This window comes from Balaenoptera ricei, chromosome 3 (genome assembly GCF_028023285.1).
Source record: "Balaenoptera ricei isolate mBalRic1 chromosome 3, mBalRic1.hap2, whole genome shotgun sequence".
NCBI classification, from domain to species: Eukaryota; Metazoa; Chordata; class Mammalia; order Artiodactyla; family Balaenopteridae; genus Balaenoptera; species Balaenoptera ricei.
The window spans coordinates 90,848,447-91,136,804 of NC_082641.1; the positions used below are offsets into that span (position 1 = coordinate 90,848,447).

At 35.9% G+C, this 288,358-nt stretch overlaps 2 protein-coding genes across 3 annotated transcripts in view; one reads left to right on the plus strand and one right to left on the minus strand.

Moving 5' to 3' along the window:
* Positions 1–12,498: 12,498 nt before the first annotated feature.
* TMEM232 (transmembrane protein 232) lies at positions 12,499–235,169 on the minus strand. Its single transcript, XM_059919087.1, is given in 14 exon segments — positions 12,499–12,749; positions 16,437–16,464; positions 16,466–16,528; positions 140,207–140,454; positions 163,810–163,988; positions 201,271–201,523; positions 202,503–202,626; positions 212,615–212,748; positions 219,959–220,113; positions 222,382–222,481; positions 227,595–227,752; positions 229,570–229,675; positions 234,308–234,419; positions 235,081–235,169. Coding segments are annotated over 14 exon segments (1,956 nt in total). The 3' UTR covers positions 12,499–12,542.
* Positions 235,170–271,496: 36,327 nt separating this feature from the next.
* Positions 271,497–288,358, plus strand: part of SLC25A46 (solute carrier family 25 member 46) — a 22,105-nt gene continuing 5,243 nt past the window's right edge. Inside the window, exons 1-7 of one of the 2 annotated variants that reach the window (XM_059916872.1) lie at positions 271,497–271,908; positions 274,436–274,478; positions 275,300–275,357; positions 277,523–277,600; positions 278,053–278,153; positions 285,311–285,367; positions 286,605–286,662. In XM_059916872.1, coding sequence (XP_059772855.1) covers positions 271,608–271,908; positions 274,436–274,478; positions 275,300–275,357; positions 277,523–277,600; positions 278,053–278,153; positions 285,311–285,367; positions 286,605–286,662 — 696 coding nt within the window. In that variant the 5' untranslated portion in view covers positions 271,497–271,607. The remainder of the gene's footprint in view (positions 271,909–274,435; positions 274,479–275,299; positions 275,358–277,522; positions 277,601–278,052; positions 278,154–285,310; positions 285,368–286,604; positions 286,663–288,358) is intronic. The other variant, XM_059916873.1, reaches the window with a different exon arrangement.

The window sequence follows — 288,358 nt, forward strand, 5'->3', positions numbered from 1 at the left end:
CACTGGATTTCTAATAGGATGACTATGTATTTTAAAAGTTACATTGGCAATTCTAAAATGTTTTACCTCTATCTTGTTCATTAATTCATAAAAGAGAATTTTGCCTTTTCCAAAATAGCTTTGACTTGGGAAATTTCACTAGAAAGTTGGATACCACAATGATCTTCCAACTAAAAAATGCTTTGGAAATGCATTTCTTTTTGTTTATTTTTGGCTTTGCAATGAAGCAGGACTAAAAAAGTAACAAGGCACTAGGTATTATGTAAATAGGTCCCTTAGCTAGAATGATTGGAGGAAAAAGTAAGCTCGAATAACATTAAAGCCAAATTATCCTTGAAATCTATGTCACTATGAAAAATGCATGTAGCTCAAAAGTAACCAAATCATCAACAAAATTTGCAAAACTATATAAATATATGAATTTATATTATAGAAGATGATAATTTAAAATGACTTTTGCTCTGTTTCCAAACACATAATTCATGTCAGAGAAATGGCTAGAATTAGTAAAAGGAGCCTTACAAACACTGTAAGTCTCAAGTGGCCAGCCTAAGGCTGAGAAGAACAGTGTGGGCTGAATTTATTACTAGATATGTCTTTTCTACATAGGCATTGGCAGAGCAGGTTTTCATAACTTCCTATCATTTTTTACATTTAGCCTATGGTGAAGATGGTAAATATCATTGATTAATCACATAAAAAACAAACAGGGATGCCCTTGTTCATGTTGCCACTTCAGCAAATGGAGATGTAAGGAGGGATAAAGAGGCTTCATGAGACCCATGGTGATTTTAATTGAGAGTCACTGGCTGACCAAAAGTGAGAGCTTTTGTGACCAATTGTGTGAGCAGTTGGAAGAAATTTGGAAGCAACCTGAAAGAACTCACTAAGACATTATCTTTGAAATGGGGAAGTCAAGTTTAATGAAAGTATAGAACCTTTGTTCTTAACCAGGAGCGATTTTGTCCCTCAGGGTACTTTGGTTTTCAGGACTCATAGGGGACAAGGGATGGGGCTGCTATTGGTGTCTAGTGGTTACAGACCAGAGGTGCTGCCAAACAGCTTTAAATGCACAAAATGCCCCACCCCCATAGTAAATAACTCTCCAGCCCCAAATATTAAAAGCGCTACTGTGATAAAACCCTGCTATAGACCCTTGTGGTATGAACTAAGTGAGATGAATATGATGGTATATGGGAAAGAAAGAACTGTATTTACTAATTAAGGAGTTTTAAGCCATACAAGAATTTATAGATGATACACTAACTTTCTTTGAATTTTTTTGAATTGAAGTATAATTGATTTACAATACTATGTTAGTTTCAGGTATACAGCAAAGTGATTCAGTTTTATATCTAGCTACCTATATATATACATATATACACATATATATTTTTAGATTATTTTCCATTATAGCTTATTGAAAGATATAGTTCCCAGTGCTATACATTAAATCCTTGTTGCTTAAGTATTTTATGTATAGTAGTTTGTATCTGTTATTCCCATACTCCTAATTTATCCCTCCCCTGTCCCTTTCCCCTTTGGTAACCATAGTTTGTTTTCTATGTCTGTGAGTCTATTTCTGTTTTGTATATAGACTCATTTGTATTATTTTTTATTTATTTTATTTTTATTGGAGTATAGTTGATTTACAATGTTGTGTTAGTTTCAGATGTACAGTAAAGTGAATCAGTTATACGTATACATATATCCACTTTTTTTAAGATTCCTTTCCCATATAGGTCATTATAGAGCACTGAGCAGAGTTCCTGTGCTGTACAGTAGGTCCTTATTAGTTATCTATTTTGTATATAGTAGTGTGTATATGTCAATCCCAATCTCCCAATTTTTCACCCTCCCCTTTTCCCCCCAGTAACCATAAGTTTGTTTTCTACATCTTTGACTCTGTTTTGTAAATAGGTTCATTTGTGTCATTTTTTTTTAGATTCCACATATAAGCGATATCATATGATATTTGTCGTTCTCTGTCTGACTTACTTCACTCAGTATGACAATCTCTAGGTCCATCCATGTTGCTGCAAATGGCATTTTCATTCTTTTTTATCGCTGAGTAATATTCCATTGTATATATATACCACATCTTCTTTTTTTTTTTTTTTTTTTAGAAATTCACGTTCTTTTATTTATTTATTTATGACTGTGTTGAGTCTTCGTTTCTGTGCGAGGGCTTTCTCTAGTTGCGGCAAGTGGGGACCACTCTTCATCACGGTGCGCGGGCCTCTCACCATCGCGGCCTCTCTTGTTGTGGAGCACAGGCTCCAGACGCACAGGCTCAGTAATTGTGGCTCACGGGCCCATTTGCTCCGTGGCATGAGGGATCTTCCCAGACCAGGGCTCGAACCCGTGTCCCCTGCATTGGCAGGCAGATTCTCAACCACTGCGCCACCAGGGAAGCCCTATACCACATCTTCTTTATCCACTCTTCTGTTGGTGGACATTTAGTTTGCTTCCATGTCTTGGCTATTGTAAATAGTGCTGTAATGAATATTGGGGTGCATGTATCTTTTCGAATTATGGTTTTCTCCAGATATATGCCCAGGAGTGGGATTGCTGGATCATATGGTAACTCTATTTTTAGTTTTTTAAGGAACCTCCATACTGTTCTTCATAGTGGTTGTACCAATTTACATTCCCACCAACAGTGTAGGAGGGTTCTCTTTTCTCCACACCCTCTCCAGCAATTATTGTTTGTAGACTTTTTGATGATGGCTATTCTGATTGGTGTGAGGTGATATCTCATTGTAGTTTTGATTTGCATTTTTCTAATAATTAACAATGTTGAGCATCTTTTCATGTGCCTCTTGGCCATCTGTATGTCTTCTTTGGGGAAATGTCTAGCTAGGTCTTCTGCTCATTTTTTGATTGGGTTGTTAGTTTTTTTTGATATTGAGCTGTATGAGGTGTTTGTATATTTTGGAAAGTAAGCCCTTGAAGGTCACATCATTTGCAAATATTTTCTCCCAGTCTATAGGTTGTCTTTTCATTTTGTTTATTGTTTTCTTTGCTGTGCAAAAGCTGTTAAGTTTAATTAGGTCCCATTTGTTTATTTCTGCTTTTATTTCTTTTGCCTTGGGAGACTGATCTAAGAAAATATTGCTATGATTTATGTCCAAGAATGTTTTGCCTATCTTCTCTTCTAGGAGTTTTTATGGTGTCACATCTTAAATTTAGGACTTTAAACCATTTTGCATTTATTTTTGTATGTGGTATGAGAGAGTGTTCTAATTTTACTGATTTACATGTAGCTGTCCAGCTTTCTCAACAGCACTTGTTGAAGAAACTGTCTTTTCTCCATTTGTATATTCTTGCCTCCTATGTCATAGATTAATTGACCATAGGGGTGAGTGGGTTTATTTCTGGGCTCTCTATTGTATTCCATTGGTGTGTGTGTGTATATATATAATGTATATATATTATATATATTATGTATATATATTATATATATATATAATGTATATCTGTATAAATGTGTGTATATATATATGGTTTTGTGCCAGTACCAGACTGTTTTGATTACTGTAGCTTTGTAGTATAGTCTGAAGTCTTTAAGGATTATGCATCTAGCTTTGTTCTGTTTCCTCAAGATTGCTTTGACAATTCTGGGTCTTTTGTGATTCCATATAATTTTAGGATTATTTGTTCTTGTTCTGCGAAAGATGTCTTGGGTATTTTGATAGGGATTGCATTAAATTTGTAGACTGCTTTGGGTAGCAAACAATATTAATTCTTCCCATCCAAGAGCATGGAATATCCTTCAATTTCTTTGAATCATGTTTACTTTCCTTAATGGATGTTTTATAATTTTCAGCATATAGGTCTTTCACCTCCTGGGTTAAGATTAATCCTAGGTGTTTTGTTTTTTTTTTTTTTTAATTAATTTTATTTATTTTTGGCTGTGTTGGGTCTTCGTTTCTGTGCAAGGGCTTTCTCTAGTTGCGGCAAGAGGGGGCCACTCTTCATCGCGGTGCGCGGGCCTCTCACTATCATGGCCTCTCTTGTTGCGGAGCACAGGCTCCAGACGCGCAGGCTCAGTAGTTGTGGCTCACGGGCCTAGTTGCTCTGCGGCATGTGGGATCTTCCCAGACCAGGGCTCGAACCCGTGTCCCCTGCATTAGCAGGCAGATTCTCAACCACTGCACGACCAGGGAAGCCCCTAGGTATTTTTTTAACATGATTTTAAACAGGATTGTTTTTTAAAATTTCTCTTTCTGATATTTCATTGTTAATGTAAAGAAATGCAACAGATTTCTGTATATTCATCTTGTATCCTGCTACCTTGCTGAATTCATTTATTAGTTCTAATAGCTTTTATGTGGAGACTTTAGGGTTCTCTGTATAGAGTAACAGGTCATCTGCAAATAGTGACAATTTTACATCTTTCCTTCCAATTTGGATACTTGTTATTTCTTTTTCTTTTCTGATTGATGTGGCTAGGACTTCCAATACTATGTTGAATAGAAGTGGTGAGAGTGGGCATTTTTATCTTGTTCATGAATTTAGTGGGAAGGCTTTCAGCTATTCACTGTTGAGTATTATGTTGGCTGTGTGTTTGTCATAAAAGGTTTTTATTGAGATACGTTCCCTCTATTCCCATTTTGGTGAGAATTTTTATCATGAATGGATGTTGAATTTTGTCAAATGCTTTTTCTGCATCTCTTGATTATGAGTTTTTTTGTCTTTCATTTTGCTAATGCGTTGTATCACATTGATTGATTTGTGTACATTGAACCATCCTTGTGACCCTGTAATGAATCCAACTTAATCATGGTTAATGATATATTGTTGGATTCAGTTTGCTTATATTTTGTTGAAAATTTTGCATCTATATTCATCAAAGATATTGGCTTGTAATTTTCTTTTTTTGTACTGTATTTTTCTGGTTTTGGTATTAGGGTGATGATGGCTTCATAGACTGACTTTGGGAGTGTTCCTTTTTCTTCAATCTTTTGGAATAGTTTGAGAAGGATAGGTATAAATTATTCTTTGTATGTTTGGTAGAATTCCCCAGTGAAGCCATACAGACCTGGATTATGTTTGTAGAAATAAAAAAATTATTACAGATTCTATTTCACTTCTAAGGATCAGTCTGTTTAAATTATCTATTTCTTCTTGACTCAATTTTGGCAGGCTGTATGTTTCTAGAAACTTGTCCATTTCTTTTAGGTTGTCCAATTTGGTGGTATGTAACTGTTCATAGTATTCTCTTAGGATTTTTTGTATTTCTCTGGTGTCAGTTGTTATTTCTCCTTTCATTTCTTAATTTAATTATCGGGTCCTCTCTCTTTTCTTCTTGGTGAGCCTGGCTAGAGCTTTACCAATTTTGTTTATATTTTCAAAAACCAGCTCTTGGTTTTATTGATCTTTTCGATCTTTTAATCTTATATTTCCCCTCTGATCTTTATTATTTTCTTCCTTCTGTTGAATTTGGTTTTTGTTTGCTCTTCTTTTTCTCATTCTTTTAGGTGGTAGTTTAAGTTGTTAATTTGAGATTTTTCTTATTTTTTCTTAATTTATATTAAGCACTTATTTATTTTTAATGGAAGTATAGTCGATTTACAATGTTGTGTTAATTTCAGGTGTACAGCAAAGTGATTCAGTTTTTTATACACACATATATTCTTTTTCAGATTCTTTTCCCTTATAGGTAATTACAAAATTTTGAGTATAGTTCCCTGTGCTATACAGTAGGTCCTTGTTGATTATCTATTTTACATATAGTAGTAATTTCTTCTTTTTGTTTTTCCTTTTGTGCTTTGATGGTTTTCTTTTGTACTATGCTTGAGTTCTTTTTGGTTTGTGTGAATCTGTTGTATATTTTTGATTTGTGGTTACCCTGGATCTCAAGTATGTCAAGCCTTAACTATATGTGCTTGCTTTAAACTGATAGTCACACAAGTTCAAATACATTCTAAAAGCTCTACATTTTTATACTCCCCTCCCCCACATTTTGTGATTTTTTGATGTCCCGTTTTACATCTTCATGCTTATTCTTTTGTTGTTAATTGTAGTTATAAATGCTTTTACAATTTTTGATTGTTTTTAAATCTTTTTATTAGCCCATTTAAGTGATCTTTAATCCTTTCCTATTGTGATTTTCCCTTTCCTATAGATTCTTGCTTCTTTTCTATTTAGAGAAGAACTTTCAGTGTTTGTCTTAGGGTAGGTTTAGTATTGCTGAATTACATTGGTTTTTGCTTTTTCTGAGTAGTTCTTTATCTCTCCTTCTATTCTAAATGATAATCTTGCTGGGTAGAGTATCCTAGGTTGCAAGTTTTTCCCTTTCAGGACTTTGAATATATCTTGCCACTCCCTTCTAGCCTGCAAATTTTCTGCAGAGAAATCAGCTGATAGTCTTATGGGGGTTTGCTTGTAACTGACACTGTTTTTCTCTTGCTGCCTTTAAAATCATCTCTTTAACTTTTGCCATTTTAATTATGATATATCTTGGTGTGGGTCTGCTTGGGTTCATCTTGTTTGGGACCCTCTGTGCTTCCTGTACCTGGATATCTGTTTCCTTTCTTTAGGTGTTGGACTTTCAGCCATAATGTCTTCAAATACATTTTTGATCCCCTTTTCTCTCTCTTCTCCTTCTGGAATAGCTATTATGTGTAGGTTGGCATGTTTTATATTATCCCTTAGATCATGTATGTTGCTTTTTTTTTTTTTCATTTTTCTTCCTGTCTGCTGTTCTGATTAGGTGATTTCCACTATTCTGTCTTCCAGATCACTTATTCTTTCTTCTGTGTCATTTAGTCTGCTATTCATTGCTTCTAGATTGGTTTTTATCTCAGCAATTGAATTGTCTAATTTTGATTGGTTCCTCTTTATAGTTTCTAGTTCCTTGTTACAGTGATCTGCATTTCTATCAATAATCTTAATTCCTTTAGCATTTTTAGTACCTCCTTTTTGAATTCAGGGTCTAGTAGATTGGTGAGGTCAGTTTCATTATTTGTTCTTTCAGGGGATTTCTCTTGTTCTTTTAATGGGGAGTAGTTCCTCTGCTTTTTCACTTGACTTCAGTTTCTCTGTCTCCATGAATTTAGGAGAAACATTTATCTACTGTGGTCTTGAAGGGATGGTTTATGTGGGAGCATCCCGGTGTAGATTGTGAGTCCAATATTTTTGGTTCGAGGGCTGGTTTTTGTATGGATACCAGCCACATCTTTCCTCAGTGTGCTAGCCATTACCCCCTTCATAGGGGATGTGGTTGGTGTTGGGTGTCCAGATCTGGCACTGGAAGTGGGGTAGGGCCTCCTCTGCTCCGTGCCTGTTACTGCCCTGTTGTGGGTGAGGTCTGCTCCCCAGTTATTGAAGTAGAAGCACTAAGGGTTCAATCAGGCTCTGTTGCCCTTGAGAGCATACCGTGCCATGCACTGAAGCACATGAGGCCTATATAGTCACAGTGAACATTTGTGCCATCTTTGCAGGTGTCCACAGTTCCACCCAGAAGCAGCCCAAGGTTGCGTCCCTCTCTCCATTGTGTTTATCCCAGACCTGACCTAGTGCTAGGCTGTGGCTACAGGAATTGAGGTGGCTGTGCTGCTGTCTGGGACCTGGGCTTGCTCTGTGGCAGACCTCTCCCAGAATCTGTCCACCCCAGATTTGGCTCCAAGCTTCAGTGTGGAGTGGGCAGAGCTGGAGTGCTCCCACTGGGGAACAAACAGCTGCATACTCCTGCCCATGGCCTGTCCATGCAAGACTCAGCACCCAGAAGCTGTGTTTCTGTGTCATCCCCTGGTGCATGTGCCAGCAATGTCTGCTGTGGCTCACCCCCTGCTGTGTGTGCACTGACAGTGGTCTCCATGCTTCCCTGAGGACTACACCCCAGGCCCTCCGGTCTGTCTCCATGCACCTAGATTGAGTCTTCTCCCCGGGCCTGTCTGCCTGAGATTGAGAGCTTAGCTGCTTCGTGTACTTTTGTGCCACCAGTGCACATGCTGACAATGTCTACCCCATTCAATCAGCTGCCCCCATTTGTGTGCTGAATATGGTCTCCACAGTTTGGCCAGGATTATACACCTGGCACCCCGGTCTGACTCTACGCAGCTAGACTGATTCTCTGTCCTGATCTTGTGCCAGGCTACAGTGTGGAGCAAGTGGGGCTGGGGTTCTGCCCCTTTGGATTGGGAAGTGCGGCAAGGCACCAGTCTCTCTCTGCCCTGCATGCACATACTCCTTGAGAATAGTCTAGGCTTCTCCAGCCCCTTTATCTGTCCCAGCAAATTTCCCTTCAGGCAAAGGTGCTCCCCAGGTCGAGGGCCTACCTGTGTAGACCTTCTCTCCCTTATAGATCCCTCCCAGGGGGCACCAGTCTCGTCCTGATCCCTTTTTTTTTTTTTTTTTTTTTCTGTTCTACCTGGTTTCATGGAGATCTGTCTTGCATCTTTGGTTGTATAGGAGTTCTTCTGCCAGTTTCCAGGTGGTGTTCTGTGAGAATTGTTCCACATGTAGATGTATTTTTTATGTGTTTGTGGGTGGAGGTGAGTCCCACATCCTCCTACTCCAACATCCTGATTGCTGTCCCCTTTGGATATTTTTGATAATTAAAAAAAAAATTAGAACAGTCATTCAAAATCAACTAGTAGGCAGTTACAGTCATATGTCCCAGAGAGGATTTTTACAGGTAAGAGCAGAAGAATCAATTACTTGAATTGTAATTGCTAAACATTACCATAGAGTTTCTGAAATTGTTGCTGTGAGTTACTTTTTAAATTACCTATTACCTCTACATACCCCTTTCTCTCAAACACCCACTCACTAATGTCAAAATTAAGATATTTGTTTTGGATATTTTCTTCCCTAAACTTTTTTTTGTGTCATGCTCCACAAACCTTGTAAGTCTTTTGATTTTCCTTTTTTAAAGGCACTGAAAGAAATGCTTATTTTTATGTTTCTGTTACTCAGAATTTACTATTTGTCTTTTCTCTCTCCTCCCCTAATATATGTCTTTTAATTTCTAATACCCTAGTGAAACTAGCTAAAATTCCTATAAATATTTCATTCTCAATAAGATAAAAGGTCTATGAAGTAGTCTGTGTGATAAAGAAATTGTTTTGGTGGTTGCTAAGAGAAATCCTTTAGAGAATTTAAAATAAATGAATGTAGAAAGACCTAGACTTGTTCTTTTTAAATAAAAGTCAGCAAAGAGCATAGAGTAGCATAGAAACAAGGTTTAGATAGAAAGAAATTCTGACCTGAGATAGGTTAACACTTCCGAATAGTAGACTCACTTAATGATGAATAAGAGTTGTAGGAGCTGTAAAGGGTAAATAGACATGGAGTACCTGTCTCATTCTCCTTCTTCTTTCTCACTTAAAGTGGGAAGACTAGAAAAATAAATGACTACGGCTGAACAACATGAGCTGAAAAAAATCCATCTGGTGTCCAACCCACCCTGAGACTCATAGAACCCTTTGTTAATGTTGAGGCAGAAATAATATTAAGAGTAAATTACAAAGAGTACCAGTTGAATTTCTGTTAAAGTAAGTACTTACTGGAAGAATTAAGGGTTAGTTAAAAAGATAAAATGTAGTAAAAGTTTCATTTTAAGCCATTTACATTAACTTAAAAGGGAAAGCTTACAGAAAAAGCAGAAAAGAGGACTGAAAATGCAGAAGAAAAGAAGGAAGGAATAATTTTATTGCTTGGCCTAATAGGTTCTAGGCATTGAGCTACACACTTTTCCAGTTATTTAACTAGTGTCCTTCAGCTCCAAACCCACCCTTCTTCTCTCTGCTCTGTGATGTTGGGGACAGGCACACTCCAGGAAGAGTTCTAGGATGGTGAAGAAGAAAGAGCTTGACTCCTCTTGTTGTCTTGCTCTTGGCAGCCTGGTTTCAGGCAGAGACAATTGTTCCAGTGTCCTTTTTTTTTTTTTTTCCTGTGCTCTCAAAACTATGCCCCATCAGAGGTACCAGCAAGAGCTGGGCAGTGCTTCTCCTCAGAGGGCTGAGTCCCACTATGTGTGGTGCTTCCTCCATGATTCTAGATTCTGGTTATCCAACCCTCATCTCTCTGATCCTCTGGCCCTAGAGGTGGTAGTAGTCTCCTATTTCTGTATTATTTTTATGTTCCCTTTTCATTTTCTTAGTTCTCTAACACCTTTTAAAACAATTCTTTATGTTAAATTCTCTCTGTTAAAATGACTGGCACGTTCCTGTTTTTCTGATTAGCTTCTGACTGATACCACTCTTTACATAAATTGTAAATTTTTTTATAAGTGAGTAACTGAAGCTCAAATAGGTTCAGTAACATGCTCAGTGTTTCATAGCTGCCAGAAGGCATAGCTAGAATGTGAACCCAGAGCTACAAGCCCCAGTCTTTGCTGATATCCCAGGACACAGGAGGAAATCCATGAGATGTGTGTTGCCAAATTTTAAGAATTTTAAAGAATAACTTAAGAATTTAAAAACTTTAAAGAATAATTTAAGAATAAAGGTATTTACCTATCTATCTCATTAATTAATCAGATTCCTTATACCTTTATTCATATATATATCTTGAATTTATATATTCTTCATATATTTATTGCAAATGAATATGTATGTGTGTGTGTATATATATATATATATATATATGTGTATATATATGTATATATATTCTTTTTTTAGCTCCTTTCCAAATCTCCACCACTATGATAGAAAAAGGATTTTTTTTTTTTAAAAAAGATGTAAATCCATAAAGAGAACAGATAAAAGCACATCAGAAATACTAAGAAAACTGTGGAAGTTAGAAAGCAGGTGAACAAGTGGGAACAGACTAATCAGAACAGGAAAAAAAAAAACCACCTAAGTCTGCAGTTTAGAAGCTTTAAGGCAGACTAGTCCTTGCCTCAGAACACCAGAATAGTTCTGATATTACAGACATTGGGTTTCTAAAAGGTGGTTGTGATACAGCAGGATTTAAAAAAATTCTTATAAGTAGCAGTTAGATCTCCAGAGTCCTTCCCCCACAACTTACAGACCAGTGATTCCATCTCTTTACAACCCATAAGAAAGATTATTACTTTAAAAGGCAGTTAGGGTTTGGTAACGCTGAGTAGTATGGATAGACGGATGGTAGAAAATTGAGACTTCCTTGCATAGAAGTGAGGGACATCAAGGGGGATAGTAAATAGTTGATGGAGGAAGAATTTGGATGGGATCAGATTCAGAGAAAAGGGACTGGCTGGCCTTCTAGGGGAGAGAGTTCTTTTCACATGCGAGGAAAGCAAAGATTGATGAAAGTATTTGGAGAGGTGCATTGGGGGATATTATTTCTGAGAACTTACATATTCTCTGCATGAGAAGACAAGCATGGGTCAAAAGGTTTGGGAGCAGCAACATAAATTTGAATCAGCTCTATAGGGAATCAAAAGAGGAACACCCTTCCCTGCTTCCATTTTTCTACCATACGTTATTGTTATCTTAAAGAATGATACTGTAAATTCACATAATATAGGTCACAAACTTGTGGCCCACATGTCAAATTTAACCCAAAAGTATGTGATTTTTTTTTTAAATCAGTTGCCAACATTTTGAAATTTAGCAACTTTTATTTTTAAAAAGATTGAGGGCATCTTCTTGAAAGACTAGATGATCCTACAGCACTGGACACACTGCAGAGTGTAGTGGAGTGGTGGGAAGTTTCTTTAGATGGAGTAGGTATTCTATAGCCCTCTCACTAATTTATGTGACCTTTTTGACCTGGAAGCCATTTGAATTTGACATCCTGATAAAGTGTCTGTCTCTTGAGTATCACCAAGTCACCTGTGCAAAATTGAGGTGTGGTAATCTTTTTTAGAAAAGGAGTGTAAGGCATCATAAGAACCCCACTCCTTTAACCCATAGATTGAGAGCATCAGAAGTGAAGCGCCATTTTTAAAACGACTCCTGACTGGATGCATCCCTCCAATAAGTGCTTCTAGGACCATGCAAATCCATTCTCATAACCTCATCTGGCAAAGTAAAATCACTGTCACTCAGAAGGCTTCTCTGGTATCTGTTAAAGATTACCTCATCCTGAGATGACTGGCCTGTCCAGATTTGTTTATATACAGCAATTTATTGAATTCAAGCTTCTGACATGTGGTTTGACTTGGCATAGATTGAATATGAAATATAAATCCAAAGCGGGGGCCTTACCTCTTTTATTAGTATAATAGTTATTATAGGAGTATCAGTTGATGTTCATTCCATTTTCAAGAAATAGTTCTTATTTGTGACTCATTAATAATTTGCAATTCATTTTCATCTAACTGTCCAATGAAAATCAATACTCTGAGAATCATTAAGTATGTGTATGATCACAAGATAAGAGTCAATTAGTTCTAGCCATGTTCTTGAAAACATTTATCTAGTAAAATACTTCACTCAAATGTGACTAAGTGCTAACTGTTAATTTGGGACTAAGATATGACTATTAAAGAACCTGGACCAGGATAAACTCCTTTCTAAGAAATGGCTTACAGTTAATTAAGGATTTTTTCCTAGCCTGTAGCTATCTTGGTCTCTTTCATGCAATGAATTTCTGGCATATGGACCTCAGTTTTGGGGGCTCATTTTCATTTCTAATGAAATTACTTCAGTCCTAGGAGGAAGCTCATAGGGTTTGGTTTGCTTGCGTAGTGTCTCTTCTCTTCTCTTCATAATTTCTTGGAAGCGATTTTTTCCCTCTAACTCTTTATCTTTCCGTTCTTCTGCCTCACATATTGCGTCTTCCTTTTGTCGCATCTTTAGCTCTTCCTGCCACTGTTACAGAGAGAAAGTGTCATTTATATATGATTCTCCATGAAAAAAATATATGAGTTTAGCTTCTCAAAATGCAGATTCTTATATCCAATTATTCTCTTAGTTTTTCTCACAGATATTCTTCATGAATTTATACTCGACCATATTGGAAAAATATAAAAGCCATCTGTTAGAAAGTGTATAAGACCCACAAAAAACAGAATTCCCCCTTAGCATTTTTAATAATAATAAACCAACAATCCAAAAAAAGAGATAATACAGTTTACACTTATATATACCAAAGGAATTTCCTTTCATCATCAATATTGGTATTTACATGATAGCATGGAATCCTAAAATGAAAAATCAAGCCAAAGCAAAATAAAAACAAAAACCAAATTAAAGTGAAAGGCATAGTGATATTATTTATTACTTATGAGATTGAAAATGAAATTAATGGGCAAAGACTGATTTTCCAACAGACCAGTAAAAATACTTCTACGGAATTCATCTCAATTGACCACGTTATTTCATGACAATAATACCATTCTCTGGAGGCAGGAGTACTAGGAATAAGTAGTTGTAAGTAATGATGGTAAATCAACCAAATCATTTTTTTCCCCTTCTAATATCTTTAATGAGGGACGTGGCAAAAAGAGGTGGTAATCACCTCCTCAGGCCAGGTAAAAAGTTCAGAATGACCCCTAGCATGAAATGTTAAAAATTCCTAAAGACACAACCTACATTGATCATTTTGTCACCCTCAGCCCATGCACACTCACAAACGACCAGACTATGCTTAACAACCTATCAATTAATTTAAAATTACTATATACCAGTGCTGGGAATTATGACTGTGATTTGTCATCTGGGATATACAGATATTCATAAGTAAAACTAAACCTCAGAATCCACAACTCATCACTCAGCTTTCCAAAGGCAATAAATATTTTTTAAATGTCAACACACTCAGATTAAATATTAAACAAAAAGTATCTACTTTTAAAATTTCCAGTTAAGCTTTAAAGACATAAGAAATAGGAAAGTTTCCTGCACTTATCTTGAGACTGTTTCTACACACAGTTATTAGTCATATAAGTTTCATTTCTCAGAAGCCATTTTAACATGAAATATCTAGAAAATTGAGGCAAAACATCCAGAACATTCCAGCATAGGCTAAAATTCAGGCCTTGGTTTAGTCTACAATTCTATGATACCCATCTGTGACATACAATTTTTTCTCATATAATAAACTACATAATAATATCAATTGTTTGAAAAAACCACCAATTTTATGTTATAACATAAAAGTAATAGTTGGTGTAATAATGATAGTACCTATAAACAAAGACATCTAATTTACACTTTATGAGAGATCTCAATGTACTTTACGACTTTGATCTTTACATTGTGAAAAATCAACAGAGGATTAATTCTTAAGAACTGTCAGTAAAATAGAATTCTTTGGTTTCCTGAACAGCATGTATAAAAGCAGTAATGGGGTACCATATTGCTAACCACAAGGAGGCAGCTCTTCCTCTTTTAGTTCCTTGTTAGAATTTGGCTTGGCTGGAATGCACCATAATGGTATAATCCTTCTTTTTGTTAGCCCCAGAAAAATGTAAACTTCTTTTTCTCATTTTTTTCTCTGTTGACTACAACAAATTCAATTTGGATAAATCATTGTCTTTACTTTTATTTCCCATTATTATCATCAATTGCGGCAACTAGGAGGATGCAGATATGCTTGAAGTTGATGGGAAATAAAAGCACCATACTGCTTTATTAAGCCCATTCACTCAGGATTCAGTCATCACGCTATAGAGTACCAGCAGTGTAAAAGGTACAGTACCTTAATGTCTGCTGAACAATTAGGTATCTGCCCTATTCCTTGCATATCAGGGACACTTGATAAAATTCAATAAAATTCAACAGGTACACTTAAAACTGTAGCTGTGTGTTTTTGTTTCTTGTCAGTTCTACAGATTCCACCTTCCCTCCCCCATTTAGGTTAGTAATTATAAGCCAAGAAATTGAGCAACTATGAAAAACTGACAAGTAGATTTGAAGTCCAGGGATCTGGTTTTACATATAGACTCAGTCATTTACTAACTTTAAAACCTGGGACAATTAATTGAATTGTAAAGCTACATTCTTCTTACTGGTAAATGTTTTACAGAGTTGTTGTAAGGATTAAATTAATGTAAGAGCATTTTGTAAAGTGTGAGATATAAGTACAAAGCACTATAGTTATAGCTATGTCAAAGGAAATAGTATATAGATGAATACTTTTTAAATGTGATATCCAGAGAAGCTTTCATAAACCTTCCCAAATCAATACTACTAAACTGCTAAGTATTTGATTAGGCTAGCCACAGATCAAACAATTTGGATCCTATCCATTCTCAAACATATTTGCAGAAATGATTCCTTTACCCATCTATATAAAGATTGATGGCAGTGATTGCTTAGATACTGCTTATACCCTTGGAAGGAAGAAAAGACGATGGTTTTTAGGAGGCATTTCCTAGCCTCTTCTCTGTCACTTAAAACACTGTCCTCTGTCTCTTTAGGCCAATGTGTTTAATCACAAAGTGATCAAGGTCTTTCAAAACTTTCAAGGGTAAAGAATGATAAGGCAAAAGATTTTTGTTCTGTTATTAAAACTACACTATGTATGTGTGTGTATATATACATTGGCATCCTGCTATCTTTTGTAATATATTCCAGATAACTTAGTTGAAGTGAATGGTAAAATTATAGTTATTGCAATTTATGAACCATTAGGAATTTTTTATAATGCCCTGTACATATGATATACTGGTTTAGCATAAATGTTATTAGTGAATAAAATAACAATACTATAGTTCTCATTTTGTGATTCCAGGGTATCATTCAGTTTCTAAACCCCAGTACTTGTGGCCACTGCTAGGGTGGCTTAAATATTGACTATATGATAAATAACTATTTAATGGGATCAATAAATGAAATAATCACTTATTCTTTCTCAAAATATCACTAATTAAAAGGAATGTAAACCATGGGAATATAAATACAATCTGAGAAATAATACTGAACTGGTGATAAAAATAATTTAAACACATTCTATATGCTATTGAATCTATATTGTATTCAAAGAAAAAAACAAAAAATAAGTACTCTCTCTCCTACTCCAACTCTACTCCTAAAAAGTAGTAGATTTGTAAAATGATTTGGCAAGAAATCTTTGATTAAATATAGCTCAGTGGATTAAAATATGTTAAGTAAACGGCCTTGTATTGTCACTGCTTATTTAACTGATACCAAGTACAGAATGATTAAAGTCTTTCTAATATTTCAGGGGTAAAGAATGGTCACTGAAAATTGAGTCAAAAGATTTTTATTCTGTTGTTAAAACTACACTACAGAAGAAATCAGTGTTCAGTGTTCAGTATCAGATTCTTGTCACAAAAAAATCAGAACTAATTCAGGAAACAGGATAAGGCTAGTATTTTGTAAATGACAGAAAGCCAAATTTTCTGTAACCCAATGAAGGCACTGAGGTATATAGATAGTACAGTGAGATATAATTCAGTTTGGCAAATCTCAATCATGGTTCTACTTTTGAGTTCCATGTATTAATGTTTCCATCTCAGAACTACACTTTCCAATTCAAAATGCCTTTAAAGAACAAAGCTTTTGCTGCTAGTTTAAGAAAGTCAATCTCACGTGATGGTCAATGATTCTTGCCAACTCTGTCCGCCTTGGTAAAAAAATCTGGATATGGAAACAAGCCGATTTCTGGCATAGAAGAATGTTCCCTTCAAAAGAGCACAAGAACAGATCCAATATTAGGTATAGATAGTCTTCCTCCCCGGAATATATAGATTTACAAATCCTCATTATTAAGAATTTTGATTCTATATTGTTAACATAGAAAACTACTCTGTGTAGACTACTAAATATTAGCTTTTAGTTTCTGTAAGCCATTTGGGTTCTTAAAACTGACATTTCTGAGGGTAGGGCATGACATATAGAATGAGAACTAGAAAATAATAAAAAGGCAATCTTCTCCTAGGAGATGTAAATACTACAGCTGGTCAGTAGCAAATGAGAGGCTAAAGTATGAAAGGCTTAAGGGAGCCTGAAGTAGACTATGCCCAACAGGGAGATGAAAGTGCCCGTCGCTGTACACAGCCCCATGACCCTGGAAGTTCTGGTGGAATTCTAAGCCTAAGAATTTGACCTAAGATATACTAAAAAAGAAAAAAAAATGATGTGACTTCAATACTTCTCTCAAATAAGGGTGGAACTGTGGCAGACAATTTAACAACAGCTCAATGGAAGTGTTGGCAGTACAAAGCTGTGTCCTAAACTAGCGGAGATTTAGTATTAAACCGTCCACATAATAATTACATTATTAAATTTATTATGAAGAAATGATTGTGAGCTCAGAAATATGTTATGCAACAAAATGGTGGTAGAGAATATGGTTTTGAAGGAGAGAAAGTGGGTTTAAAAGAAAAGCTCTCAGGAAAGAGTCTAAGGAGAGACATAGCTGGTGAAAATTTCCATATTCAAAAAAGTCTGATCAGTTTTTAAGACTATAATGTCTACTATGCACTTTTTTCAAGTTGTTGTCTATACCCTTTTTGACATGCTTCTCTCATATCACTAGGTTGCTTTATGCTGCACTAAACACTTCTCAAATCCTTCCATTTATCGTCATCTCCATCATCATTTTCCTAATCTAAACCATCATCTCTTACCTGGATTAAGGCCTCCTGTTTTATAATCCCTGCACCCACCATGTCTTACCCTTTTTATTCTTGTCTTTATACAGTAGCCAGAATTTTTTTTTCAAACTACAATGTGGATCATGTCAATCCCTGACTTCAAACTCTTCAGTAATTCCACATTAACTTTAGGAGTAAGATTACATTCCTTGCTGAGGAAGCCTGAAGTAGACTGTGCATTTGTTTAAGTGGCCTGTGTGGCTTCTTCAAACTTACTTTTCTCCCTTCTTGGCCCAAGTCTATGCGTTCCTAACACATGGGCTTTCTTGCAGTTACTGTGATATGCCTTGCTCCACCTGACTATTGTTTGTTTGCACATGCTGTCACCACCCATTTCTCCACTGTCCTTCTCCTCCTCCTCTCTCTCTGCTGCAGGGCTGGTTAATGCCTACTTTTTCTTCAGCTTCTCAGTTCAAGCCCACTACCATAGCTCTCAATCCACCATGGGCCTTTCCTTCATCATACTTATCTCAATTGTAACTTTACATTTATCTGTGAGCCTGTATGAAATTTTTTTTTTCCTGACTAGAAATATGAGCTACATGATTGTGGAGACTTTGTTTGTTTGCTTATCATTGACTCCACAGTGACCTACACAGTGCCACTAGACACTGAATGAATGTGTGTATGTTTGGTAAATTACTGAATGAATAAATGAAAGTTGTGATATGTTTTAATCTCCTTTATATTCCAGGCCATCAATAAGAGTCTACGACACAATACTCTTATGTCAGCAGAGCAGTGTCCAGCAGAGCAAGAAGACGACAATCTCAAGAGGTAGGTCATTAGAGTGGAACTAATAGCAGGGATTCAAAGGAAAATAACTCAAGTGACAGGTGACCAGGGAAAATATATGGAGCCCTCTCCTAGCCCATAAGATTCACAAGTATTGTGGGGCAGAAGAGCAGTGAGCTTCCCACTGCATGTAGAATAGGCGCCCTAGCCATTCTATTGAAATATTAAAATATGATTCTAGAATGCTGGAGAGTTAGGGGGCATCTGCGGCTGAGACTTGGGTTAACTATATTCATTCAACAAAATTTGGGCACTTCTGATATTCAAAGAATTGTGCTAAATGCTGTGAAAAGATAAATGAGACAGAACTTTTAAATTAGTTAAAGGTTAAAGGTGTTCAAGCAAGTTGCCTCAAGTTCCTTCTTGAATTATAAAAGTTTAAGATAAAGACATGCATAACAATATACATAATGTTAGAAAGCCTTTAAAATGGGAAGATTAGATGGATATGCTTGTGCACCTGATTTCTAGTTTTCTCAGTTGAATAGTTTGTACTGGAAAAGAAAAATGTATAAATAACTATAATACAACATGAGACGTAAGAGAGATAAGTATTCAATGATATAAACAGGAAAATGTAGTAAAATGGTTAAGAAACAGGTTCTGGACTCAGATCTCTAAGCAAATTTTCATCCTGCCACTTAGTATTATTTATCACTCTGTTCCTCGGTGTCTCCATTTTTAATACAAAAAAATAATAGTACCTTCCTTGTTATGTATTTATAAAAATTAAAAAGGGATGACATAAATACGTTTGATGGAGCAAATACTAAACAAGTTTCAGCTGTACTATCCTTGTCATTATCATTATCAAAAAAATTCAGAGGAATAAGCCATGACTTTTAGGTGGTATTAAAAGAGAAGAGAATAAAATAAGAGAAAAAGTAATGGAAGACAAAACAATTAAGATGAGGCTTAAATGAGATGTACAACTCTTATGTTTGGAATTAAATGGGAAGTAGAGAAAAATCTTCCCAGAAACATGGTATATTATAATCCTCGGTGTGCCATAACAAATTACCACAAACTGGTAGTCTTAAAAACCAGAAATCCATTTTCTCACAGTTCTAGAGGCCAGAAGTCCTAAATCAAGGTGTTGGCAGGTTTGGTTCCTCTGAAGGCTCTGGGGAGAATGCATTCCAGGCTTCTCTTAGCTTCTAGTAGCTTCTAGCTTCCCATCTTTGTCTCTGTCTTCAAATGGCCTTCTCCTTCCATGTCTCTATGTCTGCTTCTTTTCTGTCTCTTATAAGGACACAAGGACACTGTGGATTTAAGGCCCATGTGACCAAGATAGCCTTAACTTTCCCTAAAGCTAAAGCTTGACTAGGGCTTCCCTGGTGGCACAGTGGTTGAGAATCTGCCTGCCAACGCAGGTGACACGGGTTCGAGCCCTGGTCTGGGAAGATCCCACATGCCGCAGAGCAACTAGGCCCGTGAGCCACAATTACTGAGCCTGTGCTCTGCAACAAGAGAGGCCGCGATAGTGAGAGGCCCGTGCACTGCGATGAAGAGTGGCCCTCACTTGCCGCAACTAGAGAAAGCCCTCACACAGAAATGAAGACCCAACACAGCCATAAATAAATAAATAAATAAAAATTAAAAAAAAAAAAAAAAAGCTTGACTAAAGCTTAGACAGGCTTCTTCCTGACTCTAGGCACCTGATCTCCCTTGTTTTAGAGCATTTACTGTAGAAAACTTGCAATTGTAAATTATTTCTCTTCTCCCAGCCTTTTGCCAGTTTATTATCCAGGAACACTTTTCTCAAGGACCTGGGAGCCATCCCTTTAAAATAAAATCATCAAGAAAGATAGTGCTCCTATCTTCCAGTCTCTGTGGGAAGGAATCTAACTTAGGTGGCAATTAGCAAACACAATGACCTAATCACATTGACCAACCTCTCCTTTAATATCTTCCAATACTTTTCCACTAGCTCACCTCAGCATCAAAAAACCTCCTGTCTTTTGTTTCAGGGGAGTTAAGTTCAATCTCTCTCCCCTATTGCAAGACTTGAGTAAAGTTTTCTTTGCCTGTTTAATTTGTCCGGTGCAATTTCTCTTTGATACATCCTAATTCAAGATGATCTCATCTTGAAATCCTTATCTTAGCCACCCAAATAAGGTCACATTGACAAGTATGGGGGCCTAGCACTTTGACACATCTTTTGGAGGACACAGTTCAACCCACTATAGATGACAAAGCAGGAACAAAAATTCAGACGAAGGAAACAAAGCACTTATTTGGGGAGAAGCACACAGACTGAAAAGGATGGAACCTAGAATACACTTAAGGGAAGAATAGGTGACTCATTTATTCACTCATTCATTCATTTACTCAAACATTTATTGCAGGAGGAATGTTATTATAAGGACTGAGAAGAGAAAAAAATTTAACTTAGATACTGGAGTCCAGAAATTCAAAGTTCACATGGCAGGGAGACATGTAAAGAGACATTTATAGTACACTGGAAAAATTGCTGTAAAACAGGGTTCTCTGGTGGACAAACATGGGAGATGACATAATTTAACTTAGTCTGAGAGTAAGAGAAAATTTCCTGAATGATTTATGCATAGTTTTGTCCCAATAGGATGATTGCGGACTGAAGAAAAAACACATTTAGGACATGTTCATTTTTTTTTTAATATATCAAGGATAAGAAATATACAGAGATACTTACAAAAAGAGAAAAAAACACACAAAAAAACCCAAAACAAGGGATAATACTCTTCTTTATACAGAGTTATGGTTTTTCAAGTCCCCAAGCTCTTCTGAGGACATAAAATATGGATTGAGCATCCCTTTAGAAGGTATTCCCCAGGAGCACGTGAATAACCATGTCTCAGGCCTCTTTAATCCTGCATCTCCCCCTCTGACCTAATCAATTCAGCAGGTTCTGGACTCAGATCTCTTAGCAAATTTTCATCCTGCCACTTAGTATTATTTATCACTCTGTTCCTCTGTTTGCTTTTATCTCAGGCAGACTATAATAATCTTTGGAATTACCCAATGAGGGGAAGATACTGTATTATTTAAACAAACCACAGAATTACATCCTTGTTCAGCAACTGAATGACTTGATCCCTTATCCCACTTTTTTTTGAGAGAAATTGAACAGGCACAGACTCATTGGTTGGCACTTCCTCTAGTATACTTCATTTTCATTTTTGAGGTCCAGCATGGACGTATGATTCTCAAAAATGTCATGGATATAGGACCTTTCACTGATTCTAAACTTAACTTATTCCAAATAATTGTAATTGAGTATAATGTTAGCTGTGGGCTTATCATTTATGTCCTTTGTTATACTGAAGTATATCCCTTCTATACCCAATTTGTTGAGAGTTTTTATCGTGAAGATTTGAACGTTGTCAAATGCTTTTTCTGCGTCTAGTGAGATAATCACATGGTTTCTATCTTTCATTCTATCAATGTGGTATATCACATTTATTGATTTACATATGTTGAATCATCCTTGCATTCAAGAGGTAAATCCCACATGATCATGGTGTATGATCCTTCTAATGTGTCCGTTTTTTTAAATTTTTATTTATTTTTAAATAAAAAAAACTTATTGCAGTATATTTCATGTACATTATATAAGTAACAGGTGTACAATACAGTGATTTACAACTTTAAAGGTTATACTCCATTTATAATTATTGTAAATATTGGCTCCATTTCCTCTGTTGGAATCCTTGTAGCTTACTTTATACATAATAGTTTATACCTCTTTGTTCACTACCCCTATCTTGCCCCTCCCTCTTCTCTCTTCCTACTGGTAACCACTAGTTCATTCTCTTTATCTGTGAGTCTCTTTCTGCTTTGTTATATTCACTAGTTTGTTGTATTTTTTAGATTTCACATATAAGTGATATCATAAAGTTTTTCTGTCTGACTTATTTCACTTAGCATAAGATCCTTCAGGTCAATCCATGTAGCAAATGGCAAATTTTCATTCTTTTTCATGACTGAGTAGTAGTCCATTGTACATATATACCACATCTTCTTTATCTATTCATCTGCTGATGAACACTTAGGTTGCTTCCATATCTTGGCACTTGTAAATAATGCTGAAGTGAACATTGGGATGCATGTTTGTTTTTTTTTTTCTTTAATTACTGCTTTGGGTTTTTGTTTGTTTGTTGTTTTCTGTTTTCTTGGATATACACCCAGGAGTGGAATTGCTAGGTCATATGGTAGTTGTTTTTAGTTTTTTGAGAAACCTCCATACTGTTTTCCACAGTGGCTGCACCAGTTTACATTCCCAATAACAGTGTACAAGAGGTCCCTTTTCTCTACATCCTTGCCAATGTTTGTTATATGTGTTCTTTTTGAAGAAAGCCATTCTGACAAGTGTGAGGTGATAGCTCATTGTGATCTTGATTTGCATTTTCCATATGATTAATGATGTCGAGTATCTTTTCATGTGCCTGTTGGCCATCTGCATGTCCTTTTTGGAAAAATGTCTATTCAGATCTCCTTTCCATTTTAAAAATCGAGTCGTTTGTTTTTTTGATGTTGAGTTGTATGAGGTGTTTATAGATTTTGGAGGTTAACCCCTTATTGGTCATACCACTCACAGATATTTTCTCCCATTCAGTAGGATGTCTTTCTGTTTTGTTGATGGTTGCCTTTTTTTTGTTGAAAAGCTCAAGTTTAAATAGGTCACATTTGTTTATTTCCTGTGCTTTAAGAGAAAGATCCCCCCAAAAATGTCAAAAACAGTTCAGCCTATGTATTGCTCTAGGAGTTTTATGGTTTTTGGTCTTACATTTAGGTCTTTACTTTTATTTACATTTAGGTCTTTAATCCATTTTGAGTTTATTTTTGTATATGGTGTTAGAGAATGTTCTAATTTCATTCTTTTACATGTAGCTGTCCATTTGTCCCAGCACCACTTTTTAAAGAGAATGTTTTTTTCTCCATTGTATATCCATGCCTCTTGTCATAGATTAATTTACCATAAGTGTGTGAGCATTTCTGGGCTCTCTATTCTGTTCCATTAATCTATGTGTCTGCTTTTGTGCCAGTACCATACTGATTTCAGTACCTTACTGAAGCTTTGGAGTATAGACTGAAGTCAGCATGATTCTTCCAGCTCTGTTCTTCTTTTCTCAAGATTGTTTTACCTATTCAGGGTTTTTTGTGTTTCTGTATACATTTTAAAATTATTTGTTCTAGTTCTGTGAAAAATGCCCTTGGTATTTTGATAGGGATTGAACTGAATCTGTACACTGCCTTGGGTAGTTTGGCCCTTGTAATAATATTAATTCTTACAATCAAAGAACACCGTTTATCTTTCCATCCCTTTTGTGTTGTCTTCAATTTCTTTCAGCAGTGTCTTATAGTTTTCTGAGTATAGGTCTTTTACCTTCTTAGGTAGATTTATGTCTAGGTATTTTATTGTTTTTGATGTGATGGTAAATGGGTTGGTTTCATTAATTTCTCTTTCTGATAGTCTGTTAGTGTATATGAATGCAAGAGATTTCTGTGTATTAATTTTTTATTCTGAAAACTTTACCAAATTCATTGATGAGCTCTAGTAGTTTTCTGGTGGCAACATTAGGATTTTTTATGTATGGTATAATGTCACCTGCAAAGAGTGACAGTTTTACTTTTGCTTTCCAATGTGGATTTCTTTTATTTCTTTTTTGTTCTCTGATTACTGTGGCTAGGACTTCCAATACTGCGTTGAATAAAAGTGACAAGAGTGGGCAACCTTGTCTTGTTCTTGATCTTAGAGGAAATGCTTACAGCTTTTCACCATTGAGTATGATGTTAGCTATGGGTTTGTCATATACGGCCTTTATTATGTTGAGGTATGCTTCCTCTATGCACACTGTCTGGAGAATTTTTTAGATAAATGGATTTTTAAATTTGGCAGAAATTTTTCCTGCATCTATTGAGATAATCATACTGTTTCTATTCTTCAGTTTCTTAACCTGGTGTGCCACACTGATTGATTTGCAGATATTAAAAAATTCTTGCTGCCCTGGGATAAATCCCTTGTGATCATGGTGTCTGATCCTTTTTTTTTTTCACACACACACACACACACACACACACACTGTATTTTATTTTTACAAGAGATAAATAAACTGATACCAAGCATTGTAAATGGATGACCACAACAAAAGCAACAATGATTGCAATTACCAAACACGAAACACACTCATACTATGTCATAATATTGACATTCAGTCCAGTAATCCTCCACGGTAACAGCTCCTTTACTTTGCAGTGAAAACTGATTTGTATATTTTTTGCCTCTGAGTCCTTGTGAGATTTTTTTTTTTTCAAACAGAAAGTCACAAAAATTATAATCATCCTCATCAGTTCACTCAGTCCCATGTAATTAATTTTTTTTATCTTGATCTTTTGTTAGCACTTTTATGAATTCAGTTTTCCATTAGAGTACTGAAAATGTTTATTCATTCAGTTCAGCAGTATAGTCAGTTACCAGAAACCTGTACTTGTCAGAGTCTTTTCCATGAATTCCTTGAAGATGAAACCCTTTTATAGGAACATTATTGCAAAAGCATCAGAGTACACCCAGAACTGTCTGTAAATGACAAAAGACTTAAAAATGACCATGGTTAAAGATTTGATGAAAATTCATTGTAATGCAATTGACAAGGAAATTTAGTTATTTCTGAGATATACATTTTAAAGTAATAACTAGAATTATGACTTATAACATTATACCAGAACATATAAGATTTTTAGAAATTGCATGTAATGTCTGAAACATTTATATTAACATATTTCCTTACAAATAACCCAAAGAAAGTTTAGTATTAGTTGTTTTTTTTGTTTGTTTGTTTATTTATACTGCAGGTTCTTATTAGTCATCAATTTTATACACATCAGTGTATACATGTCAATGCCAATCGCCCAATTCAGCACACCACCATCCCCACCAAACCGCAGTTTTCCCCCCTTGGTGTCCATATGTTTGTTCTCTACATCTGTGTCTCAACTTCTGCCCTGCAAACCGGTTCATCTGTACCATTTTTCTAGTTCCACATACATGCGTGAATATACGATATTTGTTTTTCTCTTTCTAACTTACTTCACTCTGTATGACAGTCTCTAGATCCCTCCACGTATCAACAAATGACTCAATTTCATTCCTTTTTATGGCTGAGTAATATTCCATTGTATATATGTGCCACATCTTCTTTGTCCATTCATCGCTGGATGGGCATTTAGGTTGCTTCCATGACCTGGCTATTGTAAACAGTGCTGCAATGAACATTGGGGTGCATGTGTCTTTTTGAATTATGGTTTTCTCTGTGTATATGCCCAGTAGTGGGATTGCTGGATCATATGGTAATTCTATTTTTAGTTTTTTAAGGAAACTCCATACTGTTCTCCATAGTAGCTGTATCAATTTACATTCCCACCAACAGTGCAAGAGGGTTCCCTTTTCTCCACACCCTCTCCAGCATTTGTAGATTTTCTGATGATGCCCACTCTAACTGGTGTGAGGTGATACCTCACTGTAGTTTTGATTTGCATTTCTCTAATAATTAGTGATGTTGAGCAGCTTTTCATGTGCTTCTTGGCTATCTGTATGTGTTCTTTGGAGAAATGTCTATTTAGGTCTTCTGCCCATTTTTGGATTGGGTTGTTTGTTTCTTTAATATTGAGCTGCATGAGCTGTTTATATATTTTGGAGATTAATCCTTTGTCCGTTGATTTGTTTGCAAATATTTTCTCCCATTCTGGGGTTGTCTTTTCATCTTGTTTATGGTTTCCTTTGCTGTGTAAAAGCTTTGAAGTTTCATTAGGTCCCATTTGTTTATTTTTGTTTTTATTTCCATTACTCTAGGAGGTGGATCAAAAAAGATCTTGCTGTGATTTATGTCAAAGAGTGTTCTTCCTATGTTTTCCTCTAGGAGTTTTATAGTGTCCGGTCTTACATTTAGGTCTCTAATCTATTTTGAGTTTATTTTTGTGTATGGTGTTAGGGAGTGTTCTAATTTCATTCTTTTACATGTAGCTGTCCAGTTTTCCCAGCACCACGTACTGAAGAGACTGTCTTTCCTCCATTGTATATCTTTGCCTCCTTTGTCATACATTAGTTGACCATAGGTGCGTGGGTTTATCTCTGGCTTTCTATCTTGTTCCATTGATCTACGTTTCTGTTTTTGTGCCAGTACCATATTGTCTTGATTACTGTAGCTTTGTAGTGTAGTCTGAAGTCAGGGAGTCTGATTCCACCAGCTCCGTTTTTTTCCCTCAAGACTGCTTTGGCTATTTGGGGTCTTTTGTGTCTCCACACAAATTTTAAGATGATTTGTGCTAGTTCTGTAAAAAATGCCATTGGTAATTTGATAGGGATTGCATTGAATCTGTAGATTGCTTTGGGTAGTATAGTCATTTTCACAATATTGATTCTTCTATTCCAAGAACATGGTATATCTCTCTATCTGTTGGTATCATCTTTAATTTCTTTCATCAGTGTCTTATAGTTTTCTGCATACAGGTCTTTTGTCTCTCTCGGTAGGTTTATTCCTAGGTATTTTATTCTTTTTGTTGCAATGGTAAATGGGAGTGTTTTCTTAATTTCACTTTCAGATTTTTCATCATTAGTGTATAGGAATGCAAGAGATTTCTGTGCATTAATTTTGTATCCTGCAACGTTACCAAATTCATTGATTAGCTCTAGTAGTTTTCTGGTGGCATTTTTAGGATTCTCTATGTACAGTATCATGTCATCCGCAAACAGTGACAGTTTTACTTCTTTGTATTCTTTTTATTTCTTTTTCTTCTCTGATTGCTGTGGCTAGGACTTCCAAAACTGTGTTGAATAATAGTGGTGAGAGTGGACATCCTTATCTCGTTCCTAATCAGGAAACGCTTTCAGTTTTTCACCATGGAGAATGATGTTTGCTGTGGGTTTGTCATATATGGCCTTTATTATGTTGAGGTAGGTTCCCTCTATGCCCACTTTCTGGAGAGGTTTTATCATAAATGGGTATTGAATTTTGTCAAAAGCTTTTTCCGCATCTATTGAGATGATCATATGGTTTTTACTCTTCAATTTGTTAATATGGTGTATCACATTGATTGATTTGCATATATTGAAGAATCCTTGCATCCCTGGGATAAATCCCACTTGATCATGGTGTATGATCCTTTTAATGTGTTGTTGGATTCTGTTTGCTAGTATTTTGTTGAGGATTTTTGCATCTATATTCATCAGTGATATTAGTCTGTAATTTTCTTTTTTTGTAGTATCTTTGTCTGGTTTTGGTATCACGGTGATGGTGGCCTCATAGAAGGAGTTTGCGAGTGTTCCTTCCTCTGCAATTTTTTGGAAGAGTTTGAGAAGCATGGGTGTTAGCTCTTCTCTAAACGTTTGATAGAATTCACCTGTGAAGCCATCTGGTCCTGGACTTTTGTTTGTTGGAAGATTTTTAATCACAGTTTCAATTTCATTACTTGTGATTGGTCTGTTCCTATTTTCTGTTTCTTCCTGGTTCAGTCTTGGAAAGTTATACCTTTTTAAGAATTTGTCCATTTCTTCCACCTTGTCCATTTTATTGGCATAGAGTTGCTTGTAGTAGTCTCTTAGGATGCCTTGTATTTCTGCAGTGTCTGTTGTAACTTCTCCCTTTTCATTTCCAATTTTATTGATTTGAGTCCTCTCCCTCTTTTTCTTGATGAGTCTGCTAAGGGTTTATCAATTTTGTTTATCTTCTCAAAGAACCAGCTTTTAGATTTATTGATCTTTGCTATTGTTTTCTTTGTTTCTATTTCACTTATTTTTGCTCTGATCTTTATCATTTCTTTCCTTCTGCTAACTTTGGGTTTTGTTTGTTCTTCTTTCTGTAGTTCCTTTAGGTGTAAGGTTAGATTGGTTACTTGGGATTTTTCTTGTTTCTTGAGGTAGGCTTGTATAGCTATAAACTTCCCTCTTAGAACTGCTTTTGCTGCATCCCATAGGTTTTGGATCATCATGTTTTCATTGTCATTTGTCTCTAGGTATTTTTAAATTTCCTCTTTAATTTCTTCAGTGATCTCTTGGTTGTTTAGTAACGTATTGTTTAGCCTCCATGTGTTTGTCTTTTTTACGTTTTTTTCCCTGTAATTCATTTCTAATCTCATAGCATTGTGGTCAGAAAAGATGCTTGATATGATTTCAATTTTCTTAAATTTACTGAGGCTTGATTTATGACCCTGGAGAATGTTCCCTGCACACTTGAAAAGAAAGTGTAATCTGCTGTTTTTGGATGGAACGTCTTGTAAATATCAATTAAATCTGTCTGGTCTATTGTGTCATTTATAGCTTCTGTTTCCTTATTTATTTTCATTTTGAATGATCTGTCCATTGGTGTAAGTGAGGTGTTAAAGTCCCCCACTATCACTGTGTTATTGTCGATTTCCTCTTTTATAGCTGTTAGCAGTTGCCTTATGTATTGAGGTGCTCCTATGTTGGGTGCATATATATTTATAATTGTTATATCTTCTTGGATTGATGCCTTGATCATTATGTAGTGTTCTTCCTTGTCTCTTGTATCATTCTTTATTTTAAAGTCTATTTTATCTGATATGAGTATAGCTACTCCAGCTTTCTTTTGATTTCCATTTGCATGGAATATCTTTTTCCATCCCCTCACTTTCAGTCTATATGTGTCCCTAGGTCTGAAGTGGGTTTCTTGTAGACAGCATATATATGGGTCTTGTTTTTGTATCCAGTCAGCAAGCCTGTGTTTTTTGGTTGGAGCATTTAATCCATTCACGTTTAAGGTAATTTATCGATATGTATGTTCCTATGACCATTTTCTTAATTGTTTTGGGTTTTTGTAGATCCTTTTCTTCTCTTGTGTTTCCCACTTAGAGAAATTCCTTTAGCATTTGTTGTAGAGCTGGCTTGGTGGTGCTGAATTCTCTTAGCTTTGGCTTGTCTGTAAAGCTTTTGATTTCTCCATCAAATCTGAATGAGAGCCTTGCCGGTTAGAGTAATCTTGCTTGCAGGTTCTTCCCTTTCATCACTTTAAGTATATCATGCCACTGCCTTCTGGCTTGTAGAGTTTCTGCTGAGAAATCAGTTGTTAACCTTATGGAAATTCCCTTGTATGTTATTTGTCATTTTTCCCTTGCTGCTTTCAATAATTTTTCTTTGTCTTTAATTTTTGCCAATTTGATTACTAGGTGTCACGGCGTGTTTCTCCTTGGGTTTATCCTGTACAGGACTCTCTGCACTTCCTGGACTTGGGTGGCTATTTCCTTTCCCATATTAGGGAAGTTTTCAACTATAATCTCTTCAATTATTTTGTAGGTCCCTTTCTCTCTCTCTTCTCCTTCTGCGACCCCTATAATGCAAATGTTGTTGCATTTAATATTGTCCAGAGGTCTTTTAGGCTGTCTTCATTTCTTTTCATTCTTTTTTATTTATTCTGTTCCGCAGCAGTGAATTCCATCCTTCTGTCTTCCAGGTCACTTATCCATTCTTCTGCCTCAGTTATTCTGCTATTGATTCTTTCTAGTGTACTTTTCATTTCAGTTATCATATTGTTCATCTCTGTTTCTTTGTTCTTTAATTTTACTAGGTCTTTGTTAAACATTTCTTGCATCTTCTCGATCTTTGCCTCCATTCTTTTTCCGAGGTCCTGGATCATCTTCACTATCATTATTCTGAATTCTTTTTCTGGAAGGTTGCCTATCTCCACTTCATTTAGTTGTTTTTCTGGGGTTTTATCTTGTTCCTTCATCTGGTACATAGTCCTTTGCCTTTTCATCTTGTCTCTCTTTCTGTGAATGTGGTTTTTGTTCCACAGGCTGCAGGACTGTAGTTCTTCTTGCTTCTGCCGTCTGCCCTCTGGTGGATGAGGCTATCTAAGAGGCTTGTGGAAGTTTCCTGATGGGAGGGACTGGTGGTGGGTAGAGCTGACTGTTGCTGTGGTGGGCAGAGCTCAGTAAAACTTTAATCCACTTGACTGCTGATGGGTGGGGCTGGGTTCCCTCCCTGGTGGTTGTTTTGCCTGAGGCAACCCAAAACTGGAGCCTACCTGGGCTCTTTGGTGGGGCTAATGACAGACTCTGGGAGGGCTCACGCCAAGGAGTACTTCCCAGAACTTCTGCTGCCAGTGTCCTTGTCCCCATGGTGAGCCACAGATTCCCCCCCCCCTCCTCTGCAGGAGACCCCCAACACTAGCAAGTAGGTCTGGTTCAGTCTATCCTGGGGTCACTGCTCCTTCCCCTGGGTCCTGATGCATACTCTACATTGTGTGTGCCCTCCAAGAGTGGAGTCTCTGTTTCCCCCAGTCCTGCTGAAGTCCTGCAATCAATTTCCACTAGGCTTCAAAGTCTGATTCTCTAGGAATTCCTTCTCCCATTGCCGGACCCCCAGGTTGGGAAGCCTGATGTGGGGCTCAGAACCTTCACTCCAGTGGGTGGACTTCTGTGGTATAAGTGTTCTCCAGTCCGTGAGTCACCCACCTAGCAGTTATGGGATTTGATTTTACTGTGATTGCACCCCTCCTACCATCTCACTGTGGCTTCTCCTTTGTCTTTGGATGTGGGGTATCTTTTTTGGTGAGTTCCAGTGTCTTCCTGTCAATGATTGTCCAGCAGCTAGTTTTGATTCTGGTGTTCTCGCAAGAGGGAGTGAGAGCACGTCCTTCTCCGCCATCTTGGTTCCTCCCTGATCCATTTAATGTATTGTTCAGTTTGCTAATATTTGGTTGAGGAGTTTTGTGTCTATATTCATCAGTGATACTGGCCTGTAATTTTCTTTGTTTGTGACATCTTTATCTAGTTTTGGTATCAGGGTGATATTGGCTTCATAGAAAGCTTGGGAGTATTCCTTCCTCTGCAATTTTTTTCGAATAATTTGAGAGGACAGGTGTTAATTCTTCTCTAAATGTTTGGTAGAATTCATCTGTGAAGACATCTGGTCCTGGACTTTTTTTGGGGGGGAGTTTCTAAATTACTGATTCAATTTAATTACAGGTAATTGGTCTGTTCACATTTTCTATTTATTCCTGGTTCAATCTTGGGAGATTGTACATTTCTAAGAATTTGTCCATTTCTTCTAGGTTGTCCATTTTATTGGCATATAGCTGTTCACAGTAATCTCTTATGATCTTTTGTAATCTGTGCTATCAGTTATAACTTCTTTTTCCTTCCTCATTTTATTGATTTGGGCCCACTCCTTTTTCTTGATGAGCCTGGTTAAAAGTTTATCAATTTTGTTTATCTTTTCAAAGAACCAGTTTTTAGCTTCATTGATATTCTCTATTGTTTTTTAGTTGCTATTTCACTTATTTCTTCTCCAATCTTTATGATTTCTTTCCTTCTACTACTTTGTGCTTTGTACTTCTTCTCTAGTTCCTTTAGGTATAATGTTAGGTTGTTTATTTGAGATTTTTCTTGTTTCCTAAGTGAGCTTGTATTGCTATAAACTTTCCTCTTAGAATTGCTTTTGCTGCATGCCACAGGCTTTTTTTTGTTTTGTTTTGTTTTTTAATGTGCCTAATCCTAATAAGCTCCCTGCTTTTTTTAAAAATTAATTAATTAATTTATTTATTTTTGGCTGTGTTGGGTCTTCGTTTCTGTGCGAGGGCTTTCTCCAGTTGCGGCAATCGGAGGCCACTCTTCATCGCGGTTTGCGGGCCTCTCACTATCGCGGCCTCTCGTGTTGCAGAGCACAGGCTCCAGACGCGCAGGCTCAGTAGTTGTGGCTCACGGGCCCAGTTGCTCCGCGGCATGTGGGATCTTCCCAGACCAGGGCTCGAACCCGTGTCCCCTGCATTGGCAGGCAGATTCTCAACCACTGTGCCACCAGGGAAGCACGATCACCATGTTTTGATTTTCTTTTGTCTCTAGGTATGTTTTGATTTCCTTTTCGATTTCTTCAGTGATCCATTGCTTTAGTAGCATCTTGTTTAGCTTCCATGTGTTTGTGTTTTTCACAATTTTTTTTCTTGTAGTTGATTTTTTTAATAGATCGTTATTGGAATATAATTGCTTTACGATACTGTGTTAGTTTCTGTTGTACACCAAAGTGAGTCAGCCATATGCATACATAGGTTCCCATATCCCCTCCCTCTTGAGCCTCCCTCCCATCCTCCCTATCCCACCCCTCTAGGTGGTCACAAAGCACCGAGCTGATCTCCCTGTGCTATGCTGCTTCTTCCCACTAGCTAACTATTTTACATTCGGTAGTGTATATATGCTGATGCTACTCTCACTTCACCCCAGCTTCCCCCTCCCACCCTGTATCCTCAAGTCCATTCTCTATGTCTACATTTTTATTCCTGCCCTGCATAAGTACCATTTCTTTTTTTTTTAGATTCCATATATATGCATTAACAGACGGTATTTTTCTCTTTTTGACTTACTTCAATCTGTATGACAGACTCTAGGTCCATCCACCTCACTGCAAATAAATCAATTTCATTTCTTTTCATGGCTGAGTAATATTCCATTGTATATATGTGCCACATCTTCTTTATCCATTCATCTGTCAGTGGACATTTAGGTTGGTTCCATGTCCTGGCTATTGTAAATAGTGCTGCAATGAACATTATGTTATATGTCTTTTTTTGAATTATGGTATTTTCAGGGTATATGCCCAGTAGTGGGATTGCTGGGTCATATGGTAGTTCTATTTTTAGTTTTTTTTAGGAACCTCTGTACTGTTTTCCATAGTGGTTGTATCAATTTACATTCCCACCAACAGTGCAGGAGGGTTCCATTTTCAGCACACCCTTTCCAGCATTTATTTTTTCTAGCTTTTTGATAATGGCCATTCTGACCAGCATGAGGTGATACCTCATTGTAGTTTTGATTTGCATTTCTCTAATAATTAGTGATGTTGAGCATCATGTGCTTCTTGGCCACCTGTATGTCTTCCTTGGTGAAATGTCTATTTAGGTCTTCTGCCCATTTTTTAACTGGATTGTTTGTTTTTTTGATATTGAGCTCCATGAGTTGTTTGTATATTTTGGAGATTAATCCTTTGTCTGTTGTTTCATTTGCAAATATTTTCTCCCATTGTGAGGGTTGTCTTTTTGTTTTGTTTATGGTTTCCTTTGCTGTGCAAAAGCTTTTAAATTTCATTACATCCCATTAGTTTATTTTTGTTTTTATTTCCATTACTCTAGGAGGTGTGTCAAAAAAGATCTTGCTGTGGTTTATGTCAAAGAGTGTTTTTCCTATGTTTTCCTCTAAGAGTTTTATAGTGTTTGGTCTTACATTTAGGTCTTTAATACATTTGGAGTTTATTTTTGTGTATGGTGTTACATAGTGTTCTAATTTTATTCTTTTACACGTAGCTGTCCAGTTTTCCCAGCACCACTTATTGAACAGGCTGCCTTTTCTCCACTGTATGTTCTTGCCTCCTTTGTCGTAAATTAGGTGACCTTATGTGCCTGGGTTTATCTCTGGGCATTCTATCCTGTACCATTGATCTATATTTCTGTTTTTGTGGCAGTACCATACTGTCTTGAATACTGTAGCTTTGTGGTATAGTTTGAAGTCAGAGGGCCTGAAAACTCCGTTTTTCCTTCTCAAGATTGCTTTGGCTATTCGGGGTCTTCTGTGTTTCCATATGAATTGCAGAATTGTTTGCTCTAATTCTGTGAAGAATGCCATTGGTAGTTTGATAGGGATTGCATTGAGTCTGTAGATTGCTTTGGGTAGTATAGTCATTTTCACAACGTTGATTCTTCCAACCCAAGAACATGGTATATTTTTCCATCTGTTTATGTCCTCTTTGGTTTCTTTCATCAGTGTTTTATAGTTTTCTGAGTACAAGTCTTTCACCTCCTTAGGCAGGTTTATTCCTAGATATTTTATCCTTTTTTTTGCAGTGGTAAATGGGAGTGTTTCCTTAATTTCTCTTTCTGATATTTTGTTGTTGGTGTATAGGAATGCCAGAGATTTCTGTGCATTAATTTTGTATCCTGCAACCTTATCAAATTCATTGATTAGTTCTAGTAGTTTTCTTGTGGCATCTTTAGAATTTTCTATGCATAGTATAATGTCGTCTGCAAACAGTGACAGTTTTACTTCTCCTTTTCCAATTTGTATCCTTTTTTTTTCTTTTTCTTCTCTGATTGCCATGGCTAGGACTTCCAAAACTATGTTGAATAAGAGTGGCAAGAGTAGACATCCTTGTCTTGTTCCTGATCTTAAGTGGAAATACTTTCAGTTTTTCACCATTGAGTATAATGTTTGCTGTGGGTTTGTCATATATGGCCTTTATTATGTTGAGGTAAGTTCCCTCTATGCCCATTTCCAGGAGAGTTTTATCACAAATTGGTTTTGAATTTTATCAAAAGCTTTTTCTGCATCAATTGAGATGATCATATGGTTTTATTCCTTAATTTGTTAATGTGGTGTATCACATTGATTCATTTGCATATACTGAAGAATCCTTGCATCCCTGGGATAAATCCCACTTGATCATGGTGTATGATCCTTTTAACATGTTGTTGGATTCTGTTTGCTAGCATTTTGTTCAGGATTTTTGCATCTATGTTCGTCAGTGATATTGGTCTCTAATTTCCTTTTTTTCTGATATCTTTGTCTGGTTTTGGTATCAGGGTGATGGTGGCTTTGTAGAATGAATTTGGGAGTGTTCCTTCCTCTGTAATTTTTGAGAAGAGTTTGAGAAAGATCGGTGTTAGCTCTTTTCTAAATGTTTGATAGAATTTGCCTGTGAAGCCATCTGGTCCTGGACTTTTGTTTGTTGGAAGATTTTTAATTACAGTTTCAATTTCATTGCTTGTGATAGATCTGCTTATATTTTCTAATTCTTCCTGGTTTAGTCTTGGAAAATTGTACCATTCCAAGATTTTGTCCATTTGTTTGTGGTTGTCCATTTTTTTGGCATATAGTTATTTGTAGTAGTCTCTTATACTCCTTGGTATTTCTGCAGTGTCAGTTGTGGTTTCTCCTTTTTCATTTCTAATTTTATTGATTTGCATTCTCTACCTTTTTTCTTGATGAGTCTGGCTAAGGGTTTATGAATTTTGTTTATCTTCTCAAAGAACCAGCTTTTAGTTTCATTGATCTTTGCTATTGTTTTCTTTGTTTCTATTTCATTTATTTCTGCTCTGATCTTTATGATTTCTTTCCTTCTACTGACTTTGGGTTTTCTTTTTTCTTCTTTCTCTAGTTGTTTTAAGTGTAGGATTAGATTGTTTGAGATTTTTCTTGTTTCTTGAGGTGAGATTCAATTGCTATAAATTTCCCTCTTAGAACTGCTTTTGCTGCATCCCATAGGTTTTGGGTCATCATGTTTTCATTGTCATTTGTTTTTATGTATTTTTTATTTCTTCTTTGATTTCTTCAGTGATCTCTTGGTTATTTAGTAGCACACTGTTTACCCTCCATGTATTTGTGTTTTTTAGTTTTTTTCCTGTAACTGATTTCCAATCTCATAGCATTGTGGTCAGAAAAGATGCTTGATACGATTTCAATTTTCTTAAATTTTCCAAGGCTTGATTTGTTACCCGAGATGTGATCTATCCTGGAGAATGTTCCGTGTGCACTTAAGAAGAAAGTATATACTGCCACTTTGGGGTGGAATGTTCTATAAATATCAATTAAATCTATCTGGTCTATTGTATCATTTAAAGCTTCTGTTTCCTTATTTATTTTCTGTTTGGATGATCTGTCCATTAGTGTAAGTGGGCTGTTTAAGCCCCCTACTATTATTGTGTTGCTGTCAATTTCTCCTTTCATGGTTGTTAGCATTTGCCTCATGTGTTGAGGTGCTCCTATGTTGGGTGCATAAATATTTACAATTGTTATATCTTCTTCTTGGATTGATCCCTTGATCATTATGTAGTGTCCCTCCTTATCTCTTGTAACAGTCTTTATTTTAAAGTCTACTTTATCTGATATGAGTATTGCTACTCCAGCTTTCTTTTGATTTCCATTTGTATAGAATATCTTTTTCCATCCCTTCACTTTCAGTCTGTACGTGTCCCTAGGTCTGAAATGGGTCTCTTGTAGACAGTATATATATGGGTCTTGTTTTTGTATCCAGTCAGCCAGTCTGTGTCTTTTGGTTGGGGCATTTAATCCATTTACATTCAAGGTTATTATCAATATGTATGTTCCTATTACCATTTTCTTAATTGTTTTGGATTTGGTTTTGTGGGTCTTTTTCTCCTCTTGTTTCTCCTGCCTAGATAAGTTTCTTTAGCATTTGTTGTAAAGCTGGTTTGGTGGTGCTGAATTCTCTTATCTTTTGCTTGTCTGAAAAGCTTTTGATTTCTGTGTTGAACCTGAATGAGATCCTTGCTGGGTAGAGTAATCTTGGTTGTAGGTTTTTCTGTTTCATCATTTTAAGTATATCCTGCCACTCCCTTCTGGCCTGCAGAGTTTCTGCTGAAAAATCAGCTGATAACATACAAAGGAATCCCCATACGTTTATTTTTTGTTTTTTCCTTGCTGCTTTTAATATTTTTTCTTTGAATTTAATTTTTGTTAGTTTGATTAATATGTGTCTTGGTGTGTTTTTCCTAGGGTTTATCCTGCATGGGACTCTCTGTTCTTCCTTGACTTGGGTGACTATTTCCTTTCCCATGTTAGGGAAGTTTTTGACTATCATTTCTTCAAATATTTTCTCAGACCTGTTCTTTTTCTCTTCTTCTTCTGCGACCCCTATAATTCGAATGTTGGTGTGTTTAGTGTTGTTCCAGAGGTCTCTGAGATTGTCTTCAATTCTTTTCATTCTTTTTTCTTTATTCTGCTCCTTGTCAGTTATTTCCACCGTTTTGTTTTCCAGCTCACTTATTCGTTTTTCTGCCTCAGTTATTCTGTTATTGATTCCTTCTAGTGTATTTTTCTTTTCAGTGTTTGTGTTGTTCATGTCTGTGTGTTGTTTGTTCTTTAGTTCTTCTAGATCTTTGTTAAACGTTTCTTGTATTTTCTCAATCCATGCCTCCCTTCTATTTCCAAGATTCTGGATCATATTTACTATCATTACTCCAAATTTTTTTTCAGGTAGATTGCCTATTTCCTCTTCACTTATTTGTTCTTGTAGGTTTTTACCTTGCTCCTTCATCTGTGACATATTTTTTTGCTGTCTCTTTCTTTTTGTTTTTTTATGAGTGGGATTGTGTTCCTGTCTTACTGGTTGTTTGGCCTGAGGTTTCCAACACTGTAGTTTGTAGGCTGCTGGGTAGAGCTGGGTCTTGGTGCTGAGAAGAGGACCTCCATGAGACCTCACTTCGATTAATATTCCCTGGATTCTGCGTTTCTCTGTTAGTCCAGTGGTTCGGACTCGGAGCTCCCACTGCAGGAGCTTCGGCCCGACCCCCCCCAACAACTCGTGATCCAAGATCCTGCAAGCCATGTGGGGTTGTTTCCGCCTCTGGGTATACAGTTGACACTTGGTATCCACGAGGATTGGTTCCAGGGCCCCTGAGGATACCAAAATCCTAGGATGCTCAAGTTCCTTAATCTGGCTTCCAAATCTGTGGGTTCCGCAGCCTCAGATTCCTTGTAGTTGATTTTTAGTCTCATAGCATTGTGGTAGAAGAAGATCCTTGATATTATTTCAATTTTCCTAAATTTACCAAGTTGTCTTTTGTGGCCCAGCATGTGATCTATCCTGGAGAATGTTCCTGTGCACTTGAAAAGAATGGGTATTCTGCAGTTTTCAGATGGAATGATCTATATATATCAGTTAAGTCCATATGGACTAATGTGTCCTTTAAGGCCTGTGTTTCCTTATTGATTTTCTGTCTCTAATGTGTCCTTTAAGGCCTGTGTTTCCTTATTGATTTTCTGTCTGGATGATCTATCCATTAATGTAAGTAGGGTGTCACAGTCCCCTACTATTATTGTGTTACTGATGATTATTCCCTTTATGTCCATTTATTTTTGCTTTATGTATTTAGGTGCTCCTATGTTGGGGTGCATATATATTTACAATTGTTATACCTTCTTCTGGTTTTATAACATAGTGTTTGGAAAAGTTACGTTGTATGATTTCAATCCTCTTAAATTTGCTAAGATTTTCTTTTTTTGTGGCCCAACATATGATCCATCTTGGAGAAGGTTCTTTGTGCACTTGAGAAAAATGTGTATCCTGCTGCTATTGGGTGGAATGTTATATATATATATCCATTAAGTCCATTTGGTATAAATTATAATAAGTTCAATGTTTCTTTTTATGTTTCTGACAGAATGTTCTATCCATTGTTGAAAGTGAGGTACTGAAATTTCCTATTATTATTGTGTTGTCATTTTTTCCCTTCAGATCTTTTAGTATTTGCTTAATATATTTTGGTGCTCCAATGTTGCATGCATATATATTTACAATAGTTTTATCCTCTTAATGAACTGACCCCTTTGTTGTTATATATGACCCTCTTTGACTCTTGTTATAGTTTTTGACTTAAAATCTATTTTTTCAAATGTAAATATAGCTACTGTTATTCTCTTTTATATTTCTTTTCCATGGAATATCTTTTTCTATCCCTTTATTTTGAGTTTCTATATGCCCTTAGAACTGATGTAAGTCTCTTCTAGGCAGCATATAGTTGGGTCTTTTTTTTAGTCCACTCAACTAATCTTTTGATAGGAGAATTTAGTACATTTTTACATTTAAAGCAAGTATTGTTAGGTAGGTATGTACTAATTCCATCTTTTGTTGTTCTTGGCTGTTTTGTACTTCCTTTGTTCTTTTCCTCCTCTCTTGCTGTCTTCCTTTGTGAATCAATGCTATTCTGTATTGGTATGTATGCTTTGCTTCACTTCTCTTTATATTTTGGGTATCTACTGTAGGTTTTTGCTTTGTTGTTACCATGATGCTTGCATAAAACATATTAATATAACAGCTTAGTTAAGTTGATAACCTAACTTTGATTGCATACAAAATTAGATCTATCCATTAATACTTTGGTAGCAATTTCCCCCATTCCATTTTAATCCAGTATTCTTAGGAAACATGGTTCATTCTGGAAACTAAATGTATCATATCCTTAGAATGACATTTAATCATAACTTCCACACTCAGAACCCCACTTGGTCATATTTAATCTGCCATACATCTTTAAAACAGGAGGTTTAAAAATAATTTTCTGGGCACATGAATGGAAAATTTTTATCTCAATTAAATAATATTAATTTTCCATTTGGGAAGGGTGATTTGTTCAGGAAGCAAATTGTATCTGAGTATGCTTGGACCATTATTTTTATTTTCTTTCACCATAATTAGCTTGCCCAAATAACAGAACCTCAAGATCACAGCTTCCTATAAGGGATAAGATTTAAAATACAGATATTTACAAGAAAGTTGTCCAAAATTAAAAAAAAAAACCTAACATCAAATAAATCTCCTTGGCTACTTTTAAAAAGTAGGTTAGTAGAGAAATAGTTTGTTCTCACCTTGACTATTACCATTAGTTGGTCCCACATAAAAAGTATCTGGAACCTATTTAATTGCTATTGTTTTGTAGTTCCTGCATTTTTAAATATCCTATGGATACTGTCCACTCAGGGACAGTTAAAAAATTGTTCTATTCTCACCCCTCCAACATCTTCAGCCTGGGCAGTGATCCCATTTCTTCCAGGCATGAAGAACTGTCAGTCAAGGAAGTCTCCAGGGTCCTTAGGCTTTGGCCATTCCCAATGATCCCATCTGTCTCAGACACCAGCTTCTTCAGTTTCAGTCTCATTTTTCCTTGTCAGCCAGACTATTGATCGAGTGGTTCCCATATACAGTGCATGCTGGAAAGTCTCACATGTCACTTTCACATTGAATAGAGCTTACAGAGCAACTAAGGAACTCAAAGTCATGGATTTCTGAATTTTAATTTCTTTTCAGTCCATTGAGTTAAAATGGACATGTTCACTGAAACAATTCTTCCTGTATTTCCAGATACAATATTTTGCAGCCCTGAGCCAAGGATGGTCCTCTGCTACCCTAGCATTGTGGATTCATCTTCTATTTCAATTTGTCTATAATCTCCTAAATCAATTTAGTCACTAAAGTCTGGAGTCTTTTCATTAATCTAATTTTAGACACTTACTTAATCTGTGTGGCTATCACAATAGGATTGTGATGTGATTGACTGAAAGATGCCAAAAGACATAGTAAAAGAAGGTTAAGTTTCTTTAAGGACATCTTATTGAAACTTATGGAGATGGTTTCACAAGACCAGAGAAAACATAACATACCCAAAGGCAGAGGTATGCTTCCAGAAAAACCTTTAACAAACCTGGAAGGATGAGTATGAGTTAGTATTGTGTTAGTGAGAATAAGGGTTCCTAAAACTTAACTGAGTACATGTATCAAAGAGCCCTTTCAGGGACACAGGTTGGATGGAGAGCAAGTGATAACTTCAGTTTTGAACATGTTAAATTTAAGTGTTTTCTTACACCAATTGGAAACTGCTGGAGCTGCTGCATCACTGTCACTCCTTGTCACTGTTCTCTGTTGGGGCCAGTGTTTTCTGAACTCACTGTTGTTTCTTTTTCTTGATTTATTCCTTCATTTGGGGAAGACTCTTAAGAAGACATGATGAATGGAAGGTAAATAATATGAAAATGTCTTTATTCTACCCTCACATTTAATAAATTGAGGCAGGGATATATTCATATGTTACTGTTATCTGAACTCTACCAAAATTGAATAAAAGCATAGAGTTAGATAAATTTTTATATGAACTCTTATTACCTATTTTCCAAAAGTTATAAACCATATAAATTTAGATACCAATAGATACTTATTATTCTAGAGTGGATATTATTGTACCTCAGTGCACTGAGGCAATTGCTCCACTGCCTTCTTGTTTCTGATGCTGGATTTGTGGCAGCCTATGCCATCCAGATTCCCAGGCATTTGTGTAGCCTGTTTATTCTCTCTGGAACTGTATTATTTGTTTATTGCTAATTTTCTCAGTAGACAAATGCTGAAATCGCAATTAACAAAACAAATGCTTATTTCTTGCTTACATAAAATCTGATATAGTTCATTAGGAGTTCTCCATCTGGTGACCCAGGGATTCAGGCTCTTTCCATCTTGTAATGCCACCATCTCAACATGTGGCTTTCAAGTTCACTTTGACTGACAGAGGAAGAAAAACTTGGGAGGAAGGACTCTAGTTTTTAATTGCTTTGGCTCAGAAGTGTCATGTCACTTCTGCTCATGGTACTTGCCAAAAAAAATCCATGATTCTAACCCAGGGTTTCTAAACTTTGGTCATATTGACATTTGGACTAGATATTACTTTGCTGTTAACATTGCCAGGGTCTCCTGGGAGGCAAAATCAGTCCTGGTTAAAACCACTACTCATCTAACTAACTGCAAGAAAGTCTTCTGGAAAAAAAAAGAAACACATGAAATGTTTTAGAATTGTTAACAGTTTTCTTCACAGGAAGTTTTAAGCTTCCTTTTTCCTTAGCTTTTCAATTTTCACAAAGAAGTGTGCGGTAGACAGATTTCCAAGATGGCCCCCAGTAGTCCCCACCTCCTAGTACTCATGCCCTGTGTATTTCTCTCTTCTTGAGTATGTGCTGGCCCAGTGACTTGCTTCTAACCAACAGAATATGACAAAGGTAATGGGATATCACTTCCATGATTAGATGTGACTTCTGCCTTGTTGGCAAACTCTCTTTTGCCTTCTTGGCACTTATGCTTTGACAAATCATGTTGCCATATTGGAGAAGTCTACAAGGCAAGTGACTAAGGATGCTCTATGTCCAAAAGCCTGCAAGTTGTTGAGATTATAGTCTAATAACCCACAAGGAATTAAATCCTGTCTAATTTGTGAGTAATCTTGGAAGCAGAGTCTTCCCTGGTTTGCCTTCACATGAGACACTAGTCTTGGCCAACACTTTGATTGCAGCCTTGTGAGAGACTCTGAAGCAGTGAGCCCAGCTAAGTTATGTCTGGATTCCAGACTCAATGAAACTATGAGATAGTAAATATATGGGGTTTTTTTTTAGTTGCTATATTTTTTAGTCACTTATTACAGTGCAATGGATAACTAATACAAAATACCTTATGGTAGGTATTTTCAAATTTATTTTTTTAGCACTACTTGGGCCCCTTACATGTATAAATGTGTGTTTAATTCTTCAAATTAAATAACTCCCCCTTTGTCTTCTTTTTATCCCCTTCATGCTCAGAATTCCCTTTATTCAAATGTTAGACCTCCAGAACTGTGTCTCTAATTTTATCTTCTTGTTCCCATTTTTCTCCTCTTTGTCTTTATTATACTTACCAGAGATCCCTTAAACTTTAACTTCAAAACCTTCTGTTGAGTTTTTAGCTTCCATTATTATGTTTTTAATTTCTGAGAACTCTTTCTCATACTCTTCTTTTCTATAGCCTCCCTTTTTCACAGATGAAAAAATTCTCGTTTATTTCTCAAGATAATTATTATAGTTTGTTTTTTTTTTTTTACTTTTCTTCTATCCTTCTGCCCTGTTTCAGTATTCTTTGAGTGACTTTACATTTTATTTATTTCAGTCCCTGTCTATTATATTGGAGTCTTTTTTCAAATATTTGGTTTATCTTATATCTCTATTCATATTTTAATAGCTTTATTGAAGTATAATTAGCAAATAATAAGCTACATATGTTTAAAATAAATAATTTGATACACTATGACATATTATGCCCATGGAAATACCATTATTTTCAAGAAAATTAACATAACCATCATTTCCCAGATTTTCCTCATGCCCCTTTTCTCAATTATTCATGATGAAAAGCAAAATAGTAAAATGGCAAAGGGAAGCTATGGGTGGATTGTTGGGGTTTATTGATTAATGGTCCTCATCATGGAGTGATTAGGTAGTGATTATATTAGTTATCTGTTACTGAATAACAAATTACCCCTAAATAAGCAGCTTAAAACAACAAACATTCATCATTTCAGTTTTTCTAGGTCAGGAATTTGGGCCTGGCCTTTGGATCAGGGTCTCTCAAAAGGCTGATGATCAAGATGTTGGCAGAGGCTGCAAACATCTCAAAGCTCAAATGGGGGAGGATCCACTTTCAAGCTTATTCATGTGATGGTTGGTGAGCCTCATTCCTTGCTGCTGCTGGTTTCTTGCCACTCAAAACCCTTATTGGGACAACATGACAGATGATTTCCCTCAGTTATTGAGTGAGAGTCTCTAAGACAGAAGCCACTGTCTTTTGTAGCCTAATCTTGGAAATGGCATCTCCTCACTTCTGTCATATTCTATTCTTTAGAAGTGAATCAGTCAAAAGTCCAGTCCATACTCAAAAAAAAAAAAAAGAGTAGGCACACTCATGGGCTCTAATGGTGGCTGCCACATCTGCATATAGAGAGCTGGTTGCCAATGCAGCTACCCAGAATTGTGGAGGTTGTGTCTGCCCCTCAGTGGCCAGGTGGGAAGCCAAAGGTAAATTTTCAGATTCCAGGCACATGAACGTGATATCTTTGGAGGGCTACTATTCTGCTTATCACACTGGGTGACTTTGGATTAAAGTCATTATAAGGAGAAATACCAGGAGGCAGGAGACAAGATGCACAGAAGGACTTGAGCTAACCTCCTCTCAGGAAAATACCAAAATCACAACTTCTGAAGAACCATTGGCAAAAAAGACTTGAAACTACCAAAAAAGATATTCTACACTCAAAGAAAAGAAGAAGCTATGAGGTGGAGAATTCTGAGCTCCACATCAGGCTCCCCAGCCTGGTGATCTAGCATTGGGAAGAGGAGCCACCAGAGCATTTGGCTTTGAAGGCCAGCAGGCCTTGAGTGCAGGAGCTCCACAGGACTGGGTGAGAAAAAGACTCCTCTTGGAGACTGCACAAAAGGTTTCACATACACTGGGACCCAGGGCAAAGCAGTGACTCTAAGGAGGCTGGGCTGAACTGACCTGAGGGTCTTAGAGGGTCTCCTGGGGATGCAGAAGTCAGCTGTGGCTCACTGTGGAGGCAAGGATAATAGTGGCAGAAGCTCCAGGAAATATTCACCAGTGTAAGTTCCCCTGGAGGTCACCATTTTGGCACCAGGACCTGGCCCCACCCAAAAGCTTGCAAGCTCCAGTGCTGGGATGCCTCAGGCCAAACAACCAACATAGTGAAAACACAGCCCCACCCATCAGCATACAGGCTGCCTAAAGTCATCCTGACCCCACAGCCACTTAAAAACACACCACTTGACACAGCCCTACCCAACAGAGGAACAAGATGCAACTCCACCAACCAGAGGCAGGCACCAGTCCTTCCCACCAGGAAGCCTGCACAAACCTTTGGAGCAACCTCATGCACCAGGGGGTAGACACCAGAAGCAAGAAGAACTACAGTCCTGCAGCCTACAGAAAGGAGACCACAAACACAGAAAGTTAGACAAAGTGAGAGGACAGAGAAATATGTTCCAGATGAAAGAAAAAGATAAAACCCCAGAAGAACAACTAAGTGAAGTGGAGATAGATAGGCAATCTATATGAAAAAGAATTCAGAGTAATGATACTAAAGATGATCCAAGATCTCAGAAAAAGTATGGAGGCAAAGACCAAGAGGTTACAAGAAACGTTTAACAAAGACCTAGAAGCTTTAAAGAACAAACAAACAGAGATGAACAATACAATAACAGAAATGAAAAATACACTAGAAGGAATCAATAGCAGAATAAATGAGGCAGAAAAACGAATAAGTGAGCTGGAAAATAGATTGATGGAAATCACTGCTGTGGGACAGAATAAAGAAAAAAGAATAAAAAAAAATGAGGATGGTCTCTGGGAGATCTCTGGGACAACATTAAACTCAACAACATTTGCATTATAGGGGTCCCAGAAAGAGATGAGAGATAGAAAGAGCCTAAGAAAATATTTGAAGAGATAATAGATGAAAACTTCCCTAACATGGGAAGGGAAACACACATTCAAGCCCAGGACATGCGAGAGTTCCGTACAGGATAAACCCAAGGAGGAACACACCGAGACACATATTAATCAAACTGACAAAGAAAAAATATTAAAAGTGACAACAGCACAGCAACAGGTAACATACAACGGAATTGCCATAAGGTTTTCAGCTGATTTTTCAGCAAAACTCTGCAGGCCATAAGGGAGTGGCACAATATATTTCAAGTGATGAATGGGAAAAAACTACAATCAAGAATACTCTTACCAAGCAAGGCTCTCACTCACATTTGATGGAGAAATCAAAAGTTTTCCAGACAAGCAAAAGCTAAGAGAATTCAGCATCATCCAATACAATAAATGCTAAAGGAACTTTACAATAAATGCTAAAGGAACTTACCTAGGCAGAAGGGAAAAAGACACAACCAGAAACAAGAAAATTATGAATGGTAAAGGCAAACATAAAGTAAAGGTAGGAAGTCATCCACACACAAATATGATATCAAAACCTGCAATCGTGAGAAGAGGAGAATACAAATGCAGGATATTGGAAATGTATTGGAAATTAAGAGATGAGCAACTTAAAACATTATATATGTACATATATATATACACATACATATATATATATATATATGACTGCTATATCAAAACCTTATGGGAACTGCAAATGAAAAATCTACAACAGATACACTCACAAAAAAGAAAAAGCAATCCAAACACAACACTACAGTCATCAAAACATGAGAAGAGAAAAAAAGAGGAAGGGAAGAAAAAAGACCTGCAAAAAACAAATTCAAAACAATTAACAAAATGGCAAGAAGAACACAGATATTGATAATCACCTAAAATGTGAAAGGATTAAATGCTCTAACCAAATGACACTGACTGGCTGAATGGATACAAAAACAAGACCCCTATATATGCTGTCTAGAAGACACCCACTTCAGATGTAGGGACACATACAGACTGAAAGTGAGAGGATGGAAAAAGTTATTCCATGCAAGTGGAAATCAAAAGAAAGCTGAAGTAGCAATACTCATATCAGACAAAACAGACTTTAAAATAAAGCATGTTACAAGAGACAAAGAAGGACACTACATAATGATCAAGGGATCAATCTGAGAAGAAGATATAACATTTGTAAATATATATGCACCCAACATAGGAGCACCTCAAAATATAAGGCAAATGCTAACAGCCATAAAGGAAGAAGTCAACAGTAAGACAATAATAGTGGGGGACTTTAATAACCCACTTACATCAATGAACAGATCATCCAGACAGAAAATCAATAAGGAAACACAGCCCTTAAGTGACACATTAGACCAAATGGACTTATTTGAGATTTATAAAACATTCCATCTGAAAGCATCAGAATACACTTTCTTCTCACGTGTACATGGAACATTCTCCAGGATAGATCACATCTTGGGCCACAAAGCAAGCCTTGGTAAATTTAAGAAAACTGAAATGATATCAAGCATCTTCTTCAACCACAACGCCATGAGATTAGAAATCAACTACAAGAAAAAAAGTTGTAAAAAACACAAACACGTGGAAGCTAAACAATATGTTACTAAACAACCAATGGGTCACTGAAGAAATCAAAGAGGAAATCAAACAACACCTAGCGACAAATGACAACAAAAACACAATCATCCAAAACCTATGGGATGCAGTAAAATCAGTTCTAAGATGGAAGGTTATAGCAATACAATCTTACCTCTGGAAACAAGAAAAATTTCAAATAAACAACCTAAACTTACACCTAAAGCAACTAGAGACACAAGAACAAACAAAACCAAAGTTAGTAGAAGGAAAGAAATCATAAAGGTCAGAGCGGAAGTAAATGAAATAGAGATGAAGAAAACAATAGATCAATGAAACTAAAAGTTGGTTCTTTGAAAAGATAAACAAGATTGATAAACCTTTAGCCAGACTCATCAAAAAAAAGGGAGGGAGAGGCCTCAAATCAATAAAATTAGAAATGAAAAAGGAAAAGTTACAATGGACACCACAGAAGTAGAAAAGATAATAAGATACTACTAAAAGCAACTACATGCCAATAAAAGGGATAACCTAGAGGAAATGGACACATTCTTAGAAAGGTACAAACTTCCAAGACAGAATGAGGAAAAAGTATAAAATATGAACAGACCAATCACAAGTACTGAAGTTGCAACTGTGATTAAAAAATTTCCAACAAACAAAAGTCCAGGATCAGACGGCTTCACAGGTGAATTCTATCAAACATTTAGAGAAGAGTTAATCCCTATCCTTCTGAAACTATTCCAAAAAATTACAGAGGAAGGAAGAATCCCAAACTCATTCTATGAGGACACCATCACCCTGATACCAAAACCAAAGACATCACAAAAGAGAAAATTACAGGCCAATGTCACCAATTAACATGGACACAAAAATCCTCAGCAAAACACAAGCCAACTGAATCCAACAACACATTAAAAGGATCATACACCATGATCAAGTGGGATATATATCTCAGGGATGCAAGGATATTTCAATAGCTGCATATCACTCAGTGTGATACACCACATTAACAAACTGAAGAATAAAAACCATATGATCATCTCAACAGATGCAGAAAAAGCTTTTGACAAAATTCAACACCCATTTATGATAAAAACTCTATAGAAAAAGTAGGCATAGAGGGAACCTACCTCAACATAATAAAGGCTACATATGACAAACCCACAGCTAACATTATACTCAACAGTGAAAGATAAAGCATTTCCTCTAAGATCAGGAACAAGACAAGGATGTCCACTGTTGCCACTTGCATTCAACAAATTTTGGAAGTCCTAGTCATGCCAATCAGAGAAGAAAAAGAAAGAATAGCAATCCAAATTGGAAAAGAAGTAAAACTGTTACTGTTTGCAGATTATATGATACTGTACATAGAAAACAATAGAAAAGCTACCAGAAAACTACTATAGCTCATCAATGAAATCGGTAAAGTTGTAGGATACAAAATTAATACACAGAAATTTCTTGCATTCCTATACAAATAATGAAATATCAGGAAGAGAAATTAAGGAAACAATCTCATTTGCTGTCTCATCAAAAAGAATTAAATACCTAGGAATAAACCTACCTAAGGAGGCAAAAGACCTGTGCTCTGAATACTAAAAGATGCTAATGAAAGAAGTCAAAGATGACAAAAACAGATGGAACGATATACCAAGTTCTTGGATTAGAAGAATCAATATTGTCAAAATGTATATACTTCCCAAGGCAATCTACAGATTCAATGCAATCCCTATCAAATTACCAATGGCATTTTTCACAGAACTAGAACAAAAACATTTTAAATTTCTATGCAAACACAAAAGACCCTGAATAGCCAAAGTAATCCTGAGAAAGAAAAACAGAGCAGGAAGAATCAGGCTCCCTGACTTCAGACTATAATACAAAGCTACAGTAATCAAGACAATATGGTACTGGCACAAAAAAAGAAATATAGATCGATGGAACAGGAAAGAAAGCCCAGAAATAAGGTCACACACCTATGGTCAATTAATCTATAACAAAGGAGGCCCAAATATACAATGGAGAAAAGACAGTCTCTTCAATAAATGCTGCTGGGAAAATTGGACAGCTACATGTTAAGTTGGACAGCTATATTAAAACATTATCTAACACTATACAAAAAAGTAAAATAAAAATGGATTAAAGACCTAAATGTAAGGCCAGATACCATAAAACTCTTAGAGGAAAACATGCAGAGCACACTTTGATGTAAATTACAGCAACATCTTTTTGAATCCACCTTGTAGAGTAATGAAAATAAAAACAAAAATAAACAAATGGACCTAATTAGACTTAAAAGTTTTTGTACCACAAAGGAAACTATAAACAAAATGAAAAGACAACGCACAGAATTGGAGAAAATATTTGCAAACAAAGCAACCTACAAGGGATTAATCTCCAAAATATACAAACAGCTCGTGCAGCTCTGTATCAAAACAAACAACCAACCAAAAAAACAACCAAATAAAAAAATGGGCAGAAGATCTACACAGATATTTCTTCAAAGAAGATATACAGATGGCCAAGAGGCACATGAAAAGATGCTCAATATCACTAATTATTAGAGAAATGCAAATCAAAACTACAATGAGGTATCACATTAACCTGGTCAGAATGGCCACCATGAAAATGTCTACAAACAATAAATGCTGGAGAGGTGTGGAGAAAAGGATCTCTCCTACACTGTTGGTAGGAATGTAAATTGATACTATGGAGAACAGTATGGAGGTTCCTTAAAGAACTAAAAATAGAACTACCATGTGATCAAGCAATCCTACTCCTGGGCATATATCTGGAGAAAACCAGAATTTGAAAAGATACATGCACCCCAATGTTCACTGCGTCACTACTTACAATAGTCAAGACATGGAAGCCACCTAAATGTGCATCGACAGATGAGTGGATAAAGAAGATGTGGTATACATACAGACACACACACACACACACACACACACACATATACACACACTGGAATATTACTTAGCCAAAAAAAATAATGAAATAATGCCATTTGCAGCAACATGGTTGGACCTAGAGATTATCATACTAAGTGAAGTAAGTCGGAAAAGGACAAATATCATATATCACTTATATGTGGAATCTAAAAAAATGATACAAATCAACTTATTTACAAAACAGAAACAGACTCAAAGACTTAAAAAACAAACTTATGGTTACAAAAGGGGAAAGTCGGTAGGGAGGGATAAATTAGGAGGCTGGGATTAACATATATAATTTACTATATATAAAATAGATAATCAACAAGGACCTACTGTATAGCTACTGTGTAGTTCAGGGAGCTCTACTCAATACTCTGTAGTAACCTAGATGGGAAAAGAATCTGAAAAAGAATGGATATGCGTATATGTATAACTGAATCACTTTGTTGTACACCTGAAACTAACACAACATTGTAAATCAACTACAAAACAAAATAAAAACTAAATTAAAAACAAAAAAGGGAGTACACAAGGGCATAAATATCAATCAAGAAGCAGGGATAACTGGAGGCCTTTTTAGGGGTTGCCCAGCACAGAAGTGAGGCCATTTTCTTGGGGAACCCCCAAATATCAGTATCTATAGGCCTTTTCCTTAATACTAGACAGGGACATTGTCCAATCTCCTACCTGAGGTGTGTCACTCTGGCTCCCAGGGAGAGGAAGGAAACAGGGAAAGTGGAAACAACAGAGATGGAAAATAGGGGCTCCGAATTTGACTGTTCTATATGAAGACATTACCTTCATTCATTACAACATCCTTGCAGTCTTTGAAGGCTTTTAAGCAGTGAAATATTATGATCAAAATTCTGTTTCAAAAGTATTACTCTGACAGTTGTGCAGATTGAACAAGAAATACTTAATGATGTGGGACCATTTCAAGAGGTATTGAAACAGAACAGTGGCAGAGAATATGAGCGATTGGGAGAGTTGTCTTACCAGAGGAGCAATTGATTGCCATAGCAACTATACAGATCTGGGGTGGGCTAAGGGGAAATATAAGATATCATATTTTTTCCTGTCTTTTCTGCTCCTGAATGACTCAACTGTTTCTGGTTAGAGAACATAATAATATAGGACTCTAGGCTTGAGGCTAAACTACTGAGAATGCCTAAATATTAATATTCCACCAGTGTTATTCCAGTAGTTTTCAACTATGATTTCTTAACATGCTGGCATGTTTCCATAACTGTGAGGTATATTACAAGTAACTTGTTATTAATAATAGCTAAGGACCAAATTCTGGAAATCAGTCATATTTTTAAAATACACTAATGCTAGGTTTGCAGTATCCATATAATAACACTCCCACTCTTATCCATTATAATATGTTCTTAATTGGGATTTGATCAGGGGAGCATGCTGAAAAGTGGAGCATAACCCAGAATCTATATTTACTATAAGGCAATCTTTAGTGACATAGAAATCACTGGAACTGGATTTCAAAATGGAATTGAGGACCCAGCAGTACTCTTCAAACAGAAATGGGGGAAATGCTCTCATGAAAGTAGATAGTCCTCATTCTATAATGATTTGCTCCCAAGGTCTTTACCAGCCATCAATACAAGTACTGATTTTTGCAGCACTTAGAGAGTCACTTTCCCCCTCCCCTTATCAGCTCTTCCATACACACAGTTAGCTCCTGTAGGTCCTAAAAAGTAATTTAAAAATTAATGGGCAGGATTATATTGTATTCTACAAAGGTTACTCACCACAAATAAAATTCTGTTGGGGGCAGGGGGAGAAGAATCTTGCAGATTTAGGAAGGGCCCTGTTTCCCAAACAGACTGAGGATAATAGCACGGTTTAGAGATCTGAGATCCAGGTAGAATGGATAGGAAAATAATTTCCTCACATTCCAGCATTGCCACGTTAGATAAAAGCCTATTGGAGACTGGGAACCATGCTAGGCACTCTGGTTATCAGTGTGCCACCAAGCTGTAGATCTTAGTAAGGGCTTCCACTAGCATGCAAATGTATAAAGAGGGACACAAGGACAATCTGTAAATCTTGTCTGTTGGGAAACACCAGTCCTATACAGAACTCTCTTTAATACATGGCAAGTAGAAGAGAACTTCCAAAAGAATCTCTAAACTACTGAAAGGCAAGAAGAATGATAGATCATCCCATATATCCAGAAGAAAATAGACTTAAATTATTTCCTGCAGGAATCTGAAAGAAGATACAGAAAACTACTTGGCACTCAATAGGATGTAAGATCTAATATCTATAAAATAGGAGCTGAAAATCATAAGGAAAGTCAGAAAAAAATGTGAGATGAGGAAGAATGGTATGAAAACATAAAGTGCCATTGTAAGAGATCAATACATGGTAAAAGCAGTTTAAAAAAATGGAATAGACATAATAAAAAATAAATCACTGTTATGTAATTAATCAGCTAATTGGTTATTACCAATTCAAAAAGGTTTCCAAAGCTAAGAGAAAAATAAAGGAAGAGATAACTAAAAAGGAATAAATAAAATGTTATTCAACCCAAGAATTATTAATTTTTTTAAAAAACCCAGAAAAATCAGAAAACTATTATAGAGCTGATAAATGTACATGTACTAAAATGACTTTATAGAGTAGTTTAAAAAAAAAGAAAATGAATAGAGACTCAAGAAAAAAATAAGCTACAGGGATAAAAGCAAAATTCTACAAATATTGAGATAGAAAAACAAGTAAATGTAAGTAAAGCCAGCCTTAGATTTCTCCCCTACAATGTAAAAATGATAAAAATTCATTTTGCTCCCAAGAATTTTTAGATTTTTAAGAATAAATTCCTCCTTTATACACTCTATACTTTATATTTTCTATAAAGTACTTAAATTAATAGATTAATAATGGAGGTAACTCAAAGTTTAGTAGTGCATTTAACCAAAAGAGAGAACAAGAATGAGTAACAACAGCTCAATATCAAAAAAACAAACAACCCCATCAAAAAATGGGCAGAGGACCTAAACAGACATTTCTCCAAAGAAGACATACCAGATGGCCAAGAGGCACATGAAAAGATGCTCAACATCACTAATTATTAGAGAAATGCAAATCAAAACTACAATGAGGTATCACCCCACACCAATCAGAATGGCCATCATTAAAAAATCTACAAACAATAAATGCTGGAGAGGGTATGGAGAAAAGGGAACCCTCTTGCACTGTGGGTGGGAATGTAAATTGATACAGCCACTATGGAGAACAGTATGGAGGTTCCTTAAAAAACTAAAAATAGAACTACCATATGACCCAGCAATCCTACTCCTGGGCATATACCCAGAGAAAACTATAATTCAAAAAGACACATGCACCCCAATGTTCATTACAGCGCTATTTACAATAGCTAGGACATGGAAGCAACATAAATTGTCCATCAACAGAGGAATGGATAAAGAAGATGTGGTACATATATACAATGGAATATTACTCAGCCATAAAAAGGAACGAAATTGGGTCACTTGTAGAGATATGAATGGACCTAGAGATTGTCATACAGACTGAAGTAAGTCAGAAAGAGAAAAACAAATATCATATATTAATGCATATATGTAGAATCTAGAAAAATGGTACAGATGATCTTATTTGGAAAGCAGAAATAGAGACACAGACATAGAGAACAAACGTATGGACACCAAGGGGGGAAAGAGGTGGGTAGGATGAATTGGGATATTGGGATTGACATATATACACTCTTGATACTATGTATAAAATAACTAATAACTAATAACTAATAACTAATGAGAACCTACTGTATAGCTCAAGAAACTCTACTCAATGCTCTGTGGTGACCTAAATGGGAAGGAAATCCAAAAAAAGAGGGGATATAAGTATACGTATAGCTGATTCACTTTGCTGTACAGCAGAAACTAACACAACATTGTAAAACAACTATACTCCAATAAAAATTAATTAAAAAAAAAAAAAGAATGAGTAACAGTATTGAGAAAAAGCCATTAGACTCTAAACTCTTTGAGGACAATGATCTGTTATGTAGCTCCAGAAACTAACATGTAGTCAAGGACTAGCAGTGAACATTGAATCAAATCAAACACAAATTTCAGTCTAAATAATTGTTTTAAAGTTTATTTAAAAGTTGGAGAGTTAACAGTTCAATATGGTGCAGGAGTAGGATGTGGAGCTCACCTTCTCTCACAAAAACATTAAAAATACATCTAAAAGTGGAACAATTCACACAGAACTTCTACTGAATGCCGGCAGAAGACTTCTGAAAGGGCAAGAAAACCTCCACGTAACTGGGTAGGACAAAAGGAAAAAGAAAAAGAAAGGAATCAGGATGGGTCCTGTGCCCCAGGGAGGGAACGGTAAAGGAGGAAAGGCTCCCACACCCAAGAAAGCCCCCTCACCAGTGGGGAGATCAGCCTGGATGGAGGGGGAGCTTTGGAGCCTAGGAGGAGAGGGCAGCAACTGGTTTGTAGAAGGCAAAATGGAGAGTAGCCTTCACAGAAGGTTGGCACCGCCCCCCTGTGATCACCAGCCTGAGACGCTCCTCCCCTGGTGCGAGTTCAGGCTGGGTGCTGAAGCTCAGGCTTCAGAGGTCAGACCTAGGGAGAAGACCAGGGTTGGCTGCACAGAAACAGGCTGAAGAGGTTGGATTCTGGCAACTGAGGGTGTACTCGGAAGAAGCCTAGGCCCACCAGAGAGGCAAGGTGCCATTATTGGGGGGCACAGGAAAAGAGGGGTGGGAGCATCATAAGAGCTAATTTCTCTGTGAGTGCTCTCATGCAACAGGACACTGCTTAAAGGAGCTGCGGGGGCAAACACAAGTCTCTGCAGCTGCCGTCACTGCTACAAGACCCATGAGCAGGCACCAAGCACTACCCCCACTGTCCCGGAGGTGTGCAGGCTGCAGCCAGCCTAGGAGATCCGAGAGCAGGTGCTAAGCTCTGCCCCCACTATTCCAGGAGTGCACTGGCTGCAGTCGCTGCTACAAGACCTGCAAGCAGGTGCCAAGCGCTGCCCCTGCCATCCCAGGAGCACACAAAGGCCGTCACACCTGCACACCCCATAACAAGGGGATAATACCCAGCACAAACTGAGGAAAGAGTCAGAAAGCATTCGAACTAAAAGCAGCCCCTGGATTCTGGACAAGATGGCAGAGGGACTTAAGCTCACCTCCTCACATGAAAACACCAAAATCACAACTAACTGCTGAACAACCATTGAAAAAAAAAGACTGGAACCTAACAAAAAGATGGTACATTCAAAGACAAAGAAGAAACCACAATGAGACGGTAGGAGGGTTGCTTTTGCAACATAATCAAATCCCATATCCACTGGGTAGGCGATCCACAAACTGGAAAATAATTTTATCACAGAGGTTCTCCCACAAGAGTGAGAGTTTTGAACCCCATGCCAGGCTCCCCAGCCTGAGGGTCTGGCATTGGGAAGAGGACCCCTGCCCCCATCAGAGCATTTGGCTTTGAAGGCCAGCGGGTCTTGAGTGCAGGAGCTCCACAAGACTGGGGGAAACAGAGACTCCACTCTTGGAGAGTGCACACAAGGTTTCACATACATTGGGACCCAGGGCAAATCAGTAACTCCATAGGAGCCGGGGCTGGACCTACCTGCAGGTCTTGGAGGGTCTCCTGGGAGGCAAGGGTTGGCTGTGGCTCATTGGAGGAGCAAGGACACTGGTGGCAGAGGCCCCAGGTAATACTGATCAGCATGAGCTCTCCTGGAGGCCACCATTTGGCACCAAGACCTGGCCCTACCCAACAGCCTGCAGGCTCCAATGCTGAGATGCCTCAGGGCAAAGAATCAACAGGGTGGAAACACAGCCCCACCCATCAGTAGACAGGCTGCCTAAAGTCGTCCTGACCCCACAGTCACCTATACAAACACCACTTGACATGGCCCTGCCACACAGAGGGACAAGATGCAACTCCACCAACCAGTGGGCAGGCACCAGTCCCTCCCACCAGGAAGCCTGCACTAGCCCCAGGACCAACGTTACCCACAAGGGGGCAAACACCAGAAGCAACAGGAGCTACAATCCTGCAGACTGTGGAAAGGAGACCACAAACACAGAAAGGTAGACAAAATGACAGCATAGAAATATGTTCCAGATGAATGAAAAAGATAAAACCCCAGAAAAACAACTAAGTGAAGTGGAGATAGGCAATCTACCTGAAAAGAATTTAGAGTAATGATAGTAAAGATAATCCAAGATCTCAGAAAAAAATGTAGGCACAGACTGAGAAGATACAAGAATTGCTTAACAAAGACCTATAAGCTATAAAGAACAGAAATAAACAATACAATAACTGAAATGAAAAATACACTAGAAGGAATCAATAGCAGAATAAATGAGGCAGAAGAACGAATAAGTGAGCTGGAAGACAGAGTGCTGAAATCACTGCCATGGAACAGAAAAAAGAAAAAACAATGAAAAGAAATGAGGACAGTCTTGGAGACCTCTGGGACAACATTAAACACACCAACATTCAAATTATAGGGGTCCCAGAAAAAGAAGAAGACCTGAGAAAATATTTGAAGAGATACATGCTGAAAACTTCCCTAACATGGAAAAGGAAACACTCATTCAAGTCCAGGAAGCACAGAGTGTCCCACACACGATAAACCAAAGGAGGAACACACCAAGACACATATTAATCAAACTGACAAAAATTAAAGACAAAGAAAAAATATTAAAAGCAACAAGGGCAAAGCAACACATAACATACAAGGGAATCCCCATAAGGTTATCAGCTGATTTTTTAGCAGAAACTCTGCAGGCCAGAAGGGAGTGGCACAATATGTTTCAAGTGATGCAAGGGAAAAACCTACAACCAAGAATTCTCTTACCCAGCAAGGCACTCATTCAGGTTTGGTGGAGGTATCAAAAGCTTTACAGACAAGCAAAAGCTAAGAGAATTCAGCACCATCCAACCAGCTCTACAACAAATCCTAAAGGCACTTCTCTAGGCAGAAAAAAAAAAGGCCACACTAGAGACAAGAAAATTACGAAGGGGAAAGCTCACCGGTAAAGGCAAATATAAAGGTAGGAAATCATCCACACACAAATATGATATCAAAACCAGAAATTATGATTTACAAATGCAGGATATTGGAAATGCATCGGGAATTAAGAGAAGAGCAACTTAATCTTGTATTTATATAGACTGCTATATCAAAACCTCATGGGAACAGCAAACCAAAAATCTACAACAGATACAGACAGAAAAAAGAAAAAAACAATCCAAATACAGCACTAAATATAGTCATCAAGTCACAAGAGAAGTGAACAAAAGAGGAAGGGAAGAGAAAAGACCTACAAAAACAAATCCAAAACAATTAACAAAATTGCAATAAAAACATACATATCGATAATTACCTTAAATGTAAATGGATTAAATCCTCCAACCAAAAGAAATACACTGGCTGAAAGGACACAAAAACAAGACCCATATAATGCTTTCTACAAGAGATCCACTTCAGATCTAGGGACACATACAGATTGAAAGTGAGGAAATGGAAAAAGGTATTCCATGGAAATGGAAATCAAAAGAATGCTGGAGTAGCAATACTCATATCAGTCAAAGCGACTTTAAAATGAAGAATGTTACAAGAGACAAAGAAGGACACTATATAATGATCAAGGGATCAATTTAAGAAAAAGATATAACAATTATAAATATATATGCACCCAACACAGAAGCACCTCAATATATAAGGCAAATACTAACAGTTATAAAAGGAGAAATCAACAGTAAGACAATAATAGTGGGGGACTTTAATAACCCGCTTATATCAATGGACAGATCATCCAGACAGAAAATCAATAAGGAAACATAGGCCTTAAATGACACATTAGACCAAATGGATTTATTTTATATTTTGAAACATTCCATCTGAAACCAGCAGAATACACTTCCTTCTCAGGTGTACATGGAACATTCTCCAGGATAGATCACATCTTGGGCCGAAAAACAAGCCTCAGTAGATTTAAGAAAATTGAAATGATATCAAGCATCTTTTCCAACCACAATGTTATGACATTAGAAATCAACTACAAGAAAAAAAAAACTGTAAAAAACACAAACACGTGGAAGCTAAACAATATGTTACTAGACAACCAATGGATCACTAAATAAATCAAAGATAAAATTAAAAAATACCTAGAGACAAAAGACAACAAAAACACAATGATCTACAACCTATGGGATGCAGCAAAAGCAGTTCTAAGAGGGAAGTTTATAGCAATACAATCTTACCTCAGGAAACAAGAAAAATCTCAAATAAACAACCTATCCTTACACCTAAAGCAACTAGAGAAAGAATACAAACAAAACCCAAAGTTAGCAGAAAGAAAGTAATCATAAATTTCAGAGCATAAATAAATGAAATAGAGATGAAGAAAACAATAGAATAGATCAATGTAACTAAAAGCTGGTTCTTGAAAAAGCTAAACAAAACTGATAAACCTCTAGCCAGACTCATCAAGAAAAAAAGGGAGAGGGCTCAAATCAATAAAATGATTAGAACTGAAAAAGGAGACATTACAACGGACACCACAGAAATACAAGGGATCATAAGAGACTACTACAAGCAATGATATGCCAAAAGAATGGACAACCTAGAAATGGACAAATTCTTAGAAAGGTACAACCTTCCAAGAATGAATCAGAAAGAAATTTTAAAATAGGAACAGACCAATCAGAAGTGTTGAAATTCAAACAGTGACTTAAGACTTCCAACAAACAAAAGTCCAGGACCAGATGTCTTCAGAGATGAATTCTATCAAACATTTAGACAAGAGCTAACACCTATCCTTCTGAAACTCTTATGAAAGATTGCAGAGGAAGGAACACTCCCAAGCTCATTCTATGAGGCCACCATCACCCTCATACCAAAACCAGACAAAGATACCACAGAAAAAAAGAAAATTACAGGCCAATATCACTGATGAACATAGACGCAAAAAATACTCAACAAGATACTAGCAAACTGAATCCAACAGTACATTTAAAAGAATCATACACCATGATCAAGTGGGATTTATCTCAGGGATGCAAGGATTCTTCAATATCCACAAATCAATCAGTGTGGTATGCCACATTAACAAACTGAAGAATAAAAACCATATGATCACCTCAATAGATGCAGAAAATGCTTTTGATAAAATTCAACACCCAGTTACAATAAAAACTCTCCAGAAAGTAGGCATAGAGGGAACCTACCTCAACATAATAAAGGTCACATATGACAAACCCACAGCTAACATCATTCTCAATGGTGAAAAGCTGAAAGCTTTTCCTCTAAGATCAGGAACAAGACAAGGATATCCACTTTCACCACTTTTATGCAACATAGTTTTGGATGTCCTAGCTACGGCAATCAGAAAAGAAAAAGAAATAAAAGGAATCCAAATTGGAAAGGAAGTAAAACTGTCACTGTTTTCGGATGACATGATATTATACATAGAAAATGTTAAAGAAGCTACCAGAAAACTACTAGAGCTCATCCATGAATTCGGTAAAGTTACAGGATACAAAATTAATACACAGAAATCTCTTGCATTCCTATATGCTAACAATGAAAGATCAGAAACAGAAATTAAGGAAACAATCCCATTTACCATTGCATCAACAAGAATAAACTGCCTAAAAATAAACCTACCTAAGGAGGCAAAAGCCCTGTACTCTGAAAACCATAACATGCTGATGAAAGAAATCAAAGATGACACAAACAGATGGAGAGATATACCGTGTTCTTGGATTGGAGGAATCAATACTGTCAAAATGACTATACTTCCCAAGGCAATCTACAGATTCAATGCAATCCCTATCAAATTACCAATGGCATTTTTCACAGAACTAGAATAAAAAATTTTACAATTTGTATGGAAACACAAAAGATGCCAAATAGCCAAATCAATCCTGGGGGAAAAAAAGCAGACCCGAAGGAATCAGGCTCCCTGACTTCAGAAACTGACACGACATTGTAAAACAACTATACTCCAATAAATTTTTTTTTAAAGTTGGATAAAATTAGAATGTTGCTTAAAGAGAAAACATTTAATAAATTTAAATAGTATTACATGGATCTTAAAATACACATTACAGTTTTAAAATATGAGAAAATGGAGTGAAAAGAAGTAAAAATGTGTTACATTCCCTCTCTCATATGGAGTGGGGAAATGATCAAAAGGAGGATATGATGCAAAACATATATTTTATTATAGCCTTTGATAATCTTTGACATATAGCATTTTTTAAGAACTGTGAATGTAATCATGAGAATAATTAAAAACAGAATACATGCCTTCCTAATCACTGCGGTAAATCAAAATAGGAACACCAAATTCTAAATAGAAAATAAAAACAATAAAAACAGTCATTCAAAACATAGCATATAAAACAAAAAGGTAGAAGACACAAATTGTAACAATAAAAGTAAATGCCACTAGTTCTATAGAAGCTAATGGAAAAATTAAACTAATGTAGCTGACAAGAGGCTGTTGAAACCAAATGATATTAAAATTAAAAGAGAAAAGGAATAAAAATGATTTGTTACAGAAATCCAAACATTAACATATCAGGAGTTGCAATCCTATTTTCAGACAAAGTAGAATTTAAGGCAAAAATCATTAAACAGTTCAACGAAGGTAATTTTATAGTGCCAAATGGTGCATTTGACAACTGGCGCATTTTCCACTGACTAGTTCCATATATTTAAAGTGACCTGAAGGAAATATGCCAAATTTAACAGCAATAATTTCAAGGAGATGTGATCATAGACAATTTGTAATTTCATGATACATACTGTTGTGTTTTCAGGTCCAAAAACATTTAAAAAGAAAAAACCATTTACAAAATTAATAAAATATATAACTGGTTTTTAACCTCTAATTGTGAAGTGAAATGATTGTTCTTTTTTCTTAACAAGTCCATGTCACAGAATATGCCTAACTACCCCGTTTTAAAATTCTCTGTTCTGAGACATTTTTTCTTCCCATTTCTCCTCTTCCGCCTGTGGTTGTGCCTTCCCTGAATTTTCTTCCCCTTTAGCTATAGGGATTGTTCCAAAGTTTTCTCTACTTGCTGTCACTCCGTTCACTGTAATCATGTAGATTTAATTACTACCTTTCCCTAGGAGATTGTTATCATCTCCTTACTCTGTTTATACCTTTGCAACTACTGGGTGGTCATCTCTACCTGAACATCTTAGTGACACCAAAAGCTCAGTATATCTAAGACTGAAGTAATTTTTTTCATTTGTCATTAATTAAATGAATATCTCCGGAGCACCTACCGTGTGCTCAGCTCTGTATCAGATTCTGGGACTACAAAGCAGAGTCTTGCCTTCAAAATGCAAATAATCTAATGAATCCTTCTAAAATTTATCCCTTTTCCTTGTTCCTTATTTTGGTAAAAGCACCGTCAACCTCTGAACTATCTAGACTCAACATCCTTGGCTTGCCTTAGTTAGTTAGTTAGTTTACTCTTCTCCCTCTCTTGTTTTTCACATCCAAATAGCTTCCTGAAGCTATGTTTTCAGTTTTCTGCCTGGTCTTCATGTTTACCGTATAATCTCTGGTCATGTTTCACACATGCACCTGTACTTTTGAAACAGCCTCCTAAATTATTACCTCCAAATCTCTGAACTTTTGGTCCATCTTATACCCTATTGCTTGTTCAGTCTTGCTAAAGTAGATTTCGTGGATTCACCCTCACTGTTTACCCTCACAAGTGTAGGTTAATTGTGGAAATTAATCAAAATACTTAACAGCTGAATGACATGAGCACTAGCCGATCAGAGCAGGTGTCTGACACATTCTAACTGATCAGAACAAATGCCAGATGTAAGCAACCAAATACAACTATACCAGTGATTTCTATCATTCCTGGGTCTCCCCATCCCTACCCCATAGTCAGCTATGTCCTCGGTCAGAGACTCCACTGTGTTCACCAAAACCCACAGTATTGTCTCAGACACACAGCTAGACCACATTTCCAGTTCTATTAGTTCTCATCAGGGGAGTAAATATGAAGCTTTGGAGCCTAGTTAGGTAATCGTGCCTCCCTCTTGATTATCCCCACTAGTACAAATGACTTGGAAGACCTAGAAGAAGGTAAAATTACAAAATGAAAGAACCTACGTAGGTCTTGAATGACCACACAGTAGGCCATCTGAGAAGGACCACAATATCTGGCTCTGAGGGAACAAGAAATAAATACTTGCTGTGTTAAGCCACTGATAATTCTAGATTTATCTGTTTTTGGAGCTAGAGTGGCCCTATGATATCATTTTCTCCTCTGCTTCCTTAGTACCCTGTATCTGTCCACCTATAATTCATGTTTTTTGTTTGTGCATCTACCTCTTCCTTTAAACTCAAAATTCCTTGAGAGCAAGGAATACTCCCTTTTATTTTATCTCCAGAACACAGCATATTTTCCTGAAGCTAAATACACCCTGAAAATATGCCTTTTAGATGTTGCTTTTATGAATAAATCCTGTTATTTTATGATGTGTTTCAATAGCCCTAAAACTTTGATGGTTCCACATAGTTTAAAAAGGAAAGCTAGGGGGGGTTGCAAGGGTCACCATTATCTGGCCATAGCAATCATATTTTACCTCATCTTTCACTTTTTCCTCATTCAGTGCCTAAATTTTCTAATCACTATTTTCAAAAATTCCCAAAATTCTCTGCTTCTATGAATTTGTTTATACTGTTCTTTTAACATAGAATTTTATTCCCATGTTCAAAATCTATTTCCTCCTTAAGGCCTAACTTAAGTGACTTCCTATCAATTAAACATCTCCTAATTTCTTCCAGCATGAAGTTTTCTTTCCCTTCTAGGAACTCCTATATCCCTTTACCTTCCTTATAGTGTTTATTATTAATACTTAATAAGCATTTATGAACAGCATTTATTGCACATTTGGTATTTTAAAAGCCCAATAATGTAATATATTTCCAAATATGAGATCTTTTTTGAAATGCAATGAGAAATATAATCATTATCTCTTTATAGTTCAGCAGTCTACTTAAGAGAAAATTTGTTTACAAGTAAGTGCTAAAATACTGAGAGAAGTTCCAACTGCTATTTGTGTTGAATCTGGCTAAATAGCACAGCATGTTCTAGCAAAGTAAACTACCACAGATGCTTTTCCTTCTCTTGTGTTTCCTGCCTAGAGAAGTTTAGCATTTGTTGTAAAGCTGGTTTGGTGGTGCTGAATTCTCTTAGCTTTTGCTTGTCTGTAAAGGTTTTAATTTCTCCGTTGAATGTGAATGAGATCCTTGCTGGGTAGAGTAATCTTGGTTGTAGGTTTTCCCTTTCATCACTTTAAATATGTCCTGCCACTTCCTTCTGGCTTGCAGAGTTTCTGCTGAAAGATCAGCTGTTACCCTTATGGGGATTCCCTTGTATGTTATTTATTGTTTTTCCCTTGCTGCTTTTAATATTTTTTCTTTGTATTTAATTTTTGATACTTTGATTAATATGTGTCTTGGCATGTTTCTCCTTGGATTTATCCTGTATGGGACTCTCTGCACTTCCTGGACTTGATTGACTATTTCCTTTCCCATATTAGGGAAGTTTTCAACTATAATCTCTTCAAATATTTTCTCAGTCCCTTTCTTTTCCTCTTCTTCTTCTGGGACCCCTATAATTCGAATGTTAGTGCGTTTAATGTTGTCCCAGAGGACTCTTAGACTGTCCTCAATTCTTTTCATTCTTTTTTCTTTATTCTGCTCTGCAGTAGTTATTTCCACTATTTTATCTTCCGGGTCACTTATCCGTTCTTCTGCTTCAGTTATTCTGCTATTGATTCCTTCTAGAGAATTTTTAATTTCATTTATTGTGTTGTTCATCATTGTTTGTTTGCTCTTTAGTTCTTCTAGGTCCTTGTTAAACGTTTCTTGTATTTTCTCCATTCTATTTCCAAGATTTTGGATCATCTTTACTATCATTACTCTGAATTCTTTTTCAGGTAGACTGCCTATTTCCTCTTCATTTGTTTGGTCTGGTGGGTTTTTACCTTGCTCCTTCATCTGCTGTGTACTTCTCTGTCTTCTCATTTTGCTTAACTTACTGTGTTTGGGGGTCTCCTTTTCGCAGGCTGCAGGTTCATAGTTCCCGTTGTTTTTGGTGTCTGCCCCCAGTGGCTAAGGCTGGTTCAGTGGGTTGTGTAGGCTTCCCGGTGGAGGGGACTAGTGCCTGTGTTCTGGAGGATCTTGTCTTTCTTGTGGGCAGGACCACATCTGGTGGTGTGTTTTGGGGTGTCTGTGACCTTATTATGATTTTAGGCAGCCTCTGTGCTAATGGGTGGGGTTGTGCTCCTGTCTTGCTAGTTGTTTGGCATAGTGTGTCCAGCACTGTAGCTTGCTGGTCGTTGAGTGGAGCTGGGTCTTAGCATTGAGATGGAGATCTCTGGGTGAGATCTTTTGCTGTTTGATATTACGTGGAGCTGGGAGGTCTCTGGTAGACCAATGTCCTGAACTCAGCTCTCCCACCTCAGAGGCACAGGCCTGATAGCTGGCTGGAGCACCAAGACCCTGTCATCCAAATGGCTCAGAAGAAAAGGGAGAAAAATGAAAGAAAAAATAAAATAAAATAATTAAAATAAAAAATAATTATTAAAAATAAAAAAATTAAAAGTAATAAAAATAAGAAAAAAAAGAAAGAAAAGAGCAAGCAAAACCAAAAAACAAATCCACCAATGATAACAAGTGCTAAAAACTATACTAAAACAACAACAAAAATGGACAGACAGAACCCTAGGACAGATGGTAAAAGCAAAGCTATACAGACAAAATCACACAAAAAAGCATACACATACACACTCACAAGAAGAGAAAAAGGAAAAATATATATATATCATTGCTTCCAAAGTCCACCGCCTCAATTTTGGGATGATTCATTGTCTATTCAGGTATTCCACAGATGCGGGGTACATCAAGTTCATTGTGGAGATTTACTCCACTGCTCCTGAGGCTGCTGGGAGAGATTTCCCTTTCTCTTCTTTGTTTGCACAGCTCCCGGGTTTCAGCTTTGGATTTGGACCTGCCTCTGCGTGTAGGTCGCCTGAGGGCTCACACAGGACGGGGTTAAAGGAGCAGCTGCTTGGGGGGCTCTTGCTCACTCAGGCCGGGGGGAGGGAGCGGTACGGAGGAGGCGGGGCGAGCCTGCGGCGGCAGAGGCCGGCGTGACGTTGCAGCAGCCTGAGGCGCGCCGTGTGCTCTCCCGGGGAAGTTGTCCCCGGATCACGGGAGCCTGGACTAGTGGCGGGCTGCACCGGCTCTCGGGAGGGGCGGTGTGGATAGTGACCTGTGCTCGCACACAGGCTTCTTGGTGGCTTCAGCAGCAGCCTTAGCGTTTCATGCCGTCTCTGGGGTCCACACTGATAGCGGCGGCTCTTGCCCGTCTCTGGAGCTCATTTAGGTGGTGCTCTGAATCCCCTCTCCTCACGCACCCTGAAACAATGGTTTCTTGCCTCTTAGGCAGGTCCAGACGTTCTCCCGGACTCCTGCCCGGCTGGCTACCACAGACCCTTATTTCAGTTTAGATTGCTTTTTTTTCACATCTCACTTCTAAAGTAAAGCTGGCTACAGAATCTTGGCTTTAAGAAATAACCTGGTACGACCTTTACAATTGTAGTAAAATAACAATTGTCCATCTTGCCACAAAAATATTACATATAATCAAAAGAAATACAATGAAATGTTATATTTTATTGTATGTACAAATACAATAAAATGAATTGATTTTGGCAATCACTTCAGATGGTAAAAAAAAAGTAATTATTAGACATTAGGTGGGACAAAATGTATTTTGCATCACAGACAACTGATGCAATTTTTGACTAGTTGGTTGGTTAAACTCTTCCAGCTTCTTAGTTTCACCTCAGTGCCCCTCTCAATTTTGAACAGTACAACACAGAGTACACTTTTATTTGAAGAACCCATCCAGATTGCTTAAATTTCCTTGGTATTGATTTTGCAGTATCTGAAGCACAGGTAGTCGTTGGTTCTGTGTGCACACAGAAAAAAACCTTGAATTGATTTAAAATAAACCAGATCAGTGTAGATCAATTTAGGCCATGACAACCCACGAGATGTAAATTAGGATTCTCCTACTGAGACTGAAAATAGATTCCATCAAATCTTCTCTGAGAAGATTCTGAAACTGTATCTTAAAAGGGACAACTATAAAAATCTCAAGATTCCTGTAGCATTTTGAGTAAGAGGAAATGGAAGAAAGGGCAGGAGATAAAAAGCTATTTCAACAAAGGAATTTCCCAATATATAGCCTAGTGTTTTTATTTTCTGTATTAATCATTTTTGGAGGAAAGACAACATTGGAAGAACAAATTAAAAAGCAATCTACTAATGACTTTATGCCAACTACACTTGTCAACCATAATTTCTCCTGCTAAAGTGATAAAGGGCAGTGATCATTTCCAAACAGAATGGAAAGCACTGTACCTGAATTCATTCATATACTCTTTTCAGCGTGTGAGGTGCTTAATAGACAGCTTTTTAGTGAAACACCTGGAAAACCAAAAAGTAATAGCTAATCCATGAAGCGACTGTGCCAAAAACTGGAGCTGACTTTGAGGGTCACATTGCTATCACAAAGTGATTGCTTCATTGATGTCATGAGAAAATGCTAAGCCTTATCAACAATTTCATCGTAGAAAGAGAATGTGGAAAATAACTTTACAACTTCTTTTGATCCAATTTCCTGCAGCACTGTGAGCTGTTCCCTATAATTTCTTACCAAAGAGAAGTGGATTCTCCATTCTGAGGACCTCAGGAATAAGGTACCTGACTTTGTATCTCTACTGTATAACTTTAGAAATATTAGATTGTAAGGAGCTCATTCAGGGCAAATCCATTGGCAGAATGTTTTCAGTTTGGGTGGAACTAAAGATTACCCAGAGTAAGGATATTAGCCCTGGGTTTGCCATTAACTAGCTGAATGTCATACAGCCTCTTGGGGCTTCAGTTTCCTCATCTCAGTCTCTCATCTGAGCCTCTATTTCCTTGTCTGAACTCACTAAGCCTTGGTTTCCTTATCTGAGCTATTTATCATAGTCAGCCTGCTCAATTCTTTTACCATTTCACTTTATAACAACCAAGGCTCAGTTTTAATTTCATAAGCCAAGAAATAAAGGCCAATGTTATAAAACATAAACACCTTAGGCAGTGTGACACAGACTTCAGAACAAGGAATATTACCAGGGTTAAAAATAACATTACAAAATGATGAAAATAATTGATTCACTAAGAATAAAAAACAATCCTGAATGTGTGTGGACCTAAAAAGTCTACTTGAAAATACATGTATCAAAAAATAATGGAACTGAAAAGAGAAATAGACAAATCCATAATTTGGATCTGAAGTATCCATAATACTTGGATACTTCAACGTCTCTTTCAGCAATTATTATAACAAGTAGACAGAAAATCAATAAGGATATCAAAGCCTGCAACAGCACTATCAACTGACTTTATATAATTAACATATTTAAAATAATAAAAATCATAAAAAATTTATTCTAAGACTATTAAAGAAAACCTTTAAATTAGAAAACAGTAACAAAGATATCTGGAAAATCTCCAAATACTTGGAATTAAACTGTACACTTCTAAATAACCCATGAGTCAAAGAGGAAGTCACATGGGAAAATAGAAAATATTTTAAATTGAAAACAAAACAAAAAAATAAAATGTGTAGAATGCAGTTAAAGCAGTGCTTAGAGGGAAATGTATAACATTAAATGTATATATCAGAAAGCAAAAATTGTCTCAAATTGATGATCTAAGCTTTCACTTTAAGAAACTGATAAAAGAAAAGCAAATTAAACCCTAAGAGGTAAAAGAAAGTATAATAAGTATAGGCACAATAATCAATGAAATTGAAAGTGTAAATAACATAAGAGTAAATGGAAACCAAATGCGTGTTCTTTGCAAAGATCAATAAAAATGATAAATCTCTAATCAGACTCACCAAACAAAAACTAAAACAAAAAAATGGAAGATACAAATTGGTAACATCAGAATGAAAAGGGAAACATCATTATGGATCCTACAACATTAAATAGATAATAATAAAGTAAAGTATTACAAACAATTTAATGCCCATAAATCCAACAGGTTAGATGCAACAGGCAAATTCTCTGAAGGTAAAAACTATCAAAGTTCACTCAAGAAGAAATGAGTATAATATGACTACTCTAATAAATATAAAGGAATTGAATTCACAGTTAAATTTCTTCCAAGAAAGAAAATACCAAGCCCAATGAATTCGATAATTAATTCTCCCAAACCTTTAAGGAAGAAATAATGCCAGTTCTATAGAAACTCTTCATGAAAGTAACATTTCACAATTCATATTACAATGTTATGGCAGTAAGCCTGGATATGACCCCCCAACTTATGTGGGGTGCTTTTATTTCTTGACACCCCCAGTGCAACTGAACCCATGGAAGTCTCTACCATGCTGAGCCTCACTCACTTCTGTTCTTTTGCAGTTTTGATTTATGAATATGCTTTTCTTGATCTTTTTGTATGACTATAAATTTTGTATTTTGAAAACTATTTTTATATCCCTCCTATATGTTTGGAGCAGTTAGGAGAGATGGCACGCTCTGGATCTTAAAACATAACCTTATTGTACTGGCTTGGTTAGAAGTCTTGTATATAAAAGATTCTAAATAAACATTTGCTAAACTGACTTGCATAAAGTTACATCTAATGTGTAACACTACAGTTATATTCTACTGAGTTATTTTTTTCCCCTTACTTTCAGTCTTATGTTTTGCAACAAATCAAAATGAATCTCTCTGTGAGAGTAATAAGAATTAAATTGGGGGATGATCTTCAGGCATCTTTGAGTAGACAGAACCACTTGATGGCATTTGCAGAAATTGATCTAGGCATGTTTCTTTTCCAGTCTTGTTATTTTGTTTACATACTTCCCTATAGCAAACATAGATATTAAAGACCACGCTTTATGCTATGGCCTTGGAAATTTCAACTTTCTCCTACTCTCAACTGTATCAGTAGCTTTTCTTGCCTCCTGATGCTAGGCAAAGTAGAATTCTCTTTAGACTACATAGCCAACTCTTATTGGCACTAAAGCTTTTATTCTCTGATCCATTAGCAGGTTGATGTCTCTTAAGGTCAAAAGGTGCAAAAAGCTTCGAAATACATAGCACTGAGTTTGATCTTAAAAATACAAAATCAAAGGATTTGAAAATCTTAGGAATAAGTCCTGCTTTTTATCTAATGTTAGTGAATTAAAAATATTACCAGCTCATACCTACTGGCCATTGATATTAAGAATAAGTAGCTATGAAATTGGACTCCCAAGTATTTTTCAAAGTACTTGCCTTGGTAAGATACCAAGAGCCCTTGTTTTCTTAATGGTTTCTAAAGACAATTTTCCACTAAAAGAAACCAAGTTTCCTTGAATAAATAGCTGACTTCAGAATTGGGGCAGGGAAGACCTAAGATGAGAGCATTTTGTTCCAGAAAGTATGGAAGAATTTTTTAAAAATTGGGATGTATCAAAATGATATAGGAGCCTAACTGAAAGGGCTCCCATTGGCAATACATGGGACCAAGTAAGTAATGAGAATAACAGATTAAAACTGAAAAAAAACTTTTTTGAAAAAAAAAAAAGAATAAATGAAACCATAGTGATACAAATAAGTAAATGAAAAATTAAATAAATAAGCAAACAAGGTTGGAGGGAAGACATTTTTGGAAGAATGCTGACTCATAAAGGCAGTAGAAATGACAGAGGTAGAAAATTACAATTTTGCAACCATGGTAGTTAGTCAAGATATATCAAACTAGTGGGTAAAGGTTTCATAGGAAACAAGACATTTACATAGTATCAAAATGTTTTCCCATAAATTAAATAATTACTAATGGAATGTAGAGTAACTCTCTAGTAGAGAAATCTATTAGACACTCCCTTAACCAGGAGATGAAAATTAAAATCACCAATAATCAAATAAACTAATATCATCCTTGATGTGATACAGTGAGAAGGACACATCACTTCTGTGCTATTCTTGCTGAAGATAAATAACCTGAAGCTAATCATGAGTAAAAATTAAACTCAGGTTGAGTTTGGTTTTTCCACAATGTAATTTCCTGTAGTCTGTAAAAGAGTTAAGTTAAAGAAACAAAGAATGGTTCCAGACTAAATGAGACAAAAAGAGACATGACAATCAAATGCAGCATGTGATCCTGGACTGGATCCTGGACCTAGGGGAAAATAACTATAAAAGAATTATCAGGACAATTGGAAAAATTTGAATATGAACTACAAATTATGAAATAGGGTTGTATCAGTTTCAATTTCCTGATTTTGATAATTGTTCTATGTTTATATAAGAGAATGTTCTTGTTTCAGGAAATACACTGAAGTATTTAGGGATAAAGGGGCATGATGTCAGAAATGCACTCTCAAATCGTTTAGTTTAGTAAAAATGTACATGTATGTGCAACATACATACATCATATGAGTGCTCATGTTTGTGAATAGATTGATGGATAGGTAAATAAATAGATAGGGACTGAATGATAAAGTAAATACAGCAAAATGTTAATAATTTGTGATTCTGGGAAAAGGGTATATGGGTGCCCTTTGTACTACTCTTGCAGATTTTCTTATATTTGAAACTGTATCAAAACAAAAAGTTAACCCCCAAAATACTTGCATTAGGATGCTAAACATTTATTCCAAAAATATTACAAATAAATCATCACTTTTGCTCAAATCGTTTTTTAAAGTACTTTAAAATTTTATCTTTAAGGTTACTTTGCCACTTCACACACACACACACACACACACACACACACACACACACTACTCTGCATATCATAATTGAATGTTTATTAGATATCTTAAACCTTGTATGTCCCAAGCATATTATTTTTGCCCATTTATTTAGTCCTATCTTTTCCCTTGATCTCATTCCAAACCATTCTTATTTTAGTTAAATGACAAAATTCTTCCTGTTGCTGAGGTCAGACACACGTGGCTTATTCTTACGACCTTTCTTCCCCACCTTTTCTGCATCCCCAGTTCATTAGTGTGTACTGTTAGTCCTACCTTCAAAACTCTCTAACTCCACTACTCCTTCCCTACTCCACTGCTGCATTTCACCTGCTCTACAGTCCTTCCCTCCCACCTGATCTCCCTGCCTCTGTGTTCTCCAGTCACTCTGGCCTTGCTTCTGCCCCTACACAGCCCAGGCTGATCAGTCCTCATCTGAGGGCCTGTGTGCATGCTATCAGAAATAGTCATTCTCCAGGGACTCACATGGCTGTCCCTTTTCATCATCCAGGCCTTAGCTCAAATGTTACCTCCTCTGAGAGGCCTTTCCTGACCACCCTACATATGGAAGGAAGCCACAGTATGCCTAATTTTTCAGGACATTATTTGAACTTTCTTCCTAGAACTTACCACACATTGACTTATGATAATATGGATATTTTCATTCCCCCACTAAAAGAGCCATAGAGGAGGGACTTGCCTGTTCAATCACTCTCAGCAGAGTACAGGGCCTGATGAATTGTAGGTGCTCAGTAAGTATTTATCAAACAAGTGAAAAATGAACAAAAGCTACACAAGAAATATAGCCTTGTAATGTTGTTTCTACTAAACAAGGCTGTCTCACTACTCATTGCTTGAGTCAGCAACTTGGGACTATGTCGATGCTGGCTGAAGAATAAAGGAGCCAGGCAGAGGACAGCAAGGGAAAAACTGCAAGGCTGGGTGAGCCATCAAGTGACCAGACTAAGTCTGAGATCCGGACTTCCGCTGCCAGTTTGCTCAAAATGCCATTACTTGGTAGGTGGTTGCAAATGGAAGGATGCCACACATGTAAATGGGTGCCTGGGAGTCTAGCCCTACTAGCATATGGGACGACCTTTAACCTCAAATGTACTCAGGTGTACCACAAAGCATCAGTCAGAGGATGCACAATTCTCATATTTAAAAACATCATTTTTATATAACAAGAGAAATCATTGCATATAAAAATAATTGAACAAAAGAAATAACTGAGATCATCCGAATCACCATAGCATTTGGAAATACCTGGGAGTTAAACTTTATATATGCCGTGAACTAACTGTATATTATATACCATGAACCTACTATAAAATTCCTTGCTTCCAAGATAACTAAATTGCAAGTGTTTGCCAAGGACCTTGAGACAATAAATCAAAAGCAGAGCGTGCTAACGCCTGTCCGGGTAATGCTCACACAGGAAGCCCTGGAAAGCCTGGGACGGGCTTCCCTAAGTCAGTACATCCTTATAAACAGACGACTTTCCTGAAGAAAATAGAGGCTATCTAACAAATCACACAAGAAAAGCACTACCAAAAGCCAAAGATTTTCATGTAGATACACAGTGAAAGGCTGTCTTTTCTTTCTGCGACTGCATTAGCACACTGTCAAATGAATATGCTAATAGACAAAGACAGGGAAAACCAGGTCAAGAAGATCAGCTTGCTTGGGAAGCTGTCTTAATAAAATATATCAGTGAGGCATCAAACTCGAAGTTCCTCGGAGCTGTGGTCATATCCAGCTTTCTTTTTGTCACTGGGACCTCCACCTGACAAAGCTGTCGCATTCAACTTCTTAAGCCATTGCATCCGTGTCGTCTAAGATTGGTGGTTAACGTCATATGACAAGGCAGAATCCATGAAAGGGCAGTCTGGAGCCCAGTCCCTTTACCAGCACTGAAGTCAGGGTGCCTCATATTTTAGATGGGTCCCGTTTCAGTATAGGGGTCTGAATGTACCAGAATATTATTTTCTTATTCTCCCTAGTGTACCATTTATTTAATGAAGTCTTCAATTTTAATTTGCTATTAAGACTATCATCTCAGTATTCTGGTATATAAACAAACATTTAAAATTTTGCTTTAGCAATCTGACAATTCCAAAGATTTAACACATATACACAACCATTAATTTAGGAACTTGAACTAAATAAACAATAAAATGTACCCAACTATGTATCTACAAATTCACTCATTACTGCACTATTAAAAAAGTAAAACATTTGGAAGTTAACTAAATGACCAATAATAGAGAATTGATTAAATGAGCTATGACTCCTATATGCAATATGGTACACAGTACCATTTACTGGTTACAAAAATAATAGTTCACTTATTGACATATTTCCCCAATATTTACTGAGTATCTACCATGCATCAACTTCTGCTCTAGTAATGCAATGCAGCAAAGAACAAGACAGAAAAATCCCTGCTCTCATGACATTTTCATTCTAGAGGGATTTGATGAGTTGGAAAAAACTTCACATTATAGAAATAACTGAAAAAAGCAGGTTACAAAATTATATATACAAAATAATCTCAATTATGTAGAGTAAAAATATTTATTTACTAAGTGAATACTGCTATTTGAATAGAAAGCCATTTGTGGAGAGATTGGGTGTTGCCTGAGAAAAGCCAATAACTCCCCTGATGGATTCCCACAATTTTATTACCTCAGTACTTCTGAGACAGAGCAAGTTACAACAACACAGGAAAGTAGATGACTCTCTCAGATAGACTCATACAAACCAAATTTTGCCAATATCTTGGCAAAAACAGAATGCCAAGATATTGATTTAAAAAAGAGAACTAATTTAGCAACATAATCTCTCCTTTTGGCAATTCCACACAGAATATCGTTTTTTTTAAGTATGTATATGAGCAAAAGATCAGAGCAAAGGAAACTAGATGGCAGTTGATTTCTTCAGTGTTCACTTTTCTCTGCTTCCACTGCTGATTGGCCTCCTGAATTTACACATTCTTTTTTTTAATTAAAGTATAATTGATTTACAATATTATATAAGTTATAGGTGTACAATATAGTGATTCACAATTTTTAAAGATTATACTCCATTTAAAGTTATTATAAAATATTGCCTATAATCCCCATGTTGTATAGCTTATTTTATATGTAATAGTTTGTACCTCTCAGTATAGGGGTAGGGGATTAAGAGGTACACATTCTTTCTTTAGATGAGTTTATTCACTCAGTAGAGTTAAATAACTTGATTGAATGGGGATCCTTAGGTATGTATAATCTCTCTCCTTATCCATTAATATGTACTTATTTCTAGGTTTTGAAGTTTGTAGGGCAACGGTGATATCTTAGTTGACAAAAAGTATGGTATGTGTGTCTGTCTGTACTAGATAAACTACCTCCAAAAAATAGATCCGGAAGGGAACATACTAAAGCACTAATAATGATTATCTAAAGTTGATGGGAATAGGGATAATTGATGGCATATTTCTTTTTCCCAATTTTTGTGAAAAATATGTATTATGTTTATAACTAGAAAAACAGTTAAAGAAGGTGGGTGACAGAACAATATTCCCACCATGAAAATGGAGAAAACAAGCTTAATTCATTCACCTAGCTAAAGGTATCATAGTGCTGCTAAAACAATGAAGACTGGATAAGAAAGAAGAGGACCGTAGGGAGGCAGCCTGATGTTTCCTATATATTATTTCTTCAGGTAATTTGTCATCTGAGCACAGATGTAGAGACTAAAAATCTAGGTTTTGCCTGGGTAGAGGCCTACTGGTGGAGGGCAGAAAAACTAGGAGAACTTTTGGAGGTCTTCTAAGGGGAGAGATAAAACTGAATAATTGATAAGCTTCAAAATCCAGCCAGTTTTTCTCCAGAGGTATTGCCAAATTCCAAAGCTATGTAGCCTGGGAAGCTAATACACTAACAGAAAGCCCAGAAAATCAAAGCAGCATTTGCAGCCTGGTTTCAAAACTATGAAAGGCCTCAGTTCCAAACCTCATGAAATATTTCAAAAAGCTTGCAAACAAAAAATAAGACAAATGCAAAGAAAACAATACATAGGCATATCCTATTAAAACTGGTGAAAACAAAAGGTAAAAATCTTCAAATAAGATCTGTATTCGTTTGCTAGGGTTGCTGTAAAAAGCCATCTGAGTGGCTTCAACAATATAAGTTTATTGTCTCACAGTTTGGGAGGTTAGAAGGCAAGATTAAGGTGTCAGTGGGATTGCTTTCTTCATCACCCTGATAGCTGTCTTTATCTTCACATGGCATTCTCCATGTGTGCATACCTGTGTCCAAATTCTCCCTTTTTATAAGAACATTAGTTATACTGGATTAGGGACTCACTCTACTCCAGTATGAACTCATCCTAATTCCATCTGCAATATCCCCATTGTTAAATAAGGTCACATTCTGAGGTACTATGGGTTAGGACTTCAACATATTAATTTTGGGGAGATACAACTGAACCTGTAACAAATTATTGCCTTAAATAAATATGTAACTTTAAATATTAATGTAAAAAATAAAGACTAATAATTAAAAATATTCCTTATGAACAAGGATATAATAATGCCAGTGAAACATTAGCAAACCTATTTGAGTGATATATAAGAACCATAATATATCATGGTCATATGGATATAATATCAGGAATATACAAGTTTGATTGGTCAGAAGTCAAGCAATGTATTGAATAATTTACCAATTTAACAGAAAAAAGAAAACCATATGATTCTTTTGATACATGCATTAACATATTTGATAAAACCCAAGATCCTTTCATAATAAAGAAAATCTTAGTAAATTAGAAATAGGAGTTACTTCTTCACTTGATTAAGATGAGTTTTTAAAACCTGCAGCCAGTATTACACTTAATGGTGATGTATTGAAACCTTTTATCCATGGAACTGAGAATGATTCAGGAAATGCACACTATCATCACTTCTATTCAACTATAAACTGGAGGTCCTAGCCAGTGTAATGAGAAGAGACAAGTACATAAAAGCCATAAGTGCTGGGACAGAGGAAAGGAAAAAAGCAGTATTATCCTCAGTGACTTTTTTTTTTTTTTGGCTGCGCTTCACAGCTTGAGGGATCTTAGTTCCCCTACCAGGAACTGAACCTGGGCCCACAGCAGTGAAAGCGCCGAGTCCTAACCACTCGGCCACCAAGGAACTCCTTCTCAGTGGCTTTTATACATAGAAGATAAAGATATTCACAGATACATTTTTAGACTTAATATCTATATTTAACTAGGCTGCTGTATACACAATTAATGTACAAAAGCACTGTTGTTTCTTTATAATAACGACAAATAGCAAATGAAACTTTGAAAAAATACCATTTACAAACACCAAAAAAATTAATGTCTAGTAATAATGCTAATAAAAAATATTTAAGACTTCTATACTGAATATTATCAGAAATTAAGGAACATCTCAGTAAATTCAGGAACATACTATGCTCATTCTCAAATTAATTCCTATATTCAACATTCATAAACTGATGCTAAGGTTTGTATGAAAATTAAAAGGACCTGAAGAGCCTTAAGGCAATCCTGAAGTAGAAGAATAAATCTTTTAATCAAGATTTATTATACAGTTACAGAAATTAAGAGGATATTAGTTAAAGATATTGAAGTAGACCAACGGAACAAAACACAGTCCAGAAGAAGACCCACCTATAATCAGTTATTTGATATATGACAAAGGTGACCCCACAGTGCAATGAAGAAAAGCTATCTTTTTTCTTCTTTTTTCAATAACTGGGTTGGATCCATTGATATCCATAGAGAAGAAAAATTTTGATACTTATGGCATCATTCACAAAATTCCGCTCTTTATAGATTGTAGTTTTTAGTAAGAATGACAGCTTCTAGGCAAGATGAAGTAACAGGCCTTTACTTATGCTCCTGACTGAAAAATTGTTTTTTAAAACAGGAAAAAAGTATATCTATATCTATAGATAGATAGATAGATATTTTTAAAACATGCACATCAAACTATGATGGACAGTCATCTCCAAAGATAGGAAACAGATGAGGTCTAACTGTCATAACTTGCTGCCCAGAGAAAATCATCAACGTGTGGTTAGGGAGGGAGAATCCAGACATGACTTAGTGGTTTGCTGAATTGAGGAGATGGAGCTAGATGGCCGTGAAAGCCAAAGCTGTTAGAGTCTGCAGGGCAAGATACCAGAGAGGAGAGAGCTTAATGGAGAGAAAACTCTGGAAATCTCCAGAGGCCCCATTCAGGTGAGTACTGAGCAGCACACACATTTGAGGGTATCATCAGGGGCTGGAAAAAGAACTACTGGAAAAAAATTAGAGAAAACAACCCTTGGTGCTAATACTGGACAGAAATGGAAAACTCTCATATCTCATGAGCATCAGATAGAGCATTTAGAAGAATTTTGCCTCAGTAGTGGGCCAAAATTAGCCCCAGGTTACATGCAGCCCTTGTCTTGCCTAATAAAGCTTAAAACTGAGACCCAAAAGGATCAAACTCCAAGTAACTTAACTATGTACCAGAACAAAACTTAACAACAAGGTAAAATTTACAATTTCTGGCATCAAATTAAAAAAAAATTATGAGGCATGTAAACAAGCAGGAAAATATATCCCATTATAAGGAGAAAACTCAATCAAAGCTGATCCAATAATGACATAGATTACAGAATTAGTAGACAAGGACATTGAAAGTTATTATAATTATATTCCATATATTCAAGATGCTGCAGGAAAGACTGAACATATTGCAGAGAAACCTGAAAGGTATAAAAAAGACCCAATTTGCTGTAGCAGGACCTAGTTGAGACACCTCCATTATGCTAGCCCTTATTCAACCCTTATTCTTTCCGCCCATTCAATCGGTCTCCTACAGATTTTTCCCCCCTCTCTTTCTTGCTTAATTGCACTCTGAAAATGACTGTCCTCTAGTGAAAGTTGTACTATGCACCTGATGTTTACTTCTCCAAGACAACAGTCCTTAACACTCCTTTCCTTTGTGAGCATCCTTCATTCCAGAAAGAAGGTCACGGAGTGATAACCTCAAGGACCACCAGAACCTGTTCCGGAACTACCTGACACCAGCCCTAATTATCTCAGTGTCTCTAGGAGGAAAGAAGAATGCAAGACTACATCAGCCCTGATCCTTATCCACAGCCCTATTTTCCAATCTGAAACTATAAGACCCCTTCCTATTTCCCAGGAAGGGGGGCACAGTCTGGAGAGTGTTAGCCTGCTGTGGCCCCTTTGCCTGGCAAAGTAATAAAGCTACTCCTTTCTACTCCTCCAGATCTCTGTCTCTGTGTTTCTATTTGGCACCAGTGAACAGAGGCCTGGTTTTTCGGCAACAAAATCAAGCTTCTAGAGGTAAAAAGTAAAATGATTTGAAAAAGTCATTTTCTGGGATTAGTGGGAGAATACACATTTCAAAAGAAAAGGTTAGTAAACGTAAGATATGTCAATAGAAATTTAAAATTGAAACCCAGAGGGAAATAAAGACAAAATAAAATGAACACAGCATCAGTACACAGTGGAAAGTTTTCAGATGGCTGAATATGCATATTGTTGGAGTCTCTGGAGAAAAGGGGAACTAGGGGAGAAACAAAAAAATAAAGCAATAATGGCCAGATTTTTTCCAAAATTGCTGAAAACTACCAATCCAGAGATCCAATAAGCTCAAGAAATCCTAAGCAAAGAAACATAAAATTTCACCAAGGCATATCATAATAAAATTACTGAAGAGCAGTGACAAAGAGACAAATATGAAAAGCAAAGAAAAAATATGCAGTATGTACAGAGAAACAGATAATGATGACAGCAATTTTACCTATAATTATATAGCATTAGCAAAACAGAAAATAATGGAAGACAGAAGACAGTGGAGCAACATTTTTAAAGTATTGAAACAAAAACCAAAACCAAAACAAAACGCTATCAATAAAGACTTCTTTACCCACAGAAAATATCTTTCAAAATTTAAGGCAGAATAAATACTTTTTCAAACTTAAAAAACTTTAAAGAATTCATTACCAGCAGGGTTGAATATTTTGCATCACAAGAAATGTAAAAGGAAGTTTTTCAGGTAAAAGGAAAAGGATGCCAGAGAGAATTCTGGTTTATACAAGGGAATGCAGAGTACCAGAAATTGTAGCTGCATGGGTAAATGTTAAATCTTGTTGTCACGTTATTTAAATCACTAGCACATTCTCTGCTGCTTTTCATTATCCCACCTGTATGACTGGAACTGCAGCAAACAGTGATTGTGTTTCTTTTACTGTAAATTCAGTATTTACAGTAAAAATTACAACGTGTTGTGTGATTTACAGCCAATGTAGAAGTAAAATTCATGCCAAAAATAACACAGAAGTCAGGATAAATAGAAGTACATTGTTCTTATACTAATGTGAAGTGTTATAACAGCACTGAAAAGTTGACTGTTAAGCTAAAGATGTGTACTATGATTCATGTAGCAACCATATAAATAACACAACAAAGAGCAAGAGCTAATAAGCCAACAAAGGACATAAAACCAATCATAGAAATGTTTAATTAATTCAAAAGTAAGCACAAAAAGAACAAAAAAAAAGAGCAAAGAACAGACAGGATAAATAGAAAACGAACAGAAAGATTGTGTAATTAAACCAAATAATATCAGTAACTATATTCAACGTACATGGTCTGAACACCCCAATTCAATGGTAAAGATTGACAGATTGGCTAAAAAAGAAAGACTCAAGTACAAGCTGTTTACAAGAAACTCATTCCTAACCACAAATAGGTTAAAAGTAGGACAGAAAACCATATACCATGTTAACACTAATTATATAATCCACATTAATCAAAAGAATGCAGGAGTGGCTATATTAATGGCCATATGTGGGAGAAACCACAGAAAGGCTGCTTATGGCCTGGTACAATGATCATAAGTAATCCTAACATCTAGACAAAAGCCAGTGTGAGATGACAGATGTGACAGATGTGAGCCCATCAACCACATTCTTTCTCTCCTTTTCATTACTCCACTTTTCATGGCTGGAACTGCAGCAAGCAGTGACTGTGTTTTTATCTTTTGTTATAACAAATGTTATATTTAGGCTATTGTTTATAAAGAGTATTCACCACTGATGGGGCAGGATGCTCAGAACAGAGGTTCAAGAGGTCATTGTCTCCATGGCCACATCTAGTCTGGCTGCACCCGATCCACTCTATGTAAAACAATTATCCAAATATAATAGGATGCCGACATTTTACCAAGTTATTACCTGTCTATAAAAATCTAACATGCTTTCTTTCAACAACCTTACCTGGAACAGAGAAAGAGGCTATTGTTATAGTTTTTGTTGTAAGTAAATTACTTTATCTTGTTGATTGTCAGAAGGCCTAGTTAGCACATCAAAGGATACATGAAAGCAAGTTTCTTAGTTAGAAGAAAGGTGTTTTTATTTAGAAAATACATTTCTGGACATGACCTTTTATTTTATAGCCTAAATAAGAATTTGGAATTATTAAAATGAAATTGGCTCTTGAGATAGAGAATTATTTTTCTCTAGAAATGCTATTGAGTGTATAAATGCTTTCATCATAGGCACTATTACATTTAATTCTTGTATGGAACCCATAAGGCAGACAGAATTATTCCAATTTCATATTAAGAAACTGAGGCTCTGAGTAAACAGGTCCACTAATTAAATGCACATACCTAGTAAGTGACTGAACTAAAACTGGAACTAAAGTTTTTCAATAACAAAGTATCATTAGTGCTAATATTACAGCTACCTCATGATATATATTGCTAATGAATTTAACCTGAACAATTGACCTTTAAGTGAAAATTATTTTAAAAATTATAACCTCTTTAAATTTGAAGGAGAGTAATGAGAAAAATGTTGGCTTATTCAGTATTGATTAATGTCAGAACAAGGGTCTATATATTTAACTATCAAATTGACTATTTTAGTTTTCCAGACAAGTTAACCTAAATGAGTTGCCACCCATTAAGTTTAATCAAAAGCACTGGGAAAATATTTTTCGTTCTTGTAAAGACTGAAATCATGATTCAATCGCTCACTCTTTCAAACATATTTGCTCCAGTGTGATATGTCTCCTACTTTTTCAAAATAATATAAAGTACTTCAAATTATAATTACTTGTGTCCTTAAAGGAACCATTTTTCCCAGGAGTCCCATTTTAGCCCTATTAATAAATCAATTAGAAGGCTTGTTGAACATTTATTTTCAGGTTAATGCATAAAATATAGGAATAGAATATATTATTATCCTAGTTCTCAACAGGTTGACAATCTAGAGTTGGATATAACATAAAGGGAAACATTAGCTTAAAAGGGTAAGGAGATAATGAAGAAAAATTAACTTTGAACAATGAGGAGTAATAATAAATAAAAGTAATAAAATTGTCAGTATACAAACTATTTTTTTAAAAAAACCATATTCTAGATCTAAACTATAGAACATCATCTAAGTGCTATAAGGTTTCTGAGTTGGGAAAATTATGCAGGCTAGGAGTTCCAGGAGCCATGATGAACTCCAAAAATTACTATTCAGATGGACATTACTCAGGTGACAGGTATATTAGAATATCTCCCTTGGATGGAGACATGCTTATTATCATTGTAGAGATCCATAATATGTCAAGATGCCCTCTACTTCTCTACTCAGAATAAAGGGTCTCCTCATAGGTAAATTATTCACTCAGTGAGGTAAAATACTAGGTTAACAGTAAAGCACAGTCTGGTTTGATTATCAAGATGAAAGATGATGATGACTTGGACTTGGGAATAACAGTGGAGATGGACAAATACAGATGTATTCTAGTATATCTTGTACACAGAGCTCACAAAAATGCTACTGAATTGAATATACTGCTGAGGAGAAGACGTGGAGAGGAAAACCAACATATATTATTTAGTTGTATTGTTTATTTAAGAAATGCAAGTTTCTTTCTTCAAATAGCAAAGATCTTCCTTTGATTATTCTTCATTTTTCTCCTTCCATTTGATTTACAAGTAAAGAAGACTTAATTACTATTACTAGTTAAGACCAGAGACAACGTTTTAAGTATCTTACAGCTAAGAAAGCTACAGAACACGAAAGCCCGGATTTGGACTATACTTAAAAAGTGGAAAATAAAAAAGGAGAAAAGACTCAGGATCAGCAATCCATCTTCAGACTGAACTATGTGAAAAAATAAAATTCATAAAACCTAAAGTTAGTTTTAAATAATTTTAATGTACTTGTAAAAACCAATATAGAAATGTTAAAATAATTATTTAGAAAAAATTAAAATTATGTAAAAATTAATGCCATTTCTGCTCAATTTTGCTGTGAATCTAAAACTGCTCTAAAAGTGTATTTCAAAAAAATTAATAATGTGACCATAATCTGAACAACCAGGTTATTCCTAAAAAAAAAAAAAATGGAGGGAGTGTTGGGAGAGGAAAAGAATTAAAACAATTTAATTTTTTAATTATATAAGTTGCAAATAGAATAGGTAATAGGTAGTTAAAATAGCTATCATTTATTGAGCATTTATTATTTGGCAGGAACTATTCTCAGCACTTAACCCTCTTAAGTAATAACCTGTTTTAAATATGTTCTTCAAAAATTTAAAGAAAAATATTTTAAATACTAAAAAAACTAAAGAAAAAAATCACTTAAACAATTTGGTTTAAAAAGTAAAGAAAATAATAAGAAAGGTAACATATTTGATTCTCCTAAAAAAAAAAAAAAGATGTTGGTTACTTAGTTTTTCTATGTCTCTCTCATATACACATGTTATTAAATTTTGTTTGATTTTCTCCTGTCTCATGTCATTTAGTCCTCAGACCAGCCAGAAGAACATAGAAGGATAGAGGAAAATTGCTTCCTCCCCTACAACTGGTGATGAAAACGGGATGCAACTTTACTGGCTGGACGCTACTCGCCCCAAGGCTGCTGCAGTTAAGAGATCCAGGGACATCTGACAAAAGCAGAAGTTGAGAATTCTTACCATGTCTGTCTCTGAGATCTGTGACTGCAGGGTATGTTGGAAACGAGTAAGAGTCCTTTTTCCCTTTTCTAAATTTAGATTGGCAGGAGAAAATATTTGTAGGGCTAGCTCCTGGACTAAGCAAGTCTTGGGAAATTCGGTAGAGTACTCTTGGTTTGTTGATCCTTTACCTCCCAGAGATGGTTATTATTTTTCCTTGTCTTTGTCTATTGTGTCATTTGTCATAGAAGGAAATTCCATAGGGTAAGATTCAGGCACAGGTCTTAAAAGCCTGTTGTTGTCTAAGCCAGCCCCACAGACTGGTGAGTTTGTGGGCCTTAGCAGACCAGTTTGCTCTGGGTTAATATAACATGAGGTAAAAGCTATTCCTAAGGGATATGTTGGAAGCCGCAATAGCACTATTGGTGGGCATAGATATAGCATTTAACGGCCATTACGGCACTCGCCACCTCAAAAATGCACCCATGAAAGGATAACTTGGTCACAGAACAGTTTAGATCACACTAGATCACCCACCAGCCTCAAGAAAATTTCCATGCAATGAGGTACTCTGTAAAGCAACACACAAGCCCCATCCTCACAGCACATCCCTCTTAGGTCTTAGTTTGGCTGTAAGAAACCCAAACTCAGGGCAGTTTGTCATACGGGGCCCAGTCCTTAAGGGACCTTCTTTTATCTCAACCTTCATTGCTTCTGCCCATTCAGTGAAGGCCTTTACTTTCTTAGACTATCACTGGGAGTGAACTTTCTGGATCTTGTGAGGGTTGCATCCTTTCCACTCTCTTGCCTTCTGGCACCTTACTCATTTGAGTGCTATAAGATCCTATTTGTCAATACCCAGATGATGGATCCTTTGAATTGGACAAATTTCTAAATTGGCAAATTTTGAGAGAACTCTCATCCTAAACAATTGTACCTATTTTAATTGGTAGGCAGAAGCACCAAACAGCTTTTAACTTCCAAAATAGCTTGACTGAAGGATCTGTTGGGAAAGCTTATGAAGAATTAAAAATATAAAAGGTACCTAAGACAAAATATTATAAGACTAATGTAACTCCTACTGCTCTACTCTATCCTCCTTCATTTGGGTACCCATTCTAGTAATCCTCTGTCTGAATTGCCTTTCCATTCTGAAGAGATTATTAAACCATTGCCTTTGGAAATGGGATTACCTGAGGCTATAACCAATCCTCTTCAGGTTGAAGGCCAAATCAAGCATGATAATTAAAAATTTTCTTGGATTTGGCCAGCAAGATGGCAGAGTAGAAGGATGTAAGCTCACCCCTCCTTACAAAAACACCAAAATCACAGCTAACTGATGAACAACCATCAACAACAACAGCACAAAAAATGCTGGAACCCACCAAAAAAGATACCCTACATCCAAAGACAAAGAAGAAGCCAAAATGAGATGGTAGGAGGGGCACAATTCTGATAAAATCAAATCCCATACCTGCCGGGTGGGTGACCCACAAACTGGAAAATAATTACACCACAGAAGTACTCCCACAGGAGTGAAAGTCCTGAGCTCCATGTCAGGCTTCTCAGCCTGGGGGTCTGGAAATGGAGGAGGAGCCCCCAGAGAATTTGGCTTTGAAGACCAGCAGGGTTTGATTGCAGGAATTCCACAGGACTGGGGGAAACAGAAACTACACTTTTGAAGGGTGCACACAAGGTCTTGTGTGTAACAGGACCCAGGGAAAGCAAGTGACATCATAAGGGCCTGGGACAGACATACCTGCTAGTACTGGAGGGTCTCCTGTGGAGGTGGGGTGCACCTGTGGCTCACTGAAGGGACAAAGACACTGGCAGCAGCAGTTCTGATAATTACTCATTGGTGTGAGCCTTCCTGAAGGATGATATTTCCTCCCCAAGACCCAGCCCCACCCAACAGCCTGTGGGTTCCAGTGCTGGGACACCTCAGGCCAAACAACCAATAGGACAGGAACACAGCCCCTACCATCAGCAGACAGGCTACATAAAGTCTTCCTAAGCATGGCCCTTCCAACCAGAGGGACAAGACCCAGCTCCACCCACCACTGGGCAGGAACCAGACCCTCCTACCAGTAAGCCTGCACAAGCCTCTTAGACAGCCTCATCCATGAGAGGGCAGAGAGCAGAAGCAAGAAAAACTACAACTCTGCAGCCTGAAGAATGGAAAACACACTCACAGAAAGTTAGACAGAATGAGACAGCAGAGGAATATGTCTGAGATGAAGGAAAAAGATAAAACCCCAGAAGAACAACTAAGTGAGGTGGAGATAGGCAACCTACTGAAAAAATGAATTCAGAGTAATGATAGTAAAGATGATCCAAGATCTTGGAAAAAGAATGAAGGCACAGGGCTTCCCTGGTGGCGCAGTGGTTAAGAATCCGCCTGCCAGTGCAGGGGACACAGGTTCAGCTCTGGTCCGGGAAGATCCCACATGCCGCGGAGCAACTAAGCCCGTGTGCCACAACTACTGAGCCTGCACGCTAGAGCCTGCGAACCACAACTACTGAAGCTGGTGCGCCTAGAGCCCATGCACCGCAACAAGACAAACCACTGCAAGGAGAAGCCCGCGCACCACAACGAAGAGTAGCTCCCGCTCGCTGCAACTAGAGAAAGCCTGCACACAGCAACGAAGACCCAATGCAGCCAAAAATAAAATAATAAATAAATAAATAAATTTATAAAGAATGAAGGCACAGATCGAGAAGATGAAAGAAATGTTAAACAAAGACGTAGAAGCTTTAAAGAACAAACAAACAGAGATGAACAATACAATAACTGAAATAAAAAATACACTAGAAGGAATCAATAGCCGAGTAACTGAGGCAGAAGAATGGATAAGTGAGCTGGAACACAGGATGGTGGAAATCACTGCTGAGAAACAGAATAACGAAAAAAGGAATGAAAAAAAAAATGAAGACAGTCTAAGAGACTTTGGGAACAACATTAAATGCACCAACATTCGCATAATAGGACTTCCAGAAGGTGAAGAGAGTGAGAGAAAGGACCTGAGAAAATATTTCAAAAGCTAATAGCTGAAAACTTCCCTAACATGGGAAAGGAAAACAGTCACCCAACTCCAGGAAGTGCAGAGTCCCAGTAAGAATAAACCCAAGGAGGAACATGCTGAGACACATAGTAATCAAACTGACAAAAATTAAAGACAAAGAAAAAATGTTAAAAGCAACAAGGGGAAAGCAACAAATGATATGCAAGGGAATTCCCATAAGGTTATCAGCTGATTTTTCAGCAGAAACTCTGCAGGCCAGAAGGGAGTGGCACAATATATTTAAAGTGATGAAAGGGAAGAAACTACAACCTAGAATACTCTATGCAGCAAGGCTCTCATTGAAATTCAACAGAGAAATCAAAAGCTTTACAGACAAGCAAAAGCTAAGAGAATTCAGCACCACCAGACCAGTTTTACAATAAATGCGAAAGGAACTTCTCTAGGAGGAAAAGAAAAGGCCACTACTAGAAACAAGAAAATTACAAATGAAAAAGCTCACCTGTAAAGGCAAACATAAAGGTAGGAAATCATCTGTACACAAATATGATATCAAAACCAGCAATTGTGAGGAGAGTACAAATGCAGGATATTGGAAATGCACTTGAAATTAAAAGACCAGCAATTAAAACAACTCTTTATATATAGAATGATATATCAAAACCTCATGGTAACTGCAAACTGAAAATTCACAATACATACAAACACAAAAAAGAAAACGGAATCCAAACACAACAGTAAAATTAGTCATCAACTCGCAAGGGAAAAGAACAAAAGAGGAAGGGAAGAAAAAAAGACCTTCATAAGCAAATCAAACACAATTAAGAAAATGACAATGGGAACATACATATTGATAACTACGTTAAATGTAAGTGGATTAAATGCTCCAAAAAAAGACAGCGATTGGCTGAATGGATACAAAAACAAGACCCTTATACATGCTGTCTAGAAGAGACCCACTTCAGATGTAGGGATACATACAGACTGGAAGTGAGGGGATGGAAAAAGGTATTCCATGCAAATGGAAATCAAAAGAAAACTGGAGTAGCAATACTCACACATCAGAGAAAATAGACTTTAAAATAAAGAATGTTACAAGAGACAAAGAAGGACACTACATAATGATCAAGAGAACAATCCAAGAAAAAGATATAACAATTGTAAATATATATGCACCGAACATTGGAGCACCCTAATATATAAAGCAAATACTAACAGCCCAAAAAGGAGAAATCAACAGCAACACAATAATAGTGGGGGACTTTAACACCCCACTTTCATCAATGAACAGATCATCCAGACAGAAGATCAATAAGGAAATAGAGGCCTTAAATAACACATTAGACCAGATGGACTTAATTGATATTTACAGAGCATTCCTTCCAAAAGCAGCAGAATACACATTCTTCTCAAGTGTACATGGAACATTCTCCAAGACTGACCACATAGCAAGCCTCAGTAAATTGAAGAAAATTGAAATCATATCAAGCATCTTTTCCAACCACAACACTATGAGATTAGAAATCAACTACAAGAAAAAAAACTTCAAATAAACACAAACACGTGGAGGCTAAACAATATGGTACTAACAACCAACGGATCTCTTAAGAAATCAAAGAGGCAATCAATAAATACCTAGAGACAAATGAAAATGAAAGCACGATGACCCCAAACCTATGGGACGCAGCAAAAGCAGTTCTAAGAGGGAAGTTTATAACAATACAATCTTATCACAGGAAACAAGAATCACAAATAAACCACCTAACTTTACACCTAAAGCAGTTAGAGGAAAAGAACAAACAAAACCCAAAGTTAGTAAAAGGAAAGAAATCATAAAGATCAGAGGAAAAATAAATGAAATAGAAACAAATAAAAAAATAGAAAAGATCAATGAAACCAAAAGCTGTTTCATGGAAAAGATAAACAAAATTGATAAAACTTGAGCCAGACTCATCAAGAAAAAAAGGGACAGGGATCAAATCTATAAAATTAGAAATAAAGGAGAAGTTACAATGGACAACACAGAAGTATAGAAGATCCTAAGAGACTATTACAAACAACTATATGCAATAAAATGGACAACCTGGAAGAAGTGGACAAATTCTAGAAAGGTACAATCTCCCAAGAGGGAACCAAGAAGAAATAGAAAAATGAACAGAACAATCAAAGTACTAAAAGTGAAACTGTGACTTAAAAACTACCAACAAACAAAAGTGCAGGACTAGATGGCTTCACAGGCAAATTCTATCAAACACTTAGAGAAGAGTTAACACCTATACTTCTGAAACTATTCCAAAAAACTGCAGAGAAAGGGATACTCCCAAACTCATTCTATGAGGCTAGCATCACCCTGATACCAAAAACAGACAAAGATACCACAAAAAAAGAAAATTATAGGCCAATATCACTGAGGAACATAGATGCAAAAATCCTCAACAAAATACTAGCAGTCTGAATCCAACAATACATTAAAAGGAACATATACCATGATGAAGTGGGATTTATCCCAGGGATGCAAGTATTCTTCAGTATACGCAAATCAATCAGTGCAATACACCACCATCAACAAATTGAAGAATAAAAGCCATATGATCATCACAATAGAAGCAGAAAAGGCTTTTGACAAAATTCAACACTGATTTATGATAAGAACTCTCCAGCAAGTGGGAATAGAGGGAACATACCTCAATATAATAAAGGCCATATATGACAAACCTACAGCTAAAATCATACTCAATGGTGAAAAGCTGAAAGCATTCCCTCTAAGATCAGGAACAAAACAAGGATGTCCACTTTCACCACTTTTATTCAACATAGTTTTGGAAGTCCTAGCCTTGGCAATCAGAGAAGAAAAAGAAAAATAAAAAGAAATTCAAATTGGAAAAGAAGAGTAAAACTGTCAGTGTTTGCAGATGCGATGATACTATACATAGAAAATCCTAAAAATGCTACCAGAAAACTACTAGAGCTCATCATTGAATTTGGTAAAGTTGCAGGACACAAAATTAATACACAGAAATCTCTTGCATTCCTATACACTAACAATGAAAGATCAGAGAGAGAAGTTAAAGAAACAATCCCATTTACCATTACCTCAAAAAGAATAAAATACCTAGGAATAAACCTACCTAAGGAGGTAAAAGATGTGCACTCAGTAAACTATGATATTGATGAAAGAAATAAAAGATGACAAAAATAGATGGAGAGATATACCGTGTTCTTGGATTAGAAAAATCAATATTGTGAAAATGACTATACTACCCAAAAGAATAGCTAGGAATAAACCTATCTAGGGAGACAAAAGACCTCTACTCTGAAAACTATAAGAAGCTGATGAAAGAAATTGGAGATGACACAAATGGATGGAGGGATATACCATGTTCTTGGGTTGAAAGAATCAGTATTTTCAAAAAGACTATGCTTCCCAAGGCAATCTACCGATTCAATGCAATTCCCATCAAATTACCAATGGCATTTTTCACAGAACTAGAACAAAAAAATTTATAATTTGTATGGAAACACAAAAGACCCCGAATAGCCAATGTAATCTTGAGAAAGAAAAACAAAGCTGGAGGAATCGGGCCCCTGGACTTCAGACTATACTACAAAGCTACAGTCATCAAAACAGTATGGTACTGGCACAAAAACAGAAATATAGATCAATGGAACAGGATAGAAAGCCCAGAGATAAACCCATGCACCTGTGGTCACCTAATCTATGACAAAGGAAGCAAGACTATGCAATGGGGGAAAAACAGTCTCTTCAATAAATGGTCCTTAGAAAACTGGACAGCTACACATAAAAAAATGAAATTAGAACATTGCTTAACACCATATATAAAAATAAACACAAAATGGATTAAAGACCTAAATGTAAGACCAGATACTATAAAACTCTTAGAGGAAAACATAGGCAGAACACTCTTTGACATTAATCGCAGCAATATCTTTTCCAAGCTGTCTCCTAGAGTAATGAAAATAAAAACAAAAATAAACAAATGGGACCTAATTGAACTGAAAAGCTTTTGCACAGCAAAGGAAACCATAAACAAAACGAAAAGAGAACCCAGAGAATGGGAAAAAATTATTTGCAAATGACGTGACTGACCAAGGGATTAGTCTCCATAATTTAAAAACAGCACATGCAGCTCAATATCAAAAAAACAAACCACTTAATAAAAAATGGGCAGAAGATCTAAATAGACATTTCTTCAAAGAAGACATACAGATGGCCAAGAGGCACATGAAAAGATGCTCAACATCACTAATTATTAGAGAAATGCAAATCAAAATGACAATGAGATATCACCTTACACCAGTCAGAATGGCCATCATCAAAAAATCTACTAAAAATAAATGCTGGAAAGGGTGTGGAGAAAAAGAAACCATCCTACACTGTTGGTGGGAATGTAAATTGGTACAGCCACTATGGAGAACTGTATGAAGGTTCCTTAGGAAACTAAAAATAGAGCTACCAGATGATCCAACAATCCCACTCTTAGGCATATAACCAGAGAAAACCATGGTTTGAAAGGATATAGGCCCCCACCCCAATGTTCACTGAAGCACTGTTTACAATAGCCAAAACATGGAAGCAACCTAAATGTCCATCGACAGATGAATGGATAAAGAAGATGTGGTACACATATACAATGGAATATTACTCAGCCATTAAAAGGAATGAAATAATGCCATTTGTAGCAACATGGACGGACCTGGAGATTATCATACTAAGAGAAGAGAGTCAGAGAAAGACAAATATCATGTGATATTGCTTATATGTGGACTCTAATAAAAAGAAAAAATGATACAAATGAGCTTATTTACAAAACAAACTCACAGACTTAGAGAATGAATTTATGGTTACTGGGGGGAAGAGTTCAGGGTAGGGCTACATTGGGAGTTTGGGACTGACAAGTACACACTGCTAGATAAGGACCTACTGTATAGCATAGGGAATGCTGCTCAACATTCTGTACCTAAATGGGAAAAGAATGTGAAAAAGAATAGATACATGTATAGCTGAATCACCCTGCTGTACACCTGAAACTAACACAACATTGTTAATCAACTATGCTCCTATATAAAATACAAATTTTGGGCTTCCCTGGTGGCGCAGTGGTTGAGAATCTGCCTGCTAATGCAGGTGACACGGGTTCAAGCCCTGGTCTGGGAAGATCCCACATGCCGCGGAGCAACTAGGCCCGTGAGCCACAACTACTGTGCCTGCGTGTCTGGAGCCTGTGCTCCGCAACAAGAGAGGCCACGATAGTGAGATGCCCGCGCACCATGATGAAGAGTGGCCCCCGCTTGCCACAACTAGAGAAAGCCGTAGCACAGAAACAAAGACCCAACATAGCAATCAATCAATCAATCAATAAATCTTTAAAAAAAAAATTGTATAAAATATGTATGTTAAATTACATGGGAAGCATTGTCAAATGAGTAATGATAAACTTTCTTTAGTTATATTGTATGGGTAAATGTTACTAATATGAACTTCTAGAAATTATAGGAAATTCCTAAAATTCAGATATGTCCTGGTATAATGTTTTCAGTCACAATTCTAGTTATTTTCTTAAAATGTTGTGTGCCACAGAAATAACCAAATTTCCTGTCAACTGCTTTGTATTCAGATCTTTAACCATGTCATCTTAAGTCTTTTGTCATTTACAGAGAGCTATTATTTTGCTCTAATGGTTTTGCAAAAATGCTTCCTCTTCAAGAAGATTCATAGGACTTTTTGAAATACAGGCCTCTGATAACTTTTAGATCATACCACTGAATTGGGTAAGAAATTACAGAACCCCAGTGGAGAACGTGATGGCTTCATAAAACTGCTAACAGAAGATCAAGATCAACAAGAATTAGTTACATAGGACTGAATGAGCTGATGAATATGATTATAATTTTTATGAATTTTTGTCCGTAATATTACTGGCTTTTAATCTTTGTGTTCCAGATATAAGGAAACCTTTCCTCTTAAGCTAACTATGATTTACAGCAATTTGGTAAATTATACATTTGTAAGCAGAATGGAAACATTTATCTTTTTCTCTCTACCTGATCCCTCCAGAATTTGGAAGCTCTTCATGAGTATTCTTATTTTCATGGCAGTATAGTTATTTACATAATTTCACTAAAAATCTGCTCTCCTTGTTAGAGGAAACAACTAGAAACACTGGTTATATTACCAAAGCTTTGACTGGAATGTCGTATTTGAGAATGTACATAGACTCAGATACGACCAGACACCTTTAAGAAACAAAGATTAACTTTATGAAAGAGCCATAAAGCCCCTTGAAAATACAGCCTGGTACCTTGCTCATGGGGTTACCAGCAGCCTTACAGGTGAGGAAGGGAAGTCACTTCCTGGCAGGTGCAGGAACCTCAGGACATTTTGGAGATCTCAAGAAGAGAGGACTTCACCCAAATCTATAGGTATTACAGGGGAGTCTGATAGCAAGTTCTTGGTGTGGCTTCCTGGCCTCAAGTGGCATTTAAAAGTTTAATCTGGAGATTCCTTACAAAAAGTTGCAGCAAAGCAGATTCAAAAGGGCCTAAATGGTCATTTGCTATCTTGCTGAACTTCTGTAAATTTTCAGGCCAAGTTTAATGAAACTAACCTTATTTTGCAAACATATTAGTCTCAATTTGGCTACCTTTGTTAGAAATGACGGTGATTTTAGACAGAAAAAACTGTTTCAGTAGAAACTTAATACACAATTATGGATATCAGATTGTAGTTTTGTTAACTGTCTTTGAGGTTCTGTTTTTCTGCAAACTGGACTGGATCCTGAATTCTTCAAGTCTCCTGAAATATTTGGCTATAGCTCTTGAAATTAACATTTCCAGCTTTTCTCTCACTTCTGACTTGGAATCATTGAGAATAAAAGCTGCCCTTTCCATGGAATCCTGCAAACTGAAGCTGAACAACTTGATATACACTTAAGAGAGACCACAATAGCCCATCATTAGACAATCTTCATTCCTGTTGCTCTATGAGCCACTCAGAGAGCTTACCTGCACACCCAATGACATCACCAGAGATATTTCAAACTCTACAAGATGCTTTGACCCTGAAATTTAGAAATCTTTTCAAAGGGCAGCTCTCAGGACTCAGACACTGGGTTTATAATTTGTTCCAATCATTAACTTTTGTTTTTCTTTTGTTTTCTTAGAAATGCCTTATTAAATACCCGATTTCTCACACAATATAGAACTAACTTTGAGAGTGCAGCCCCATTACCACCTCCTGAAATAAAACACATTTAACTGAACTAAGTAACTCACTCAAAGAGATAAGGAGTAATCTATCAACTTAGATCCTTAGGCTCTGAAAATTTCAAAGGTGGGACTTAAGGGAGCAGAATCTACCACCCCAAAATGTGTCTCTTTGAAATATTATTTTGAGCTGGTTATTTTCTAAGAAAGAGCAGAAATCAAAAACAATCTGAAAAAAAGTCTGAGTTTCACTTTTGTAAGGAACATTTACATTTGTAAGGAAAGTCTCCCTTGCTGTACCTGGAAGAGGAGGATGACCAAATCACTAGAAATTCTTATCACTGGAGAAGGCAATGACTTAAATCTGCATCACAAATTTACCATTGTTTACTGTGCTTTTCCTAGAACCTCACATAACTGACTCTCCCCAACCTCAACATCCTTCTTTTTCTTTAGCTGAGAATGCTACTTAAGGTGGGAGATTTGGCCATTTTGTTGAGTTACTCAGTTTTCTGGATATGTCCCATGTATACATGTTTTAAACTTTTGCTTGATTTTCTCTTGTTTAAAAAAAAAAAAAGATGTGTGAGATTGGAAAAATATAAAATAAAATGCAAAAATAGACTGTTTTATTAAAGCATATTGGAATAGAAAATAATACAAAAATATTGGGAGACATAGAAAGCAAAAAAAAATGTTAAAAAATAAAAATACATGGTAAAAAGTAGTATTGGAAATATTGATAAAAATGATGCAGGATTCATGGCAATATATACCAGTAATGGAAGGATAGTTTAACATATAAAAATTATTAATGTAGGTAGTGCTTTCTGAGGGCATGCAAGTTCTCTATAAAGATGGAACTATTAACTCTCCCTGGTTTAGATCCTTCCTGGAGTCTTCTAGCAATGAACAAAAGCAGTCATTGTTTGGAAGAACCAAGACAAAAGTAATAAAGAAACGAGTTCCATGAGATTGTCACAATGGCGGAATAGAAAGACCCTGAGCTCACCTCCTCTAATGGGCACACTAAAATCACAACCATTTGCAGAATAACCACCAATGAAAAAAACTGGAACCTACAAGAAAAGATCTTCTACAACTAGAGACACAAAGAAGGAACCACAACGAGACAGGTTGGAGGGGAAGACCTGTAATATAGTCAAGTCCCATACCCCCGAGGGGGAGACCCACAAACTGGAGAATAATTACATTGCAGAGGATCTCCCACAGGAGTGAGAGTTCTGAGCCCCACATCAGGCCCCCCAGCCTGGGAGTCCTGTGCTGAGAAGATGAGCCCCCAGAACATTTGGCTTTGGAGGCCACGGGGCTTAATTTTGGTAGAGCCAGGGGGCTGGGAAAATAGAGACTTCATTGTTACAGGTGCAACAAAATCACCCATGCTACAGAACCCAGGACAGAAGCAGTAATTTGATAGGATCTGGGTGAGACCTACCTGCTGAACCTGGAGGGTCTCCTGGAGAGGCAGAAGGAAACTGCAGCTCACCCTGGGGACATAGACACTGGTGGCAGCCATTTGGGGGAGTGTTCTCTACCACGTGGACACTGGTGTTGGTGGATGCTATTGTGGAACCCTCCCTCTAGCTCATTAGCATCAATAACTGGCTCCACTCAACAGCCTGTAGGTGCCAGTGCTGGGCCACCTCAGGCCAAGCAAATAACTGTGTGGGGACCTTCCCCACCCATCAGCAGACAGGCTGCATTAAGACTCCCTGAGCCCACAGCCACCTCTGGACACAGCAATGCCCACCAGATGGCCCAGAAATCAGCTCCACCAACCACTGGGCAGAAACCAGTCCCAGGATCCCTTGGGCCTTGGTCCTGCCCTCCAGGGAGCCTGCTCTAGCTTATCGACCAACTTCAACTACCAGGGGTCAGACACCAGAGGCAAGAAAGCCACAGACCTGCAGCCTGCAGACCCAGGAAGCCCACCAGCAGGCCAGACCCTGCCCTGGGACCACCTGGGCACCAGCCCTGCCTACTAGGAGGCACCACCAGTGAATGGGAAACAGCACTGAAGTCTTGTGGACCCTGACTCTGCCCACCAGTGAGCCAGTACTAGCCCTGGGGCCCTCTGGGGTTCTGCAGTCAGCCACCTTGTGACCCAGTCCCACCAATCAGCATCCAGCAGCCTGTGCATGAAGCAGGACCTAGCAATCAAATGGACTGGGGAACAACCAACCTACCAAACCTTCTGCACAGTTAGTCTGCCACAAAAGAAAGACCTGAGCAGCCCTCAAAGGGGGAACCACTAGGGCATATAGTTCAGGTGATGAAAGGAGAATGTGCTACTGGGATGCACAGGACATCTCCTACAAAAGTTCACTCCTCCAAGGTCAGGAAATGTAAACAACCTACCATATACATAAAAATAAAAACAGCAACTTAGGCAAAATGAGGTGACACGGGAACATGTTCCAAATGAAGAAACAATATAAAACCCCAGAAGAGCTAAGGAAACTGGAGGTAGTCAATCTACCCAAGATAGAGTTCAGGGTAGTGATCGTAAAGATGATCAAAAACTTGGGAGAAGAATGGATGCACAGAGTGAGGACTTAGAAGTTTTTAACAAAGAGTTAGAAAATATAAAGAACAACCAAACAGATGAAGAATACAATAACTGAAATGAAAAATGCACTAGAAGGACTCAATAGTAGAGTAAATGCTACAGAGGAATGGATCAGTTAGCTAGAAGACAATGTAGTGGAAATCACTGCTGCTGAACAGAAAAAAGAAAAAAGACTGAAAAGAAATGAGGATAGTTTAAGAGACCTCTGGGACAACATCAAGCACAATAATATTCACATTAGAGGGGTCCCAGTAGCAGAAGAGAGACAGAGAAAGGGGCTGAGAACATTTTGGAAGACATAATAGCTGAAAATGTCCCTAACCTGGGAAAGGAAAGAGAAATCCAAGTCCAGGAGGCCTAAAGAGGACCATACAGGATTAACCCAAAGAGGAACACACCAAGACACACAGTAATTGAAATGACACAAATTAAAAATAAAGAGAGAATATTAGAAACAGCAAGGAAAAAGCAACAAATAACATAAAAGGGAACTTCCATAAAGCTATCAGATGATTTTTCAGCAGAAACTCTGCAGGCCAAAAGGCAGTGGGACAATATACTTAAAGTGATGAAAGGGAAAAAAAAACTACAACCAAGAATACTTTACCCAGCAAGACTCTCATTCAGATTTGATGGAGAGATCAAAAGCTTTACAGACAAGTAAAAGCTAAAAGAGTTCAGCACCACCAGACCATCTTTACAACAAATGTAAAAGTAACTTCTCTAGGTGAAAAAGAAAAGACCACAACTAGAAACAAGAAAATTACAAAAAAAAGAAAGCTCATCCACAATGGCAAACATATAGTAAATGTAGGAAATCACCCATGCACAAACCTAGTAGGAAGGTTAGAAGACAAAAGTAGTAAAATCATCTATAACCACAATAAGCAGTTAAGGGATACACATAACCATTAGATGTAAAATATGATATCAAAAACAGTATTTGTGAGGGGAGGAGAATACAAATGCAGGGGTTTTACAATGCATTTGAAAGTAAGAGATCAGCAACTTAAAAACAATCAGGCATGTATATAGATTGCTATATAAACACATCATGGTAACCACAAACCAAAAACCTGTATTAGATACACACACAAAAAAGAAAAAGGAATCCAAATGTAACACTAGTCATCAAATCACAAGGGAAGAGAACAAAAGAAGAAACAAAAAAGCTTTAAGAAAACAACCCCAAAACAATTAACAAAATGGCAATAAGAACATACATATCAATAATCACCTTAAATGTAAACAGACTAAATGCTCCAATCAAGACATAGAGTGGCTGAGTAGATACAAAAATAAGACCCATACATATGCTGTAGACAAGAGACTCACTTCAGATCTAAAGACACACACAGACTAAAAGTGAGAGGATGGAAAAAGGTATTCCATCCAAATGGAAATCAGAAGAAAGCTGGGGAAGCACTACTTATAGCAGACAAAATAGACTTTAAAGTACAGTCATTACAAGAGACAAAGAAAGACACTACATTATGATCAAGGGATCAATCCAAGAAGAAGATGTAACAATTGTAAGTACGCACCCCAACATACAAGCACCTAAATACATAAAGAAATATTATGGACATAAAGGGAGAAATTAACAGTAACACAATACCAGTAGGGGACTGTGACACCCCACTTACATCAATGGACAGATCATCCAGACACGAAATCAATGAGGAAACACAGGCCATAAAGAAAACATTAGACCATATGAACTTAATTGATATAGATAGATAGATAGATACATACATACATACATAGATCATTCCATCTGAAAGCAGCAGAATACACATTCTATACAAGTGCACATGGAACATTCTTCAGGACAGATCATATGCTGGGCCACAAATGAAGCCTCAGTAAATTTAAGAATATTAAAATCATATCAAGCATCTTTTCTGACCACAACACTATGAGACTAGAAATTAACTACAAGAAAAAAACTGTAAAAAACACAAACACATGGAGGCTAAACAATATGCTACTAGACAACCAATGGATCAACAAAGAAATCAAAGAGGAACTCAACAAACACCTAGAGACAAATGAAAACAAAAACACGACTATCCAAAAACTATGGGACACGACAAAAGCAATTCTAAGAAGAAGGTTTATAATGATACAAGCTTGCATCAGGAAACTAGAAAAATCTCAAATATACAGCCTTACTTTACACCTAAAGGAACTAGAGAAGAAGAACAAACAAAACCCAAAGTAGTAGAAGGAAAGATATCATAAAGATCAGAGCAGAAATAAATGAAATAGAGATTAAAAAAACAATAGAGAAGCTCAATGAAGCTAAAAGCTGATTCTGTGAAAAGATAAACAGAGTTGATAAACCTTTAGCCAGACTCATCAAGAAAAGAAGGGACAGGGCCCAAATCAATAAAATCAGAAATGAAAAAGGAAAATATACAACCAACACCACAAAAATACAAAAGATGCTAAGAGACTACTATGAAAAACTATATATATATGCCAATAAAATGGACAACCTAGAAGAACTGGACAAATTCTTAGAAAAGTACACTCTCCCAAGACTGAACCAGGTGAAATACAAAATATGAACAGATCAATTACTGGTAATGAAATTGAATCAGTAATAAAAAAACTCCCAACAAACAAATGTTAGGACCAGATGGCTTCACAGATGAATTCCACCAAACACTCAGAGAAGAGTTAACACCTATCTTTCTCAAACTATTTAAAAAACTGCAGAAGAAGGAATGCTTCCAAATGCATTCTATGCGGCCAGAATCACCCTGATACCAAAATCAAAGTTATCATAAAAAAGAAAATTATAGGCCAATATCACTGATGAACACAGAAGCAAATATCCTCAACAAAATATTAGCAAACTGAATCTAACAACACATTAAAAGGATTATACAGGATGATCAAGTGGGATTTATCCCAGGGACACGAGGATTTTTTAATATTTGCAAATCAATCAATATGATACACCACATTAAGAAAAGGAGCATAAAAACCATATGATCATCTCAGTAGATGCAGAAAAAGCTTTCAACAAAATGAGACATTGATTTTGATAAAAACTCTTCCAAAAGTGGGCACAGAGGGAACATACCTCAACATATTAAAGACCATATATGACAAACGTATGGCTAACATCATTCTCAATGGTGAAAACCTGAAAGTATTCCCTCTAAGATCAGGAATAAGACAAGGATGTCCACTCTTGCCACTTTTATTCAACATAATTTTGGAAGTCCTAGCCACAGGAATCCAAGAAGAAAAAGAAATAAAAGGAATCCAAAGTGGAAAGGAAGAAGTAAAACTGTCACTGTTTGCAGATGACATGATACTATACATAGAAAATCCTAAAGATGCCACCAGAAAACTGCTAGAGCTCATCAATGAATTCAGTAAAGTTGCAGGATACAAAATTAACATACAGAAATCTGCTGCATTTTTATAAACTATCAGAAAAAGAAATTAAGGAAACAATCCCATTTACCATCACATAAAAAGAATAAAATACCTAGGAATAAACCTACCTAAGGAGGTAAAAGACCTCTATACTCGGAAAACTATAAGACACTGGTGAAAGAAATTGAAAATGTCATAAACGGGTGGACTGGAAGAATTAATATTGTTAAAATGACCACACTCCCCAAGGCACTCTACAGATTCAATATAATCCCAATCAAAATACCAAGGGCATTTTTCCCAGAACTAGAACAAATAATTTTAAAATTTTTATGGAAACACAAAAGACCCTGAATTGTCAAAACAATCTTGAGAAAGAAGAACAGAGTTAGAGGAATCATGCTCCCTGACTTCAGACTATACTCCAAAGCTTAAGTAATCAAAACAGTATGCTACCGGCATAAGAACAGATACAGAGATCAATGGAACAGAATAGAGAGCCAAGAAATAAACCCATACACTTTTGTTCAATTAATATATAACAAAAGAGACAAGAATATACAACGGAGAAAAGAGAGTCTTCAATAATTGGTGCTGGGATAAATGGACAGCTTCATGTAAAATAATTAAATTAGAACATTCTCTGACACTATACACAAAAATAAACTCAAAATGAATTAAAGACTTAACACTGGAAACCATAAATCTCCTAGAGCAAAAACATAGGCAGAACACTCTTTGATGTAAATCGTAGCAATTTTTCTGGCTCTGTCACCTAAAGGAAAGGCAATAAAAGCAAAAATAAACAAAGGGGCCTAATTAAACTTAAAAGCTTTTGCATAGCAAAGGAAATGATCAACAAAATGAAAAGACAACTTACTGAATGGGAGAAAATATTTGCAAATGATATGACCCATAACAAGTCAATATCCAAAATATATAAACAGCTCATACAACTCAACATCAGAAAAACAAATAACCCAATTGAAAAATGGGCAGAAGAACTGAATAGACATTTATCCAATGACAATATTCATATGGCCAACAGGCACTTGAAGAGAAACTCAATAACATTAATCATCAGAGAAATGCAAGTTAAAACCACAATGAGACATCACCTCACACCTATCAGAATGGCTATCATCAAAAAGACCACAAATAACAAATGCTGGTGAGGATGTAGAGGAAAGGGAACCCTCATACACTGTTGGTGACAATGTCCATTGGTGTAGCTATTGTGGAAAACATTATGGAGGTTTCTCAAAAAACTAAAAATAGAACTACCATATCACCCAGCAATGCCACTCCAGGTATATACCTAAAAAAAACAAAAACACTAATTTGAAATGATACATGCACTCCAATGTTCAAAGCACCATTATTTACAATTGCCAAGATATGGAAGCAACATAGGTGTCCATCAACAGATGAATGGAAAAGAAGATGTGGTATGTGTGTGTGTATATACATATACACCCATACCTACATACAAAATGGAATACTACTCAGCCACAAAAAGGAACAAATTTTTGCCATTTGCAACAACATGGTTGGACTTGGCAGGTATTATGCTAAGTGAAATAAGTCAGACAGACAAATACTTTATGATTTCACTTATATGTGGAATCAAAAAATAAAATAAAATAATGAATATAACAAAAAGGAAATAGACTCACAGATATAGAAAAGAAACTAGTGGTTAACAGTGGGGAGGGAGAAGGGGGAGAGGCAAGATAGGGGTAGGGACTTAAGAGTTACAAATTATTATGTATAAAAACATAAGCTACAAGGATATATTGGACAACACAGGGAATATAGCCAATATTTTATAATAACTATGTATGGAATATAACCTTGAAAAATTATAATCACTATGTTGTACATCTATAACTTATATAATATTGTTCATTAACTATAATTCAATAAAAATTTTTTAAAATTATCAATATAACATAACACTAATAGGTTAGAGGAAAAAATGATCATCTCCATATATTAAAAAGGTCAAGTTATGTAGTCCCAAGATAAATGCATTTTAAAACTCTAATCAAACTGTGAATTGAGGGGGACTTCTTTAACTTAGGAAACTATACCAGTCCAAAACTGCAGCAAAAAAATACACATAACAGGGAGACTTTAGAAGAATCTCTTTTTGATTCAAGAAAAAGGTAAAGATCTCATAATCACCACTTTTTTCCAAGATTACCTAGACATCCTAGGCTAGATATAAGTAAAGAAATAAGCATATAAATAATATTGTCATTTACACATTATATGATGTATACCTAGACATAACAAGAGAATCCACAATCTATCAAGACTATTAAGAGACTTTAAATGTTTTCTAGCAAACAATATTAATGTAGAGTGATCAATAGTTTATGCAGTATCCAGCAAGGAGTGTTTTAAGAAATTTATATAATTTCATTGCAGGATGAAAGATCTAAATAAAATGGAGACTTATCATGGAGATCACAAATATTCTCAATTGATTGATAAACCCATTACAATTCAAGTAAAATTTCCACCAAGACTATTTGTAGGATTGGACAAATTGATCCTAAGATCCATAAAAGAAGTGAAGAATCCAGAATAGATAAAACATTGTACATGAAAAACTAGAGAAGGGGATTTGCCCTACACACTCAAAGACTCGTTATAAAGCTATATCATTAAAGCAGTGAGTATCTGGGAAAGAAACAGAAATCAAAGGACTGAATAGATAAATAGACGATATGTGTATGGTATATGACAGACATAGCATTACAAACCTGTTGCAAAAGAATATTCAATAAAATGCTGCCAAGACGATTTGCATTCCCTAAGGAAAAATGATAAAAATAGATCCCTTATACTGAGCACAAAAATAAAATATTCTAGATGGGTTAAAGACCAAAATGTGAAAAACAAAGCTTTGAAAATTTCTCAAGAAGATATGGGGGCTTCCCTGGTGGCGCAGTGGTTGAGAGTCTGCCTGCCAATGCAGGGGACACGGGTTCAAGCCCTGGTCTGGGAGGATCCCACGTGCCGCGGAGCGACTAGGCCCGTGAGCCACAGTTGCTGAGCCTGCGCGTCTGGAGCCTGTGCTCCGCAACAAGAGAGGCCGCGATGGTGAGAGGCCCGCGCACCGCGATGAAGAGTGGCCCCCGCTTGCCGCAACTAGAGAAAAGCCCTCGCACAGAAACGAAGACCCAACACAGCCAAAAATAAATAAATAAAATTAAAAAAAAAAAAAAAAAAGAAGAAGATATGGGAGTATATTCTTAGGATATCGAGATAGGGAAGGATTTTCTGAATAAGATACAAAAATGCAGAATAGTTAAAGAAAATTATAAATTGAATACACTAAACTTAAAAACTTTAATACATCAAAATATATTCTAAAAAATTATGACAGAACTTATATTTTGGGGAAATATCTGAGCAACTTTTGAATTTAAATTAAAAAATCTAATTAATGAAAAAAATTCAAACAACAGTAGAAAAAAATGACCCAGGCTATGGTCAGGTATTTCACTGAAGAGGACTCTAAGTAGCCAATCAACTTATTCAGAGTTGCACAACTGAAGGAACAGTAGGAGAATGCAAATCATACCAACACTGGGACACCATTTCATATACTGGTAAAGAAATTTAAATCTCTTTTCCCTAAGTTTTGGCAAAAATTTGGATTAGCATGAATTCTTACACATCATTCTGTAACTTATACAATCACTTTGGATAACAGTTTGGCAATAGATAGTAAAGCTTAAAAATTCACACTTGTATGACTCAACAATTCCTTTTCTAGGTATGCTCTTACTCTGGGAAGCTCTTACTCATGTTCCCGAGGAAACATGAGCTAGAAAATTAATTCTAACATTGGTTGGAATTGAAAAATAAAAAAGTTGTAATTACCTAATTGTTTATTTGTAACAGAAGAGATGATCTAAGGTTTAGTCATATACTTGTATACTAGACAGCAGTTAAAATGAATGAATTAGATCTATAACCAAGAACGTAGGTAGTTCTAAAATATATAATGTTGGGAAAAAATTCCCACATTACTGAATTTCAAAAACAATGTTGAGTAAAAAAGCATACTGCAAATACATAGATGTATTAGAAAATTTTTAATAAAAATTAAAAACCCTAAACAAAGGAAGTAGATTGCTTATTGATATCTAGAATGAGTATAGACACTTGGACATGACCAATGCTCTGAAATATTTAGAATAGTGATTAGTTCTAAAGAGAGAAGGTAAATGGATGGAGGTGTAAGAACGTTAAAGAGACAAAGAGAAAAAAAGAATATAAACAAAGAGAATAAAATGCAGAAAGAGCTCACATCTCTTCAATCTGAGTACCTGGGGGTGCATATTCTTTTATTTTTGATATTTGGTTCATATTTGGCAATTTTTTATACATATATACATTTTACTCTTTTAATAGCCTACTTTATTAAATCAATTTTACTTTTTTTAATTGAAGTATAGTTGATTTACAATGTTGTATTAATTTCTGCTGTAAAGCAAAGTGATTCAGTTATACATATATATACATTTTTATATTCTTTTCCATTATGGTTTATCTCAGGATATTGAATATAGTTCCCTGTGCTATTCAGTAGGGTCTTGTTGTTATATTTTTAATTATACTTAGACTTAAGACTTAAATATAACCATATAAAGGTAAGAAGGCCATTCTAATTTTGATACCAAAGACAGAAAAAAATACAGGATAATGGTGACTCATTTGACCGTAGAAAAATTGAAAATTAAATGTTTGTATGGCTAACACAAGAAGAAAGAAATTTAAATATACAGTTGACCCTTGAACAACACAGGTTCGAACTGCATGGATCCACTTATACACAGATTTTTTTCAGTAGTAAACACTACAATACTACATGCTTCCACAGTTGGTTGAGTCCTCGGCTACAGAACCAAGGATACAGAGGAACCACGTATAGGGAGGGCTGACTATAAGTTATACAGGATTTTTGACTTCAAGGAGAGTCAGTGCCCCTACCCCCACATTGTTCAAGGGTCAGATGTAAATGATTATTAGGGGAATATAATATCAACATATGGGACAAAGTGTTAAAATTCTTCACATATCAAAAGAATTGTGAATCAACTGGGAAAAGATATAGACTATCTTTTTAAAAAATGGCCAGAAAAAGACAGGAAGCTGTGGCCAATAAAATTAGAAAATAAAAACATTGTGGCAAATCAATTAGCAAAATCAATGCACCTGCAACTCAATAGTAACCAGAGATATGCAAATTATATCAATCATTATACAGCATTTTTCACTTTAATACTGGAAATACCTAGCAAAAAAAGTTAATAATGCTGTGCATTAAAAGTTAATAATGCAGAGAGTGTGGGAAATGGCACGTGATTTACTACTGGTGGGAAGGATAAATTGGTAAAGGCTTCTGAATGGTGGTTTGGAAGTACTTAACAACTATTAAAATATATGTCCCTCTGGGAACCCTCCCACACTGTTGGTGGGAATGTAAACTGGTGCAACAACTACAGAGGTTTCTTAAAAAAATTAAAATAGAGTTACCATATGATCCAGCAATACCACTCCTGGGCATATGTCCATAAAAGACAAAAACTCTAATTTGAAAAGACACATGCACCCCAGTGGTCATAGAAGCACTATTCACAATAGCCAAAACATGGAAGCAACCTAAATGGCCATCAACAGATGAATGGATAAAAAAAGATGTGGTATACTTATACAATGGAATATTACTCAGCCATAAAAAGGAATGAAATAATGCCATTTGCAGCAACATGGATGGACCTAGAAATTATCATACTAAGTGAAGTAAGTCAAAGACAAATATCATATGATATAATTTATATGTGGAACATAAAATATGATCCAAATGAAGGGATTTACAAAACAGAAACAGACTCAGACATAGAAAACAAACTTATGGTTACCAAAGGAGAAAGGGGGGGAGGGAAAACTGGGAGTTCGGGATTAACAGATACACACTACTATATAAAAATAAAATAAACAACAAGGATTTACTGTATAGCACAGAAAACTATATTCAATATCTTGTAATAATCTATAATGGAAAAGAATCTGAAAAAGTATATATATAACTGAATCACTTTGCTATACACCTGAAAAACTGTAAATCAACTATACTTGAATTAAAAATTTTTTTATTTAATTAATTAACTTATTTATTTATTTTTGGCCACCTTGATCTTCGTTGCTGTGCACAAGCTTTCTCTAGTTGCAGCCAGTGGGGGCTACTTTTCGTTGTGGCGCGTGGGCTTCTCATTGCGGTGGCTTCTCTTGTTGTGGAGCACGGGCTCTAGGCATGCGGGCTTCAGTAGTTGTGGCTTGTGGGTTCTAGAGCACAGGCTCAGTAGTTGTGGTGCATGGACTTAGTTGTCTGGCAGTATGTAGGATCTTCCCAAACCAGGGCATGAACCTGTGTTCCCTGCATTGTCAGGCAGATTCTTAACCACTGCGCCACCAGGGAAGTTCCCCCCAAATTTTTCTTAATTGTGCATCCCTCTGACTACAAATCTATGCTTACATACTCTTATTCTAAGTAATAAGGAAAGATGTTCACTACTTCTTCACTATAAGAATATTAACTTCAGCAAGCACTAATTTAAACATGCATAAACTTAAGATAATATAAATGGCCAACAATAGGGAAATAGTTAAATAATATGGGTAACTACTCAAGGGTTATTTTGAAGTAATTACAAATGATGCTGCAGAAAAAAAAAATTTGATTATTAAGAGAAAAAGGCAAGCTGTAAAACTCTTAAGCAGTGTGTCAAATAGAGTCCCATTTTATATGTGTGTAGACTTATGGTATGTGTAATTCATTGTGTATATTTAACAGTGTGTCATATTTGGTTTGTGGGTATTTGTGTACATAATGTTGAAAGAACAGAATTGTACAGTGTATAAGCAAGATAACACTTTAATCCCCTCTGGGCTCTCCTTTCCAAGTGGTTCTTAGTTGGATCTAGTTCTTTCCTGTATCCTGGATGAAATCTAGGTCAGACCAGATCTAGTTTATGATCACTTTAGAAAAATATTTCTTCAGTCACTTTGGTTATAATTTAGTTTCAATTATTAAAATATCCAGTCATGTGTAATGGACAAACTTCATTTTAGATTAATGTTTCTACCGTCCTTTAGCTTGGTAACAGTGCTAATGACAGAGGACATGAATGACTTTTTTCTCCAAAAGCTCTTCTGCCTGCTCTCCCTGACTTCTGATCTTCCCAGGGTAGGAGGGAAGGAAGTTGCTGAAGTGGGGAGAAGAGGTGAAGGTCAGAAATGATTTCTGTTGCCTAGCACTATCATGATGTGGCACTTCTGCCTTCTGAGCCTGGCATGTCTTAAATATGTTTCCTGGAGATTCCCAAAGGGCAGCAATGTAAATGTGAAACATGTCTCCTATAGCTGACCACTTACTTCTCCCCTCAGCTATTGACTTCAAGTCCTCCATTCTGTTTGGTACCAATGTCTCTCACTCCTGGACGGCCCATACCTTGACCATGAAAAACACTCAGGTGTTCTTCCAGCCTGAGACATTTCAAAAATTGCTGACTATTTCAGATGAGCCACTTACCCTCACTATGACACCACAGCACACCACCCAGATTTCTATGTGTAGCTTCTTACATGGCAAGAGGTAAAGTAGACTCTCTTTTGAGAGGGCAGACACAGAGCACAGCCCTCTCCAAAGGAAATCTCTCAAACTCTTCAAGAAGGAATGCTCAGTAATGCGTGCTTAGTAATGATTGTTGGCTAATGGTAATGAAACCTTTCCTTTAGCTATTTCTCAAGAAGTCCTGCACAGAGTTCACTTTAGCATATACATCCTTTTGGAGCCTTGCTGAATCTGAGATAGAAATAGACTCACCTTCACATGTATATGGATTTAATATACACACATATTTAAGTATACCTGAATGTTGGGATGTTTTATTTAACAAACGTTATCAGCAGTTATCACTAGGAAGTAGAATTATAATGACTGTTGCTTGGATATTTTAAATTTTTCTTGTTAAGCTTAGGATATAGGTGTTTCTTGGTGATGGGTAAAACAGTCCTAAAGACTGAGGGCAAATTTATGCTCAGAGAACTATGGTGCAGAAAGTGAAAAAAATAAACACATCTCCTGGCTTGTGCACCCAAACTACTGAGTATCTACAGTCTGTTTGGAACTAAGTATATGTCAAATGTTCATAGCTCTTCCTTTGCCTCTGAAACTCAGAGAGGCAACAAGATAGATGTTTAATGAGAAAGAATGGACAAAACCCCACCTGGATTTCAAGACAGTATAATTTTATTTCCTTTCTATTTTCTGCTCAATGGTTTTGGCTGGTAGCCATGTAATAAAATCTTTCTTAAATCTGTTTGGCAGTCATATTCTAAGAGCTAGTTTTATGTACACTAAAGAATGATATTACTAAGGTGTCTTTTGTCATAATCGAGAGTTTTTCTCATTAGCAATAATCTCAGGTATAAAATATCTAAATCACAGCTCTAAATCTATAAGTGACTTGCAAATTATTTCATCCATCCATCCATCATTTATTCCCCTAATACTTATAGAGTGCCCAGGCCCTGTGGTAGGTTTGTTGTATAATACATACTTATATGAAACACATACCTCTTTTCTCAAGGAACTTATTCCTTGTAGGAAAGATAAGACCTAGGAAAGAAGGAATTCTATACACATAGCAATACATCACCTATGTAAGATTATAGCACAATGATATACTTGGGGTTGTGGTCAAAGATTTAGAAGAATAAAATGACAGAGTTCTTTCAACACAAAATCATTTTTTTCATGTTTTTTAAAAGATCATATATTATTATGGCTAGTGTTGGGCAACCATTTCACCACTCAATGCTTCAGTTTTCTTTTTATGTATAATACTAAAATTCAAAGGAAATCTTATTAGTATGTGTTGGATTATCCAGAAAATGACTTCGATTTTCTACCACGTTTTGCATGAACTGAATTGTGTCCCCCAAAATTCATATATTGAAGCCCTAACCCAAAGTGCCTCACAATGTGACTAAATTTAGAGATAGAGCCTTTGCAGAGGTAAATAAGGTTAAAAGAGGTCACACAGTGGGCCCTAATCCAATCTGACTGGTGTCCTTATAAGAAGAGAAAATTCGAACACACAAAGAGACATCAGACATAGAAGTCCATGTGAAGTCACAGTAAGAAGACACCCACCTGCAAGCCATGGGGAGACTCTTTAGGAGAAACCATACTTTGCTGACATCTTAATCGTGAACCTGTAGCCTCTGGATCTGCCCCCCAGTCTGTGGTCTTTTGTAGTATGCGATCATAAAAACTAGAGTTCATAATAAAATTACCATAAAATGGATTTGTGATTAATATAGAAGAAATATTGTTGTAATGATTCCAGATCTACTTCTCACACAAGGAATTGACAGTGGATGGCCTATGATGTAATGAACAACCTAATGATAAGAGTATGACAAGAGTAATGAAAGAGTATCTCAACTCCACGAGCATTTTCCAGATGTCACTCTTACTGCACTTTTGGCCATCCTGATTTTTTTCCTTAATGGCCTGAGGGACATATGTGCTTGATGACTTGCATTTTTATAAAAAATAATAGCTTTTTCAGTTACCTTACTTGTTGTATTTTGAAGAGGAAGCTTTTAATTTTCAGATTTGTGGGCCTTATATAAGCATCAGGAGACAGAGGATGATAACATAGATGGCCTTAGAAATACAAAATTCACTTATTTTAAGATAGTCAACAAACAGAACCAAAAGGTAAGTGAAATCGGATCTACCTTTGAGAATAAATTAACTATAGTAGTTTGACTTCATTTAAAAAATTGGAAGAGGTTCTCAAAGCAAACCTGAGGCCTATTTCTGATATTAAGGAACAGGTATTTCAAAATGAAACACAATATTCTAAACACATTCAATGGAATACATCCAACTATTTTGGCATTAATGTATTTTCTAAGAGGAAAACAAGCAATGAGTTTTCATTTTCCATTGGGAATAATGCTTGGTTTGGCTTAGATGGTTGAGCTTCCATAAGAAGCCTTATGCTATCTTGCACAATGGGTCTTTGTTGTATTATAGCAGTGCTTAGAAATATGGGATGATTCTATCATCTAATGACATCAACTGTTTTTCAGTCATCATTATTCAAAGTAACAAAGCTAGTTTTGTAAATGACTTAAGTAAAGCATTCTGAGAAGGAGTTCAACTTCTGTTATGTCACTGTGGTTTTTTGCTCAAATAATTATATTTAATTATTATGTTTTGCCTGTCAGCAAATTGAAATGTGGAACTATAATATTAACAAGACTACTACACAAACCTTTTTGAGTATGTCTATCATACTGTCCTTCTATTGTTATATTAACTATTAACGTCTTAAGGAAAACCAACCTCCAGCTAGTCAGAAACCTCTATTTCCCCTCGACCTGAAAGTTAAATTTCCTAAAACGTCTGTATTTTCTTTGATAAACTGCCTTCAAGAACAATTTCATAATGATGATAAACCACTGTCAATTTACTACCTCAACATACATCAAATGAATTGATTAAATCTACACGCTCATTTTGTATAATAGAAATACAATCACTGCAATAAAACACTGTCATGGGATTAATGTCTTCTACTCTGAAAATGTAAGTCTTGCCTTTGGCTTGGTATTTTATGAAGCAGCAGGAGACCATTATCCTGTGACAACATTTTATTTCACTGACATCTCAAATATATTCTTAATATCCTTTACGTTTATGTTCAGTTTAAAATGAAAGGATTAGAATAGGTATTATTATAGTGGAAAGGCATTCATTATTATATTCTGAATAGCATTACCATGTGACAAGTCTCAGCCATAAGAATCTCTTGGCAAGCATGCATCTTTTATTCTTATGTATTCAAAGCAAAGCTGACTGGATTCCATGCTATGAATTGTTCCTGTGTTAATCATCAACATCGACCCAACTTTGCTGCTATATGGTGCCTACTTTAATTTACATACTATGGGAATCAATCTGATCACTAAAATGTTAATGAAATATTAAAAAGAAAGTTTTCTAACTTTAAGCCAAAATAATAACCATAAATTCAAATTTTTACTCCACTTTAAAATAGATTCCTTCCTTTCATTTTGAAATCTCTGCCCTCAGCACTTTTCCACACTCTGAATTCTAAGGATTTGCCTATGCACGTAAAATACAGAACTACAATAATTATCCTTATAACTCAAACTAAGAGAAACACAACTTCTTCTGAAATATCTAAGCAACTGAGGCCACTATTTTGGTTTGGATTATCCAGAAAATGACTTCGATTCTCTACCACGTTTTGCATGTGTATATATAAAAGCAGATTCAGATAGTAAGATTCAGAGTGTTAAATGTGAAGTGGAAGACACAGTAAGACCTATTGAAATTCATTTGCGGGCCTCGATGTTAAAAGCCTGTATGCATAGCAAAGCAAGTTACCACAGTTTTCAAGATGTTACTATCATAAGGCAATGTTTTGAATTTATTGAGATTTAAAGGTACCAAAGTTGCCTTGTTTGTGTTAGACCACTGCTGTAACTACATTTCAGCTAGCTAATGAAATGCTAAACACTGTTTTGTCTATGCATTGGTATAGAAGTGTTCTGATTAAGAGCAGATGAAGACACCGATTTTTTTTTCTCTTTGTGGTTTAAGACTAATGTAGTAAAAAGCCATAGATTGATTCCTTGGTTGAGACTTTAAGTGCTAATGATTCTATGGTTAGGTCTGTAAGACCATGCTAGAACTAGAAATTCTGAAAAAAATTGTTGACTGGCTCCAGTATACCATGGCCAATCTACATGGCTTTGTGACTTCCCTTTTCCCCTAAAATATCCAAAAACTCATGAGTTACAGCAATTTCTTTAAAGCCTAAGGTATTCATTTAACTGATTTATTTTTTAATTAAAAAAATTTATGTCTACCTGATCCTGTCAAAATACATTTAGATATAACCTATAATAGAGGTAGGAAAATATTTTCTTTTAGCCATATACTCTAAATATTTTTTACCATGTAGAACCAATTAAATTATAACATGAATATACAGAAAATACTGCATTCCATAATTACATAACTTGATGAATTATCACTAAGTGAATGCATTCTATAAAATAATACCTGTATCAAGAAATAAAACATTATCAAAATAACAGAAGGCCTTTCATGCCCCCTTTCCAGTCAGTAATCCCTTCCCAAATATAACGTTTATCCTACATTATAACACTATAGATAAGTTGTGACTCTTTTTGAACTTCATATAACTGGCATTTTAAAGTACATAAACTTTCGTGTCTCAGTTCTTTAGCTCAACACTATTTTGCATGTAATTATATTCCTTTCATTTTTTTCATTATATAACATTTGATGACTATTGACTATACCACAACATATTTGTCTTATCTACTATCAGTGAATATTTTGGATTTTTCCAGTTGTTCACTAGTTTTTACTTAATAGTATCTGTTTTGTGGTGGTTGTCCATTAAATACATGAATTTCAAAATATAGTTGTTCTGTCAGTATCTGCTAAGGCACAACTGAATACAACTTAATTTCTGAGTATAGTTCAGTGCCCTATCCCAAAATCCATTACTTTTTTTAAATAAAGGATTCACTTAAATTTATACCCACATGTATTAGGCATGTATTATACACATACTTAAATTCAAAATAATTTTTTAAATATATAATTCTTTTCAGCTGAGAGGAAAAATATATAATCCTAATTTTTCTTGCCTAAATCTGTTCAATTAATTGTATTAATACTAGTTCCTTTTCATATATTACTTTAAACATTCATCCTTGAAATGGCTATTTATCTTTTTTCTGTATTCTGTTTCTTTTAATCCTCAAGACACATATAGCTTGTTTTACATCCTATAAAAACAAAAATTGGAAGTTAAGTAAAGTAAAGAGCAGTCTACTTCAGCATTCCTTAAATAAACAGCAATGGAAGGAAAGGAAAACCTCTATATTCTCCATGAAAGAAATCATCCCAGAGATAAAGAAGTGAATTACTAGTTCCTTTTTTTTATACTCAGTTCTTACTGGAATAGTCTACCAGTATATTTTGTCATCCTTTATTTACATCCAGATACAAGGCTCTGAGTAACTCATCCTACTAGTGTGAAGAAGAATTTAAAGATATTTCTCCTCCAAAGAAGTTAGAGCGAGATAATGAAAATGATGAACAGTTAGAGAGTTCATATTAAGCTACTGACCACACCTAAGTAGAAGGTTTGAGTTTTGTATTGTTCACTTGTTTTTTAAGAGAGTGCACGGGAAGAGATTTTTCCAGATTCCCACTTTTTCCTATATGGAAGAGGACTATAATACTCTTATTGCAATGGGAGTTGTCTCTCATTCATTTTCTTTGGTACTTATGGGCTCTGCTTTAACTGGTTCTCTGGAGTACGTTGCAAGATGAAAAAAAATGGCAGACAGCCTTAACAGAGGTTCCTATTTTATAGCATAAGAAGGAGATGTGGAGAGTGAGAGTAAAGAGGATCAACTTTTCCGGTCATCATCTAAAATGAGTGTCTCTTGAACTAAAATATACCATTTCCTACTTGTATTTGTAAAATAAAAATAAATATCTACCTATTTCACAATAGCATATACACTAAGAAGTGTCTTTTCTCTAACATTGAAGACTGGTCAGTATTGGCAAGTTAATTAACAGTTTATTTTGAATTCAAATACCTGCTTCTTTGATTTATACTTGTTTTATACTTGAAATTAGAAGGTTACTATATATCATTTTGTCTTGTATAACTAATTAATATGCATTTGATATCTGTTATCTTTTAATTACTAATAAATAACTCATAGTTATTTGATAAATACATCCATTCTAAATTGGCACATGGGAATCAACTTATGTAATGTTAATAATGAATCTCAGACCTTGTGTTTGTATGCAAAATTATACCCTTCATGTGATTTCAACTGTGGCTTTAAAGTATAATACTGGTATCTGTTTCTAGAAATTCATTAGGACTGTCTATTTTGCTTATGACGTAAGCTTTCCAATGTTAAATTTCATTGTTTTATATATGGATGATAAAACAACTTTACAGATTATTGTTTCATTGAAAAGACCAATATGATATAGGGAAAAGCAACAGAAGTCAGAAAAATCAAATTTCCATTCTTAGACCTCTTACCAAAAAAGCTGAATATTTTTAGACAAAAAACTTGTCTTTGGGCTATAGATTTTATAATTAAAATGAAGACATTGACCACTGGCTTATGGTCATAAGATTGGAAACAGTCTCTCTTCTCCCTCTTTCTTGCCAAATCCATGAAAATATATAATGCCCCACCCAACACACATATACACAAAATAAATATGTAATATTAGATCTGGAAAACAAAAGGGGATGCATTCTGATAAGTCTGTGAACCGTGAAAAGTGGACATTAACAGACTGAAGCAGAAAGCCAAAGCCCTAAATTATGGGAGTGTACTTTTTTCAAAAGATGGAACTAGCACCTGGTGCTAGTGTATATGAAGATTGGACTTTGAAAAAATCATTTGAATGACCTTGGTCTTCTATATCCAGGTATATGACAAGAATAGCACAAAATGACCAATGATCTTGGTCTTCTATATCCAGGTACATGACAAGAATAGCACAAAATGGAGGAAAGACTGGAGCTATAGAAGAGCAAACTTTTGTATTCTGTTGAAATTAAGTTGTGAACTAAACATGAACTAAATTTTTATAAGTTATGATATTAATTATAACCCCCAGGGCAACCACAGAGAAAATAATTTTAACAAAATAGTAAAAGAAATTCAAAGGGAATTAAAATAGTGCACTGGAAAAATATCTACTTAACACAAAAGAAGGCAGTAATAGAGGAATAGAAGAACAGAAAAAGACAAGACATATAGAACAAATTGAAAAATGGCAGATAAAAGTCCTACCTTATAAGTAATTGTATTAAATATAAATGGGTCAAACATTCCAACCAAAACCAGAGGTTGGGAGAATATTTTTTAAAACATTGATCTGCTATCAATAAGAGACACAATTTAGAATCAAAGACATGTAAAGTTAAAGTAAAAAGATGAAAAAGATATACCATGCAAATACTAGTCAAAATACACTAATATGAAACTAATTGATTTTTAAGACATTTTCAAAAATGCAACTAGAAGAGAAAAGGACATTTAATAAACATAAAAAGGTCAACCCATCCAAAAGATATAACAATTATGAATATGTGTACACCAAATAAGAGACCCTAAAATACATGAAACAAAAACTGATAGAATTGAAGGGAGAAATAGACAATTCAGCAATAATAGAGGAGACGTCAATACCCCAGTTTCTATAATGTATAAAGTAACTAGACAGGAATAGAAGACTTTGATAGTACTATAAACCAAACAGGCATAATAACGTCAAGAATAGGAGAACATTTTTCTCAAGTGTACATGGAATGTTCTTCATGATAAATCATATCGTTGGCCATAAAACAGGTCTCAATACATTAAAAAGGACTGAAATTGTATAAAATATCTCCCTTACACACAATGGAATGAAATTAGAAATCAGTAAGGAGAAAATTTGGGAAATTCACATGTATGCAGAATTAAACAATACATTCATAAATAAGCAACTGGGACAAGAACAAATAACCAAGGAAATTGGAAAATACTTGGCAATGAATTAAAAATAAAACACAACATAAAGATTTTTTTTAAAGAAGAAAAGTCTCAAATCAATAACCTAACCTCCACCTTGTATGAATCTTGAAAAAGTAGAGCAAACTAAACATAAAGCCAGCAGAAGGAAGGAAACAAAATTAGAATGGAAATAAATAAAATATTGAATAGAAAAACAATAAAGAAAATAAGCAGAACCAAAAGTTGATTCTTTGAAAGATCAACAAAAATGACAAAACTTTAGCTATATTGACTGAGTAAAAAAGAGAAGATGCAAAGTTCCAAAATCAAGATGAAAGAGGAGACATTACTACTGACCTTATTAGAGAAATCAAAAAATTTACAAGGGAATACTTTATATTCCCTTGAACAATCATATGCTGACAAAACAGACAACCTAGTTGAAATGGACCTAGAAACTACAAACTTCTGAAAATGTCTCAAGAAGAGAAAACTGAATAGACCTACATAACAAGTAGAGACTGAATTAATAAAAACAACAACAAAATCTTATAAACAAAAGCCCAGCACCAGATGGCTTTACTGGTGAATTCTATGAAGTGTTTAAAGAAGAGATAGCATCAATATTTTATAAACTCTTCCAAAAAATAGAAGGGGACACTATTTGCTGAGGTCGATATTATCATGATGCCAAAACCAAAGAAATTACAAGAACATGACAGAACAATATCTCTAGTTAATATAGACACAAAAATCCTAATCAAAATACTAGCAGACCAAATTCAGCAAAACATAAATAAACTGATTATGCATGCATTTAGAAAAATAAAACATAATGACCAGTTTGGAATTATGCCAGGAATGTTAGTACCATTTAATATATATATGTAACAAATCAAAAAAGAAAAAATTATGATATATCAATAATGGAGAAAACAGTTTGATAAAATTAACTATTTAATTATTCATGATAAGTCATAGTTAACTATGAATTAAAGATTTCTTTGTACTCTGATAAATCATGTTTACCAAAACCTACAGCAAATATCATTCTAATGGTGAAAGTTTCAAAATATTTCCATTAAATTTGGAAACAAAACACTAATACTGCTTCTATTCAACATTTAATGTAGCACCAAAAAGTGCGGTGAGTCAAGAGAAACAAATTAAAGCTATAAGAATCTGAAAGGAAGATTTAAAAAAATCTCAGTCACAAATTTCACAGAAAACACTCTAGGGAAAGTTTTATTGAGAGATTTTAGAAAATTTCCTATGTATAAGATAGTTATAGCAAAACATATTTACTCCTCTACATTTATGACTATTAGAAGACATACTTTTCCTTAAAAATATTTTAAAGCCACCATTTATTAGTTATAAATGAAATAATATGATGTTAGGGTTTTGCCTCAAAATAATATGGGGTTGGAGAGAGAGAATAGGTGGTAGGGTACATAAAACAAGATTACCATAATTGATAGTTGTTGAGGTTAGAGGTTGTGTAAAAGGGGATTAATTATGCTATTCTCTCTACTTTTCTGTATTTAAAAAATTTTCCATAATAAAAGTTTATAAAAAGAACATTCATAATAGTAAAAATTCTAGAATTAAACCCAACAAAAGATGAAGTAATATTTATGCTGGAAATTTCAAAACTTTTTGAAAATTATTTTGAAATCCCTGATTAAATGAAAAGCTATAGTATATTCATAGAGAGTAAATTTAGTATCATAAAGGAGTAAAATTCCCAAAACTGATTGATAAACAGTACAATTTAAAGCAAAATCCTTAGAAACTTTTTCAAGAAACATACCAGTCTAATTCTAAAATTTATACAGAAGACTACAGCAAAAGCAAAAACATTGCTGAGGAAGAATAAAATAGAAGGAACTGGCTCACAAAATGTAAACACTGACTATGAATTTGTAGTAAATAACTAACATGACATATTAACAAAGGGATAAATTCACAAACGGAATAGATCAAAAGGCCCACATAAATTTCATCATCTATATGGAAAATTTATATATATATATAAAACACATAGCATAGCTGATCAGTGTGAACAGAACAGAGTTTTCAGTAAATGGTGTATGAATATTGGCTATCCATATGGGCAAAAACCCTCTAGATTCCCACCCCACACCGTTACCACAAATTCTTTAATGACTTAAGTATGAGAGGCAAACATTTTAAACTTTTGGGAGAAAATATGACAGCATATTTTTTATGACACAGGTGTGGGGAAGGATTCTTTATTATAAGCAATAAATTCAAACTCATTAAAATGAAGAACTTACATTAATCATTAAATAGCATCATAAGTATGAAAAAGCAAACTACAATCCAGCCAACAAAACGTATACACCAAAAGAAAAATGGGTAAATGATAAGAATAGCCATTTCAGAAGAAGTTATCCAATAGATAAATAAATACACACAAAAAAATTAAAATTAAACCCATTAAAAATGACTACCATGAACTATTGCTCATCCATTAGATTGCTCAAAATAAAGAAGTCTGAGAGTAGTAAGTGTTGGTGAGAATGTGAAGCAGTGAGAAGTCTAATAACTGCTGGTGAGAGGACAAATCAATACAACCATCTGGGGAGCAGGGAGGGAAACAGCATTATCTTTAAAATTAGACATGCACATTATCCTGTGACCCACTCCTAGGTATATCCTAGAAAAACAGTACCACGTGTGCAACAGGAGACAGTACAAAAATGTTCGTAGTGGCTTTGTTTGCAATAACAAAAATTAAAAAGAAGAAATCCTGAATGCTTATTGACAGAGGCATTGAAAAATACATGATGGCATATTCCCACAAAAAAATACTATACTTCTGTGAAAATAAATGACTTACTATAGTTACAAAAAAAAACCATGAGAGGATCGCTTAATATTGATTGAACAAGAAGAATAACCAGTTAATTCCCTGGTCGTCCAGTGGTTAGGAGGCCATGCTTTCACTGCTAAACTATTATAGATAATGGAAACATATGCATATTGTAAATATTTTCACAAAAACAAGTGAAAGATAAATATTGGATTGACCAAAAAGTTCGTTCGGGTTTTCCCACAGATCTTATGGAAAAACACGAACGAACTTTTTGGCCAACACAATACAAAATTCAGGACAGTCGTTATTTGTGAGGTCGGGCAGTTACATAGGATTGTGAATAAGAAGCACACATTATAATTTTTAGATCTGAAGCTATATACTAGGCCCATGAATATTTAGTATTTTAATTAAACTTCATAACTTACATTTACATTGCATATATTTTCATATATTAAATTTTACATAAAAAATTGAAGCTTAGAAAAGTTAAGTAATTTCAAAGACTATAACAAAAGTAAAAGAGATCTATGGTTTAAACTAGATCAGGCTTATCCTATACAATGTAAAAAACCTTCTATCATCTACTCCACTGGTTCTCAAATTTGGATGCATACTGGAATCACCAAAGGGTTTTTAAAAATGGTGACATCTGGATTCAACCTCTAGAGTTTGATTACCTGGACTGGAATATGGCCTTGACATAGGATTTTTAAAAGTTAATTCTATGTGCAATAAAGTATAAAAACTGCTGATATATTCTGAAATAGATGAAATGATAATGCCACAGAGACTATCTCATTTGGTTGAAAGAACAATATGAAAATGTACATATTGATTAAATAAAAATTACATTAAGCCCAAATATCCTGCTTTGTATGAAGGAAATGTTGAAATAAAAACAAGACTTTGCAGATATGAAAATTATAATTTCTAATTCAAAAATTTAGATGAGGCCAAAATATATATTACTATAACTATTATAGTAATAAACGGAATATAAAATTGAATAAAATACTGAGCTCCAAGAAATCAATACAGACATTGCTGAGCTACTATGGGAATAAACAAAATGCACATCATTAATTTAATGCCACATTTGTAACCATTATATTTACTAGCATCAAAATAAAAGTGGTCTGGTCTTTTTGAAAAAGTGATGACTCTATTTTTAAGTAACAATTGAAGGAAGTAAATATTTATTCAATTTTTTAAAAAGGACAAATGTATGTTCTCTTTGCTAGTAAAGAAACAGTGAATTATAAGTATCAATACAATGTCAACAAAGATATAAGGGAACTTAAACATTTCAAGCACAGTGGGGGCTATCCTTTTGGCATTATTTTTCAAGTTAGATATGGTTATTTGTAATTTAATCCTGTGATTTCTTAGTAATACTGCATTGAAACCACAAATTGCTATTGGAAACTTAGAGGTTTTCTTAAAAAATTTTAATCATCTTGATTGTTTTATTTTGTAGTTAATTATAGGAAGATTTTCATTCTTTTGTTTGTTTGTTTGTTTTTTGGCCAAGCCACAAGGTTGTGGGATATTAGTTCCCCAACCAGGAATCGAACCCAGGGCCCCAGCAGTGAGAGTACAGAGTCTTAACCACTGAACCACCAGGAAATTCCCCAAGATTTTCATTCTTCATGTGCTAAAAATTAGGTGAATATATTAAATTTACTTGTAGTGTAAATATTTAAACTCTTTAATTATTTAAAATGAATGCAGTTTTATTTCATAAAAACAATTGCTACTTTTTTCATATCAGGCTCTGAACAAAGAAGGTGCAAATAATTTTAGTGAATTGAAGCTCATAATAATGTTATTCATCTTGGTTTTTGGATTAGACAAGCATATGTTTCATATATGCAAAGCCTTATGTTTTTACTTCAGTGTTAGAGTTACAGAAATTGATTTAGGGTGCCATCCTGTGGTATAATGACTATGTTCAAAAGGCAACTGCATACTAGAGTAAACTATATATCTATTATAGCATTGCTACAGGTTTCTTAATAAAATTTGATTCTGCTTAAGAATTTATGAGACAGATTGTTCAGATTTTAGGACAAATTCTGTTCTTTCACAACCAGGATACCTCCTTGTCTGTCAGGCTCATAAGAGGAAAAGGGTACTATAAACAACAGAGTTAAGCAGACTAATAATATTCCCCATTTCCAAATTTAAGTGATGGGATGAGGCTATCAGATAGTCCCAGTTTCAGGGGAAAGATATTTTTATCTCTTTGGAGCTAAAGAATCTGATTCTATGTCACTCAGCCAAGCCTAAGAAGAAGAAAGAACATAAAGGAAGAAACAGAAAAAATACATCTTTTGATACTGAATGGAAAAGTACCTTTTCCTAAATCTATTGAGTGGAGTGTCTTTGGTGGAAAGAGAAACATACAAGGGGTTCAGATTCCTGAGATCTGGCCATTAACTTTCCCACTGATCACTTTTAACTAAGTGGGCCTTAGTTTCCTCTGTCAAATAAAGGATTTGGGTTGGCTATATCAATGATCTCCTCCAAATCAATAATCCTCCTAAGTTTCACCTTCCCTCACACTTTTAAAAAGCTTATGTATCATTGCCAAGATATGGAAGCAACCTATGTGCCTATCAACAGATGAATGCATAAAGAAGATGTAGTGTATATATACACATACAATGGGATACTATTCAGCCATAAAAAATAACAAAACTTTGCCATTTGCAACAACATGGATGGACTTGGAAGGCATTATGCTAAGTGAAATAAATCAGACAGATAAAGACAAGTACTGTATGATATCACTTGTATGTGAAATCTAAAAAATACAACAAACTAGTGAATATAACAAAAAAAGGAGTAGACTCACAGATACAGAGAACAAACTAGTGGTTACCAGTGCGGAGGGGGCAATATAGAGGTGGGAGAGTAGGAGGTACAAACTACTGGGTGTAAGATAGGCTCAAGGATGTATTGTACAACACAGGGAACATAGCCAATATTTTGTAATAACTGTAAATGGAAAGTAACATTTAAAAATTGTATAAAAAATAAAAGAATAAAGAAGAAGAAAAAAAAACCTTATGTATCCACACCAACCATAAATTAATAAAAGAAAATTGAAAACCTATGGGAGAAATAAAAACAAGACACTGGGATGAAGCACAACTCCCAGTGTAAAAAGGCAGTAAAATTAAGTCATAGAATGTTTCCTAAGACTATAAATATATAGATTTCGTATAAGGGGAAGATGAACAACAAAGACTGGAAGACTCTCAGCAGATTTACGGGGATATGAAACTTGAATTGCACATAGAAAAAATGGGATCTGGGTAGATCTGCCTGGGGGAGCATTCCAAGGGAGTGAGGGGAAATATACAAATGGAAGAAGAGCCAACAATGGAAACAAGTAAGCAAGTAAAGAGACGAAGACTCTGCACACTAATTGCTTTGGACTGAAAGTTTGTGTCCTCCCAAATTTCGTATGTTGAAATCCCCAGTGGGATAGAATTTGGAGATAGGACCTATGAGAGGTGGTTAGGTCATAAGGGCAGAGCCCTCGTGAATGGGATGTATTCTTTTATAAAAGAGACCACACAGAGCAACCTTGTGCTTTCTGCCATGTAAAAACACAGTGAGAACCTGGTTGGCTATGAGCCAGGAAGCAGGCCCTCACTAGACACTGAATCTGCCAGCAGCTTGATCCTGGACTTCCTAGCTTCCAGAATTATGAGAAATAAATGTTTGTTGTTTAAGCTACTCAGTCTCTATGGCATTGTTACAGCAGCCCAAACTAATATACTAATCAAACATGTTTGATTTGACCTGAAGGGTATTTTAATAATCAGGAAATTTCACATAGAAATTCATATTTTCAGTTTCTCTTAGAAGCAGAAGTTCTGTCAGCACTGCCCATAGATTCCCTACATCACAAAAGCTGGTAAGGTTGACCTTCTAGATAATGCATGCCTTCCCCAATCTACCTCATTCTCTAGAATTCTCTAATGTTTCCCCATGCTGGCCTGCTTTACAGGTTTATGTTATTTTTCTAGGCCTGTAGGCATTAATTCGTTGAGTTTGCAACTCCTGGATACAGAGTCATATAAACCACAGTGAAGGGAATAAGAACAAAGGACAGTTAGGAAATAAGTGAAGAGTGGGTACTTTCAGTGTTTAATAACAATTTAAATGTAACTATTTTATGAAACCTAAGTTAAAGACTCTTGAAATAAGCATGGGAAATTATGTAGGGTATATACAAAATAAGGTATCCCCAAATCTGGAAGCTTTTATACTCCCTAATCTTATAAAATGAATTTCATATTAAAGCAAGAAGAAAACAATAATGTCTGCTTTACTCAATAAACTATGTCCCTGTAGCCACATCATTTGATTCAACATGAGAATAAAGAGGCCAATAATGAAACTGATTTTAAAAAAACAGGCTGATCATCTCAGTGCACAGAGTTTGTACGTGATATATCTAGATCATATGACTTGCTAAGCCATGTGTGACTCAGAATCTACCTCAGCCGTTTTCATAAGGGAGCCTTGATATTAAAAAAAAAAAAATCATTCTTCCAATTCTAGTTCTGGGAATAATGGAGTAGTTAACTCCCCTCCCAAAGGTGACAATCATAAACTCTGGACAACTATTTAAAGGCACTAGAGAGCAACCAAGAGTAGGCAAACTGAAGAGAGCTCAACTCTTGAAAGAAAAGGAATGCAAGTGGGTGATAGAAACATTATGTGGCTTCTCTTGAGGGCATATTCCAGTCTTCCCAGATTCAGAATGGCTAATACTCAAGCACAAGCCTTTAGGTGTTTTAGGTGTCAGAGGATGGTGTTTGAGGCTCCAGAGTGGCTGGAAAATAACAGAGAAAATCTCAGGAAGCTGGGTACCATAAAGGAAGCCAGAAAATCTGTGCATAAACCTCCCTCCACTCCTTGGATGGTGTGTGAACTGTATTCATGTGGAAGAGACTCTACTGAGCAGAGGGAGAAGCAGCAGTTGCAAGGCTGAAGAGCTAAGCAGAAATGTAAGCTGGTGACCACTGTAGGAAAGACAGTTTAGAATTTACATACTGCTAAGTCTGAGGAGCTTGGCCAAAACTGTTAGCTGGCCATTAAATTCCCAAAGACACACGTTAGGAGTGAAGAATGCGTTCCAGGACTAGAGAATTTTCCCTTAAGACTACAGGCTAAACTGAAACAGTCCCTCCTAATAGTGAAAACAAAACCTCCACAAGTTCAAGGTGATCAGTCAACAACTAAATTGCTAGCAATAACAAAAATAAAAACTCTTCACAGGAAGTTTCCAGAATCCAGACTCTCTTCAATGGTCTTCCATTTTACATGAAGTAGTATGATACTAAGGAGACTTTGCGATGTTGAAAAGGCATATTATAATACCTTAAACAACCACCAAATCATATAAAAGTGTGAGCCGAAAAAGGCCAATAGATGATATAAAATGGAATAATAAAACATATTTCATTAACGCAAAATAAGACAGGAAAGGAAGTACAGAGGGGGAGGGCAAGATGCAACATGTAAGAAACAAATAGAAAAGTAGTAGCTCTAAATGCAACCATAACAAATTTTTACATTAAATTTAAAGGGATGAAAGATTCCAATTAAAAGACAAAGAATGTTGAACTAGAATTTTTTTAAATGACCTAACCATATGTTGTATACAAAAGATATGTTTTAAATTGAAAAACAGGAAGGTGACAGGAAAAGAGTAGGAAAAATACAGAAATATATATATCATGAAAAAGCCAAGCAGTAAAAAATGATGTGGAAATATTAATATCCAACAATGTAGATTTTCAGAGAAGGATGAGTAACCACAAGTAAAGAGGGATATTTCATAATATCGAAGGGGTCAATTCCTCACAAAACATTAAAATGATAAATGTATTTGTACTTAATAGGAGAGATTCAATCAACATAAAGCAAAATTTGGTAATAAAATGGTGATACAGCCAAACCTACAAGTATACTTGGAGATTTTTATACCTCTCTCTCACTAACAGATAGAACTAAAAAAAAAGATAGTGAAAAAATTGGTAAAGATAGAAAAGATTTTTATTATACTATCAACCACTTTGAGCTCATTTGTCATTTATGGAACACGGCACTACGACTGCAGAATTCATACTATTTTCAAGTGCACTGGAGCATTCACTAATATAGACCAAGTACTCAACCAAGTCTCAATAACTTTTAAAAATTCAAATTTTACAAAGTATGACCTCTGTTAACAATGGAATTAAATTCTATATGAGTAAAATGATAGTTATATATTCCCCCACATATTTGGAAATTAAAAAGCATAGTTCTAAATAACCATGATTCAAAGAAGAAATCACAAGAAGAAGAAAATATTTTGCACTGAGTCATAATAAAAACACAACATGTCATCTCAATGCAGCGTATAAAGGGAATCTGTAGTTTTTAAGACATATCTTGGAAAAAAATGAGTTTTAAAATCAATGTTTGGAGTTTCCACCTGAAAAAGCTTAAAAAAAAAAGGAGACAAAGTAAATAAAAGGGAAGAAAAATAAAAGAGAAAATAGATAATAATCTAAGAAAAACAAACAAGCAAAAAAACCCAACAACTAAGGGATTATGACACCAAATAGTCACAATAAGTACTTTGAAAGATAAAGGATAGGCTAGGGTACAATCTCTATTTAAACTTGGAGATAGCAGACTCACCGCCCCATCATGGCGCTGAAAAGGCCACTTGGGGAGCTGAAACCTCCAGATAAATGGTGCTGTGAAAATGCAAGGATTTCTAGACATATAAATAGTTCTTCCACTGTGCAGAGAACTTTGACCACTTTTCTAAATCCTTATAAGTCGATCAAAACACAAGATAGGGAATGGTGTGATCTGTTTACAAATCTTCCTTCACCTGTTTCACAGGGATATACATTTTATTTCTGGAATAAATTTACTTATTATATCCCACTTAGTTTCCTCCAGACAAAGTGACATTCTTCCCATAGTTTCTAGGGTGTCGTATGCACAAATAGGTGTAATAAGTGATTCCAAACACCTTTTACTTGCTTACAATGGAACAGAAGAGAAAAATATCTGCCTTCTGTTGTACTATGCTGCCTCAAATAAAAATGCTAAAGAAGCACTTGAGCTAAAAATAAATCATAATCTAAAGCATTAAACTCTTTGAAGACAAAATATTGACATCTAATCTATTAATTAGCTTCTGTTTGTAAAGGTATTGCAAGAGAAAAGTAGAATGTAAATACTAGTCTTATTATAATTATCATTGTACTTCTTTATCCTTGTGATAATGTTATATAACCCTTAAGAGGGAATTATGAGGACATTTGAAGTATAATCAAGGATAAAAACTTTTGAGTGCCTACATTACAAAGTTATAGGATAACTTATCATGAGAGAAATTTATTTCAGGCAGGTGTAGCCTTAGGATGAATGCAGCATAAGGGTTCTCATAGTGGATGTAATTTAAGGAAAGAAAGACTTTCCAGATCCCAAATAGCCCCATGTGACTTGGCTATGTTCCTGGAATTTCCCCCTTTAAAAATTCATTCTGGAGGGTCAATAGCTTTGGGGCCTTCAAGAGACCTCCATGGGGCTTCCCTGGTGGCGCAGTGGTTGAGAATCTGCCTGCCAATGCAGGGGACACGGGTTCGAGCCCTGGTCTGGGAAGATCCCACATGCCACGGAGCAACTAGGCCCGTTCACCACAACTACTGAGCCTGCGCGTCTGGAGCCGGTGCTCCGCAACAAGAGAGGCCACGATAGTGAGAGGCCCGCGGACCGCGATGAAGAGTGGCCCCCGCTCGCCGCAACTAGAGAAAGCCCTCGCACAGAAACGAAGACCCAACACACCCAAAAATAAATAAATAAATAAGTAAATTTATTTTAAAAAAAAAAAAGAGACCTCCATGAAATTTTCAGTAACTGTTGAAAGAAAACCCTGTAAGACATTGTAAACTAACATCTCAAAACTCGCTGGTTGGAGCCAGCAAAGTATACGAGAGGTGGTTGTGAAAAATAAGCACCATCAGAAGTAGGAAAGAACACTACCACATTTAACCAATTTGCTCAACTGCATGGAGACTGGTGGAGGGAAGTAAAGTTTTGTTTAATTCAGTTTTGTTTTTAAAAGAGCTGTACTGAATTATTCTACAGCTAGTAGATTAATCTGAGAGCCTAAAGTATAAAGAGTGTATGCAATATAAAGTGAACTTCAGAATTGAAATCACTACCAAAATAGGAATTTTCCTTGCTTATAGCTTGAAATTGTATGATAACAGAAAAGAGATGACTACCATAGAAGTGCACAATGTTACCGTTACTGCTGGGATGGCAAACATCATAAGTATAGACACATAAACAGGTGCTAGGATGTAAATTATTTCTAATATTTTTGTCTGTGTGTGTGTGTATGTGTGTTTTATTTTGTTTTTGCTATAAACTCCCTATGGAGTGTGCACATGTATGATTTTTAAACAAATTAAATACATGCAAATATCTACATTAAAGCAAAATACCTAAAATTAAAGACCAATTTCAACAGTCTCACCTTTTAGAATTATAATAATTCAAAAATATCAGATCGTTTCATAAATACTATTCTTATTGTTATTCCAATCCTACTGAATGAATTGATCAAATGTTGCCCTCATCAGGCAAGAAGCGGTTTACCAGCAAATTTCTGCAGTTGCCTGGGGCTGAAACTATGGCCAAAGAATACAGCTGTAGACGCAAACTGAAATTCCAGTCAGTGATTGGGAAGCATAGGTCCCAATGATGAAATTTTCAACAGGCATTGGATATAAACCTACATCATTTTCAAGACCAGTTTTAAACCTTGAAAAGGAGATAAAAGGAGTAGAAGAAATGTCAGTTTAATTCAGTTTTCACCTTCAGACCATAATCTGTTCCCTTTAAAAAGTAAATTGGCTTTATTATTCCTCTGGTTAAAACTTTCCAGTGACTTCTTTTTCTGCCAGAATAAAACTAGAATTCCTTATCTGGACTTACAGCCCTGTAAGATCTGGCCTCAGAGACAACTTCACCTCTTCCCACTGTTCTCTAACAGTGAGCCACACTGACCACCTTTAGTTACCACACCTGGTGAGTCCTTTCCTTTCCCCGGGCTTTGCTCTCACTGTCCCCTCTGTCTACATACCCTTTCACCCTACACACTCCTTCCCCAAGAGGTCTCCACCCAAAATCACTCCTTCAAAGGGATCCTTCCTGGCTATCTAAAGTGGAATCCTCCAATTCCTTTCAATTTTATCACCCAGTTAATTTCACCCATGGGATTTAAAACAGTCTGTAATTACCTCATTTGCTTACTGATTTATCTGTTCTCTATTTTGGATGATACACTCTATGAAGGTGGGCAGCATATCTGTCTGGTTCTCCACTATGTCTCCAGGGCTTAGCACAGTTCTTGGCCTACAGAGAGATTTCAGCTGTTTAGCTTTCCACTATTTTTACCATTATTGCAAAGCTTTACAAAAGCCGATTCCACAGCTAGACTGTCCTTGTCCCAAATGTCAATTTTTTTTCTTCTTTTTTGAATCAGGTGGAAACACTAGTGAAAGATTTTGGAAATATTTTGAAGGTAAAGACTATCTTGTCTGATAGGTTAAGCATGGAATGCGAGTGAAATAGACACAGAGATGATTTCAAGGTCTGACTCAATAGAAGGATAAATTTTCTATTCACTGAGAAAATAATGGAATGAGCAGTTTGGGGTCAGAGGGAGATTAGTTCAATTTTGGATATGTTAAATTTGAGGTGCTTATCAGCCCATCTAAATGAAAACACAATGTAGATGGCTGTACACCTGAGTACAGAATTCAAGGGAAAAATTAGGCTCCTAAGGGACCAAGAGACCAACATAAAAATGTTTATCATTATGAACCTCACTAACTTAAATTAATTGAATGATTTATTTCACTTTTTATCCATATGCTTCAGCTATATGCCTAGTTTACTCAGGTTTGCCTAGGTTGAAATTTTATGGGATAAATTTGGCCAAGATATTTGTTCTTCTCCGTAAGCCCATTCTTCTAGCTCTGCATTTCAAAAATACACAGCAGGCCCCAAATTTTGCTGCTGAATGCACAGCAAATGTTTCTCTTTCACCTTATCTTCTGCTTTAAAAATACTAATCTGTGTGACTGTCAAATTACTGACTATGAAATGGATCTGTGCAACTTTTTAAAGAGGAAGATAATACACTTAACTCCTGAGTATGCAAGGAATTAACCCTTAAAATTGTATAAGAACATGGGATAATTGATCCTTTATACGTGTCTATTTTTCCTTTCTTCCCCCTATTTGTTGTTTCCAAGTCATACACTGCATTCCTTGGAATATCTTGCCAGTTTATAAGCCTAAATCTACCAGGCAATTTGTAAGCATGAAACAGGGTGCATGTGTTCAGCTATAAATGAAAATAGCTATTTGTCTGTCTTTAGATAGACTAGGTACTTTAGATAATGCCATTTTAATCATCTAAATTAAAAAAAAAATTTTTTTATCTAAAAAATTTTAGATTTTTTGCACTAGTTTTCATCTTATAATGTGGACATTCTACTATCCTCTATTAAAATTCTCCTTCGAGATACGGAGCTATAGAAGACCAATCAGAAAAAATAAATATGGAGGACACATTTTAATATAGCTTCTTGCGCAGGGGAAAGTGGTTCCTTGTAAACTTAAAATGCTGGACTTTCAAAGACAGATGCTGATGCTGGGGTAGGACAGAGCCTAGCTGTATCATCGAAGATAATCGGAAAATTGCCACATAAATACGATTAGGCATTCATTTTCATTCAATAATTCCTAAAGATTTAGCTCTAGAAAATTACAAATTTTAGTCATATCCTGTCCATGTACCCTTAAAAGGAGTCTATTTCAACTGTTAGAATGTTGCTACCTCTCTATGAAAATTATGGGAGTTTTTCAAATATGGAAGAAACAATAGGTCTGCAGTACCCCCAGATGTTCTCAAACAGGCACGCTGAGATCCACATAATTATAGAAAATTAAACCATTCGCCTTTTGTTAGTCCACTCACATGTCTACCAGAATTTAAGCAGGGGGAGGGGGGAGCGATAAGGAGGAAAGGAAAAATGAGAGGTGAAGGGATCTGGCTGGTGCAACAATGTTACCTACTTCCCTGACCAAATCAGACTTGAGTTTCCTTACCATTAAAACATACAAAACGTTTATTGCTCTGGGCTAGTTTCATCCTCAGTGACTCCCTAATAGTAACCCGTTTTTCTACCAAGACAGTGCCAAACATAGTAATCTTTTGTGGTCCCAGTTATACAAAAAGACTAGAAGTGCACTTTCTATCACACCTTACAGACACCAGTGGGTGTTAAACTGACCTATTTTTTTTTCCACCAACCTTATACTGCTGTGGTGGTAGTGATGGTTTCTTGTTTTGTTTTGGTTTTGGTGCCTGCCTGTTCCCCCTCAGATTGTTGTCTAGTTATTTTAAAAATCTACTTGAACTTGAAAATAATAATATATTTTATGATTAATCTTACCTCTCCTCATTTTAGTCTCCAATTGAATCTAAATGCAAGTGGGCTGAGAAAAAGAGTACTGAAGGTGGCCGTCCACACACTGGAGGGAAAATATGCCCATTATCCCACTGTTGTAAGTCACCAAAACAGGCAAATAGGATCATTCAAGTCCTAAAGGGAATATCAGGCGTCTGAATTGCCCACATTGGCGGTCTACATCAATCAAATTAACTGCCCTCTTGTCCAATTCCCATTCATGCGGTACCATATAGCCACATGAAAGGGGAACGGCTTTCTGACAGTGAGGTTTGCTTGGCAACAGAGCATACGAATACTGAATAATTTCTGTTTCTGATGACTGCAAACCCTATTGAGTCACGGTTACATTAGATGCATCCCTGACTATAGAAAGGAAAGAAAGAAAATGCCTTCTTGAGAACTCTTTTAGTGCTTCTGTTTATTTAAGTATATTCTTTCCTAAATACAGAGTGTTCTGTCTACATATCCTCCCCCAAAACAATTATATGCTTCTTTTTCATATCTCCCAGCCAAATTACCATGACTTGGGGCCTATCACTTTATCATACTCCTGAACATATCTGACCTAGTGGCAATACAGCTCTGAAATAAGAGGCTAAAGTGACTGATTCTTGAGCCAGGAGTGAAAGAATTTACAGTAATAGTACTACTCACCAGTCCTATCTGGACTCACGTGTAATATCTATGGGTATTCTAGCATCAAGAATTTAGAGATTTTCGTAACATGGGGATTATTAATAGAGCAGTATATGGAATGGAACAAGAGAGGGGGAAGGGAACTTGTGCATTACTTTATTCGAGGTTTTCTTTTCTATGCATGCACCTGTCACATCCTCTCCCTGCTGGATATCAGGATGCTTACCATGTGGTTGATTCTTTGGCCAGCTGTGTTTAGAACTGTGTGTGACAGCAAAGTGCTCTGTGATGACTGACGACAGCTAGATGAATACAGAAATGTTGGTAGCTTTTCTAAAATGAAGCAGAGGGTCTTGCTGGTAGACTTAAGAAGGCTGGGCCTGCTCAGTTGTTTTGGTTTTTGCTAGCGGCTCCTGCTGCCACTTCCACAGCTCCCTACCACCTCAATCACCACTGCTGTGATACAGTGATACGCTGAACATAAACCTGAAAGTACTCAGCTCACACTTGACTAAAATGCCTCAGAGGTCAACATGCAGATACTAACAGAGAGGTGCTGGCCCAGGTTCCCAGCAGGGGTTAATGACCCTGCCTAAGTGCATGGGCTGTGTCACTTCCCAGACACCTCTCTCACAACCAGATACGGTTCTGTCAGGTAAGTTGTCTGAGTGCCAAATGGAATTCACTGTCTATTGTCCTTCTTCCTATATTTTATCTATGGACAGAAGAAGGTGAACATTACAGGAATAAGACCCATAGGCATCTGAGAATTCGTGAGGGTGAGTATGTCAACTTTTGTTTAAATGCTTGGCCTTTAGAGAGGGACTCCTGAAAAATCACCGCTGGCTGCAACACATGCTTTTTATACCCCAGCAGGAAAAGAAGGTAGAGAAAGCATTATATGTGACTTTTTTTTTTTTTTTTTTTTTTTTGCTGTAATTCACTTATTACAAGCTTTCCTTGTTAGATATCAGTATGCTGATAGGTGGTTGATTTGTCAGCCAGCTGTGCTTAGACTTCTGTGTGACAATACTGGTTTGCTCGTATAAATGGTTTAGTAAAATTACAATGTTAAAGATAGGCTTTTTCCTTTGAATAGCTTGATGTAGGAAAAAATAAAACAGAAAGAGGACCAATCAACATTAGTTCTAACTCGACAAGACTCAGGTTAGTGAACTATTGTGAAGAGCCAAGAATTTAGTGACATATCACTTGAGATATGACGGATGCTTAGCAATTACTGATCTTATATTGCAGTGACAGAGCTGGCGTTGAAGGTGGAAGCTGTTCAGAATGATAAATGGATATGACAATTTATTAAAGATAGAAGGCATGATTAGTGTTGGATATAGATGCACCCTTTTAAGAAGGAGATGGAAGATGAGGGAAAGAAAAAACAACAAATAAAAAGGGAATTTATAATGTGAAAATTAAGTTTGGGGAAGAAAAAAAATATGCAGCACACACCGAATTTATAAACAAATGCAGAAATCCTAGAAATGTAGCAGCAATGTAGTTTGGAGTTAATGAAGACATGCATGAAACAGAGGTATCACACAATTCTCATACACTCATGGCACCATCTCTCATTCTCCTGACTGGGTCTTCCCTCATGCCCTCCTCTGGTCACTGCTATCCCTCCACCAGGTTCCATTCTATAGAACATCCAGGGCCTGTTTGGAGGACATTTTGAACCTGCTCTGAGGCCTCTGATTTCACTGCAGTCCTTGGCATGAATATTTTCTCATAGTCAGGTTAACTTGTTTGGTCTGAGTTTTACTTTCTCGTATAAAAATGGAGGACATGAAGTACTGGACCTAAAAATGCTATGGGAAGAAATTAATCTCCTAAATGTTTATCTTTGTCCTTTGTTTGTTGGATAAACTAACAGAAGAGACACGCTGTGCCATTGCTAATGATATAAATACAGCATTAACAAATCTTATCTTTTAAAAAGAATGGAAAGAGTGGTGGAATTTTAAAAAGGCCTATAAGCCTATGAAATAACCAGAAAGACCATTAAGATATGTTTCTAAGTGATAATCTAACTTCATAATTTCTTGGTATTTTGATACATGCATATATTTCATTAGAGGTTAGAAATTCATTTCTGTCATGTGTACATAGATATACATATATTATATACAGTATACAGTATTACTGCCCATCCTGACCAATGGATCTTGTCTACAAACTTAGAAAGCTTCATGCATTGGTTTGGCACTTAACTTTTTGTTGTTGTTGTTAGGTAGATACTGCAAGGTCTTTTGGAAGTATGCGTCATATATAAAAAACTGCAATCCTTTTGTCATCTGCATTTATATTTTTTGTGTAGTGAGCAGAAAGTGCTGCTCAGAGATACTCAAAGAGGGAGATTCTATCACTGTCTAGGTAGATTATTTTGGAAATTCTCCCTTGTCCATCCTTGAAATCAACATCTCCACAGACTTAAAAAATTTTTAAAGCATTACTATAAACTAATTAGTTATCAGAACCGTCCATGAATTTTTCTCAAGTTGTTATAAATTGTAGATTTTCTCCAACCTCTCTGGCTATATCTAAGGTTTGGTTTGTTGTTTATTTTGCTATCATTCTCTTCCTTCCAGATATTAAACGGTGGTATTCCTCAAAATTCCACCCCAGGTCTGCCTCTCACCTCACTTGATGCTCTTTACCAAGGCAGTGTTGCTTGTGCCCATGACATTAGTCACCACCTTCATTCAGTGACTCAGCCCAGACTCTGTCCCTGAATAACAGTACTGTGGAACTCACTTTCTATTTGACTTCTCCACTTAAAGCTCTCAAAAGCACTACTTCAAATTCAGCATCTTTCCCTAACCCCAACCACACCCTACTCTCCCCCATCACCCCTTGTCTCAGTGAATCGCACCATTATTGGACTAGTTGCTCAATCTGGAAAAGACATTTTCCTCTCTGCACCTCCTGTCATTCTATCTAATCATCATCAAATTCTATTACTTTTTCTTCCAAATCGTATGCAAATCCATCTGCCTCCTTTCCATCTGTATTGCCACCAACCTAGTGCACACTGTATTACAATAGCATCCTATGCACTTTCCCAACGTAACAAAGCCAACAATGACAACAATGAAAATGACTATGATACATAGTAATAAAACTAATATATTTATTATACTGATCAATAATATATCAGTATATTTATTATATTACATTTATAATTATGCCACCATATATTTATTGATACAATAATAATAAACAGTTTTGTGCTTACTCTGTGCCAGATACTATAGTAAGCACTTTTAGTTGACTACCGCATTAATTTCTCATAAGTACCAACAAGAAAGGTGCTATCATTACCCCATTTTATAGACAAAAACATTCAGATTTAGAGAAGTTAAGTGACTTGCCCAAGGTACATCACACCTACGGTCATGTCACAACCTCAAACACATACACACACACACACCACTCCTCACTCCTTACTCTACCATATAACACACATTCAGTGCCTTCTTATGGCTTCTAAGATAAAAGCTGAAAACCATGACCAACTCTTCAGCTTCATCCTCCTGTGGTCTCAGTGACCCAGCTACACAACTGTTCTTTTAGTTCCTTAAATGCTCCATGATCAATTTCACCAGGGGGGGGGCTTTGCACATCCCGTGCCCCTCTGCTTAGTATTTGTTATTCAATAATTACTAAATGTCTAATATAGGTCAGGTACTACTAAATTGTATTGAATAACTGAAAATACAAAAAAATAGAAAAATTTGGGTGCAAATTCCCAAATGTCTTTACAGTGGAAAACCAATATGCTAGAGACCCAATCAGTCATTCTGAACAAGAAACCATCAATTACACTCTAAGCATAGTTTGTCTTTGTCTTCCTAGTGCCTAACACAGTGCCTGCACACAGAGATGTATAGTTAATTCTTACTGAAGGAATATGCAACCTGTATCAGGAGTTCTGTTTTCTCCCTACCATTTAAATCCATACCGAGAGACAGCCCAGGAAAGACTGGGTTAATTGGGGAATGACATTTGCTTTGACAGGTGGACAGAAAGCACCTGCCCTGGGTACTAAGGTTTTCAAAGAGTCATATGCCTGATCAAGTACTTGATCTTATCAAGGAGACATTTAGAAACTGGGGAAGATTAAGCCGTTTAACGGATTGACTTCATATTTTATGAGAATCTAGAGAGTGGGAAGACTACTCCAATTTGATTAACGTCATATCCAAGTTTACATTCTAATTAAAGCAGGTAATAAACACTTGTCAACCACTGCAAAAGCATTTCATCACAAGCTAAACAACATTGCCCTTTTCTCTGAAAGAGCAAAGTGCACATAAAAAACAAAACACAAAAAAACAGATTTTGTTTTTGTTTTCTGTTGCACAACTTTTGTCTTCTCATAGGGCTGTCATTTGAATCTAATTGATCTGTATTTGAAACATATCAATAGAATGTTTTTACATCTCAACCAGTTCATTTTAACACTTGTGCCATTTTTAAGATTCTGCATTACATCATGTTACTGTGAATGGAGAACTCCTGGGGTTGATGATCGTATTGAAGCTGGACACCTGTCTTACAAGCACAAAGCCACTGCAGTAAAAGTGGCAGCTAAAGCTATGGCCCCACTGATAACACCTAGAATTCCTGCTCAGACCAAGGCTCCACTGGAAAGGCAGGAAAGGAGAGGAGACAACCTAAGATAGATGGGGACTGACCTATCTCCTAGGGAAGACCAGAGGTAAACAGAGTCACGTATTGGAAATGGATGTATTTTGCATGGTCCTGTCACTGGCAATTGGACTTCACTTCCAATACCACTTCACTCTAGAAATTTTAACACTTTAAATGATTGACCTGAGCTGATCGTCTAACCAACATTTTAATAATAAAATATTTCACAAAAGTTCAAAACACAGGGGCCCATCTCTGAAGACCCATTCGTGTTCTCTATTTCTCTTCAGCTGAAAATTATAATCAGCCATGTGAACTATCAAGATTCCAAACTTTACTTTTCAATAATGGGTCTTGATACTGTACCCTCAAAATGCATGTATTACTTAGAACCAGATCTGAATTGTGTTTTAATTCAAAAACTAGAAATAAGAAGGGAAGCAAAACATAACCAAAAATGAAATCATCGGGAAACTGTATGTTCTTTTTTAAAAGTTGCTAGCAGTAATTCATAACTTATGTAAATTTTCCACATATTATTTATCACAATTGTATTAATAAATATTATATTATGAAGAAAATAAATATTTTAGAAAATCTACTCAATTATAGAACAAAAGGATAAGGAACTAACATGTCCAGGCTTTTACATACATTCTTTCCTTCTATCCTCAGGACAAACCTAAGAGGAATGTACAACTTTTACACTTTTAAAGATTAGAAGCCTAAGGCTCAAAGAAGTTAAGTAACTTACTCTAAATCAATCAGAAAAAAAGCTATAAGATAAATATTCTTGATATTCTGTAAAGGAGGCACAGACTTTTTTCTCCTGCATGAAACAGAACTAGACAGATGTGTTTAAAGCATTTTATTTAAGAATCTTTTGGAGCTCTCCTTTTTTAAATTTCTCTCTCTCTCCAAACAGATACATTTATAATATATTATATTTTTTTCCTCCATTGACTTTAGCTAAAAATCATACTACTTAATGGAAAGTGCCTCCTCTGACATAGATTTCCGAATATTAGCTAGAGAGATGCAGAGCCCAGAAAAAAATGTTCCTTAATCAAAGTCAAGTTCTGAAAATCAAGATACAGAAATTGAAAAAAACACTTAGAAAAAGTCTTTTCTTATGACTTGAAAATAAGTTTTTTTTAACAACTGCTCAAGGCTTTACCATCACATGAAGTCCCACATGAGGGGAAAGACATCAGCATAGTAGACTCAGGAGTCAGAATGCATTTGTTTAAATTCAAACTCTAGCACTTAATGATTATAAATTCTTGGGCAAATTACTTAACCTCTCAGTATTCATATCTACAAGATGGAGATTTTCTAGATATATAAAATCTACAAAATGGATAAAATAATCAATCTACATCTAAGGGTAGTGCTTAGCACAGTGCCTTGTTTATAAAATGTACTCATGTAGGGTGGCAAACAGATTTGTTTGACTATAACACTGGAGATTCATCTTGAATTGCCCGGCAACTTGGAAGCTAGAATTAGGGGTCCTAAGCGTCTCCCATGTTGTAAACCCAACTCCCCAGGGAGCCCAGTGGCCTCCTATTACAACCATTAAGACCACTTCCCAAGGGCTCCAAGTCCTGAGCATCTGGCATTTCTAGCATCCCTATCCAGCTGATGCCCACCCACCTCAGGTGACTCGGCAACTGAGCCCAAAATGTTTATTTCTTCCTTGAGAAGGCAGTTTCAACCTTACATTATAAGAATGTAGAATAGCAGTCATGCAGTGTCTCTCCCCTCAAAACGCAAATCTAGTTTAATGTCCAGTTGCTTGCCCCGACTCCAGCATCCCTCCCACTGAGACAATGAGAAATGGGGACCACGTGCCTCTTTTTGCTGCTCACTGTTGGTCTTTCCAGTAAAACCTATCTCCTGGGACACTGTGGTATCCACCTTTCCCCACCTCGTCTCCATTCAGCAAATGTTAGCTACTCCTAGCTCCACTACCTTGGAATTGGCTCCTTTTATAAAGGAGGATTCATAGGAGACACAGTAGCGTTTGGTATGACCGCCCTGTTATGAAGTCAGCTATGTAAAATGTCCTGCCTGAATGACTATAGATGTTCTCAGTCCGTTCTTGCTTATTTCAGCTGGGCTCTCTTCCAGGTGCTGGTCTTATGAATGAAGACTTCTGATATAAAATTTGTGAGCAAACTAAGCCTAATCAGAGATAAAGTTTTAAGTTGATATTCTCCTAGTCTTTACATGTGTGCAAATAATTAGTTATTTGTGAGTTTTTAGGGATTCAAGGCATAAGCTTAGAAAATACATTTACAAGAAACCTCAGAAGCCAAAAAGTATAGATGCAGAAACTGGTTTTTGAAAATTTGATCTTCAGAGTTCTGCATTCTCAGCCTTAAGGTAAATTTAAGATAGTTTTACTGACAAAGAGAGAAAAGGAAAAAACTATGCTTTGAAGTAGAAGTATACTATGCCTCGGTTTTTGGCTGCAGTTTTTATGATATAGTAAAGAAACATAATGATTTTTTCATTTTTTAAAAAAATGCTGAGGGGCAAGAAGAGCATGCATCCAACAGCATGTCCCACTAAAAAGCAAAACCCCAAAAATTCAATGTACACAAGCAAAACAATGAATTTTCTTTTGAAAAATTTTATAAAGAGGTCAGATCTGCAAGTCATTCAAAGCAAGATATATATATTTATAAACATATAAAGAAAGAATTCCCATTTTGAGAGAATTTTACAGGCTAGAAACACAAGTGAAGAAAAATATTTTGGGGAAAAAGTGCTAGGTCATCAGATATAGTGGATGCTTCAGCAATAAGGAAGCTCCTATTTTCTCCTTACTGGTAAATGTTCACATTTTCACACTGAAATAGGTACACTTTAGTTCTCCATGGCAATAGAGAAACATATTATCTTAAATTTCCTGTCTTCCTGCCTCTTAAATGTGCCCCATCTTCTGTAGGAGTCCTTAAATGTTGGCCTTCTTGCCATCTTACACATTGCTTTTTGATGAAAACACAAAATGGAGCTTTCTAGGAATACGTGATAAGGAATTGGTGATATGACCCTATGCAAGAAGAACTTTAAAAGGTGAAAAAGAGCTAAGCATACAGTGGGCTTTAAATTATGTCTTTGTGCTTTACCTATAGGACTCCACCATGCTCAGAAGTTCATTAATTGCATTAATTCCAGTCTGTGGACCTGGACGTGGGAGGAGGTGGAGAAATGACAAAAGGAGCTATAGCTACGGGACTGTTGACTAGATGGAGAATCAAGCAAACGGAAGAAACAACATTTCCCACAGTTAATATTTAGTGAGCCAGAGCCATTTTTTCAATGCATTAAAAGTTAAAGTTAAAGCTTAAACATGTTTTCAACAACTTTTTTAAAAGCAGGTCTATCCCGTACCCCAAACAGACAGTAGAGACTGTTCAACCAGGACTGACCTAGCCTTTGTCTTGATGTCACTGAGCTCTAGCCCTATTCCACTCACATCTGTTGCAGCCAGGGATCAGTTCACCCCTGACTGGAGCTGGCAATATGCACAACTCCAGGGGGCACAGTTCCCATGCTCTACAGCGGGAAGGGTGCAATGTGAAAGTCACCCTGGGCTGCCCCGAGGGACTTCTGCTAGAGGGAAGCTCAGGCTGCTGTGCTGCTGTGGCTCTCATTCAAGCCAGAGACCCTAAGTTTAATTTCTAGAAGCTGTAATGAGCTGTGAAAAAATGGATAAGAAGGTAACATTTTTAAAGATCAGTGATGGATGATTCTCATTTATGTAATGAACCGTAGGCTGAGGAGAAATCTCATATACTAATCCTTCAAAACCTACAGGACTCTTTGGGTCTTAACCCCACCCCTTGCCTCTTATGCCTCCTTCTCTGACCCTGCATATTCTCTACCCCTGTCCCCAAACCCTGTGCATATGTCTCCACTCTACTTTCCATTCTCAGTATGTCTCTCCCCTTACTTATATCTTCTCCCTTTCCTTTTGATCTCTTTCATCTTTCTTTCTGCTCCTAACATTTATTTCTCTGTTCTGCTATTTTAAGCATTCCCAATATGTCGCCTTATCTCTGTCTCTCTAGGTCCTTCCTTTCTGTGTCCCAGTGGGCATCATTCATCTCCAGCTGCCTTTTTACTGTCTATTTACCCTTTCCCCCACTGTTTCTTTAATCGCCTTTGGTCAATACCCCGTTTCTTTTATTTTTCTAGTTTCTTTCTTTCTATCTTTTCCTTTAACTGACCATGATGAGAAACCAAAGTACACTGTCCTCTCTGTAGTCCCAGACTGATTTTTCTTCCGTGTCTGCGGTCCTTGAAAATGTACAGAAGACATTTGGGGATTCAGAAGTAAATCTCAATACTCATAACATTTAAAGCTGGCCTTTCCATTATACCTTGAACATATTGCAATTTTATAGATATTTATAACACATGCTGAAGAACATTTTTATACTATTTATTCCTGCACCGCACATGAGACTTCTAAAGTGCAGGCTGTGTGATCCTTAATCTCAGCTCTACATATATTCCTCACTGGCTTTAGAATTCTTGAATAAATGCTTAAACCTGTGTCAAAACTCTTCTCAAGCATGTGTCTATTTTTCTCTTGACTATTTGTGTGCACAAAAGGAAAACTTTCCTCCTCGCCTTGTTTCACCCAGTTATTACCCCTGCACTAAAGTCCACCTTTGGGCAGCAACAGTCACATGATTTTGGAACTCAGATAATGAGTTAGGCAAATGCTGAGGAAGAAAACTTCCCAAATAATTTAGCATCTTCTTCAAGAAAAGTAAGCCACAAAATAGATCCAAGAAAAGAAGTAGTAACAGACTCATAAACATAAGAACAAAAATACATGAGTTAGAAGCCAAAAGCTGGGTCATTGAAAAAATAATATAAAATAGACAAAATAGCAAACAAACTACTTAAGAAGCGTAAAAGGGACCAAATGCAAATACACAAAATGAGAATTAGTTAAGGGGAAGGGGATAACCACAGAAACAGAAAACAGAAGGAATCTTAAGACGCTATTTTGTTCAATTATGGCCAAAAAATTCGGAAAAATGGAATAAAACATGTAATATTTAAAGAAAGCATAATTTGCTAAAATTGACTTAAAAAGAAGGAGAAAGATCTAAAGAGACTGATATTCAGGACTGATACTCCAGATACTTTTATGGCAGGGGCCTCAAACAGTAAGAATGGAATCCAGCTGTACCTGCACATTATGGCTGAATATAAGCCCTGCCAAGAGCCACATAAAACAGAAGAATTTGACAAAGAACTACCCTTAGAAGAGCTATAAGGTACTAATGGTTGAAGAGGAAATTCTACCAAAGCTTAAAAGAGTAGATAATTCCAAATTATTGAAATTATTTTAGAACATAGAAAAAGAAAATAAATGGGCATTTCATATTTGATAAAGATATTTAAAATCAGGGAAAAATATTGAAGGGAGATAGATCACTCAATAAATATTGCTGGGACAACTGAGTAGCCACATGGATCTATACCTCACACCACATACCAGAAAAAATTTCAAATGGACCAATGATTAAAGTGTTCAAAATGAATCCTTAAAAGTACTAGGAGAAATGTGACATTTTAATCTTGAAATAAAAAGAACATTCCCAAAAAGACTTTTAAAAATCCATAAACCATAGTGGAAAATGGAGAGAAAATTTTAAATATACTTATAATTTATTATATTGACATTTTATAGATGCTGGAAGGATACACAGCATTTAATGATAGGGAAAGATGGGGGTAAACTAGGCAAATGTAGGTCACTATGGAAGAGAGGCTTTCACTTTATTAAAACATTGATTTATATTACATAATAATACCTATTTTAAGCATGAGGAAATACTTTCTGAGAAAGGAATACTTGCTAATGATAAAATATCTAGGAGGTGGTGGAGCCAAGATTTGAATTAAAAAAGAGAAACTGAGTTAAATAATGTGGCACATGATTATATAAAATTTATATAACTCCAAAATAGAATATGTTAGAATAACAACTATTTTGAATAGTACTTCACTTTACCTTACAGTAAATTGTAGAACTCTCTTCTTCATGGAATCCTGCTTTTTGTTCAGATATTTCATTTGGTGCCGTTTTATCAATGTTTTTTTCAAAGGAAGAACACAGGTATCAGTGGAAGGGAAGAATAGTTTGGAAAGTATGTTGGCAATTCTCCATCCTATATATTTGGAGAAATTTTCATCCCCTACATTTGATGAGACTTTTGTACTATAACTTGTGAAAGGATCAGTTGGGTCATTTATCTCAGCCTGTTGAAAGAAAAGAAAAAATAACCAGTTGACATAGAATTAAATGAGAAAAAATGACGTATTATTATTAAAGTTAAAATGTGTGTTTATTTTCTTTGACTAATGTTGCATTCTTCCTATTAAAATAAGCTTTAAAAGAAAAATGCAGTTCCCCAAAAGATTTTAAAAATTGTAACAAGAATTTTCAATGAAATAAACAATTAAGCATGAAGGAAATCAGTCTTGAAATTTCAAAAATGTAATGATATAATTTCTATTTTAAATTTGTATACTTCCCACACAAGAATTTCATAAGCATTTGTAATATTTATTTACTAAGAAATTAAGCAATCAGTTGAAGTAATACAGATGTTTTATTAAGTCAGAATTTCATTTCTCTGTGCATAATCTAAACTTTCCTTGAAGTCAACAGAAAATTTCTATAGCACAAAACTTGAGTAAAGTAAAAAACAAAAAGGGCTTTATATTTAGCTTTCACTGGAGATGTTCTAGGATTTAGATTTATATTAAATTGAATATGTCCTAATATAGAAAAAAACCTAACACAAAAATTCCACAATACTTAAGCAATTTTTATTCAGGAAAGAGCAGTTTTCTGAATTTTCCTATTTATATTCAATAATGTCCATGACTGATTTTTAATTATATCTTTTTTTTTTTTTTAAACTCATTTGCGGTTTTGGGGGGTTTTTTTTTTTGGTTTTTTTGGGTTTTTTTTTTTGGCTGTGTTGGGTCTTTGTTTCTGTGCGAGCGCTTTCTCTAGTTGCGGCAAGCGGGGGCTACTCTTCATGGCAGTGCGTGGGCCTCTCACTATCGTGGCCTCTCTTGCTGCGGAGCACAGGCTCCAGACGCGCAGGCTCAGTAGTTGTGGCTCACGGGCCTAGCTGCTCCGCGGCACGTGGGATCTTCCCAGACCAGGGCTCGAACCCGTGTCCCCTGCATTGGCAGGCAGACTCTCAACCACTGCGCCACCAGGGAAGCCCCCTATATCTTCTTTTGAGATAGCTAGAGGCATGTTTTCCTTGGCTGGTATCAGTAATAATAAATGAAGATGTAAGTTTCAAAATGTCACGTATTATACTTTTAGTGTTTACAATATGCTAATATTAAAAACTCTTTCTCATAACTAAGTTAGGTGCTGCCTCCTATTATTTAAGTTCTTACAGTTTTATTTAATATTATCCATCTTTGGGCAGCTCATTACCAGTCACTCAGGATTCATTTTAAAAGTCTATAGATCCTATGGTAGAAAACAAAGGAATGAAAAATGTTTTTCTGCATATGAATATCTAACTAACCTCTTTAGGATTCCAAGATCAGGATTACTGAAATTACTATTTAAAGACTGACTATTGCATTATCTAGACAAAATTACAGTGGAAAAAAATGAGAACAATCTTATGATAAAATTGAAAAAATAAAGGTTTAAAGCAATAAGGAAAATAGCAAAAGGCAAAGTAAATACATATGGAATACTGTGAAATGATGAGAAAGAATAACATGCAAAAAACATGTGTAAAAAAAAATACGGTGAAAATCATGCAAATAGGTAAGCATCAAAAAAATGAAATGAGGACTCAAAATAGCCTCAAAGTGCTAGAAAATTAATACTGACATTTAAAAAAGAGAGCTGTATTTTCACTATTTCAGAAAAGGAACTTTATGACTAGCCCTCATTGAAATATACCTATTCTTAAATATCTTTGATTTCAATTACCTCTGGATGTTGCAATCAGTATACAATTATGTTTATACTATTCCCAGTTGTGTATCTTGCTTATTAACTAGGTCAAAATCATGGAAAGAGCATTCAATTTCAAACAAGAAATTAAATTGTGCCAAGAACACTCAGTAGCTGTTGTGATTTTTAGGACATTATTTAATGTCTCAAAGTCTGCATGTTCATCTGTAAAATGGTAATCACAATACCTGGGCTGTTTATTCTGCTTAGTTTCTCTGGATTAATTTTTTCATAAGAAAAGGTACTTCAAAATCAATAACAACATATAGTTGCACAAACATACTACTATGAGCTCTTCGATTGCTAAGAGAATGATGAATTAATAAATGTGTAAGTGAATGGACCAACAAAAATAATGTCTTCTCATCACATAATTTCTGGTAAAATACATTGTTTCCAGGAGAGCATTACCCTGCATTATAGAATCTTAATGCTTTTTTCATTTTGTCTCATTTGGCTACGCTTTGCTTTCTTCCCTCCCAGACTGGATAGGTTATATAGATCCAGATGCCAGCTCTCTCAAATAGCAAAATGAAGGCATTGCCATATCTTTCACGATGGTTCCCTGGTTGAAAGCCCAGGTTAATTTTCCGCCCTCAATGATGTCCAAGGCATTCAACTTACGGAAATGTAGCTTCAAATATCGGTCAAAGGCATATTTGCCTTATCTATAAAAGGTTTTGTTTGTTTTCCTGCAGGAAAAAGCCAGGAAAGAATATGGGGCTTTGCAGTTAGAAAGATCTGAAATCAGGTCTGGCTATTCCACTTAGGAATTTAAAATGCAAACTTGGGGAATTTAGTTAACCTCTCCAGGTCTATATTTTGTGTTTAGTTTGGTTCCATTTTGTTTTTCATTTGTGATGTGGAGATAATAATTACCACCTCAGAGTTTTGTGAGGATTCACTTAGATGACAAAGGATGATCTGTCTAGCCAATAGTGAGAAGCACAATAGGCATCAGTTGCTTCAGGGCTACCCTAAGACAGACACTGATGCTCTGGCTTTTATAAGATCCTTCCACCACCAATCTTGAGAAGACTTGATCTAACCTCTTCATGCTGAAAACAAATTTGTTACATAGCTACTTTTATATTAACAAATTTATCAAATAGGATTATACTTCCATAGCTCTATTCTAAAGAGTCTTCCTTCTCTTAAAGATATTATTCTCATTTTAAAATTCAGAGACTATGAATTTATCTATGCCAATGGTGCATAAGTATAAATCTATACTTCTTGGAAGTAAACTTACCCAAAATATTAATGACCATTGTTTAGATTCCAAATTCATGAATTTACTACCCCAAACTCCAATCTTTATACATTATTTATACATTTACATTTTTATCATGTGTGCCTATTTTCTTAGCAATGCCATGAAAGCTTTAAAATTCAGAATTTTTCTTATTGCATTGTTGAAACTTGACATTTTTTATTAAGAAACAAATGGCAATTTTTTATTATCTATGATAATTTTACTGATTTAGTATTAAAATTGAAAAAATGGTATTCCTGAAGAATATTTCTCTCTCATATAGATTGTAGCAACATGCAAGGTCAGATACCCACCCTTCTGTCTTTATATTGGGCATAATGATGGTAAAAACCAGGATTCATTTAGGTTGGCAAGAAGATGGATGTCAGAGCAGGTGAAATTACTCAAGGAATTATGATGTAGTAGCAATACAAGAGAAAATAAAAGCCTGTCCAGAGTTCTGAATTTTCCATCAACAGTTAGGGAAATGTAGTACCGAAATTTAAGCTAACTCACACTGCCCTCAACATAAGGGAATAAAAGAGAAAGAAATAGGATATTAAGCCACTGTGCCATAGTTTGCATTAAATTTTGTCTCCATCTCTTACTATGTCTCTGTTTTTGGTCTCCACCTGTCCTTAAGTAGTCTTAGACCTGGGAACATTTAACTTATTTGTGAAAAAACTTATAATTTTTTCTTCAAACTTCAAAATTTAAATATAAGTGACTTATTGGTGGTCTCAAACGGTTATTTCCTACAGGAGTTATAAAATCCCACAAAGGAGGACAGCATGAGTAACTACTTGTTACTAAAACTGTGGTCCTTAGACCATTATTATTATCATTACCTAGGAGCATGTTCTAAATAGAGAATTTCAGGCCCTACTCCTGAATATATTAAAGTTTAAAAAGGACTGATGTAGTAGATTAAGAAAAGGACTAGATGGGAATATCCATTTTCCCACTTTACAAGTTGTGTGATCTTGCACAAGTTACTTAACCTCTCTAAGCATGTTTCTTTATTCCTAACATAGAATAATAATAATACTGTCCTTTCTAGGTTACTGTAAAAATTAAACACAAAACGTGAATATATTTTCTAGCATAGTGTCTGGCACACAAAAGTTCTTCAATAAATGTTAGTTCCTTGTTTATATCTAATTTTGGAGGCAGGATGACATGGAAATGGCAAAGCCTTTGGGTTAAACTCACTCATAGGTGCGTTCACCACCAGCTACTTCTTTTAATCTTGTTTAGACTCAGATCCTTTATCTGTATGGGTGATGCTGGTGGTGGGAGAGTTATAAGGCTTAGATGAGTTAATAAAGGTAAGATACTTAGCACAGTGGCTGGTGCATTGTAAAAACTCTACAAATATTTTTGTTTTCTTAAAACAACATATCTGTTATACTGGAATTCTATTCATAAGTATTTAAAGAAACCACACTCTTTCAAAAATACACCTCCCTTTCCATGTTTAAGAGTTTCCATTTATGTCAAAAGAAGAGCCATATGTGAGGGATGAGAGAGACCGTTATTGAGAGTAGAAACTAATAGTGCTGTTTATTCTATTTTGCTGCTTAAAGAGTACATTAGGAAGATGGCGGCATGGAAGGATGTGGAGTTCACGTCTCCCTACAACTAGGACACCTACTGGATGCTGGTGGGGGACCTCAATACCCAAGGAAATGGGAGGAACCCCAAGCAACCAGGTAGGATGTGGAGGGGAGTGAGGGGGAGGAGGAGTGGAGGCCAGACAGGACCAGTGCCCCTGAGGGGTGGCTGGGAGAGGGTAGGGGTTCCCACGCCTGGCAGGACCTTTGGGAGCTTGGAGGATCAGGGGGGAGTGCACCTAGCATTTCCCCTGCCCAAGTGGGTCCTGGGAGGCCTGCTGGGCTCCCAGACCTGGTCCTCTGTTCTCTGGGGCCCCCTCTGGGCCATGTGGGTCCTAGGAGCATAGGAGGGAGGTGGGGGGAGAATAGGAGAGGCAGATGGGGAGGGGCCCTCTGGGAGTGGAGGATCAGGGGAGGCACGGAGGGCGTTTCCCCCACCCACTTGGGCCCTAGGAAGCCTGCTAGGCTACCGGGCCTGGTCCTCCATTCTCCAGGGCCCCCTCTGACCTTGTGGGTCCTAAGGGCATGGGAGGGAGGGAGGGAGGGAAGGGAGGAGGGAAAGAGGAGGAGAGGCAGACAGTGGGACCCTCCAGGACCGGAAAATCAGCAGAGGTGTGGAGGGCGTTCCCCCCACCCATTTGGGCCCTGGGAAGCCTGCTGGGGTCCTGGTTCAGGTCTTTTGCCTTCCAGGGCCCCCTCTGGCTGCATTGGTCCTGGAATGGGGGGAAGAAAAGGAGAGGTGGTTGCGAAGTGGCCCTCTGGGATCGGAGGATCAGAGGAGGCACCGCGGGCATTTCCCCCACCCTCTTGGGCCCCCCAGAAGCCTGCTGGGCTCCCTGGCCAGGTCCTCTGTTCACCGGGGCCCCTTCCAGGGCGCATTGGTCCTAGGGGCGTAGGAGGGAGGCAGGGGGAGAAGAGGAGAGGCGGAAGGGGAGGGGCCCTCCGGGATGGAGGATCAGGGGAGGCATGGAGGGTGTTTACCCCACCCACTTGGGCCCCAGGAAGCCTGCTGGTCTCCCAGCCATAGTTCTCCATCCTCCAAGACACCCTTTCGCCGTGGGGGTCCTAGGGGCGTAGGAGAGAGGCAAGAGGTGGGAAGAGGAGGAGAGGCAGATGGGAGGGGAACCTCTAGGACCGGAGGATCAGTGGAAGTGCCACAGGTGTTTCCCCCACCCACTCAGCCCCAGAAAGCCTGTTGGGCTTCCGGGTCTGGTCCCCTGCCTTCCTGGGCCCTCTCCAGCCACATGGGTCCTAGGGGCATAGGAGGGGAGGGGGAAGAAGAAGAGAGACCAAAGGGGAGGGACCCTCTGGGATAGGAGAATTGGGGGAACAGACCTAGCATTTCCCCCACCCACTTGGGCCCAGGGAGCCTGCTGGGGTCCCGGACCTGGTCCTCCACCCTCCAAGGCTAGAGGCACTGCTGGACCCTCCTACTGCGCTGAGCCTAAGCGCCACCACCCACCCCTCCCAGCACCTCTTATGGCCCTGTTGGGTCTGAAGCATAGGCCCTGCCTACCGCCTAAACCCCGCCCCTACCTAAGTCCTGCCACACACAGGCAAGGCCTTTTCTGGCTTTTTTTTTTCCTCCTGTCTTTTTCTATTGTGGTTCTCTTTTACCTTCTGGTTGTTGTTCCATCTGTATATTTATTTATTTTTTATTTTTTCTAACATATCTGTTAGTTTTCTAATTTTATTTTATTTTATACTCTGTTATTGATCTGCTCCTTTTTTTCTTTTCTTTCTTTTGCAAACCTGCGTGGCTTGTGGAATCTTGGTTCACGAGTTGGGGGTGGGGCCTGAGCTCCTGTGATGGGGGCTCTGAGTCCAAACCACTGGACTAACAGAAAACCTCAGACCCAGGGAATATTCATCACAGTGAGGTCTCCCACAGGTCCTCATCTCAACACCAAGACCCAGCTGTACCCAGCAGCCCACAAACTCAAGTGCTGGAAGCCTCAGGCCAAACAACCAGTAAGACAGGAACACAATCCCACCCATCAAAAAAAAAACAAAACTGAGATGACAAAAAAATATGTCACTGATGAAGGAGCAAGGTAAAAAATTACAAGACCAATAAATGAAGAGGAAATAGGCAACCTTCCTGAAAAATAATTCAGAGTAATGATAGTAAAGATGAACCAGAATCTCGGACACAGAATGGAGGCACAGATCAAGAAAATACAAGAAATGTTTAACAAAGATCTAGAAGAACTAAAGAACAGAGATAAACAACACAGTAACTAAAATGAAAAATACACAAGACGGAATCAATAACAGAATAACTATGGGAGAAGAACAAATAAGTGAGCTGGAAGAAAGAATGGTGGAAATAACTGATGAGGAGCAGAATAAAGATAAAACAATGAAAAGAATTGAAGACAATATCAGAGACCTCTTGTACAACACTAAACGCACCAATATTCGAATTATAGGGGTCCCAGAAGAAGAAGAGAAAAAGAAAGGGTCTGAGAAAATATTCAAAGAGATTATAGCGGAAAAATTCCCTAACATGGGAAAGGAAATAGTCACCCAAGTCCAGGAAGTGCAGAGTCCCATACAGGTTAAACCTTAGGAGAAACACACCAAGACACATATTAATCAAACTAACTAAAATTAAATTTAAAGAAAAAATATTAAAAGCAGCAAGGGAAAAGCAAAAAATAACATACAAAGGAATCCCCATAAGGTTAGCAGCTGATTTTTCAGCAGAAACTCTGCAGGCCAGAAGGCAGTGGCAGCACATACTTAAAGTGATATAAGAGTAAAACCTACCACCAAGATTACTCTACCCAGCAAGGATTTCATTCAGATTTGATGGAGAAATCAAAAGCTTTTCAGACAAGCAAAAGCTACAGAATTCAGCACCACCAAACCAGCTTTACAACAAATGCTAAAGGAACTTTTCTAGGCAGGAAACAGAAGAGAAGAAAAGGACCCACATCTAAAGCAACTAGAGAAAGAAGAACAAAGAAAAACCAAAATTATTAGAAGGAAAGAAATCATAAAAATCAAAGCTGAAATAAGTGAAATAGAAATGAAGAAAAAATAGCGAAGATCAATAAAACTAAAATTTGGTTCTTTGAGAAGATTAAAAAAATTGATAAACCTTTAGCCAAACTCATCAAGAAAAAAAGGTAGAGAATGCAAATTAATAAAATTAGAAATGAAAAAGGAGAAATCACAACGACACCGCAGAAATACTAAGGATTATAAGAGACTACTACTAACAACTATATGCCAATAAAATGGACAACCACGAAAAACTGGACAAATTCTTGGAAGGGTACAATTTTCCAAGACTGCACCTGGAAGAATTAGAAAATATAAACAGACTTATCACAAGTAATGAAATTAAAACTGTAATTTAAAATCTTCCAACAAACAAAAGTCCAGGACCAGATGGCTTCACAGGTGAATTCTATCAAACATATAGAGAAGAGCTGACACCCATTGTTCTCAAACTCATCCAGAAAATTGCAGAGGAAGGAACACTCCCAAACTCATTCTACGACGCCACCATCACCCTGATACCAAAACCAGACAATGATATCACAAAAAAAAGAAATTTACAGACCAATATCGCTGATGATTATAGATGTAAAAATCCTCAACAAAATACTAGCAAACAGAATCCAATAGCACATTAAAAGGATCATACACCATGATCAAGTGGGATTTATCCCAGTGATACAAGGATTCTTCAGTATATGAAAATCAAACAATGTGATACACCATATTAACAAATTGAAGAATAAAAACCATATGATCATCTCAATAGAGGCAGAAAAAGCTTTTGACAAAATTCAACACCCATTTATGATAAAAACTCTTCAGAAAGTGGTCATAGAGGGAACCTACCTGAACATAATAAAGGCCATATATGACAAACCCACAGCAAACATCATTCACAATGGTGAAAAAGTGAAAGCATTTCCTCTAAGATCAGGAACAACACAAGGATGTCCACTCTTGCCACTACTATTCAACATAGTTGTTGAAGTCCTAGCCACAGCAATCAGAGAAGAGAAAGAAAAGGAATACAAATTGGAGAAGAAGAAGTAAAACTGTCACTGTTTGCAGATGACATGATACTATACACAGAAAATCCTAAAGATGCCACCAGAACTACTAGAGCTAATCAATGAATTTGGGGAAGTGTCAGTATACAAAATTAATGCACAGAAATCTCTTGCATTCCTATACACTAACAATGAAAGATCAGAAAGAAAAATTAAGGAAACAATCACATTCACCATTGCAACAAAAAGAATAAAATACCTAGCAATAAACCTACCTAAGGAGACAAAAGACCTGTACTCAGAAAACTACAAGACACTGATGAACGAAATCAAAGATGACATAAACAGATGGAGAGATATACCATGTTCATGAATTGGAAGAATCAACATTGTGAAAATGACTATACTACCCAAAGCAATCTACAGATTCAGTGCAATCCCTATCAAATAACCAATGGCATTTTTTACAGGGCTAGCATGAAAAATCTTAAAATTTGTATGGAGACACAAAAGACCCCAAATAAACAAAGCAATCTTGAGGGAAAAAAACGGAGTTGGAGGAACTGGACTCCCTGACTTCAGACTATACTACAAAGCTACAGTAATCAAGACAATATGGTACTGGCATAAAAACAGAAATACAGATCAATGGAACAATACAGAAAACCAGAGATAAACCCAGGCACCTGTGGTTAACTAATCTATGACAAAGGAGGCAAGGATATACAATGGAGAAAAGACAGTCTCTTCAATAAGTGGTGCTGGGAAAACTGGACAGCTACATGTAAAAGAATGAAATTAGAAGACTCCCTAACACCATACACAAAAATAAACTCAAAATGGATTAAAGATCTAAATGTAAGACCAGACACTATAAAACTCTTAGAGGAAAACATAGGAAAAACTCTCTTTGACATAAATCACAGCAAGATCCTTTTTGACCCACCTCCTAGAGTAATGAAAATAAAAACAAAAATAAACAAATGGGACCTAATGAAACTTCAAAGCTTTTGCACAGCAAAGGAAACTATAAACAAGATGAAAAGACAACCCTTAGAATGGGAAAAAATATTTGCAAATGAAGCAACTGACAAAGGATTAATCTCCAAAATATACAAACAGGTCTTAGAGCTCCATATCAAAAAAACAAACAACCGAATCAAAAAATGGGCAGAAGTCCTAAACAGACATTTCACCAAAGACATACAGATGGCTAAGAGGCACATGAAAGGCTGCTCAACATCACTAATTATTAGAACAATGCAAAACTACAATGAGGTATCACCTCACACTGGTCAGAATGGCCATCACCGAAAAATCTACAAACAATAAATGCTGGAGAGAGTGTGGAGAAAAGGGAACCCTTTTGCACTGTTGGTGGGAATGTAAATTGATACAGACACTATGGAGAACAGTATGGAAGTTCCTTAAAAAAACTAAAAATAGAACTACCATATGAGCCAGCAATCCCATTACTGGGCATATACCCTGAGAAAACTGTGATTCAAACAGACACATGCACCCCAATGTTCATTGCAGCTCTATTTACAATAGCCAGGACATGGAAACAGTCTAAGTGTCCAATGACAGATGAATAGATAAAGAAGATGTGGTATAGATATATAATAGAATATTACTCAGCCATAAAACGGAAAGAAATTGGGTCAGCTGTAGAGTTGTGGATGGACCTAGAGTCTGTCATACAGAGTGAAGTCAGAAAGAGAAAAACAAATATCATATATTGACATATACATGTGGAATCTAGAAAAATGGTACAGATGCACCTATCTGCAGGGCAGGAATAGAGACGTAGATGTAGAGAACCGACATGTGGACACTGTGGGGAAAGGGAGGATGGAACAAACTGGGAGATTAGGTTTGGCATAAATACACTACCGTGTGTAAAAGAGATAGGTAGTGGGAACCTGCTATATAGCACAGGCAGCTCAGCATGGTGCTCTGTGACAATCTAGATGGGTGGGATGGTGGCGGGGGGAAGTCCAAGATGGAGGGGATATATGTATACATATAGCTGATTCACTTCATTGTACAGCAGAAACTAACATAACATTGTAAAGCAATTATACTCCAATAAATAGAAAAAGTACATTAGGAGTATGGAAATATCATTAAGAATAAAAACAAATTTTACTTTAAAGATATCACCATGAAATGTTAACCAGCAAGGGCTTCACCTAATGAGTCAAAGGTACTCTGAATAAAGTCACATATTCATTTTAGTTGTACATATTTCCTTTTGATATTTTAGGTCATATACCAGATGGCAGAAAGCATTTATACATGATGACTTTTCCTAGATGTGCCAACATATGCTGCTGAATTGCCTATACAGAAGAGCCTTGCTCATTGCAAGTCTCCATGGAAGTATTTCAAACAAAGCACATCAATTAACATTTGTTTATTATGCCACTGTGACTATATGACAATTTTTTATTTCTTTCCCAAATACTCAGGCAACAGTTGGGTTTATATTGAATTTGTCAGATGAAGGGTTCATGTTTAGGGATATTTAGAAATGTTTTTCATTTCAAATTTGCTATTAAATATCTCACCTCTCATCTAACCTCCATTAAGTATCAAATTTTATGAACAGATATAAAAAGAATTGTAGATGATAGAATGCTACTTCGGATAAAAAAACATAAAAGACATTAAAGTACATAATAGAGTTAGTAAAGGATTTACCAGTGATGTAGATAAATTGAGGCATTAAGTATAAATTTTAATACATTAAAATCAATAGTTTATCATATTAATTGCATATTTATTTTTAAAGTATAAAAAGAGAAAACCTCTCTTAATTCCATAAACATACAAGTATCATCAATCCTTGTGAAATAAATCCTTCCCACTCTAATGTAGAGTAGTTTATAATTAAGGTTATGTTTCACTCTGTATAGGTAATACGCTGATTACCTTACACAAGGAAAGGTTCTGGGAGCAAGATCTTAGGAAAGAAAGAATAAACTAAGGTTTTGCTGTAAGCATAGTCATTTGCATTAACTGAAATAAAAGTGGAATAAATATTTTATTTCAGATCAAAGCATCTGAGGCACAAGCCTTCACTGTATGCACTGTATAGGGCTTTTTTTTTTAGATGTTCTCTATTCACATTGAGCAGTGAGGCAGCATCTAAAGACTAACAGAGTTTTTACCACTTGTAAAAGAAAGCTTCTAACTATTTTATGCCATAGAATTTGTTCCCCAAAGAGGTATCACAGGACAATAATATAAGTGGTTTAATGGTATGTGGGAATTATTAAGTAATTTTTAAAAACTAAGCATGTTTAAAAACAAGTAACTAACCTTTGTATTTTATTACTGTAAGTAAGTGTTGCCATGATAGTGCCAAAAAGAAAGGAAAGGAAAGGAAATTTGATTATATCATGCTCATGTTGTACTTTAAAATTAAACACACCTATAAAGATAAATTATATAGAAAGTGTTCAGACTATTCCAGACAGGATAGTACAACCTTAATAATTTCAAAATATTTGCTCTAACACATTACACCTATAGACCAAAGGTACTCATTCTTTTGAAATCATCTTGCTTTGTCTGATTCATATATGTGATTTAGTTGTTTAAGTTATTCTATGGTACCATTATTAACTCGCTTAAGAAGGCAGCTTTTTAAAACATGAAATAAATATGAGTATCATTTTCCTCAGAGAAATTAAGCATAAAAGGGAGTTTCAGCCTTAGAAGAGAAAAACTGAATAGATGCTAATCACTTTGGTCTTTTGAATAATTAGCTGTGGAGAATTTAAAGGCATTCGTTTAGACATTATTATTCCTGAAACCTAGTATAGACATGTTAATATGCAGTTTACATTAAAAATATATTAGCTAAAAATAATTTGAAAAAAAAGGCTTTATGACCAAAATCATAAAAATGATGCAAGGAAAACCATTAGCTAGGAAAAGAACAAACACTGCAATCAGACACTTAACTTTGTCATATCTATACCAATATAGAATTCTTGGCCAATAAAACTATCCTTCAAAATCAGATTGAATAAAAACATTTTGTCAGTAAAAACTGACAGAATTAGCCACCAGCAGATGCTCATGAAAAGAATATGAAAGGATTTTCTTTGAGTGAAAGAAAAATAATCCCATATAGAAGGTCAGCAATTCAAGAAGGAAAAGTAAGGAAAGAAACATGTAAATATATAAGTAAATCTAAAGAATACTGAGTGTATAAAACAATATTAATATGTTGGTATCTGTAAACACACACACATGCAGCCATGCACACACACACAAAAACACAGAAACACACCCAGAGAAACACACACAGTTTAAATGCTCAACAGGAAAATTGTTTAAGAGAAAGAAAAAGAGTTAAAATATTATAAGACGATTTTATGGTCCAGGAAAATACAAATCTCCCTACATTAGAATTCAATAATAAGGGATTCATTTTGTAACATCAGGGTAACAAATAAAGGAATGTATGACCACCAAGTAAACAAACAAAGGGGGTGGGATGAAATGGTATAATGAAAAATCTTCCTGAAAGGGCACAAAATGAGTTTTAAAAAAAGGAGAGAGAACAACCAGAAAACAAAGAACAAAATGGCAACAAGTACGTAACTATCAATAATCACTTTAAATGTCAATGGACAAAATTCTCCAATCACAGGACATAAGGTGGCTGATTGGATTAAAAAACAAGACCTATCTACATGTTGCCTACAAGAGACTCACTTTCGGGCTAAAGACACATGCAAACTGAAAATGAAGGGATAGAAAAATATATTCCATGCAAATAGAAATGAAAAAAAAAGCTGGGAAAGCAATACTCATATCAGACAAAGTAAACATTAAAGTCAAAGTCTATAATAAAAGACAAGAAAGGGCATTGTATAATGATAAACGGATCAATACAAGAAGATATAACATTCATAAACATGTATGCACCTAATATAGGAGCACATAAATATATAAAGCAAATAGCAACAGACATACAGGGAGAAATTGAAAACAATACAGTAGTAATAAGAAACTTTAAAAGCTCACTTACACAAATGGACAGATCATCAGGCAAAAAATCAATAAGAAAACATTTGCCTTAAGTGACATATTAGATCAGTTGCACTTAATAGATATCTCAGGACATTCCATCCAAAAACAGCAGAATACATATTGGATTCAAGTGCATATGGCAAGTCCTCCAGGATAGATCACATACTAGGCCACAAAACAAGTCTCAACAAATTTTAGATAAAAATTATATCAAGTATCTTTTCCAGTATGAAACTGGAAATCAATTATAAGAAGAAAAATGGGAAAAACACAAACACATGAAGAATAAGCATCATGCTACTAAGAAAAACGATGGTTCAACAAAGAAATCAAAGACGAAATCCGAAAATACCTTGAGACAAGTGAAAATAAAAACAAAACTTTCCAAAATCTATGGGACACAGCAAAAGCAGTTCTAAGAGGGACGTTTATAGCAATAGAGGCCTACCTCATGAAACAACAAAAATCTCAAATAAACAACCTAAATGACCATCTAAAGGAATTAGAAAGAGAAGAACAAACAAAGCCCAAAGGCAGCAGAAGGAATGAAATAATAAAGGTAATAAGGAAATAAATAAAATAGAGACCAATAAGACAATAGAAAAGATCAATGAAACCAAGAGATGATTGTTTTGAAAAATAAACAAATTTGATAAGCCTTTAGCTAGGCTCATCAAGAAAAAAAGACAGGACACAAACAAAATAAGAAATGAAAGAGGAGAAATTACAAATGATATCACAGAAAAACAATAATGAGAGAATACTACAAATAGTTATCTGCCAACAAATTGCATAACCAAGAACAAATGGACAAACTCTTAGAAACATATAATCTTTCAAGACTAAATCAGGAAGAAATAGACAGTCTGAACAGATTGATCAGTAGAAATGAAATTGAATCTGGTATCAAAAAACTTCCCAAAAAGTCCAGGATCAGAGGGCCTCACAGGAGAATTCTACCAAACATAAAAAGGAGAGTTAACACCTATCCTCAAACTATTCCAAAAAACTAAAGAGGAGGCAACACTCCCAAATTCATTCAACAAGGTTACCATTACCCTGATATCAAAACCAGACAGACACTACAAAAAAGAAAATTACAAGCCAGTATCTTTGATGAACATGGATGCAAAAATCCTCAACAAAATATTAGCAAACTGAATTCAACAATATATGAAAAAGATCATACACCATGAACAAGTAGGCTGTATTCCAGGGATTTAAGGATGGTTCAACTTTTGCAAATCAACCAATGTGATATCCCAAATTCACAAAATGAAGGATAAAAATCACATGATCATCTCAGTAGATGCAGGAAAATCATTTGACACAATTCAACACCTGCTCATGATAAAAAAAAATTCTCAACAAATTTGGCATAGAGGGAAAATATCTCAACATAATAAAACCCATTTATGAAAAACCCATAGCTAACATCATACTCAATGGTTAAAAAATGAAAGTTTTTCCTCTAAAATTAGTAACAGGACAAGGATGCCCACTCTCACCATTTCTATTTAACATAGCATTTTAAGTCCTAGCCACAGCAATCAAACAAGAAAAATAAAAAGCATCCAAGTTGGAAGGGAAGAAGTAAAACTGTCACTATTTGCAGATGACAAAATACTATATGTAGAAAACCTTAAAGTCTACACCAAAAAAAGTTAAAACTAATAAATGAATTCAGTAAAGTTACAGTCTACAAGAGTAATATACAGAAATATGTTGCTTTTCTATACACTAATAATGAACTATGAGAAAGAGAAAGCAAGAAAACAATCCCTTTTTTTTGGTACATCCTGCATTTAAAAAAAATTTTTTTTATTGAAGTATAGTTGAGTTACAATGTTGTGCTAATTTCTGCTGTACAGCAAAGTGACTCAGTTATACACATATATACATTCTTTTTATATTCTTTTCCATTATGTTTTGTCCCAGGAGATTGGATATAGTTCCCTGTTCTACACAGTAGGACTTTGTTGTTTATCCATCCTATATATAATAGTTTATGTCTACTAACCCCAAACTCCCAGTCCATCCCTCTCCCCCCCCACCTCCCCCTTGGCAACCACAAGTCTGTTCTCTATGTCTATGAGTCGAAAACAACCCCATTTAAAACTGCATCCAAAAGAACAAAATACCCAGGAATAAACTTAACCAAGGAGGTGAAAGACCTATACTCTGAAAACTATAAGACACTGATGAAGGAACTTGAAGATGATATGAATACATGGAAAGATAACCTGTGTTCATGGATTGGAAGAATTAATACTCTTAAAATGTGCATATTACCCAAAGCAATCTACAGATTTAATGCAATACCTATCAAAATACCAATGATATTTTTCATAGAACTACAACAAATAATTCTAAAATTTGTATGAAACCACAAAAGATGCCCAAATGGCCAAAGCAATATTAAGAAAAAAGAACAAAGCTGGAGGTATCATGCTCCCTGACTTCAGTCCATACTACAAAGCTACAGTAATCAAAAGAGTGTGGTAATGGCAAAAAAAACAGACATGTTGATCAATGGAACAGAATAGAGAGCTCAGAAAGAAATCTATGCACATATGGTCAATTAGTTTACAACAAAGCAAGCAAAACTATACAATGGAGAAAAGACAGTCTGTTAAAGAAGTGGTATTGGGAAAACTGGACAGGTACATGAAAAAGAATGAAATTAGAACATTTTCTTATACCATATACAAAATAAACTCAAAATGAACTAAAGACCTAAAATGTAAGACTGGAAACCATAAAACTCTTGGAAGAAAACATAGGCAGTACATTCTTTGATGTAAGTCTTGGAAATATATTTTTGGATTTGTCTCCTTAAGCAAGAGAAACAAAAGAAAAAATAAACAAATTGACTGAATTAAACTTAAGTGCTTTTGCACAGTGAAGAAAACCATCAACAAAACAAAAAGACAACCTACTGAATGGGAGAAGATACTGGCAAACGATATGTCTGATAAGGAGTTAATATCCAAAATATACAAAGAGCTCATACAACTCAATATCAAAAAAACAAACAAGTCAATTAAAAAGCGGGCAGAAGACCTGATTAGACGTTTTTCCAAAAAAAAAAAAAAAACAAACAGATGGCCAATAGGCACATGAAAAGATGTTCAACAACACTAATCAGGGAAATACAAACTGAAACCACAATGAGATATCACCTCACACAGGTCAGAATGGCCATCACCAAAAAGACAACACATTATAAATGTTGCTGAAGATGTGGAGAAAAGGGAAACCTAGCACACTGTTGGTGGGAATGTAAATTGGTACAGCTACTATGGAAAACAGTATGGTGGAGGTTCCTCAAAATATTAAAAGAAGAACTACCATGTGATCCAGCAATTCCATTCTTAAGTATATATCCCAAGAAAACAAAAACACTGATTCAAAATGATACATGCACTCCAATGTTCATGGCAACATTATTTACAATAGACAAGAACTGGAAGCAACCTAGGTGTCCATCAATAGATGGATGGATAAAGAAAATGTGAGATTTTATATATATATATATATATATATATATATACACACATACACATATATATATTACTCAGCCATAGAAAAGAATGAAATTTTGCCATTTGCAACAACATGGATGGGCCTGGAGGGTATTATGGTTAGTGAAGTAAGTCAGACAAAGACAAATACTGTATATTTTCACTTACATATGGAATCTAAAAATTAAACCAAATGAATGACAAGCAAAACAGAAACAGACTCACAGACACAGAGAATAAATTAGTGGTTACCAGTGAGGAGGAGGGGTGGGGAGGGGTAAGACAGGGGAAAGGGATTAAGAGGTATAAACTACTAGGTATAAAACAAATAAGATACAAAGATATAATGCACAGCACAAGGAATATGGCCAATAGTTTGTAATAACTTTAAGGAATACAATCTATAAAAATATCGAATCACTATGTTGTACACCTGAAGTTAATATAACACTGTAAATCAACCATACTTCAATAAAAAAGAATGGAATTGAAAAGCAAAAAAAAAAAAAAAAACAACACAAAAGGAGAGCCAGGAACAGGAAGTACAAACAGAATAGTAAATAGAAAGATGTAGTAATAAACACAAATATATTCTAATGGCATTAAGTGCAAATAGAATAAGCATTCAAATATAAAGTCAATAATTTTCAGGTTAAAAAATATTGCTTCTCTAAAGATATATACATGTAAGAATTCAGAGAGCTTAGAATTTTAAAAAAGGAAATAGATGCTCCATGCAAATACTAACCAAAAGAACCCTAATAAAAGAAAGGTACAGTGATTATACTCATAATAGAAAAGATACACTTTTTATAAAGAAGAACATTTCATAATGAGACTATTGTTCCTGAACACAGTAGAATTAAACTAGAAATCAAAAATCATAAATATAACAACAAAATCTCCATATATGTAGCCATTAAGAAATTTCAATAACCAATGGTTCAAAATAGAAGTAATAAGTATCAGTATCAAGAGAATCAAAACTTGTTTTTCAAAAACAAAGTTCATAAACCCTTGGTATGATACACTAAAAGGAGAACAAAAGAAAGAGCATCATGACAGATTCTAAAGATGTTAAAATATCACCGAAGGATACTGTGAACAACTTTATAAAATATCTCTAAAAATGCAAATGAAATAAACACATTCTTAGGGAGAAAAAACAACCAAAACTGATGCAAAGAAAAATAAAGTCTAGGCAGGCATATAACTGAAAAATTCTTCCACAAATTAAAAACTTTTCTGTAAGTATCCATGACCAAATGGCTTCACTTGGGAATTCAAGGAATTTATTAAAATTATTAAGGAAGAAATCATGACAATACTACAAAATTCTTCCAGAGAATAGAAAAAAAAAAAAAGAGAGATAATCACTTCCAAATTCATTTTATTAGTTCAGCATAACTTTGACATAAAACCTTACATTATGAGAAAACATTATAAGAAAAACATTATGGCGGGGTGGTAGTGGTGGAATGAATTGGGAGATTGGGATTGACATATATACACTAATATGTATAAAATAGATAATAAGAACCTGCTGTATAAAAAAATAAAATAAAATACAAAAAAAAATAAAGGAACACCTTAAGAAGAATTATTACTTATGTCCTATATATTTCAAAGATGATTTTAAAAGCATAAATAAATCTTACTGAAGAGTAAAAAAAAAAAATTATGGGTGCAATATCTTTTTTTTTTTTTAATTTTATTTATTTATTTATTTATTTATGGCTGTGTTGGGTCTTCATTTCTGTGCGAGGGCTTTCTCTAGTTGTGGCAAGTGGGGGCCACTCTTCATCGCGGTGCGCGGGCCTCTCATGATCGCGGCCTCTCTTGTTGCGGAGCACAGGCTCCAGACGCGCCGGCTCAGTAACTGTGGCTCACGGGCCTAGTTGCTCCGCGGCATGTGGGATCTTCCCAGACCAGGGCTCGAACCTGTGTCCCCTGCATTGGCAGGCATATTCTCAACCACTGTGCCACCAGGGAAGCCCCATGGGTGCAATATCTTAAGCAAAATAATATCAAAGCAAATATAGCCATATTAAAAAGATTACTACATCATCAACAAGTGTTTCTCTTCTAGAAATGCAATGATTATTCAACATAAGAAAATCAAACAATGTAATCTACCACAGTATCCATGGGCAAGTTACTTTACCTTTCAAAAAGTTTAACTGTCCTTATTTAAAGTTTCAATTTCCTCATCAGTAAAATCAAGACTATAACAACTCATGTATCATACGGAGTTTTTTTGAGGATTAAATAATTAATGCATGTAAAGTGTTTAGCACATGGCACACAGTAAACGCCCAACAAATCTTAGCTATTATTAGTGCCTTTTAAAAAATGATAAGTATGAAAGAAGTAACATTTATACTGAACAATGTAGCAGATTAAAATCTCATTTATGTAGCACTCAATCAGAAAACTCCTACTATATAAAAAAAAAACAAAAAACAAAAAACCCATAACTTAGAGGCTTAACACAGCCATTTATTTAGTCCACAGTGCCAAGGTCAGCAACCTGAGCTGGGCACAGGAGAATGTGTCTTCTGCTCTCATTCATGTGTCTATGATCAGCTCTTAGGTCAGGTAGGGACTGGCTAGTTTTGGGAGGTGTCCGTGGAACAACTAGGATGGCTTGTCTCTCTACCATGTTGTCTCTCATCTTCCACCTGGTTAACTCGGACTTATTTACATATCAGTTACAGGGTCCCAAGAGAACAAGAGAGGGTAGGCACCAATGTGTAAGCATTTTTCAAATCTCTACTTGTATAGCATTAGAATTGTTTAAATCAAGTCACATGGTCAAGCCTAGAATTTGAGTGGGGAAGGACGGATGGGATATAGGGAGCCTTGAATAAATTGGGGACAATTACTCTAACAGTGTACCACAAGTTCCAAAGCAGTAATTCATTAAAAAAATATATAGGAAATTGTATACATGATTTTTATCCAACATAAATTACCAAACCATTAAAATCCAATAAGAACAAAAATTTTTTCCCCAAACTGTTTCCTTTACTTAGCGTCTCCAGTTTTATCAAACCATCCCTAAGTCTCTGAGACCTTAGCTTGGTAACCAAAACATAGCTTTCAAATTTGATGCCTAATACTGCCCAATCCAAACCTTTTTCCCCAACAAGGCAAAGTCAACCAATGACTTTCTCTTAAAGCATTCTTATTTATGTTTGGCTCAATCCATTTCCTTATCTGAAAGATGCTTTCCTTGACCCTCCCTCTTTGAATCATTTCATGTAACTCATCATTTAAGTTTCCAGCTCAAATACTACTTAAAGATAATAGTAATTTATTCCTCATTAATATTAGAAAAAAGTTAGAGAGCAAACATTTATCTGAACTCCCATTTTGTGCCATGAACTTTCATGGGGCCAGCTACATATATAATATTCCATTTGTGTTGTTCCCTATCTTTCTGAAGAATAGGTCTTCTGGATGAAACAGTAAAATTTATTGTGTAAAGGTTATTTTTTGGACATCCTTGCTTCTTCCATAGAATTCACTAGGGCAAAAAAGATTTAGTAAGTACTCACATTTGCTTCATATTTTTTACTGTTTTTGGTGAAAATTTTATATAATTTCTCACTTTACATACTCATAGTATCTTAATATTAAATAAGAGAATCAAACTAAATTAAGTGATATTTTACCAACTAGATACTTTATAATTTATCATTTATTTACATTTAGATTATATTATTTATATTGTTTAATAATCCAAATGTGTCTCTCTCTAGCTAAACTTTATATAAACCACATTTATAATAAGTTATATCTTTTAATCTACTTAATGCAAATTAAACTTCTTTTTATGTTAAATATGTACTATGCATAAATTAATATAACTGCTTTTAGAAATTTCTAATTTAGATTTTTCTCTGAAGATAACTTGCCTTCCCCACACATTTACTATTTAAAATGAATGAAAGCATCTCTTGGAAGCCTCACTAAGCACTGAAAACTAATTAGCACATCTACTGGTTAAGCTTTTGTTTATTCCTTTATTCTCAGTGCTGACTGCTTGAGTAATAAGGTCTTCACTTGGATCTAGCATCTAAAAAATATTTACTATGTCTGATTAACTGACTTATGAATTTCAAATGTAATTATCTACAGATATTTACTAAAATTTTGAAGAAAGAAGCTATCTTATACCTAATGATTGGCCTTGAAAACAGGCATATAAATAGAATTCTAATTATAGAAATGACAAATTTGAGTTAGCTTATTTAGTTGCAGTCTAATCCGTTTGAGATACGAAGTGGCATATAAAAATAGATACAAAAGCAGATAATAACATAAATAATAACAAATAATGGAAAGAATCATGGAAACAGAAAAAAAAAATAAGACTGGGTGAGATGAACTAATCACCCTTTATTTCTCTCAGAAACTGGTCAAAAATTTGACTCTCATTTTTTAAGCTCCAGCAAGCCATTTATACAAAATCAATAATAATGTTCCAAGAGCACATGAAACTAAGAAGGATTTATTTCCTAAAACCCAGTGAAGAGGATACTGGGTGATATAGTGGTCACCACGATAATAGGTACAATAATTTTCTTTGTTTTTCTTTTTTTTTTTTTTTTCTGTGCTTCTCACCAAAACCAAGGACAAAGCTGAAGCAAGTTGCATGAAAGCAAGTCCATGAAATCCAAAACACTGTAGTTGAAGTGGGCAGCAATCTGATTGTCTTTTTCCATGAAAAAAATATTAGAAATCTAGAGAAAAGGATGGACTGCATGTTTTCAGATAGTCCTCCATAAAGATCGTTACTCCAAATCAGACTTATGGTTCAAAAACAAAGAGTTTAAGGTTTTGTTTTCTACTATGGATCTAGAGTGTAGATATTTTGTGTTGCAATAATGGCCCACCCATAAGCCTGGACAATCAATTAAGCAGAGTGAATCATTTTTGCTTTTCTTCTTAACATTAATTCACATCTGAATTATTATTGGAAAACAGGATATTAACAGTGTTAGGGGACTTCCCTGGTGGTCCAGTGTTTAAGAATCCGCCTTCCAAAGCAGAGGACGAGGGTTCGATCCCTGGTCGGAGAACTAAGATCCCACATGCTGCGGGTCAACTAAGCCCACATGCCACAACTACTGAGCCCGCGCACCGCAACTAGAGAGCCCACATGCTGCAAACTACAGAGCCCACATGCTCTGGAGCCCGTGTGCCACAACTAGAGAGAAGCCTGCACACCACAACGGAGAGCCCGTGTGCCGCAATGAAAGATCCCATGTGCCTCAACTAAGATCCGGATCCAACCCAAAAAATAAAATAAAATAAATAAATAAAAGAAATAAACATTAAAAAAAAAAAAGAATGTTAGGATAACTGCATCTGTGCAAGCTAGAAAGAACCAGAAACTTTCAGGGACAGAAAAAATTGTACTTTAGGATAACAAATTAACCTGGCTCAAAATAAGACATAAAGAGAAAAAAAAACTATTTGATGGAGTTTTGAAATATCATAGGATACCACATGGATAAAGAATCACTGGAAAATAATATTTGCATTTTATGAAGAATGGATAGCTAATTTCATAATGATTTCCTTTGAATGTGAATATATATATATTCAAACAGAGCTAGAAAAACCAAGAATTTGTAAAATACATTTTTAACTTTAAAGAAAAAGACACTAGATTTAGTGAGTCCAGATTTGCAAGTTATATTGTCTAATGCTGGAAAGAAAAACTTCTAAATAAGTTCACTAAATAATTTATTATCCAAATTGAGACACTATTAAGAGTGAATTAGTTCACTACTAACAAGAAAGCTGGAAAATTAGGCATAGACCCAGGCTAACCTCGGCAAATTGGAACACACAGGCAGCCTACTTAGAGATGTCTCTCAAAGGCACAAGCTCAAAGCAGAACAATTAGTCTTCCCCCAAATCAACTCCTTTCTTCAAGCTGCTTAATCAGAAGATTGTCAACCCTCTTATCTTTAACTAAAAAATAGGTCGGTATTAACTTTTAAAAATCATGTTCTCAACAGTGAATCACTGATACTCACTGAATATGAATATTCCTTTTTCCTTAGAGACAAAGGACAAAAGGACAAATATGTCCTGGTGACAGACGTACCATTTGATGGCCAGTGTTTTATCTTACCTGGGCAATATTTACTGCATTACAGATTCGCCCATCTTTCTCATGATCCTTTGTTTTCTGTAACATTTGCCATATTTTGTTTCTAAGTCCATCCTGCTCCTTATCTCCTCGAAGTTCCCATGACATTTTCAGCAGGTTATACACTAAGCCATAGTATCCAGTCCATTTTACTTGATCACCTGTTTAAAAAGAAAGGTTCTTTAGGAAGATATTTTATTCATCTTATTAATGTATGGTTGCGTGAAAAAGAAGAAATTTGATTTTATTAATGCTATAAAGTTTGAAATTCTGAGCTTTGGAATTTTCTTTTTACCATTCACTACTTTTACTCCTTTAATTTTAAAAGATCTCACAGATCGTTTAAAAACTTCTAACACTATGAAAAGATGAACTGCACCTAACTAATATTATACCTAATAAATTTAAAAGTTAAAAAGGTAAACTGTGAACTATGTACTATAAACACATTTTTGGAATTCAAGTAAAGAGGAATTTATTCAAGGAAGTATGAACACTTAGACCACCATGGTGAATTTTTACAATAAATCAAAGAAACAGGAGAAAATCACTGGCTGTTATAAAAATGATCAAGCTCTATGAAATATGGCATTTGAACCAAGAAGAAAGCTTTGAAAATAATGTAAAAGCAGACAAAAATTACTGATATAATTATAAGCTGGAAGATTTTTTTAAATAATAGAGAAATAAATCAAATGAAATAGGGGAAAGGGAGTAATGAATTCAGAGAGGTTTTTTTTTTAAGTCTAATACACTTGTCCTTCTAAAAATTATATACCAATTAGCAATTTAAATAAGTTATCAAGTTCCACTTTCAAAATATGCATCTCCCCTACAGGAAAGAGGAAGAAGTTTCTCTTTACTCTTTATCTTAAGTATTTCTTACTAGATGATATATTGCTATGCAATACTATTCAAGAAACAAGAATTCTCATTTAGTTAGTGATGGGATAAATAAATTAATGCAGGTCTCAAAGGGTATATGAGCTTAAGTTAGCTAAAGAGCAACATGAGGGTACTGAGTATATGTGAAGCAAGTAAGAGGAGCAAGAGGAAGAGAAGGTTCAGAAAGGAAGATGGAGGGTATCCTGGTGAGAGCTAGTGTGACACTGAATTCATCAATGCCCCTCTTGAATAAAGTTATAAGCACAATCTGAAAAGTCACAATCTTCAACTTTTCCTAATTCAATCTGGATTTAATAATCCAGGCTAATAATAATTATCATTGTTACGATAACTAGAATACTTGGAAGTACCTACGATGTGCCCATATTCTAGTTACTCCTCACTACAATCCTGCTATGAAGACTATATCATACTTAGAGTAATAGAAGGGAACATAAGAGCTTCAACTTGGTTAGAAATTTCCCTAGCAACACACTGCTGATGAGTGAGAGAGGCAGGTGAAGGCTGGGATAATGTTATCCCATGAAGCACAGCCTCTCCAATTCAGACAAGTACTTTTCCTTCCAATCCTGCCCTCTATTCCATTCATAGGAAAAGAAGATAGACTAGAAGGTGGAAGGAGGATGCAGGAGAGAATGTACACAGCTTAGAAATGGGAGAAGGAAGGCATATGTCCAGCTTCCACTCTTTCTAACTAAAGTTGATACTTAAAGTAAAAGCTGCAAATATGAGGCTACAGTTAAGCAGCAAATTCTTCTGAAAGTATAAATTTCCCCTCATAAAAATTTTACCAGTAAAAATCGGTGTATTGCAATAGTTGAAATTATATATACGAAGTGATGTCAGCAAGATGGTGGACTAGGAAGTCCCCAGCCTTCATCCTCTCACAGTAACAACAACTTGGCAGACATCCATGAACAAAACTGCCTTTTGGGAGACCTTGGAACCCAGGTAATAGGTTGTAAAACACCAATGGAAACCAAGACTCAGGAGGGCCACTTCAAGAAGGCAGGCTGGACTCAGGTGGCTGGCCTTTCAACAGTGGTCCAGCTGTGGACCTAGTAGCACCCCTGTCCCCCCATGAACTTAGCTCCTGCTCTGCTTGTCCATGGTCCTGCCACCAGTCCCATCCACCAAAGGACTCGGGAGGACCCATGCCTGTTGTGCCCTGAGTAACAGGCCCATTGACTGAGGACCCGACTGTGGACCCTGAAGCACTGTGACCTGGTGCCAGCCTCACTCTACCACGGTCCAGAGGCAGTTCTGCACACCTAGGAACCCACCCATGGACCTAGCCGGAGAATGCTCAGGAACCTGGGGGGGAGCCAAATGCATTTGTACCCCTGGTAACAGACCTGAGACCTGCAGACACAACAGTGGTCCTGTGACCAGGCTCCAGCCCTGCCCCACCACAGTCCCAGAGGTGCTCCCATCTGCTCAGGGACCCAAAGGAACCATCCCCACTCAGGCTCCCCGGTAACAGGCCCGTTTACCCCCAGCAGAGAGGGAGCTGTAAGAAGAGAGGAGGATAGGGAGGATATCAAATGGAGCTAAGGTGGAGAGTTCATATTACAAATGCATAAGGTAAAATAACTAAAGATAAATAAGGTCAGATTAACTGGTAGATATTTGAGCAAAAGAGTAATATTATATCTGCTCAATGAAATGTTATGTCTATTCAAGCAAGAAACTGGGAAACCAATATGGGAGTTTTATGAGGTAATCCAGGGCTTTACTGTGATGAGCAGCAGGAGATTGGAGAGTAAAGGACAAAGCTAAAACATTGTTGAGTAGATCTCACAAGACTTCTTTGCTATGGAGGAGGAAGACGGAGTGAAGTGAAAAGGACAAGTGCATGTTCAAGCTCAAGAAAATGAAACAATAATGAAATCAATTGCAGAAATGAGATTATATAGAAAAGCCAGTTTGGGGAGAAAGGAGATAAATAAATATGGTATGATGATGGGTAAGGGGAATCTGATACTCAGCTTGTTGTAAAAACAGCTATAATTCAAGTAAAATAGCAGAACTGAAATTATGGATTTGTGAGTCATTAGCAGAAAAATAAGGCCTGAACTCAATATGAGTAGAGAAACAACTATGAGTTTTTAATGAATATTTCTGGAATTGCAAACCTCAGAAATACAAAAGCAGTTTTTGAACAGTATGATAAATAAAATATACTGTAGTTTTTAACCCATTTATAAATTTACTTCTAATTTATTTCTAAACACCCAACTCTTTACATTAAAAAGAATGATTGACAAAAGTACATACAAATTACTTTCCTTCATATATTTTAAATGATTGTTTTTTGAGGAACAATATTTTAGAACCCTGCAATCACTGAACTGAATATGGTTTGTTTTTAGAATACACAAGACCAGTAGACCAGTCATGAAACCATAAAATATATTCTGATAACTGCGTTCTCAAAACTCAATTTTTAAATGCCATTGATGACTTTAAAAGAAAGCTGGTGCTCACACTCCCTCTTGCGAGAACACCAGAATCACAACTAGCTGCTGGACAATCATCAACAGGAAGACACTGGAACTCACCAAAAAAGATACCTCACATCCAAAGACAAAGGAGAAGCCACAATGAGACGGTAGGAGGGGCGCAATCAGAGTAAAATCAAATCCCATAACTGGTGGGTGGGTGACTCACAGACTGGCGAACACTTATACCACAGAAGTCCACCCACTGGAGTGAAGGTTCTGAGCCCCACGTCAGGCTTCCCAACCTGGATGTCCGGCAATGGGAGGAGGAATTCATAGAGAATCATCGACTTTGAAGCCTAGTGGGAATTGACTGCAGGACTTGGACAGGACTGGGGGAAACAGAGACCCTGCTCTTGGAGGGCGCACACAAAATAGTGTGTGCATCAGGACCCAGGGGAAGGAGCAGTGACCCTGGGGGACACTGAACCAGACCTACATGCTAGTGTTGGAAGATCTCCTGCAGAGGTGGTGGGTGGCTCTGTTTCACCGTGGGGACAAGGACACTGGCAGCAGAAGTTCGGGGAAGAACTCCTTGGCGTGAGCCTTCCCAGAGCCTGTCATTAGCCCCACCAAAAGCCCAGGTAGGCTCCAGTGTTGGGTTACCTCAGGCAAAACAACAAACAGGGAGGGAACCCAGCCCCACCCATCAACAGTCAAGTGGAATAAAGTTTTACTGAGCTCTGACCACCACAGCAACAGTCAGCTCTACCCACCACCAGTCCCTCCCATCAAGCCTCTTAGATAGCCTCATCCACCAGAGGGCAGACAGCAGAAGCAAGAAGAACTACTAACCTGCAGCCTGTGGAACAAAAACCACATTCACAGAAAGAAAGACAAGATGAAAAGGCAGAGGGCTATGTACCAGATGAAGGAACAAGATAAAACTCCAGAAAAACAACTAAATGAAGTGGAGATAGGCAACCTTCCAGAAAAAGAATTCAGAATAATGATAGTGAAGATGATCCAGGACCTCAGAATAAGAATGGAGGCAAAGATCAAGAAGATGCAAGAAATGTTTAACAAAGACCTAGAAGGATTAAAGAACAAACAGAGATGAACAATACGGTAACTGAAATGAAAACTACACTAGAAGGAATCAATAGCAGAATAACTGAGGCAGAAGAACGGATAAGTGACTTGGAAGACAGAATGATAGAATTCACTGCTGCAGAACAGAATAAAGAAAAAAGAATGAAAAGAAATGAAGACAGCATAAGAGACCCCCTGGGACAACATTAAACGCAATAACATTCGCATTATAGAGGTCCCAGAAGGAGAAGAGAGCGAGAAAGGACCAGAGAAAATATTTGAAGAGATTATAGTCGAAAACTTCCCTAACATGGGAAACGAAATAGCCACCCGAGTCCAGGAAGCGCAGAGTCCCATACAGGATAAACCCAAGGAGAAACACGCCAAGGCACATAGTAATCAAATTGGCAAAAATTAAAGACAAAGAAAAATTATTGAAAGCAGCAAGGGAAAAACGACAAATAACATACAAGGGAACTCCCATAAGGTTAACAGCTGATTTCTCAGCAGAAACTCTACAAGCCAGAAGGGAGTGGCATGATATACCTAAAGTGATGAAAGAGAAGAACCTACAACCAAGATTACTCTACCCAGCAAGGATCTGATTCAGATCTGATGGAGAAATCAAAAGCTTTACAGGCAAGCAAAAGCTAAGAGAATTCAGCACCACCAAACCAGTTCTACAACAAATGCTAAAGGAACTTCTCTAAGTGGGAAACACAAGAGAAGTAAAGGACCTAAAAAAACAAACCCAAAACAATTAAGAAAATGGTCATAGGAACACACATATCGATAATTACCTTAAACATGAATGGATTAAACGCTCCAATCAAAAGACACAGGCTTGCTGACTGTATACAAAAACAAGACCCATATATATGCTGTCTACAAGAGACCCACTTCAGACCTAGGGACACATACAGACTGAAAGTGAGGGGATGGAAAAAGATATTCCATGCAAATGGAAATCAAAAGAAAGCTGGAGTAGTTATACTCATATCAGATAAAATAGATTTTAAAATAAAGAATGTTACAAGAGACAAGGAAGGACACTACATAATGATCAAGGGATCAATCCGAGAAGAAGATATAACAATTATAAATATATATGCACCCAACATAGGAGCACCTCAATACATAAGGCAACTGCTAACAGCTATAAAAGAGGAAATCGACAGTAACACAAAAAGAGTGGGGGACTTTAACACCTCACTTACACCAATGGACAGATCATCCAAAATGAAAATAAATAAGGAAACAGAAGCTTTAAATGACAATATAGACCAGATAGATTTAATTGATATTTATAGGACATTCCATCCAAAAACAGCAGATGACACTTTCTTCTCAAGTGCGCACGGATCATTCTCCAGGATAGATCACAAATCTAGCCTCAGTAAATTTAAGAAAAATTGAAATCATATCAAGCATCTTTTCTGACCACAACGATATGAGATTAGAAATGAATTACAGGGAAAAACACATTAAAAACACAAACACATGGAGGCTAAACAATATGTTACTAAATAACCAAGAGATCACTGAAGAAATCCAAGAGGAAATCAAAAAATACCTAGAGACAAATGACAATGAAAACACGACGATCCAAAACCTGTGGGATGCAGCAAAAGCAGTTCTAAGAGGAAAGCTTATAGCTATTCAAGCCTACCTAAAGAAACAAGAAAAATCTCAAGTAAACAATCTAACCTTACACTTAAAGGAACTAGAGAAAGAAGAACAAACAAAACCCAAATTTAGCAGAAGGAAAGAAATCATAAAGATCAGAGCAGAAAGAAATGAAATAGAAACAAAGAAAACAATAGCAAAGATCAATAAAACTAAAAGCCGGTTCTTTGAGAAGATAAACAAAATTGATAAGCCATTAGCCAGACTTATCAAGAAAAAGAGGGAGAGGACTCAAATCAATAAAATTAGAAATGAAAAAGGAGAAGTTACAACAGACAGCAAAGAAATACAAAGCAACCTAAGAGACTACTACAAGCAACTCTATGCCCATAAAATGGACAACCTGGAAGAAATGGACAAATTCTTAGAAAGGTATAACCTTCCAAGACTGAACCAGGAAGAAACAGAAAATATGAACAGACCAATCACAAGTAATGAAATTGAAACTGTGATTAAAAATCTTCCAACAAACAAAAGTCCAGGACCAGATGGCTTCACAGGTGAATTCTATCAAACATTTAGACAAGAGCTAACACCCATGCTTCTCAAACTCTTCCAAAAAATTGCAGAGGAAGGAACACTCCCAAACTCATTCTATGAGGCCACCATCACCCTGATACCAACACAAGACAAATATACTACAAGAAAAGAAAATTATGGACTAATATCACTGTTGAATATAGATGCAAAAATCCTCAACAAAATACTAGCAAACAGAATCCAACAACACATTAAAAGGATCAAACACCACGATCAAGTGGGATTTATCTCAGGGATTCAAGGATTCTTCAATATACGCAAATTAATCAATGTGATACACCATATTAACAAATTGAAGAATAAAAAACCATATGATCATCTCAATAGATGCAGAAAAAGCTTTTGACAAAATTCAACACCGATTTATGACGAAAACTCTCCAGAAAGTGGGCATAGAGGGAACCTACCTCAACATAATAAAGGCCATATACGACAAACCCACAGCAAACATCATTGTCAACGGTGAAAAACTGAAAGCATTTCCTCTAAGATCAGGAACGAGACAAGGATGTCCACTCTCACCACTATTATTCAACATAGTTTTGGAAGTCCTAGCCATGGCACTCAGGGAAGAAAAAGAAATAAAAGGAATACAATTTGGAAAAGAAGAAGTAAAACTGTCAGTGTTTGCAGATGACATGATACTATACATAGAGAATCCTAAAACTGCTACCAGAAAACTATTAGAGCTAATCAATGAATTTGGTAAAGTTGCAGGATACAAAATTAATGCACAGAAATCTCTTGCATTCCTATACACTAATGACGAAAAATCTGAAAGAGAAATTATGGAAACACTCCCATTTACCATTGCAACAAAAAGAATAAAATACCTAGGAATAAACCTACGTAGGGAGACAAAAGACCTGTATGCAGAAAACTATAAGACAGTGATGAAAGAAATTAAAGATGATACCAACAGACGGAGAGATATACCATGTTCTTGGATTGGAAGAATCAACACTGTGAAAATGACTATACTACCCAAAGCAATCTACAGATTCAGTGCAATCCCTATCAAATTACCAATGACATTTTTTACAGAACTAGAACAAATCATCTTAAAATTTGTATGGAGACACAAAAGACCCCGAATAGCCAAAGCAGTCTTGAGGGAAAAAAACGGAGCTGGAGGAATCAGACTCCCTGACTTCAGACTATACTACAAAGCTACGGTAATCAAGACAATATGGTACTGGCACAAAAACAGAAACATAGATCAATGGAACAAGATAGAAAGCCCAGAGATAAACCCACGCACCTATGGTCAACTAATCTAGGACAAAGGAGGCAAAGATATACAATGGAGAAAAGACAGTGTCTTCAATAAGTGGTGCTGGGAAAACTGGACAGCTACATGTAAAAGAATGAAATTAGAATACTCCCTAACACCATACACAAAAATAAACTCAAAATGGATTCGAGACCTAGATGTAAGACCGGACACTATAAAACTCTTCGAGGATAACATAGGAAAAACACTCTTTGGCATAAATCACAGCAAGATCTTTTTTGATCCACCTTCTAGAGTAATGGAAATAAAAACAAAAATAAACAAACGGGACCTAATGAAACTTCAAAGCTTTTGCACAGCAAAGGAAACCATAAACAAGATGAAAAGACAACCCTAGGAATGGGAGAAAATATTTGCAAATGAATCAACGGACAAAGGATTAATCTCCAAAATATATAAACAGATCATTCAGCTCAATATTAAAGAAACAAACACCCCAATCCAAAAATGGGCAGAAGACCTAAATAGACATTTCTCCAAAGAACACATACAGATGGCCAAGAAGCACATGAAAAGATGCTCAACATCACTAATTATTAGAGAAATGCAAATCAAAACTACCATGAGGTATCTCCTCACACCAGTTAGAATGGGCATCATCAGAAAATCTACAAACAACAAATGCTAGAGAGGGTGTGGAGAAAAGGGAGCTCTCTTGCACTGTTGGTGGGAATGTAAACTGATACAGCCACTATGGAGAACAGTATGGAGGTTCCTTAAAAAACTAAAAATAGATTTACCATATGACCCAGCAATCCCACTACTGAGCATATACCCAGAGAAAACCGTAATTCCAAAAGAGACATGCACCCCAATGTTCATTGCAGCACTATTTACAACAGCTAGGTCATGGAAGCAACCTAAATGCCCATCGACAGTAGAATGGATAAAGAAGTTGTGGTACATATATACAATGGAATATTACTCAGTCATAAAAAGGAATGAAATTGAGTCATTTGTTGAGACGTGGATGGATCTAGAGACTGTCATACAGAGTGAAGTAACTCAGAAAGAGAAAAACAAATATCGTATATTAACACATGTATGTGGAACCTAGAAAAATGGTACAGATGAACCGGTTTGCAGGGCAGAAGTTGAGACACAGATGTAGAGAACAAACGTATGGACACCAAGGGTGGAAAACTGCGGTTGGGTGGGGATGGTGGTGTGCTGAATTGGGCGATTAGGATTGACATGTATACAGTGATGTGTATAAAATTGATGACTGATTAAAAAAAAAAAAAAGAAAGCTGTTCACCTGTTGATTTAAACTACAGTGAAGTGTTGCTTACAGATATTTGTAGGGAGAATCTATTACATCCAATTGACTGACAGTTAATGAAGGAAAAAAATTCTTATAAAGACAGATGGGATGTGTTACAACTTCATAAAAAGTAGAATGTGTTCTCATATGCATGTCTACACACTTGCTGAGAAGCATGCCTGCTCTGAAACTTCTCATCCAAGGACCAGACTGTAACATAAGGCACTTTTCTGTTCTGCTTTGAGTGACCCTGTGGTAGCTATCAAAGATGTTACTTTAAATGTACTGAGAAAAAATATGTCTCCATCTGCAGCTAAGCTAGGAAATAGCAAAACTGAAGCAAAACAAAATTCCTAATAAACCTTAAAAATTTATTAAATTATACCATTTGAAAACCAATACTTTATGATCCTTTCTCTGTAGGAATGTTTTATTTTTGTGTTTGAACTCTTTGGAAGCCGTTAATTGCCAGCCTAGATACTTATATTTCACATATTCAATGAACATAAAATATGAATATTTCTACTTATATGGATGATTATAAATGAACACAGCTTTTACAGTTTTGACAAATATAACTTGGCACCACAGAATCGAATATATCACTGAAAGGTAACCTGAATGCAAGATGTAGTTTAAAACATTATCTTTATGAAGTGCCATGTAGTGTGGAGGAACTAGATCAATGTCAAGAAACCAAGAGAAGAACTATTCAGTAAGCCAGCCATTTGTTTAATAAATACTTACTGAGTCAATGCTATGTGCCAACCACTGTTCTATGTACCAAAGAAAAAGACAATGTTACTACTCTAGGGACACTTAATTCTAGGGGAGAAAGACAGATATTAAGAAAGTGAACTTAAAAATATCATTACAAAAATAATAGAAGATGATAATGTGACCAACAATAACTAGGAAAAGAAAACCACTACAGACAGAGTGAAAGAAAGACCTCCATGAGGACATAGTATTCAAGCTAAAATCTGATGGATTTAAAAAAAAAAAAAAAGCTAACCATCTAAGGAGCTGGGGAAAAGTGTTCCTAGCAGAAGAGATGGAAAATGCAAAGGCTATGGACCTAGAATAGCTTGAAAGTTTAGAGAAACAGAAGAAAGGATAGAATGGATGGAGTACAAGACACCAGGGGGTCCATGGGACAAGATGAGATCAGGTAGGCATGCCCTTTGCAGAGGTACACTCTCAATGATCATGGCCAATTTGTAAGCCATGGCAAGGAGTTTGGATTTTATTCTTAGTGTAATAAAAAGCTAACAGAGCATTTAAATACAGAAGGGAACTCACCCATTTTATGTTTTAAAAAATCTTTTTGGCTTCTTCGTGGAAAAGGGGACTATAAGGAAGACAGGAAGATTTTTAGTTTTTTGTAGTTAATCTATAAGAAAAGTGATAATTGCATAGACTTCAGATTTGTACAGTGAACTTGTACAATGGTCTATACCCTTGGCTTCTGGGAGGTCACCTCTAATGCCTTGGAATGTCCTGTCAGATTAGAATGTTCTTATTAACCTGGGAGCCATGGGTTGTGATTATCAATTTGCCTTTGAAAGGGCCAGAGACTGGGGTCAGCCATATGTATGTGACTGAAGCCCAATAAAAGTTCTGGATACCAAAGCTTAGTGACTTTCCATAGGTGACAATAGTCTATGCAAATTGTCATACATTGTTTCTTGGAGAATTAAATGCTTTCCACACAACTCCACTGGGAGAGGACAGTGGATAGCTCTCTGCTTGGAACTCTCCTGAACTCTGCCCTATGCACCTCTTCCTTGGCTGATTTTAATCCTTTCACTGTAAGAAACCACACTCATGAGTAAAATGGCTTCGCTGAGTTCTGTGAATTCTTCCACAAATTATGAAACATGAGGGTTGCCCTGGGGGTCCCCAAACTCGCAAGTAGTTTCAGAAGTGAAGGTGGTCTTGGGGACTCCTGAACTTCACAGGAGTCAAAAATAGAGATATGTAGGAAATTTGGGGATATATTTTGGATGTATAGTAGAATAAATAGGAATTCAAGGGTACTCTTTGTTTTCAGAACGTTATACTATAATAATTATAATGATATATCTATCACTATATACACAAATACACACATAATATTTAAATACTGATCATAAGTAAGGACAGAGACAGGAAGGCAAAGTAGAAGGACGTGAGCTTATCTTACGAAAACATCAAAAACACAACTAACCGCTGAACAAACATTGACAAAAAAAAAAAAAAAATGCTGGGACCTACCAAAAGACAGATACCCTACATCCAAAGACAAAGGAGAAGCCACAACAACTTGATAGGAGGGGTGCAATAACAATAAAATTAAATCCCATACCATCAAGTGGGTGACCCACTAACTGGAAAATAATTATACCACAGAAGTTCTCCCACAGGAGTGAAAGTTCTTAGCCCCACGTCAGGCTCCCCAGCCTGGAGGTCTGGTATGGGAGGAAGAGGAGCCTTCAGAGAATCTGACTTTGAAGGCCAGCAGGGTTTGATCTCAGGAATTCCACAGGACTGTGGGAAACAGAAAATCCACTCTTGGAGGGCACACACAAGGTCTCATGTGCACCAGGACCCAGAGAAAGAAGCAGTCACCTCATAAGAGTCTGGGACAGACCTACCTACTAGTATTGGAGGGTCTCCTGCAGAGGTGGGGGGAAGCTATGGCTCACTGTGGGGAAAAAGACACTGATGGCAGTAGTTCTGGGGAGTATACATTGGTGTGAGCCCTCCTGGAGGTCATCATTTTATCATCAAGACCTGGGCTCACCCAACAGCTGTAGGCTCCAGTGCTGGGACACCTCAGGAAAAACAGCCAACATGGCAGGAACACAGCCCACTCATCAGGAGACAGGCTACTTACAGTCTTCCTGAGAACACAGCTGTCCAGTAAACACAACCCTTAACACAGCCATGCCCACCAGAGGGACCCAGCTCCACCCACCAGTGGGCAGGGACCAGTCTCTCCCACCAGGAAGGCTGCACAAGCTTCTTAGACAACCTCATCCACCAGGAGGCAGACAGCAGAAGCAAGAAGAACTAAAACCCTTTAGCCTGCTGAACGGAAACTGTGATCACAAAGTCAGACAAAATGAGATGGCAGAGGAATATGTCCCAGATGAAGGAACAAGATAAAATGCCACAAGAACAACTAAGTGAAGGGTAGATAGGCAATCTCCTGGAGAAAGAATTCAGAGTAATAATAGTGAAGATGATCCAGGACCTCAGAAAAAGAATGGAGGCAAAGATTGAGAGGATGCAAGAAATGTTTAACAAAAACCTAGAAGAACTAAAGAACAAGCAAACAGAGATAAACAATACACTAACTGAAATGAAAAATACACTAGAAGGAATCAATAGCAGAGTAACTGAGGCAGAAGAACAGATATGTGTGCTGGAAGACAGAATGGTGGAAATCACTGCCACAGAACAGAATAAAGAAAAAAGAATGAAAAGGAATGAGGACAGCATAAGAGACCTCTGGGACAACATTAAATGCACCAACATTTGCATTACAGGGGTCTCAGAAGAAAAGAGAGAGAGAAAAACCTGAGAAAATATTTGAAGAGATAATAGCTGAAAATTTCCCTAACATGGGAAAGGAAACAATCACCCAAGTCCAGGAAGTGCAGAGAGTCCCAGGCAGGATAAACCCAAGGAGGAACATGCTGAGACACATGGTAATCAAAGTGGCAAAAATTAAAGACAAAGAAAAAATATTAAAAGCAGCAAGGGCAAAGAAACAAATAACATACTAGGGAATTCCCATAAGGTTACCAGCTAATTTCTCAACAGAACCTCTGCAAGACAGAAGGGAGTGGCATGATATATTTAGAGTGATGAAAGGGAAAAACCTACAACCAAGAATACTCTATCCAGAAAGGCTCTCATTCAGATTCAATGGAGAAATCAAAACTTTACAGACAAGCAAAAGCTAAGAGAATTCAGTACCACCCAACCAGCTTTGCAACAAATGCTAAAGAAACTTCTCTAGGCAGGAAAGAAAAAGCCACAACTAGAAACAAGAAAATTACGAATGAAAAAGCTCACTGATAAAGGCAAACATACAGTAAAGGTAGGAAATCATCTACACACAAATATATCAAAACCAGGAATTGCAAGGAGAGTACCAATGTAGGATACTGGAAATGCATTAGAGATTAACAGACCAGAAACTTAGAATGATCTTGTTTATATATAGACTGCTGTATCAAAACCTCATGGTAACAGTGAACCGAAAATCTACAACAGATACACACACCAATAAAGTTAGTCATGAAATCAGAAGACAAGAGAACAAAAGAGGAAGGGAAGAAAAAAAGACCTACAAAAACAAATCCAAAACAACTAACAAAATGGCAATAAGAACATACATATTGATAACAAACTTAAACATAAACGGATTAAATGCTCCAACCAAAAGACATAGACTAGCTGAATGGATACAAAAACAAGACCTGTATATATGCTGTTTACAAGAGACCCACTTCAGATCTAGAGACACATACAGACTGAAAGTCAGGGGATGGAGAAAGGTATTCCATGCAAATGGAAATCAAAAGAAAGCTGGAGTAGAAATACTCATATCAGAAAAAATAGACTTTAAGAATATGACTGTTACAAGAACAAAGAAGGACACTGCATAATGATCAATCCAAGAAGATATAACAATTGTAAATATATACGCACCTGACATAAAGCACCTCAATATATAAGGCAAATACTAACAGCCATAAAAGGAGAAATCGACAGTAACACTATAATAGTGGGGGGCTTTAACACCCCACTTTTGTCGATTGACAGATCATACAGACAGAAAATCAGTAAGGGGCTTCCCTGGTGGCGCAGTGGTTGAGAGTCTGCCTGCCGGTGCAGGGGACACGGGTTCGAGCCCTGGTCTGGGAGGATCCCACATGCCGCGGAGCAACCGGGCCCGTGAGCCACAACTGCTGAGCCTGCGCGTCTGGAGCCTGTGCTCCGCAACAAGAGAGGCCGCGATACTGAGAGGCCCGCGCACCGCGATGAAGAGTAGCCCCCACTTGCCGCAACTAGAGAAAGCCCTAGCACAGAAACGAAGACCCAACATAGCAACCAATCAATCAATTAAATAAATAAATCTTTAAAAAAAAAAAAAAAAAAAGAAAATCAGTAAGGAAATACAGGCCTTAAATGACACATTAGACCAAATTGACCTAACTGATATTTATGGAGCTGAGTCTTCCATCCCAAAGCAGCAGAATACACATCCTTTTCAAGGGCACATGGAACATTCTCCAGGAGTGATCACATGCTAGGCCACAAATCGAGCCTTGGTAAATTTAAGAAAATTGAAATCATATCAAGCATCTTTTCCAACCACAATGCTATGAGATTAGAAATCAACTACAAGAAAAAAAACATAAACATATGGAGGCTAAACAATATGTTACTAAACAACCAATTGATCACTGAAGAAATGAAAGAGGAAATCAAAAAATACCTAGAGACAAGGGAAAACAAAAGCACGATGATCCAAAACCTATGGGACGCAGCAAGAGCAGTTCTAAGAGGGAAGTTCATAGCAATAAAATCTTACCTCAGGAAACAGGAAAAATCTCAAATAAACAACCTAACCTTACACCTAAAGCAACTAGAGAAAGAAGAACAAACAAAACCCAAAGTTAGTAGAAGGAAAGAAATCATAGATCAGAGAAAAATAAATGAAATAGAGATGAAGAAAACAATAGAATAGATCAATGAAACTAAAAGCTGGTTCCTGGAAAAGATAAACAAAATGGATAAACCTTTAACCAGACTCATCAAGAAAAAAAGGGAGAGGACTCAAATTAATAAAATTAGAAATGAAAAAGGAGAAGTTACAACAGACACCACAAAAATACAAAGGATCATGAGAGATCCTACTACAAGCAACAATATGCCAAGAAAATGGACAACCTAGAAGAAATGGACAAATTCTAGAAAGGTATAACCTTCCAAGGCTGAGCCAGGAAGAAATTCCTAGAAAGGTATAACCTTCCAAGGCTGAGCCAGGAAGAAATGAACAGACGAATCACAAGTACTGAAATTGAAACTGTGATTAAAAACTCCCAACAAACAAAAGTTTACAAACAGATGGCTTCACAGGTGAATTCTACCAAACATTTAGAAAAGAATTAACATCTATCCTTCTGAAACTCTTCTAAAAACTTCCAGAGGAAGGAATACTCCCAAACTCATTCTATGAGGCCACCATCACCCTGATACCAAAACCAGACAAAGATACCACACACAAAAAAGAAAATTACAGGCCAGTTTTGCTAATGAATATAAGATGCAAATATCCTCAGCAAAATACAAGCAATCCAACTCCAACAATACAAAAAAAGGATCATACACCATGATCAAGTGGGATTTATCCCATGGATGCAAGGATTCTCCAATATGTGCAAATCAATCAATGCGATACACCACATCAACAAATTGAAGAATAAAAACCATATGATCTCAATAGATACAGAAGATGCTTTTGATAAAATTCAACACCCATTTACAATAAAAACTCTCCAGAAAGTAGGCATAAAAGGAACTTACCTCAATGTAATAAAGGCCATATATGACAAACCCACAGCTAATATCACCTTCAATGGTGAAAAGCTGAAAGCTTTCTCTCTAAGATCAGGACCAACACAAGGATGCCCACTCTCACCACTTTTATGTAACATAGTTGGAAGTCCTATCCACGGCAATCAGAGAAGAAAAAGAAATAAGAGGGATCCAAATTGGAAAAGAAGAAGTAAAACTGTCTTCAAATGACATGATACTATATAAAGAAAATCCTAAAGGTGCTATCAGTAATCTATTGATACTAGAGCTTATTGATGAATTCAGTAAAGTTGCAGGATACAATATTAATATACAAAATTAATACACAGTACATTTCTATACACTAATAATGAAATCAGAAAGCAAAATTAAAGAAACAATCCCATTTAGAAATTAGAGAAACAATCACATCAGAAAAAATAAAATACCTAGGAATAAACCTACCTAAGGAGACAAAAGACCTGTACTCTGAAAGCTAAGAGACACTGATGAAAGAAACTGAAGATAATACAGATGAGAAGATATACCATGTTCTTGCATTAGAAGAATCAATACTGTCAAAATGACTATACCACCAAAGGCAATCTACAGATTCAATACAATCCCTATCAAATTACCAATGGCATTTTTCACAGAAGTAGAACAAAAAAAATTTTAATTTGTATGGAGACAAAAAAAACCCTGAATAGCCAAAGCAATCTCGAGAAAGAAAAATGGAGCTGGAGGAATTAGGCTCCCTGACTTCAGACTATACTACTAAGCTACAGTCATCAAAACAGTATGGTACTGGAACAAAACCAGAAATATAGATCAATGGAACAGGATAGAAAGCCCAGAAATAAACTCATGCACCTATGGTCAATTAATCTACAACAAAGGAGGCAAAAATATAAAATGGAGTAAAGACAGTCTCTTCAATAAATGGTGCTGGGAAATCTGGACAGCTACATTTTAAAAAAGTAAAATTAAAACATCCTTTAACACCATACGCAAAAATAAACTCAAAATGGTTAAAGATCTAAATGTAAGACCGGATACTGTAAAACTCTTAGAGGAAAATACAGGCAGAACACTCTTTGACATAAATTGCAGCAGTATCTTTTTCAATCCGTCTCCCAGAGTAATGGAAATAAAAAGAAACATAAACAAATGGGACCTGATTAAACTCAAAAGCATTTGCACAGCAAAGGAAACCATAAACAAAATGACAAGACAACCCACAGAATGGGAGAAAATATTTGCAAATGATGCAACTGACAAGGGATTAATCTCTAAAATATATAAACAGCTCATGTGATCTAAAAAACTAAAAATAAAAATAGAGCTACCATATGATCCTGCAATCCCATTCCTGGGCACATATCTGGAGAAAAACATGGTTTGAAAGGATACATGCACCCCAATGTTCATTACAGAACTGTTTACAATAGCCAAGACATGGAAGCAACCTAAATGTCCATCAACAGATGAATGGATAAAGAAGATGTGGTACATACATACAGCAGAATATTACCCAGCCATTAAAAAGAATGATATAATGCCATTTGCAGCAACATGGATAGACCTGGAGATTATCATACTAAGTGAAGTAAGACAGAGGAAGACAAATATCATATGATATCACTTATATGTGGAATCTAAAAAAAATGATACAAATGAACTTATTTACAAAACAGAAACAGACTCACAGAGCGAATTTATGGTTACCAGGGGAAGAGCAGGGTGGAGGGATAGATTGGGAGTTTGGAACTGACATGTACACACTGCTATATTTAAATAGATAATCAACAAAGACCTACTGTATAGCACAGGGAACTCTGCTCAGTATTCTCTAATAACCTAAATGGGAAAAGAACTTTAAAAAGAATAGATAAATGTATATGTATAATTGAATCACTTTTCTGTACACCTGAAAGTAATACAACAATTTTAATCAATTATACTCCAATATAAAATAAAAATTTAAAAAACGTATATGTGACCTATAAGCACAGAGGCTGTAATACAACATGGAATAATAGAAAGTCAGGATGTATTTAACTGTGTATATTCTGCAGCACATCTACCACAAGTCCCTCAAGTAATAAATGGGAAAACCAGTTTATAATAAATAAGTATTGATCAGAGAGTTATTCTGTATAATCATATTTGATCATTATGCATTTTAAACAAGTATCCACCAGAATAAAGCAAAGAGAGCCAAAGTATTACTAATATGCCCTTTTCTGTTGCAGGTATGAAAGAAAACATAAAGCAAAAGCAAAAGTCAGCTGATTCTTTTATTAACGTATGCATTAATTGAAATGTAATGGCAAGTAGGATGCCAAAATGTTGACAAATATTTAAGGAACTTATTAGAACCTGTCTTGCTTAAATTTTATGATCTTTTTCCATAGTCAATTATGGAAATCTGTTAATTAAAAATAATTGTCTGCTGGAGTTACAACCGGGAACCAAAGGAGAAGGTAATTTATCTGCTTTCCAAGAACATCAATTATTCGTATAAATAAAGAAATATCAGACTTCTGATTCTTGGAATCATTTTAAATTTCATTAAACTACATTAATACCACCGAGATATATGGACTATCTCTACGGAAGTAGTTAATCCTCATAGATTTTTGTATCTGAAGGCAACAAAACAAGAAAAAGAAAATAACAAAGATCTTTTTGGAAATTAAGAAAGCAATAAAGACAATGTTTATAAGCATATTACATGCAAAAACTCTTTTAGAATCCATAATCTTGAGGAAACTAAAATTCTGAGACATAAATCAAGTTGCCTAACATCATCCAGAACTTGACAACTGAGTCACCCCAAATTTCCGAAACCAAGTCCAATCCAGTGAACATTTATTCATCTACAACTGAACAATTTTGGTGCTGTTTTCCCTCTTCTTCTTACCTAAATCTCTCACCCTTCACCCCATATGGGGACCTTCTATTATTCCTTCCAGTAAGTAGCTACTTCAGATGTCTTTAATGAAATAACTATTCACCCAAAACCTTAAGAACTACCTGGACCAAACACAGAAATAATCTGTCAGACTAAATCAGAGATTTCTGTACCCATGAACATATTATCAGGTTACTCTTGATGGATGTGAGAGGTGAAGAAGAAAGTGACTCTAGAGAATTAGTATTCATTTCTGGACCAGATTAAGTGACAGAAAAAAATCAATCTGAATCTAGAGGATCTTAATGTAATTCTGACTTGTATAACAAAGGAAGTTACAAGTACCTAGTAAGTTATTTTTGTGAATGTATGCACATTTGCTTCTTAATTAATTTGGATAGGGAGCCAAAATCTTATTTTTTTCTCCTCTGCTAAGATATATTATTACAAAAATTGATTTTTAAGATGCCGCTTTAGAATATACTTCAGCACCATGAACACTTTTGGAAATACTGCAGGATTTCTAGCTCATGTGTCTTTTGCCACTATGTTCAGCTACAGATGGATTTTAGACCACTGGATCAAACTGGATACATCTTTGTACTTATGATTAAAAAATGTGAAGGATGTTTCCATGAGTTTCTTAGCACCTTTATTGGGATAGGAAAAGACTTCTACATGGTCAAAGGCTTTTGACTGAAAAGTCCAGCTTGTGTTTTAGCCGGTCACAATCAAAAGGAACAGCAGCAACCATACCAGGGAATAAAGAGAATGTGATAGTACGAATCTTTTAGTTTAAACATATACAGAACTAAATGAAGATTCATTTGTAGGAATGAAAGCCAAACTTCCTGAGAAGAGTAGCAATACTTTTTAACTTTCAAAAATTATGATAATGCTTTATCCTGTTTATTTGGGGCTTTATGAAGACTCTCATGTAAATTTAGAGGTTGAGGTCTCACCTCCACAATTAATAACTATTTTCTATGGTCCCTACAGATTAAGCTTTGATTGTAGGAGGCAGTGTTCATAAGGAAGAAAATGGTTAGCTTTCTCCATGTTTATTGGGTGTAATCTTAGACCACAAAATATAGCTCCTATCTGAGGTTTGCAAAATGGAAGTACAAGTGGGCAGCCTCGGAATATTTGACCACAGGGACCCTTTGTCCTGTACCTCATATTTCATACTTCCAGTTCTTCTCACACATTTTGGGCAGAAACTATTTCCTCTCCTGCAGCAGCTCGGCCAATGGCTGTAGTAAATGGAAAGGAGGAAAGAGTGCCCACAGCAGTTCCTCACCCCATTCTGTGCAGTCTCTGAGGTCCCAGGCTCAGGGCCAATTTCCTGGCAGCATGTCGAGTTCTAAACCCTACTCACTCCCACCATGAAGTACTAATGTAAAAAAAGAAAGAGGAAAGTATCCTGCTGCATCCTAGAGATTTGACCAAGTGATTTCAGACTGGACGGTACAGATATTTTCTCAGAGAACTTTTCTAGCTTTAGGAAACTATGTTTGATGTTCCAGACTATGGATTTACAGGCTAATCACAAGGGAAGGTGGTCAATGAAGAGAAAGAAATACAGTCAAATTCAGATTTAGTGTTGGTCCAACTGCGGCCATCTAACAAGTTCTGAAACCACTGAAAACCGAGGATGGCAACAGTAATAACAAGTGATATTTCTTTTTATTATCTCTATTTCATATATGTATATATATAAAATGTTTCCAAACTTTTACTTGGATTTTTAAGTTTTTCGCATTTTTCTGCACATATGTTGTACATTTTTATGTAGTTATATTCCAATCATGACTTTTATGATTTTTCTGTTGTTTATGTAACATTTTCCTGCTTGAAAGTTATAAAAGGACTATGCTATATTTTCTTCTAGTTATTTTAGAGGTTTTAATTCATGTGAAAATTATTTTTTGAACTTACGTGTGGTTATGGTGTGCGGTACTTAACTAACTTTTAAGAAGCCAACTGTAAATTATTTATCAAAACATAATTTGTTGATAATCCGTTCTTTCCCACCTTAGCAAATGTCAGCATGGTACAGCCACTATGGAGAACAGTATGGAGGTTCCTTAAGAAACTAAACATAGAGCTATCATATGATCCAGCAATCCCACTCCTGGGCATATATCCAGAGGAAAAACATGGTTCAAAAGGATACATGCACCCCAATATTCACTGCAGCTCTGTTTATAATAGCCAAGATATGGAAGCAACCTAAATGTCCATTGACAGGTGAATGGATAAAGAAGATGTGGTACATGTATACAATGGAATATTACTCAGCCATTAAAAAGTTTTATATATAACTGAATCACTTTGCTGTACACCTGAAACTATCACAACATTGTTAACCAACTATCCTTCAATATAAAATAAAATTTTTTTAAAAATTAAAAAAACAAAATAAAATAAAATATGGCATTGCAAATGGTAAAAAAATGTCAGCATAGACATATTTATACACACACACACACACACACACACACACACACACACTTACCCAAATGTATACCAAGATTTTTTTACATCCAAAACATTCTTGATATGAATCGGACACAGATAGCCAAAAGCCAGAGATGCTTAGCAATGATTCCATTAAAGATAGAGCACAGCAATACAAAATTGTCCAACAAGGAAAGACTTTCACATCTTATTGGTAGACCTGGTTAGCAAAACTAATAAGTCATAAACCACATAGGTAGAAGTAGAATTTATGTTACTCCTCATAAATTTTTAGATTTAGATTTATCACTACTATTGTCCAAGGCTCAGAAGCATTAGGATCAAGTCTAACGTTATACCATTCCCCCAAAGGATGCAGTTATTGAGCTTCTGAGTGATATTTTTTCCAAAAACCAACCAAGAAAATAAGAATTTGGAGCAAATAAAAAGCAAAACAATCTCAATGGTAAAATTGTAAAGTTATAAAAAAAGAAATTGAAAGTATGGTATTAGAGACATGTAACTAAAGTAATGCAGTACCCCCCCCCCCCAAAAAAAAGACAACTCACCAGTTTTAAATGATAACAAGGACAGAAGTTATCAGTCATTTTGGAGAATCAACATAAAGAAAGGAGTTTCATATTTATTAAGAATATATGTACTACATATTTAGGTCAAAACAAAAATAGCATGAAAGATATCAGGTGACTATGAAAATAATATATTTTACAGGTTTTTGACCAATGATGTGAAACAAACTAATTTTCAACTTTCATACATATCAAGCAAATACAAAGCCCTTCTGACACTGGATATGTTATCAAACAAGATGGTAAACTTAAAGTGAGTAGAAACTACGACTATTCAAATTGCTAACACTGTGACTATTAAAACTTACAGATGATAAAATGCATTACTAAGTTGTGTTAGTATGCTGTGCTGATGGCACAAACTTGCCATCTTTTCTATTTCCTAAAAGAAAGTCATTAGATAGTTGCCTACCTACCTGCCATACCCTGCCCCTTCCTTGGAAAGAGAATCCTATTTTGTACCCAGATCCTAGGAATGAATTCTCATGGGCTATCACAAATGCCCCCCTCTCCACCAGACATTTACTTCTCCAGCCTTCCTTGTAGCTAGTGGTGACCAGTGTATCCAGTCCTGACAATTTCACACACGTGCTAGTCTTCTGAAGTCCTTCTGGGAAATTGTTTATAATAAGGTAGATAGACTCTAGAAGAGAGTATCACCCCTTCTCTTTCTTCTTGCTTTGCAATTCTATATGGGTCTGTGATGTCTGGAGCCCAAAGTCATCTTTTAATAATGAGGCAACAAGCATAGGAATGAAAATCCAACATCCTGAGCTGTCAGAATATAAGGATGTAAAGAGACAGGATCTTGATGACATCTTTGAGCAATAAAAGTCTCTCTGTTCCTCATTAAGCAAGATGATAAAACCATAAATAGTTTACATCCTGATAAGTGATATGTTTACCTAAGTCTAATGCAAACATTGGATGAATGAGGAAGGAATGAAATTATGATGACACAAGTGTTGTCCAAGCATCCGGCTATTAAAGAAACCTGGCATCATATGATAGAAATTGTTAAGAAGAGAATTACTACCCACCAAACTAACCAGCAAACTTCTACCCTTAGATGTGTCAATCAATAACACATTTGAAGGAGGATGAGTGAGAAAAATAAACGTTACCTCCAAATTTTAAAGTGAGAGTTATAGATAAAGGACGAGACCTAAAATACTACTAAAGTTGGAGTGTGTTAAATGTCAGAGTTGAGTAAAACAAAAAAAGAGTAATAGAACCATTTTTAAAATGGAATTGGAGATGTCCTTAATAATACCAGGACAATGTGGTGACTCTGGTGACCCAGGTCCTGAAACAGTGAATGTCAGCAATGAAGACAATTTGGATTGTTGCAGGGATGAAGGGTTTTCCAATTTTGGAATTATGATTTACCTAACTCTGAAGATAATGATCCTCTGGGATTTGAGGATAAAAATTAAAACCATTATAAGTACCATAGGCTGCAAACCATTTTGTCAATATGAAGTTTTTGAAATGCCACTTCCTAATAGAATCTTTTTCCCCCTGAATTTGGCTGTGTACTAACATTCAACACAATACTTTTCCCAAAGAATAAGAATGATATTGAAATTCATTTGAAAGGAACATTTTGCTGTATAACTTGTACTGTGGTTTGTTATTCAAGAATTTATTCATCTTTTTGAGAATTTTTTGGTTTGCTTGTTAGTTTTCAGTGTTCACTAAATTGCAGAACCATTATTTGCTTTTAATGTATGTCATAATTTCCAGCAGAATATGACTACACCTCCAGTTTTTATGATTTACTATTGATTCCAGCATATAATACAATCTAATTAAATATACAAAATAATAGGTTTAATTATAAAGGGACACTTTAAAATCATTTTTAGTATATGCTTCTATGACAAAACTACTTAATATTTTCAAAAATAGTCATAAAATTAAGACATCTTGTATACTACTGCATTTTATACATCAAAAAATATGGCAAAATGTGATAACCATATTCATAGATACAAATACAGATATATAGATATTTTATACTGTTATGAAAATCTATTAATCCTGATAGGCTAATAGATTATTTTATTAGTATAATACAGATAGAAGTATTGTTATTTTGTGGTTAAGAAACTGCCCATTATTTTTTCTGTTTTCTTGACTATTTTCTTCCAGATTGTCTATAGAATTAACTGGCCACTTCTATTCTTTTGAAATTTTATTGGAATTACATTTAATTTATAGATTAATTTAGGGAGAATCTACATCTTTACAATACCAAGGTTCATACTCACTTATTTCAAGTCCTCTTTGAAGACCTGAAAGTTTTATGAGTATGTCTTTATAAAGTTTTATGAATTTTGTTCTTTATATAGCACACATTCCTTGGAATTTTGCTGTTTTAATGCTGTTGCCAGTGGGTTGTTCTTTGTGCATTATTTTTTCTATTTAGTTACTGCTGTTATGTAGGAAAGTTATTGACAGTAATATATGTTTCTTGTAACTAACCACTTTAATTAGTGCTAATACGATTTTCATACTCTTGGATATTCAAAATAGACATTCAGATCACCCACAAATGCTATTCCAATATTATACCTGTTTTTTTTTTCTTTTTCTTATCTTTTCATATTGGCTACGACATCCAGAATGTGGTAAACTATCAGCAAATAATGTAGAAATTGTGGCCTTTTACTTACCTTAAATAGGATCACCTTTAGTTTCTTAAGAATGAAAAACTAAAGGGATGATTTTGGTTTAATAAATACCTACCAATTTAAGAAAGTGCCCTTATAGTTCTAGTTTTAATCTGTTTTGCTTTATCTTTTTTTTAAAAATCAGGCATGAGTTTTTAGTTTAATCAGTTCCATTTTGGTATCTGTTCACAATAACTCCTTTTTCCTTAGTCAATTATGAGAGATTTAGATTTCCTAATATTGTACTCTCCTTGGATTCCTAGAATAAACACTACTAATATGGTATATTATTCTTTTAACACACTGCTGAATTTGATCTATTAGGATTCGTACATGTACCTTCATTCATAAGACAGAGTTGTCTGTTTTTAAAACTCTCATCACCAAGGCTGGGAATTGGGAATTTTGAATTATAGAAACTACTCCCAAAATTTTTCCTAAATATAGTATTGTGAGTTTAATTTGTCCAGCACACTCTAATCATATACCTAATGCTAGATATGTTTTGAGTGTGTATGTGCATTCAGGTATGTAAAGAGAACACTGAACTGTGGCAACAGAACAAGAGTCCTTTCATATTTATCATTGTAAGTAAAAGTTGTATAAAAAGTAAATATTCCTTGTATTAGTATTTTAAGTAATATTAATATTTTGCATTAATATTTTATTACTTTCCCCTGAAAGCTGTTGTGAGGGTATCCAGAATAAATCATTTTTAATGACAAGGTTTGGGTCCAGCAACCACATTAATACCCTCCTAGGGAAACATATATTCATCATGATTCAGAAATAATTTCAATAATAACTCTATTAAATTACTCCTCAACTCTAGTTACAACTGTTTTGGCTAACTATAATTATCTTCAGCACATTGAAAGGTTTTTCTCAGTTAGCTGAAAGGCTGTCAGATATTTAATTTAATTCAATAACATAAACTTCTTAGAATGCTTACTGGATATAAAGAACAATGTTAATATGTACGGGGTTATAATTTGCTAGTTTCTAAGGTAGTTCAACCTGTGGGTGGGGCAGAATTAGATTTTATAAGAGCTAAAGCTTATATAATTACGAAGCCTTCTTTTACAAAAACTATTAAAAAAAATCTTATTTTCTCAGGTTAAAAAGACATTTTTTCCATGAGAAGATATTTCTATTGCCCTTCGTAAGATTTTAGAAGGGTCTTATGTGGTGAAAGGCCCTGCAAATTAAATGTCATTGGTTTCTCTCTAAATAAACCTCTGCTTATAGGGAAATTAAAGAATATTTTTCTACAGATAAGTTGATGACTTTTTTTTTTAGCTCTTTGTTGCATAATTTTATTTTATAGCTTTTTTGGGGGGGGTACATTTCTTTATTTAAAAATTTTCTTACAATGAGTATATATTGTTTTTCCGCAACCAATAATGCTTTAAAATACATATTTTATCCCTTTAATTAGTAACGTACTTGCCAAACTCGTGAAAAATCTCTTCCTTTCTTTTTTTAAATTTTTATTGGAGTAAAGTTGATTTAAAATGTTGAGTAATGAAAATAAAAGCAAAAATAAACAAATTGGACCTAATTAAACATGAAAGCTTTTGCACAGCAAAGGAAACCATAAACAAAATCAAAAGACAACCCACAGAATATGAGAAAATATTTGCAAATGAAGTGACTGACAAGGGATTAATCTCCAAGATATACAAACAGCACATGCAGCTCATTATCAAAAAAACAAACAACCCAATCAAAAAATGGGCGGAAGATCTAAACAGACAGTTCTCCAAAGAAGACAGACAGATGGTTAAGAGGCCCATGAAAAGATGCTCACCGTCACTAATTATTGAAGAAATGCGAATAAAACTACAATGAAATATCACCTCACACCAGTCAGAATGGCCATCATCAAAAAAATCTAATAAAAACAAATGCTGGAGAGGGTGTGGAGAAAAATAAACCCTCCTACACTGTTGGTGGAAATGTAAATTGGTACAACCATTATGGAGAACAGTATGGAGGTTCCCTAAAAAACTAAAAATAGAGCTACCATATATCCTGCAATCCCATTCCTGGGCATATATTTGGAGAAAACCATAATTCAAAAAGATACATGTACCCCAATGTTCATTGTGGCACTATTTACAATAGCCAGGACATGGAAGTAACTTAAATGTCCATTGACAGAGGAATGAATAAAGAAGATGTGGTACATATATACGATGGATTATTACTCAGCCATAGAAAAGAATGAAATAATGTCATTTGCAGCAACATGGAGGGACCTAGAGACTGTCATACTGAGTGAAGCAAGTCAGACAGAGAAAGACAAATATCCTATGATATTGCTTATACGTGGAATCTTAAAAAATGGTGCAAATGAACTTAGTTACAAAACAGAAATAGAGTCACAGATGTAGAAGACATTTTTGAGGTAGGAATCTATAATCATCACAAAAAGCCCTGCCTCCAGTTAATTAAGAGAATTCCAAAAGTCCAAAATAAGAGTAGAATATGTTTAATTAGCTAGGCTAGTCTGATGTCCAAATGAATTTTCCCCACATGAAAGTTTTGTCAAGTGTTATTAAAGCTTCCAACGTTTAAAAAGAAATGCAGATTCATCTTGAAATCCAAGGTATTTCATATTGTATATATCAAACTTTAGATTCCAGAACCAAAGATCCATCAGACAGGCTGGGTTCCATAATTGCCTATTAACTTGTGATGTTTATTTAGCACCACCATCCTTACTTCTCACCTCCATCTTCTTCCTTTCTCCAAATTCTGACTTAAGCAAAATAGATTCTTCAAACTACAGATTGAGTCCTACTTTCCCTAACCAAGTCGTACCCATGTTTATCCAAAGTTGTTTTTAAATGTCTGTGGTGTTCCATGAGTCATTAATATAGAATGATGCACATAAAGAATGTTCATACTCCCATTATAATGAGTAAACAAATGGACAACTTCTCTCTTCTGGAGTGAAAAGAACTGGTGTTAAATACGTCTTTTTGCAATCTTGAGAATGAAAAATGGAGCTGGAGGAATCAGGCTCCCTGACTTCAGACTATATTACAAAGCTACAGTAATCAAGACAGTTTGGTACTGGCACAAAAACAGAAATATAGATCAATGGAACAGGACAGAAAGCCCAGAGATAAACCCACGCACATATGGTCACCTTATCTTTGATAAAGGAGGCAAGTATATACAGTGGAGAAAAGACAGCTTCTTCAATAAGTGGTGCTGGGAAAATTGGACAGGTACAGGTAAAAGTATGAAATTAGAACACTCCCTGACATCATACACAAAAATAAACTCAAAATGGATTAAAGACCTAAGTGTAAGGCCAGACACTATCAAACTCTGAGAGGAAAGCATAGGCAGAACACTCTATGACATAAATCACAGCAAGATCCTTTTTGACCCAGCTCCTAGAGAAATGGAAATAAAAACACAAATAAACAAATGGGACCTAATGAAACTTAAAAGCTCTTGCACAGCAAAGGAAACCATAAACAAGACCAAAAGACAACCCTCAGAATGGGAGAAAATATTTGCAAATGAAGCAACTGACTAAGGTTTAATCTCCAAGATTTACAAGCAGCTCATGCAGCTCAATAACAAAAAAACAAACAACCCAATCCAAAAATGGGCAGAAGACCTAAATAGACATTTCTCCAAAGAAGATATACAGATTGCCAACAGACACATGAAAGAATGCTCAACATCATTTATCATTAGAGAAATGCAAATCAAAACTACAATGAGATATCATCTCACACCGGTCAGAATGGCCATCATCAAAAAATCTAGAAACAATAAATGCTGGAGAGGGTGTGGAGAAAAGGAACACTGTTGCACTGTTGGTGGGAATGTAAATTGATACAGCCACTATGGAGAACAGTATGGAGGTTCCTTAAAAAACTAAAAATAGAACTACCATACGACCTAGCAATCCCACTCCTGGGCATATACCCTGAGAAAACCATAATTCAAAAAGAGTCATGTACCAAAATGTTCATTGCAGCTCTATTTACAATAGCTAGGACATGGAAGCAACCTAAGTGTCCATCATCGGATGAATGGATAAAGAAGATGTGGCACATACATACAATGAAATATTACTCAGCCATAAAAAGAAATGAAATGGAGGTATTTGTAGTGAGGTGGCTGGAGTTAGAGTCTGTCATACAGAGTGAAGTAAGTCAGAAAGAGAAAAACAAATACAGTATGCTAACACATATATATGGAATCTAAGGGAAAATAAAGGTCATGAAGAACCTAGTGGCAAGACGGGAATAAAAACACAGACCTACTAGAGAATGCACTTGAGGATGGGGGAGGGGGAGGGGTAAGATGTGACAGGGTGAGAGAGTGGCATAGACATATATACACTACCAAATGTAAAATAGATAGCTAGTGGGAAGCAGCCGCATAGCACAGGGAGATCAGCTCGGTGGTTTGTGACCACCTAGAGGGGTGGGATAGGGAGGGTGGGAGGGAGGGAGATGCAAGAGGGAAGAGATATGGAAACATATGTATATGTATAACTGATTCACTTTGTTATAAAGCAGAAACTAACACACCATTGTAATGCAATTATACTCCAATAAAGATGTTTAAAAAAATACGTCTTTTTAAATAATGAGAATAAATGAAGCACTTACATATACAATGTATAACGATGGTGTTTAATAACAATTTTGAATTGAAAATGTCATCTCGTAATAAAATCTTATTAGAGTGTCCATTTCCTTTCCTTCATCCATTCATGTATTCAGCACTTGCATACTGAGTGCTTACTCTGAGCAAGGCAATGTGTTAGGTAATGTAATGATGCACTAAGGACTAAAATATGTATATTCCCTGACCTAAAGAGAATGAAATTTGGTAAAATAAGCTTTGCTCAGATTGCAAGTTTCTTCACACTATCCACTCTCCCCTTCTTCCTTAGTAATATGAATCACTATTTTGAGCTTGTCTCATTGACACTTAGCTAAAAACAAACAAAAACTCCCCCTTGTGTGGCCATTTGATTATAGCCAATAAGTTTACAGCTGGAAAGCTACATGATACTTTGTATTAAGAAGACTTAGTAGAAAATGGATATTATTCTTCTTCCCTTCTACACACTCAGCAGAAAAAAGTGAACCTGCCTGAGAACTTCTTAAACCCTCAAATCATCCTTAGACTGCCTATTTCTGGATTTATTTTATGTAGGAGAGAAGTAAAATTTTATTTTGTTTTATCTAAGGTATTTTTTATTACATGTAGCCGAATCTACTCCTAACAAAGAACTATGTAACTATTATTAAAAATACAAGCTACAATTTGGTAAATTAGAGAGGTACAAAAGAAAGTTGGAAAGAACCTGGACCTTCAGTGTTGTTTTTGAGCCACTAAATTAACCAACCCTAAACCCTGTATCCCTTGTAAGGAAGTATGAGTTGAACAGATGGCTTATGATCCACTCACCCCCTTTACTGGAAGGCATCTTTGGGAGAAAAAATAAGGCATGTGACCCAGGTTAATCTCTTTGTCAATGGGATCTTCAGATAAATAGACTAGTTACATTTACTAGGAGGAAGAGACTTTATCTAGAGTGCTCTTAGGACAGCCCTGGCTAAAGGATTACTATAAATAAACCTGAAATCTATAGACTGATGAGGCATGGCACCCTGGAGGAAGTTATGTAACATTTACAACTCTCCAGAAGAATAAAACAAAGATATTTAAAAGCCATCTTGATTTGGGTCTTCTGTGACTTGCAGCCTAAACCTTCGTAAAAATACAAATCTTTACCAAATGAATTGATATCAAAAGCTACATTTATTGGATAGTCTCATTAAGTTGCATAACAACCTTTCTTAAGTGCCTGAACACCATTACATTTTAGAAAAATATAATTTCATTTGAAAGACTTGCAGAATTTCTGATAATTTTTACATGATAATGAAATTGATAACTATGTTGATCACATAAAGACAGTCAAAACTGCATTAAGAGTCAAAGGAAAACAGGAATTCTTGGTAATATATCTCTTCACTGAACAATCAGGCAAAGATGTTCCAAACAAAAGATCAAGAAAAATCTTCAGAAACAAACACTAATGAGACAGCACTATATGATTTACCTGACAGAGAACTGAGAATAACTTTCATAAAGATGCTCACCAAGGTCAGGAAAACAATGCATGAACAAAGGACTTGAAAAGATGTATAAACGGTCAACAGGTAAACGAAAAAAATGTTCAATGTCAGGAATCATCAAGGAAATGCAAATCAAAACCACAATGAGATACTACCTCACACCTGTCAGGATGGCCATTATCCAAAAAAAATAAATACAGCAAGTATTCACTAAGATGGTGAGAAACTGGAACCCTTGCACATTGCTGGTGGAAATGCAACATAATGCAGGTACTACGTAAAACAGTTTGAAACTTCCTCAAAAAGATAAAAATAGAATTACCATGTGATCCAGCAATCCCACTTGTGGCTATATATCCAAAGGGAAGGATTTCAAAGCAATATTAGCTCTTATGTTCAGTGCAGCACTGCTCACAATAACCAAGAGATAGAAACAACCTAAATGTCCATCAAGAGATGAGTGAACAAAGAAAATGTGGTATATTCCTGCAATGGAATACTATTCAGCCTTAAAAGTGAAGGAAGTTTTGCCATAGGTAACAACACATATGAACCTTGGGGACATTACACGAAGCAAAGTAGGTCAGTCACAGAAAGACAAATACTGCATGATTTCACTTACATGAGGTACCTAAAATAGTCATATTCATAAAATCAAAGAGTGAAATTGTGGTTTCCAGGAGGCAAGGGAAAGGAGAAATGGGGAGTTACCAATCAACAGGCATAAAGTTTCAGTCAAGCAAGGTGAATAAGCTCCAGAGATCTGGTGTACAGCACTGTACCTATAGTCAACAATAACACATTGTACACGTAAAATTTTAAGAAGATAGGTCTCATGTTAAGTGCTTTCCCCACAATAAAATAAAATAAATTTAAAAAGAAGAAAAAGACAAATAGGTAAGATACATTTGTTTAATGGCCTTACATATATATAATATAATCTGTACTATACTTTTAGATTTATCAACACACAGAATTGTGAATCATAAGGATTGCCTGAATTCTATGGCTAACGTGTACATGGATTATTAAAGGAGTTAAATACTTTCCATGTATAAATACAAAACCTTATTACTGAATATTTTTATGAATAACCTTCACCAAGGTAAGAGGTATACTGAAGATTTAATAGAGTATCATCAAAAGTTTCAATTGGTTCTAAGATTCCAATTAACTTTCATTTACTTTTTAAAAAGGAAATATCACTCTGTGCTAATGTATTTTCCTAAGTTAAAATGAATCAAAATGAAACATACAAGGTTATTTTACAACCATGACACGTATTTCATTCACTACCATCATTGTAGAACCAGCTTAAGAAAATAATTCTCAACAAAATGATAGGAAAAATGTCATATTTACTTATTCCATTCATAGACAACAGTGAATGGAAAAATACTTGGCTCCCACCCGTCTTCACATCATACTATAACACTGGGATAAATTACTACAAATTCAGACAAATTTAACAACACTACAACCTTCTAGCAAACTTAACTATAAACCATATTGAAAATATGTTTTTCATTCATTACAAAAAGTTACCATAGGAACTTGGCAGTAAGCAAAGAGATGGGCGATGATGGTAGAGTGAAGAGGTGAAGAAAAAGAACCAAAGCAATTATCTTCAAATATCTGAAGGGCTTGCATGTGGGAAATGGAATAGACTTTTTGTGATTGCTTCTGGGAGGCAAAATTCAAGCAAAAGTTTGGAAAATGGGGAAGACAGATTTCATTATAATATAAGGAAGAATCTTTCACAGTGTTCGAAAGTGGAATGACCTACTTTGGGAAATAGGGAGTTCCATATCTCTGCTGGCTGTGCGCTATTTGCAAATGGTCTAGAAGAGATTTGTGCACTGGATGAGAACTACATGACTGACAAGATTTTTACTATTCTGTGATATTTTGGGTTCTGCCATTCATTGTCTATTTCTTATATGAGACACACTAAATCAGTGTCTGCTGGTTTCTCACCAAATAGACCATTTTCAAGTTTTATTTTCACAGCACAGATTTCAGATAGTTAAGTCTTGTTAAAAACTATTGTTTTATCACTATGAAAACCAAAGTAGGAACACAGAAGATAGCACTTCAAATATAGTGTACAACACAAAGCTGGGTTTCCCTCTTTGTAATGATATATATATATCTCATCTGCTGTAAAGACTAACTGGCTGGATACGTAAAGGTCTGTAACAAGTAGGAAAAGCCTTTTCCTCTGATGAGGACAACATTTTACCACCTTGTTTACAGCGAAATTTATAGGCTATGTTTTCTCAAAATATAGTGTCAGAAGTGGTTTAATAATACAGATTCCTGGACTCCACTTTTAGGATTTTCGATCCAAAGTTCTAGAACAAGTCCCAGGAATTTATGTTGGAAATAAAGACCCACGTAACACAGAGTCTAAAATGCTTTTGTAAGAATCGCTGTAGGACAAAGACTGTCAGAGAGAATTTCTCAGTCATCTTTTTTTCACATTCTTCAACATGCAAATGGACAGTGTCTTTTTAAATTTCACTCAAAAGGTCAAATAACCTAGTTAGCACAGCACAATGAGGTAGTTATTAGTGCAGACTCTGAAGCCAAACTGCCTATGTTAAGTCTCACGTACCATTTACTAACTCAATTTCCTTGGACAAATAAATGCTTAGTGCCTCAGTTTTCTCATCTATCAAATGGGGATAATATGAATATCTACAATGTAGTCTTGTTGTAATGATTAATAAGTTAGGTGATGCATGTTACATGCCTAGAATAGTGCCTGACACATAGTAAGTGTTAATATTAATTACTATTATCCTCTGTTACCCATCAGGACAAAATCTGTCTCAAAATCATAATTTCAACAGAGATCAGGCAAAAATTCTGTGTTTAATTAATTTTTATCACCTTCCCTCATAGTTTTCCAGTTCAAAATTGTCTTTTCTAGGTATATGCTGCAAAGCCTTTTTTCTGATAACGATTTACTTAGGCACCTGAGTATATTCAAACCTGCCTACAGCTCAGCACCACTGAGAGGTGTATTAGTCGGCTCGGGCTGCCATAACAAAATACCATAGGCTGGAGGTCTTAAACAACAGAAATTTATTTTCTCACTGTTTTGGAAGCCGGGATGTCTAAGATTAAGGTGTTGTCTGATTGTGTATATGGTGAGGGCTCTCTTCCTGGCTTTGGGATGGCTGCCTTCTCACTGTGCCCTACACAGTGGAGAGTGAGCTCTCTGATGTCTTTCTTACAAGGACACTAATTCCATCATATCAGGGCCCCACCGCCATGACCGCATTTAATTACCTCCTTGTAGGCTCTGCCTCCAAATACAGTTACATTTGGGGGTTATGGTTTCAAACATATGAATTTTGAGGCTTGAGGGGCAGAGTTCAGTCCATAGCAGTAGGTGCATAGGATGGTCCTCCACGAAGGCAATGCTACAGGTCAGACACTTTGAGTTTCAACCAGATCTTAAATGCATAGTTGGTATTTATAAGCATATACAGAAATTCCTATTCAACCCAAAACACCAAAACTCAACACTTCCGTCAGTAGCCAGAGCCCTCACTCTAGAATTAATAGACATCTGACTCTATGAAAAGTGAGTCTGACAAAAAACCTTAGAATGAAAAAGGTACATGCTAAGTAGCCATCTATTCATCTAAATGCTTCAGGTTCTGCTCCTACATCAAATAAGATCGCCAGGAAATTATCTTCATGGAAGTTATTACTTTAGTTTCCTATAACATTGCCTTCACAAAACTATGATTTAAGAGTTTCTTTATATTAAGGGCTTTATATAAAAATGGTCTATAAGAACACTGCTTGATTCATTCATGTAAAGGCTATTGTTACCATTCTTAAGTGTTTTTCAGTTTTTCATTTATATCTTTATATGTAAATAAAATAGGATTCCCCAGGATACAAAGTGTACATAGGTATAAGTGTTAGAAAAAAACCCTTCCTCACTGAGGTCTCTCTCATTATAACAATATTAATTATATTAGCAACCATAACATCTATTAATATTTATTGGACCTTTACTATTCATGAGGCACTATGTCAAAGTGTGTATGTTTCCATAGTTTTTTCTCACAAAAAGTCCCATGATATGAATAGTATTTTTATCTTAATTATCAGGTAAAGAAATCAAGTCAGCAAGATTAAATAATTTGACCTAAGATTTTGAGATGCAAAATACAAATCTGTGTGACTCCAGAATTGGTTCTTTCAGTCTAAATGAAAATTTGACTTACTTGAAGGGTAAAATTATGAGGAAAAAGAATTATTTTCAATTAAATAAAGAAGCACTCCAGGTTCTTTGTGTCACTTTCCAAAAAGATGGACCTATCCTCTCCGGTAATCACGCTGACAAGGCCTGCACAGATGACACTACTTTTGAAGCCATCTGTTTTCAGTGGTCTGATAGAAGTGGTGATCATTATCAATGATCAGGCATACGGGACAACCCAGACAAAGTCATTTCCCGTGTGTGGGAAAATCAATCAGTGATGCTACAAAGAATCAAGTTATAATGAATCACATCAACAAAAATTTTAAGCCCTATCATTTGGTGAAATATTTGACTATGCATGTGTATAGTCATGTAAAGTAATGGCTTTTCATGGTAGTGACTGATACAGGAAGGCCAAAAATCCTCTATGAACATGAAGAAGAGACCAAAAGCTTATGTCCAGTAGAGGTACCTTCTCTGATTCTGACAGAGATGAAGAAAATTGCAGAATTTTCTCACACTCTTGAGACATCTTTAGCAAAACAATCATCAGGTAATCAACTTACTTTAAACATTCCCCACAAGAAATCACAATGATGCTTTAAGTATTGAGAGTTTCAAAATACTCAGAATTATTAATGAGGCAAATGCCACTAGCATTATTTATGGCTTGTACAAGAAGCTAATGTCAAAGAAAATGTATTGACTTTTGACTGTAGAGGAAACAACTTTGATACGTCTCTCCTCTTTACTGCAGATCAAATTTTTAAAGGTATTCCACAGCTAGAAACATCACTTTTCCCACTTGGGTTGAGAAAACATTGATAAAATACTGTTTAACTATTTGATTGCTAAGTTCAAGTATAAGCATAAGAAAAACATCAGGGAAAGCATCCATGGGATAGGGAGGGTGCGAGGGAGACGCAAGAGGAAAGGGATATGAGGATATATGTATACATATAGCTGATTCACTTTGTTATACAGCAGAAATTAACACAACATTGTAAAGCAATTATACTCCAGTAAAGATGTGAAAAAATAAATAAAGTCTTCAGGAGAAGATAAGAAACTTCAAAGAAAGATCAACAATGAGCAAATAAATGCACTGAAATCATCAACTGGCTGGAAAAAAAAATCAGACTGTTGAGAAGGAAAAAATATTCGAGTGTCCACAGAAACATGAAACCCTATCATTGTGAGGTTTTACCAGAGATCAGGGATCATGGCCAGAGGGAGGCCAAGAGGCTTCTAGGAGGAAAGATTCTCCACATGGAGGATAATCTTCTGGACCCATCACTGAAGAAAGCAGTCTTCTTTCTGTCTTCTTTCAGAAAGAACTAATTCTACACAGCTAGGCCAAAAAACTGAAGGCCCCCAATTTTTATATGAATCTGTTTAGTGGCAGGTTAAAAATCATATGTTGAGCTGCTATACAGGAAGACTTCTGACCATTCTGAATACTTTAAAAAGTGTGAGAAGCAAGAGAAGCAAATACCTCTTCACTTTATCAATACTATAAACATGGGAGAAATACAATTTATCTGCTAATGACTAAAAATCTGTTTAAAATTGGCACTAATAAAAAATAAACAATCTTCTTGAAAAGTGGGCAAAGGTCAAGCAAATTGCACTTTGAAATGATAAGTTCCAATCTATTGTTTAAACCAAAACTATATATTGAAAGTAATTTTAAAATAGCAAGCAAGTTTTTGAGAATGAAATTAATATCTGCTACTAAAGTCTTAACTATTTAAAATTATATTCAAGCATAATTTATCCCAAATCAGTGAATTACAGTTCTAAGGAAAGGCAATATCTTGCCTCCTTCCACACTTTCAAATAATCTTGCTATCATGTTTGAAATTCAGTGATTTGTTAAACTACATAATAACTCCACTATCATCATCACCCACCTACTGTGTGCTAAATAATATGGTAATACTGGGTTAATACAAATATAATTCAGACATGATTCTCCAATCTCAATTATCTCATAACTTAATGGAAGTGAGAGTCATACACATAAGAGACTATAATAACATAATAGACTACATGATATTCATAAAGAAGAGTTCTAGTTAACCTTAAAGGACACGTTTGAATTAATATTGTCCCTATAGTGCCCTTTTCAAAACAAAAGTATTTTATTCTAAAAGTCAATAGTAGGAAAATGACCTGTAGTCTTGAGACACAAGACAGGTACATTCTGATGGAGTATAAGATGCAAGATGTGAAGAATGTACTATAATATCTGAGTGATTAAAGAGAAATGCTCTTGGGTTGTGGGGAGAACAAGAGAAACAGTAGATGAAAATGGAGACGATGGATGAGAAGGCCTTATGGGGAAAAGAATAAAACAAACTTTACATACATTCCATAAGTTTTCCTAAGGTCATCTCTTGTATCCAAAGAATATAATTTGAATCATACATCAACCAACTCTAGTTTACATTTCAGTTGTTTTTAAATTATTGATCAAAAATTTCCATGTTATAAAATAGACTTCCCAAATTTGTAGGAAATCCTAGTGAATTTAAAATTACCTCCCACTTCAAAATGTTAACTTTTTGTAAAATGCTTATTATTATATACAGACAGGGACATCTTAAAAATATTTCTCATCAAGTTGAAAAATAATTTACTTACAATTATCTGACATTTTTGAAGAGAAATATTCCAAAAGACCTAAAATACTTGTTTCCCTCAATTCTGGCATTTCTTCTGATTTGTCCGTGGGTAAAATATCTTTTTGTGAACTTTTACAGTCGCAGAATCCAATTAAAGCAGTTTTTCGCAAATCAGAATTGGCCGCATACAAGCAGATTTCTGCAAGAATTGTTATGTATATGTAGACTACATTCCAGGCCCAGGAAAAATCATCGACCTTGCACCTTTCTTCCTAAAATGAGAAAATAGCTATTAGACAATCAAAGTACGCTCTGCCATAATGAAGAACTATATACCGTACTTATAAGAAATGTCTCCAAATTTTATAGAGTTGTTAAAAGACCATAATCAACTAATATTTCTAAAATGCACTCATTAAAAACAAGATTTCCATGGGTAGATTGCATAAAACCAAGTTCAAGGAATAAAAAATAAAAATAGCTAAAAAGTACATACAGAACATCAACTTTTCAATTTCCTTAGTAGTCAATGGAACATAAATTAACCCAATGAGATACTATTTTCCATTTTATATTGCAAAAGAATCTTTTTTTTATATAGCTCAATTCTTGTGTGTGCACTCGTATACATTTTTTCATAGGAAAGCAAGAAAGTTATGCCTTCTGGAGAGGAATCTGGACAGCCATCCTGAGAATGTTAAAAGAAAGTTCATAGTCTATCACTCAGTAATTTAATTCTATAAATCTATTCTAAAGAAATAGTCATAAATGCAGATAAAGATTTTTGGATGAGAATACCAGTTCAACATTATTTGTAATTAACTGTGAATAATGTAATTAACTGTGAATTAGAAATAAGCTCAAAGCTCAACAACAGAGAAATGGTTATCTCATCCTCACTAAAATGTAAATCTTAATAATATGTAATGACAACAAAAAATTTTTAAATAGGAAACTAAACCATATATGACTATATGATCTGAAGTTTGTTAATAAAATTAAAAATCCCTCTTGTGTGAGGGCATGTCTGCATGTGAGTATAATCTATTTCTGGATCTCTGTCTACATCTATATCTATTTATACTGGGATATATGGTAAATATGCATTTACCTTTACATTTAATTAAAATTATTATTACAAAGTCATGCTCATTATAAATCCTAAATGATATACAGTTAAAATAGTGACAAAAGTAAAATTTGTTTCAATTTAGGTCTTTTTGCACACCTAAATTAACAATATACTGTTACCTGATTCTGAACAGACATAATGCTTAAAAGAAAATCTCTCATTAGGTCCATGAAAGCTTTCAAACAGGCTATGTGTAATTTGGCAGCCTCCCCAAGGACCAATAAAGCCAGTGCTGAATCCAACCTGGAAATTTTATGAACAAAACAACAAAGACTTTCGTTTAAAATAATAATAAATAATTTTTTAATGAAAAAGGTAATAGGCCAGAAGAAATGACTATCCTGGATTTCTAGATACATTTATTTTCAACAAAGACTAGTACTGTTTGCCACTAGTTATGATAAAAGCTTATAGGAAAGGGCCACATCGGGCAAGATGTTGAGCTCACAGTAGTGTTCTGACAAAACTCTGAGCGTAATAAATATTACAAATGATCACATTTCTTCACAGGTCCTGTATAACAAGCAATCAAGGCCTCTGGTTCTAGAGTGTCCCCCAAATCTCACAATAGGTTTTGATTTAACCTTTTACAACTGATTCCAAGGGGTGAATTTCAAGAGAGCGTTTTCTTCTCAAAAGAGAGAAAAAATGGTCTTCCTAAATACTCTAAAAGTTCAGTGTTATTTGATTTTTACAAAAAATGCAATTTCTCAGAATAAAATTTATATTTCACATTAAATGGAAAACTGTCAAGATTCAAAATATTATATAACTGGGAAATCATATAAGAATTTGTTAGCCATAAGTGTACATATATCCTAACAGTTTCAGGAAATTATACATTTAATGCTATTGTTACACAATTGAAAGAGACATAGTTTGAAAGAGAGCTAATAATAATGCAAATATAAAATTGCCTCTGCCTAGAGCTACATATTGTCTTGATTTATAAGCCATTAATCAGTTAAAAAGTTAATATATTCTACAATTGTATTTGAATTTCACAACTGTGATATTTCAAGTGAGTCAAGTTCATGATCATTTTCAAAAGGAAACACCTCTAACCACAGAAATAAAGACAATTCTTTACATTTGAATGGAGCTTTACAGATCTCAATGTGCTTTCACACAAATACCTCCTTTGATCTGGACCACAATTTTTGACACATGTAAGAACTTTTTAAAATCTTTTTTTAAAAATATTAGAAAATTGAGACTTAAATAGATCTGGGAGATTTGTCCAAGTTCATGTTTTAAGCTAGGTTAACTAATAACTGAAGTCTTCTCCCACCTATGGGTATTTCCTGTTTTTCAATTTTGCTTTTCTAAGCCATTATCTAAGTACATTAATATTTAACCTTAGTATTACAATGTTGCCTATTGCCCACCTAATATCATTTGTCTCCTCTTCCTTTGAAACTAAACCTCAATTTTGTTCAAAATGGCAGAGCGTTCAGTTAATGTTGCTTCCTCAAGATGGAAACATTCTACATCTGGACTGGGAGAGTGATTACACAGGTGTACACATTTGTCAAAGTTCATAGATCTGTATACATAAAACGTTTGAATTTTATTATATGTAAATTATACCACAAGAAACTTAATTTTAAAAAATGACTCCTTTGGAATGGCCTTACATTCAGATTTGGTCAATGAGATACAAATGAAAGTATATTATGAAAGCCTTCCATATAAGCTATTATTTTTAAATTTAAATAACAGGTGCTTTTTTCTCCTTTGCTCATCATTTTCCTCCTGCTTGGAATTCATACATGATACCAGAAGGTAGAGCAGCCAACCTGCAACAATGAGGATAAAAGTTACTTACTAAGAATGGACTGAAAGGAAGCTAGAAGAAGCCTGGCTCTTGAGGATTCCCTTAAGCATCTGCATCAGTAATGCACTGTTTGTTATGTGCAATAAATAAAGCCCTATTTGGTATGCAATTGCAGTCAGGTTACTGTTACATTCAGATGAACTAAAACCTAGCTGATACATTTAAACATATTTACAAGCATGAAATTTAGAGTTGAAAAATCAGAGATGGAATCTTAGCTCTGCCACTAACTAGATATATGGCAAAGGGCAATGTTCATACCTTAGCTGAATCTTAATCTACTCATCTATAAAGTAAATATAGCAAAACCTACTTTTCAGAGACTATGAGATTTAAATGAAATACTCTATATAAAATGACTGGGTTCAAAAGGCTGAACTGAACTGAATTACAAAAATACTATTATTTCAAGGTCAATGGATATGAGTTCAGTAACTTTTTTTTTTTTTTTTTTTTATCTATGATGACTGAAGGAAAAGGTCTAGATGCTTTCCAAGATGAACAAAGGTGAGTCCTTCCCCAGAGTATTCATTGCAGAGGTTTCATGATAAGGTAAAGGAGAGGACAGTCTCAGAGTTCACAAAACTTCTTTACCATGAATATACCTCATAGTCATAAGGTTTTGTTTCTTCTGTTCCCCTTTAAGTCTGGAAAACTGTACCTAACCTAGGGCACTTTCACTAAAATACAGACTGAAGAATTTCCAAAATACATCTTTACAGTGTAAAGAAGCTAACACTGTATTTAAATTACTAACCTAATTCAATTTGAAAACTTCTTTTTACATGCATTGATTTTCAGTTTTGATTTTTAACAAACTTCAATTTATAAGTATTGGTGCTTTTATTCTATTTTTGTCAAAGGCATTTTCCCGTATAGAAAATTTGCAGTCAGCAGCATTGATTGAAACAGTGTTTCTGGTGAAGCATTTCCAAGACGAAAAGACAAGCCTCAGAATGGGAGAAAATATTGCAAATGAAGCAACTGACAAAGGATTAACCTCCAAAATATACAAGGAGCTCATACAGCTCAACATCAGAAAAACCAAACAACCCAATCCAAAAATGGGCAGAAGACCTAAATAGACATTTCTCCAAAGAAGACATAGAGGTTGCCGACAAACACATGAAAAGATGCTCAACATCACTAATCATTAGAGAAATGCAAATCAAAACTACAATGAGGTATCACCTCACACCGGTCAGAATGGCCATCATCAAAATATCTACAAACAATAAATGCTGGAAAGGGTGTGGAGAAAAGGGAACAATGTTGTGTTAGCTTTTAAAATTAATGTGAATCACTGCACACAGCTAAACAGTACCAGACCTGGACTGGACTTCAGCTATCCTGACTGTGGTCCAGCGTTCCTTCTCTACTTATATAAATGAACTAACATATAATAACCAGGGGCTTCATAAAAAGATATCTGTCTGCACACCACCTTATAAAAGGTTAGAAACATCAGCATTCAGAACAGTTTTCCTAGGTTCTCCTTACTCCTCTATATCTGTTTCCTCTATGACCAAATTATTATTTTAAAAGATAGAATTAAAATGTCTCCAAGTTGCAACTCTTACATAGGGTTACTTGAAACTTTCGATAGATATTTCGGAAAACACTGACAATGTCAAAAATCCACACAATCCCGAAGACTGAGAATGAAACAGATGTCACTATCTTACAGGGAATTTCCTGTAAGATATAAACCATAGAATTGATAGAGCTGGATTAAGAACAGCAAGAAGGAGTAGCCACATGCCACTTCAAGAAACACAGCAGCCTTGTTTCCCAAAAGAAGGTTAAAAGAAAAAAAGTAAAGAAAAAATTATCTCTACTGTCTACCATGTTTTTCATAGAATTAAGTAGAGCCAATCCTTAACTTTGAGGTACTGAATTTTTAAGGAGCCAGAGTATTATCTCTGTGTTTTTATCCTCATCTCTCCATGCTTATTCAGAGATAGCAATTTCCAGATGACCAAAGGATAGAAAACAGTGCTTGTGGGGATATGTGTGTAGGAAAAGGGGCCACGGGGTGGGGAGGAGGAGTGCTGTAATGGGAATGCTGGAGTGCATTTTCTCCTCACAAGTTAAATAGAAAAGAATAGGGAGAATGCAGGAAGTTCCCTATGATACTGCATGTGGAGTGTTGTAGCTTTTAACCTCTGTAATGTATGCTATGAACACAAACCTCTTATTTTAAAAATGACAAGTTTATATAAATTTTCCCTAGTTCTGAGATAAGTAAATTAGAAAATGGAGGAGGGGGCCCTACATGAGACCAATGAAAAATATATTATAGCAAGGGCTAAAGAGAATATCAGTCTGAATACTAAGAGAAGATCATACCTCTGAAAGTAATTTCTTCCAGGAGCCAGAAGACATTTTTACAAGACTCTTAAGCATCTTTAATAAAGCCCAGGAAGAACAAACAACAAACAAAAGCCTTGATACTGAGATGAAAGGTGGTATAATAAGAAAACAAGAGGGTGCAGGAAATTAAAATTACAGAAATCTAATTCAAGTTCATAACGAAGGAAGTTGACTGCAAAAAAATGACACTTGGAAGGGAACAAACTTGAACAATTCTTCAATAATTTAGAGGAAGACAACCACTGGCAAAGTGAGATCCATTACTATCTAATTCCTTTTGAAACAACCAAACATAAAATAAAGAAAAATAAACCCATAGTACCACAAAAAAAAGAAAGAAATTTTAAGGGTTTTAAAACTATGAAGAAAATGTAATCTAAATGAAGGCAAACTTTTCCAATGCCAAGAAGCCCAAAGTTTGATTTAAAATGTAATGCAGGCATATATGGATTTTCCACCACCATGTAAGAAAAACCCTAAGCACAGAGAGGCAGGAGTTGGGAACACGTGAACCATGAGCAATCAATGGAAATCCTGCATGAAATGTGGCCCAGTAGCCACAGCATTTGTGCACAGCTTCACACACGGGGGGCTTCTCTCTAAGTAAAGCAGAGGATTTGCCCCAGCAGCTTCCTAAGACGGTCAGTGAGACATAAGAGGAAGCATCTATCTCCTAGCTACCAAATCACAAAGGTGTTCCTAAAAAATTCTGGATTGAAAATAAAACAGATAAAAAGGGGGCAGACTGGCTTTGAACATCTCATAATAACTAAAAGGTAGGAAACAGCATAGCAACATTTAGAGATTTAAAGAGGGGAATTAAAAATCTGTGAGCATAGAAGCCTATATCCAGACAAAATGTACTTAAACTTTTTAGGGGGAAAAATGGTGACAAATGTTATATTCAGCCAAGGGTCATATGTAATCAAGGGCTTGCCTAATGAAATAGGTCACCTATGTCCATGCTTAGAAATTTACTCAAGCCAGCCAAGAAAGGAATAGTATTTAACAGCTTAAGAATGGAAAATCCTAGTGTTAAATGGATGACAGTGAGTGGGAAAAATAGATACATTTTAATAAGTCAAAATTATTTTATAAATATGATCCCAAAATTAAATAAATATATAAACCATTCTTTAAGGAGAAGAATGAACATTTTAAGTAATGATTTAACTATAATGTCTTTAAGGAGAAGAATGAACATTTTAAGTAATGATTTAACTATAATGTTATCAGAAACTCAAGATTACATTAACAGGCTAGGGAGGGGAGAATTAGTACAAATAAATTAGTCTCAATCTTCACCGCACATGGAGAAGAAAGCAGACAGAATTTCTTTCCTGATTTTGACCATTTAGGAAAACTAGTTTAAAGAATATGTTTCTCTTGCCATTGCCTGATTTCTGATATTCAGAAGAGATGGGCTACGTGAAAATCTAGTCTTTAACCTGTCTGCTAAAAGGGTTCTTCCTCCTACACACAGAACATTCCTGGCGCACCAGGGAAGGTAGTGGGGGAGAATGAAGGGATGGAGTGTCGACAAGCCATGATGGCTGTTTCATCTTAGAAGGCCTAGGTGCTCACTGATTGCCTTCTTCCATCCAGCCGCTCAGGCACTTGGTCTGCCTGTGTGGCTAGTTGGTGGTAATTAATCCCAGTAGCAGGATCCTTCTTTCAGTCTTTGTTTTTGCTCTTGTTTTTTTGTTTGTTTGTTTGTTTTTAATCATGGCAAGTTAAGAGACCCTGATTGGAGTTGCAACCCCTGTGTCATGTAAAAACAGGTCTTATTAAATAATTTTAAGATGGAGAATGGTATAATCACATTTATGTTGCAACCCTGGCAGCAGAGTATGACAGATTACTGAAGAGAAAACATAAGGCCAAGAGACCAGTTAATAAGCTACAAAAGTCATGAGACAATAAGGTCCCAACCCAAGGTGGGGACAGTGGGAGTGGAGAGCAGGGGAACTGCTCTGAACGGTAGTCAAGGTGTCCAAGTTGGTTAACTTAAGGAGAGGACATGTGTCAGGTACTGAGACAGAAATTCAGGAGGTAGGAGTTTACGAAAAAAATTCATTCAGATCTGAACTAGCAGGAAATGAAGTATTAGGGGAGATTCAGAGTTTAAAAGGTGTTTTCATATTACTTACCTTATTTAAATCTCCCAAAAGCTCTTTGAGATGGTTATTACCTCTATTTAACTGCTGAGCAGACCCTGTTCATAGGGGTTATGCGACTCAATCAAAATTAGACAGGTAGGGACTTCCCTGGTGGCACAGTGGTTAAGAATCCGCCTGCCAATGCAGGGGACGAGGGTTCAAGCCCTGGTCCGGGAAGATCCCACATGCCACAGAGCAACTAAGCCCGTGCACCACAACTACTGAGCCTGCGCTCTAGAGCCTGTGAGCTACAACTACTGAGCCCGCATGCCACAACTACTGAAGCCCGCGTGCCTAGAGCCCGTGCTCTGCAACAAAGAGAAGCCAACACAATGAGAAGCCCGCACACCGCATCGAAGAGTAGCCCCCACTCGCCGCAACTAGAGAAAGCCTGTGTGCAGCAACGAAAACCCAATGCAGCCAAAAATAAATTAATTTAAAAAAAAAATTAGACAGGTAGCAAGAGATAAGACTAAAACTCAGGCCTTCTGATTTGAAGCTGAATGCTTTTTTCACTGCACCGTAAGGTAGCAAAGCATAAATTATATATTTAACCTTGATACCGACTAAATGTTTACATTTAGCTCAGAGGATTGAAGGGTCAATAAGAAATCTAGGAAATGAATCAGAAGACTGAGGACCCTCACTGACATCTCAGCTCATGAAGAGGAATTATTGATGAAAACTTTGGTCTGAAGGGTTTTGGTTAGACTATCACACGACATTATAATTACTGGGGTTCAGGGAGATAGATATTGCAGAGGCAGTGATGTGTCCAGAAGTAAAGGCCTTGCTGCCCATACAAAGCAGCAGATTCTTTGTTCAATTTATTTCGATGCAAACACAAACACTGTATGTCTGGAAAACACTTGCAATGTCGGTATAATTTTAAATTGCCAAGCTTTTTTGGAATACATTCATGGAGCGATTAAATCGGCTATTTTGCTTTGGGAGATATAATTTTGTATGTTATACTGCTCTCCTGAAATGCCATGCTGCATTTCTCAGCAGTCGCATTGGCTAATAATTCAATTATTAACACAATTCATTATTTTCATGTTCAATTAGAAAGCCTTTTGCGGTGGCTTGACCTATCTCCCCAGAGCAAATGGGGCAGTTTGTAAAAGGCCAAACCACAGGGTGGAGCATTGAGAGTATGAAGCATCATATAAAATTTAACCATATTAAATGGAAATCTGCCTTACACAAGCTGCTTATCTGAGGCACAAGGCAGCTAAACTTCCAAGATAAAGGCTGGTGCGTGACACTGGGAGCGGCTCGTGTATTCTCATTTTCTCTACTTCTTCACCCTATTTTATAGTTTATTGTAATTAGTACATTTCCTTTCCTCAGTTTATTCCCTGTCTCTCATCAAGCAGAGGTTGCTCTGAGTCTTTCCTGTAGTCTTTTCATGGATCCTGGGCCTATTCTTTTCCAGCCTCTGCTGAAACCACTGGCTTCTGTTTCTTTCCTTTTGTGTTGTATGATCTTTATAAAGGGGGTTATAAGAAGTCAGGCAGGGACATACATGATGAATTATCTGCTGATGGATAGCACTGGAGAAGGGCAGATGGAAACCACTCACTAGTATTGGCCCAAGCACTTTTTGCCACTATTAATGAAATTTCTTTTGATCAATCAGTTGAATGGTCTCCCTCTGCATTTTAAACCTCTGATCATTTTTCTATTATGTGGTACTTTACTGATATGCATGGAAAATGAAACTGCTTACATTATTCCTATTAATAGTCACTTGGCATTGAATTTCAGGTCCTAAACCAAAGATATCTTCCACCAACTATCACAATTTTAAGGCTATCTGGTCTAGCATATCCTAACAAAGTCTTAATTTACCATCAGGGCCTGAAGCCTCAGTTTTTCTATTTAATTCTAAATATGTTCAGTCCATTTTTAAAATTTCTCACATGTACCTAATCTTAGGAGCACACAAGACCAATATTAAAGTTTTCCCATAAGTGTAAAAGTATTTCTGGTTTGACTTTGATAATTACATCACAGTTTGTTTGGTTTTGCCTGGAATAATGACTTCTTGAAAACTATATAGGCTGTCACATAAATAAATTAAATACTTTTAAAAAGAAAATTAATTTTTCAATATTTGGTATAATGTTATCATTATAACCAACAGAAAATTTGACTAATAGAGAAGTTAGTCAAATTGCTAACTTAAAAAGACAAATTTTTAATGTCAACAGGTTATTTCTGTTTACTAGAGTCATCTTTTAAAAAAAAAGTCAAATTCTTTTCTTATAAAAACAGTAAATAAAACTTTAAAAAAAAGAGAAAAAAACAGTAAATATAAGAAATACAATCAAAACTATTTGGCAGTGCTCTTTTAAACAATTATCTTTTCCAGTCTATTATGAACAGTCACTGTGTTTCACCATTTTTTTCCATTTACTCCTCTGTTCATTCAGCATTGTCTAAACACTGACTTTCCCTCCCATGCTTGATTTCCACAATGTCCTCCCAGAAAAAGAAAAGTCAGGATTCAGTGACAAGACGCCTTTAAGCAGTTACCTCCTTAATAATGAAGCCAGAATGAAAGCGGGATGATGTACCAAAAGAATGCTATGCTGGACCTTGAAATCTGGTTCCAGTCACCAGTAAGCCTAATAAACTTGGCCTCAGTTTCTTCATTTGTAAAGTAAGAATAATCTTGTATTATCTCTAAAACCCCTCAATCTATTAAATACTAAGTTTAAAAAAAAAAACCTATCAAAGAGAAATAATTGAAAAATTAAATCAAGTTTGATGCAACACAGTAAAAATGAAAATTGGTTAAAGAAACAATTTCTTGACTTTCAGAATTAGATATTCTTAATCAGCCACTTTTACTATCTCAGCAGTTACCTAAACATGTTTATTTGGTAATTATTAGAATACCTTGAAAATAAGTTGACGAAGTCATGCAATATTTACTTTTATATGTTGAAATATAATTTGCTATTTTTAAATCAAGTTAGAGTCTTCCAAGACTCTAAAATAGGCTATTTCAAGGGAATTAGATATGCTCTAGGCCATTCTCCAGAAATGTTTACTTGATCTAGAATCCCCAAAACATCCAAAGGAAACTGGAAAACAACTTTTGTCCAGAAGAAATATACCAGATTCTTAGAATTTACATATATAAATTGGTTGTGCAGAGTGGGCTTGCCAGAGGCTTAAAAACTGGAACTAATTTTAAGAAAAACATGTGAATTTGTAACTTGCTATGGCACAACATATTATTGTTATTGTTAGTAGTGGAAAAGGAATTCAAATCTCTGATCATCCTCAAATATTGCAAAGGGATATCCTCTGATCCATTTCCTCAGAAATAACTCCTTTAAAATTCTTCTTTCGTCCATTAACCCATGCCCTCTTTTGTAGTAATTTAAGACTTCTTTTTCCCTTTTCAAATTAACATATGTATAGGAGGAAACTAACACTTATCAGTCATTTCTCTTCTACTTTACAAATAAGGCATAAAGAAACATAATCTTAGTATATTTCCTCCAAGGATAATAAGCTGTACTTCATTGTTGTTTAACAACTTGGAAAATAAAAGATGTTTTAAATGTGGGAATGAAGTTATCAATAGCAAGTTTCCTTTAATAAAGACAAACAACGCAATACAAGCATGCTCATCTAGCCAAAAAAAAAAAAAAAGATAAGAACAATTTATTGATGACATGAACTAATACAAAATATATAAATTGCCCTTGCCTTTGGAACTGAGATTATAAATTTTTTTCATAGTCAACTAAGGTGTGATTAACATTTAAGTACAAAGGTTATTTAACATTTAAACACAAAGGTTTCTCCATGAGTTACTTTGGATTTATAGGATCCCTCTTACCAGCGTTTCTCTTGAAGCTGTGTTTTATGAAAGATGAGATGTTCAAGCACCTTATTCAACTGGGGACTATTCTTCTGAACACAAGTCCAGGCAGCAACACAGTGCCAGAGCAGGTGGTTAATTTCATATCCTTCCTGAGTAAGTTGCAAATGTTCCTGTAAATAAAATATTAAAATATATCTGAGAAAGAGTTCTTTGAATTGAATAAACATGAAAATAAATTTTAAATGCATATTTTTTCTACACCATGTTACACCAAGTGGAGCAATTTAAATACATTTTTGTAAGTAGATATAGTTAATGTGAACTTAATTCTTAATATATTCTCACATGGATCCCTTGTGTTCAATGACATTTTACTTAAATACATTTTTGTAAGTATTACTTACAAAATGCATTACTTACATACATTTTTGTAAGTATATATAGTTAATATACTTAAATACGTTTTTGTAAGTATATATTTACTTAAATACATTTACTTAAACACATTTTTGTAAGTATATATAGTTAATATACTTAAATACGTTTTTGTAAGTATATATTTACTTAAATACATTTACTTAAATACATTTTTGTAAGTATATTTACTTAAATACATTTTTGTAAGTATATATTGTTAATCTGAACTTAATTCTTAATATATTCTCACATGGATCCCTTGTGTTCAATGACATCAGTTCCACAATGTGACAAAAATCCTGTATCTGCTAAGGGACAACTATTAGACACAATTGTGCTTCTTAAAACCTATATGACTTAGTTCTCCCTGACACCTGGGGGAGGGAAGAGGGGAAAAGTCTGAACAATGATCAAACAGCAAATTGGGTTTTAAAATGTGGATTTTCACTTTAAGGATCAAAATATTGCCTAGCTGGATGTGATCAATGTCTGCAAAGTAACTATTTTAAAAGGCTACAAAATCAGAAAACAAATGGGCTATTTGTTTTTTCCTTAGAGTGCTTTCTTAAGTTTCATAGACTTAACTGATCTGCTAAAGTAACTGGTACAAAGAAACTTGATTTTATTTTTAGACACAGCACTCCCATTGAATTTTTGTCAACAGTAAAGATTCAAATACACATCCTGCGATATGTACTCAAATTACTAATTTAGCTGATATTTTATTCTTTTATGCTCAAAAGAAACACTTAAAGAGATTCCAAAGGATTTTACAATTCTCATTTACTATACAAAATAACATCAAGACTATACTTAAAGAAAGTTTTCACGTTGAGTACTCTTAAGAGAGAAAGCCAGAAGTTCATACATAAATTTTAAACTAAGCTTAAAATTTTAAACTTAGTTTTAAGTTTCTAGTCAACTGCTTATTTAAGTCTCACAGATGTGTATTGATTTACATTATGTCAGGAACACAGACGCTGGCAATAAAGGCAGGAGTAAGATAAAGTCTCTGCACAAGGCTACCGACTCAGGGGAAAAATCATCCACAAAAGCAAATGGAAACCAGTCGGTGTTTAGAATGTTAGAGTATCCCAAAAAAAGCTTTATTCTAAAATAATGTAAGACAGCAGACTGAGACGTGCAGACTTCAGTAAATGTACATATTTCATCTAAATAACTCAATTTTCTGCTTTGTGGTAGAGTCTCCCCCAAAAGTGGAATCCCTATAAATGAAATTCTTTTCTCAAATTGCTCTAGCAGTCTGAGGCTGGATGCCTGACATTCCTCATGTTGCAAATATTCTGAATACATATGTAGGTAGATAGGTTTTCAAACTTGTGGATGGCTTGACTAATTAAATTAAAACAATCAATACTTTGGTTTTTTTTAAATCATGTGTTGTGCATTGCATGGCTAGAGACTATTCAGTTAGGTCAAAAATTCTTGTTAACAAACTTATACACCATCACCAGAGAAAATTCCCAAAAGCCTTTGGTAAAGAAATGATCAGGATTTAGATAATGAAGAATATTTAAGTTTGATTTTTAATTTTATATGATACCATTTCTACTTATCACTGAAAAAGGAAAAAGAAGCCTCTGACTTCCGGAACTGATCTGACATCAATATTACTACAAGCTGGTCTGGCGCTCACAGCCAGGTCATTTTGTTCTCCTGCTGGATATAAACTCACAGAATATCAACCTCAGACAATATTGCTCTGATAAATACACAAAGCCACTGGATATTTTTGTTTCTAAGCACAGACAAAAAGTCACTGTGCCACCCACAAAACACCTAATCAGAATTGCCCCTACTTTCTGGCAGCATCAAATCTAAAGAGAATCCCTGCTTCTTTAGAGCCTCCCCCAAATCACCCAACCAAAGTCCAAATCCTATAATAGATTTATGCTAGCACCCTCTGAGACATCACATAGTCCTTTGGGTGTGTGTTCTCTCTCTGCAACAAATAATAAAACCAGTTTTCCCAACAGCACGTGTGCTCCTGAAGGGTCCTTGAACCCACCACACCTGGGAATTTTCCAAATAAGTGAGGATTATCTCTTATCCTTAAGAATGATATCCTTATATATTTCAAGCATTTGCATGGATATTCTGCTAAAGTTTCTTCCCTGCTTTTTACTTTTTGCAAAAGAAAAAATGTATTTGCCAAACTAGAATGAATTAATATAATAATGATGATGATATGATTTAATACAATCATCATGTACATCATCAATGTAGCAGTCCAAGAGGAAGCAATGCTCTGAGAGATATTAGGTGGTGTAGAGTTCTTTGCCTTTACACAAAATCAGTCCCACCCGAGGTGTGGTTGGCAGATAAATCCCCTCTGCAAACTGTTAACTAGAGTACAGAAATAAAGAATACAGATTTAGAAACTTTTATAAAATTTGACAGTTAATTTTCTTTTCAGTCTAGTAAAAAAATTAATGCCTATATATTTGTTTCTTTTTATTTTTAGTAATTTACTATTATTGTAGTTTTAAAAGTATCAGTCTGTGATGGTCTGGAAAATTCTTTAAAAAATTGTAGAGGGATTTTTACCCTCTACACAGATAGTTTGAAAAGCACTGAGCACTGCATTAAATGACTCCCAGAGAACTAGAACTTATTTTTCCCCTTCCATCTTTTTGGTGTGTGGGGTGCTTTATGACCACTTCCTACAGTTCTTTCATCTCCCCCACTTGCTGCCCAGCTTTGGGCTATGCTGGTTTGCAAACTGGCCCCCATACATGGAGAACAAGGTTGGGGGAGACCTGAGAAAGAGGCAGGGCACTCCAGATTGGCAGGTGGCAGGTTCAACAAGCAAGGAAACTTACACAGGAGGCTTGTCTTGGGCAGCTGCAAGAGAGTAGATCTCCACACCTGCCCTCCAGAATCTTAAGGTTTATGTAGATACTTTAACTAGGTTCAATCACCTATACCATCCAAATGGTCTCAACAACACATTACGGTCTCCAGGCTGCATCCTTGGAAACAGCTCCCACTGTGGAAACGGTGGGCAGAGAGTACATTCTAAAGACAGAAAGCCCACCTACCAGAGTGTCGCCAATCTGCTGTTGGCTGAGAACTCAGATAACCCTATCAGCTTGAATTCTGTGCAAATTTGAGAAGCTCTGAGTGTCTGACCAGGCTCTCTTTGATAACAAAAATGAACTCTGAAGCATGGGCTCTATTGTGGCTGCTCGAAGACAGTTTTTTGAGTTTCATCCTTGTTTTCAGTTATTTGGGGGATAGCTGACATTGCCATGATAGGACCCCTCAATACAAATGCATTACCTGAATAACAGGGCATGAATCATAGGATAATGCTCCTAATTTTAAAGAACCTGTGTCTCAGTCTAACCCCATTCCTAGTAACCATTTATAATTACAGTACAGCATAAAATGTCCCAAATTTAGATAGTGCCTTTAGCTTACTGAGTACTGTACTTAAAGCACTAAAGGATGAGACTGATAATACATTTGAATGTAAATCCTGTATGTTTCCTAGTTTTCAGAAAACTATTTGTACAATACTTTAGGATGGATGCAACTATTTAGTAAATGGTCTACTGCATTTTAGTTGAATTTGAATCTACCTACTCCAAAGAACCATGTTATTATAATGTGACAAGCGTGCTTAACAAATTCAGCTTTGCTAGTGAGCAAAGAAAGGACAGAGTGGAAAACCCAATCCAGTGTTCAGGCTCTGCAATTCACAGAGCCAATTAAAGTGTACCATTTGTCAAAGTCAATGGAAACCCTGTGTCTGGATCAGCTGGAAAGAACATTAAAAGGAGAAATGGGTCCCAGCAGCAGGGAAAGGAGATTTCCTATTCTTATACAGAACCAACACCCATATTGTGTGTATCCTAATGCCTAAATCCTAACAGAATTCCTTTTTTTAAAGCAATTTTATAATAGCACTTTGAAAACAAATTATGTTTCTACTTCAATGCTTATAATATATTAAAAATAAAGTATTTTACAGTGGCCAAAATATGCTGTCATGGACCCTTTAGCATTACTGAAGGATACGAGCTATAGGAATAAACCCACAAATCCTCTACTGTAGCATATGAATAATAAAGGGAGAGAGGATGAATACAGATACATCTTTTACAGTCCCAGTTTTCTCTCTTCTTCACCCTTACTTCTCCCAGAATTTGAGACGCATGGGTACTGAATGGGTAAATACTCAACTGAACTAGGGAGCCTGGCTTAGATTAAACTGTACTGGAGAAATTGGGCTGAAACTGGAGAACAACATTAAAATATGCCATCCAGCACTGAATCAGCTGAACCAGCAATTTTCAGCAGCACTGTATCTACACTACCTTTTATATTCTTTATATTATGAGGTAATGGGAGTAGACAAAGGAGGGCAATAAGTCTGATAGGCTAAATTCTGTTATAATCCCTTCATAGAATCTCACGTATGGAGGTGAAATAGAACTTAAAAAGATTGAAACTATGCCCCTTTGTTCTAAAAAGTGGAAAAAAGCACAGAGACTTAGTGACTTGTCCCATTATAAGCAGATATATTCTTTTCATGTGTTGACATTCTTGCCTCTTTCACTTCAGACCAAGGTAGATCTTAACTGTATAGAAGCAGTGAACTTCCATTTCCTTGCTGTGTATGTGCACCAAGAGTGACAAAAACAGATTGATTCAAGGAGAAGCAGAATCAACACTGAAAGTTGCCGGCCTCACAAGTGGAACACTCATGTTGTCAAGATTTCACAGGATCTTATTTGTTTAAAGGAAAAACACTCAAATCATCACTATATTAAGTTAAGCACAATTAACTACACAGTTAAGCACAATTATTTAGTCAGCGTAAGCATGTCCTTAGATAAAAATTATTACATTTAACTGCCTAAGTTAAAGTGAGTTCCTAAGTATATTTTTCAATAATTATTATTTATGTTTGCATGGTTCTTAATAATTTATAAGGCACACGCTTTTTTGCAATCTTCACAACAACTCTGTAGATTAGTTTGGGCAAATATGACGATGATGATGATAATGATTATGGTCGTGGTGGTGTCTTTTTTTTTTTTTAAGTTATTCCTTCACTTCAAATATGTGTATATATATATATATATATATATATATTTTTTTTTTTTTTTTTTTTTTGGCTGCACCATGCAGCATGCAGAATCTTAGTTCCCCAACCAGGGATCAAACCCATGCCCTCTGCAGTGGAAGCGTGGATTCTTAACCACTGGACCGCCAGGGAAGTACCTGGTGGTGTCTTTTTAAAGATAAGCAAATGGGGATTTGGAGAGCTTAATGGACCTACTCTGGATCACATAGTCAATTGGTGAACAGGCCCTTCCTCTTGAGAGTCAGTGCTTTTTCTGTTGCTCAGTATCTTAGGTTATATATTTATTGTTAAAACATTTTTGAAACTTTAAAACAAGATCCTGGGGCTTCCCTGGTGGCGCAGTGGTTGAGAATCTGCCTGCCAATGCAGGGGACATGGGTTCGAGCCCTGGTCTGGGAGGATCCCACATGCCGCGGAGCAATTAAGCCCGTGAGCCACAACTACTGAGCCTGCGCGTCTGGAGCCTGTGCTCCGCAACAAGAGAGGCCGGGATAGTGAGAGGCCCGCGCACCGCGATGAAGAGTGGCCCCCACTTGCCACAGCTAGAGAAAGCCCTCGCACAGAAACGAAGACCCAACACAGCCAAAAATAAATAAATAAATAAATAAATAAAGGAGTTCCTTAAAAAAAAAAAAAAAAGTCTGTTTATAAAAAAAAAAAATAAAAAATAAATAAATAAATAAAACAAGATCCTTTTTATGCATGAAGCAATGTGTGTTCATTAGTAAGCATAACCAAATAGTTCAAATGGCTTAGTATACGTCACTCTTTATATAAATGGTTTACCAAGTTATGAGCCAAAAAGAAAACACTAACTCCTAGAAAGAACACAAATAGATGTGGTTAAATGTTCCTCCTTATAGGCTTAAATTTTAGATAGCTGTGGAAAGGGCCCAAGGGAAGCACAGGGAAACTGTGAGGCAGCTCACAGGCAAAATGATTTTAAAAAAGAATTTTCCTTAAATTTCCTTAGTTGTTCCAACTAGCATCATATTAAATGCATTTTTCTCCTTTTTAAGAAATTATTAGAAAAACAAAATTTCTATTTATAAATTACAAAATAATAAGTATATATAACAAAAAGTAAAATAATAAAAGAATCAAGGTTTTGAAGTGTTCACTGCTTTCTTTTGAAATATATGTGAGAAAAGGAAATAAAGGCATTACAAGCCCCAAAGATTGAAGTTTGACTTTTGAAGTACATCAGCCTATAAGGTATATGAACACCGGAGTTCTGTTTGTATAATCATAGCTTATTACATACCAAGGAATTATATATAATTGGGACAGATAGTTTTCTCTAATGTTGATCATTAATATCTAAGTTAGAAATTAAAAGGAGATTTGTCATATACCAGGTATTACTTTCTCAATTTTGAACCATTAAAAAAATTTCAGTTGATTTTAATAGCATATTAAATGTTATTACATATGAATCATGGAAGCATAAAAATATTACACTTGCTCTCATTAACAGCCTGTACTTTACACACTCCCCCTTTAATAAAAATGTAATATCTTAAAATGTTCATTTAAAAGTCATTCTAAATTATGGGGTAATTTTTAATTAATCAGCTGAGATGGAATCTATAAGGAAGAAGGTATTATGGCATTACTCCATTTAAAGTAGTAGCGGTAGATTCTGATGCCCCACTACTGATCCTACTAACTACTACCCAGGAAAATGTGCACATGACTTTAATGTCTGTGCTGTTCACTCCTCCCCTGCAGCTAAATTCATCTTCAGCCATGTTACCGAATTAGCAAGCATGATTCTTTAAGCATAGTAATCTGATCTGATTCATCACGCGCTAGGATATACTCACCATCTCAGAATCTACATTCTTGTCTTCCACAGGGCTAAAAATTGATTGAGAAGGGAGTTCTCTTTTACATACAATTTCCATGATTTTCAGAATACACTGCACATTTGAAAAGATGTTTGGATACTTGCAATATAATTCTCCAGAGAAAGAAAGTGCTATTGTAAGAAAAATAATTTGTGAGAAATATTTCATTAACATCTTGCACTGCATTTCATTTGTCTTTTAGTTATTAAAATATAATTAAATTCAGTACTTAGAGGCTGAAACTGCTGTGTATTTCCCCATCTATTGAAGATTAATAATGTTATGTATGACCCCTAGTGGTATAATAGAAAACTACAAGGTAAATAATTCATATATAAGAGTTTATATAATTCAGAACAGCAATTACATAATGGTTGAATGACCAATTAAGTATAGTTACTACACAACAATCCCTGGAAACTTCCAGCTGAAAATAAATCAAGTCAGAACAGATATTATTCATAATGGATACTCTGATATTGTAATCAATGTCATTGCTTTTAAACCAACATTCTCCAGTTTAATTCTTTTCAAGATGTCATTGTTGTTGATTTTCAAAAATACATAGTTTAACAACAGCAACAATTATGTCATTTAACATAAGACTATGTGGTATTTAACAGAACCATCTCTGTGCTGTTCTTTTTACAAACTTTTAAACAACCTTTGAGTTTCAGTCCATCGACACAGTGGAAAAATTAGTAATAACCACTCTTCTATTGGATGGTTGTACGGGTAGGTAGTAGCAGTAACTAATAGCCTCAGGTAGGAATCCACCTGTTGCTGAAGATGAACATGTAGCCTCAGTAGGGCTCCACTTAACAGTATGTGATAAGAGGGCAATATCTAGGATTTTATCCTTATATGAAACAAAATGTTGGTGTTCTTGCGATATATCAACAATAACAAGCCAGTGTAAGAACTTGAGGTTTTATACAAATAATTTTTCAAAATGTATTTGTCACCACTACCTGAATATTTGATGAATCGCTATGCTGAACACTGTGAGGAGTTAAAAGAGATTTATAACGTAATGAAGAAAGCAAAACAAGTGATAAGGTAGACACAAATTCCTATACTGTCAATCTACAGCCGTGCCTTGGTTTCAGACCCTATCAAAACTTGTATCCAAAACATTTGCACTATTACCTTCTACTCCCCTCCTCTATGGCTTTTCCCATCAAATATTACTCCCTTTCTTGCATCTTGAGTCTCTTGATTTCTTATCCTACAACATATAATCTTCTCCTCTTTTGACCTTGTTTTTTCATCCAAACTATTGACATATGTCTCCTTCCTTTCATAGCTAAGCTTTTTAAAACAGTTCACCACCTTTGTCTTATGCTTAAGCTTTCCCTTCACCCTTTACCTCCAATCTGAACTTTGCTTCCACTCGGTAATGCTCCCAAGAACAATGACTTTCTGACTTCAGAAACCCATCACCCGTCTCAGACCTCCTATTGTTTAATGATTTTACAGCTCTTGATAATGTTGATCTTCTTGACTCTCCCCTCTTTGGCTTTCTATATAATCACTCCCTCCTTTTTCTACTAATTCTTCTCTACTGGTTGTTGTCTGTTACTCCAATAATCTATTAAATGTTTATGTTCCCCAAGACTCTACTACTAGAATAAATTTCTCCCCACCACCACCTCCCATTCCCAGGTTATCTCATCCACGTTAACAGTGATGACTGTCAAATGATCCATGTTGACACCCATGAAATAAGTGATTCCCAGGCTTCACTTATTTCCCTAGTTCCAAACCTATGTTTCCAACTGGGTATACACACCTGAGTGACCTTCAAATTCAGTATGTCCAAATGTTTCTCCAAAATTTTCTCAGTTTAGAGCACCATTATCTTGACCTTATTAGTCAATATGTAAAATTTAAGATTCATCCTGAATTTGTCACTTTCCCTTATATATAGCTTAGATCCAAGGGATCACCAAGTTCAGTGTTTTCTATCTCCTAAACACTTTTCAAAACTATTTTACTCTATCCATCCCCATTTTAGAAGTTCATACCTTTAACATTTCTTGCCTGTACAAACGTCATAGCTAATGGACCCCCTGCGTCTACTCTCTCCTTACTCCAGTTCAGCAACTATATCACCACTAGGGTTACCTTACTAAAATACGAATTTAACTTTCTTGAAACCCAGTGAGTTAGATATTACAGATAAGAAAACTGAGCCACGGACAAGTTCATATGCTTAGCTAAGTAGGAAATTTAAAAGTAAAACCCAAGCAGTCTCACCCAGAAGCTGTGCTCTTCAGTACTGCACCTATTATCTTTCACAAAAAATAAAATACAGCCTATACTCTTTATAGTGATAGTCTGAGCTTCTCAAAATAACATAAAACATTTATAAATGTAGAAAATAAAAGACAGTCTACCGTATAAATATGGTTGAAGCCTAAGTAAATGTTGTTTAAAACTTTCCAGGTGACCATGAAGGAAATATATAAAAAGTCGTAAGAAGACCAAATAGCCAATCTGTCAAAAAAGAAAGAAAAAAGCATTTTTGTGTTGCATCAATAAATGTTTAAAAACCATAAGGAAAATAAACCATTTTATTATTACATTTGCTTTTGATGAAACAATTTCAAATTCATTTGAGATTGTATGCTTTTGAAATAACTTTAAAACATTTGTATCAAGGTTAAAATACTGGTTCAGCAAAAAAAAAATTCATAAATCATCTCTCCATTACATATAATGACCAATAATGAATACTATTTTGTTCTATGTCCTTTAGAACAGTATTTTTCAAATTGCAAATCATGCCCCTTAAGTGAGTCATGAAATCAATAGAAAGGGGATTTTTAAGTAAAATAAAAGAGAAAATATCATACTACATTGCACAGTGCCTTGTCTCAGTATATAGACGAATGTGGATTGCAATAGTTTTGAGAAATATTCTGCCTGTGCATAGTATGTTGTACTGAAGTCCCCATTCCCTCATGAAAACACACACACACACACACACACACACACACGTCATTACTGAATACACACTTTCATATCTTACTTCTGTGAAGTTTAAAATACGTGTATAGTTAAAACTGTTTTACATAGACAACAGAAAATTAAATATCTGCAAATATATGTAAGATTTCACAGAAAATGAGAAAAAACAACACACACTATAGAAATAAATGGAATGTAAATGCCTAAATTGCTAAATCATAAGATTACGGAAAAGGACCAAATAATAATAATAACTACCATTAAATCACTATCACGATATACATATATGCAAATCCTCTTAACATCTCAACAATGGTGCAGGGTATTATTAGATCTACAGGTAAAAAAATAAAATTAAATTCAAAAGATGATTCTACCAAGTCTCAGTGCTTCACCCAAGACTATTAAGCAAATAAGTAGCATTACTGGAATTCAAACCCAGGACTGTGTGTTCTGCATCAAAAGACATGAATTTTCTATTACAGTAGTGATTTCCAAATATTTTTACCAAAAACTTCTATCATTAAAATAAATTCTAAGAATGCACCATGAATATTTGTAAATACATCCATAAATTATAAACATGCACCATTTATCGACTTTTAAAAATAAATAAAAATAAAATGTTTATGTCATGCCAAGGGATCTCTTCACATAAAGCACTTTGATATAGTACTATGCTTCTCCAAGAGACTGAAGTTAGATGAGAAGGAAGTGGAGATCAACAGATCATTTAAAAGAATATTGCAATACTCTAAGTGAGCATCTTAAAGTTGGAAATAATAAATTCATCAGAAGAAGAATAATTTAAGATTTTGCAAGGGATCACAGAAGGATATTGAAAGCAATACTTTAACATTTTAACGTGGGTCTGAAGAGAAAAATACATAGTCAACATATCAGTTTGCATAACTGCTGTATTATACACCAATGAAGTGAAACTCTATACAACCATGCTTGGAAAAATGGTTTTAAAAGCTTTCATCTGTAATATTCTGAAAAGCCAGATTTTTGTTGAAAAATCTGCCAGTCTTTATCTCTAAGGAATTCTGGAACTTTCTATTCATCTGTCCTCATGTTTCATTTGTGTACATACTCTCTCTGTAGGTTTGCCTCCTAGAGTAAATTTCTGCTTGTCAGTTTCTTTCCCTGCTCACCTGTCTTTTCTTCCTTTATTCTTTCACCCCCTTCTTTCCTTCTCTTTTCATCTTTTCTTATCTTCATTTCTCTGTTATCTAACCATGAAATAGAAATGCTGAATAATATTTATTATGTATTACATTGTAATAGTTGGTGATGTGTTTTATGTTCTTTATAGAAGCTTGAAGAACACTGTTTATATTCCTATCTAAAATATATTAAACCGGGCTTCCTTGGTGGTGCAGTGGTTAGGAGTTCACCTGCCAATGCAGGGGACGTGGGTTCGAGCACTGGTCCGGGAGAATCCCACATGCTGTGGAGCAACTAAGCCCGTGCGCCACAACAACTGAGCCTGCGCTCTAGAGGATGCGTCCCACAATTACCGAAGCCCACATGCCTACAGCCCGTGCTCCGGAACAAGAGAAGCCACTGCAATGAGAAGCCCACACGCCGCAATGAAGAGTAGCCCCACTCGCCACAACTAGAGAAAGCCCGCATACAGCAACGAAGACCCAACGCAGCCAAAAATAAATAATAAATAATTAAAAATAAATAAAAATAAAATAAAATATATTAAACCTACTGTTGCTTATATGTTATTCCTATACTTTAATAAGTAGACATCATTAGTTAAGATTCTACACTCAGAGGAAAACAATGAGGAAAGAATGCACACAAAATTGGAAAGTAAGTAATATTAGGGAATCAGGTATTTCTGGCTCTTCCCAACCCTGAGCTACATACTTCTTTGTGAAAAGAGAAACAAAATGGTGCATATTAAGGTGAATAATGCCTTTATGGCAATACCATTAAATATACCATTCTGTCAACACAAAAAGATCAAAAGAGAAGTTTCCAACTGACTGTTAGATATATAATGAAATTCCTACAAAGACAAGGAGGATAATTGACATGGCTTCTTGCCTGAAATCAAAGGCACTTATAAAGCATGCTGATTTCTACTAGCTAATTTATATTATCTAGAACAATAAAAAGTAAGCACTAAAATTAGTAAATCTGAGAGCCAAGGTAAATGAGTAGAATCATAGCTGAGAGTCCACTGGACTGTGGGTTTCAAAATCTTCTCTGCTGGGATCTTGGGTAATTCACTTAGACTCTCAATGCCTAGTCTGTGGAATGGTGGATAATAATAGCACCTACCTTTTAGGACTTTTGCAAAGATTAAATAAGTTATTATGTCTAATATAGCTAAAGCACTGATCATTGTGCAATGCAAATAGTCTAAACATCCAGATGAGAGGATACAGGCATCTTTTTAAAATTCAATGAATCCATGGTATACGTAAATTATAAGCAATATGTGCAATGGCAAAAACTTTATTTTATAGCCATTTTTATTGCTGGCAGAAATATAAAAGGCAAGAAATGGAAAAAGGTCAGTAAAGGAGATGAGAAGGAAAGGAAAGAAAAGCCACACTTTCTCTATGTTTTTCCACTCCACTCTTTTTCCATCATAAACTAATATACCCATCTTTTTGTATTATATATAAATTTGAAATCCCAAAATAATTATATAAATATAAGCTCTTAAATATCGCCATAATGAACAGTTTGGGAAATAAAGAGGAAAGAAGAAAAAGACATTATAATTTTACTTGTCTCTTTGCCTCCTGTTCTTCTAGAAAAGCATCAGTTCTTTGCATGTTAAATTTCTGTTATGTGTTCTCTGTATCCTGCCTGGTGTCCATAAGTCTTTTACCCCCAAACATATCAGAGAAGATCTAGACCTAATTTATAAGGTCTGAAACACATATCTTCCAAAAATGTCCTGGCTGACTCATGAATATCTTCACGCTCATTTTCTAACAGTTCATAATCAAAATTAAATAAGGAAAAAATATATTTTTGCAAACAATACCATACTTAATTTCAAATGATATATATACACATATATGTCAATTGAGATATATACATATGTATATATTTCTTTATTCTTAAAATTATTCTTCTTGCTTTTCTTTGCAATAAAACCATTAGTTAAGTTAAATTTCTTTGACTAATAATAAATTTTGCAGCAGGCAGCCTTGATCATCACAGGAAGTAGAACCATATGTCTTCTAGGACCTTATGAAACATGAGCTACATAAACACAGTTTCCCATCTTATGGCTCTAAAATGACATAGAATACTGAGAGAACAACTCATCTTCTCAAATTCGGCAACAATTTAAGAATTATCAGTCAGCATTTTTAAATGGAAAAATGGCATTTAGCAATCCTTAAAATAGAGAGGAGAACATTTCTCCAAAGAAGATATACAAATTGCCAACAAACACATGAAAGGATGCTCAACATCACTAATCATTAGAGAAATGCAAATCAAAACCACAATGAGGTATCACCTCACACCAGTCAGAATGGCCATCATCAAAAAATCTACAAACAATAAATGCTGGAGAGGGTGTGGAGAAAAGGGAACCCTCTTGCACTGTTGGTGGGAATGTAAATTGATACAGCCATTATGGAGAACAGTATGGAGGTTCCTTAAAAAAACTAAAAACACAACTACCATACGACCCAGCAATCCCACTACTGGGCATATACCCTGAGAAAACCATAATTCAAAAAGAGTCATGTACCACAATGTTCATTGCAGCTCTATTTACAATAGCCAGAACATGGAAGCAACCTAAGTGTCCATCGACAGATGAATGGATAAAGAAGATGTGGCACATATATACAATGGAATATTACTCAGCCATAAAAAGAAACGAAATTGAGTTATTCATAGTGAGATGGATGGACCTAGAGTCTGTCATACAGAGTGAAGTAAGTCAGAAAGAGAAAAACAAATACCATATGCTAACACATATATATAGAACCTAAAAAAAAAAAAAATGGTTCTGAAGAACCTAGGGGCAGAACAGGAATAAAGACGCAGATGTAGAGAATGGACTTGAGGACACAGGGAGGGGGAAGGGTAAGCTGGGACGAAGTGAGAGAGTGGCATGGACTTATATACACTGCCAAATGTCAACTAGCTAGCTAGTGGGAAGCAGCCACATAGCACAGGGAGATCAGCTCTGTGCTCTGTGACCACCTAGAGGGGTGGGATAGGGAGGGTGGGAGTGAGACGCAAAAGGGAGGAGATATGGGGATATATGTATATGTATAGCTGTTCACTTTGTTATAAAGCAGAAACTAAAACACCATTGTAAAGCAATTATACTCCAATAACGATGTTAAAAAAAAAAAGAGAGGAGAAAAGCTATATATACTCAGAAATAAGTACAAACTTGATTTTTAATTAAATGTTATTTTCTTACATAGTTGGTGAAACTGTATTTTCTCAAACTATCTCCATTTGCATATCCAGCAATAATGTAATGTCCACATTTAGAGGAGATTAAAATAAGCTACCAAACGAGAATATTCTGTAATAAAACCAAATGGCCTGTTCAGCTCCTGAAACAGATATCATGTGGCTAGATGTAGTACATGTAGCAATTAAAACACATTAAAATTATTTTAAAACTTACCTTTGCCAGCTTTATTTCAACTGAGTATAAGTATGTCTTTAGGAATGCATCACAACAGAGTCTATATAAAACTGATTCCGCAACAAAAAATAAGGCAGGCAGATGATCGTAATCAAAGGTAGCATGATCCAGGGAAGCATAAAGCATATTTAAAGCTTCTGAAATATTAAAAAGTATAATTTATAAATTATGCTGCTTTTCTACATACTACAATTAAGTCTTCTAATTAACTATTTGCTCAGTCACCAAGACCACATTGTGGTTTTAAAATATTCACAAAGTCTTTGACATCCCTCCCATCAAGAGGTGACGTCTATGCCCCCTTCCCCTTGAACCTGAGCAGGCCTGTGACTGCTTCAACTAATAGAATGTGGCAGAAGTGACACTGCATGACTTCCAAGGCTAGATCAGAAAAGGCAATACAGTTGCCCCCTCTATCTCTTTGTCAAGATACTACCTTTGGAATTCTAAGCTGCCATGTAGGACATTCAACTACTCAGAAGTCACTAAGCCAGAGAGACTACAGAGGTGGGGGAGGGCGGGGAGGGGGAAGAGGCAAGGAGAGAGAGAAATGCCCTAGGAGCTCCAGCTCTTCCACCCGACACAAAATAGATCACTAGGCCACATATATAATGGTGGGGAAATAGAACAGAACTGGATGACAAAAGACAGTGCTCAAGATAAGTGCTATAAAAGAGAAAAGTAGAAGACTAGAAAAATCAAAGCAGAGGAAATAAGGCCCAGCGGAGCTGAACAAGGAAGAATATAGTGCTAAGGCCCTACAGAACATTGCACCTCACGTCATTACAGGCATACCTCATCTTATTCACTTTGATTATGCTTTGCAGATATTGTATTTTTTACAAATTGAGGGTTTGTGGCAACCCTGCGTCTAGCAAGTCTATCAGTGCCACTTTTCCAACAGCATTATTTTTTAATTAAGGTATGTACATTTCAGACATAATGCTATTGCACATTTGATAGACTACAGTATAGTGTAAGCATAACTTTTACATGCACTGTGAAACAAAAAAATTAATGTGACTCGCTTTATTACAATATTCGCTTTATTATGGTGATCTGGAACCAGACTCACAATATCTCCAAGAATGTGCCTGTACAAAGATTTTGAGGCGCTTTCATGAACAAAACTGAGGTTTAATTGACAGAGAAGAGCAAGGGGCTGCTGGTTGCTGGTAAGCCAAGATTGTTTACTTCAATATCATTTAAACATTTAATAGGGTCAGGCTGTGGATAGCACTGTGATGAAGTGCCATAAAGGCAAGTTAAATAAAAAATCATTCTTATTCTTCCTGTTGCTTGAAAGCTCCCAGATAGCACTGCAAAACCCAATTTATAAGGGGAAATACTCTCTGACCTCATATGGTTAACATTCAAAAACTCATTTTAAAAGGCATACACATAAAATTTTAAAAATACAGATGAAACTTTATTTCCTTAAAATAATGTTTTTTAATTTCTTTTTTAGATTGGTTGGAGGGTGGTTTAAAAGGAGACAGAAATAAGTGATAAATGAAAAGGTAATGAGTAAAATGGCTATTTAAAACAAGTGGAAAACAAATGGCCATTTGGTTAATGTTTTACGAGTAAAAATTATAAAATGCAGAAACGAATTTCTCTAAAGTATAGTGCGTCGTGTTATTGAAAATCACTAAATGACATTTTATATTACTTTTTAATTAGTTACTAATTTTAGAAAAAAGCAATAAAGACTCTCCTGAGCAAAAGTTTTTAAAACAATTTCGTAATTAAAAAGTTGAGCAGCCAAATTCATAAATTCAAAATTACAAAAGGACCTTTCATAATGAAACATTATCAGGTATTTCAATAGAGAAAGGCAGATTTTCCTTGGCTCCTGCACAATTTCTAAATATTAAAGTTCTCAAATTATGCCTTCACTGCTAATCTAGAAAACACTTAGGGTAACTAAGAAGAGCTTAGTTAGAGGACATACCATCTTGGATTTCTCCTTTGCACTGAGCCAGATATACTACTTCAGTCCATGTCGTAGGAAGATGCACATGCCTCCCAGTACCTAAGGTTTTGAGACCCAATTTCCTCTGTTATGGGGAAGATAAAAGAGGCAAACAAAAATGTACAGCTTTTAAATTTAATATATATTTATTTTTATTATCTATACTTTATTTATTCTATTATTTATTTTATTATTTATAATTTATTAATATTTTATTTGTTTTTATTGAATATAGTTGATTTACAATATTGTTTTAGTTTCAGGTGTACAGCAAAGTGATTCAGTTATACATATACATCAATAAATATATATTCTTTTTCAGATTCTTTTCCATTACAGGTTATAACACGACATTGAATATAGTTTCCTGTGCTATACAGTAAGTCCTTGTTGTTTATCTATTTTATATATAGTAGTGTGTATCTGTTAATCCCATACTCCTAATTTATCCCTCCCTGACACTTTTCCCTTTGGTAATCATAAGTTTGTTTTCTATGTCTGTGTGTCTGATTCTGTTTTGTAAATAAGTTAATTTGTATTATTTTTTTAGATTCCACATGTAAGTGATATCATATATTTGTTTTTCTCTGTCTGACTTACTTCACCTAGTATGATAATCTCCAGATCCATCCATATTGCTGCAAATGGCAATACTTCATTCTTTTTATGGCTGAGTAATATTCTTTTATATATATATATATATATATATACATATATATACATACATATATATACATATATATACACACACATATATACATATATATATACATACATATATATACATATCACATCTTCTTTATCCATTCACCTGTCAATGGATACTTAGGTTGCTTCCATGTTTTGGCTATTGTAAATAGTGCTGCTACAAACATTGGGGTGCATGTATCTTTTTGAATTAGACTTTTCATCTTTTCTAGATATATGCCCAGGAGTGGAATTGCTGGATCATATGGTAACTCTATTTAAGTTTTTTAAGGAACCTCCATACTGTTTTGCATAGTGGCTGCACCAATTTACATTCCCACCAACAATATAGTAGGGTTCATTTTCCTCCATACCCTCTCCAGCATTTGTTATTTGTAGACTTTTTGGTAATGGCCATTCTGATCAGTGTGAGGTGATACCTCATTATGGTATGGATTTGCATTTCTCTAACAATTAGTGATGTTGAGCATCTTTTCATGTGCCTGTTGGCCATCTGTATGTCTTCTTTGGAGAAACATCTAGTTAGGTCTTTTGCCCATTTTTTGATTGGGTTGTTGGGGTTTCTTTGATATTGAGCTATATGAGCTGTTTTGCATATTTTGGAAACTAAGCCCTTGTCAGTTGCATCACTTGCAAATACTTCCTCCCAGTCCACAAGTTATCTTTTCATTTTGTGTATGGTTTCCTTTGCTGTGCAAAAGCTTATGAGTTTGATTAGGTCCCATTTGTTTATTTTTACTTTTATTTCTATTGCCTTGGGAGACTAACCTAAGAAAATACTGGTATAATTTATGTCAGAGAATGTTTTGCCAATGTTCTCTCCTAGAAGTTTTATGGTGTCATGTCTTATATTTAAGTCTTTAAGTCATTTTGAGTTTATATTTGTCTATGGTGTGAGGGTGTGTTCTAACTTCACTGATTTACATGTGGCTGTACAGTTTTCCCACTACCACTTGTTGAAGAGACTGCCCATTGTATATTATTGCTTCCTTCATTGCAGATTAATTGATTCTAGGTGTGTGGATTTACTTCTGGGCTCTCTATTCTGTTCCACTGATCCATATGTCTGTTGTGCCAATACCACACTGTTTTGATTACCGTAGATTTGTAGTGTTATCTGAAGTCTGGGAGGGTTACGCCTCCAGCTTTGTTCTTTTTCCTCAGGATTGCTTTGGCAATTCTGGGTCTTTTGTGGTTCCATATAAATTCCAGGATTCTTAGTTCTAGGTCTGTGAGAAATCTCATGGGTAATTTGATAGGGATAGCATTAATTCTGTAGATTGCTTTGGGCAGTATGGCCATTTTAACAATATTAATTCTTCCAATCCAAAGTATTGGATATCTTTCCATTTCTTTGAATCATCTTCAATTTCCTTTATCAATGTTTTATAGTTCTCAGCATGTAAGTCTTTCACCTCCTAGGTCAGGTTTATTCCTAGGTTTTTTTTTTGACATGATGTTAAATGGGATTTTTTTTTTTTACTTTCTCTTTCTGATATTTCCTTGTTACTGTAAAGAAATGGAACAGATTTCTGTATGTTAATCTTGTAACCTGCTACCTTGCTGAATTCATTTATCAGTTCTAACAGTTTTTGTGTGGAGTCTTTAGGGTTTTCTGTATAGAGTATCATATCATCTGCATACAATGACAATTTTATCTCTTTCTTTCCAATTTGGATACCTTTTTTTCTTGTCTGATTGCTGTGCCTAGGACTTCCAACACTCTGTTAAATAGAATTGGTAAGAGTGGGCATCCTTGTCTTGTTCCAGAATTTAGCAAGAAGGCTTTCAGCTTTTCACCAAAGAGTATTATGTTGACTGTGGGTTTGTCATAAGTGGCTTTTTATTATGTTGAGATATGCTCCCTCTATACCCACTTTGGTGAGAGTTTTTATCATGAATGGATGTTGAATTTTATCAAATGCTTTTCTGCAATGATCATGTTGTTGTTTTATCTTTTCTTTTGTTGATGTGGTTTAAAACATTGATTGATTTGCATATGTTGAACCATCCTTGTGACCATTGGATGAATCCAACTTGATCATAGTGTACAATCCTTTTATGTGTTGTTGGATTCAGTTTGCTAATATTTTGCTGAGGATTTTTGCATCTATATTCAAAGATATTGGCCTGTGATTTTTTTTTTTTTTTTTTTTTTTGGTAGTGTCTTTGTCTGGTTTTGGCATCAGGGTGATGGTGGCTTCAGAGAATGACTTTGGGAATGTTCCCTCCTCTTCAGTTTTTTGGAAGAGTTTGAGAAGGATAGGTATAAGTTCTTCTTTGTAGGTTTGGCAGAATTCCCCAGTGAAGTCTTCCAGTCCTGGACTTTTGTTTGCAGGGAGTTTTTTATTACATATTTTATTTCAGGTGTAGTGATCAGTCTCTTCAAATTATGTTTCTTCTTGACTCAGTTTTGGTAGGCTGTATGTGTCTAGAAACTTGTCCATTTCTTCTAGGTAGTGCATTTTGTTGGCATATAACTGTTCATAGTATTTTCTTGTGAATTTTTTGTATTTCCGTGGTATCAGTTGTTATTTCTCCTCTTTCATTTCTCAATTTGTTTATTTGGGTCCTCTCTCTTTTCTTCTTGGTGAGTCTGGCTAAAGGTTTGTTGATTTTGTTTACCCTTTCAAAAGCCCAGCTCTTTGTTTTATTGATCTATCTATATATTTATTTACATATATATATATATGATTGATATATTATTTATATTTTATTATTAATTCTATTATGTGTATTTTATTTATTACTATTTTATCATTTATTTTCATTTTTATTTATTCACTTATTTATTTATATTATCCCTTTATTCTGAAAGTCATTCTATGAGGCTGATGCTCTTAAAGCTTTTTATTTTTTCTTTTATTATATTTATTTTTTGACATTTTACATAAACTGTATTAGTGTTAAAATGTAGAGAATGTTAATATTCTGAATAATATCATTGTCTGCTGAAAATAATTTTCACTCTTTCTTTCTAGGGATTACTTCTGTCTCATTTCCTCACCAAGAGAATGCATCTCTGATTTTAAAAGGGTAAGTATATTGAAAAAAATAGCTTGATGCCAATTTTCTGGAGAACTCCAGCTACTTCACTGTGGATGGACTGAAGTTAGTGAACATAAAAGAGATACGAAGATTGCCCCCCCTTATCTTAATGTGACCATTCCTGGGGCTGCCCCAATTGGCAAACTGAAGAGAAACTCACTGATGAATGTACCTGCTGGCAACTATCTGCATGCAAAGCTAATAAAGTATATTCTTTTTTCTAATCAACTTTTTTCATGGATTTTTAAAAAAATTTTAAATATATGGTCAATCATGAGCCAAAATGCTGGGAAATAACAGCCACAAAAAAAAGTTGGCTTAATTTATGCTTCAGTTTTGTGCAGCTTTTATTTCACCAGTTATCTAGTATTAAAGCAAAATCATATGTATATTATTTCTCTGCCAAAACTTAAACTGGATCTAATGAAGAAAAGGTAAAACAAGGACTTACTTTACTTTCTGTTCTGTTTTTATATGTGTTTGAAAATTTGTGAATTAATGACATATTCTTAAAAAATGTATTTTCTACAAGTTAGGTGAATAGTTTGTTACAGAGAAAGAACAGAGTACTCTGTGCATGTATAGTGAATGTTTAGGAGACCTTTCTTTCCTCTTTAGGAAACATCATATATCAGTTAACATTTTTTTTAGTAAAAAGTGTAATTTTCATAAACAAAAATTTATTTGCCAGCCATTGATATTTTGCTGTGGGCTCTTGGATTAGTGCAAACAACTATATTCTCCAATAATTTATGAAGAATCTTCATCCAAAAAGCCATTTGACATTGAATAATTTGGTCATAAGTTTTAACTTTAATTTGCATTAGTATTTTTAACTATGCCTACTTATAATTAAGAAAGGTGTATTCTTATCTTTTTCTTTCAATATTTTAGAACATGTAATCATCTACCAACTGGAAGAGAAACTTCACATACTAAGTAATCAATAGTGTGCCATTACCTTACATTTGATAAGGTTTTTTCTAGCTATGTCCAACAGTTCTTCCTCCTCTTTTGGATTTTTTGTTTGGTTGAGTCTCAAGATGAATTCTTTTGTGATTGAAAATGGTGGCCTAAACCAAAAAAGAAAAAAAAAATCAATAATTATAGCTATCACTTCCAAATTTTAATTAATCAAACACCCAGTGGCTAAGTGTATCTATTTTCTGAAAAAGCACTTTACCTTAATGAGAAAGTTTCACACACACAAAAATCAGTAAAATATTTACGTATATATATATGTATGTGTGTATATATATATTTATATATATATACACACACACACACAGGTCTCCTATATTGATCTTATCATACTCTTGGATTGAGAAACATAATTCTCATATTGAAGAACTTTGTAGCCTTTGAAAAAAATCCAGCCTAGCTTCATTACGTTGAAGACTGATTTATCTCCTCACATATTTCAGTGTTGGTTCAATTTAAGCTAAAACATTATTCCCTCCGTGCAAGTGGAATCAGTTGAACTGTGGCTGAAGTATAGTAGGCAGGACAGAAAAGATGTATGTAGTAAGGTCAGAGAGGTGACAAGGAGCCATACTAACTTTGGATGAGATGGGAAGCTACTGCAGGGTTTTGATAAGAGGAGTGGCATAATTCTACTTATATTTTAACAGGATCATTCCGATGCTGTGTTGAGAGCTGGAGTGTGGGGAGGTAGCAAGGGAGAGATCACACATAAACTTAGCTGAGAGGTAATTTGGCTTGGATCAGAATTACAGCAAAGTAATTAAAGCGAAGAGTTTGGATAATGGATATATTTTGACATTAGCTCCAACCAGACTGCCCAATGAATTAGAAATAGGCATGAGACGAAAAAAAAAAAGGAGTCATGATTGAACTGAGTAACGGAAAGGATAGAACTGCTGTTTACCGAGATGGGAAAGGTTACTAGAGGAGCAGATTTGAGGTGAGGGTAGAGAATAAGTTCAGTATTGGACATTTTATGTTTGAGATGACCATGGCCATCCAAATGGAGACGCAGAGTAAGCATTTAGATATGAGTCTGAATTTGGGGGAAAGGTTCAGGCTAAATATATCAATTTTTGAGTCATCAGCACACATATGGCATTTAAAGTCTTGTGAATGGAAAGGATCCCATGGGCAAAGTGTAGAGAGGATAGACAAGTATTTCAAAGAGAAGTGAGAAAAGTTGAGGCTATATGCAAGAGAATGAGTAAGGTGATTATAATGATGTACCACAGCGTTTAAAATGGCATGGAATCAAAAGTGATATCAGAGGAATAGAAAATGGGTAGTAGAGTCAATGAGTTGTTTGTGTGATAAAATAATTGCTGGAGTCATATGATTAAAAGGAGTGATCTGAGAAAATAAAACATCTTTCAAAAACTTACTGTATTTATAATTTACTGAATTAGTTGCTCTGTGGGATATAGGAAAAAAATATGAAAAAAAAATTAAATTTTGCCTCTGAGTGACTCATAGTCCAATTGGGAAGACAGATGTATGTAAAAGTAATCACAGTGCCACACGATCACAGGATAAGCAGAGATAAAACCATGATGCTCTGTAAACTAGAGCCAAATAGATATCCCAGTGAAGAACAATTAATGAAATGACCAGCTCTTTAACTGCCACCCTAAAGTAGGCATTTATTTAGTCATTCAATCAGTAAGCATTTATTGACTATCCCTATGTATCAGGCGCTACTAACCTTGGAACTGGGATACAACGGTGAAACCAACAAACAACCTTGCCCTCAAGCAGCGTATAGTAAAATAGCAGAAAAGTTGAGGTGTTAGAACTCACAAAGTCTGCTAGAATTGGGCATTTGAAATGAATAACTTCATTCTTGACTACCTGTTATCTTGCTCTTGGAGATATGCGGTTAGATGTATATGGTAAAGGTTGGCTGAAAATTCTTTCTCAACAGTCATCTGGGATGACATATCTTTGATCGACATGGACCTACTCTTCGTGAAGAGTCCAAAATAGCTTCGATCTTCCCATTTTTACAGAGTATTATGGGAATAAGATAGCCCCTTTATCCATTTAAATTTTTCTGATTTTCATTAGAAATTAGATTCTTTAAAAGTATTAACATAACAGTGCTGTTTATAACAAACCAAACATTAAGGGATGTGTCCCAACACTACCGTCTCCAATTCTACCCATTAGAAATAGCCAAGATTAATGGGTCAGTGTGTATCCTTCATATCTTTATCAATGCTCACAAATATAAACCAACCTTTGTGTACTGTTTTTAGTAAATAGAACCATGTATGCAAAACCGTAGCATGCTTTCTTCATTAAATTTATCAGACATTAAAGTTCAACTGATCCTAACATGCAGTAGTATGGATGTACCCAACAAACGCAACAATGTCTTTATTGACTGACACTTCCCATCACTTCCAGTATAATTTTGGCCATGCTAACTGATGCTGTAATTTTTTAAAATCCTTGAACATAGGCCTGATATTTAGTAGGTGCACACTATTCTGATTTATCAATCTCCACACTATATCAATAGTTAAATATTTTGATAACCACCTCTGCTTGTAAATATATCTATATAAAGACATCCTAAGAGAATTAAAAGGCAAAACTTCAAATGGAAGAACATATTTTCAACACATGTAACTGACAAAGGACTCATACCCATAATATAACCAGAATATATGAAGAACTCCCAAACAATAGAAACATAGAGAAGAGGCTTAAACAGGTAATTGACAAAAGAAGAAATCCGTGTGGCCAATAACTATGTGAAACACTGATTAACATCATAAATAGTGAAACTCAAATTAAAACCATCTCGTTTAAGCAGATTTCCCTACCACCGACCACAGAAACCCCTCCAAACACACAAAGACACAGCCACACACACACACACACACACACACAAATACACACACTACACACACTATATCCAAGGGCTTCAAATACAAACTAAAAATGTATTTTCTAAAATTAGTTATTTTATCTCAGCTTTTATATAGGTTCTGAGAAAAATGCATTTGTATCATTTTATTTTTAAAGCAGAGTAAAGCCTCAGGGTAAAAATAATATCTAATACAATTTCTATGCTTCGAATATATTTTATAAATAATTTTAGTTTTGTCAATTATCTTTCAGTATGGTTGAGGCCTGTAGTGAATCATTTAAAATATGGAAAGCTAATGCTTTCCAGCTTCCTGTACAGAGATTGAGTACCTTAATTGGACTCCCTCAGCTCATGTCAATAAATATTTAACAGGAAATAAATACAGCTTTTTAAACTATTTCTTGCCCATCACAATAGGGGTTATACAAATTAATGCTTATTTAATGATAAACACAACCCATGATAAGAAGCAAAAGGAAACTTGAAAAAGTAAATATAGGCATTTGAAAGGAAAATATATCTTAACTTCACACATTCTAATTTCTTCAAACTATCAAAGGATTTCACAAAGATAAATGTAATCTACTGTAAGTGTATAAGTGCAGTCCTGTGGAAAGGTAATGAATTAAGGTCATCATGCCAATTTCATATAAGGGAAATATACTAAAGTCTTCTGACTGCACGGATATCAATCCAAATGACTCTATGTTATCTGTGAATTCAGAACTTTTTTTAGCTGACAATTCATTTGTTCAATAAACATTTAATGAAAGCCTCCCACATACAAGATATTTCGCTAGATATAATGAGGGCTAAGAGAGGAATCAGGCCTGGCCTCAGTAAATTCACATTCTAGGAGGGAAGTGAGACAAATCACAAATGATGTAATATAAAGGTGACAAACTGAAGAAAAAAAAAAAAGGAAATAAAATCCTGTGGGGAGTTCAGAAGGTCATGATTCCAACACTTCCTGATGCTATAATCTTTGCTTAATCATTTAATCTGTGTGAGCTATAATTTTCCATCTGTGGAAATGAGGACAAAATTCGCAGAATTTTGAAAAACAATGAACTGGAACACACCGTCTAGTTCCTTACATAGATTCAGCACTGGATAACTATCAGTTATAAGAATTACTGTTTTTGGTTAAAGATTCAAAAAAAGCTTCTTTGCAGAAGTGCCACTTGAGCTGTACCTTGATATGAAGACAGGAACTAGAATGTGACAGAATGGCAGTTATCCTTTCAAAATCTTTTCTCTGTTTCTTCCTGGTCACATGATCACGCAGCTAGTGCCTATATTTCCCAGTCTTTCTGGCAGGTTGTGAGGAGATACAATATATGCAAATTTCAGGTCACCTTTAACTTAAAGACAGGCCACTTTCCCTAGAATAAAACCTTTTTTTCCTTCCAGTTGACTGGAACACAAAAATGGTGCTGAATTGGCTTTGATTAGGCAGATCAGTACAACTATGAGATAATGAGGGTTGTGAGTTTCTCACTGACCCCAGAAGCAGAGCTATCCTGTCAGCCTAGACCCACTGGATTCATATGTCAGATAAATACACTTCTATCTTACTTAAGCCTCTGAAATTAGAGACCTCTTTTTATAGTCGCTTCAAATTTACCCTAACACAAGTAGAAACAAAGAAAAAAAAAAAGAACAGTCTTAATGTAGCATAGAGAGACAGAATGCTTAAAATCAAGATAGGAAATGAAGATGCAAATGTTAGGTTTAGACACATACAAATGGCACTGAATGGTAGTCTGTGGTAGACTTACAGCTACCTACATCAAAATCTATTCTCCTCCCTTTCTTACTAAACGATTCTTTCTTGCAGTTAGGTATGCACATATGTCTAAGGTTTCAGCCAATAAAACATAAGTAAAATTCAGATAGTTCTGGAAAGTCTCCTGGAAAAGTGTATAAACCCTTCTTCTGTCCTTCCTCTATTCTGCTGCATGAAGCACAACTGTGATGTTTGGAGTTTCAGCAGCCATGATATAACATGAAATGCCCTTCAGAGTAAGTCATGTGCAGCAGACCAGCTAGTTAAAAGGAATCTAAATCCTGGATCACCATACCAGCTCTGGACTGACTATATTCAGAGAAATAAACTATTTTTAAGTATCATTGTTATTTTAGATTCTCTTAGTTGCAGTGGGCACCAATGCTATATTACACATAAACTTTTGAGTTTCATTTGATAAATAAGAGAATTATTCAGCAGAAGAGTGATGAAATTACAGCTGTGCTTCAGGATGACTAAACTTAAAATCCGATGTTGAATGGTTTGGAGTGAGGAGTGACTACTGGTAAACAGTTGGACAATTATTTGAACAATTTAGGTAAGAAGTAATAATGGTCTGAACTACAGTTTGGGCAATAATAATGATGAAAAGTAAATGAATGTGAGAGATTAGTTGGAAGCTAAATCAATAGGGCTCGATGACTACCAGGATGTGAGAAAAGAAATTGTGAGGGTGGACATAGAGATAATCTTATGGTTTTGAGCCAACATGATTAGTAGTAGAGAGTTGGCATCAAGACAATTAGATGGAAAAATCTGGGCAGATGATCTGTGCCATTCTGGATGTACTGACTGTGATTTACGTGTGAGACAACCAAGTGGAGAGATCTATAATCCAAGTGAATTTGTGAGGCAGACATTAAGAAGTGGATAAGATCTGGAAATAAAGACTTAAGATTCACCTACATACTCAAAGCTATGAAATTTCAAGAGGAAGAGTACTGAGAAAAAAGAATCAAGGGAGATCTTTGGACAAATCCTACAGGTAGGAGGCAAGAGGAAAAGAATGGTAAATATGATAGGCGATTCAGGGAAATACTACAATGGAATTCAAATATTTGTACAATTTGGGGTGTAAGCTCTTTCTCTGAGAATTGTTCATCACTCATAGTCCCTGCTGGGCCAGTGGGTCTAACTTCTACATTAGCACCATTTGGCTCCATCCTCCCCTACCCTGGCCATATAGCTGATAGGGTCACAATAGACATCTGGCTCACTCTAGGTCAATCCAATCCTCTCTTCAGGGATTTTAAATAATTAGCTAATACTTCTAATTAGTTGATGTCAGAGCTGATAGTTTATGTAGAGTCAAGAGGTGGCTTTTGTTGAAATGTTGTTCAAGACAACAAAATACCCCAAAGCACAGAGCTTTAGGAAAAGATATGTTAGTATTCTCTCATGTTTTTCATGATATGCCTTTGTCTGCATTATATCTTGTTTGCTTTTCCTTTGCAATTTTTTCTCAACAACATTGTGTCTGATCCCACTTAATGAATATAGAACGTGCTCATTGTTTATTCCATATATTTTGGAAACATTTAACTAGATAATAAGGGTACTGCATAGGTAGGAATTGCTCTATTTGTTGGCTGTTGGAAAAATAGAGAATATTTTACTTATTAATTTATAAGCGTGATTTACAGATGATGGTCTTTCAGCATGTATTATGCAATACAACTGTCACGTACTACTAGTTAATGTTATATGCCTCTTCTTTATGGGTATGTAGTTTTATAGCAATATGTTCACCATCGTAGCCCTGATCCATGTTTGTTGGATGATTTACTGATGTACAGCCAGAGTTTGTAGTCTAGTATAGATACAGACTATATCTGTTGATCATTTTATCTCCATTGTCTCTTAGAGACACTGAGTGAATAAATGAGACCTGGCTATACCTTCCACTCTCAGGTTCCACAAGACAGCCCTACGTCCTTCCATTACATTTTTCTTTTGCTTCAGTTAAGCTGAATGTGTGCCTGTTCCATGCAAACAAAAAATCCTAGACTGAGATACCAAGCAAGAATAGATTGAAGATGCAGACCATGATCAAAAATGTACGTCTTGGTGCTTCCCTGGTGGCGCAGTGGTTAAGAATCTGCCTGCCAATGCAGGGGACACAGGTTCGAGCCCTGGTCTGGGAAGATCCCACATGCCGCGGAGCGACTGAGCCCATGAGCCACAACTAGTGAGCCTGCGCATCTGGAGCCTGTGCTCCGCAACAAGAGAGGCCGCGATGGTGAGAAGCCCGCGCACCACGATGAAGAGTGGCCCCCGCTTGCCGCAACTGGAGAAAGCCCTTGCACAGAAACAAAGACCCAACACAGCCAAAAATAAATATAAATTTAAAAAAATGTACATCTTGCAGAGATAAAGACTAAGGACAATGAAAATATCATTAGAGTTAATGTTTAGGAAGTCAGTAGAGATCATTAAGAGAGTAGTTTTACTAGATAAATAAAAACAGAATCCAGATTTGATAGTGCTAATAAATAGATGAATTAAAAAATTAATCTGGCTATACCTTTGGTAAGTTTGGTATTATGGGAAGGTGAAAACATGGAACTGAAACAGATAGAAATTTTGAAAACAACTAACTTGGCTGGTACTTCCTAAAAACCAGAAGTACCAGCACACTTAAAGAATGGTCTAGCCCTTTCAGGTATATATATGATACAACTGAATGTGTAAGGAATTCAGGAACAGATTTATTAATCTGAAAGGCATAAATAAAGAGTTGGTGGGAATTTCCTGGAAGTCCAGTGGTTAGGGCTCTGCACATCCACTGCAGGGGACATGGGTTCAATCCCTGGTGGGGGAACTAAGATCACGCATGCCACTCAGTGCAGCCAAAAAAAAAAAAGAGTTGGTGATAATGGCCATATATATAAATTTACTCTATAAATCCCTCCCCTAAATTTATCATCCATGATGCACTGATCTTGGGTATGGGCTTTTGAAGTCAGACACTGAAAATATATTTCGTCGTTCCTGATACCTGTGTAATTGATTACAGCATTTTCACATTGTGGATATTCAACAGGCTTTACGGTATGAGGCCAGAAATTGCCACTCAGATTCATTTCTGAAAACATCATATCTATGGTTTGATATATTCTTTTATTAGGTCCTTGTTTTTCTTTAGATCTTAAATTTTGATTCAGTCTTAGCAAATGGAATACTGTCTTAAGCCCTGAAAACGCAAACCCTCCTTCTTGGTAGTTACGAATAAAGAGAACTCTAAACAGATAAGGGGCAAGGGGGCTGTTAATACAGACTGAATTTTGAACAGAAAACCATTTGGAAGAAACTGAAGGCTAAAAAATATTTACAAGAATAAAAACCTAGTCCCTTTTCTAAATGAATGTTCTTCTATTTGTAACCATTCTATTCTGCATTTAACAGTCAATGGTTCTTTCAAGGTTGTCTGTAAGAAACATCTAGACTTCTAAAGTTTAATGTCATCTCTTTTTAAATGTAATTATTAATACCAGAAAGGATTGGTTGGCTGGCATGGGTAACAGTACCCAAGTTGACATATTTAACTACTAAAGACAGATAACCTCTGCCTGCATTCTTTTGCTTAGAGAAGAATTTCAAACTTTGTCTCTTCTCCCATTAGCCAAAGAAAAGTAAAAATCAATGACTCTGATAGATTCCTCTTAAACCATGCAGGTGAATTTCCTTTTGAAAATGGGTTCATCTTCCTCTAATGCCACAAAGAATGGTTTGATGAAATCAAGGACACTCCTTCTTGGGGAAGAGCTCACCAAAATTGTAAGGGTAGCAATATCTCCAAGAAGGAAATGGAGTAGAACCTGGCAACACTTGTTCTCCTTCTGTAACTTGGGTGTCTTCCAGAGAACCCTAAGAATCAGCTGGCTCAGGTGGAGATAGAGATGTTAGAGAGTGGGGTCAGCAAGTCTGAGTGAACACAGCGGGGTCAGTGGAGGAATATTAAGAACAACAACAATAATTTCAGTACTGTACATGAGCAAGGGAATGATCATCCTTTCACTATGTTTTGGAACAATCCCCTAGGATGTAGGCCATTATAGCCAACCCTTCCCTACTCATCCAACTAGATCAAGGCTTAAAGACAAATTAATTCTAATTCAGTTGCATAGTAAATGAGTCATCTGGCAATAGAATAAAGCTGATGTGATAACCAAAGCTATGGAGCACTGCTTGGAGGCTTCGTTCTAGAAAATTCACCTCAAAAAACACCCAGAAACATTTATTTCAAGGGTGAGGAAACCAGTTTAACTGCTATTAAAAGGGCAAGATTATGATAAATTAATCAAGAGAGACCTTCATTTCTCTTTCATGCGGCAGACCAAGATAAGCAATCCAGGCTTGATATGGCAGCTCCAGGATATTGGTATCTGACTTTTTATACCTGGTTCCTCTGCTATTCTCAACATACAACTTTCATTTCTTGGCCTAAGATATCTGCTCCAGATGCTGCAATCACATCCTCATTCCAACTAAAAGGAAGAGACATGGAGAGGAACAGGAAAACATACTACTCCTTTTAAAAGGGCACAAAATGCCAGTGGTACATATCACTTCTGCTAATACATCATTGGCCAGGATTATACCCACGACCACATCTAGAAGCAACAGAAGCTGAGAACTGTATTCTTTAATGGTTGCTCATGTGTCCAAATACAACTTCTATTAATACAAAAGGAGGAGAAAATGGTATGGGAGAAGGGACAATTAGCAGTCTTTGCATTGGTGATCACAGTTTATCATAAATAGACTGAAATACTGGCACAAATTGCCACTCATTAAGTACTGACTGGTAGTTCCTCAGATCATCGTCATTGGTGCTCTACGGGACTAACTTTCAATAATATCCTTTTTGAAGCAAATGGTAGGCCATGGAGGACAGACTCATTTCATTAGCGCATCACTTTTTTGTGATCCTGACAACATCAGCTTTCTGTGAGGATAAAGGGGGTAACAGACAACATTTGGGATATGATGTGCTTCCTTCCATGGCTAATGAAAAGTTTAGTGCTTTGGTGAATGTGTTGCGGGTGCAGCATGGTGAGAAACAGACTTGAAAACATCCCAGATCTAAAGAGTTTTTAAAACATAAAAGGATAATTGTAGGAAAACATGTTTCCCAGGACAATGGAAGACTAAAGACTGAATAACTATTATAGGACTCTTGGGCAATGACTCTACTTTTTCCCCTAGATTAAGCTATGAATAACTGATGCTGAGTTAAGTTTAGGGATAAGAAAAATCTGATGTCTGAAAACATTCTCCCCAAATGAAGGTCTTCATGATTAGTGGCTGTACTGAACATGGACATTGTGCAGAGTCTCAGAGTGACTTGACGCCTGCATAACCTTCATGCCCCCAAACACTGAGCTGCCCCTCCCCTTCCACATTTGGAGTAGCAAGGTCTGGGTGACACAACTTGGAAGTATGGATGAGTTAGCACCTCTGGGGTGAATCTTGACCAAGGAAAATGCTGGACAGGAGGGAGCAGAGGAGATCAATACCCCTCCTTGAGTCTCCATTTTATGGTCCATTTTGAGATTTTTTTTCTTGAAATCTGTCTTCATAAATTCCAAATGTCAAGTATAGACAAGGCTCTGCTGTGTCTCTTTAAGGCAAGTTGTGATTTAGTGATCAGGGTGGTAATACATCGAGCCTTTTTGCCTCATTTTCCTTTTTTTTTTTTTCAGCTTCACTGAATTGAATTTGTATACCGCAAATCTAGTATTAAAATCTTAATCCTCTTCTCATATCCTGCCATCTAGAGATTTGAGCCAAGACAGTGGTGTACGCCCAAGTATAAGAGGACTGTGGTTTCTAAGATCTTGCAAGATCCTACATACTTTATACAGATAATCTCATAAGTAGCTGCTGATATCGCATTTGGGGCAATTCATCCGAAAGGAAATTACACTGCAATATATACTGAATGTGTTCATGGTCTTTATGGCCTCCCAGCTCCTAAATTACCATATTTTTGGCTAAATCATTTGTAGCCAACCCAAATGGTACAAGTACAGATGTCCTAGGTTAAAATTAACAGACCTAATTACAAGGTCTCAACCATTAGAATTTCACTTAAAAGATTATAGTAATTCAGATAAATGAAAAACAAAGACTACAGATCACAGATCAAATAAACAAACGACCAGAATATAAATGAGTGTAGAAAAGTTTCTTCCTGCTTCTGACAGCACAAATTTAGAGCCCACACTATAGAGCTATATGGTATTATAAATGTATACATATCAAAATCAATACTATTATATACATATATACTATAAATATATAATATTTTAAATATTTAGAGCACATTTGTAGAGCACATTTTACTAAATATAAAAGTCAAAAACATTAATAAAAAGGAAAAATTTCAGGTTTTGACATTTCAGGAAGCTTTGAGGACTACAGTCTCCAGATATTAAAAAAAACACACAAAAAACCCTCAAGAGCAGCTTCTGTGAGAAAGATATAAAATAACCTTTGGTCCAGAAATGGGTGGACTTCAGTACCTCACTTGAAGGATTTACATGGAGCCCTACATGCATCTCCAATAGAACCCACACTAAGCCTGCAAAGCTCTTGTTTCTAGGAGGAATAAGTGAAGCAAATACAGTACGAGGTCTATGACAATTCAGGCAACACATAAAAAAACCAAACGTAATGTCTTTTCATGGAAGATATCAAGATCTCCGCTTCATCTCAAACAGCTGATGCCAGGGGCAAAATCTGGTTTACCTTGATACAAGAGGTCACTGATACAAAACAAAGTGTGTTTTCTAAATGACTGCACAGTAAGAAAAAAAAATCCAGGATTTTCAAGGTGGGGAAAAGTTATAGGAGACTCCCTCCACATTGACTAAATATCCGAGGTAAGAGCAATCAGAACTAATCGCTATCCCTTCTCCCAACCTCAGGGAGCTGTAGAAAAGGCCGCCTGGCTGCTCAACAGAGAAGGAAAGAGAAAGAAAAAAAAAAATACACATATATATATATATATATATATATATATATATATATATATATATATATATATCTGAGAAGATTAGTCTCAACATAGATTTATACCCCATTCATTGGATCAACACAAATCATAAAACCATCATACTTATTTCCACAATATGCTCAAAAGTATGTACAGGCAACCAGAAACTATAAGTCTACATAGAAGATTTGAAGAAAAATAAATGCATTGCTAGAAATGTAAGATATAGTTTTTTAAATTCAATGTATAAATTGGTAACAGAGAGTTAGTCATGGGAAAACAGCACATATCAGAATAAGTTATTCAAAATACAGTAGAAAGAGATGAAAATATAGAAAATGGACACAAAAGAATAAAAGATATGAAATATAAAATGGGATGGTCTAATATACATTCAATCAAGAGCCTCAGAAAAAGAGAAAAGAGAATGGGTTGTCAAGGTAATATCGAAAGGAACAATATCTGATATTTTTTCAGAAATGATAAAAGAGAGACACAGTCCATAGACACAGAAGGTGCAAGGAATCCAAGTAGAATAATTTTTTTTAAATCACATTCTAACACATCATAGTAAAATTGCAGAATACAAGAGAATAAGAAATTTTTTAAAGCACCCAAAGTTGGGGCAAACAGATTAAACTTTAAAGAAATAGCATCAAAATTTCAGCTAACTTCCCAACAGTACTAATGGAAACTGGTAGTGGAACGATATCATCAATGTGTTGGGGGGAAAAAACAATAAAAGTTATAACAGACCAAAGACAATTCCATGTTCAGTTTTAAATTTCTTCCAAAAATAAGAATAAAATAAAGGTATATTCAGACTAACAAAAACTGAGATTTTTCTCAACAACGAAATCTCACTAAGTTCAAAAAGTTGTACATCTGGGGCTTCCCTGGCAGTCCAGTGGTTAAGACTCCATGCTTCCACTGCAGGGGGCACAGGTTCGATCCCTGGTTGGGGAACTAGGATCCCCACATGCTGCGCAGTGTGGCCAAAAAAAAAGTTGTACATCTGGCAAAAGAAAAACCAGATCTAAGAAGTAACAAAGAATGAAACGCAAGGAAAGTGATGAACAATAAATAAAATATAAAGGAAAATTAACTGCTTAAAGTAGTAATGAAGTCTAATGAGATTTAAGAAAAAAACCAAAAATCACAAAATACAATTTAAGTGTCAGATAAGGTTTGAAAAAAGATCATGCTTAATCATGAAATGTTTAGAGTATTCTTTTTAAATTGAGACTGAGATAAACATGTTTAGAATTAATGAGAGAATTTAGCAGTATTTCTATATGTAAAATTAATACACAAAAATCAATTGTCTTTCTTCCGGCAGCAGCTAGAGAAGACATATTTTTTAAAATATGTGCATAAAACTTACAGCAGGATCACAAATACCAAATACATAGGAATAAATCTAAGAAAAGATAGTACCTCTATAAAAATTTACATCTAACTAAGAAGGTAAAAGACCTGTACTGGGAAAACTAAGACACTGATGAAAGAAATTAAAGATGACACAGATAGAAAGATACACTGTGTTTATGGATTAGAAGAATTAATATTGTGAAAATGACCAAAATACCCAAGGCAATCTACAGATTCAATGCAATCCATATCAAAATACCAATGGCATTTTTCACAATATTAGAACAAATAATTTTAAAATTTGTATGGAAACACAAGAGACCCTGAAAAGCCAAAACAATCTTGAGAAAGAATAGAGCTGGAGGTGTCACACTGCCTGACTTCAGTCAAAACTTCAAAGCTACAGTAATCAGAATAGCATGGTATTGGCACAAAAACAGAGACACACATCAACAGAAAAGAATAGAGAACCCAGGAATAATCCCATGCACTTATGGCCAACTAATCTATGACAAAGGAGACAACACTACGCAATGGGGAAAAGACAGTCTCTTTAATAAGTGGTGCTGGGAAAACTGGACAGCCACATGTAAAAGAATGAAATTAAACATTTTCTCACACCATAAACAAAATTAACTCAAAATGGATTAAAGACCTAAATGTAAGAGTGGAAACCGTAAAACTCCTAGAAGAAAACATAGGCAGAAAACTCTTTAACATAAATTGTTGCAATATTTTTTTGGATATTTCTCCTAAGGCAAAGGAAACAAAAGTAAAAATAAACAAATGGAACCTAATTAAACTTAAAAGCTTTTGCCCAACAAAGGAAACAATCAACAAAAAGAAACGACAACCTACTGAATGGGAGAAAATATTTGCAAATGATATGACTGATAAAGGGTTAATATCCAAAGTACATAAACAGCTCATATAACTCAATATCAAAAAAACACAAACATCTTGATTAAAAAATGTGCAGAAGACCTGAATAGACATTTTTCCAAAGAAGACACACAGATGGCCAACAGGCACATGAAAAGATGCTCAATATCCCTAATCAGAGAAATGGGGATCAAAACTACAATGAGGTATCACCTCACACTTGTCAGAATGTCTATCATCAAAAAGACCACAAATAACAAATGTTGGCGAGGATGTGGAGAAAAGGGAACTCTTGTACAATGTTGGTAGGAATGTAAATTGGTGCAGCCACTGTGAAAAACAATGTGGAAGTTCCTCAAAAAACTAAAAGAAGAACTACCACATGATCCAGCAATTCCACTCCCAGGTATACATCTAAAGAAAATGAAAACACTGACTTGTTCTGGCATTGTTTGGTTTTTCTTTTGTTTTTGTTATTTTTAGCCACCCCACGCACTTGTGGGATCTTAGTTCCCCAACCAGGGACGGAAGCGCACCCTTGGCAGTGAAAGCGCAGAGTCCTAACCACTGGACCACCAGGGAATTTCCCGAAAACACTAATTTGAAAAGATACATTCACCTCAATGTTCACTGGCAGCATTTACAACAACCAAGATATGAAAGCAACTTAAGTGTTCATCAATAGATGAATGGATAAAGAATATGTGGTATATACATATAATGGAATACTACTCAGCCATAAAAATTAATGAAACATTGCTGTTTGCAACATGGATGAACCTGGAGGTTATTATGCTTAGTGAAATAAGTCAGAGAAAGACAAATACTGTATGTTATCACTTATATTTGGAGGATAAAAAATAAAACAAACATATAAATGTAACAAAACAGAAACAGACTCACAGATATAGAGAACAAACTAGAGATTACTAGTGGGGAGAAGAAAGGAGGTAGGGGCAAGATAGAGGTAGGGGATTAAGACACACAAACTACTATGTATAAAATAAATAAGCTACCAGGATATATTGTACAGCACAGGGAATATAAATATAATAACTATAAAAGCAGTATAATTTCTAAAAATTTTGAATCACTATGTTCTACACCTGAAACTAATATTGTAATCAATTACATCTCAATAAATTTTTTTTTAATTTTTAAATAGAATATGCAGGATATCACTGAAGAAGAAGAAATTTGGAAAAATCTATCATGTTGACTATTAAATGTTATCACTAAGTGACAGTCATTAAAGCAGTGTGGTATTAATATTAAAAATGGACAAAGAGGCCAGTGAAACAGAAAAGAGAGCCCAGAAACATACCCACTATATGTGGACACTTGATTTACATAATCATTGTACTAGAGAAATAGTGAAGAAGGATGTTCTTTTTGGTACATGGTGCTGATCAAGCTGGTATGTACATTAAAAAAAGGGAAACTGGACCTGCGCTTAACACCACTAACAAAAATCATTTCCATATGTATTAAAGATAAAACAGTAAGATTTTTTTTAAAATAATGTATAACAATATCTACATGATCTTGTGGTAGAGACAGATTTTATAACCAAAATACAAAAATGACTAATCATTAGACAGAATTAATAAGTTCTGTTTACTAAATGGTATATCCAACAATTCCATTCCTAGTTATGTACTTTAGGAAATGGACTGGAAAATACAATGTTTTTTTTTTTAGTTATTATTATTATTTTTTGGCTGCGTTGGGTCTTCATTGCTGCGTGCAGGCTTTCTCTAGTTGCAGCGAGCAGGGGCTACTCTTCGTTGCGGTGTGCAGGCTTCTCATTGCGGTGGCTTCTTTTGTTGTGGATCATGGGCTCTCGGCGCGCGGGCTTCAGTAGTTGTGGCTTGCAGGCTCTAGAGAGCAGGTTCAGTAGTTGTGGCGCACGGGCTTAGTTGCTCTGTGGCATGTGGGATCTTCCCGGACGAGGGCTCAAACCCACGTCACCTGCATTGGTAGGTGGATTCTTAACCACTGCACCACCAGGGAAGCCGAGGAAAATGCAATTTTACATTCTTGTATGTTAAAGTACAAAAATGAATGGAAATAATATATGCCACAACTATTATAATTGGAAGGACATGTGTTCAAAGAGCTTCAAGTTTATCTGCTCATCTATTCTTTATTAAAGAAAAATATTTGAATCAAACATAACAATATGTCAACACATAAGTTTTATTATGTATTCTATCATGTTCTTTAAGTTTGTAAAAATTTCTTAAAATCACAATTTTTAAATTATCAACAAACTTTGATCTAGTAACTTCATTTCAGAAACTTTATCCCAAGGAAATAATATGAAATGCAGAAAAATATTCTATCGTGGTTTAATTTGAAATAGACAAGCACTTAGAAATAACTAAGATGCTTCACAATTCAGTAGTTATTGAATACTTTCTCTTATGCATTTCATGGATTATTATGGCAAATTAAAAGACTGATTATAGGGACTTCCCTGGTGGCGCAGTGGTTGAGAGTCTGCCTGCCAATGCAGGGGACACAGGTTTGAGCCCTGGTCTGGGAAGATCCCACATGCCTTGGAACAACTAAGCCCATGCACCACAACTACTGAAGACTGCGCTCCTAGAGCCCGTGATCCACAACAAGAGAAGCCACTGCAAGAGATGCTCGCACACGGCAACGAAGAGTAGCTCCCGCTCGCCGCAACTAGGGAAAGCCCGTGCACAGCTACGAAGACCCAACACAGCCAAAAATTAATTAATTAATTTAAAAAAAAAACACTGATTATAGAAAAAATGCTTAGTTTAAAAAGTATAGAATTCAAAATTTTATAAACATATGATTTTTACAAATAATCATTACAAAAAATCATTACAAAGCTATTTATTTATAAAATAGTAAACAGTAAACCTTAACATTTTTATTCTTAGATATCGAACTATGAGTGATTATTTTTTAACTGTTCAATTTTCTGTAACCTTCTAAGTTCTACAATATATATGGGTCTACTACTTTAACAATATGAAATTTTTTTCAAACTTACTTTGATTTTTCATAAGAGGAAGATACTACTCCATATTTATTAATTACAGATGATTTGTTAGCAGGCATGTTCACAGATCATAAACCTAAAGAGAAATTTTAAATTTTATATTAGAATACAAATGCACTCACAGTACCAAATAATGCACGTCACACAAATTCATGATTTATGGGGAAAAGGGTGGCAACAAGAAAAATCAAGCTTGAAGGCAAAATTATATTAAGGAAGAATTTAAACTGTCAGACCTAGGAGTCAAACCCAACTTTGAACTGAAAGTCCATGTTATTTCTATGGTGTTACCATTATAAACTTATCCTTTCATATAATATTCAGTCTTTATTATACTTAACAGTTTTATCAGCAAAACCACTGAAAGAACAGCATAGCATAGTAGTTAAGAGAATACAACCAGACTAACTGATTTACTTAACTGTGACTGTCTCCTCGCTTGTACAATGGGAATAGTACCTCCTTATAGAGTTGTGGGAAGAAATAAATAGCTCAATGTATGTAGATTGGTTAGAAAAGAACCTGGCAAATGGGAAGCTTTATCTAAGTGCCTGTGATAATCATTAGATTACCATGCTTTCTGGTTTTTTTAAAGTTACTTATAAAGTTCTTTTCATGTCTGTTTTTTGCCATTTAGATTACGTTTCCTCTGCTTGCTCTCACATCCAGATTTATTTCCCCCTTGAAGCATATCTGAGCACATTTATGAGTGTATGACCAAAAGAAGGACATACTACCCGTGTTTAGCAGAGTAGTCAAACACGTAATGAAGTAATTGGATAGTCAGACTTACGTTGAATTATTTTGCATTTCATTTTTTAAGATAGCTAATTTTTAAAACTGATGAGTCAAGGTTCTGGCAGGAGACAGCACCCTCAAATGGGGTAACTGAATAAAGAGTCTTTCCAAAGATGTGGGCAGTTATTCAAGAAAAAATACATAGTTTAAAAAAACCCAAGATGGTGCCATCCTCAGGGGTAGGCAAGAAGAGGGTGAACTGTCACTACTCTCGGACTAAGGGGAACAGAGACCCAGAAAGAAGAGCTGTAGGAGAGTGGGGCTTAATAAAAATCTTTGGCCTTTGGTGGAGAGATGCAACCGATCTGAGGCTGCCTGCTAATAAGGAGCCGTCCTGTACTCCACTCCAGTCATCTACCTGTGCTTCCCATTTGCTAAACCAAACTAGAAGCCAGAAGGTTCAGGGCAAAGTGGAGAAGGATGGAAGGTAGATCTGGAGGGACAATGGGAAAATATCCAGCAAAATGGATTATAGGGCTTCCCTGGTGGCGCAGTGGTTGAGAGTCCGCCTGCCAATGCAGGGGACACGGGTTCGAGCCCTGGTCTGGGAAGATCCCACATGCCGCGGAGCAACTCGGCCCGTGAGCCACAACTACTGAGCCTGCGCGTCTGGAGCCTGTGCTCCGCAACGAGAGAGGCCGCGATAGTGAGAGGCCCGCGCACCGCGATGAAGAGTGGCCCCCGCTTGCCGCAACTAGAGAAAGCCCTCGCACAGAAACGAAGACCCAACACAGTAATAAATAAACAAATAAAAATTAATTTAAAAAATGGATTATATACATAAAACATCATTATCTATTGCTGTTGGTTACAGCAAGGTCTGCTTCTTATAATCTATATCCATTAGAATATAGAGCAAATGTATTTTTTTTTTGAGACTTTAAGCAAATGTATTTTTAAGTCAGCAGCTGCACTGAGCTATTACAGGAATGTCATTCAGAGTTGGCCTAACTTTAGTATAAAATACAAGTTATTTTCAAGTAGGATTGATATATTCAGGAGTTTCTTCTTTAAACAGTTAACATCACATTGAATATTTCCATCTTAAAAGGCACTTAGGAAAATAACTGCAAACAATTATTAATGAATTCATGATAAAATACATGTAAGCACAGAATAAAGATGTAGAAACAGTTAATTTGATAAATCTAGTAATAAATGTTACAAATTACAGGGCTTCCCTGGTGGCGCAGTGGTTGAGAATCTGCCTGCCAATGCAGGGGACACGGGTTCGAGCCCTGGTCTGGGAAGATCCCACATGCCACGGAGCAACTGGGCCCGTGAGCCACAATTACTGAGCCTGCGCGTCTGGAGCCTGTGCTCTGCAACAAGAGAGGCCGCGATGGTGAGAGGCCCGCGCACCGCGATGAAGAGTGGTCCCCACTTGCCGCAACTAGAGAAAGCCCTCGCACAGAAACAAAGACTCAACACAGTCATAAATAAAAATAAATAAATGTTACAAATTACATAAGTACATAAGTATTCATTATGAATCATATAAAATTATGAAGATAGATGTTTAAGTAGACTAGGTAGACAAAGTCTGCAAAAGACGACCAAAGGAACCCCAGCACTCATAAAACATTACATATTTCAGAAATAGAGCTTAGAAATACAAACGTCAGTCAGACATACTCTTAGATAAATTTAAAACATTTAATGCCAAATGAATAGAAAATAAAAAGTACAGGCCACCCAGAGAAAAATAATTGATGAGAAAGTGAATTGAAGGCAAACGGGTCTTTATGTGCTTGTGTTAGGCATATTGACCTAGAGCTTTTAGCTGTCTCCTGATATATTTCAGAGGACTGACTATGATTAGTCATACTTTTTGAAACTGCAAAAGTTAGAGACTAATTATTTTAGAAATTCTCCCTTGATCACTGAACCTACTATCCAAAAAGTCCTCACATCTGTGGTAAAAGTGGTGGGTATTCGCACCACCTGCTCAACATGCAAGTTCCACAACACCCTGTTGATGAGACTTCCCCAGACTGGATGGGTAGAAAATGTCAAATTGCTGTAAAAGACATGCTTACTTTCAATTTCTGGCGTATCTTAGGAGTACCTACCTTGGGAGTAAAAGTGCCTAACGAACACTAGTTTATGAACCACTATTTGAATAGTACTGTGATATATGAGAGAGATAATAAGACTCCCTAATGTATTTTATTAGTTATGATTGCTTTTGGCTAAGAGTAAAAGAAACAGTAACCAAATAATCTCAAATTTCCGAAAAGAAAAGATCAAAGTCTTCAGAAATGTCTCCCATAGAGATGTCGGAATTAAACGCTCAGTCAGGTAACTAAACAAGAAAATAAGATTTAAAATGACTTCCCTTCTCCCCCCGCCAAAAAAAACCTCAAAAAACAGAACATAAAAATGTTATCAACTTTCACAAAAGTTTTAGTCTTTCCATAAGAATGTTCTTCAAATTCTCAGTACCTTCCAAAACCTTAAGTCATCAACAAGGAATTGTTATTGTTACTATTATTGTATGTGCAGCAGGGCTTTTTTGCACTGTATTAATATAACCAGAGTCACACATATTAATCATTAGTCAAGCTAAAACATTCAGCTTCTAATACACTATTTGATAAAATTGTTTTTTGAACCATTTATTAAAACCTACAGGGGAGATCATCTGTACCATTTTTATGTCTCTCCAGGACAGTTATATGTAGTGATGTTGACTTCCGAATTGTATAGAAAGAGACAAACACAGTTGCCTATCTCAGGCTCTTTAGTAACCCTATGAGACAGTGTGGGACCTGGTACCCTTCACTGCAGTGCTTGCACCTGGACAAACATGTCCAGCAACAGAATACAAAGAAACTATAAGGGACTAAAAATAACTGCATGCATGCACAGTTGGGGCAAATTATGAACAAAAAGGCCACAAATCAACTGTCATCTCTGAGGTGCCAAGAGGAAAAGCAGGGTACCCGTGCATGATCCCTGCACACAGCACCACCAAGGGGGTGGGCAGACGACCTAAGCCACCCCTCCAGCCTGACCCACTGATCCGCCCCTAACCCTCACCCCACTTAAGGAACCATTCCACCCTCCTCTGGGAGAGTGAGCAAGGGCGCCTCTTTTTGTTTTCACTCCCTTGTGCTGCCTGAATTCTTCATCTAGCCTCATCAATTTCTATTGATTTAAGAGTCCAAGGACCAGAGCCAGTAACACCCAGATCACCTTAAAACAGGAATAGAAAACTAAAGTGAGGCCAAATTATTTTTAGTTTTATGCTGTCAAATACAAAAACTCATTTCATTTATACTGCTGGGAAATCACAATTAAATGTAAAGAGATTAAAATGGCCTTGTTAAATTGGATTAGTTCACATTTAGATCACTGTCAAGAAATAATCATCTTTCCTGAATCAGCAAAATGTGATATAAATGTAAAAATGAGCTTTTTTATAAGTTAAATAGATCTTTACAATTTAAATATCCTTTTATTCTCTATGGTACCCAAAAATGCAGGGTACTGACCGAGTTTGTGGATTGAAATGGAAACAAAATCTTATGTGAGTAAAACTGATCTTAAAGATTGGATCAAAAGATCTTAAAATTGATCTTTTTAAATAAAGTCTTCCCTCAAATTCTGAAAAGCAATGTTAAAAAAAAAATCAGGGACTTCCCTGGTGGCACAGTGGTTGAGAATCCGCCTGCCAATGCAGGCGACACGGGTTAGATCCCTGGTCCGGGAAGATCCCACATGCTGCGAAGCCACTAAGCCCATGTGCCACAACTACTGAGCCTGCGCTCTAGAGCTCTCGAGCCCGCGAGCCACAACTACTGAAGCCCGCACGCCTAGAGCCTGTGCTGTGCAATGAGAGAAGCCACAGCAATAAGAAGCCCACGCACCGCAACTAGAGAAAGCCCGCGCACAGCAACAAAGACCCAATGCAGCCAAAAATAAATAAATTAATTCTAAAAATCATCATTTTTGACATCAACTATTCTAAGACCCGCCTCTTCTCTTGCTCTTCTTAGCGTATACAGCATTCCACTAAAGAGTATGGTCTGCAGTGACATGTTTTCTCTACCAACTTCCAGAGATGATTTTCAATAATTTAAATAGATAGTGAATATTTACCTTGCATATTAAGTAGGCAAATAAACAGTTTGCTCTACCTTTTACTTAACATCGGACATTATTTTTATATTAAATGATATTTACCCTTATATTTATTCCAGTGCACAAAACACGTCTGGAATCTAGTTTCTGTTATCCCAATGCTGAGATAAATGTTTCCAAGGCTGACAGTGATCTCCAGGTGGACAATTCAATTATGAGTTTTTCAGTACTGATCTCATTGATCCCTCTATAGTTACTGACTCTGTCTACCATCCCTTCTAGAAATAAATGTCGTTTTCATTTATTATGACATTCCTCCCTTGGCTTGTCTCCCTGCCTCTGTGAAGTCTCCCTATCAGACTCCTGCCTGGTGTAATAGATAAGTGTGCAAGCGCAGGAATCAACAGCTTACTTTAAATTCTGTTTCTAGCACAGATTACATCTGTTACTGTGCAAATTACTTAACTTCCAGATGCCTCCGTTTCCTCATCTATAATATAAATATAAACATAAATATGAATATAAAAGTGTCTTCTGTCCTTATTATCCAAGTGGAGAGTAGAACTCATTACTATTTGTTCTTTGTGTAATACTCTTCTAACTAATCATATAAATGTGTTAAGTAATAAACACTTTAGACAAAATTATTACGTAATTAATACAAAGTATGGATAGAATTGATAATATTTAAAACTGGGTTAAAAGTAAATGGGGATTCATCTACTCGTCTCCCAACTTTTATTTTCTGCATGATTTTAAGCTTTTATAATTATATATATGTGTGTGTGTGTGTATGTGTATGTGTATATATATATATATATACATATATATATATACATACATACATACACATACACACATTTTTTTTTTTTTTCCTTTGGGTCACACCATGAGGTTTGCAGGATCTTAGTTCCCCGACCAGGGATTGAACCCTGGCCCTTGGCGGTGAAAGCACCAAGTCCTAACCACTGGACCGCCAGGGAATTCCCTATAATAAAATATTTTAAAGTACTGGTTCACAATTACATAGATTTAATCAATTTTTCTCAGCATTTAACTAAAAATCACAAGGCCACCATATTTATATATAGATATAGTATATGATATATATCAAATTTACTCTAAATGTTAATAAACCAAAAAAAAGACATAATATCTAACATTAACACCAAAAGAATAACCAGAACACTTGAACAAAAACTACTTTAAAACTGCTAATACAATTATTTAGTCATTTTCTTTTACTCTTATGCTCATTCTTTCTCTCCAGAATAACTTTCTAAGGTTTTTCATAATGTTACTATTTTTATGCCTTTTTAGAGCTTCAACAATATTATCAGATCTTATACAAAAAGAAATAAATTTTTAGATCATCCAAGGTTACACGATCTGGGTCAGTATGGGAAAATAAATTCATAGGGAAATCTTACCTATTAACATAGCTGCAAAAATTCTTAATGAAACATAAGTAAACCAAAACCAGCAATACCAATAAAAAATAGGTCTTTATAACTGAGGAAGGTTAGTCTCAGAAGAGTGAAGATAATTTAATACTATAAAATCTATTGTTGTAGACTATAACATTGATGGATTTAAGGCAAAAAAGAAAATATTTTTATACATGCCAAAGAATAATTCAATTAAATCCAGTTTCCACTCATAATTATAAAAACAAACAAAAACTCTACAAGTTAGGATTAGGAGTTTTACTCAATTTAATTAAAGGTATCTAGGAAAAACTAAAAGAATCATGATAATTAACAAGAAAACTTTAGAAGCTTTATCTAAAAAGCCAAGAACAACACAAGAATATCCATTATTATTGCCACTCTTCAACATTTTATAGGTATTCCTAGCCAACAAAAATATAAGGAAAAAAGAGGCATAAACATGGGAAAAGAGGAACAGTATATTTACTTGAAAAATACCTGCATAAAAATCTAAGAATCTGCACATACAAAATATAGATTATATTCAATTAAAAAAGATGTATGAATAAACAATATAGAAAAATTAGTGATATGGGTTTCAGTTCCAGAAAAGATGACCAATTAACATAGGCTTTGGATCCTGTCTTTAAAAGCAACTTCGTAGGACTAAGAAGGAATCTTGAAATCCAAGAAATTATAAGGGAAAAAACCCTGAGCTAATGTACAAGGGAAAATGAAAGGCTCTTAGGAATTGGTTGTATATGGGTAGAGAAAGAAGTATTGATAGTTAGTCAGTGTGGCTCTGAGAAAATAAATTAGTAAAATGTAGTGTGAGCTATGCTTCCTTAACTATTTGTAAGTCCAGTAGGCAACAAAAAGAAAATCAGCAAAGGTATAGAAGATTTAAATAGTATAATTAATATGATGGACACAGAATTCTGCATTTAATCATTAGAGAAGATCATTTTCCCCAAGCACACAAGTACAATTATCTAAAAATTCTAGCCTAAAGCAAGTCTTAAATTACAAAGAGTAGGTAATCTACATGAGTAGATTATAAATCCTGATATCAAAACAGTTAAATTAGAAAATTGTAATAAAAAGATAAATTAACCCTCCATATATTGGAAATAAAAAACAATTCTAAGTCACCTGTGGATCAAAACAAAAAAACGGAATTTCAAAAACACTTAAAACTAAATGATAACAAAAACGTTACATATAAATACTTGTGAAGTGCAACAAAAGTGGCACTTCAGAGGAAATGTTAAACACTTATCTCTAACAACAAAGAAAGGTTAAAAATTCATTAACTAACAAAAGACATAGGAAAAATAACCACAAGATATACTCCCCAAATGTGGAAGCGAATTCTTAAGAACAGAAATTAATGATATCAGAACAAAATCTGAGAGAGAAAATCAACAAAGTCAGTATGCTCAAAATCACTAATCTTCAAGAAAATTCAAATTAGACCCACAATTAAATTCTGCTTCACTTCAAACAGAACGGCTAAATTTTTTTAAAAAACTGACAGTACCAGGTTTTGTGAGGTGTAGAACGATGGAACTCTCATTCGTTGCTGATAGGAGTGAAAATAAGCCATAACCACTCTGGAAATCTATTTCCACCTTAGAAAGTTAATCACATACCTATCCTTTGACCCAGAAATTTCATTCCAAAAGAAATGAAAACAATGTTACAAAAAGACATGTACAAGAATGTTTATAGGAATATTATTCATAAGAGTCTCAAACTGGAAACACCTCAAACATCCATCAGGAAGAGAATGGATAAACACATTTGTGATATGTTTATGTGATAGGATTCTTCCCACTAGTAAAAAAAAAAAAAAAAAAAAAACATTATTGCTACATGCAACAAAAATACATTGAGTGAAAAATATTACACTGAATGAAAGAGGTCAAACACAAAAGTGTACATACTGCATGATTCCATATACATGAAGTTCAACAACTATTACATGGTGATGATCCACAAGAGGATGGGAAGGAGGGCTGGAGTAGGGACTGAATAGAAATGTTTTATATTGGGGGTAACATGGGTGTATATATGTATCAAAGCTCAGCGTAGCAGATTCCATTTTTCAGAATGGTACAACAATACCTCCCATACTGTGTATTGTTCTGCAATGTGGCCTTGTCACTATCCCACAAGAGGTGGACTCTAACTCACTCTCCCCATGAATCTGGGCTTAACTTAGTGACTTGTTTGACTGGCAGAGTATGGCAGAAATAATACTCTGGGACATAGGAAGCTAGACCATAAAAAAAAAGCCTTGCAGTTTCCTCCTAGGTCTCTTGAGATGTTCTCTCAGAGTCCAGCCACCATGCTAAGAGACCAACACCACATGGAAAGCCATGTGTGAGCACTCTGGTTGATAGCTCTACCTGAGCGCCCCACCAGGCTTCCTGGTGACAGCAAGCAGCAAGTGCCAGGCATGTAAGTGAGCCATTGTGGACGTCCAACCCAGTCAAGGCTTCAGAAGACTAGAGCCTCAGCTGACATCTAATTGAAATCACAAGTGAGATCCCAAGTATGAATTACCCAGCTGTGAACAATCAACTCCAGAACCATGAGAGTTGATAAAAAATTATTTAAGCCACTAAGTTTTAGTGATTGCTACCAGCAACAGATACCCAGAATACGCACTGAATCGTACAATGAACATTTGTGCATTTCACTATATGCAAATTTTACCTCAATAAAAATAAGATTATAAGAGAACATATATTAGAATTCGGTTTAGTGACATATAACAGAAGTAAAAATGACAGTACCTCAGACAACATAGAGGTGTATTTCTCGCTGATGTTAAAAAAAAAAAAAAAATTAAGTCTAAAGCTAGACAATTTAGGGTCTATGCACCAGCTTCACAGTCATAAGAAACCAAGGCTCCATGTAAATCGTCCTTTCATGGTTATTGTCTAGCCTCACCTGGCTTCATGTTGTTCCCCGGCTCATGTAGCATCAAATCATTGGGGAGGCACTATTGGTCACTATATTCCTTTCTTCAAGGGAGCTCTGTTAATTCAGTCTCCTTTTCATCCCTTCTTCCATTCTCCTAAATCAGGATGCCATTATCTTCGTTCTAGATTAATACACTGACTTCTTATCTTCCAGTCTCCTTCTGATCTCTCTTCCTCTAGGCTCATCTTTTACATGACTGCCAGAGTAACTATTCCAAACATAAATTTCCTGATCATTTCACTCTTCTTCCATCCCCACTGTTGTCAAACCCAAGTTTCGTGTGCCCTATGCACAGTGAGGCCAAACAAACCAAAACGCTCACTTTGGAGCAGAGAAAGGTTCACTGCAGGTCCAAGCAAGGAGAACGAGCAGCTCATGCTCAAAAAGCCCAAACTCCCCTAATTAGTAACTGTTTGAATCTACGCTTTAGAACTCAGGGAAGGTCTGGGAGGCTGAAAACCTTTTTCCTACAAACAAGAAACAGGACATGGGAAGGGTTTTGTACCCAGGAGAGTCCCACAAGGTCCTGCTTGGTTTCAGCATGATGGAAAAAAGTGAGGAAATATAAACCATGTCCCTTTTGCAAATAGTTAAAAAAAAACTAAAGATGTTTAGTTTGTAAAAGAGAAGTTTGGGTGATGGGGTATCACCGATACCTCTTAAGTAAGAAATCTTTTTTTTTTTTTTTATAAGAACTCCTCTCCCATTTGATTTGTACTTCTCTGTTCTGAGAAGATAGATAATTTTTTTCCCTTTCTTTCTTGCCTGAATTTCTCCAAGGCAGAAAGGTGAAACTGCCTGAAGTCACTGGCTTTTTCCTGACTTAAAAACACAAAAATAAAAAATTAACTTTATTGTAGAGATGACACCGGGTGCCCTGTAGGGAGGAAAAAAGCTCCTAGGATTGTGGAGATGTCACTGAGACCCACACTTGTACGAAGGCTAACCTACTTTCTTGCTTTTTTCCACATCACAATTGGTTCATCAATGCTCACAGCTGTGCTTACTTAACAGAAACTAAAGCAGACGCCTGCATAAACCACAGAACTAGTCTGAGCCAGAAAAGCCCAAGATAGCGACAATCAACTGACCTGAATGGGTTCCAGCCTGACCACGAGGGCAGCGCCTGCACAGATGAGACCCGAAGTGTGGGAAAGTCGCCTTTGCCACATTATCATGCTAAGACCTCCGCCCAAAGGGGCACTTGCACTGCTATGCACGATTAGCGCCGTGTGCACAGCAGCCCAAAGGCCTGCGCATGCTCCGGCTGTTTCTAAAAAATCACCGCCCCTTTCCCTGAGTTCTGATGGCGCACCCACCTGTGACCTCTTAAAAGCTTCCTGCTTTCCTCCCTTGGAGAAGAGGTCTTTAGAGCATGATCTCTCCTTTCCCCATTCCTTGATCAATGAATAAAGTTTCCGCTCTGCTTTGCCAAACCTGGTCTCCTTCAGTTGGCATGAATGGCACCAGGCAAGGAAAGGTCCTAGTTGGGGCCCACCTAATCTGAGAGGGTCAATAACAGAGAGAGAGATTTTCCTGAGACTTGAATGGAGATAACAGAGGTCATTCAGAGCCAACTCCTCTGTTGTAGCAGCACCCCCAGGAGGTGACAGTGTCACAGAAGAAATGTCTGGGCACTGAATATTGAGAGATTGGACCCCATAGCATAGCAGAGGCATACAATCTTCCCCTGGCCTAGTTGTGGTCCCAAAGAGGAATGCCAGAACAAAGGGGACCATATGGATGCGACATTTGGCCCAATGTCCCCTGGTGCCCCTCCAGTGCTTTGTTGATACATAAGCACCCAGGACTTTTGTATAACCCCAGGGCAGAGGCAGGCTTAGTAAAAAGTAAAACTGAATATCCAACCAGCAAAGCAGAACAGAGGCTTGGAGGGTACATAGTCAATTTAAAGACACTACAGAAATATTTCTTGCACCATAAGTCCAACTATGATTCATAAGTAATTCATGTCTTTTCATCTTTGTACTAGTAAATAAAGTAATTGACATTTTTCCAGAAATAAATATAAATATAATCCATAATTAATGTGAAATAGCAATATTCAAAACACTGAAAACTGAAGTGGTTAAACTATTTAGGTATGACTAAGAAAGCCCTGGACAATGAGGAATGTGAACTGAAAGGTACCATTAAAGTTTAAACATGAACTATTTCCATTCATTTCTCATGAGTCACTTATTTACTCATTTATTCAGGAAAATTGCAATGAGCCGATACTTAAATGATAGTCTTGTTCTGATTTGGTTAAATATCTTAAATCTCGTTTACTTACTGAAAGGATTTCGATCTAAAATGGAACCAGAGACTCTCACACATGTGCCCTCAGAAAAATAAAACTATTGATTTCCCATAAATGCCCAACTTACAGAAAACCAGAACTTATCTCCTGACCAAAGAATATCCACCAAGAATCTTTCCCCATCCTTAAGCCAATGAATTTACTGATCAGACTCTGGCGGAATTTCCCACTCTTTGGACTCCCTCCGCAAGAAATACAGCCCACCACAAATCCTCAATGGACTCATCTGTAGCTTGCTATGGTTTGTATTACCCGAATTAAAGTTCCTCTGCTATTCCCGAATAAACTCAATGTCTGGTAATTCCAGCTTGCCTCAATTTACCTCTTTATTTAGGTTGATACCCACCATAGGAAGCCATTTGGCTTTGATGCAAACTACTCATGTGATGAATGGTTTGTGAAAGAACTGCAAAAATGGATATAACTGTCCATGAATTCTTTTTTGGATTTCCATTGTATGCCAGTGCTTTATATTTGCAACACTCAACATACAATATGAAATTTAAAAAACTATATCACAGACACACATGCACTTACATACAAACTAGAAATAAAAGAATGTTTTTGACCATTTTCAGCACTACCAAATAGTACCCACATTGTTCATTTTAAGTGGTTGTCATTTAGGAAATTCAATTTGGTTCAGTTTTCACAAAAATAAAGTTCTAATGATGTTTGAGGTCCCTGTGTTTGAGAGATACAAAGACAATTAAAATACGGTCCCTTACTTTAAGGAATTATAATCTAGAGAAAAAGGATTGGCCTGTAAATCAACATTATCACAGGTGAAGATACTGAATTCCATTACAGGACTCCAGGTGATTTCAGAGGGCAAAAAATGGCCAAGAAAATCATGTGATCAAAATGACATTCTATAAATATATGACAGGATCTAGAGAATAGTCAAATTTAAGTATGGATAAGATATGTTTTATACCTATCTGGCATAGACCCAAAATTTTTTTTTAAGTTTTTAACATTAATCCCTAGTGTATTTTTTTAAGCTCCAGTTGAAACAAGGTTGGAAAGGTACACTTTAAAAAATAATTTCTGAGAACTAGACAATATTAAAATTACAGTAAGCCTTTGGATAGGTAACATGCACTAGGAAATACAAGACGTAGACTATATAACCTGAAGGAAGGAACAAAGGTTAATTGACCAAAGACAACCAAAAAGGTAGAATCTATTCAGATACACTGTTGAGAAGGTAAAAAATGGAATCTTACCATCACCTTATCCCCTCCCAGAAATTTTTCCTAATAGATAACTTGTGCCCTTTTCTCAAGATGAATTGCCTTTTTAAAAATCCTTTTATTTCACATCCTCAAGGATCCTCCCCCGCCCCACCCCCACTTCCCCAAACTTTTGAAATTTTTTGGAATCCAAAAGAGTCTGCGGGGAGAGCTGCCATTTCACCAAGAATATAAGGACTTGAAAATCGTCCAGCGCAGAAAGCGGGAGTCTGAGTTAAGGGTCCCCGGAGGAAAAGCAAGCCCGAGTCCAGAGGAAATTAAAAGAATTTCCCAGCGCTACGGGACGCTAAGAAACAAGGCTCGGTGCTCCCGTTTGTGAGTCTCTGTGGGTCTCCCTGTTGCCCCGGGATGGTGAATATGGCTATAACCTTATCTCTCAAGTCATCAGAAGCTGGACGTAGTAGTCACTCACCGCGGTGCTCGGGGTCGCTGGGAACCAAGACTGGTTGCTAAGGACGCTGTGGAAGTCACTCTCAGAGTTGGAAGGTTGCCCTTTTGAGAGTCTCCTGACCAGGGCTTAGCCAATCAGGACCTGTTAGTGCAATTCCACCTTCCCCTCCCCGCCCTCACCACAGCTGTATTCGCTTTCGAACGAATAGATGCAATGAAGTGTGAAAGATCTTTATTAGTTTTAAAATACAATCATAAAGCACATGGTAATGATTCGTTTTAAATACTGTGTGTTGGCTGTCGGGCCAGCAGCTGAGGCAAGAAGTGCCTTGGCGGTGGTTTAGTGTCTCCTCAAAGTCTAAATGCCTCCTCCAAAGCCTCGCCTCTCCTCCACGGGGGAAAAATCTAAGTTAAAAAATAAAAATAAAAACAGTATGCACGCTATACAAAGGTAGCCATGTCTTTTAATTTAATTGCTGTTCGTGAGCCCCTTTTACATAGAACTCCAGACCCGCCAGTGTCTTTCTCAATGAGGGAATTGGATAAACCAAGCTTCCAGTGTGTTCTATATGTACTAACCACAGGGGGGCGAATTCAAACACAAAGGAATGCCTAATTTTAAAGGTAGTATACAAAAAAATTATCCAATTTAAATTCTTACAAAATGTCTATGTCTATTAATGGGCGAACAACTTCAAATATTCCACTAATGTTCACAAGGGTTTCACTAAGAGCAATTGTGATTCAATTCAAAGCTAAGGCGTGGGGATTGTCCTGGTGAAATAAATTGCCTTAAAAAAATTAAGAACTTCAAAAGAGAATTTAACTAATCCTGATGAAATACATCAGTCCTGAATTATTTCTGTTCATAATAGGCACCAAATAAGTCTTTTGTTTTTTTTAAACTACATTTTGATATTTAAAACAAAAATTATTGGTCCAAATCCATAGAATGTACCAAGAGTGAATTCTAATATAAACTATGGACTTTGGGTGATTATGATGTGGCAATATAAGCTCATCAGTTGTAACAAATTACCACTCTGATTGGGGATGTTCATAATGGGGGAGGCTATCCATTGGCGGAAGGGGTGGGTGTAAATGGGAAATCACTCTACCCTCTTAATTTTGCTGTGAACCTAGAAATGCTCTAAAAATAGTAATAATAAAGACATCAAAAATAAATTATTTTCAAATAAGAGTTTAAAAAAAAAAACATAAATTACAGTAGCTGATCCCAGGCTTCTCTGAAACACATCCTCCTAATTGAGCAGTAAGTTGAGGGTAAGAACAAAAGTGAAATTGAGAGAGACTATGAAGATATTTCTTAGAAAGCAGATCCTAGAGTGCTAACTCACATAGAACGTGTTTCAAAAAGAGAGAAAATATAAGTAATATTAAAGAATTAGTAGGGGGGGAATTTCTTTAATCCAAAAAAAAAAAGACTTGAGATAGCAAATCAAGAGTTCCTACCATATTTCAAATAAAATGAATGTGTAAAGACTGCTGCACTTAAAAACAGCTTGGTGTTTTATTTGTGTGTGTGTGTTTTTTTTTTCCAAGAGATCTAGGAAAAATGTTAAAAGCATAAAAAAAGCAAACTGTTAAACAGGTTACTCTCAAAGGAATAAAAAGCAGGTTAGTTTAAAAATTCTTCATCATAATATAAAAATCAGTTGATTCTACTAAGCATTTAGAGAAACAAGTAGTTACCCATGAATTCTATGGGGAAGATAACTAAAGAACTTGATTATATAAGAAAGAATTCACCAATTCATCCCCTATTTTTCTTATACTTTAAGATTAAACCACTCAAAGTAAACCAAAGGACAGATCACTTAGACATTAATCAAAATTAAGAACTAAAAAATGTAAAAGTTGGGAAGAATTTACATTGAGCCCTAAAACAAGATGTACCTAAACAAGGTAATTTTTCCTTGGCCACAAAATGAAATGGCAAAAAAATTTTCGAACAAGATGATATGTTTATAGTTTTTATAATTCAACTTAAAATAATGAAGTGTGAGAAGCAGTAAGGTATTTCTCAGTTTTCACAAAGGAGTGTAAAATAAAGATGTTCCACTGTTGTGGGCTGGGGGAATTCAGTTATATCCTCAACCCACACTATACACTAAATGATGGATCTCAATAAATAGAAATATATATCATGTTTTTGGAAGAGAACACTTAGTGGCATAAATATAGCCCTCAGCAAATAGAAAACCATGAATCCTTGATGGAAATGTTTCACAGAATTAAAAAACCTCTTAGGGTTACCATATAAATTTTATGCGAGTACACTTCAAATCTCAAGGTGTATGTGTGTGTGTTTTAGGAGAGTGAGAGTGAAAAATGAAATGATTTTAAAGTTCATCTGAAAAAATAAATGGCAGGTTAGCCAAAAAAAATTACGAAAAAGAAGCAAGCACAGGAGGGCTTGGCTTGGCTTACTACATATTAAAACTTACTGTGAAAACTGTTTATTGGCCCACATATATGCTCTAGAAATAAAATATTTTAAATATCTTCAGATTCCATCCTCGAAAATGGTAGCTGCATCGCAGTTCCTAATACAGTGACTTAAACATAGTACATGCTTAATAAGTAGTGCTGGGTGAATTCTTGAATAGAAATGTAGATGATTTTTATTTTATCCTGTGAGCTGAATTTATTCAGTGTCAGAACTTCTGAGTAAAATATTAGTATAAATGAAGACCTGCTTGTTCTGTACTTTTGTTTAGCAGGTCATGTCATTCTGTGCCAACTCTTGAAAACTGTCAAAATAGTCTGCTAATCTTCACTTGTATTTTGACTCAAATCTAAGTGAATAATGATTGGACTCAAAAATATCTATTATACTATTTCATGATTATAAAGATTTCTATCATATGATTCTTTTCCCAAAAACTAATCTTTCATATCTATTTACTAAGGAACAAGATAAAAATTTTAATCCATATCATTCTATTAATGATTGTGTGAAAATGTTCCTAATACTTTTTGGTGCTTACAATATCTTCTATCCATTAATTGTTATATAATGGTTTAATTGTGGTGACTTTAAAATATGAACACAAATTGTTTGATAACCCTCCCTTCTAAAGATGAAGCTATATCCCTTCCGCTTGAGTGATGGATTGGATTTCATGACTCACTTCTACAGTATAGAAAGTGGCAGGAGTGATGAGGTGGGATTAGGTCATAAAAGAGAGTGTGCCTTCATCCCTGCTCTCTCTAAGATCATTTGCTCTGGGAAGGAGCCAGCTGTCTTGTTATGAGGACACTTGAGAAGTTCTATGGAGAGATCCATGTGGCAAGGTATTGAGACCTCCTAACACCAAACCAGCAAGAATTCCACAATTAGTTTTGCAAGATATCTTAGAAATGGATCCTCCAGTCCCAGTCAAGCCCAGTCAAGTCTAAAATGACTGTACCCCAAGTTGAAGTCTTGACTGCAACATCGTGAGAAACCCTGAGCCAGAACTACTAATCTAAGCCACTTCCAAATTCTCGAATTACAGAAACTATGAGATAACAAAGGTTTTAAGTTGCTTGGTTTGGGGGTAATTTGTTATGCCAAAACAGATAATACAAATATTATACCGTTAATCTCATAAAAAGCGTATTGGCCATTCTTTTTAAATGCTATAGAGAATTACGTGTATTAATTTCTGTGTTATGTCTTTCTCAAACTAGTTTGAAGCCATACACTCTGGACCATTTCAACATCATCATTTTAGAAAGATTTTAAAGAAATATAGGATGTAAGGACTTTGATAGTGCTCTAGAGACTGCTGATTAAATGCTATGAACAGACTTAATAATCTAGAAAGAACTTTATTGCCATGTCCCATAATTAAATCTATTAATTTTTTTGAAAATAATTTTTCTTCTTAGCAAAAATAAAAACCCTATTTTAGAACAATTAGAAAATGCAAAGTAAAAAAATAAAACTCATAAGCAATCCTACACCCAGACATAACATATATCCTTTCATTGTGTGTGCATCTTTATTATTATTTTTACAAAAGTGAAATCATACTGTGCACAATATTTTTAACATGTCCACTTGTCATTTGATATCTATCTCTCTTGTAATCTTTAAACATGCTGACTCTAGCCCTTGTCACCTCCTTCACCACTATCAGTCTCCATCAGATTACTACTATCTCTTACCTCAGCAGCTTGCAATGGCCTGCCAAGTAGAGACTTCCACTTTTGCCCCATACGGGAGCCAGGTTGATCCTTCTAGAACATCATTAAGGTCACCTTAAAAAAACCTAAATTCTTGTCTGTCACCAACAAGGCCCTGCAAAATTTGGCCCCTGCCCTCCTTTCAGCTCTCAGTGAGTCCTTGCTCACTGGCTACCTAGTTTGTCATCAGGACCTTATACTTAGCTCTGCCTTGAAAATTTTTCTCCCAGATAGTCATACATGGCTCACTCTTTCAGTTCATTTAGATCTGTTTAAAGATTATTTCCTCAGAGAAATAATCTTTATTTCAATAATCTTCCTTGACCACCCAATCTAAAAACTCTGCCTCTATCATTTAATTTTTAAAATATAATACATGTCATTACCTAACATCATAGTATATGTTTGTTTCATTATTTGACACGATATATTTACCTGTTTTTTGCCTCCCAAAAAGAATGTCAGTTCCAACAAAGCAGGGACTTCATCTGGCTTATTCATCACTCTATCCACATTGCTTAGAACAGTACCTGGTACAGTTAGGTGCTCAATAAATGTATGTTGATTAAAGGACCATATGGATGTACCATTTTAATTATTAATGCATAATAATTACTTGATATTTAAAATCCTGACAATTTTTCCTATTATGGGCAATTATGCCACGAGCATGTGCATAAGTAAATATTTACACCCTATATGTGTTTCCTAAGATTTAGGAGTCAAAAGATATCATTTTTATGGTTTTTGACACAAACTGCCAAACTTCCCTCCATCAAAACGTTATTATATTTTATACCATTCCAGAAATGAATGAGAGCTTTTTCTCACTTTGCATAATAATGTACATTTCCCTTTTAAACACTGTCATTTTTATAGAGAAAAAATGGTTATTATTCAAATTTGCCTTTCTTCAGTTACTAGAGGGCAGATATTTGTTCATGTAACTATTATCCATTTGCATTTCTTTTTTTTAATAAATTGCCTCTTCATGTCCTTTGCTTACATTTCTACTAATTTTCCCTTACTGGTAAGAGCTCTTTTTTACAATAAAGTGACCCATTGTCTAAACCATGTTAAAATGTAATTTTCCCAGTTTGTGGTTTGTCTTTAAATTTTGATTATTATGTTTTTACTTTTTTATCATGTAGAAATTTAAATTTTATATGGTCAGGTTGATTACTCTTTCCCTACATGGCTTTTGACTTTGCTGTCACTTTTAGACAGTTTTCCAATCCACTATTTGAAAAATATTCACCAATTATTTTCTTCCAATATTCAATCTTCAAAAACTAAAGAAAAAAAAAAACACTATATTACAGCTGGAATTCATCTGGGAGTAAGCTGTGAGGTGAGGCTGTTGTTTCTTCCCCTCAAGTGGCTACCCAACTGTCCTCTTTTTAATAACTCATCCTTTCTCCACTGACGTAGATGTGAAACTGTGAGATGCCATTGTTTTTATATGAGAAGTATGTATACACACACACACACAGGCCTTTTTCTCCTTCTTTTAATAAACAATATGTTTTGGACCTGAGCCAATCCCAATCTTGAGCCAATCATTCTTAAGGAACACAGAAATATTTTTATTACGTCCAGTAACTAATTTGATATTAGGTACACAGTAATTTGGTATTAGTATTCGAGTAATACTGGATACACTTACTAAGGAAATGACTCAATACATTTGCCCAAGCCACATTACAACTCAATTTAAGAATGTCAGTCTACTCAAGGCGAAGTTGATAATCACTTTTTAAAAAGGTTGGCTTCTGGAAGATTCAGAATAGTGCGTCAGGGTTCTCTTCTGAAAGCCCTCAGAATCCTGGGAGTCCAATGGGTCAGAAGGGACACAGGAAGAACCCATGTTAGGTTCGTTCAGATCTAGGGAGAGAGATACTGCCAGAAGAGCCCACAGAGCTGATGAAAACACGTAGTAGGAGACTCTCTTTAGAAGTCCTCTTAATTTTTTAACTGGGGTCTCGATTTTGAACAGTATCGTTTTGGATTTAAATACCCTGAGTGATTTAGATGCAGCAGAAAAAAAAAAAAAGAAAAAGCTACAGAAAACTATTTATAGTTGTTTTGTGGCCTCAGAAAAGCAAAATGCTTAATTCCTAAATCCCGGAGAACAGTTTATATTCTTGGGGTGGATTGGGGAGGGGGGGGAAGAGGATTTTCTCCCGCGATGTTCTATTCTAACGCTTGCTCTAGCCGTCCACAATACTTTTGGATTCACTGGACCGAACCAGATCTCTCAATAGATTTTACCCAAAACGCTAAGTGCGGGAGGCAAAGCCAGATGTACAAACATCCCGCAACTCTAACCTCTAATACCTCCTTCCTGGCAGGCGGGGCACCAGCCCAGCGAGGAAATAAAAGAGCTAGACCTGGGGCCTTTGTGTGGGGCGGGGCATTTCTGGCTGTGATCCGATTTCTGGCGTCAGCTCCACCCACGCGTCAACTCCCTCTAGGAAACATCTTTATTCGATCTCCTCTCATCCAGGCCGCACCTCTTGCCCCAATTCCGTCACAGCATCTCTCGGTACTGTGTTTCATTAACCTCACAGTCATTTTCCTACTCCCTACCTAAGGGCCGCAGTTCTAAGAGTTACTGCCGCGTCACCTTAGCAACCGTCTCTCTAATGGCCGCCGGAAGAGACTACGATCACGTGCTCCACGAACTTCCGGGTTTGTAACGTGACTTCCGGTTGTCAGAATTTCCCCAGACGCGGCGACTGCCGAGGAGGAAAAGCTGTGTGGCCCGAGGTCGCCGTGGCCCCAGGGGTGGTGGGCTCCGGGTGGGCCCTTCTCATCCTGCCCCGCCTGCGATGCATCCGCGGCGCCCGGACGGATTCGATGGCTTGGGCTATCGGAGTGGTGCCCGGGATGAGCAGGGCTTTGGCGGCGCTTTCCCTGCAAGGTCCTTCAGCTCCGCGTCGGACCTGAGCCACTGGGTGACAACTCCCCCAGACATCCCGGGTAGCCGCAACCTGCACTGGGGCGAGAAGAGCCCGCCCTACGGTGTGCCCGCCCCCTCCACCCCGCTCGAGGGCCCAGCGGAAGAACCCTTTCCCGGCGGCGGCGGCAGCGTGCCCGGGCAGAGCAGCGGTGAGGGACCTGGGGCGCACGGTAAGGGCGGGTGGAGTCGGGAGCCGCAGCACGGGTCCTGCAGACCCCGGAAGCCACGCGGAGGGTCCCGCCTCCCGGGCCTCCCGGCCTATCGCGCGCCACACCCTCTGCCCTCCTTTTGTCCTCTGACCCTGAAGCGGGCCTCATCCCGCTTTTTCACACCAATGTTGTGTCCGGGATCACTTCCAAAACAAGGTGACTGTCTTAGCTGTGGCCTGCGTGGTAGGATTTCAGAGGGTTTTGGCGTATTACATTCCATGACCTGAATCAAGAAGGAAGGAAATGGTTTACTGTTTATTGGGAATCATGTGAAAAATACCTAATTGACCAACAGCTGTATTTCCTTGAAATGTGGAAGGAAAGAGAAGTATTTCCAGCAAAGGCAGCCTTGGGCTCAAATCTGGCTCTACCACTCTTAAAAGCTGAGAGACTTTCTTAACCTCTGTGATTTCTTAGTGTTCTCATCTTTAAGGTGTGTAGAAGAATAACTCAGGGTTTTATAAGTGTCAAAAAAATGAGGTGTGAGTAATGCCTAGTACAGTATGGAGCACACAGTAGGCTAAAAGTGTATCTTTCCTTTTTCCATTTACTCATAGGAATTGTATCTGTTCTAGATCCCCAAACTACCCCTGTATTTTCCCACCTCCTGCTTTCTTTCTCTGACTTAAAACTCCACTAAAAAGTCAAAATCACTAAGAGATTTTCAAGATAAGACTTTGGAATCAAGACATAATTATTCTCTGTAGGATGTCAGAAGACTTGTTTTAATTTCAACACTGTATGATCTAGGTATTGTCAACATCTGCTGTATTCGTAAAATGGATATAATGCCTGCATCTTCCCATTCTCCTGAAATTGTTAGAATAATAGATTATATCCTTAAATATTATGTATATTCCAGACATAAATTGTATTCTCATTTCTTTGATTTCGACTTGGAAATACAGTAATATTTATTTGATTTGGGTTACTGGGAGGAATAGACTTCAAATGTCATCCAGTGAGGAAAGATGGAGGAGGATCAGTGACTTACTCAGTGTCATACAATTAGTTTTTTTCACTCTGTCTAGTTGTTTTTTTTCTACAGGTCCCAGAAGGAGTGCTGGAAAGTTATAAATGATTCAAAATGCATGTACGATTGTTACCTTCTTAGGCAGTAAAGCTGATGTTTTTATCTTTTCATAATGTATGCTTTGATGGTTTCAGTGAGGAGGAGCACTTAATAACCAGGGTTTTGTGGGGGTTTTTTGCAGCAGTTTAGAGGCTGGTGAATAACTTTGCAAAGAGGATAGAAGCCTGAGAGACTTACACATTTAACAATAGTAAACCTTCCTAACACCTTCCAGAAAATGTCAGTGGTATATTCTGTTAATATTCGCAGATGACCTGTACACATACAAAAAGGGAAAAGATGAAAGAAGGAAAGTATCTTCATTGGGCAAAAGAAGCTTCTCTCTACCTTGCACGTTTTTCAAGGCAATAGTGAACCAAGTCGTTTCCCCAGAGACTGTTTAGTGACCTTGTTCTGTCTGTCAGGGAATAGTGAGGGCATTACTTCATTCAAACGAGCAGAGATGAGAGGGAGGGATTGGAGAAGAGAGGGGAGAGAGAAAAGAGGGTGAGAGAAAATTTATCCCTTGTGAATATTGTATTATAGCTGAAATTTAATGTCTGGTCTCATGGGGTTGTGATATTTCACCATTACGATTTTAAGTTTTCCAGTTAAGGAGAAAAAGATTTTATTTTCTGTTTTGATATATGCATAGGAATTTTCCAGCTGTAAACTCTTCTAATAAGACTATAGATATGCCATCAGCTATAGTGCATATGTACGCAGTAGTCTATCACCGGGACCTAATTAAGCAGCTACTATCAAAGTATTTAAAACTTGGGGAAATAGAAGAGAGCCTTATTTACCCATTTCAGTTACCCTAAGTGCTCTTTCAATTTAATAATTTTCATGGGTTTTTTTGCTTGCAACTAGTGGCTTAACATAGATGCTCTCCATCAGTAACAGTGAAGGACGAATTTTACAACATGGGAGGTAAAGTTGGTGAAAGTATCAGTCAGAGTCTTCTCTAGAAAAAATTTTAAATTATTTGTAGTCAGAAGTTGAAAACTGGTAGGCCTTAGATTCTACCTGCAAACGTGTTTGATTTGGTCCACACAACATTTTAACGCTTTTCAAAATAGTTGCTAGTATTTTAAGATTGGAAGATGCTATATAAAAATGAGAATATCTCTTTAGAAAAATCACAGCTTTGAAACCTTGGACTCAGAGTCTCATGTGGCAACAATGGATTGGAGCTGAAAAGCAGTTGGGCCTTTAGAAGGTATACACCTTGCAACTTGCCACAAGCCTCCACAGAGCTCTTCACTTCCTCAGATGGCCTCTCTGGCCCCTATCAGAATTTGATTTTGGTACATGGAGTTTAAATGAATATCATGTTAAAAAGAAAATACTTTTTGTTGTTTTCACAGTAAACCTAAATAATGGTTATGAGTAATCTTATTCCTTCTGTTTTAGAACAGTTGAATAGATTTGCTGGATTTGGTATTGGACTTGCAAGGTAATTTTGTCTAAAGATTTTTAATTCAAGTTTTTATTTAAAGTTCTTTCTTTAATGCAATTTATAATGTTGGGTAATTAGTGTTGCTTTCTTTAGAGCAGTAGTTAAATATTGAAAAATATTTTGCAGAAAAAAATTATTATTTAAAATCGATAACTTGATTTTTTTCCCCAGTAAGGATAGAGAATAGTCATTCAATTTTATAAACACAAAATAATCTTGTAAGGAATATTGTAAGAAGTTTCATGTGTCTATCCAAAGAATAAAATAAAATCTAATCTTGTCTCCCCTTCCAAAAAAAAGTAATTGTGCATTGAACCTTTTTGCTGAACATTAAATTTATAACACGATATTTAGCAACATAGCATCTAGGTGTTACTTACATGGTCATTAAAATCCATATAACTTAAGTACAAAGTACATAAAAACCAAAATTTACAGCATTTATAGGGTAGATGGCTCTTCTGATAGGAACTTTGTTCATAGGACATCCTCTGAAAGAAATGGAAAGGGGCATTTAAATTGTCTGGGAAAGAAGTTTTCCATATCAGGCATACAAGATGTAGTTTCATCTTTATACTGTACATATTAATATTATATGTTGTTGCTTTTGCTTACCAGTTTGCGAATCTGGCTTTAGTTTTTTTCATATTGAATCTTGTTATTGGTACAGTGATTTGCAAACATGTCTAGACATTTGAAAACTTTTTTTTTTTTTACTTTTAAGAAAAATGCATAATTTAAATAATGCATGATTCTTCAAGAATAAATTCAGATTTATATGTGTTGTAAATTAAATGTTATAAATTATTCTTTTAAAGTCTTTTTACAGAAAATGTACTGGCCCATCCCTGCATTGTTCTACGCCGCCAATGTCAGGTAAATGTACTTTCTATGATTTTCTAAACAGTAATCCTAACCCTGATTTGAAGTACAGATCTCAGATAAATGACTGAGACCATGTAACCATTATCCCATGTGACATGCACCAAAATCTATAATATATCAGTTCTCAAACTTTTTGGTCTTTGAAAGGTCTTAAGTCTTAAACATTATTGAGGTCTCCAAGAACAATTGTTTATATGGATTATATCTGTCAATATTTGCCATTTCAGAACCCCAAACTGGAAAAATTTATGCATATATATATATATGTTTAATTCATTAAAATATTAATAAACTCATTAGATATTGACATAAATAGCCTTTTTATGAAAAATCACTATTACTTTTTTGAAAATATCTTTAATGTCTGGTATAATAGAAGGCAGCCAGATTTTCACATCTGCTTCTACAGTCAGTTTGTTGCAACACTTTGTTTTTGAAAGAAACAAGAGGTAATTGGCAGATATTCTTCTTTGATACTATACCAAAACTCAATAAGTGGTAACTTTTTAACAGTTATTTGCAATGTGAAATCTGAAACCACGTCAATTAACTTTTTATACCCTGTTACATTAAAATCTATTGATTTGTACTTCATGTTGAATGGATTTTTTACGCATGCATGCTTCTGTTACATCATGCATTGATTAATTGAAAAATATTGATTTACTGAATTATATAGATCATCTAAATGTTATGACACTTGATTTTACAGTATCAAAAGACCACCGTCATTAAAATCGCTACCAACCTCACCAGAAAAGTGTTTCAGTTTTCATACGATCTTGATAGTGGATATAGGTTTTCCAGAATTATAATTTTTGCTTGTAAGCTCAAACTTATCATTGTCAACAAATACTGTTGTTGTTGTTGTTGTTTAATCAACAAGCCCACTTTGTTCAGTTTTAAAAACATGTTGTCCCAAGTATGAATAACTATATTCTGTTAGTTTTTCCAGAAAAAAATGGTGAGCCATGAAAAAAGTGGTTAGTTCAGGCTCACAACCCCCTCGGACAAGTTCTTTACCTTATGACAGCCATCTTCATTATGCAGCACACAAAATATTAATGAGAAAGATGATGTGTACTCAAGAGTCAGCATTTTATAAAATAAATGTGTCTTACTGCTTCACCAGGGGCATTCTTTAGGGAAAGTGGCTTTTGCCTCTTTATAAGTGAGTCAGATAAAGAATACAATAAGTACAAAAATATAATTTGGTGCCACTGCCGTCATTCATGCTACGGAGTGAGTAATTTTACCCACCATTGCTTTTGCAGTATTACTGAAAATGTCAACACAATAAAAAAGGCAGATGATGCCTTAGTATCAAGAAAATAATTTTGAACTTGTCAATCCCCTGAAAGGGTAATGAGGCCCTTGAGTGCTAGTGGACCACACTGGCAAAAGCTCCTATAATATAACTTATCTTCTTTGAAAATTGAGTTAGAAAAGATAGAAATAGTTAAAAATTAAGCTGTTTATGCTTAGCACCAAAAAGTAAGCATATAGAGAGAAATAGCTATTTAAATAGCACCAGCAGTGTTATGTACACTAGAACAGTGAATTTCAGGCATATATTTTACATTGTGACAATATCACATTGTGATCCAGTGTATACTTATATATGAGTAACTTTTAAAAATGTTTTAGCAAATAATACCTTTAGAATGTATGACGCATTCTGATACTTTCTTTTTTATTATTTCACTTAATAAGTATTAGTTCTGACCCCCTATACTGATTTCATAATTTAGCAATTGTTTGTAGCTTGTTATTGCTTGCCATTGGTAGACAGGAATCTGCTGTTCCCTGAGTTCTTCGTGGTTCCTATGTGTTAATGGCATGAGCATTTTGCCACACTGAATGTAATTCTGGTGTTTAAGGAAACATAAATATCAAACACCAGGGCCCTCTTTATTATATATTCTACATCACTATGTATATTGCACACTGGTCTTCAGGGCTGTATTTGTATAACCTCATGTACTGTACTTTTAGGTTATTTAAAGCACTTTCAAGAGTAATTTTGCTTATGTGTAATTTATGCTGATTTTAGAATTGAACTTTCGTTTATGCTATGACTCCACTGTATCTTTCATGCCTTTTTATTTCTTGACAAGACAATAACAGAAAATAATCATGAAATATCTTTTTTACAGGTTAATTACCATGCTCGGCATTATCATCTCACTCCATTTACAGTCATCAATATTATGTACAGCTTCAACAAAACTCAGGTGAGAATTAGTCTGTACATTCTATTAAAGTTATTTGTAATGTGCCATTTTGCCTTAGTCATAATTAAAGCAACAATAATTCCTTTTAGTTATTAAAGATATTGTAACTCTTATACTAAAACTAACTTAACATGATAATGACATCTTTTTGATATCACTGAATAATCAGTAAATTCACACGTTTGCCAAAATTAATTAAATATTAGGGATATTTAATCCATATTAGAGATAATTAATTGGAGTGTTTATCCTCACCTAAATGTAGGCCACCCAACAAATATTAAAATAATGATAGGACTTACTTTAGTTGTAGTTCTTTACTAAAATGTCCTTTTGAATAATGCCTTACTGGAAAATATCAGTAAACATTCAATATCAAGTTGTGTTAAGACCTTTTTTTGGTTTCTTTTTTAGGCATTAACAGAAATAACCGTAAATTTTGTTCATTTTAGGGACCAAGGGCTCTTTGGAAAGGAATGGGAAGTACATTTATTGTTCAGGGAGTCACACTTGGAGCAGAGGGAATAATCAGTGAATTCACACCTTTACCGAGGTACCTTTTTGGCATTTTCTCAGATTAGCTTCATATTAAATATATGACAAAATATGATAGTTGCTAAAAATACCTTGAATTTGAAAACTTGCCTGAAGTAGCTAAGAGAAGAAACTGAGAATAAATAATTAATTATATCATATGGAATTAGTATGTGATAAAGAAAATGTTTCCTGGTCTAATATCTTTTGAGCTCTTTCAGCTCCTACTGCTATATATCAACAATTATCAACTAAGGAACAAACCTGAGTATGTGAGCAATTCCTGTTATTTAAGTGGCTAGTTTGGTGAAGGAGACACACGTAAGCAAATTTTAGTACATCGTGATTAGTGCCATAATTAAACAAACCCCTTTCAGAGTGCAAGGGACACTTTGCGTGGATTTATTGGCAGAGATTTTTTTAACAGCCTGAAATCTGAGCTAGATCTGGAATTATGAGTAGGAAATAACTTGGCAGAGAAGGAGAGCAAGTAGAGGTGACAGCATGCCCAATTTTATGGAAGTTGGAAGATCCAGGTGATAAGAAGTGTCTTGTGCTTAGAATATTGGGCATGTGTGGAGTAGAATAACATGAAAAGAGGCTGAGGTGCTAGACTAAAGCATGGTTCTGCCTTTGTAAGTGACTTATTGTCTATGGAGTTGGGAAACTAAGGGGGGGATTGTTTCTTTTTGTTTAATATATGGGTTCTTTGATCAAGGATTTCTCAAGTGGCAGTGTTTTTTTAAAACATGGAGTGTTGTAGACGGAGACTTACGGAGAACTGTTACAGTAATCTAGGCCAGACGGAGAAGGGTCTGAATTATGGAGTAAAACAGAAGGGAGGAGCTGGATAAACATTTCTGAAGTATAATAGATAATTGGTGATAGATTGGGAATGGGATTATGGGAGAGTGAATTAGCAGCAGTGACAGATTTCTAGATTGGAACTGAGTTGGAGAATTCATAAAGAAGAGTAAGTTGGAGTGGGAAAGAAGATAAGGAATGTAACTATCAATAAATGAAGTTTGAGGGACCTCCCAGGTGGTCCATTGGTTAAGAATCCGCCTTCCAATGCAGGGGACACTGGTTCGATCCCTGGTCGGGGAACTAGGATCCCACATGCCGCGGGGCAACTGAGCCCACTTGCTGCAACTACTGAGCCCGCGTGCTCTAGAGCCCGAGCATTACAATTAGAGAGAAGCCCGCATGCCGCAACGAGAGATGCCCAAACGCTGCAACAAAGATCCCGCATGCTGCCAACTAAGACCTGATGAAGCCAAATAAATAAATAAATACTTTTGGATAAATAAATAAATATTTTTTGATAAATAAATAAAGTTTGAGATTCATGCAAGACATCTAGGGGGACATGCCTAGTAGTGGTTGGAACTGTGGATCAGAGTCTCAGAGACAGTTTGAAGCTGGAGGCATAGCTTTGAATGTTGTGGCACAAAAGTGGCAGTTGAAGCTTTAGGACAGATGAATTTCCCTAAGGAGGACATGTAGGACTAGATGACAGAGAGTGGACGAAGGACAGAATCCTGGGCGATGTGTGAGTGCGTGCGTGTGTGTGTGTGTGTGTGTGTGTGTGGGTAGTGGGAGAGGCAATAGTAAGAGATGTTCACAAAACAAATTAACAAGAGCAGTAAGCTGTAGGACAGTGGTGGCCTACAAGCCAAGAGAGGAGAATCAGAATTGTAGATTCTTTTGGAGGGAGAGGGTAGAGAAATTGGAATGTTTGCTTCTGGGTATATTTTCTCTCTGAAACAGGATACAGGTAAAAGAAGGATGAGTACTGGGGTGATTTAGATAGAGCATAAGGACGATGATAGACATTTGAGACAGTCACAGCTATGAGTAACAGAAAGGGGACCTTACGAGGAATACATGAAAATAATGTTAAGAGATAATGTTGGAGATCATAAATTTGTTTAGGTGCTATTTGGCAGGACTCTGTGACTTTCTGTATCAACAGTAAATCCCAGGGATGGAGTTAAAGACCGAGTGGTTTGTTATTCCAAAATTGGCCCCTGGCAGGGTGAATTTTTTGGATTGACAAGGAAGTGTGAGGCAGTTGAAGGTGCAGCCACTAGCATCTCAATCTGAGAATCAGACTTTGTAGGGAAGGAAATAAAGGCAGAAGAGACTGATATCAGGCTTTTTTGCCAGTGTGATTGCTTTCAAAGGACCACAGAGCTTTGAAGTTCCTGTAACACAGCTTTGCTGAGTGTTACAGAGAAAACAAAAAGTGTTTCGTCAGCTAAGTTTTTCCTCTCATACTTAAAAAAAATCTGAATTTCTGCCCTTGGCTAACTTTATTCACCCCATTGTTTTTCATATCACAGGATAAGATCAAAACTTAGTACTTGTCATCAAATGTTCTTGAAGTTCTCCCACAAACACAAAATTCTATAAAAATTTAACAAAATTCAGTAATTTCTATACAGCAAAGAGTAAAGAATTCTGTATTTGCAGTCAGAACAGTTGGTCCTGACTATTCCACTTTTTAGTTCTGGGACCTTAGACAAGTAACACCATTTCTCTCAAGCAGAGATGAAGTCGTAACTTTAACTTCAGGTTGAAGGGAAGGGAAAAGAGAAATGGGAATGAGAAGGCACAAAATTTTGTTAAATTTTATTATCTAACTTTCTTACCCTGTAGACATACAGACACATCAGTTGTGTGGGTATGTATTTTCTCTTGGTCATTTTGAATCTTATTAAAGAAGACAGAAAAGGTTATCTTTGTGGTATTCTACTTGGGTTAAATTTTTGTGGTAAATCTCACTCATTACTTCATTTATTTATTTAGCTCATACTTCCTGAGTCCCTACTATGTGCTAGGTTCTGTGCTAGAAATCAGGTATACAGTGAGGAGAAGAAGCAAAAGGTACCTGTGACCATGAAGCTTGGGATCTAGTGTAAGGGACATATGTTAAGTAAAATAATCCCACTAATGAATGAATAATTACAAACTGAGACTTGTTCTCTAAAAGAAAAGAATATGGTTCTGTGACAGTATTAGAGGGTTAGGAACAGTGTCCCTAATAAAATGACACTTAAGCTGAGATCCGAATGGCATTCAGGAGACACAGACCAGTTGGTGCAGAGGCAATGTGGCAGGGGGAATGTGGAGAATTCGTGTAATTGAGGGAAGGCTCATAGGGTTTGAGCTCAGAGAGCAGGATGGAGAGCAAGAGCCAGTCTGTGCTTGGCCTCGTAGGCCACTTTAAGAATATTGAGGAGTTTTAAGCAGGAGTCAATGACACGATCAGATTTATGTTTTTAAAGGGTCATTGTAAGTGGAGATGAAAAGATTGCAGGAGGACCAAAGTAGAGAAAAGGATACATGTTCATAAGCTATCACAATCTAGGTGAGAAATATGGTAACTAGGACTAGGATGTTATCTTTTGAGATGGATGTAAATGGATGATTTTGAGATATATTTAGGTAAAATTGATGGAACTTGGTGATGGATTAAAGTTGGTTGATGATAGACACGGTGTCAAGGATGACTTCTAGGATTTTGGCTTGTGTAACTAGATGTCAAATAAAGCCATTCTCAGACATACAGTGTAAACATTTTTTTTTTTTAATTCTAAATTATTTGGGCAAGGTTGACTTTTCTTAGGGGAAAACAAAGTCATAGCAGACACAGTATTAGAGCAGAAACCCAAAGCATTTCACAGAAGTTACCACTTGAGGAGGATAAGCTCTAGGGTCTCTGAGACTGAGGTTCATGGTGATCACTAGGTACAATAGGTGAGAGAGTCTGGATTCACCATTATTCTTTTATACTGATTATGATCACATCTGAATTTGTGATCTGATCACATTATAGTTTCTCAGTATTTATTACTTTTAAAAAAAATGATCATCATCTGTGATCTCTTTCTTTATCTACTGTTCAGATCCCTCCTAAATCCTTCCCCAAACCTTCCCCCAGGTGGAGTGAGTTAGACTTTGTGTTGCTCTACCCTGAAGTACCCTTTCCTTTCATGTGGCATTTCTCAAATCATTAACATAAGGAGCACCTCTAACCAAGGCTACCTGTATAGTTCAGTCTCTCACAGAATCCATTTAGTTGAACTCCAGCTTAGTTTGACTCATCTCACATTCGTAGTTGTACCATTACCGTTTTACTGTTTTCTCCTCATGTTGTCTGTTTCTCCTAATGACTCCTCTGAATTCACTGACTTTAAACACATTCCATTTTAAATACAATGAACTCTTTCTCCAATTCACTAGATTTCCTTTCTGATTAAGTTCTCAATTAGGGAACAGTAAAAGAGTCTAAGAGTAAGAAAGAAAAGTCATAAGTTTGATTTTGGACAAGTTCATTTTGACACAGAGAGAAGTCTAAACTGAAGATAATAGATTTGGGAGGTTCTAAAGCATCATCTTGGGTAAGATTGCCTGGGGAAGGAATGTAACTTATATAGTAAGAAAAGAACAGGGCTTGAGCCTTTAGGAACTCCAGAATAGGTTGCTGAGTTAAGAAAAATGCCCCTGCAAAGGAGTCAAAAGTAGAGACCAGAAGAGAGGAGAAAAACCAGAAGAGTATGGGATAGTGGAATACAGGGGCAGGGAGTGCTTCCAGAAGGAGGGAAGAACACAAGTGCATGTTGGCTGCTGAAAGGTCAAATAAAGCACAACCTTAAAATGCCTGTTTGATTTAGTGATGTGGAGGTCATGGGGACCTTGGCAAGAGCTGTTTTCGTAGAATAATAGGGTAGAAGCCAATTTGGAATGGGTTCAGAGGTGAGTGGGAAGCTAGGACATGGAAATAGCAAGTTTAGACAGTCGTCTGTGAAGAGGAGAGATGAAGAGAAGGAGCTGAAAGATGAGGGGCTTGGGTTAGATTGAGGGAAGATTTTTTTTTTTAAGAGGGCAGCTGATTGAGCATGGGAAAATAAGAGGCAATGGAAAGTAAAGACTGTATAAATAGAGCGTTATTTAAAAATTCTGTTGCTTTTGTGTATTAATTATGCATGGGAGTATGTGTGTTAGTCTGTCAAATGAAAAACTTTGATAAAAAGCAAGTCACTTAATTTTGTTGCTCATTTGAAGGGCAGTTTTTGCTTGTGAAAATAGCGAGTTAAATATACTTATATATTTTGGTATTTGATGATGAAATATAAAAAGGTTTAATCACAAGTAGATTTTTACACTGCCCTTTTTCCTGAAGCATTTAAATGTGCTAATTTAAATTTCTAGAGCTGTGGCAATAAGTTTTACACATTTTATAAAGGAGTAGAAAGCAGATACCAGGAAGAGCGTCTCAGGTTTTTTTTTATACTTGATTCTAAATTTCTTTTTTCGCTCTTTTAACCTTAATCCTAATGATCTTATGAACTGGCAGCAGTAATTAGTATTCAAAGGAAAGGTGGCCCAGTCCTTACAGAAATGCAGGTCACAGACCCATCTATCCATAATGTTAATGGAGTGCTCAAATGTAATGTCATAATAACCTGTGGTAACCCTTTCTGAGGCCATAGTAAGAGTAATAGCAGTGCCCAGAAAATTTATAAAACTTTTAGCATATTTTGTTTTATAATCATAAAGTCACTGTCAGTAAGTTGAGTAGCCTAATCTTTTTTTACAATTTTCGTCTTAATCATTAAATGTCATTCCAGCTGTATTTTTCGATAGTTGTTCAGGCCTCATATAGTATTCTGGTATTAATTTAATCAGAATGTGACTCAGAACACTCTCTAAGGTCTTATATGAATCAGAGATGGTTGTTCTGTTGTCTAAAAGTTTCTCTGCAGACCTTTCAGTCTCCTAGAAAAATGTAGAAAAGTTCACATACCACCCGTGCCATAAGTGTACTGAGTTTGTTTTTAGAGCACTTACATTATCGGTGATTAATTTCCTTTACCTTTTTAGTATAAAATATATTCCTTTGTCTCCTTATGATTGTCATACTTACTCATTTCAAATAGAACATGTTTTTCTCAGGTTCCTGCTGTGGCCATGGTACATGGGTGCCAATGTCAGCAGGGGAGCTGGTGGCAGCCAGTCTCCCCTTTATTTTACATTTTCCTTTTCTCTGTTACTCTGCCTTCCTCCCTCCCCTTCCCTCCCTTCCATCCCCTCTGTCTGCCTTTCCATCACCCCACCCTCCTCCTTTTTACTTTCCCTTTTATTCTCCATGTTCTTTTCTCCTTTTTGACTTTTCTCTTGATATAACTTTCTCCCTTTTTGTTCTTCATTCAGCTTGCCTCTCTTCTTTTTCTTCTCTCTTTTCTGGTTTCCAAAGGTAACCTAAATAGTAGGAAGCACGCAGTCCTAGACCTTGGTTCCAGACCTGACATTCTGCCTCTCTCCTTTGAACATATCCCTGTGATCTTTTTGACCTTTATTTTTCTCGTAAGTAAAAGAAATAGGACAGTACCTGCTCTGCTTATCTCACAGGATTCCTTCTTGCATCAAATGAGATGAGAGGCAGTACAGGCAGATAGTATAGACTTCAAGTCATACGGACCAGGGTTTAGACCCAGTTGCACCACTAACTAGTTGCATGGCTTTGGGTAAGTTATGAACCATCTCTGAGCCAATTTCCTCATCTATGAAATTGGGGATTATAGGTTCATTGTGAGGGTTAGAAGTAATTTATGCAGAGTGCTTTGCACAATGCCTGGCATATAGTAGGAGCTGAAAAAGATAATAGAATATAATAAAGGTCACAAAAGTAATGTCATCTTAATAAGTAAAGGCACTTGGAAAATTAGGGGCTATACAAATGTATGTGTCATTCTGCATTACAGTTACTTAATTTTGTTTTGTTTTCTAATTCTCATTCTTAAATACATTTTAAAGCTTTTTTCATTCCTTTATCCTATTTTATTGTTTCCCTTTCTCTTCCCCGTCCATTGTTTTCCTCAGTCTATCATTTTTGTATCTTATCTAATGTCTCATGTTCATTTCTATAATCAGTTATAACTCTTCCTCCTCTGTCATCCCCTTCTGTCAGCACATACAGAAAGACCTTCTATGTTTTTTCTCTTTTCAACCCACTGTAATTGTTTGACGGGTCCCAAAAAGGAAAATGTTCATCATGAGAATATATTTCTTCTACAGATTAAAAAAAATTAAAAATTGATCACTTTTTTAAAGCTTAAGCTAATTCAAGATGTTTTTAAAAACATGGCTTTTATTTTATTTATTTTTTAGGGAGATTTCACATAAATGGAATCCTAAACAAATAGGAGAACACCTTCTACTGAAATCGTAAGTATCAAAAGCAGCATTTATATTGAAACTTACATCCATTTTTATAGTGTTAGAACTGAAAAAAAAAGCTTATTAAATAAACAAAGTGAAGGAAAGTAGAGCAATGAAATACTTGTGGGACTAGAACTTAATCAGAAAAGTAACATAGTTTAGGAATAAAATCCTAAAATATATGTTATCTTTTAAATAACCTTTCTAATTTGAAAGGCTAAAATCACAACCTAATTTTTCTGTGTGTTCTTAGGAAGTTAGCAAAGATCTTCAACTTGTTAAACCTGAATTGCCAGGAAAATTATTACTCTTATTATTATTATCATTATTCTCTTAGTAAGCAGACATACAAATTTATTTGTATGGTGATGAGTAAACTCAAAACCTTAGTGTCATTAAAACGTAGTCCTAAAGGCACTTAGTGACTTTACAACGCTGACCATTTTTATAATTAGAACTTTACTCTTCACTTTTTAATTTTTTTTGAAGATTGGGAATTGGAAACCCCCCAGCTTGCTGGCTCCCTCTGTGGGACATTCCAGCACATTATTACTTAGTGATGTTCCATTCACCTTGAAAACCACTACTTGCCAGGACCTGGCCCATAGGGTTAGGTAAGTCCCACCTTGACATTATTTTAAATAACTATATTTTGCAGGTTTGCAAAGTTGTAATATTACTATGTCTAAATAGTGGCAATAGGAGGCAACTTTGCAAAGCTGTACAATATTGTTTTTTAATAATAAAAGGGGACTTCACTTACCATGGAAGACTGGCTTAGCTCTGTTTGGTGGGAAATCTGGGAATGGATAATGATAATAGACAGGACAATAGCAGAACAGTGGCCTTGTTCACATATCACTAAAAAGGCAAGCAATGGAATGGATCCCTCAACCTAAATTTTAGGTATCAGATTTACAGGCTACATTAGCTATGTGCAGGTAGATGTCCAAACAGCGAATCATAAACAAGCCTACATTTTACTGTTTTAAAATAATTTTCTTTACAGGCTGTCACTGTGTTATTATTAATACTTAATTTTTCATCTCTATTTGTTGAGTAAAGCATCTTATGTTACAGGTCTCTGAAGTATCTTTAGGCTATAGGTATTAATAGTTAAAAACCTTGAAGATATTATTCAAGCTTGAATATAAATTATGTTGATGTATTAATGTAGATATTAAAAAATTTAGTGTAAGCATCTTGTTTCAGTACACTGATAAGTTTGTTTTAATTTCTACAGCCTAACTTATATAGTGGCAATGCCTTTTTATTCAGCAAGTCTAATCGAAACAGTACAGGTGAGCTATTTTTTTCCTGTCATTTTTAAATTAAAAATGTTTTTGGTATATTCAGTATATTATGTATGTCTGATAGTATAACAGAAAAATTTAAGACAGTATCCTTCTAAAAAAATTTTTTTTTCTCAGATACCATACATATATCAAAGATTATATACTAGGCACATTGCTGCTGTGTCTGCTTCCTTTGCAAATTTACTTCACGCTTTTAATTCTTTTTATCCCTTACACAGGCAGCTGTACTCTTCATTCAGATATCTCAGAAAGTAGCCTATGACCTGCTCTGAATACAAAAAAATCTATAGGGTTGTTTTTTGTTTTTGTTTTTTTCCTCCAACTTTTTAATAATTCAAATAGTTATGGCTTATCAGACAATAAATTACTAATTACCTGAACATAAAACATGATGGATAATCATCCTAACAGTGAGAAGGTAGTCCCCATAGGTAGTTTACTAACAGCATTCTTTTTAAATATGCTTTTTTTTTTTAAAAGGAAGAGCCTCAATTAGCCATTTTTTTTTTTAAAGTACATTTTTTTTTAAATTAATTAATTTATTTATATTTATTTTTGACTGTGTTGGGTCTTCACTTCTGTGCGAGGGCTTTCTCTAGTTGTGGCAAGTGGGGGCCACTCCTCATTGCGGTGCGCGGGCCTCTCACTATCGCGGCCTCTCCCGTTGCGGAGCACAGGCTCCAGACGCGCAGGCTCAGTAGTTGTGGCTCACGGGCCTAGTTGCTCCACGGCATGTGGGATCTTCCCAGACCAGGGCTCGAACCCGTGTCCCCTGCATTGGCAGGCGGATTCTCAACCACTGCGCCACCAGGGAAGCCCTAAATATGCTTTTTAAGGAACATTTGATGCTATGGTGTTTAGTATATACTACAAAGCAAAAGCAATCTCCTGCTAGCATTTTAAATTGTTTCACTATTTCTAACCACATGGTGGCACTTCAAGTACATTGAATTAATGTACTTTCTCACATACCGTTCCTGTATTTAAAACTGTAAGAGAGCTAGCTTAACTTTACCCTGTACACAAAATCCAACTAACTGTCTACCACCTGTCTTCTGTCTCCAACATCAGATCCTCTAGCATATTTTTTTCTTTGTCATAATCAGCGCTTATGAGTTTCCTCTCTATAAATCCTCATTGGATCAGCCTTCCCTTTTCTAATTACTCTTTTCCACTTAATTGCTTTTCTGGCCATATCGTTGTTTTTCTCTTTTTTTTTTTTTTGTTAAAGGCAGAAAAAACTTTATTCATGCATAAACTCGTAATGACCCCATCTTCCTGCACAACTTTAGAAACATTGACTTATTACAATACAAATTGGACCAAATGGTGAAGGAACTCCAGAACCATCACAGACCTTTCTCGCTTCACTACACAGTGCAGTGGAGCACGGCACAAATTGAGGAAGGAAGTCCTTTATGTGTTTCACATTTACCTGCTTGCCTTCAAACCCCAGGGCAGAGATTCAGTTGGGGGTGGGTTGGGGGCAGAACCTATTGTTGATTTTTTATGTGTTTATTTTTTAGAATTATTAACTGAAGTTAACATCTTGCTACCCAAATATTGTCTCCTATCCCCTTGCATTTGGCAATGTGAAAGGATATAACCTTTGTATGGGGCTGCAGCTTACAGAATTATCACTTTATGACATAGCCTCATTTTATAGATAAGGGGAAAAAAA